This window comes from Cotesia glomerata, linkage group LG6 (assembly GCF_020080835.1).
Source record: "Cotesia glomerata isolate CgM1 linkage group LG6, MPM_Cglom_v2.3, whole genome shotgun sequence".
NCBI lineage: Eukaryota > Metazoa > Arthropoda > Insecta > Hymenoptera > Braconidae > Cotesia > Cotesia glomerata.
The window spans coordinates 27,439,769-27,684,023 of NC_058163.1; the positions used below are offsets into that span (position 1 = coordinate 27,439,769).

At 31.9% G+C, this 244,255-nt stretch overlaps 5 protein-coding genes, 4 long non-coding RNA genes and 1 pseudogene across 26 annotated transcripts in view; 6 read left to right on the top strand and 4 right to left on the bottom strand.

The window, feature by feature from the left end:
- LOC123266709 (transcriptional regulator ERG homolog) overlaps positions 1-13,331 on the top strand; it is a 25,197-nt gene extending 11,866 nt beyond the window's left edge. For all 3 annotated transcript variants that reach the window (XM_044731089.1, XM_044731088.1, XM_044731087.1), the window contains 4 exons: positions 5,318-5,377; positions 10,655-10,714; positions 11,915-12,152; positions 12,794-13,331. In XM_044731089.1, the coding sequence (XP_044587024.1) occupies positions 5,318-5,377; positions 10,655-10,714; positions 11,915-12,152; positions 12,794-13,127 (692 nt within the window). In that variant the 3' untranslated portion in view covers positions 13,128-13,331. The remainder of the gene's footprint in view (positions 1-5,317; positions 5,378-10,654; positions 10,715-11,914; positions 12,153-12,793) is intronic.
- Positions 13,332-16,383: 3,052 nt separating this feature from the next.
- LOC123266711 (N-acetylgalactosamine kinase) lies at positions 16,384-19,018 on the bottom strand. The gene is made up of 8 exons (XM_044731090.1): positions 18,877-19,018; positions 18,442-18,581; positions 18,209-18,379; positions 17,943-18,144; positions 17,478-17,586; positions 17,087-17,404; positions 16,698-16,893; positions 16,384-16,623 (listed from the first exon to the last, which is right to left on the bottom strand). The coding sequence occupies exons 2-8, from the start codon at positions 18,579-18,581 to the stop codon at positions 16,449-16,451; spliced, it is 1,311 nt and encodes a 436-aa protein (XP_044587025.1). The 5' UTR covers positions 18,877-19,018; the 3' UTR covers positions 16,384-16,448.
- Positions 19,019-52,164: 33,146 nt separating this feature from the next.
- On the top strand, positions 52,165-63,346 carry LOC123268099 (annotated as a pseudogene).
- On the top strand, positions 58,030-59,273 carry LOC123267278. Its single transcript, XR_006509998.1, has 3 exons — positions 58,030-58,211; positions 58,284-58,492; positions 58,568-59,273. It is a non-coding gene; the product is annotated as an uncharacterized LOC123267278 (long non-coding RNA).
- A 29,518-nt stretch (positions 63,347-92,864) lies between the features above and the next one.
- LOC123266873 (iroquois-class homeodomain protein IRX-6) lies at positions 92,865-112,604 on the bottom strand. 2 transcript variants are annotated; one of them, XM_044731313.1, is made up of 6 exons: positions 110,944-112,604; positions 108,241-108,303; positions 102,450-102,965; positions 101,623-101,735; positions 94,756-95,060; positions 92,865-94,662 (listed from the first exon to the last, which is right to left on the bottom strand). In XM_044731313.1, exons 1-6 carry the CDS (start codon positions 110,980-110,982, stop codon positions 93,713-93,715), a joined length of 1,986 nt encoding a protein of 661 aa, XP_044587248.1. In that variant the 5' UTR covers positions 110,983-112,604; the 3' UTR covers positions 92,865-93,712. The 2 variants fall into 2 exon arrangements, with proteins under 2 accessions (XP_044587248.1, XP_044587249.1); XM_044731314.1 differs by lacking the exon at positions 108,241-108,303 and having other exon boundaries at positions 110,944-111,230.
- A 508-nt stretch (positions 112,605-113,112) lies between these two features.
- On the top strand, positions 113,113-119,016 carry LOC123267522. Its single transcript, XR_006510065.1, has 2 exons — positions 113,113-113,946; positions 118,777-119,016. It is a non-coding gene; the product is annotated as an uncharacterized LOC123267522 (long non-coding RNA).
- Positions 119,017-119,731: 715 nt separating this feature from the next.
- On the bottom strand, positions 119,732-121,402 carry LOC123266979. The gene is made up of 2 exons (XR_006509927.1): positions 120,099-121,402; positions 119,732-120,065 (listed from the first exon to the last, which is right to left on the bottom strand). It is a non-coding gene; the product is annotated as an uncharacterized LOC123266979 (long non-coding RNA).
- A 4,101-nt stretch (positions 121,403-125,503) lies between these two features.
- LOC123268146 (homeobox protein araucan-like) lies at positions 125,504-164,701 on the bottom strand. Of its 8 annotated transcripts, none has more exons than XR_006510170.1 (8): positions 164,520-164,701; positions 163,029-163,031; positions 141,486-141,881; positions 138,821-138,954; positions 132,766-133,124; positions 129,837-131,028; positions 129,645-129,751; positions 125,504-126,542 (listed from the first exon to the last, which is right to left on the bottom strand). XR_006510170.1 is itself a non-coding variant. In XM_044733028.1 (7 exons), the coding sequence occupies exons 1-7, from the start codon at positions 164,631-164,633 to the stop codon at positions 129,697-129,699; spliced, it is 2,253 nt and encodes a 750-aa protein (XP_044588963.1). In that variant the 5' UTR covers positions 164,634-164,701; the 3' UTR covers positions 129,641-129,696. The 8 variants fall into 8 exon arrangements, 2 of the variants coding, with proteins under 2 accessions (XP_044588963.1, XP_044588964.1); XR_006510172.1 differs by having other exon boundaries at positions 125,505-126,542; positions 129,645-129,736; positions 164,520-164,699; XR_006510171.1 differs by lacking the exon at positions 163,029-163,031 and having other exon boundaries at positions 125,504-126,556; positions 164,520-164,700.
- A 3,435-nt stretch (positions 164,702-168,136) lies between these two features.
- Positions 168,137-229,220, top strand: LOC123268147 (ankyrin repeat domain-containing protein SOWAHB). Of its 8 annotated transcripts, none has more exons than XR_006510176.1 (16): positions 168,138-168,284; positions 168,500-168,561; positions 170,320-170,880; positions 170,949-171,098; positions 178,353-178,388; positions 178,547-178,654; positions 211,921-211,932; positions 222,676-222,681; positions 223,578-223,676; positions 223,778-223,783; positions 226,231-226,303; positions 226,718-226,810; positions 227,201-227,273; positions 228,327-228,353; positions 228,660-228,805; positions 228,889-229,028. XR_006510176.1 is itself a non-coding variant. In XM_044733031.1 (15 exons), the coding sequence occupies exons 1-15, from the start codon at positions 168,158-168,160 to the stop codon at positions 229,174-229,176; spliced, it is 1,791 nt and encodes a 596-aa protein (XP_044588966.1). In that variant the 5' UTR covers positions 168,139-168,157; the 3' UTR covers positions 229,177-229,220. The 8 variants fall into 8 exon arrangements, 3 of the variants coding, with proteins under 3 accessions (XP_044588966.1, XP_044588967.1, XP_044588965.1); XR_006510177.1 differs by having other exon boundaries at positions 227,204-227,273; XR_006510178.1 differs by having other exon boundaries at positions 168,139-168,284; positions 227,201-227,228.
- A 2,351-nt stretch (positions 229,221-231,571) lies between these two features.
- On the top strand, positions 231,572-240,721 carry LOC123267626. Its single transcript, XR_006510086.1, has 3 exons — positions 231,572-231,611; positions 240,526-240,624; positions 240,694-240,721. It is a non-coding gene; the product is annotated as an uncharacterized LOC123267626 (long non-coding RNA).
- Positions 240,722-244,255: the final 3,534 nt, after the last annotated feature.

The window sequence follows — 244,255 nt, forward strand, 5'->3', positions numbered from 1 at the left end:
TATATGACCCGAGAATAGTACGCGGGGATGAATATAAAGATTAAAAGGAACTTAAATTTGGATAAGAGTCATCCCTCGAGCTGAGAAAAAGCTTTGTTTGAGTCTACGAAGCCGTTCTTCCGTGACGTAATTGATGGTCGGATGAGATTTGGCAGCCCCAGAGCCCAGAGTAACTATTTAACGTTTTACTTTTGATTTAAAAAATTTTTTCTATACTTATTTTTTATTTTATTTAAAATTAAAGTGGATAAGAAATTTGGGTTGGACGTGGCTTTGTGAATCTGCCGCTAACACGCGGGCAAACATGTCACCGGAACATGTTTGCAAATGTTGAATTTAAAACGCTATGCAAAGACCCCGAGGAATACCCGATAAGTATATCCAACCGGTAAGGGGGTTTTTAAACTCCAAGGGCTACTTGTCGCTTCTGTAAATGCCTTGCTCAACTTCTATAAATTCCAACCTCGCTATATTTATATATCTATCCTGGCTATATAATAAGATAATTCGATTTAAGGAGAATTTACTTACTTGCTGCAGCATGCTTACTTATTTACTCAACCTCTACTTTACTTTTTTTATTTGATAACGAAAATATAAATAACATTATTTTTATTTTTATTCAATAATAAACTAAATTTATTTAATTATATATTATCAATCATTTTTATTTAATTTTAAAATAATAAATTTTCATAAATCATTTGGCATTAAATTAAACGTGAGAAAGTATTCAATTAATCAAAAGCGTGTTAAAAAGTAGAGATAACAATCATTGATGATTGATAATAAAAAATAAAAGGACAATGATTCGTTAGCGAATAACAGATTTAAAAGGGCGTGGGTATTGCCGAGCTGGATACCCATGTAATCCCTGGATTGTCGGTATAAAAAAAATGTATTATTATTATCTGTTAGATGAGTATCTTGACCTCGCGGCGGTTAACAAAGTGGGTTCTTATCGTGTTACGGTCTGTCAGTGGGTCTAGTGTCATACACCCTACATAACACCCGACAAACTCTCAATTCTGAACTCACCACTGTAACTAGTAGCGACTAGTAGGTGTAGTAGTGGGTATATATAGTAGAAGAGGTAGTCACTAGAAATCTGGGTACTTGTCTCTGGTATCTAGCCGAGCTATGCGTCTCCAACACAATAGCCGCCCGTCATGTTTCATGGCACACAATGATCTCTCCCTTCTCCCTTTTCCTTCCCCGATCCCATCCCTTTCACAGCGCTGCCGTATCTCAAGATAATGTGCGCGAATCGCAACCCTACACAACAGCCACTCGTAAGTACCCACGATTTACTGCGAGCTATACATATATACTCTATATGTATTCTACTCTGTGTTCTGCATGTGTAAAAGCAACAACCCACTCGAAAAAAAGCATAATAATAATCATTATTATTATTATTATTATTATTATTATTAGGATTGAGACAAAGCGAAATTTCGATTACAACATTCTTACCCACAATCTTCTCCAGTTCCTCTTCCTCTTCCTCAATCTCATCTTTATCTCTTCTTTATCCGAGATTTTTGTTCACTTCTTTGTCTCAACTCTATTCTTTATTCAGCAACCACCCAACGGCTTCCAATTAACTCGAGACGAGGAAGTGAGCCCACAGCCCCCAGTACCGAGCACCCACTTATTACCTACCGCTTTTACCACTTCAGTTTAAACTATTAGCTCCATTTTTTTATACAAGTCTCGCCTTTTTTGTCATACATTGATAGAAGCATTTTTAAATATTTAATGAGCTTTAATTAACTTTTAGTAAATTATTTTTTAACATAAAATTCCATTAAATTTAATCTATTAATATATTAATAATTTTTTTATAAAAATATGATGAGAATAAAATAAAAAAAATTTTTTTTAAAAATAATTCTTTCTGTAAAAATTTTCCCTTGATTCTGGAAGAAATAATTAACATTTAAATAAATAGTGAGTTATTGGTTATTGTATTTACCCGCAGTAAAATTCAGAGATTGAAAGCCTATATACAAAAGTGTGAGTGAAAAAGTACAAGTAAAATTGCAAGTAGTATAAGGACTGATGATGGCAGACATGCACGCGGACACTCGAGAGCGATCGCGCGTTAAATGCGCCGCCGGGCGTACGCGGTCGCGTGTCTAACGCGTGCCGTACATTTGATACTGGGGCTCTACTGATAGATGGATAGGCCGATGTGTGAGTCTCCAATGTGTAGACCAAGATAGATCAAGATAACTCACTATGTGTATTAGATACGTATGTTTCATTATTGAGTACCGAGTATCAGCTATGAAGTTGTATTATGTATCATCGTATATAGTACTACAGTCGATACTAAATGATATGGAGAGGCCCGGATGTCGGACGTGAACGAGAACGGCCCGGATTGTTCAACCAAAACGGGCTACGGGGTTCTGTTCAGCGTGAGTAATGCTTTGTTGAGCCACTAGTCAGGCATCGGTGACCTGTAAGCCTTTTGGCATTTCAATCGCTTTAACTGCCTTTTGGCCATTAATTATTTTTATTTATTAGACTGCTCTCTTGTCAGTTTATTTTATTTTTTCTATTGCTCTAAAAAAATTTTATTCACAAAAGAACAGAATAATTTTTTTAATTTAAAATTTTTTTAATATTTAATAAAACGTTTATTTGGCTAATAAAGGGGAAGGGGAAGGGCAAGTAAAAAAGTAAGTTAGGTTAGGATGTCTCGTTGAAAAATCTTTATACTATTTATTCATTGAGATATTCATTAAAAGATTTTACTGTGAAAATATTTTTGAATATATTATAATTAATTGATGAATATTAATTTTTTTTTTTTTTAGTTTAGATTTGTTTTAATGACTTAATATTCGTATAAATGACAGCAAATGAAAGCGACGCTAGTGGTTATTTTAATAAACATATATTAGTATTTAATAAAATTTTATTAAATACTAATAAAATTTTATTCATATGAAATATAATTTTATTAATATTAACTAAGTTTTCTTTTAAAGTCCAAATAAACTTTTTTATTACTATTAAATAAAATTTTCTCTCAGTGTAAAATATACGAGGAAAGAGAACGAGTTATTTTATCTCAACCAATCAGGTACAATATTAAAAAATAAAAATAGTCAAGTAGATATTAGCTGGAGGCATAACCGAACTCTCTTTGAGGTATTAATATTAGCACGATCCTGATGAGCCGCGTTGGCACCAAGATCCGGAAGAAATCGAGCAAACATTGAACAAGATCCTCCCACAGTGTGATCTGGTGCAGGATGCAAAGAGACTAAACCCACCACCTGTCGTTTTGATGTCGGCGGATAGATAGATAGTATAGTAGCTTGGGAGCCTAGCAACGACGAGGTTCTTCTCTTCCTCAGACATCTTAACTCACAGCCATCGCAACCTCATTTTCACAACACACATACATACATTGACACATATATATATATATTTATACGAGAATAGAAATAGAAGATAGAAGAGAGTAAAGAGCACTACCCGGGTGAGATGGCGCTATCCTGGCTCATTAACACCACCGACGGAACTATGACACCGCGCGCAGACTCGTGGCGGAAGAGCCCGCCCCACGACAACCACCGGGACAACCACCTCAGTGTGTGGCCGGGAATACACTCTCACATTCTCACCGGAGCTCACCAAAGCTGGCTCTTGACACTCACCCCAGCAAAGACTCACCCCCGCTCCTCGAAAGGGCGAAGAAGGCGGTACGTTCGATGCATACGCGATATCCTGGCTCTTCCTACCGGTCTGTTTTTCTCACCAGTGCTTCTCGGTAAGGTTCACGACGATGATCGTCTTCTTGCTCAAGCCCGAGGACTAGAACTTTTACTCGGCTACTCTCGACACTCCGTTCAACCTTTGTTTATTCTCATAAAAACAATAACATAAACATTAACATGGGTTTTATACTTGAGTTGTCGATTATTTTAATTTAACGACAAGTCAGTGGTTCAGTTAGTTTTGGTTCGGTTTCCAAGTTACTTAACAGTTAAGGGGTAACTGTGTTTTCGCGGTTCTTATCCCGGTGTAAGAGACATCTGGGGGCGGTGGAGGTGCCATCCGCCGGTGGCGAGATGCTCGACCTCAAGAGCACCGGAACTACTGCTGCTGAACTCCCCAGGACCACTGCTTTTACTAATTTATCCATGCTTTTTGCCGGTAGGTTATCAATTTTTATTTCATTTTTTTATATTTTTGGAAATTTTGTTTTATCCCAAAAATTTTATCATAAACTTTGATTAAAATTGATATTAAACAATTTTTAGATTAATTTTAAATCAAAATTACCTTTAAATACTTATTTTTGATAAAGAAATTATTGTTGAAAAATTATAATTTAACTTTTGGATAAAAATAAATGATGAAAAATTTTTTTTAAATAATTATTGTAAAGAATTAAAGATTGCGAAAAACATTAATGATAATTTGAAAGTACTAAGGGATGAAATACCCAAAATAGCGGTATCTATTAGTTGAAAAAAAGAAAAAAAAAGCTTTGAGAAGAATGGAATAAACACTTGAGAGATATTTACCCTTGATTCGAATGACAACCTAGGAGAATTGTTGAAATTTAGTAATGTAGTAATGTAGTAATGTAGTAATGTTGTAGTGTAGTGTAAGCAGGTCGTGGATTCATCTCGCTTACATTAACTCGACCCGAGGCCATTAACGGAGGCTATCAAATAAAATCAGGGTATAGTAAAGGCCAGTGGTGGCTGGATGAGGCGAAGGTCGGTTATACAGTCGCCTAGCTGGTTTGTTTGGCGACCACCGAATGTGTACGTAGACTTGCTCACCCCAGAAGCACATTTGTACACACGGAACCCTCCTTCGAATCTTTGACCCCGTCGCTTGCGCCAATAACTGCCAAATGAAAATATATCTGTCCGCAAACACACCGCCGGCTAAGACACTCACTATTTCTTATTTATTATTCTTCCTTTGGGATTCATTCATTTTTACATTGAAATATTTCATTTTTAATTTTGTTTTGTGGGACAATTAAGTCTCAATAATTACAAAATATTAATAATTTTTAATAAAGAAAAAAAATCTTCAAGGCAAAACGTTATTTTGAAGAATTTAATCATTTTAAATCAATAGAAAAAAAATTTTATTCAAGTAAAGTTCAAATTAATTTAATTAAAAAACTATTGATAATAATTTTTTTAGTGTTGATACTCAAAGCTAAAAAGTGGATAAAATAATTGAAAGCTCTCACGTGAAACAATTCTAATATTTTGAGAGGTTAATATTAAAAGTTCCCTAGTAAAAAATCTAACAAGAACAAAATTTTCAGATGCAAGCAGTTCGTACAAAGGTGGCTGGAGTCACGCCACTTCACCGGGTCCCGGCCAGGGTAAGTAAACTCAAAATCCATTACTCACTAAAACCTTGCTGAAGATCGTAAAAAGGCTGATGTTTTAGCATTTCGGTCCTCGAAAACATGCAAACTAATAGCAAAGAGGAATTTCAGCGATAACAATTGCCTCGGGTGAGAGCTTAGCTCTTATTCTGATGGCGTCGTTATACCTTGAAGCTTATCAGCCTCAAAGTGGCTCGCTTTGGTTCAGTTGGTCCTTTAAACGAACCTTTTATTTAACTTTATCTGCCGACAGTTCTCCGTTGAGCGGACTAGATCTATGGTCGGCTATTTTCGCGCACATTCAACATTTTCATATCTTGTCTGGAGCGGCGAGCGCTCATAGACCGTGAAAATAAAAAATAAAAAATAAAAAAGTAAAATAAAAATAGAACGTGTAGGTGCAGATACGAAACAGGGCGTGGGCGTCCCGGCGCTTTGTGGCGCGTTCAACCGCGGCCCCTTTGTCGTCCTCAGCCCCAGGGTGTCTGATATATATACTCTTTGGGCTCTATATATACAGACACCTTCAGTCAGCAGCAGTGCCAGCAGCAGGAGTGCAAGTAAACCGGAAATTCACCTCTGACTCTACCAGAGACAATCATCCGAAGATCAGAGCCGTGCCCGCGGGCAGTTATAAACGGCTTTTGCTTCTGCTTATTCTTCCACTCTCCCCCTTCGACCCTCCTAAAGGACCTTTGACACGGTATCTTTGCATTGGCACCCGAATCCCTTTGGTCTTCCACCGCGACGCCCAACGAGGTTATAAACCGCCCCAGGCCACCAGAATATCACCGCCATGGACAGAGGTGTCTTCAAACTATCACCGAGATTTAATTTTTACTTCAAAACACCATTAATATCCTGCGGTTCGCTTCAGCAATTTACAAACGGTGATTATAAACGAAGAAAGAGAAAGAGGAGAAGCTTTGTGACAGCTGCTACGAAAAGTTTTGATTGGGTGTAGGGTTTGTTTTTAATTATATTGAGATTCAGATTAATATGACTAATATGACAGTGGATATTTTTGAAATTCATCATTTTAGAGTTTGTTTTTGCTCATCAGTACACAGAAAAAAAAATTTACTTGAATCAAGTAAATAATTTTTAAGAATTGCATCTTCTTGATTTGAGTAGAAAAATTCTTAAACTAAGAAAGTTTTCTTGGTTTAAGTAAATTTTATTTAATTAAAGAATTTTTCGTTTTGATTGAAGACAATTAAACTCTTCAAAGTTATTTTCTTGGTTAAAGAATTTTTCTCTTGAATCAAGTTAATTTTTTTTTTTTCAGTGTACTTTGGTTTGTTATTTTGTTACAAATATAAATAATGCTGTGAAGCGGGAAAGAGTAGGAGTTACGGTAATTATTACGTGAAGCGTTCTACATTCACGTAACAGGATATTGGTAGGAAAGGATTGAGAAAGGAATGTAGAGAGGATCATCTTAATATGAGTTTATAGAATATGCGAGAAAAAATTATTAAATAGCTCGGACTGGGATTCGAACCCAGAACCTTCCGAATATATGTTGGCTACTCTACCATTTGAGCTATCCGGTCTATACTAAATTTCTTTTCAATTATTCTATATACATTAAGCCACACCGTCCATCTTACGGTAAGCATTTTTTACAAATATAAATAATTTGATCTAGATTTGAAGTTTTTTTTTTTAACAGAAAATCAAAACATCGAATCTCTGTTATTAAAAAATCTAAACATAAAATAGGAAATAGAAAGCAATGAGGGTAGCGTGCATGGATTTAAGTTATTTTTGAGTCGGCGGAATAGGGGCACGCCAGTAAAGATAATTACCAGCAATAACGCGTGTGTTATAACCTCAGTTCTGTTTATGCTGTTGTAGGACCTGAAATCAGAAGTAAGGGGTAGTAGATAGTGGGTAGCCTCTACTGTATCGCGTGACTATCTTTTAGTCGACTTTTGATCGGAACCCACCTCACCTTGACACCCTGGCTAATAACTACTCCAAACATTAACACGTATGTTAAAGGAAGGAAAAAGTGTGAGTGTGCAGGGCAGGGGCGCCTGCCCAAAGACGAATCACGACCCCTGTTAAAAAGTTAATTGTACGATGGTTTATTATTTTTTATCACGTGTTCCTTTATTTGGCTTTTATATCCTACTCAAGTGCTTTTACACTTTCGTTTATTAACAATCTATATACTTGGCTGTGAATATAAATCTGAATAATAAATTAATATAAAATTGATGAAGAATAAAATCGGGAAACAATTCTCGAAATTTGCCGACAAAAAATGACATAATTAGCTCATTGTTATTTTTACGACTTCTGACTCGTGACTGCTCTCGTGTTAGGAAAAAAAACAGTCGAGCAAGAGGAGAAAAGGCTCGATCGGTGATTGCCGAAGCGTGTAGCATATTGGTACGAGGAAATAAACCGAGGCGCATGAGAAACAGCTTCAACATTTTTATAAAGATGTTTATAGATATAGATATAAAGGGAAAGGAGAGTTATCGCACAAGTATCGTATCGTATCGTATCGGGAATGACAGAGAATGAGAATGAGAATGAGAAGGAAAAAGGGTCTCTGTCCTCGGTTTAGCGGTGGCTACTCAACCGAGCAAGAGTGAAAGAGAGGAACAAGTAGGATACACGCCGCGGGGGTCTATCGCCGCTTATATTATGTCTTCGGTAGTACATACACGGTCACGTGCCTATGCGTGACACGTTCACGCATCGCCGACCGGGTCGGGACTCCCCCGAACTGTTCGAAGCAACAGAGTACAGAGTACAGTATTATATCGCTTATTCTATTCTACTCTACTCTTATTCACTACACACATTACACTCTACACTCTACACTCTACATTCTAAATTCTAAATACTCCAACGGGATTTCTACGCTCTGACTTGACTTTTATTCTGTTGTTCTTTTTCCGCCGGTAAATTTATATTTTTCACCGAAATTTCCCTCTAAACTCTATTGTTTTTTTTTTTTTTCGATAGAAGCGGGCGGTAGTGTAGCACAACAATAGCTTGAGGGATGAGGGAAAAAGTGTCGGAAAATATCCACGAAATTTAGCATAAAATCAAAGTTGCCCGGCCGGAACAATCACGGGGTCACGCTACCCGCCACCGACTATCACCTGGCCACCGCTGACCTCACCGGGCGTTTAGCATAAGGGTTGGCCAAACCTCGCGTGCATACACCGGAATAGATTATGTATATGTATATATGGAGAAAAATAGTGAGAAAGAGGGCAAAATTTATGTGCTCGGGCTAGATAGTACACCCACAAACCAGAGGACAGAGCTCACAGCTCAGTGCTTGTGCGTGACTGCCTCAGCTACAACCTCTATCTCTATTTGCCTCCTCATGGAATATATTAGCTATTACTATTTTATGTATATACACACACGCTGCACTAGATTCATACACGTCTGGAGATACTCCAGATTATTGTTTCCTTCTGAGTCAGTAATGATGTTATTATGCACGGAATTATTATTACTTAATGTCTTTCGATCAACTCTCCGAGCTTTTTATCATCTGTTATTTATTAATCACTTGGTATCGTCTGTTATCATGTGTTGTTTAGGAAAATTGATTGAAAAATAATGACATTTATTAACTACGAATGAATATTTATCATCAGTTAATATATTGTCTTTTATAAACATGATAATTTATTCTGATTAAAATAATAATAATAATAATAAGGACCTTTTTTACAGAGAATTAAATTTTCTATGGAAAATTATCTAAAAAATTATAATAAATTTTTTTATCAGTATACCAAAAGTGAGTTATTAGACAACTTGAAAACACAAAAATTTAAAGATACTCAACACTTAATTCGCCATTAAAGTCTGGAAAAACGACAAAAGATTAAGTCACAGTCCTTGTATGTAACTGTTGGATGTGTGATAAGCGAGCTCGCAGCTTTTACAGCTACAAAACTTGAAACAGTAGAGTATTTTGATCTCAAGTCTCAGCTCGGTGGGTTGCGTGTTTTGTAATAGTAGGAAAGTAGCATAAGCAGCGTTGGAAGTATAAAGCGTCTGAAGAGTGCGAGAACGGAGCTAGAGAGCCAAGTAAAGTAAAGTAAAGTAAAATAAAAAATAAAATGTATAAAGGCGGTGGCAAAGGCTCCTTTGATCCTCTGTCTTTGCTCTTATTTTATTTTTTATTTAATGCTCGGTCGCTCGGTGAGTAAAGGCTCCACACATCCATCCACATGTAATGGGAATATCTGAGAAAACGTGGTTGTAACGAGTGCATGGGGTGGATTGCTCTAGTGTCGTAACGGGATTACCCCGCCTAGAGTAATTGCTTGTGAATGCCCAGATACTCCGACAATGCCTGCTTACATGTCTACAGACAGAGTCAATTTTACTTTCTTTATTTTTTTGGATTACACATTTGAATTCAGACCTCAAGCTAAAAAATTCTTCGGGGTGAATTCCAGAGATTTAATAAATTGTATAAATTATTCGACGGGTCTGAGACCTCATGGTGATAGCGACAATCAACAAGCAATCCAATTGTTTGACCTGCCGACACCAACTGCTACTTAAGGAGCATCTGTGACAACAGACAATGCCGTAGGGTTATTTCATGTCGCTTGGGATTTCCAGCTTGTTATTTTATTTTTATTACTGTCATTTCGACAAATCAAATCGTCAAAAAATTAAAAAGAAATTCACTTATAATTGATTGATTGATTATTATTATTATTATTATTATTATAAATAATAACGAGGAGTTAAAAAACGCAACATGCGAGTAGATTAGAGTATAAATACAAGTAGGTATTTGATGAGTGGGCTGGCTTGCAAAAGCTTTTAACGGCAATTATTTCTCGACATTTGCTGTGAAAACGGTGAAATAAAAGCCAACTGAAGACGAAAAGAGGAGGTTAATCGAGTAGAGGAGAGTCTAGTTGGTATACTAGTACTGTCAAGCAAAGATAGAACAGACGTGCCTCGTTTAGGGGCCAGGGGGGAAGGGTCTAGGTTTGTTTGCCTACACGAAAATCCTCTCTAACCGATTCTAACGCTCGAGCGGTTAAACTCGCATCTTCCATCTCTCGCCTCGACAGTGGAGCTAGGCCGAAATTCTAGCTCTTGATCCTGCCGAGCCCTTTATCGCATTTTCCTGAAAATTTACAGACTATTTTTTACAAACGGCACTAACGAGTGGACTCAAGACTCAACACACTGTTTGACCTCTCGTCAGCCGTCTATTGATTTTTTATTTTATTATATTATAAAAGGATTTTTTATTTTTAGGCTATGGAGGCGGATTGTCGAAATCTGCTCTTGACACACATTCACATCTACGACAACCTGGTGAGTTTTTTTTTTTTTTTTATTGTACTTTTTGTTTCGAGAACAAAATATTTATTAGCAAAAATAAAATTCATGGAAAATTAATCAATATAAAATTAAAGAGAAAGAAAAATTTTTGTGATCTTTTACCCTCAGCAATCTACAAGTTGTACGTGAAGCATGTTCGCTCGTTATTGCCTTGTAAATGAATTACCGTTCGATCAGCTAGTGGCTACTGATCGACTTTCCCTCTACACAACAAAAACATAACGTCTGGTCCGTCTCTCCATTAACGACTACAACCCAAATAAAAGCATCAGATTTATCTTTATCTATATCCGTAGTGGAGAATGAATTTTCCCCTCAATTATTGTTGATCCGAATCCTCAACAAATTCGACTGTTCTTTTCTTATAGTTATTCATTTTTCTCGGCGGTCTTGTCAAAAATTAACAACAATTACGAGCACCCTTTAACAGTAATAAAATAATAATGATAATAATAGTAATTGTGATTGTTAAAACAATTATTGGTCTGAAGTTGTGAGTGCATTAGCGTAGGACTAATCTCTCTCTCTCTCTCTCTGTCGAATTCTCTTTCAATTGAAATTATTATGATCCAAACGAACTCTCTGTTCTATTGTGGGGGTTGCGATTATATCCTTTGTACAAGTCGCTCTAGGGTCCTTCATGAACTCCACGGTAGTAAGCGACGCTGATGACGCATTGTAAAGCTCTCGACCGAGAGAACTAACGTCCTAACAGACGAACAAAACAGATACTGAAAGTGAAATGAAACAACGCATTTCTCCATTTTTATTCTCTCCTTTTTCCCACTCGTATTTTCGTGTTCTCGCCTCCCTTACACGCTTCCCATCCAGACTACTTGCTAAACCGTGTAACTGTGTAATAAATAATAAATAGGTAGATCATGTATTTCAAGAGACTTTATAATATGTGGTTTTTGATCGAGTCTCTTTAAGCTTACACCCTTCTCAATTTAAGTCTCGTTTTTCACCAGCAAATCATTCAATTAATTTGTAAATTGACTTAATAATTTTTTAATATTCAATTAATGGATCATTTATAAAATAAAATTTACCAATAGTTTTCAATTTTCCATGACTTTTATTATTAATTAAAAATTTTCCTTTGTCACATATTTATTTGTGCAGACCAACATTTAAATAACACACATACATATTGTTCACTCTAAAATGTAGATCCATATCAAATGTTTGGCGCAACGAGCAGCAGACTGGCGTCCTCGGGGTCTGGGCAGATCCAGCTCTGGCAATTTCTTCTAGAACTTCTGTCAGACTCGAGCAACGCAGCGTGTATCACCTGGGAGGGCACAAACGGGGAGTTTAAGCTCACCGATCCCGACGAGGTCGCGAGACGCTGGGGCGAGCGCAAGTCTAAACCCAACATGAATTACGACAAATTATCTCGAGCGCTCAGGTAATTGCAATTCCCTTTCCATTAACTATTAACGCTTTAATTCTCCGCACTAATTTATACACAGACATATTTTGTTCCCGGTAAATAAAATAAAGTAAAATTTCATTAACGATTATTAAAAATTAGATTGGAAAGGGACAAATTTCAATCACGAAACAGTTGCTGCTGGAGTAAATACCTTGGCAAAATGTTGTCGTACATGAACCGAGCGATCGGTATGAAGGCGGAGGCGCTATTATTTTTCGATCAGTTTCCCCGATTGGATTACCCACCCGTCGCGTTCCTTTCCATTCTCTCTCTCTCTCTTTTATCAATAATTCCTATCCATCATTCGATATAGATATATTGAGCAAATTTATATAACGTATTTTCATTCTCTATTTCATTTCCATTTAATCTCTTCATCATTTTATTTTTAACGATTTGTAACAACAATTACATTTTTCATTTTTTTTTTTTTTCACAGTCTTATCATTTATTTAAAACAAATTTTTTATTACTACAATTGATAAAAAAATGTATTTTACATTTTTAATCAAGCTAATTTTTTATCAGAGTAGTTAAAGCTTGGAATTAATTATTTATTTTCTTGAATAAATAAATTTAAAAAATAATAAAAATTGTCGGTGGTTAATTTGCAGGTACTACTACGACAAAAACATAATGACAAAGGTGCACGGCAAGAGGTACGCGTACAAGTTTGACTTCCAAGGACTAGCTGCGGCGACACAACCGGCGGCGGCGGACCCCGCGGCGTACAAGTACCAGAGCGAGCTCTTTATGTCGGGGTACGGGCACGCGAAACTCAATCTGATGCCTCCCCCGGCAGCTTCGGTGTCAGTTTCGGTCCCCGGTGGTCTTTTCCAGTCGGCCTCCAGCTACTGGAGCAGCCCAAGCGCGAATCTTTACGCGGGGCACCACACTGCGTCGGGACACGTGCCTCCTCATCTCGGCACTTACCCCCATTACGCATGACCCACCCCCGAGCACTGGGGGGCTCTCGGTACACCGCGTTAAAGCCTACAATATCTAACAATTTTTATTTTATTTTTAATTTATACATATTTAATTAATATATATCAAGGGTTTTGCAAGTTGGTGTGCTTTTAATGGTCGATTGATTTTAATTTTTGACTTTTTAAATTATTATTTAAGCTTCAAAAAATTTCTCAAACCTCTAAATTGTATTTTAAATTCTAAAATTTTAATTTTATCCATTAAAAATTAATTTTCAGGCTCGTATGAATTTTTTGTAATGACAAAAGACATTGACAAGAAAAAATAAAAGTCACCTTAGAAGCACACACCTGAGAAACAATATAAAACCCAAATTTAAGATAATACTCATTCCCCATGTTATCTCCCGTGCCATTAAAAAGTCGTGCCATACACAACCGGTCCTTAAACACATCAATCTGTAAATATAACAAAACAAATAATTGAATAAATTATGTCCAGGCACTCTTTATTTATCATGGCTCCAGTCCAAGTTGTAGAGTTACCACTTGCCCTCTACAACATCTACATATACCTATAAATATGAAAATATAAATAAAAATATATATAATATAAAATAAATAGATAACAACAGTGAGAGTTGTAACTATTATCGTAATTTGCGATACTCGGATAATCGTAATCGCGGAAAGGACAATTGAAATCGGTGAATCGGGATTGATTGACAACACAATGGATACAATTGAGTGTACTCCTTGTCTGCGTTTGCATGTCTTGATTCACTAATTTTTAATCCTCACTTTACACCCTTGCGATAAATTTCTTCGACAGTCTTCTGCTCGAGTAATATTTTAATCTAAATTAATATCAATATACTTGTGGTTCCATTACATGTACATATTACATATACAGTGGATTAACATACATATATATATATAAATTTTTATTATTATTATTTTGGTTTAAAGATAATCAAAGCCTCCATTTGGTAGCTCCGTCTGCCGACGGGAGGGCGACTGATTTCGCGTGGACTTTGACGTGTAAAAAATTAAGACATTAGTTAATTACTAACTCTAATTATTTAAAAAAACAAAATTCAGATATAAATATTTAAACTCGAGTTTGTAAATAACCACCGTTAGAAACTTGTATTGTATTTAAATAAAATATTAGAACGTGGGAGTATGTAATAATAAGTCTGTATTATAATAATTATATATTAATGGTTAAAACGTATCGTTTGTAATTGTAACGACAATGATATAATATTAAATAATAAATAAAATCATTAGGATTTAATAATATAAGAGGTGTGTAACTGCCAGTGGAACTAAATCGGTCGCTTGGGACTAAAAGAATAAAAATAAAAAGACCGTGAAAAGTCTCTGGGGATGCAAACCGTTATGTAGATAGGGCCTTTACATCTGTAATGTGTAATGTCTAGTTATTATTTACAATTAGGTTATATATATATATAGCCTCATCTAGTCTATAGTTGTATTTATGCTAATGTTAATGTTAATGTTAATAATATAATGTGTGATGGAAAAATGTTGATATTATTAAAAGGTTTGTATTAAAGGTTGTTTTGTTTAAGTTGACCGTTTATTTATTTATTTATTTGTTCTTTTTAAAATTTTTATTTCAATTTAAATATTTATTAAAGCTCCTTAAATTAATTACAAGATTTATAAATTATTTATTTTAAAAATTTTATAAAATCTTCCAGAGCTTAATTTGCAATTAAAAAATTGTTAAATTTTTAGTTTATTAATTTAGATAATAATTACCACCTGTTAATAATTTGTAAATTTAAAAAATAAAATATCAAATAAAAGCCTACTGATCCGAAATTTGTACACAAATATCACAATTTTAAAAAACTATTACTATATAAATGTACGTCCGATAAATAGATAGACGATTGAAAATTGTGTAACAAAAAGAAAAACCGTAAATTCAGATTTAACTAAAACTAAAACTAAAAATGAAAAAATAATTAGCAGTAAGAGTAAGAGGGTTAGTGTGTAAGGCACATTGGGTACTCCATATTCCAATTAAGGGAGCTTACGGTGGTTGTATCAGCCGGTAAAATCAATGTGAGTACAATATTATAAGTCTGTCTTACCCCCTCTATGGTGTACAATGTATATAAGTCGAGAGAGAGAGAGGGAAAGAGAGGGCAAAATTAGCTTGCAGTGGGTTGGCGAATTGTTCTGGTTGCTATGGCAAAGCTTGCTACCGAAGATTACACGGGGGAGGATTGCTGTCGCGTCGACGGTAGTGGTGGAAGAGCTTGCGATAAAGCTGGCTCGTGTAGGCGGTACCAAAGGGAAACCCTCATTCTCATTCGGGAAATTCGTCGCCCCAATCCTCCCTTAGATTAAATATTCCGAGAATAAGGGGAATAAGAGAACGATAGAGTGAGTAAGAGGAAGACACTCTCACGCCCTCTACTGTCGGCGTCAGCTAATCGATTTTGCTACCAATCAGAGTCCATGTTTGCTGTTAACTCTCAAATAGAAAAGAAAAGGCAAAAGGGATTAACTGATCCTTTAGTTTTTAGTTTTTTAATTATTATCGATCTTTTCACCATTACAAATATTATTATATTATATAAAAGTTGTATATATATATATTTATCGATAACGACTTTTATTCTAATAAATATTATCTATTGTATTCTATTGTATTGAACTGTATTATGTGATGTAATAATTATGTATTATTATTATTATTATTATTATTATTATTATTATTATTATTATTAATTATAATAAGAAATGTAATGATGATGAGTAATTATTGTGTGGATGTGTTGGAAAACTGCTGAGCAGAATCCAATTCGAGGATTGCGAGTATGTGGTTCTGATTTATATGTATATATATCTATATATACATATTGTCTACTAATATATGGATCCTATATATGTATATTTAAGTGAAATAAGCTGTTTATGGATTTAAATATCGACAACCCTTGGCGGACAATAAAATTCAATGGTATCCACTTTTATTTTTTATTTTTCCTTTCCTTTATTGTTTTAAGTAACTTTTTTTTAGCAAGAAGAGACTTTCAAGGAATCATTTTTTGAATTAATTAATTAAAAAAAAAAAAAAAAAAATTTTAAGTATAATAAATATTTATTTGTTCCCTTACAAACAAATTAACCAACAATTGGTGTCTTATATAAATCAATATCGTCAAAATTGGTATCATGTTTAATATATTAGATTTATTAAATACCCAAAGTCTAAAAAATATGAAACTTAATAATTGAGCATATAATTTACTTTTAGAAGTATAATAAAAATATATAAATTTGATAATTAATAAATTTATAAACGAGTTTCATAAATAGCAGCTCCGGCGCGAGGTTCGGTAATAAAAATCGCGTTTTCTACGGAGTTAGCTCTGACTCCGCCGTTGAAAGTTCTCTGTCGTTGCTTCAGGTCGTTCACAAAGGACTCTACTTTATCTTTGGTCGTCAAGGCGACAACGCAGCCTCCCCATCTGCAGGAAATCAAGAAAAATAAAAAATTTTCTTATTTTATATATGAAATAAAAATGACGTCAGAAAAAATTACCCGGCGCCAGTAATTCTTGCTCCCAAGGCTCCGCACTCTAGAGCCATCTCCACCAGCAGATCCACGGACTTATGGCTGCATTGATAGAGATCGCGGAGGCTCTCGTGACTTTCATTCATTAACTTTCCCAAGCGGGTCAGCTGGTCGTCGTCAGAACTCTGACAGATACTTTTAAATTCGAGAACTCTCTCAGCCTCTGGAATAAACAAAATAAATTACCATTAAGTGACGACCTCGGGAGTTAAATATCGAGAGATCAGAAGAGAAGATACTTTAACCGTTAATTTAGTAAACGAGTACCGTTACGATAGCTAATAACTCTGATGATAATAACTGGTGAAAATTTATCTTTAAAAGCCGACTGTGGTAATTTATAGAATAAAACTCACCGCTGAGGACATGCTTGATGCGCTTGTACAAAGTCGGGTACTCCAGGAGGACTTTTTTAGCAATCTCCAAGGTCTCGGGCAGCGAAGTCCCGAGCTCTTTCTGGAGTTCGCCGATCGTCTTCACTGCATCCCACTTTTCGAGCTTTTCTTTCGCGATTATTTGCGCAGCTGACTTGCATTCGCGGACGCGAGTGTTGAACTCAGACGTCGCGGCTTTGTTGCACTCCGCCAGGCTGTTTGCGATTACGAAGACCGCGTCAACCGGCAGCTTCACATCTGTCGTTCTCAGCGGGTTGAACTCGATCAGCTTAGCAGCACCTGAAGAATTTTATTATTATCGTTTGATCATTATTTTATGGAGGATACGTAAAATGTATTATAGATGTGAAACCTGGTTTTGCGAGGAACGCTATCGCTTGGTCCATCGCACCGCCTTCAGTACCGATGTGTCTTTCCGCTCGGGCACTTAACAACGCTAGATCTTTTTTTGACATTGTATACTGTTATAAAAAATCATTTTTTTAAATTAGTTGCTTGCATCAATGATGAATAAAAAATATTTTTAATTAATTAAAATTCTTTTTGTCATTTATTTCATACTTTATTCAATTTATTTATTTAATTATTAAGTATAAGTTAATAATTTTGAATTTTGATTTCAAATTTCGACTCTAAAATTCTGAAATATTATTTAAACCTTTCTGAAGTAAAACTAAAACGATTTCCAATAAAAAATAAATCATTAAGCTCTTTAAATACGATAAAACATCAATAATTTAAACATTTGACTAATTTACGTTAAATAAGCTTAATAAATCTTGAAAATTAAGTAATTTATTACACAAAGTATACTCACTCCAAACGCATGAGTCATAGCGAGCACTGCAGATGATACAACTGCACTGGAGCTCGATAAACCCGACGCCGGTGGAATGTTTCCCCAGACAGCGACGTTAATACCCTGACATTTGTCCTCCGTAATCTCCTCCAAAGCTCCGACGACTCCACATATGAAATATTTATACCAATGAGGCTCCTTTGACTTCGTTAAAACTTCCCTAAAAAAGCTCGCATTTTTATTTTAATTTTTACTATTATTTGATAATTATCGTTTCAAATTACCCGCAATTAATCAGGGAGTCACAATCATAGTCGGAGTATTTTTCAGTCTCGAGATTGGTCAAATGGAGCCCCGAGTCCGCCTTGCCAACCGCCAAAAGTACGTCTTGCTCAATTGCCATCGGGCATACTGGGAATCCGCAGTAGTCGACATGGTCTCCAATTAAATTAACACTGTAAATTATTATTTTATTTTGTTTAATAATTATTACATTATGATAAATAATGTAACTTACCGGCCAGGTACTCTTGTGAAAAACTGCGGTTTGTTGTTAAACCGTGACACGAAATGCTTGGTCAATTTGTCGAGTCTGTTGCTCAATATATCATCCGGCTTAAGAATTTCCACGGCCTCCATGTCTTCGCACTTGTTCATCTATTTATTTAATAATAAAAAATTCAATAAAAATAACAATGGATAAATAGAACAATGAATCGTTGATAATAAAACATTTTTCTTAAAATAACTGACAATAAAAACTGAGATAAAGATTCTCAGTGCACAAACGCGTAGTTATTTCAAATTATACAGGAATATTTTTTAATTTATTCAAGAAACCGCGGCAAAATTGATTAATTTTATGACAAGTACCAAAAAAATTGTCGGTTCAATTATTGATTAAAGGGCTGCCGGAAAATATTGTGCCAATAACTCGTAAATAGGTACTTACGATAATTACAAAGTTTTATTCTTCGGTTATATTAACCAGACTTGGTTGAGAACGGTCTTTTATTGATAAGAGACTTGTTATCAATGTTATTGAAACGTCGGTGTGTGTTGTTAAGTGGATACTGATTTACATGACCGTGACAAGCGTTATGCGCGAGTAAGATGCGCGAAGACTAACGATTACAGCTCATGCGCTTAAATAACCGGAATATTTTTGAAGGTATCTAATCTGGGTGGTGTAAATTAAAATTGAGAAGAGAAAAATTTCACTATGACTCGATTCAAAGCAAACAATTCAATTATAAATAGGAAAAGCATTTATTTAAAAGAAAAAAGTCTACAATTGTTGATATCAAAATAATGATGGTAAATCGGTATGTTACTGAGATTCGGTTAAGCGAAAGTAACGTGATGAACGGTAATACGGCTGAGAGTAACAAGTATATAATGGTTGATATAAATATAAGAGAGTCGGTCGGTTAGGTAGAGCCAGAAAGTTTTATTGATGGTATTGTAAAGAGATATCGTAGTTTAAAAAGGAAAATATTGACTTTGTTTGCTGTAGTTGATTTTATTCGCGACATTATGGTTAATTTAAAGGAATATGTCTAAACTTTTTTATTTAAAATTTTATTTGAAACTAATACAAAATAATTTTAAACTTTCTGAATGAATCAAAATGTATTTGAAGATAGTAAATTTATTTTCAGCTGTCTTAATTGAAACTAACCAGTGAAAATACTTTTCTACAAGCTTAAAAGAAGAAAATAATGATTAAAAAATTTATTCTATTAGAATGTCTTAAAGTTTAAAAAATTAAAAAAAAAAAGTTGAGCTTGAAAATTACTTAATTATTTTACGTTATACCGAATAATTAACTTATAATTACATTGTTTCACCGTGAAAACCTTTGGAAAATGACAGCCTTCAGTCTTGAATCTACTTATAAGCTAATTATAATCTAATTAAAACTAAGAGGAGAGGGATAAATAAATAAAAAGATAGAATTTTTTTTCATAGGATGAAACAATTCGCTTTATTGAGAAAAAAAAAGTACGCAACTGAGAACATAACTGTATAAACTCAATTTAATCAGACCGTAAATCTTTGAGCGTAATTCGGGTGTTATTTTAAGTCAAGTAGTACAAATTAAATTTAGTCAGACAGTCAATTTTTAAAAATGACCCGGGTGTCTTTTTTTTAATCAAGTAGTATAAGCTACATTTGGTCATACGGTGAATTTTTTAGCATAACCGGGGTGTTTTTTTTTTTTTAAGCAAATAGTATATTATAATTATAGTTAGACGCGATATTATTGTATAATCTATTTTAATTCTTGCATATTATCTAATAACTATTTTTTTTAATAATCGAACGATTGATTAAAAGTTTTTAAATTTTATCGATGCAATGTTTCAAGAAACAAAAGAAAAAGTTGTTTTAGAATACTGCTATTAAAAGACTCGACTTTTTTTTTACTTTATACTTTTTAAATAATTATAATTATAATTATTCAAAAAGTATTCTATTTATAATTATAAATAGAATATAATATTAAAGAAAGTCGAGTCATTTAATCGTAATTTATTAGAAAACTTTATTTTTCAAGGCTTGATTAAATTTTAAATTCTCAATTAATTGGTCGAGTCATTCAAAAATCAGTTATTAGATACACGGATAAAAGTAAACTGTAATAAATAACAGTCGATTTATAATAAGTAATAATCAACTGCTAAAAATTACCATTTTAAACAGTAAAATCGTGATTTTACTATTCACTTTATAATATTTACAATTTAAACGTTACAATTTACTCTTTATATAGAAGAAAATACTATTTCAAACAGTAATATTCGCTATGTAAATGTCTAAAATGTTTAAGTATAATAATTAAGAATTAGAAATAATTAAGAAACAGACTTTGATATTTATCATTTCGTACCTAAAAAATGATCTTATGATATGTAAAAAGTATAAACTAATAAAATACTAATACAATAATAATAACAACTAATAAAATAAAGTTAGTAAATTTCTAATACAAGCAACGTCAATATTCACAAAGTAAAATGGTAAATTTTAAACGCAACGCTAAAAATCAAATTGTAATTATTGACTTGCTTAGACTGGTAAAATGTATATTTTAAAAGTATAATTTTTACTGTTTCAAATGTTAAATTCTCCCAGAGTGAGACCCCCTTGTCTTTTATCTGAGTTCCCCTTCTCCTCATAATATGGACTATATATTGAAATGGTAATTTTTACTGTTTGTAACTGTAATTTTTTAATATAAAAGAGTCGTTATTTACTACAGTGACAGCTACTAATCACTTATTTTGGATATTAAATTATAAATTGTGGCTTTTATACTTTCTACATTAAGTTCTGTAATATTTATATTTTTGCCACCCCGATGTCCGCTTTACTGTTTGAAACTATAAAAATTAACCGGAATCCGAGTGAATATTACAGTTTACTTTTTTCCGTGTAATATATAATAAGAATTAACATAAAAAAATAGTCAAGAGTCAATGAAAGAATAAATAAATATCTAAATATTCGATAAGAAATTCGTTCAGAAAAAAATTATGCATGAACATCTCGTCTTACTATAATTAAGTTCTACTACTTGACTCAAAATACACCCGGGTTATGTTCAAATTTTCACTGTCTGACCTAATCTAGTTTATACTACTAGAATCAATTAATGACAAGCAGTCAAACGGAGGCTTGTACAATCAATGTCGTTGACTATCAATAATATTAATTGTATGTAAACGCGTAAAGTATCGTATTTTTCTTTGATTTTTTTAAATAAAGCGAATTATTTCGCCCTAAAGAATAAAATTCAGTCTTATTCTTTATCTAATTCCTTTTCCTTTAGTTTTAATTAGCTCGTAATTAGATTGTAAGTAGATTTAAGAATGATTATTCAAATTTCTGACTATTTTAAGGATATACTATTTATTTATCTTCTACTTACCAAAAGTTTTTCGTCTGACAAAGCTAATTTAATCAAAAAATTAATAAATGCATAAGAAAAGGATAATAAGAAAGGAAGAATAACTCATTTCTCAAAGAATAATAATTTTATTTATGTATAATTAAAATTTTTATAAAACTATATAACATCAATAATAATTGAACAATTATAATTGTAAAATATGTTGAATAATAACCTTGACGTTTCTTTTTTTAATTTTCCAATTTTTAATCCCTAATTATTATTATCAAAACTTAATTTTGCATTTTAAAAATTATACGAATGAATGCGCAGTATTTTGTAATTGATCTAAAAAATACTTGCGATCGCAAATTGGTCGTGCTTGACCGCACGAGTGAAACTCATGCAAAATAGTCAACTTTTGAAAAACACCTGGCGAGTACGGGGTGGTTAAATTATTCACAACATTTCGATTTTTTATAGTGATTAATATTATGTTATATTTTCAACTGAATAACCCTCATGCAATTATTGTTATATTAATAATATAATAATTCAATAACTATAATAAATAAAAAGAAATTATCCATTGATATTCCAAATAAAATATTTTTAAAATCAATGACTACGTGAGTAAATTTTATTATTTACTGATAACTGGTTCTTGCTTATTAGTGATAAATAAATTCGATTATTTCCTTCAATAAATTACTAAATAACTTTTGTAATTCATACTAGTTTTCGCGCTCGGAAATCTATCACGCGGAACCCTTAAAAAACCGCGAAATCGATAAAAAAATAATCAACTTCTATCAAAATGAAAAAAAAAAAAAAAACGTCAATGTTATTATACAAAATCTGTTTAATTTATTGGTATTACAGTATACAAGTTGTAGGTAGTAAAGATTACAAATATTCAAACAGTCGATCAATGATTGACCTTTAAAGAGACAACCCTGATAGCCAGCGCTTTCTCAGTAAGTGCCCTGATAGCCACAGTTTCAGACCAACCAAGTTTAACTTACCACATCAAGTTAGCGTAAATCTATTGCCGGAATTTTCCGAAAGGTTCGCTCAAAGTTAACGCAAAGTTGCAGAAAGTTAACGTTAACTTCACGTCAACTGTTATAAGTATAACTGTTGCTCTACTGTTAGCGTAAACTTTACGTCAAATTCCGGCCGCAGGTTTACGTGAACTTCGTTTCGCTTGTGCTAATAGGGTGTTTAATTTATTGGTATTACAGTATACAAGTTGTAGGTAGTAAAGATTACAAATATTCAAACAGTCGATCAATGATTGACCTTTAAAGAGACAACCCTGATAGCCAGCGCTTTCTCAGTAAGTGTTGACTTCCAGCAGTTACGGTTAATTTATACATCAAGTTGGCGGTAATTCTTCACTCAACAACAGTTGTAAGCAAATTAACGGAAATATACGGCCGCAACTTGAATACAAGTTAACAATCAAACTTGTAGTTAAATTTCCTTTCAACTTTACTACAATGTAACAGGGTAATTTACCCTGTATCGGTAAAACTGATCACGCATGATAATTATTCGACGCAGCACTGGCGCGTCTCGGTCTTCGGGACCCATTATCGTTAAGTTGGGGTAAGTCTGAGGTTTCTTGGCTGATCGCGTAGCTGCGGTGAGTTAGAAGTAGTGCAGTGCTCAGTTCAACAACATCAGCAGCCAAAAAGTCCGAGAAGGAAACCAGTTTTGAACAAAGAGTTTCCTCAGCACAAATATAACCAGGTATTGAGACTTTCACATTTTTGATGAGCCAAGAGGGTCGTATACCCGGCTCATCAATTTTACTACTTCTCATTATTAATCAAATTTTTGATAATTCAATTGTTTATAATATTTTGCCTAATAATAATTATTTATTTAATTAATTTGGTTCGTTAGCAGTTTGAACATTCTTCTTGGGGATTTTATACCCGAGGAATGTTCTAGACCTCTTAGGTAATATGTTGTTAGTTTATAAGTGAGCTGAATTGTCAGAAAATTTGTTAAAGTTGATTTGTTATTAATAAAAGTCCGGATATTGTTAAATAAAAGTTTATTCATTCCAGATCACCTTCCTCCACTCTCTCTCCCTGTAGATTATAAGCTCAGCTCTGGTTTCCGGTTCCAGGAACCGTGTTTAAAAATCCTGGTGGCGCCCTTGTTAATTTAAAATCATTTTGTTTATTGGATTGTTCTTTATTAAATTAATTAAGGGGCCAATGAGCGGTAAAAAAAACACCCGTTACAACAATTTGACAGAAATACTTGTACAGAAAGTTTTGACGTCTATTTTCAGAGTAAGTTATAGGTAACTAATAGGTAATTGCTCGCTTTGTAAACTCTTTCCGTCAAGTTTGCTTCAAATTGCGGACGTAGATTGACAGTAAGTTATAGGTAAGGTGGCTATCATCAGGGAATATTTTTCTAATAATTCGTTGCTTAAGAGGGTACTGCATTTAATTACCACCGGGCTGTTACCCACAGTCGTTCTTCAGATAAGAGTAACCTCTACATTATCAACTCTCGCTCTGTATGATACTCTCTAGTTACGCCACGAGATATCGCTGATGTCAAACTTGTCCTACAACAGTCTCTGATTCCCTCAAAAAACCAGCTTTTAAAACTTTTTAATATTTTTTTTCAAAAACGAATCGACAACGTTTTGAGAAATGTAAATTATTACTGAATTGAAAAAATTTCAAATAATTAAAATGAAACAAAATGATGGAATTTGTCGAAACAAAAGGAGAATGTTAGACATTTTCCAACAAATGTTAAGTCACGAAATAACTAGAAAGCATAGCCATGTTCTTGGGAACTTTTTTGCTGAAACATCTTGCTCTTGATCCTTACATTTTCCGGGCCGGTGAATCCTTCTTCATAACATTACTCTCGAAAATACTCCCCCAAAGTACTCTGCTCAAGTCTCAACAAATCTGCCAGAGTGTGTATTAAATAAAGAATACGGTATACGGAGAAAATCAATTGCTAGCAGGGCCCTTTCAAAAATTTATTTATAATCCATTAATCAGCGGGTGCAATATCTCTCTGGTGGGTTTATCCGGAGTAGTTTTCCCCAATAATTCACGTTTTAATCCGGAAACGAGCGTAAGACGCAACAGAACAGGAACTTTTCTAAGTGGAATATTGTCCCAGTCTGGGTTAACCGCACCGACAGAAATAATACAGAAAGAAAAATATATCAGCTAAAGGGAGCGACGGTTGACTTTTGCCGACCGGAAATCACAGGGTGAAGTATAAATTGAATGTATACCGCCACATCCTTCCTATCAAATCTTCCTCCACGCCCTTTAAATTTCCAACCACTATTTTATTTTATATTTTTGGTCTATAACTAGTAACTATTGGTTATATAACGGACACCAATAACTCCCTGCGATAAATTATCCTGGTTTAGGGGATGAGAACTCTCTAGTAAGAAGAAGGAGAAGAAGTGAGGAAATGAGGAAGTGAGGCAGGAGGGCTTAGATCGTTAACCTGTGCCTTGAGTGGTCGGACGCGAGGGTTGTAAGGAGGCATGAAAATCAAGTTATCGGTCGGCAAATGGTGTACCTGGGATGTTACTTGGGGGTTAAAGTAAGTAGTTTAAGTATTCGCTGGTGAGGAGGGACGCCAGGGGAGCTGGAGGCGGTTGTGATGCATTGCGCGAACTCCCGCGGCAAGGCAAGGTCACGTGACTCGTCCCCTCGGCCTATCATTGATCGTTCCCGGAGGAGATACGTCGGACACACGGTTGTCGTATCACCGTTCGTCGCATGTCCTCGTGTACCACTTGTATGGGTTTTCTCGGTATGTATTGGCTTTTTTCCACGTCCCACCTACCCCTACTCGGTTTATGGACTCGTAGACATCTAGTTCTGGCTTTTATGCCAAGCTTTAGTTTTCTTGTAATTCTTTAACTCTCTTACGGACTTGAGACTACAGACTACAGACTACAGATTACAGACTATCCGAATTTTACTTTTTAAGGTCTTCATAAACTACATTTTCAACTTGTTCAAACTATCAAGACACCTTAAAACTTTGTCTCAAGCTTTTATAAAATTCACTTTTTCTTTTTTACAGTTAAAACTGAGTTTATTTGTAATTTCAGAGATTTTAACATGTCATAAGACACTTTTATTAATACTAAAACTTTAATTTATTATAAAAAATTTATTTTAATGATTTTTCACTAAAAGAAAGAATGAAAAAAATCCGTAAAAAAATTTATTAACAAGAATTCAAAAACTCGATTGATAAAAAAGTTTATAAATTTTTTTATGACTATAAGTATAGTAAATAAAATAAATCTTTCCACGAAGAAGGAGCGAAACAATTAATTACCTCTATTAGGATAAACGAGGAATGATCAGCAAGAGCTCTTGCGTCTTATCTGAAGCACGTGCCCATTATCTTGAGACTACTCGAGTACCTTATTGTTAACAAAACAAGTACAGCCTTTTTCGGACCATGTACATCATTAAAAATTTTCAACATATCGGAAGTCCTTGTCCACGTGCCTGTTTGCCCACGAAAAAAAAAAGCAAAGAAAAAAAAAAAATGACAATTCCCCTTCTCAAATTCGCCTTTTTAGTTTTATATTATTTCTTAGATTTCTAAAACCGTCGAAATATGAAATGAAAATAAAATGTACGTAGAAACGTCATGTTTAATGTATTTTATTCCCAGAAACATATGTCACGATGACGAGCATCAAGTCTAGCTGACAGTTTCTTGTTGTATTCGCCGTTTTACCGATGTAGATGCAGTGTAAGGTATTATAGTTGATATAGAAATAGAAAAAAATAAAAAATAAAAAGGAAAAAAAAAAAAAAAAGGATGGGGCTTTATAAAAGCGACGAGTGAGAAATCGCGGCAATTTCTTTTTTCCGGGAGCGTGTATACACGAGAGTAAAGGAGCAAGCTGTAAATGTGTTGCGGAGGCGAGTAGGCGTTTGCGTGTCCCCGTTGACACGAAATGCGCATTAGGCTTGGTAGATGCATACATCCCTCTTGCCTGCTCGCGGGTATTGCCTCTTTACATTTATCTCCGTCTCGATCGGTCTCACGCGATCTCATCTCGATCATCTCTTTCTCCGATCCGGGACTACGTGCATTATGAGACGCTCACGCTTCTATACGCTTACCCTATAACTATTTATACTGTACAGTGTTTCTGCTCCTGCTCCTGCTCCTGCTCCTGCGTCTCTCTGACTGCTCTTTCTGCTGCTAGTTATATTACACACGTTTGTGTATGTGATACTGATACTGACGCCAGGCTCGGCACACTTATATATACATATATATATATATATATATATATATATATATATATATATATATATATATATATATATATATATATACTTACAACTTACACCCACGCTTCCATCCACAGAGTATGGAGCAATACAACCTTTATGGGTGTACTCTGTTTGCTCGCGTATGTTCGCTTCTCTATCTCCAGTCTCGAGTCTCCAGTCTCCAGTCTCGAGAGTAGATCCTATACTACCATCTACCAATACTACATACTATTTACTGTACGATGTGTACTACACCAAAACTAAAGCAAGGATAGACTCCCTCAGGTACTCTAGTTTACCCTACTAAACATATCCATGTTGATCCTAACTTTTTTTAAGTTATTGTCTCTCTTAAATTTTTTTAAAATGTTGTTCTCAAGTTTTTTTATATACAATCATTATCGAAATACATAAAAAAAATTTAATAGGTTTTATAATCAATTAAGATGCGGAATATTTAATCGCTATATCAAGTACAAGAGAGAACAAGAGCCAAAGTTAAGACACTATTTAAAATTTGTGGGTTGAGGTAAAAAAAGTAACGATTTAATTAACAAAAAGTGTAAGATAATTCATAACCAGGTTGAATCTCACCGAAAATTATAATAAACAAATTAGTTAACGCATCTGTTGGAGCACTTGATGCGATATCGGATGCAATTTGGGCTAAATGCCCTCTTGGCTCTTGCCAGCTGAGAATAAACAAACCAAAAAGAGTAAAAAGAGGAAAATAACCGATAATTGGGCCCACGATCCACGATAAAGTCCTTAAAAAGGTAACCGGTTTTTTGACGTCCATTTCAACGCACTTGTTCACCATAATGACTACAAGCTTTATTATCCACGGCTATGGTACTCTCTATTCCCTTTTGCCCCAACACCAAACACCCAAAACCCGAAAACCCAAAAGTAATAAAACTCTAAGTAATCAAACCGCAGAGGTATTTTCCTTAATTATTATCGAGATAATAATAACTAATAATAATTTTATATATTAAAGGATACCGCGTAATAGCGTAACCGGCAAACTGCAGCTTGCTGCCCAGTGCCTAAAGGTGTAAAAATTTTGGTTATCAATTTGAATATTATATATATATACATACTTTTTGTTTTATCATCTTCCCCTCATTATGATTATTTTTAAGGGTCTAACCGAGAATAACAGTCTATTTATTATTCGATAAAATATTTGTTATTACCATAAATACCCGTGAATTATTATAAAAAATTAAATTTAAACAAAAATCGAGTAGGAATCGGGTTTGAGTTCAAGTTCGGGAACAGGTGCAAACATACATCTGCCTAATAGCTGCGTTGGCGAATAATAAATGCCTTTTTATAATATAATATCATATAATACCGGTAATATAGAGTGATACGGTAATCGTTATTATATCTGAAAGAGTTTAATTAAAACGATAATAATTAGATTATAAAAAGGCTTTTGTTTCTATTGAGTTTTCTTCTGAAGAGAAAATAATTATTTAATAGATAAAAGAGAACTGTTTTGCCGTGAAAAACCTTTTTATAATCATATGCTGGATATATATATATATATATATATATATATATATATATATATATATATATATATATGTATTTTTTTTTAATTTTTTAAATGTGTGCTCGGAGATCGGAGAAGTTAGCAGTGATTGGTGTGCGCAGTACCGCTCATATTGATGTTTACAATGAAACAAACCGCGCCGTCGCAGCTTTTCACTCTTTTATATCATATGCATACGTATTGTTATTGTTATTGTTGGATTTTTTTTTCGCGAGGCTTAATTATAACCGAGATTGCTTTGTCAAGCATAAATTACGCCCTGATGAATACCATGCGTTAAGTGCAGCAATATCTTTTTTTTTTTTTTTTAATACTTTTGTTCGTTTATTTATTTAATTTATTTTGCGAGCGCTTTTTTGCGTTTTAATTGGAGCTACCTTCAATTATACAGACAAAAGTAGTCTCCGGATTATTATTTCATTTTTATAAACTTTTGTTTTGTAATTTTTACCTAGAAATTTTAAAAATAACCCTTTATTATTTTTTATTTGAAAAGGTTGAATAAATAAGACAAATAATTTGTTTTATTTATACCTAAAATTTATTGAGTTTTTTTTTGGCGATTACAAAAATAATAATTTATTGATTTAAAAAATTAGAGAATAAAGTGGGAAAAAAACAATTGTATTATCCTTTTCTTTCCTCATACGTCAAACAAAAGCTTAATCAATGTTCCTCATCACTGAAATTTCTCATACACACTCTCTATATAATATAATATAAATAATATTAACTACTATATTGGACATTCAACTTTAGACGTCGACTGGTAACATTCGATAAAAGAAAACCACTTATATATATATATGTATTTTATTTATTAAACAAGTTTGGTAATAGATTCGCCGATTCGTCATACATATTTATCACTCAGTATTAACAGTAGCAATGAATTAATACAGAGAAAATTGAATAAACCCATTTACAGAACCAACACAATTGATACATTCACATTGATAGTATGTTATGTTCTCTTATTCATACAAATGAGAATAAAGATTGGAAAGAAGGCAAATGACGGGACAGCAGATGACGAATTTGATTTGCGGTTTCACCGATCCGAGTAATCCCAAGTCACCAAGAGTAGACGTACACGACATCCGTTTGACACGTATTCTGTTAAAGTAGACTTTCGACTACGTAGACTGCTGCAGAGACGAATAAAATGAATATGATGAAAAAGAGAGAGAGAGAGAGAGAGATGAAATATAAAAGACTGGGTAACAAATGCATGCCTCCCTTGTGCCAAAAGTATAAACCGGCACTTTGGTGTGATTGACATATTTTTTTGTGGTTCTCTTAACTCCTCGGGGCCACTTTTACTCTGGATACATTTTGCTCTACGATCGTAATGCTCCTGTCCTTATTTCTATTGGAATAATCTAAATCCAAAATCCTCCCTCCCACCTCTGTTTTCAACAGAAGTAGCGCCTTTATAGTCCTACAGTCATACAGTCAGTCACCTTTATTCAACACAACAATCTCGACATCTCTCAATTCTATTATTTTTCTTTTATTCATGTTTGTCGACAACAACCTCAACACAATACTGTACTTGTAGCGCTACTTAAATTATTTTACGCATCAATTATTACATTTTGTTACCGACAAAATATTTAACATCCCCTCAGCAGGCTCTCAAAAAAATTTAATCAATTATATTTTTATTTTAAAATCTAAATAGTAATATTCCAATCAAGTAAATGTAACGGATCTTGGGATAGTGATTACAGAATTAGCAATTTAAAGTGAGTTTTAAAAAAAGCCCCAGTGATGGGTTACAAGGGGGCTTGCCTGAAATGAGAGTAGTTAAGTCGGGGATCGCCCATCGTCTTGCTTAACGTTCCTCTCGTCTTCTTATTCAGAAGGTATTAAGATACAGAACAGGAAAGGAACCGCCGGGTTTTCGTTTACAATCTAATCAGCAAACCGCGACACCGGATTGGATCTTAAGACAAAATTCATTTGCACTGAGTACTCACAAAAGTATATATACACTGTATATGTATACTATCTACTCATCCTCGGAGAGGAGAAAAGCTCTCTATTATTTTCATTAAATCTTATTCGGGGATGATTTTATCTTATTCTCTTCCATAAAAATCCATCTATAAAAAGTTTCGGCTGTTGGTGTTATGTATTATTATGTGTAAGAAAAAAAAATGACATGGCATATAAAATTATTGGAGGAGGGAGAGAGTAAAGTTGGACCACGTAGCAAAGCTCTTATATTTGGGTGATAATCGGATTTATAGTGCCGTTATCTGGCAAAGTGCGCACTACTGGAAGCATGTTTGCATAAAATATTAATAAGTGACACGAGTCAATCCCGGATTAAGAGAGCTACTGTTTCCCCTTCCCTTCTTCTTCTTCTTCTTCTTGATATATACTTTAGCAAACCGTCACGCGTGGACAAGTAATCCTCCAACCCCCAACACCAACGACACTTTATCTATCTCTATTTTATTTTGTTTGTATGTTAGCTTTTCCCACGCGGTATAGTACTACAGCAGCCCCTCAAAAGAAGGACTGACGAGCTGACGAGCTGACGAGCTGACGAGCTGACGAACTGACGAAGACCCAGAGCTAGTCCGTCATGTTGCCAACCAAGAGACTGTCAACCATAAACATCCTCATCTTTCATCCCTTCATACATTTGTCTCCTCTTTGTTTTTCTCTTCAAACATATCGATTTGCTTTCTTTTTTCTTCTTTATTTCTAAGTAAATAGTAATAATGCCGATTGATACTCGGGATATAGTAAATATTTTTTTTACAACATTTATTTATTTTTAAATCAGGATATAGTAATTATGTTTATAATTGTGTATTTTTTCAATCGTCAGATTGAATCAGAATATAAATGGATGATAAATGGATTTATCGCGTTAAATTTGTCAAAAGGTTTGATAGACAATTTAAATGAATGACAACGACAATGACAAACAAAATGGTTGATAACTTCGTTTATTATCGAGTTAATTTCACATCACCAGAATAATCATCGAGCCAATTGAAACATACTCGATTACTGGATTAACAATCGTATATTTCTAGGTATATAGAATCCTGTTCGCAAATGCAGATGCATCACCCATACTACTATACTACTCTTTACTACTCTGTACGCACTGCTCGCGTATGTTAAAAGCACCGTGACCTGTGTTTATAGATACACATATGTATACGATTATATGTGCGTGAATATGTATGTAATAGGAATGGAATGTCGGGCTTTGCAATGTGATCGATGCAACGGGTAACGAGAAAATGGACACAGTTAACAGGCAATTTGCTTCTCCAATTTGTTTGCCCGGTGAATGACGAGAATCGTTTTCACTCAACTATATGATGCCGAGCTATAAAATTTGTGTATTTGTTGCTGACAAAATCCGTGTAATCGAAACGTCATGAGCTTCCAGGTTAGCTATGTTTACAAAAATACTCATCGACATTTTATTCATTATTATTTTAAATAGATCCATACAATTATACAGAAGCGGTACTTTATTTATAAGATTCAATTCTCGTTGGTATGCCAGTTGGGTTTTTTTTTCTTTTCCTTTTCCTTTTCCTTTTCCTTTTTATTCTTTTAGGCTCTTCATCTGGCAGCTCTACGACCCTCAAAGCAATGAATACGAATAGCTTTTCAGATAAGATCATGATCCTGGGGTTAAATTAAATGATTTGCATAAGTAGGTGGGTGTCGACGTACTTACAAACATTAACAAACACGTATAATGCTCCCACAGGATTCAAACATTCAATAATATATTATCTGCTATTGATTATTTTATTCATTCCCATCTAAAGTCAACTCTTTGAGCTTTAGGTTTTATTGAATTTTTAAAAAGTTCGATCCAAAAATCGATCCGATTGTGAAGCAATGCCGCCGCAATTGAAGAGAGGCAAAACGGACCGGTGGATTACAAGCTAAATTAAAACGTCAGGAATTGTTTGGGTAAGAATAACACATCGGTTCTATCGGTGCTATCGGGCGTGTAGAAGGGCAAACCGGGTTAAAAAGGGGGCCTGTCTTAGAGTTGCATTACACGACACGTGTCTTGGTGGCTGGTGGATTACTGATAACACCAATTGCCATTGCTCAACACTATCCCGAGGATGACGAGGGTTTTTCATTGCCCGAATTTAAAACAGCACGTGTCGAGATTATTACTTCCAACATTGTCAAAATACAATCATTCTATTCACCCAACCACTCAGCTAACAGTAATACAATGTATACATATAACATATATGATCCCTCTACACGGTGACTCTGCCCGACTCATTATTAGCGATAGCTCAAAAAAAAAAAAAAAAAAAAAAAAAATAAATAAAAAAAAAGGGTTCTTTTACTATTTTATTATTTACTCGACTTTTAATTTAACATTGCGCGAATAACAATAATTCACCCCGAGATCATAAGCAGAACCCGTGTTAGTCAACTTGTAGGCGTTTGTATGCTCGCTGCAGAAATTTGCTGGCCATGTCATTTAAACTATTTTTTAGTTTTTTTATTTTAGTTTTAACACATACATATAGTTGCCGGTGCATTTACCGCCGTAGAGTAGCCTTCCCGTCATAGTTCTGTGGCACAATACTCTGGTGAATAAAAAAAAGGTGCAATACCCGGAATAGTGGTAGTAAAGCCCGAGAAAAAAAGTCCACTGGTGTATAACGGTGTAGGTACCGAGCAATACGCAAAAAGGTCGTTTGTTAAAACTCTTTATTGCTGTCGTCGAGTAGGTCTGTATTCATTGCCAGTTTTTAAATTTAACATACCAAGTGACCGGTCACTTTTATCACTTTTATCCCAAATATTAATCAAAAGCTTCCCGGTTTTTTTTATTTATTCCGACATTCATGGTTCATACAGAGTGACACAAGTGTAGTGCATCCTCTATTGAGGAAAATGGACACCGACATATCCTCACATTGAGACTCTACAGAATCCACAGAGTAAAATACTATTATTATATTCACAGTAGGCTACTTGGAGTTGATTTATTGAATGGAAAATGGACAGTGAGACGAATTTATTTATATATATGAATTTTCCCCTTGCATTACAGCGATACGGATGTGGATTAGCTCAGACATACATACATATATATATATATATATATATATATATATATATATATATATATATATATATATATATATATATATATATAGAAAGAGCTCTTATTCATTCCCCATATATTCTTCGGTAAACATTATTATATTGTGTACTGTGTAGGGTCACCCAAATCTCGATTCGAATTCGAGTGACTTGTGTTCGGTAGATAGAAAGAGAATACAATTATTATCAATAATAATCAGCAAATAAACATTTATATTCACTTTCTCTTATTTTATTCTCTCGGTTTGTTTGATTACGATTTTCATTGTAATCGTGGGAAGATCAATCTTCATTTTTCTCATATATAATAATAATAATATATTTTTCCAACTATTTTATTCGCATGAAAACTCAACAAATCTAAAAAGTAGAATTTTAATTAAATAAAAAAAAAAAAAAAAAAATATTAGCGAGAAATCGAATCGTAATCCTTGGGATTATCTTCATACAACTTTTCTCAGTTCTTAAAATAGTTAGTATTAAAGTGAACCAAGACCACAAAGTATCTATTAAAGTTGAATCAACTCTTAAAGCCCCAAATATTGATTTTTCATCTCATCAAAGCGTCAAACCATTGAAAGTATCAGAGTAAAAAGCAGATGATATTGAAAATAAAAATATGAATTCACTTGGGCACATAATGTTACCACATTAGTCCTTTATCATCGTCTGACGATATTCTCCTCGTGTACACATTAAACATCCAGTTGCTGGTTAACCGTAAAAATATATATATATATCTCGATTCACTGGATATCTATTCCTTATAACACACAATACATTTTATAATTCAGTCGGTCGGTGAAGTACGTGCTTTGGGAGATGCCACGAGGATTTGTCATATAAAATGACGTAACTTTAACCACAAACTCATCGCACGTGCAGAATATACATTTTTATAAGCTTATATATGTATGTCTCATCTCAATACATTTTATTCTAATGCACACCGACTTATAAATATAATTATTACAATTATATTAGAGAGACGTAAAATGTTTAAGTATATATTATAATAGGTTTAAAGGTGTAGTAGGTGTGCAAAAGTAGATTATTGTGATTCTCAATAGAAGATCCTCTTTATCATCTACAATGCAACGCCTCGGAGAGCAAGGAGCAAACGATCACATTCACAAGGGGATAAGAAGTACGGGCATGTGCCTCTCCCGGTTTGCTCCTTAACTATTTTTAGGTTTAGGTTAGTTTGCTCTTTCTCGGTAAGCTGTTAGCCGAAGGGAGACAGAGTGAGAGGGAGGATACGAGAGAGCGCCGGTTAATTTCATAGCTGATCACCCCGAGTAATCCGGGCAGGAGTGATGGCGCTCATGCGGAAAACAAAGCCAAGCGGGGCACCGGGATTTAGTTTCGATCTCTCTTCTAACCGGGTCTTTCCTCAATATCTCCATCATCCCCAGCACTCGGGATAGTACGCCGTCGTTTCACGAATACCGGGATGAGGATGAGGATGAGGATGAGACTTAGTCGTATGTCATAAGTGCTTCCACCCAAGATTCATCATCTTAACTTAACTTAACTTTTGGTGTGTATGATGTGTCTTTCATCCGACATCCGTATTATCCGACTGGCTTTTTCCGCTTCTGTTACTACCATATAATACAATATGTTGGATACACATTTTTTGATATACCTCTTCATATTTTATTTATTTATTTATTTATTTATTTATTTATTTATTTATTCTTTCAAACATTTTTTATACATCAAATAAATATAAAAATAAGTGAAAAATTATTATCCTATCAAGACGTGCATTAAAAATAATAACCTCTAATCTCTAAGCAGATTATTGCACGAAACTGTAAACAATACGAAGCCGTGTCTGTTCTGTTTTATGTTATAAGTTAGTTTTGTTACGCAAAAGCTCTATAAAACGGATTATACCCGTACAGCTTCAATGCAATCACTCTTAATTCCTGAGAACTAAAACCTCAATCGCATCCCTTTATCCGCTAACACACTACTCCAATCCTTTCCATCCACCAAATCTTATTTACATAATAATTATTTTTATTCTGAAAAAGTTTCATTTCAAGTTATTGTTAGCTTGAATTGCCGAGTAAATTTTAGCAACTGCCGTTCAAGTCATATAATGGATTCAAATTTCTAAAGTAATTCAACTTGATAACAGTTTCTTCCTCGTTCCTTCTCGCTCCTTCATACAAAATTTATATGTATATGTATTATATGAATGTACATAAGTATCAATGTAAGTGGTTGTAGACACGCACGGTTGGCCCCCATAAACAGCACCCGTTGCCTAATGAAACTACAAATCTCTTGGTCTCTATAATAGGCACCACCTGTTCTCACACGTTACTCTACTCCGTACACCGTCTAATCCTCTCACTTGGTCTCTCTAACACGCTTGTTATTATATTAACATCCACACACTAGGTATTACATGCTACATACTACATACTACATACTATCCTACTTACAATGTATCTCTCCTAATATTATAATACAAGATAAGACATGTCTTATGATGCATTGTTCCATCATCTCGATTATAATCAATTTTTTTATCACTTAGCCTGATTTAGCTATCTATAAAAATCATTTCACGGATATTTATTTAACTAAACGTTTAGGATGTGAATGATAAAAAAATGTGAATATATTAAAGTCAGAAAATGGATGAACGATAGGAAAAGGGAGATAAATCTGTTGTTATTGACGGTGTTGTTGTTGATGTTGGTGTAGTTTTCATCGAGTTGTTGGTGGAAGTTTTCGGATTGTTGTATTACAATTATACGGTGTTATTTGAATGGAATCGATATAACGTCAATTGCATTGTCAATGCCGGGTTCAGTCCACCGTGTCATGATTACTATTGTTTGCATCGCTCTGTACCATCTATTCAATTCGACATACACACACTGATTCGCACACTCTCCTGGTGGTGGTGCTGCTACTGCTGCTCGAATAGCTCCAAATATAAACCAACGGGGCTTAACGACAATGACAATCATCATTTTTGTATTACGCGCAAGCGCTTTCTCTCTCTCTCTCTCTTTACAACATAGCGAGCATGCCGATTATATTTAACCCTCGCCGTTTATATTATTTTCTGAAAGTTGGACACCGCAACTCCAATTGCGGGCAATTTCACACCCACATTCTCCTAAATAATTTCCAGCAAGTTTAATCTTTCTCTTTATAAATTTAAATAATTGCATTTTTCTCCTCACTCGTCCCTAAAATAATTAAATTCCAAATAAATATTTATTAAATTACTCACTATTAAAAATTAATCTTAATTTTTATTTTTATAAAAAAAAGTAATCGTGAATATAAGGATAAGGATAAAGATAAGGATAAGCATATAAAGGGCAGATGCAGACGAAGAAGGGATTGATGGGCGTTTAAAAAATATAAAAAATGTTAGACACGTGATATGCCGCGAAAGCGTTGACGAAAACTACGGGGCTTCCTAAATGGAAACGTCTTAACGTCTCGGGGATGTGTAAGTGGGTTGTCTAACATTTTGATTAACACGTCTCGGCGGGAATCGCTGTTCATGGACGTTGATCGTTGGCCGCTGGCTCCGTACAGGATTTAGAACAAGTTTGATGAGAAGGATATATTCGTATATTTAGTATATTCCTATATTTTGTATCGAAAGTTCTCCGAGCGAGAGATAACGACGGATGCCCGTGCGTGTGCTTGAGAAGAAGGTGGAAAGGTGGTTATCCGCGAGGTGATGGGCTTGATGGGTATTAACGTGTCGGCCGAGATTGTCCATCACTCACCCGTTCGAGCGAAACTCTCGGATTTTTATTTATTTTTATTATTTTTTTTTTTTTTTTTTTTATAAATTCTTAAGCGTGAGAAATTTTTCTACCTTTTGCATCAATTTTTTTTTTCTACAATGCTTTAAGCTTTTGGGGGGAATTAAAAGTATTATAATCAATATTTTTTAATTTGAATAAATTGAGTCAGCAAGTGAACGGGTTCATTAATACATAGAAGATAAATAAACAAGCAAGCAGAAGCAGGAATAAAGTTAAAAGGAGTATGTATGCAAAGTCCTTTGATTATGACGCGACAAATTGTTTGATATTTTACTATTCGTCGGGGCAAATAACCGAAGGACTTTATACTCGCCTCTGGTGCATGGGGTTGCCTTGGTAAAGTGTACTAGGGCCTGTTACTTATGCTCAGTAACGTCGGCGAGCTCACTGGGGATACCAACACACATATACATACATACATACATACACTAACATTAAAGAGCGAGGAATGGAGTTGGAACGCTGGAACGTTGGAACGTTGGAACGTTGGAACGCTGGAAGGAGGTACACCAACCAAATTCATGCTCGTGGAGAGTCAAACACCCCTCTTTACTCTAGGGTCGCCACTTTGAAACTCTACACTCAATATTACTTTGTACATAGGTATATACATATAAAGACAGAGTGGAGAATTCATCGTCTTTCTTGGTAGTTTACATTAAGCCGGCTTTAATACTCTTCGCGGGTCGAGGATATGCCCGAGCTAACATTACGCACTCGACATTGCCGCTGTGGATGTGTATCAGCATATCAGTATATTAGGGATCCCTCAAGAGCTGAGACACAAACTCCGAGCAGGCTGGGCCGTTTCGAAACGTCTTTCATTTCATCATCCGCAGAAGCACAGAAGCACAGAAGCACCCCCAGTGCTTGGTAACCCGAAAGCCCAGAGCCCAAATTCGGTACAGAACTAAATTCAACGGGGGTGAGTCCAATATACTCACCAAATTCTCCTCCCCGTTTCTTAAATTGCCCATCGTTTAGAACTTATTTTACGCCTGATGTAAGCAGGCCCTAATATATACTCCTCGTCTACATAAATACATATAAATACGGGTGTTTGTATCTTGGATATGGATATCACAATTTATGTCGACATATCATCATCAATGTACACTCTACACACTACATATTCCTTATATACCTTACATACATGTATAACCTCAATAAATTCAATTTATCCTACAAAAATATTAATCATTTTATTACTCGCTTTTTTATTGCTTTTACTTTATTAAATGTACATACATATATATTTTTTATTACTTGTTTAATAAATACTAAATATTATTAATATTATTTAATTTTTTCTGATATAAAAATCTATTATTTTTTATTCACTTCTGATATTCTATTCAAATCTTTTATATAAGATATAAAGTAAATTATAGGTTGTTACCTCGTGTTATTTATTTTAAAAAAATCCCTTGTACGTTTAAAATAAAATAAAAATATATAATTATAACTAACGGCGAGTTATTACACGGTAATAGTAGTAAATTATTATTATTATTATTATTCATTGTTATTATTGTAGAAGGAAAAAAATAAAAAATAAATAAATACAAGTATGCGGGAGAATAATATCGCGGTAGACAAGGAGATAATTTACGGTTTGACGTGTAATGATGATGATGATGATGATGGACAGAGAAACTCGGGGGGAAAAAAAAAAAAAAAAAAAAAAAAAAAAAAAAAAAAATTCGATAATGTCTTGAGGACAATTTTACAAGGATAGTCATTGGGAATAGGGACAGCAGAAGATGGTATAGAAGCTTTGTAAGGACGATCAAAATGAGAATGAGAATGAGGATGAGGATAAAGAAGCTGTGGATTGTCGGTGAGCGGTGTTGTGCGGTGAATCGTTCGCTCAGAGAGTGCGCCACGGTGAGTAGAGGTCTGGTATCAGCATCAGCCGCGAGCGCCGTCGCGTGTAAGCGACTCCCGTCACCGGTTACACACTCATATCCAGGACTGCCGCGGGCTCACCGACATGCCGATAACAGAAGGAGGAGCGAGCGAAGCCGCACCTCGAACTCCGCCTCTCAAGCCAGACAACTCCTGCTGATGCCTCTGCTGCCTCTGCTGCCTCTGCTGCCTCTGCTGCCTCTACTGCCGCTGGTTAGTTTACTTTTAGTTACCTTTTATTTTACTTTTTATTTTTTATTATCTCTTTTTGTCACGCTTCAAGCTCCAAGTCGGCTTACTCGCGATCCTCATCGGTATATGCTTTGCTTTACTTTGCTTACCTCCGGTACGATATATACATACATGTACTATCAAACTGTATTGGTGGTGTCGATTGCACTGTAAGCTAACGCACAGTACAATAGATACAAAAGATACCTTCCTATTCTACTCATATGTATCGTTTACTTCGGTAATCTTACTCTCAATCATATCACTTTTTTTATTTTCTTCTTTTTAGATCACACAAATTCATAAATAAAAAATTATTACAAACAGTTGCGGGACTAGACGGTAAAATTTTGAAATGGCTGATCATAGTTGACTTGTACTACTTAAATCTAAAAAAGTTAATATTGACTACAATAAAAATGAAATTGCCAGTTACTTGTTGAAAAATAAAAGAGATAAAACACGAAGAAAAAATATAAAAATGATGAAGAAAAAAAAAGTATGAGTTGTCAGTTGTCACCCGAAGTATATACACGATGTAGCAGCTAGTAGCTGGTTGAGAAACTCGGGGCTGGGGGTGAGTAATACTAGAGCACCTCGAGCAGAAGAGCAGACTCGGTAGTCGGTATTCGCAGAAGCAAAAGCAGAAGCAAAAGCAGAACGAACCTTCAAAGAGAGAAGAACCAGAAGCAAAAGCAGAGAATATAGAGAATATAGAGAGTGTAGAGCCGAACGGTGCCTTTTGAGGCCACGAGGGTTGACTACACGCTTTTCTACTTAGCGCCGGCGGCATCCCGAGGGGGTTAGACCGAGCACCCCGACACCCAGCGATCCCCCACGCCCTAATTGCGTCCGAGAGACTCGAGATTCAAGACTGGACAAAGCTTGACCCGTGTATGTGTGCGCAGGAGGCACTATGTCCGGCCACCGTCTCTGTTCCGGTTCCTACGGAGGATGCCTCTCCTCTACCACCTCACACTCCTCCTGATAATCCTCACGTCCTTCTTACTCCTGTACTACTACTCTCCAATCTAACCAGAGAGTATCAAGTCTGACACACTCTTCCTACCATCCCTCGATCCACTTCTTTGTGTTATATCTATCATCCTCGGTATATGTATATTCCTTTGCTCCCTTTTTGCTGTGTAGCTTTTCTCTTCCTGATACATACATTCATATATATATATACATATAAAAGCTCAAGGATTTTCTGTATTCTGTACCTCCGCTGCTGGACAACCTCTATTTACTATGTTCTGTATATATTGTGTGTATTGAGTTTACTAGACTTAACAAACTTTGCGGTCATTCCATTACAATTTTTTTAAAACTTGAATAAAAATAAATTATATAATTATTTCATTTCAAATTATAAACTTTCTTTCCTGGATTTTTTAAATATTTATTCAATCATTGAAAGCTCTATTTACAAAGTAAATTTAAAAAAATATATTTTAATTGATTGAAACTATTCTTCATTATTTAAAAAAAAAAAAAAAAAAAAAAAAAAAAAAAAAAAAGTAGTAGAATGAAGCGAGTCTGGATGTATTTTTGTTTCTGGTTCTTGTAAACTAATTATTTCTTACTGAAACAACACTAATTGACTCCGAAAACTGGTAACTGGAAGCCTGGAGCCGGGCATATTTTGTATAAAGAGATTCTAGATTTGGGATACCATAGAGCAGCCTGCAGCAAGTGTATCAATGATTATCCCGCGGATACACACCGGGAGATAGTAGATTGCAGTTAGCTAAAACGCTCCAGGGTGAAACTCTTCCTACACAACTACATTCTCCACCCTTTACCCTTTTACCCATCTCTCTTCACCTCGATTTGAGCAACGAGCAGCGAGTAGCGAGCAGCCAGCAGCCCAGTGCCCACCTTTTACCCCAGCAGTTTCTGTACAATGCAGCGAGAATCGAGGCTTGGTACGTGTCTGGTCGCCGCTGATACGGTCACTCCAGGATAAAGTAGATATTAACACGAGATGATCCGTTAATGAACCGTATGTTCTCTCTACACATATAGACACATATAGACACATATAGACACATATAGACACAACTATCACCTATTACTCACAGCCTACTTTCCTGTTATCTTACCCGTACACCACTTTCCGCGTTTCAATCCCTACCCAGATCAAATTATAATTTAATATTCATCTAGATTTTATTTAAAAGTTTATACAATAATTTAATATACAAACTACCAGTACAGTAAGTATGATTGGGTTAAATTATTTAATGGGGATATAAAATAAAAATTTATAAATTTAAAAAAATAAAATACAATTGCCGGAGGATATGGTCGTGTCGAAGGTTCTGAAAGAACAACACAACATACACTAACTACAAGAGTTGGATATTATCGAATAATACAGAGCAGGAGAATTCAAGTAAAGAGAGTAAAGACTGCCGAGAGAAAAGAGCAAACATATACTATACCGGATAGGGAACAACGGTGGAGTGCGTCAGGATATCAGGGCGGGCATCTCGTCGCCGGCGAACCCAAGGCTGTAGTTAACGAGCTGGTCTCACCACCACGACGTACGTCTACCCATTTAAATCATCAGTTTGTTATTACACGGCTCTCGACACATTCACAGATACTTTACTTTTATTTTTCTTACCACCGTGTAATTTTGATACATCGCTCTTTAATTGGCTTTTTATTCATCAATATTATCGCCTTTAAAAACCATCAGGTTAATTTTTTTTTTTTTTTTTACGTTCTTTCTAAGGAATTTTAATTTAATCGCTTATAGACAATAAATGAATAAATAAATTAAACAACTATTAATAGCTAAAAAGTAAAGAATTGGCAATGGCGGGACATAAAAATTTAGCGTTGATGATTTGTTTCTGATGTAGAGCAAAAAAAATGAAAAAAAAATGAATAAGAGTTTAACGAAATAACTAGGATGCTCGATCGGCGTTAAACACTCGTCATGCACGCCTATTTCTTATTCAGCTGAGAAATGCACACTGGTTGTGAGCACACATGCTCTAGCTTTACTCTATTTATTATAGTTAACATTCGCGATGTCTACAAACCCGAGACGGAAGCTTGACGCGCCGAAAACATCGTCTGGGCGTGTCCCACACCCCGCGGATAAAATAATCCCAGCTCATGAAACATTCCCCGCGTGTCGTTCACATTGTACCTCAGTAACCCCACCAGCGTATAGAGATATAAGACGAATTAGAGTAGTGATCTAACGTCTTCCATTCCATACCATCAAAGTATAATCTCTAACTATTTGCATAATTTTTAGACTTTATCCTAAATAAAACACTAAATAACAAATAAAAATTTTAATGACATGATTATCAATCTTTTTGGCAGTTGACTTTCTTCTATCTGCTCCACCGATTTTCAGAGCACACAAATGTGTTACTCTATCTATATATATTGAAGAGTTTGTAAAACGAAAGAAGAGTGAGAGAAGAAGGAGGAGGAGGAGGTGATGCCGCTTACACGCCAAATTGTCCCCATTCGAAGATGAACCGCCGCGGCGGTCTTTGAAAAGGATCACAGCTCGTGCTTATAAATCTCTTGTGGATGCTGAGAGCGAAAGCGAGAACAGAGGAAGCCTAAAAAGACCAAATAATCTCCATCCTTATATTAAAAAAATAAAACTCTGAGAAAGAGAGTGTAAGAGTGTAAGAATCGAGTTTTGGTAAAGTGAGAGGATGCCGGTTTTAGTCTCACCCGGCACTCGGCACCCGGCACCCGACTAGTATACTTACCTTTCTTTTTTATATAGTTTATTTGGTTATTTATTTATTTATTTATTTAATTTAATGGCGGAGCCTACCTCGACCTACAACCTCACATTCGGATTCGGATTTTAAATTCCTCGAAACGGAGGTTGGATTCTTGAAAAACCAACCGCGATCAATGCGAACAAAAGTTACCTGCTAAAGCTAAAGGGAATCCCTCTATATATTCTTATTTATTCTTTTACATTTTTTATTTATTCTCTAAAGTTATATAATTCTATAGAATGTATTTTCACTTCCAATTAATAAATTTTTATTAATTATTAGTATTTACAGCTAGTGTTTTATGTTTTATGTTTTATGTAATTAGTTTGGCTTTGTTCCATTGAATAATAATCATGAAATATGCCAGAGGGTGTAATCAATACTTTTACTTGTATTTTGATTAACAGCGAAATTTAAATGATATATATAATTAACAATTTCATTATTATCAAATCGACGAGACTGTTTAATCTTTAATGTTGACATTAATCACTATTCAATGCGACAACTTTAATAATTTTTTATTTAATGTTTTGCATATATTTTTACAAAATTATCCATTTTAATAGAAACTTATACTTCGATACGAATATCGAAAAAATATATTTAAGAAAACTAAAATCTGAGATTAAAATATTTAAGGAGAGAAAAGATGAAGAAGAAGAAGAAGAAGAAGAAGAAGAGGCGCTGGGTTGAAGTTGGTAGCCGGCGCGACGGGAATTATTTAAATGGATTACTGCGGCAGCTCACGACAAACTTTTCCAGAATCTCCTGATCCGGTCTTAAAATTTAGATGGATTATGAGTAAGAGAATAGCGAGCATATCACCCAGTGAAAGACACGAGTCCCGGCGTCTAGTCCTGGGAAGACGTGATGCAATAAGCGAGGCGACAACTGCCGTCAGCCATCACAACTCACAACTCGAGAAAATGTTGTTTTCTTTCGCGACATTTTCCAACTCGAGAGGGCTCCCTCTCTTTAAACTTATTATCATTATTTTAATTATTTCATCAAGTGTTGGTGAGTTTAAGAGAGTAAAACTAGTGCTTTCTTATAACACCCAGGACTCTAACAAAGAGGGATCGGTTACTTTTCGCTTTTCGCTCCTCGTCGACGGGACACACTGTTTATTCCCTTAATATATATCTACACTTGAAAAGTCTTTACTTGGCTTACTTTCCTCTCTCGTTAAACTATATTACGCCCCCCCCCTTCCCCCCACAGTTCATTAATATCCATTATGCTTCTCTAATTAGTCCTCCTTATCTCAAGACACATTAACAAATACTTTTTTATATATCATTATAATTAATTAATTACACTCTTCCGAGTCGACTTATCAATTAAAAACTTTTGTCATTGACAGAACAACTTTATAATTAAAAGTGAAAAAATTTTATTTTCCATCAGTAAAAAGAATTGACTGGCGCGAAATGGATTTGGGTATCTGTACGCGTGTACGCGATGTTAAACTTTCCGGGGAATAGTATTGGTATAGTATAGTAATACGTGTGTGTACTACTACAGAGTAATATGTATAGTATGTAGTAGGTAGTAGGTACCAAGTAACGTAATCGTAAGCGAGATATCCCATTGCATGAATATAATTTGCATACAAGTTTAGTGTATGGCGGCATCAGCTGGCACACGCCCGCATAAACGTTTATATGAGCCCAACAGATGTAGACATACGCACCCAAACGTATCTATTACATTTAATATACGTATACATATATATATATATATACAATATGCGTCCAATTTTGACACTTGAACGGCTGATGGATACCGATTGAAATATTTTTATTACCCAGGGAATAAAATTAAACACTTTTAATATGCACACCTTTAACTCTTTAAAGATATATTTATTTAATCTTTATTGGGTATTTTCGGGATGCAATTATTAAAAATATTATTTTATAGAGTAGAAAATGACTCTGTCAAAATATTTTTAATAAAAATAACCAAATACTATAAATCTAATTATAAGAGCTCTCTTGACGTCTCTTAAATATATTATATATATGTATATATAAATGTATGGAAGAAGGCCAACATATAATAAAACATCTGGGTATAAACTTAACGCCAGTTTGTCACTCCCGGTACATTTAAGTGACTAATTGAATTACCCACTCTCGGACCATAATTTCTTCATTCTTAATTTAATATAATAACAATTTTGGTGTTTTTAGCACACAGAACATGATAAATAACTTGAGATTCTCTGGCTTAACGATCACGCATGCGTTTCTCAGTGTATTTAGTCCAGAGAGCGGTAGGAATTTGGTCCGAATGAAATTAGCATGCTAATGAAAATCCTTGAAGGAGTTTTTTAAAATTTTTATTTAACTTGAAATCGGTTGAGAGAAAGAAATATATGTAAATAAATGTATAGGGGATTATATATAAAAAATAAAAAATAAAAAATGTAAATAAAAGTAGGGACTACTGCTGGGTGGTAATAGAATTAAAAGAGGTCGGTTGAGGCTAAAGCCTCATGGTCATAGTCATGATAGAGCAAAGACCAACAAGTGGCGTCGGTGTCATCAAAGCCTTATTCATTGTGGGTCTCTCTCGTTGTTTCTCATTCGTCGAGTGCTCACTCACAGAATAAGAATCATGCACTGAAGGCAGAACACTGCGTGAATATACCATACAGATAAAACTCGATCTAGAGAATAGAGAGAATGTAGTTGTCGTGGTGAGCGAATCCACTGGAGTATCTAAAATACCTCTACTCTCTACTCGCGACTTGCTTCCAACTATACACTATCCATTGTTTCTCAGACATCGGCTCGGCTAAGGATCAGATATATGTCGGTGGCGAAATATGCGATCAAAAAAATAAACTTTATACCTCTAGTATCTCCAGCTCGGGTCCTTTATTTATTCGTACCAACACACATCGACACGTCAACTTCCCATGAGAAACTAAATCGATATATATATAAACTATTCCTTTCTACTTTTTACTTTATTTTAAATTTATCGCATTTTAGGTTTAATGATGTGTCAAGAATTAATTAGCCTTTTTTGCACACCTGCTGTAGTAGTCCCTAGCAGTCCTTTGTGCTACTCCTGTGGCCTCCACTCATTCTTTTTTTTATATATATATATATATATATATATTCGATAAATCTCTTCCAACAATAAAGAATTTATTATTGCAGATAAATGATGGTTATACTTTTTATTAAAATAAAGAAGCATTATTTAATCGTAATTAAATAATCAAACACCGGTTTAATCAGGGAACAAAAATTTATTATCATTGACTACATTGGTACACTTATCGGAGTCGTAAAAAAATACTACGTTTAACTTAATCAGAAATTAAGAATAACTTCCTTGGGTCCGTGGGCTTATCTGAGCATGTTTTAACAAGCCCGCGTCTTTTCCAACTAACCAACCAACCAACCAACTAACAATAAAATAAAATAAAATGATTATATTCCCTCATTCTTTGTTCTTTATTCTTTATTCGGGAAGACACGTCTGTCTGCAGACACTTAACCAAAAACGACTTGGCCCTCTATCTTTACGGACCAATACCCGCGAATGTAGAGAGAGTGGTCCATTCATCCAAATACAAATACTAATACAAATACAAACACCAAAGACATTTCATTCATTCATTGATATTATATCATACATATATATAGTTTTTGAGGAAGATGTATATGTATATAATAGTGGTTTCTGTGTATTAACAAGGTCGAGTGGAACAGGTTTATGCGTTTATAATCTACTCATATCCTATATAATACTTGGCGTTTGGCGTGTATAAATATCCCGGTATATATATCTACAGCTCTGGCGTGATACAATGCTAAGGGGATTAGGGATATAACGAGACCGTTTAAATAAATAAATTTAGCAACCGCGAGAATCGAGAATCGAGAATCGAGAATCGGTAAATCGGAAATTGTGAATTGGCGATCTGTAATAACCTGGCAATTGAAATAAACCCCCACAGACAATCGTATTGTTAAATATCAATTGCATATTAATATCCCAACGCACCTTTTACATTTCATCATATATAATATCATCCTCTGGTTGTTTGTCTATATATATATATATATATAGATAATATACACCACAAGTATTTGCATTAATGGGGATATTATTTTCCATGGATGCGTGTACTCCAGCCATTCTCGCTCCACACCGTATATTACATATATAATATCGATTCCCGTAAATTATACACCATTCGATAGCAATGCCCCTGACGGGTATGATTGTTAATATATTGGACTATATAAAACCAATATATTTTTCTTTGTCATTCTGATTTAGTTTCGAGCTTTTAATATATAATATATTCAAAGGAAGTACTTATTTTATTTTATTTTATTTTTTTAAGTATATTTCAACACACTGTTAGCAAGTAAGGCTTGCATGTCTTTAAATAGTAACAAAGATGAGTGCATATACTGCGGGTGAGAGTTGAGTAAAAGCTTTTTTAAGCAACCGCCGCAAGCTCATGGATCATCTTAACAGCCAGCCAGATCAAAGTGACTAATTAACGTATGTATAATTGCTCCTTTTTGGCATGGTTGAATCGGGAGTCGGTATAGTCAACTCCGATCAATCTTGAGAGATTATACAAGTGTATATAAATGTATAAATTTATAAAAAAGTAGGGTACATCAGTGGAGTTTTGTCTAAAAGACACGAGACCTTTGTGCTGATTTATCTTTTAATGCATCAGTTTAAGTTTTAGTTTATCAGGGTGACAGGAATTAAAGGCCAGGTGACTGATGCTTTATTTAATCCCGGATATCTACAGTACGGCTCACGGTTCGGTTATATTAGAGAGCTTTCTATCTTTATTTTATTTTTTCTCTGTTGGTCTTTTAATCTTCCGGGTGCTGGTGTGTGTGTGTGTCTTTGTTTTTTCTCTGAAGAGAGGTAGCTTGATAGGAAATCCCGAGAGATAAATTGACTACGAGATCACACGGCAATCGTTCGAGGACCATAATAGTCACTCTCCGATAACGACATTTAAGACTCGTGTTTTAACATTTTTTATCTTTTTATTTTATTTTATCGTAGAGACATACCGAGGATGAGAACGAAATTCTAGTGTACTTTTAAAACGTATTTATCGATGAGAAAAATAAAATACCAAGATAACCAGTTTAATTGATTACTTGCCAACCAGATGCTTCAATACTTTATGGGACAATAAAAACTATTTTTTCATTATCTTATTATTTAAATTTTCCCATATGATATTAATTAATAAAATAAAAAAAAAAAAATAATATTAAAAAAGTTTGACGTAAAACAAATAATTAGGTGGGTAATGATGAATGAGTTAGCGATGTAGGAATATAAATCAGTTTGGGAATTAGCTACTGATTTAAAAATGAAAAATAGTTTGGCAGGCGAAGAAACTAATATAAGAGGCGGATGTGTTGAAAGTCCTCGAATATCTGTTTGAGTATAGATATATAGATATATAAAAGTATAATAAGAGTGACATTAGTCGAATAGACAGCGACATTGCCGAATGTATATATATATATATATGTATGAGAGAGAAGAGTAGAAGAGTAGAAGATACAAAATAGAAGAGTGGCGGTTAAGCTTAAAATAGTCCGGGCACTACTAATTCAGACTGACGTAATTGGGGGTGCTTGTTACCTGCTCGATACACCATATACACCTCTGTCATTCTCTATCTGTATATCTGTATACCGGTGCGTACAAGATCGTATAACGAAGGAAGAACATGAAAAACCTTTTCGGTCGATTCTAGGACTCGATAGTCGTGATGGTATCGCTACGGTATCCAGACAGCTTATTGTAACCTACTCGGTTCTTCATCTATTCGCTTATACTTCAGTCTTCCATATACTTTTACTTTTTCACTTCACTTCATTTTTTACTATCTAATCGTATTTCATTCATGCTCAACATCCGTTTTTATAAATTCATTTTTTGTTTTAAATATCATCTGCGTTACATCATTCTCCTTTATTTTTTAATTTTAAAAGATTTTTTTCCTTTTTTTTTTTCTTATTATATTCAGTGTACCGTAATGGGACACTTTTACGATCTTCCTACATTTAAAACTCTGTTTTTTCAAATAAATATTCATTCCCAATCAATTATCTAAATATTTTCTCGAGATAAAACTCTGAAAATTCTTTGGTTTTATTACACCTCATTTTAGATGAAATTTTTCGGTCGTAGATTAAATCAATATAGTTAATTTTTCAAATTTAACAGATAACAAAATCTCATAAAAAAACATTTAACAAGATATTGTCAATATTACTACTATTATTTTAGAAAAATAACTGTCTTTATGGTTTTTGTTAGAGACAGAACATAATAAAATAATATATTTTAGACCGTAAAAAAGGTTCAAAAAATAGTTTCCAAAGTGACATAAAAATTTATGACACATTAAAGGACAAAAATAATAATTGAGCGAGACTAATTGACATTTTTTTACCTATTTTCCGATGTACATCTTCAAAAAAAAAAAAAATACTCTCAAATTTTTTCAAGGCAATAGAATTTTACGGTGTTTTAATTTGTTCTAAAAAAATTATTAATAATAATTTGAAACAGGCGATAAAAAAAAATCCTTCTGACGAAAAAGTAAATGAATTTATTTGTTGGCAATAAAAAATTTTATCTGAAGAGGACAATCGTGACTTTGATATTGAACCCGGGGCTCTAATTCATTGATACAAACATCAAACAGAGATATCAAATAGCAACTATTACTCAGAGTTAATGAAAGTTAAACATTATATCTGTTCTCTTCGAATCAATGACTGCTCGTTTTTCGTATTTTTTATTATCTCATAAAACATACGTATCCTTATTTCATTTATTTTCGTGCTTCTTATCTTCTCTAATGGATTAATTACGCTTTATACTCAATAACCAAATTATCCATCTGTTAATTTTTTCAAACATCTGATGACCCCTTAAGAATAGAGACGAGAGTGAACAACCTTCTATTTAAAGTACATATATATATATATATATATATATATATATATAGCGAATATACCTCCCCCAGGAGAAAATAAAGAGCGGGATGAAAAGGGGAAGGTGAATTTTGTACTCGAATCTAATCACAAATTCCCATTATTCTGGAGTATCCAAAGCCCAGACACGTGTCCGACTAATGTCTTCATCAGAGCACCTCAAGACGTGACCAGACTTCTCGTTAAAACTTGTAATAATTATATTTCTCAACTCTAAATAAAGTATATACGTTAAACTTGACTGTTATTTTTATTTATTTATTTTTTTCAAACAAGATTGGATGGAAAATATTCGTGAGGCTGTAACTAAATAAATCTCGAAACAAACAAATAAAATTAATTAAAATAACAGAGGAAGAATCGGCTCGAAAAAAGAAACGAGTAGTAAAAGGTATAAAAAGTTTAAAAAGTTTAAAAAAGGGCTCGCATTAGAGATCCAAATGAAACGAGCGAAAAGCAACGCGGCCAAGTCTCTATATATTGTTATTGTTCTCTTCTCTGAGCTCTCACTGGTGCATGGATTCGCGTTCATCACTTGGAGCGTACACTGCACCATCAGGAGCAAGAGCAGGAGCTGAGAGCGGCAAACAGCAATGCCAATCTGTGGGGCACACCGGTGATGGACAGCGGCGCCAATTTGACGGTTCGAGGCTTTGCCCACCTATTTTTTTTTTTTTTTTATTTTTGTTATTTTTTTTATTTTTTGGCTTTTTCGTTTTTTAATCGCTCGCGCCTCGCGCCCTCCGCGCAGATTCCGTGCCAATCGGTATATCGTTACGGCGAGTAGAGAGCTGGGGAATATTGGACACCGGGCGTTTCACGGAAAGAGGGAGATGCGCTAAAAAAATCGGGTAAAAAGTCCTCATCGCGACACACCAGAGCGGAGACACAAATATATACATGTAGGTGTGTGACGTGTTGTCGGTGTGACACTTGCACTCTCGCTGGCTCTCTGCATATCACACGTCGGTCAAACGCCGCGTCTGGATGTGGAGGAGGGTCTGCTGTATGTTGTATGCTGATGCTGATGCTGATGCTGGTGCTAGTGATGCCCAAGTTGGCGGTTCGGTAAACCCGTCGCTTTTCCGCCAACTCTGATTATTCTGATTCTGATTCTGATTCTGATTCTGATTATGATTCTGATTCTGATTCTGTTCTGATTCTGACGAGACAGGAATGAGGATGAGGCGGAGGTGTTACCAATTGAAACTGTGAGCGTTGGTCACCTACTGTATACTGTATAGTATACGGTAGCACTGGAAAAGGGACTTGGAGAATTATTTATTCCAACGGACGTGCTCTTATTGTATACGTCCGATCAGGCTCCGGCTGTTGCGACGCCCGGTTTTTTCCAATTTAGCACTCATCCGCGATCAAAGCTCCGCGTTTCACTTTGTCATTGATATAGGAGCTGATAGCGGTAATATACACGCTTGATTACTCTCTAGTTATATTAAATGTCACTTTATACTTGTTTTTTTATTTTTTTCTTTATTGTTTATTTAAACTTTTTCAAAGCAAAGCCTAAATTAAATCCAACCTTTTTTTTGTATGCTTTTTTACTGAATTTTATCAAAAGATTTTAATATTATATAATTAGACCATAATTATTTGTGTTTATAAAGAAATACGATAAAGTTTAAAATTAAAAAAAATTAGCGTTATAAATATATGATAAATAGAATTAATATCAAAGACAATAAATATTGTTTTTGGCATACAAGAGACAGATCTATAAAGTAGAGAGTAGAATCCCTTTATTCGGTGGAATATAATACAATATAACACAATAAAATATAATATATAAGCGATATGATAATGGGTGAAGGGGTGAAGACGTACAAGTGACTCTACACTTGGTTACAATAAAGTCTTGTGCCACCCTCTGGCAAAACTCCCCTCGTACCTCCTACCTCAGGCTCTCGGTCTCCGGTCTCCGGTCTACTTTGTCACCCTCGTGTGTCTCAAAGCTCTCGAGCAATAGCATTACGGTATCACAACGCACAAGTTACTTTGTTCGAGAACTTTATTAATTTTTCCCAAGCTCTTGGGCTGCTTGTGCTGGTTTTGCTGCTTGGGCTGGTTGAGCTGCTTGGCTGATGGTTGTGTTGGGGACGACCAGATCGCGCTATTCTCGTTATAGTCCCCATTGTCGCGGGGGTGTGTTACTGCGCATGACTATTTACTGCGTGGTTACTACTGAAAAGGGGTTTACGTTAAGAAAAACGAAGAACGAAGAGATGAAATAAGAAGAAAGAAGAAAGAAGAAAGAAGGAAGAAAGGGGTTGTGAAGAGAAATTTTAAAATCTGTCTACCCGTTGTCGAACCACCCAAGAAAACTTTATTATTAGCGAGTCGACGAAGCCGGTTGGGCTGGGAAATGTTAAGCTTTATTCCTTGGGAACGGGAAAAACGTCCATATTATAAAAGTATAATGTGGGTAGGAAAGAGAACAGAACAAGGAGAAGTAGAAGAAGGAGAGAGTTTGGTTCCTGGTTTGAGGCTCGTTCACCTCGCTGAGATATTACGCTTTTATAAACTCATTTGCAGCTTTGCTTCTTATATAACAGTTTTCCGTTTTACTTGCTAGGTAGTAGCTAATACTACTCTTCAACTCTCACCACTCTTACCACTCTTACCACTCTTACCACTCTTACCACTCTACTGGTACTCTTTCATCATTCAACAAAACTTTTTGAACGCTTTTTTAAAATCGTAAATGAATATGAGACTTTTATGCACTCGTTTACTTTTTAAACTATACTACCTTTATAATCATCTTTTTAAGAGCAACACTTTTCCTTATTTTTTTTTTTTTTATTTTTACTTATAATACTCCAATATAAGATTATTAAAAATTTAATTCCTTCAACCGGTTCTTTATTTTTATTTTTTTTTTTTTTTTTTTGAATACTTAATTAAGCTTCTAAACTTTTTTATTAGATTAACTCTAAATATATTTATAAATTATTTGTATATGTTTAATTTAATTATATTTTATATAAAAGCTCTATTTGGATGCAAAAGAGTGACTTTTTGAGTTTGTTACCGAAAGTATCCATAAATTAGAGACACAAGTCAGCAAAAAAAGTGGCCTGACCCTAAAAAAATGTCAGCCTCTGAATAATAGAGTTCGCGGAGTAGAAACCTATGTAAGACGTTAAGACTGGACAGCCGGAAAAGCCGGACATTTTTCGCACCTGTTGATGTGTGAAATCTTTTTCCTCGGTTATATTTTGTCCTTGAAGCTCTCTCTAGATCCCTGGATCTTTAATAAAACGGATGAAAGCTCCTGATGACGCCTAATGCGAGCAGTATTGAGTGACTAACAATATAAGTGGATAAGAAAGCCATTTTACAGTTGGGTTAGGTAGCGTTAAATATATATATATATGTATATAACATTTAAACATCAGGGACATATGGAATGCCCGCGATCAGAAGCGGGGCGACAAGCGGTTAATCTGACAGCAGTAACAATGCCTCTGACAACCCGAGGGTTATTGTCGAGTGTTGGTAGTCAACCAAATGAACGTCACACTCTCTGTACTAAGGATATAAGGGATATATTATAATGTGTGTGTTGAGGCATCACCCATAGATCCCATACATCCTATACATCCTATATATCCTATATATCCCATGGACAGCAATAAGAGCAATGATAAATACATACGACTTACTTTACATTTCCATTTAGAAGATGTTGAGCAACTAAATCCCCATCACCAGTAACCAATACACACATATGTGAATATATGTGAATATGTATAGGTGTCAATTTATATAATATGGGGGTTGGAGGGGTTGGAGGGGTTGGAGGGGTTGGGGAATAACGACCCCTTTTGGGTGACAATGCACTGCTCCGGCATTGTGATAATCTGGTACTCTTATTCACTCGCTCACTCCCAGAAGCTCCAGTTTGCAGACGTCTTTTTATTTTTTTGTTCCTTAAAATCCGATTAGTTGCCGCTGTAAAAAGAGCAAATGCCCAAATCGCATTTATATTGGCTCGGCTCTCTGAATGAGTCGCCAATATTCCGAAAGCCTCGGGAAATTATATGCCAGCAGTGTGTTTGTGTTTTCGTTTTCGTTTTCAAGCTGGATTTTATTTGTAAGCAGCAGACAGATTGAGCCGAGCTGTGATCTGTATTCTGTTTATTCCGAAATATTAAACCCCATTTTTATTATAACTTATAACTTGCTTTCATATGTTTACCGTGTCAATCATTCTGGCAGGTAGATCACTGCTAATACTTTTTTTTATTTTATTCAAAATTTAATATTCAATATCTTAATTTATTATAAAATTAATAGTATATAAATTTATATAAAAAGCAAGTTATTATATATATACATATATATTGAAAATCCATATAAAGAAATAAAAAATTCATGCAGATATATATCTTTATTATTGTTACAAGAACGTGACAAACGTCGAAGATATGTTTGCTCGATTTTAATAACTCGGCTCTTTGGACCCTCACTTATCAAACAAGGATCCAATAACATATTTGACGTTGAGACGCCAGAGGGTTCGCTAAATCCGATTGACCACACTCTGCTCATATTGTATATACCCTACTCCAGACATCCATCCATACATTTAGTATATAGTATATCCATATACATCAATATATATTGCTTTTCCGATTATTTAACTGTTTTTCCTTCTACACTCATCCGAGTTCCTCTACAATTTATACGATTTCGTCGACACTATCCCAAAACTTTAAACTTAAAATTCATTAATTATAAACATATTGTATATATTTATATAAAATAGAATATCAGTGGTGATTAATTTTATTGACTCAGACATCCTGTGTTTGGTTGCTGCTTGAAGACGCTAATTGAATTCCGATCTCAGACAATACCCCTGACTATTTTGATACCGACTAAATTACCACGTCTGGATTTAATATATATATATATATATCTTATCACCTATATTAAACTACCGGTAATAATTTATAACCCGTCGGATATACATATTTATAATTATAATTATTATAAATAATAACGACCATTATAGAGTTATTGGCAGGAATCACAATAAAGATGTTGATTATTCCGGCGACGGTCCAGTTTCTCCGGTTAAGCTTTATATAAATATAGACCATTTTTTTTATTTCTGGGCACAAGTTAATTATAAATTTATCTACATTTATTATTTAATATCTTATTTTATAAAATAACTTTTGCAGAATTTACAATTAAATTTTAATAAATAATTCAAATCGTCCTCAAATTTGGCAATTTATTTTAGAATCATATAATTAGACTTTAACTGAGAGTTAGATTTTATATATCATGAATTTTTTCATTATTTAATTTATTGATTAACACAATTAGAGTATTATGCAACATGCGACAAAATATTAAATATTCTAAAGCTAAATGTTTGAATTAAAGTTATAAACTCGGAGAATAAGGAATCCACAAGGAATAACGCGTATTTCCATTTATGTAAATAAAAGAGAAGCTAGCACACAAGTTAACCAGGAAAGTCTGTTTCTCCTTCTGCTTCTGGTTTTGCTTTTACTGGAAAGTCTCAGTGTGCAAGTAGTTACATCTTTTGAAAGTTTTACTGCAGTAACTTGTAGAGATAGGCTGCCTTCGTGTCTCATCGGGTCTACATTGTTACACCCTGGCAGATACAGAGTGAGAGCAAGAGCAAGAGCTTCCTATTTCTATTACTATTTCTATTCCGTGGAATTCGTCTTGTCTTATTCAATTGTCGCTTTGTATACGATTCACTCTTTAGTCTGAAATTTTAGCACAGCATTTTTAAATGGAAAAACATAAAACCATAAAAGAAAAAGGGGGAAGGGAGAGTGTTTAATTTATTAAACGAGTATGTAAATATATATGTATCGAGTGAAAAGTGATAGGACGTGGGCTGCATCTGTCGACCGAGAAATATTAATTAATAGATATGGAGCCTCTAGGCTAACGGGAAATTAATAAGCAAATTGCCACGCAATAAACTTTCGGAATGAGAATTAGTTTCCAGGGGTTGTTTTCTAGGTCTACGCACCCTTTATAGGGCCACAGATGCACTTCAATATTATACGCTTTATATTATATATATATATATATTCACAGATATAAACTCCTCGTCTGACACAACACATTGGAGGAGAGCACGCTGATTTTATTCCCGAGGAAACTAATTTCTATTCCGGCCGGGGTGACATTTCTTCAACGCCTTTCATTCCAGTCATTAATCCTCCACTTTATTATCAGACTATCAATTACCTTAATTATTGTTTCATATTATATAATTAAAATCCATTCTATTGATGTTCTTCGTACGCTCTGCCGTATATGATTGATTACTGAGCGACGGGTCCTTTCAGAATTAATAAAAACAATTAATTTTATTTTTATGAAAATTCTTAAGTTTTATTAAAAAAAAAGATCTGTCTGTATAAGTAAAGTTAAAGAGTGAATAGATAAAAATGGGTATCGAGAGAATGAAAAATAAATTTAGATAAAGAGCTCGGTGGTGGAGAATGTAGCAAAGAGGTTAGTGACATCAGTCACTGGGTAATTTAATAGCTGGTGGTCCTGGAAGTTGGTGATGGTTGTGAAGAGAAAAGAGAAAACAGAGGAGAATAAGAAGAAACAGAAGAGTGGTGAGTGGTGATAGTGGTGGTGGAGGACGTATAGGTGCTGCTAGAATACCTCCACACGGGATTACATTGGTGACTGGTGACTGGTGACTGGCTGTTATGTGAGTATGGGAGCGAGCAAGGGCTAAGTAGACGGTTGGAAGACTCCAAGCTGCCGAGGGATGATGATGGTGGACACCAAGAGCGGATGCCCAAGGGATGCGCTGGACATTTGTCAACCAGACGACCGGTGAGTGGATTGGACCTTCAATTTACTCCCCTCTTTCTCTATCTATCCTTTTCCTCATTCTCATTCTCATCCTTCACAGTGTCCTCCTCCTTTTAATCTTTTACTCCCATTGTTTTATTCTCGCTCCGATGCCGATGCATTCAATTTTTTAAATATTTTATTTTTTCAAGTTATCATCATTCTAACATTAAAAATTTATATCTTTTGTGCTTTAAGTTAAACAATCTAAAAATATAGTCATTCTTATCAAGACATTGTAGACGAGTACATTATCAACTGCTTCTAGTGATAATAATGACGTTGTTAAAAATAAAATCATTATTGTTTGTTCCTAGTGTAATAAAGTAGCTATATTATAAAAAATAAAAAAAGATTAAAATTTTAATATTTTTACAAGTATATAATCAATAAAATTTAACAACAGAAAGAGATAGTTTATTTGGCTTGCTATATTTCTTCCAATCGCAATCGCAGAAAATAATTTCAATTGTACGACTCATGACTGTAAAATAGATAATTTGGAATACGGTAGGAACATTTACATATTTCATTATTTTTATTTTTACTCAACATTACTATTATTTATTACAGAATTTCAACAGCTCATTTGAAAATCAGAACTCGATGAATTTACGACCGTCTATCTATACAAAATACAATTCTGGGGAATAATTGGCCGTCTCCTTTCAAACTGTTTAATTACTTGAAAAATGACATCTACATGACATCTTGCGAAATTTTAAAATTAGATAATAAATTTAACAGTAATTATTTATTAATTTTTAAACATTTACAAATTATATACACCGTAGCATATATTTAACTACTTATTTAAGTTTCAAGTATCGAAAAGAAGAGAGTAGACTATTTATTAAACGAAGTAATTTCAAAATTGGGTGGATAGCCTGTTCCTAAAGGATCTGAGTGGAAAGATACTGATTTTAAGTGGGATGAATTTAATCAAAAAGCTTTTAACAATGGTGTCTCAGTATCTCCCTTTTTTATGTATTTCAATATGAAATACCAAAACTATTGGTTAAAATATGTAAGTATTTACAAAAATCCAGACAATCTTTTTGAATAATTTGATGATTTAGTAATTTCTTATTACTTTGCAAAGATAAATCCCCCACAATTGGAATTTAATGTAATATTCTACAATAGCAGTGGACAAAATTCCTAATTTTTGTCTCAGGTTAATATTTACCGTAACTATGTATAGCAGAGGTCGCTAAATTTTTAGGAGCCAGCGAAAATCAGGCTGAAGAATTAAAAGAATCAGTGGATTTTGAGATGGAACTCATCTTTGCAAGCATAAATATCAATGTATCATTAAATACTAGCAACCCTAAAAATGGAATGTCAGTTAAAGAAATAACGGAAAAATGGCCGAGTATAAATTGGAAAAAATTATTGAAATATTTTCCCCAATGGCAATTGCCTCTCACAAACGATTCGATAATATTCATCAGTAATCCTGATTACATAAAAAATCTCGAAACACTAGTAAAAAAGACTCTTAAAAGAGTGCTCGCTAATTTTGCAGTTTGGAAAACTATTGAATTATTATTAATTCCAATTACTAGATCAAAAACTCTACTCGATATTCGAAATAATTTTTACAAATCCTTAAATGTTTCAATCACAGAATCTAATTCTAATTGTTATACACCTCTTAAAACTGCTATGCCAAATATTCTTCTCTCTTTTTACTTACGCCATTATCCATTGGACAAAGATGCTTTAGATAAAGCTAATCAAGTTATTATTGATACAAGAAACAAATTAGTTGATACTGTGAATAATAGTTCTAACAAACTCGATAATAAAACCAAAGATGTAATTGTTGAAAAGTTGAAATCAATCGAATTTATAGTAGGTTTTATTAATAGAGTGGTTAATCAAACTCAATTGCAAGAGTATTTTAAAAATTTTAAAGTTACACCTGATAATTTTTTGAAGAATTTTTATCAGACAATCTATAATACTAATAAAATGTTTAATTACAGGAAAATGTACACATTAACGTGTATAATATTGCTTCCCATGATAATAACAGCAAATAATTTAGAAAATACTGTCAAACATACGCCCAATATAAATTATTTACATTGTACAACGCATGACTGTGTGAAGGACAATTTGGAAATCGGTAGCTACTTATAGACGTTTTTTTTTACATAATAATATAAGTATAAATTATTCATTTGATAAATTGTTCCAGAACTTGGGATATGGACTAATATAAATCCAAATGTCAATCCTTGTGATAACTTTTACGACTTTGCTTGTGGAAATTTCGATAATATTCCCAATGATTTTGTAAAAAATAAACAACTTAGTATGATTGATGAAATATTTCAATCATTGGTGCTTATGGACGGTCCTATGGACATAAAATCGGTAATAACAAAATGCAGAAATAATTTTGAATGTAGAAATAATTCACATTCATTTAGGCTGTTAAATATCTTTGACGATTTTATGGCATCCTGCAACAATCTTAACGACAATAACGACCCATTCAGTAATTACTAATCAATTATTATTATTATTATTATTATTATTATTATATAAATATATTATTTATTAATATGCAGTTGGTTTTTCTAGTTCCAGGTATCAAGGAAAATAAATTAGACTCTATATTTGAAATAATATCGAAATTAGGTGATTGGCCTGCTCTCAAAGGCTGCTCATGGAATGAAACTGATTTCAATTGGAGTGATTTTATTACAAAATCAAAGCCTATTTTTTCACCATTGGATCATTTTATCGCATTCAATAGTAACCTAGAGAGTAAACTTGAACTGAATATTGTAAGTTATTAAAGTGATTGTTTGATTCTCTTATATTTACAATATTTTATTAATTATTTGTCTTTAATAACAGTTGAAAATATTTGGAGGCAATGGTATTTCTTTTATAAATTTAAAAAATTCTACTACGACAATAAATTATTACTATTACATGGTAAATGTCGCTAAAGTTTTTGGCGCCGATGAAATACAAGCTCAAAGTGAACTTATGGAGTCACTGGAATTTGAAAAAAAACTGATAAATCTGATAATTGAAAATAACAGTTCTAATCACCGTGACATGACCGTAAAAGAAATGACTGAAGAATGGCCTACCGTAAATTGGATTAAATTATTCAACGAATCAACCATCCCGCATACTTATTTTACTAATCAATCGATTGTTACGATAAAAAATCTTGATTATTTAATAAATTTACTACAATTGCTGAAAGAAACTCCGAAAAGAGTGCAAGCTAATTATGCAATATGGAAAACTGTCGAGTATTGGGCTCCATTCGTTCCTTCCATCAATCTATCACAACTCGAACTAACGTATAAAAAAATGAATGATCCAAGTTACATTCATCAAATTCACAATTCTGTTAATAATATTCAAATGCAATTACCAGATCTGGTGTATGCAATTTACCTTCGATATAATCTAATGGACCAGAAAATTAGAAGCAGAGTACATCAAATTGCTTTGGATTTGAAAAATACATTGTTGGAGATTTTCAACAAGACAGAATGGTTAGATGCTAAAAACAGAGATAAATTGATTTAAGGGATTAATTCTCTCAGAATAATTGTTGGATATCCTGATGAACTGATAGATGATCAAAAATTGACAGAGTATTATCGAGAACTTATTATAACTCGAGATAATTTTATTGGAAATCTTTTAAGCATTGCTAATTTTGATATTGATAAATTATGGCACCATAGAACGACGCCCGAAGAATCTGTTGATTTAATTTCTACATTAAGAATATTTAATCCATTTTCAAATATTGCTGCCTACTTATTAGATCATCATGCTTTGAGTAAATAATATTTATTATTATTTTATTTGTCAAATTTTAAAGTTTAACAGTTTAAATTAACTGGAATAAATTTTAAGTTGTAGGTCTTTTAGTAATGGAATTTTTTTAGTTGTTGGCATCAAAGAAGACAAATTGGATTATTTAAAAAGCGTGATTTCAAAATTAGGTGGATGGCCTGTCGTTGAAGGGGATAAATGGAATGAAACTAATTTCGATTGGATTGAATTTCTTAATAAAGCTAACGAAATTGGATGTAATATGAACATTTTTACGAGTTTTGACGTAAAGAAAGGATCAGCGCCTACGGTGAGTTAAGTTTCAAGCTCAGATATTACCATATAGTTTTTTTTTTTTATTTTTTTTATTAATAAAATTGATAATTTCATTTTGAAATAGTTGAGCTTACCAAGCGGATTTTATTGAATAGCACTTCAGAGTCTCAACATAATCTTACAAAAACCGCTTATCAAAATTACATGGTTAATATTGCTAAATTTTTCAATGCGAAAGAAGATGCAGTTGTAGATTTGCTGGATGTTTTGGAATTTGAATTAAAACTAATGGATGCAAAGGAAAACAGTCCTCTTCCAGCTAACATAAGCAATAATATGATGTCACTTGAAGAAATGAACCGAACATGGCCAAGTGTAAACTGGACTCGGCTTTTCGAATGGAAACTCCATCCTTATGTTTCTCCAAAAGAATTAGTTCACGTAGAAAACAAAAATTTCATTACCAAGTTTGAAAAATTGATGAATGAAACTTCCAAAAGAGTCCAAGCAAATTACGCAATTTGAAAAATAATCGAATTCTCCGGTCCTATTGTTAATTCCGTAACGCTGTATAACTTTACTCAAATCTACTACGCTTTAACAAATCAGAGTATCAGTGGGTTTCTAAACTGTCAACAAATGACAACAAATATGTTACCAGACGTTATAAAAGCTTCCTACGGACTTATTTATCCTATAGACCAAAAAGTTAAAAACCATGCAAATATTATTTTTTCAAATATTAAAAACAAATTTATCGATACTTTGAACAGCTCAAAGGCCAATGACGAACATATCAAAAAAATAAAAACTGTGAAAGTAGTTTTTGGTAATCCGGACGAAATGATAGATGACAATAACTTGGAAAAATATTTTGAAGGACTTTAAATAACTCCAGATAATTTCCTCGCTAATTTTTTGAACATTTATCGATTTAGAAAAAATAAAGAGTATTCTTTAGTGAGAAAACCTTCGGATTCATATGATTGGGAAGATATTTTTGCTTCTACAGTCTCAGATTCAATTATAAAAATTGGACTTTACAGTTATCCACTTGAAAATATTATTGGTAATTATAATTAATATTAATCAGACTTGTGATACAACTTGATTTTATGATTGATCACTTTTTCTGCAGAAATTTCATCGGGATTTCTTGAAGGATTTTTCATTAGTCCTGATCGCTATAATTACACAAATTACGCTGTTTTTGGAGTGCTAGTTGGTCTAAAATTTGAATATTTGATTGATATGATGTCAATTAATAATTACGGGCAAAGAGCTTACACAACTGAGCAGTGTTTAACCGAGCAGTATACTATTCTTGGAGAAAATCTAACTAAGGTAAAGTTTAAGTAATAATTATTGAAAACAGTTTATGTAAAATTATTATTTTTAAATTTCACCAGGGCATTTTGAAGGATCGAATTGGCCATCAAAGAGGTCTTGAACTTGCTTACTCAGCTTATCGAGAATTCATTGAAGATAAACAAGAACCAGATTTAGCTGGACTGTATTCATCTGATCAAGCCTTCTGGTTATCCTTCAGTAATTTGTATTGCTCACCTATAAATGGTGGATCATTTTCTATGGTATACCGGAAAATTCCCAAGAGAAACTAGTTACTACATCACTTTCAAACATTCCAGAATTTTCAAAAGCATTCAACTGTCCTTTAGGATCTAAAATGAATCCCATCAAGAAATGCCTTTTGTTCTAATTGAAAATATTGTAATATTTCTTTAATGACAATAAAGTCTTATATAACAACAATGTTGACGAATTTGAAAGTGGTAAATTTTGTTGTCGGAAAAGTGAGTTTAACAAAATGTGTATATTATACAATCTGAATGGTTGAATGGTTATATGGTTATATGTGTATCTACTTGTGAATTCCTCTCAGAAACAACTCTAACCTCAAGGAATAGGCATCGATATATATGAATTGAATTGAAACAGAAGGTCTGCTGTTCAGTAGGGGATGAAAAAAAATAAATGACTAGAATAAAAGGGATGAAAAGGATGAAGTGAATTTTAGAGTTAGTATGTGAAGGTGGTGGTGGTGGTGGTACAAAAAGCAAGTATACGTATCTAACAGTGTTTGAGTCCGTTACGGCAGGGGTGTGTCTACGACAAGAAACGGGCGGATTCCGGATTTCTAGCTGACTCGCTTCATTTGCTAACATCGCTCCCCTTTATTTGATTACACAGTATTCAAATACATTATTTAACCGCTAAACTATTCTTTTGTCTTTTGCTCTTAATCATTTTTAATTAAATTACTGACTGACTGATTACTCTGGTTTGATTTTTATATTAACTTTTAGATGTCAAGACTCTGTAAACTTTTATATTTATTTTGCCAATTCATTCCCGATAATTTTGATATACAACGCACGTGTCGAAAAAAGTTGTCGAGTCAAAAAAAGGCACAAGCCAATATAGTAATAATAATAATAATAATAATAGTAGAAAAAGAAATAATTTATACTATACTTTTTTTTATGAATATTTGACATCTTTATAAGGATTGTAAGGCACAAATTTACCTGTCGAATGGCGTATTATTCGTTAATAACGGTATCTATGTGCTGTATAGGATGACAATATTGTTGTCGGGTGGATGAAGATTGTGCGAGAACAGCTGGTAGCTCGACGGGACGCCATTACACGCTGGTGGTGCGCTCTTTTAGCTGTTATTGCAACTCTATACAAATCTTTATTATTATAATTATTCTTTATACTTTGTATTGATGTATAGCTAAAATAAAATGTTTTACGTGGATATGAGTGTGACTAGTTTGTTGCTGGGGCTTAAGGCACAACACTATAATTTTTCACGGGGAGAGTACACGGATAAAATAGGGGAAGCTGGGCTATTCATTAGATCCGGCTGGGTGGTTCGTTCGCACGTTTGTTGTTAAATATATGTCTCTTGCTAGTGACACCGCAGAGTACTATGTTCAGATAATAACCAGATTATTCTGTGGTTTGTTTCATTATTATTTTATTTTATTTAAATAATAAATACCATTGTTTTTAATATTTCAATAAAAAATTATTTAATAAATTAGATTAACACATAGAGATGATTGTAAATCTAATTCTCGTGTATGAATTAAATCTATTTATTATATTATATGAATGTATCAGAAGATAGTGGATATATAAGTCAAGACGCCCCGCGGTGTACCATCCGGTAACTCGACACCGTCGTTTGTACGTGGATACGGTTGGCCAGGTCAACCGTTCACGAAAACACAAGTATGAATAACCTATATGACAATGGAAATGTTTGTATGCACTGACGCCGAGATAATGTGTTTAATAAAAAAAAAAAAAGAAAAAAAAAGGTATTGCGCAGATATAATACCTACACTTCCCTTTCTCTTTCCCCTATTATTTATAGTTATTGTTATTATTTATTCTATAAGCCGTGATGTGACATTAGATACTATTTAAGGATTAATGTACCCATAAATAAGATTGAGTCTCGGTGACTCGGTGACTCTGTAACTCTGTGATGCCTGCTGCTGCTGCTGCTGCTGCTGCTGCTGCTGGTTATATTCTGCTTCCAAAGCTGCTCCCGGATTAAATATATATGTTTAAGCTCATATCGGCTACGTCACCAATCTTGTTTTTTATCCAACATATTATTGTTCAATAAACTTGTGGTTATAATCGTTATTAATGTCCTCGTTTATTTTTTTTTTCCTTTATTCAAGTTTTATTAAGAATAAAAAACAAAATTTAGTTAAAAGTTTAAACTTTATCTGTGAAAAATAATTTTTTTTAATTAAACAAAATTATAAATTAGCGAATATTAATTAAAATAAATGTATTTAATTATTCAGAGGCAAACTGGCAATAAAATTAATGTCCTCTAGAAAGGAGTCGTGAATCTTTGGCGACAAGTGTTTAGCTTACGAGCGTTCCCTCAGGGGTAAGAAAACACTCCTGATAAAATAAATAGCCGACTATACATTTAAATAAAAATTTATTTTAAATTAATAAAAGATAATTTAAAAAAAAGAAATTATAAAATAAAAAATGTTTATAGAGATATATTTATTTACATTATGTTATGGGTGTTATATGGTATGACGTATACGTCTGGGTAAGACGGATGACAGGCATAGGTGAGAGTATTCATTGTAAAAGACCCCACGGGATCTCACCCTCACCCTCACCCTTATACAATGTATACTGTGATACTCTGGATAGTGGATAGTGGGTTCTCTTCTCGGCAGTGCGGTCACTTCCGTTTCCCTCGTATTACTGACCATCTAACGCACTATAACCTTCCATCTCCATCTTCTACTCCAGCTCCTGATCCTACTCTTCACCACGTATATTGTAGTCACGGATATTCTGGCTGGCTGGCTGGCTGGCTGGCTGGCTGGCTGGCTGGCTTGACTGTAGTGGCTATAGTGGCTAGTGGTTATCCCAGTGGTTCGTACTTACCTATATGCCACACGTAACGCCAGCATCTCCCATCTCTGCCAACAACATCTCGATGATTAACGGCTCTCCTGTGGCCTCTATCTCCTTATTTCTCTTACATACACCATCTCTTCTCTCTTGTTTATGTATAAAAATATATATATTTATCCATCCCCTCATTCTTATCACGTACTGTCTTGTCCAATGATGCTCTTATTAACTAGACCATTTGGTTAATTAATCGATTAAATAAATGCCCCAGACAATCAGCCAATCATCCAACACATCTAAACTTAATATATCCACGATAATCATATCAAATTTATTCATTAAATTCATTAAAATTGAAAACTATTTTTAGTTAAATCAAAATAACCAATTACCAATACAAATAACCTTAATTGATACTTTTAATATATAAATCTGTTAATTAAGGTCAAAAGTTGATTAAAGCTAGACAAGAGTGATAAAATCGATCGATTAATGAAACTATTAAGTTATCTGATGAGGATGATCATTATCAAGCTAGCAGAGCTTTAAAGTCTGTTGGGTTGATGTCGCTCTCCAATCTCAGGAAGTTGAGTTTATAGACTTGTGAGCAGTGAACAGTGAGCAGTGGGCGAGGGCGAATGGCTTGGCTCACAAAAGGGGTCGCAAAATTAAATATCAGATGTTGACAAATTGCAAGGAGGCGTCGCAACAACGGATATTAATGGTATCTTTGTAGAAAAAGCGCGTAACTTTTACCTAACACAATCTCCTCTTTCCTCTTTTCTCTTTTCTCATCTGGTGTCTGTCCTATCTCCTATCTCCTATCTCCTATCTTCTTCATCCCTTGCAACAAAATCGCTTTTCTTCTCTTTTATACTTTATAGTAGTTTTTCTTGGCTTATACAGCTGTGGATGAAGAGAAATGACGCGTTGTTGACGAGCCTAACGAGCAAGTCGATAGAAAAATACATCTGGCTTTTACTTAACCACCATCATCTACACCACATTGTTAAATATATATATATATTTACGATGACAATATATAATATGAATATCGGTTAGGTATTCTATAACTGCGGAAATCAGAGTGCCAAAGGGATTATGAATGTCTCTGCGTGGAATTCATGACAAAGAGGTTAGAGAAATAAGAGAAATAAGAGGAAGAAAGGAAGCTGGGGATGAGACGAAAATTGAGCCAGAAATGGCGATAAAGACGACTAGCGACAACCCAGTTGAGCTGTTGAGCAGTTGAACAGTTGAACAGTTGAGGAGCAGTTGGGGAGTTGAGGAAGACCGTGCAAAGTGTCTGAGCTAGGCGAGTAGGAGCATTTCAAAGAAGTCACCATCAATAACGCGCCTCCGTGCGCCTCATCGCGACGTGAAAGACCGCAAGATTAATCACCATCCAGCATCTTCAGGCTCCTCTTATTCTTATTTTATTCTTCCGCCTGGTTCCTTCGTCTCTTTTCCTCTTTAGCTCTTTGGTTGCTTTCTTGTGCTTTCTTGCGTATTCTTGCGCCTCCATTTTTTCTTTTGTAACCACACTTTTTGTCCTACTCTTTTCTGACTTACATTCACCTTTTATAGAACCGCTTACTACCTTTTCATCGTTATTGTCTCATCGCTGTATATGCATGCAAAGACAAAAAAAATTAAAAAATTAAAACACAACGATTTATCACTCGGAAAAATTAATTATTATTATTATTATTATTATATTATTTGCTGTGAGAAATTATTAAATTTATCTAATAGATAGATATAAATTATATATTACGATTGAGTATGAATAGTTGGAAAATGTTGGAAAGCATTTGTAAGGAATAGAACCATTTGAAACTACTGCAGGGGAGGGGGGTAGAAGAAGATCTGAGTACCTGAATTGGTATCGGGCCACCCTCTTTCTGGGCTTATCCTTACGACGGTTGTGGCGAACAGCTTAAAGGAGCAGAACAGCTATCTTGTATAAGATATAGGAGGCGGATAAGAGAAGAAAGATACCGAGGATCCGAGGATCCAAGGAATCTGTCCTCTCCCTTTAACCTCTTACTTCTTAACCCACCCCTGTCCTATAGCTATAGCTTTTTGGTCTCTGTACAGTACTCTGGTGGAGCAGTACTCTTAGGGGTTGGGAATTGGAGGAGGAGTCGCTTGGAGGTTCACTTGCACGGCCATGAATATTTCGCCACCACACTTATTTATGCAATACTTTGCGCTGGCAGGTTTACGGCTGGCTCCCTCGGGCGCTCACACCCAACGACCAAGGAGCCATATACATATACAGATATATTTATATATATATTTATATTTATATATATATTTATATCTAAGCAGAGATACAATACACGGATAAAGAAGACATGTGGATGCACACAAGGACGAGCTCTGTACATTTTCAACCGTAATATATTATACGTTCGAGTATTTTCGCTATTGAGAATAACCCACGAGTTGTTGGTGAATTGGAAGGATACCAAGGTAGGAGAGAAAAGAGGGTTGAGGGCTGAGGGTTCAGAGAGTTTATCGATAAATATAGATAGGTAGTAGTAGTTAGCAAGCAGACGTGAGTGAGGAGTGAGGAGTAAGGAGCCAAGGAATTCACATTTTCATGCACACCCTTATTTTCTCCCAGCCCGATTCCTCCAAAATAGTTTCCGAATAAATCTCATACCGTTCAACCACCGATTTATTCCATCTTGATTTATTTATTTATTTATTATTCTTGTTCATCTTTATATTTTTAGTCAGTTTATTTGAAAAAAAAAAAAAAAAATATCTGTATAAATTAGTATAATAATGAATTTTTACAAAACAAAAAAAAAAAGAATTGAAAAAAAAAAAAAAAAAAAATAGTAGTAGATTGAATGAGAAATAAAATGGAGACAAAGAGACGGACAGGGTGCAACGAGGTGTGGACAGATGAGTGGCCGTTGTGATTGACAGGAGGCAATATGGAATGGATATATAGAACTGTTGATACTCGTACTCATACCATATACCTTTTCGTTTTCGGTTCTCGGTTCTCGGTTCTCGGTTCTCGGTTCTCGATGACACGCCAGTGCAGAGCGCCGCGTTACGCAAGCTGTTGCACCCGCATCTGCGCATTCATCCGAACTGTTTCGTCCGTTTTGATCCCTCGCCCTTTACCCTTTATCCTCTCTATATCAAAATGCTCATCTCTGAGGCTCTTTCTTTGTTTTCAATGTTCTTTTTTTCCCGATTTTGGCTTGATTCCCGTTTTCATTTCTCTTCTCGGTTATCGCCTAGTCTATTTCCGAGCAACTCAGCGGCAGACGAACCTGCATTATCGATAATCAACGATCAATTAAACGGGAATTGTCATCTGTTGTGGCCTAGACCAAATATTACCAAATATTGTTATAGTAAGACATCATGATCAGCTGTAAGAAATAAAAATAAAATAGATGTAAAGATGAATGTAGTATAATAATATAATAATATAATAAGAGTATAAAGAGTAAGCAGGTGGTCTTGGTCTTGGTCTTGTATTGGGTGTTGTGCTCTTACCATCTTATGCTCTTACGGGGGTCAGATGCTCTGAGCTTGGGGGCATTCTCTTCAGTATAAATCCATACACAGACGGATCTCTCGCTGTGTCCGCTCGTCCGCTGCCCGGATTATTGTCTTCATATACGTTTCATTCACATGACATTTCACTTTTCCCATTGGTTTGCTCCATTATACATTACAGCAAAAGGCAACGCGGCGTGTGGTAGTGGCCACCTCTTATATATTCAATACATATAGACATAAATATATTTTGCTAAAGGAAATTCAAATCTTCCTTTCATACTTTCGTCTACATTTATATCTATATTTTATATATTTATATGTTTATATTTATATGATATATATATATATATATATATATATATATATATATATATATATATATATATATATATATATATATATATGTTGGTATACAAACAACACAGATCGACTGTGGAAGAACACAAATATTTCAATGGTCAAAGAATCGTCTCTTTCAGTCGCAAGATCCAATAAATCACGACACTCAGGGTGGTCAGCTTCTTTAAGACATCAAGGATGTTTTATATCTGTATAGTATAGAGAAAGAAAGAAAGAATGATACAGCCATAGATTCTCGTTCTTGTTTGACTGCTACAATAACACGGCAAAAGAGTCATTATCGTCGTTGAACGATCCAAGGACACTCTGTTATATCTAGTGTCACCCGTGATTCGTGATTCGTGATTCGTGATTCGTGATCCGTGATCTGTGATCTGTGATCTGTCATGTCTTCTTTTTTCATCTCTTCTATTCTTTTCTATACTCATTTTGGTATTTATTATTTACATTTTATTTATATATTTGAGGCCAAAAATATATATACATATATCCATACAACAATCTTTGTTGTACCTTTTTGTTGGTCCATTGTGTCTGATGACTGGTGTAATTGTGTGTCGCGGGACAAAAAGGTTATCAATAGATATGGGTGTATAGACATTATCATCGGAGAGTAAGCTTTCGAGATATTATTATAGTTCCCTGTTGCTCTACAGTTCTTACAGTTCTCACGGAGAACTAAATTCAACTTTAATGACTCTCACGTATTTACTACTTTCTATAAATCTTATTTAACTGGCCAATTGTTGGATAAACAACATCCTCGTTAAACACACCTATATTTTGTTTTTTTATTTTTTTTACCAGACCTTAATTATATACTGCAAGATTTTAATAACCTGGGTTTTAGGTTTTAGGTTTTAGGTTTTCGGTTTTCAGTTTTGGGTGGGCTCTCTTCATTTCAGGTAGCTTTTTATGGTTAATTAATTAATCACTGATGATAAAAATTAATTTAAAAATTGTTTATTAAATTTATTTTTCCGAAAATTCAAAAGTATAAATGTTTGACCGTAAACTTATACACAAGCAAAAATCAAGCTAATTAATAAAATGAAAAAATGAAAAATTGGACCACCCAATATGTCACCTTGATCGTTATACTGTTATATGCGTGTGTATCCCAGTAAGTCAGCGATACGATCTATAGATGACATTATTCATATATTTAAACATATATTTACAGTACCACAGGTAAATAAATGAGCATATATATATATATGATATATAGATAGATGTAGAAAGGAATCAGACTTGTAATAATATCAGGGTGTTTAGAAAACACTTAGTGACACTTTTATTTCCACAGACGTCCTCCATTGTCCAGGAAAAATGACAACAGCTTATTCACAGCGTGTCTTACAGGGCACCCCCCGCTGGTGTCATAAGACCGAAGAAACCCCACCAGGCAATTACTTCTATACCCGCCATCTCTTCTTCATCTTCATCTCTATACTCGTCCAGTTTTAGCTTCAGCTCCAACAAATCTAAATACAAATGTTATAAACGCCCGTGAGTTATTTAACCATCTTTTGATTGAAACCCAGATTCCAAAAGAATCTCTCAGCCAACAGAGGACTAAATCCTACCTGGATAAAAATGAGAAACGCTTCCGTTTTGTGTAAACTCACCACGGGATTCCAATTCAGGTTTCATTTATTATTATTATTATTATAAATATAATGTATTAAAGCTGTAGATGAGCTGGCCCGTACATTGCTTTTGGTCTAGGTAGTACAGAATTGAGTAGAAAAGATTTAAAGAGAGACGTACGCACAAGAGGGCTTACTGCTAACCCATCTGTCAAAAAGTCAAAATATACCAAGGGCGTTATTGTTAGTGAATCCTGTGGGATTGCTACTTAGCGTCCTACTAGATTTAACTCCCCATTTATTTCATTTTATTTTTTTTTTTATTTCTTTTTTACTCTCTCTCTCTCTCTCTACTACCACTCTAAATAACTTTTAACAAATTTATTATTTAAATAAAATTACAAAATAATTTACCGTACAAGCAGAGCATTCTTTATTAGTAAAATAATATATATATATATATTAGATAATAGTACTGAGTTGGGTTGCAGGTTAAAGAGTTGCGGCTTACTGACGACAACTGGAGCCTAGTCGGCAACCGAGAACAAAGAAATAGAATAAAAAATAATAACAATAAAATGAAGCAAACAAGAGAGGTTACTTCTCCGTTCACTGGATTAAACTATCTGGGATACGCTGTTTAATGTTTAATAAGCTCCACGTCGATCTCCAGACTCCAGGGTATAACGCGATATAAGGCCTAGTGAGAAGAGAGTAAATGTACTCTCTATACTCTGTTGCACATTCACATTTATATATCTATATATCTGTAGTATGAAAGAAAAAAAATAAAAATATTATACTGAAATAAATAACAAAATGTGCAACAGCAGCATTGGTATTCCCGTGTCTCCTATGACCCGTAAGCCCGCCGGGTTAGATTCCTACGTAAAACGTATACAATGCGAGTTATTGCAACAGCTAAACGTTAAGGGGACTGGCGCCACTGGCGCGAGAGTCAAACTCACAGGCACAGGACTGAACTGAGCTGAGCAGGCTGGTGAGGCCTCCTGGGCATAAATTTTATCTTCTCTTCCATCCTTTATTCTACTCTATTTTACTCGAGTTATATTATTTCCTTTTTTACTTGTAAATTTCCTCAAAATTATATATATATATATATATATATATATATATATATCAAACTAACCACAATCTTAATGATATATTAGCTATCTTTTTCTTTATGATTATGATTAATTTTTGAGTTGATCTAGAGCTCTGAAAAGTTTAATGAAAAATTTTTAACATGAAAGGAGATGTATAGGTTGTTTTTATCATCAAAGTTATTGATAAAATAAGATAATAAAAAAGGACAAATGTATAAAGATCAGAAGTCGTGCGCGACGTCTGTCGCGTCGTGCAAGCTCCTAGGGCGTATCGGAAAATCTTTCGCCCCGGGGACTCGGATTTCTCTGGTGTTTATTTTTTTCCACGGTATCATGCACAAGACCACTCCCTATTGTACTGACTCGAGTTATTCTTCTTGTATAGGTTGTATAAGTTGTATAGGTATATACGTACCGCGCTTATACTCCTCTACTCGTCCGCCGGTTATTCTGTCTAAAAAATCTACAAGTTTGCTCTCAGTGTAACTTGTTGTAACACTGGTCAATAATTCACCACCGGAAGTGTTATCTCATTAATGAATCTCTTATTGTATATAAATATAAATTATATTTTTGATTAGAGTAAGATGTTTATTAGATTAATTGCCGATAATGATAAGTGATAAGGTGTAATTTACAAGGGATAATTGTATAAGACGATGGCCTTAGTCGAGATGCGGTGAAACATATTGTTAAACACGCGTCACTTTGAATAATAAATCAATTTCGTGAGACAAAGACTTGGATGATTATGTATGGACAAGGATCTAGTCGTATACACTTGCCCACTTGGTAGTAGAGTTGTCGAACCCCGGTGAAACTATTATTATGTAGAGTAAACTACTGTTGGCCCTGGTATTCCTCAGTTTACAGCCCTCAGAGGTCTGTCCTAGGGTCTTTGATGTGTATTGAGTTCACCTCTGTTGATTTACTGCTTGCCCACTTCTCCTCTTACTCCTCTTACTCCTCTTACTCCTCTTACTCCTCTTACTCCTCTTACTCCTCGCAATTCTCTATTTATACCACTTTCCACCATAAAACTTGTTCTTTTATTTATACAATAAAAAAAAAGAAAAAAAATGACCACACACAAAATTAAAATTAAAAAAATAAAAATATTAAACAACGTTATCTGGAATTTAGGCATCTATTTCATTGTTATGCTTTAGCTTATGACTTGTAAGTTATAACAGAGTTCCAAAACTCAATAGACTACTCATAATGTCAAGATAATGTAACACACACCGTCTCACCAACAAGTCTCAAAAACGTCAAATCTACGCCAAGCACGTTTAAGATTTAGGAAATAAAAGGTGGGGTGGGATGTAGTGATACGGTTTCTCCTAAGGGTTATGAGTTATGAGATATCCCTCGGCCCCATAACCAGAACCAGAACCAGAAGATCTTACTTTGATACCGTTCATTGTTACCTCCGTTCGTTGAATACAACTCGAAAAAAATCAACAACTAAGCTTACCAGCACCAGCAAATCTTTTCTCTCTTGGCGATTCTTCCAGGCAACTTTTACAGATAACTATATATTCTTTTCTTCTCGCCTAAACCTCGGCAATCGATCCACCCCAACTCAAACTCGATAATTTAATCTAAATCTAATCTAATCCGGTACAGTATTTATTTTGTTGAGAGTAACTGAAATGACGAATCACGGATCTCAAATTGGTCTTTTCTCGGTCGAATACTTTGTTTAGTTAGTAGAGATTGACTTCTCACTTACTTTTGATTATTATTTCCTTGTAGATCATCTACAGTGAAATCTTATGCCAAAATATACACCGAGCAGATGAAGATGAATAGAAGGAATGATAATAATAACAACAACAACAAGTGATGGTTGATATTATTGAGGGTGGTCTACACGCAGCACGGTAGCTCGGTGTCTGAGCTAAGCTGCCCATAAGGACGTTTTATCTGACGTATCATCTGCTCCCTACCGGATAATCAAGCTTTTCTTATTCATCTTGGGTTCCTCGGGCCACCTACCGCTTTTTTTACTTTATTCACTTCATTCACCTCATTCACTACCGTGTTTAACATTATTATTATTATTATTATTATTTAAATTTTGTTAATAAATAAACTTACGGCATATGAATTTAAATAATTATATTAATATTGATTCTATGACTTAAAGTTTATATATGTATGGATGAAATGTAAAGTTTGTAAGTGAATTGTAAGCTTATCAGCAAAATTGGAAAATGTTGCCTTTACCTCGTAGTGGAGTACTTGGTGCTTGGTCCTCGGTATAGTTCATCCGGCCACAGTATATAAGAGATATAAGAGTATAAGAGTATATAAGAGTAGTTGAGACCGAGAACGAGAACGAAACCGAGACGACTACTGCTCTCAGGCGCATAATTCATTCCTCTTTAGCCACTATTCTCGCCGGAAAATCGGATTCGAGTGATTCTTGAGGAAGGTGAAGGAGCCGTCAAGGAGAATAAGGGTCTACTCGGTCAGAGATAGAGTAGACGACGATGACGACCTTGTTATTATACCTATAGATAGATAAATGTGTATGTGTGTGTATATAAATGAAAGCAGAGAATAGAGAATTCCGAACAAATGAGAAAGATAGGTTGAGAATCTAGAACCTAGAACCGAGAAACGAGAAACGAGCGAGTTCTCCGTAGATAATATACTTGGTCCAAGTACGCTCGTCAAACACAAGCGCGAGCAAGCCACCCGGATATATTAGGATGCATCTCCATAAAAGTTGGAGGCTCCGGAGCAGAGAGTCAACATCCCAGCGCTCTTCCGGCTCGGCAACTCAACGGGGCCAACCATCTTGCTACTGTAGCAATCACCGATATTGAGGCTTTCATTTCATCCCTGTTCGAATAGGAAACCTTCCTCTTTCCCTTTGCCTTCCTCCTTCTACTTCCTCTTCTTCAACTTGAGACTCAAGCTACGAATACTTTTGCTTTTGATTCTGGTTCTGATTCTGACTCTGATTCCACTCTTGCTTGGGATATAAAGCGATGCTTCACTGACTAACAGAGATGAAATGAGGTGTGGGCACCTAAATAAGATCAGAGCCGTATTTTCCAAGACTACCTTTCATTTTTCGATCAATAGTTTTGTCACATAGTAATAAATTTTAAATTTAGGGCTTCTCCAAATGATTCAGCACTTTTTACGGTTATTGTATGGATCTAAATAACCAAATCGTCAACATCATTTTCACAAAAAGTACACGTGTTTCCGAATAATACACAGTGATTTTGAGCCCTTGAAAAAGAAAACATATCCTAATCTAAATTTTCATCTGTTTGAGTAAACCAGCTGAAATTACATCAGATTATTAAATAAAACATACAGAGTAAACCGTTTGGTCACTTTTTTCACTGTCAAGCATCTGTGTACTTTGTACTTGGTCAGAGGAATTTTTTTTTTAAATAAACACAACATGTCACCAAAAATATTGTAACAAAACTTCTTACTCCCTTTTATCTTTTCCGTTTCTCCCTCCACACTTGCATTAATCCCGGTGTATTTTCACAGCAGAAACTACAGGTAAGGTATTCGGTATTCGGATAGGAGTGAACTCGGCCTAATCCGGCTAATCTAAGCTCAGCTGCACCACGAGACTACTTATACTGAGCAGTGTACACAATCCTTACAGCTTTGCTATTGCACTCTATCCAACCCATCCAACCTCGTTTCTTATTTCCAACGTCTTACAATATTACTATTATTATTATTATGCTACACATTATACAGGATCCTCTTCTGTTTAAATACTTTCTCGTCAAACAGCAAAGCCAACACTAAACCCAATATCCTAAACAACAAGCAAAGAGAGTCTTTAAATCCAGCCCTTTGCTCTATTCTTTTCAAAACAGCAACTACTAATTTTTTTTATTTTTTTTTTTTTTTTTTTTTTTTTTTTTTTTTTTTTTTTTTTTTCTGTAATCCCTTGTGTAAATTCACCGTTAAATTAAAAAAGTTTAAATTGTTAATTTCATAAATAAAGAAATTATATATATGTATAGCTATAAAAGAGTTGGGGTTGACACTTGTAGTGAGTTAATAAAAAAAATGAGTGTTGACACACTTAACTATACGAGCCGTGTGCATGAGTGGAACAATAAAACACAGTTTCCCGTGAATAATCATAATGTCGTGGATCATAAAGCGCACAAAGCCAGAGCCGTTAAAGTGGATCCTGGTGAAGGAGAAGGAAAAAGGGGAGAGAAGCTAGAAGCTAGAAGCTAGAAGTTTGAGGCTCGAGGTTGATAGTGATAGTATGAGCAGTCTGCTGGAGACTGAGACGGTAGGACGGTAGAATGGTAAAATGGTACATTATAAATGTTACTACCCTTGAATCGTTGAATGTATACGTGTTGGCTCAGATAATACAACACCCTCGGATAGAAACGAGACTCTGAGTTCTCTGGGTTCTCTGGGTTCTCTGGGTTTGTTAGAGAAACGCTGGATAATGTTCGACATTGAATGTGTGCTGTAAACGTGCATACACGTGCCTCTCATTAAGCCCATTCTCCGTTACCGCTCGCCACGCGTTTACTTGTTTGACGGTCAAAATTCAGCTTCGTTACAACCGAAACTACTTGAACAACACCAACACCAACATCAACAACATCAACATCAACAACAACTACTCCTCTAACCTCGAGTTCTTGGGGTGGTTACGCCTCCTTCTTTTTTTTACCCAAATTTTCTGATGTCAATAGTTTAAAAAAATAATACTAACCCGACGAGAAATTTAAGTTCGACGGTGGTTCGTTTCGAATTAGGCATGCCGAATTCCAAGTTCGCGCCGAACCAGGAAGCCAAAGTTGGCCCACGTCCCGGAAGTAACTCAGTCGCGAGTTTGGGCCTAACTTGGCTTCCGACTTAGGCGGTGGTTTGGAAACCACACTTGCTAGTGACTATCCAAGCCTCATTCGGTCCGAATTTGGCTACCTAACTAGGCAGCAATTCAGAAACTAAATTCGTACGGAAGAATCCAAATTGAATCCTTTTTTTGTTTTTAGCTATTTTTATTATAAAGCAAAAATTAATAATAATGAATACTTATTTTTTTTTTTTAATTTACTTTTTAAATTTTAAATATAAATATCGACTTAAGGACAAAATTTTTTAAATATTAAGTAAATAAAAAAAATTTTTTTTTTTTTTATTTAGTATTATTTTTTTTATATTTTCGGTCATTTTTTTTGCTTTTTAGTTTTTTTCTTACTATGAAGAAGTTTTTTGATTGGTCGATTTTATGGGTCAAGGGGGAAGGAGATGATGGAGTTAGATACATTAGTCACACACAACACTTAAATTTACCTCACATTCGCCTTAAGAATAATTATAATTAATAATTATTAATTATTAAAAATTTTACATGTCGATCGCGAGACTCGAACACTGTACCCGACGCACGAGAGCCCTATACCATACCGCGACGCTACGCTGATAATGAGCGACCTCTTGCCTCAAGATACTTATAAGCCCGACACTTCGGCAAACATTCGGTTACCGTTGCAACGGTCGAGTTAGGAATTCCGATATTATACCTAAGTGAGGACTTGCCATAGACTTACCTAGTCAAGTTTCATTTTGATAGACCAAGCTTCAGAATACCTTTAGTAACTGTTCGGTAAGCTTTTGGTTACCGTTATCTCGTATCAATTTGGCAATTCATGGCGTGCCGAACTTAGGCATTGTCACAGTTTTGTCTAAATGAGCCCGAGCTCGGAGAATCAAACTTCGGTAATCCTTTGGTTACCGTTATTTCATACCAGTTTGGCAATCCATGACATATCGAACTTAGGCATTGCCACAGGTTTGCGTAAATGGGTCCGAGCTTGGTGAATCGAACTTTGGTAAGCCTCTTTGGTTGCCGTTATTTCATAACAGTTTGGCAATCCATGACATACCGAACTTAGGCATTTCCACAGTTTTGCCTAAAGAAGCTCGATCGTGGTATGCCAAGTTTCGGTAAACCTTTGGTTACCGTTATTTCATAACAGTTTGGCAACCCATGAAATGCCGAACTTAGGCATTGCCATAGGTTTTCCGAAGTGAACCCGAACTTGGTGAACTAAACTTCGGTAAGCCTTTGGTTACTGTTATTTCATAACAGTTTGGCAATCCATGGTACACGGAAAAAAAATCCTATGAAAAATTACTATAGTAACATCGTAATCCAGGACTAGACTTTCAGTATCTTCATTTTTACGATGCTGCCGTCTACAGAATACAATTTGAATTATTGAAAATTACGATGTTATTTAGTAAATTTTTTTTCCGTAAGAGCAAGTGAATAAGGACGCATACTATATGTTTTAATAAAAGAGAGACAGAGTCTAGTAGTTTGCGACGCCACACTGATAGAAGGATTTGTTTATAGTTAAAAATATTTGGTAATATTTAACAAATCATTTATTAGAGACCACTTTTTAGTCCTTAACAAATATTTCTTAGTATTTAAAAAGATTTATTAATATTTAATAAATGAATATCTGATTTATTAAATACAAACAAATCATTTTAAATACTAAGTAATATTTGTTTGATACTAAAAAATGGTCTCTAATAAATGATTTGTTAATTATTAACAAATATTTTTTTATTACAAATAAATCCTTCTATCAGTGCACCACCGAAAGATGACCAACTACTGTATCGAGGGTCTTATTATGTGACTGAACAGAAACTTTAAATATTCCCTCCGATAGCGTGTGGGGATAAACCTTGGACTTGAGGCGGAGAGGATACCGGGTTCGATTCCTGAATGATACAGAATTATTTTTTCGGTGATCTAAACTTCTTTTTAATTTGAGTGATAGAAATTTACGATGTTGCATCGTATAAATTACGATGTTTGAGTTCTGGCCCGGCACTGCAATGTCCTATACTAAAAATTACGATGTTTGCATTGTAATTTTTCGTACAATTTTCTTTCCGTGTATACCGAACTTAGGCATTTCCATAGGTTTGCCTAAGTAAGCCCGAGCTTGGTGAACTAAACTTCGGTAAACCTTTGGTTACCGTTATTTCGTACTAATTAGGCAATCCATTATGTGCCGAACTTAGGCAGTGCCAAACTATTACGAGATTACATCGAATGTGGAATTCTTTTGGCATACCAATGTTCGGCTTGCTTAATTTAAAACAAATAAGATCCGAATTGGGCTAGCCTAAGTTCGGAAAGCCAACTTCGCCCCGAACTGATTTTTCGGCATGCCTCACTAAAATTCTAGTCGGGAGCGCATGTAATATCAATAATTGTAAATAAAATATTTATTAAATTAAATTAAAGGTGAGCTCTTTTAATGATTACTTTGCTGGATAAAAACAATTGAATGCAGTTAAAATTCGTTTAAATAGTAATATTGAGACCGAAATTGAGGAAAAAGAGGGATACATTATTCGGTAGGTTAACTCGCCCAGAGACACTATCTACACAATGGTATGGTTTGCGGATTTAATAAGGTGTGTGAGTGTGAGTAAGAGTGCGGAGAATTTGATAAAATAAAGAGTGGTTGTATTGGTGGTGGTGGCCAGTGTTTTTCTAGCATCAGCAGCAACGACGGTAGTTGGTAGTCGGTAGTCGGTATATGGTAATAGTTATACGTCTATGTGCGGTCGTATATGTCCTAAGCGGTGTGGCGGACACACCACACGTTCCTTTTAATGCTTGGAGCATCGGGGGCCGCCAATTTATAGTCTGTCCAATGCAGTTTAATTCGGATTAAAGTTATACTGTAAAGAACGAATTAAAGGGATTTACGATTGGACATGTTGTGTATCTATAGACGACACTAACGATAGAGACCCACCGTAGACCATCAACTACACGGTATACACAATATACTATTTTATAAATTTATTATATCTATAATTGAGTGTCTGAGATATCTGATCATAGTGATCATCACCTTCATTGTCACTTTAATAATAAAATATATGTAGGAGGAGAATTCTGATGACTGATTTTGACAACTCTACTCGATGATTTATCGATAAAACAATCCTATCGAGAGAGACACTACCCTTTCCTTTTATCATCCCATCATTTTTTCACACCAATCATGTCATCTTCAGTTCTTTTATAAATTTTTTTTTCTAGCATGCTTCTTTTTCTTGATGATAAAAATTTATCAAATTTTAAAATAAAAATATACCTAAATGGTTTGAAAGCTGTTGCAATTTTTAAAACCTATCCTCATTTAAACAACTCGTAAACTAAAAAAAAATATTTATTCCAATTACTCACGTGTAAAAAAAAATGAGAAACATATATTCACGTTAATTAACAACCATTTGTTTGAGCTTGCAATTACATTTAACAAGAATAAACTGGTGGAAAAAAAAAAAAGACTGACAATATCATCATCCGGACAATTTGCCGAATAACATGGACAATATTGTGAGGTACCAGTACAGGAGAAAAATATCATATATATATATATATATAAATATAAATATAAATGGATGAGTGTGATGGGTGTAAATAAAATATATCGGTTGAGAGTCAAGCGTGCCTGGGCTCATTCATCGCATATCGACAATGTCCGGTTATCTCGATATGAGATATCGTCTGGTCTCTTCTCCCTTTACTCTTTCCACTTTTTGCAATATAGATATATAAATATATAATAAACACGCATAAGTCACCGCCACCGGTATATTGCCGCCATACCTCAAAAAGTGACATACCAGCATCGACGTGTCCCACCGCCACCACCACGCCCATTACTTTGTGTTTCCGGCTTCGTTACAGCCCTTCAACTTTTCATCAAATAATTTTATAATGTCTCAAATGTTGATATGTCGATAAATTCTATCATTCTATCTATTATGTTTGATTATTTAATTAAATTAGTGAATATATATTTATCAGATAGGTATACTGATGTCTATTAAACTTTTGAGTAAATAAATACAACTGTAGGGGGTAAGTTGTATTGAATGCAAGAGTACAGAGTGAAGAGAATAAGCACATATTGATATTAAGTTTTACAGATTGAAAGCGATGTTAATCTTGATGCTGAACAGAGTACAAGTGGTTTGTAAACATAGAGAGTTCAAATTAATCAACTATCAATGATTGTTTATTGGGTTTTACATGATTAAAAGAGTTTAATTAAAGTTATGAGATATTTATTGAGCAGGTTAAATAAAGTGAGTATATATAAACTAACAAAAATTATAAGAGATTGTGGTGATGGTGGGACAAATGAGAAAAATGAGAAAAATGCACCCTTTATCTTTATAATAAGTTATGGATTGATGAATTACTCTGGGCATGACCACTGCACACACTCTAATATCCTCCTTTCTCAGCAATTTCCGGAATTAATAGCCGGCTAAGTGCCGGTTAAATTATTGCCTCGTAAATATTTCGCCCTCACGGTTTCTAGCTCAGCTAAAAGAAGAGAACAGTCAAGAGTAGAGAAGAGAAGACCACTGGTGAAGAAGAGCACTGCCTTTTAGTTTCTGGGTTTGACGAGGGTGACATCCCCCATCCGCCCATAATAACGCTAATCTCTTTTCCATTCGATTATTTAATACAATTATACACTCTGATAACTTATTGTCTCTGATGGTTTTTATATGACTAGAGGGGATATTTTTATTTTTTCTTTTTTCGTTAATTTATCAAATCGACGGCAGGGATTTTAAACGAAAACATTAAAAATCTTTTATTTTATTCTTAGAATAAAAATAATTACAACTTTTATTTTATCTCCATAATTCAAAAAAAAAAAAAAAAATACAGCGTCAACACTGATACTGTTTTTTAAAAACAATGGATCAATATAAATAATTAAAAGCCCACACAGGAGCTAACCAACAACAAAATGAAGGCCGGTAAAGAATGTTTTATATATATATATATATATATAAATACAAGAAGGAGTAAGTTTAGCGCTGTTGGTGAGTTAGTGAGCTTGTGAGGTAGTGAATGTGAGTAGCATTGGAGAGGTAGGGGATGAGAAAACATGGCCACGCGGCGGACAACGTACGTCTCCACCTTTTTATTGCAAGCGCCACAGCTACAGCACAGAGTAGGGTGTCGAGGTAAGGGCCACCTCTTTTCCTCTTTCCTCTTTCCTCTTTCTCTCTCCCTTTTATGGCTTGATACCTTTATAAATGTGTGTTATAAGTGTGTGTGTGTGTGTGTGTGTGTTAGTATAAATTGAATCCATTCTTATTCGCACACTTATTTGCGTGAGAGGACCACGCGGCTGTCACTTTGGTTTTATTTATCGTTGGCCGGTTGTTGAGTGGCGCTAACGCGGCATTTTAATTGCACCCTTATTCCCTTTCCCTTATCCTATTTGGCACTACATCCCACCCAGTGTTTAGTCCTTGGTCTCCAGTCAACCACCCAACAAACAGTATTTTCAGTAACTCAAGAGAGAAGAGTAGACCATCCATACTACGCAGTTAAACAACTTGAAAGTAGTTTAAACTTTGATGGAGTTTGGTGACGACAGTATTATATTATAAAACGAATGAGTATCTCGCCGCATGGAATCCACATCAGAGAGTCCATGGTATGCATCCAGCCTCTATCCTCTATCCTCTATATCCTCCAGTCAACAGTCTATACAGTCTCCAAACTCTGGCGAAGTTCGAGCTACTTGTCCGAGCTGTTGTCGCCGTCGTTTATTATAAATTACTTCCACTACTTTATTGTTGTTACGTACAAGTCTTTAGTTTCTCATTCTCTCTCATTCTCTCTTATTCTCTTTTTCTCTTATTCTTCTTTTCTTTTTTTCCAGATCCCAGAGGATTTTTTACTCTCTTTGGGGAATAATCTAAAGAGTTGGTTAATGTCGTCCATGTTTGCGCCGCAACTTGTATAAGGGCTTTCAATCCTTAACTCTCCTTAACTCGTTTGGGTTTTATTTTAATACAAGGGATGAAAAGGGATCAAGTATTATAATATTTATTTTAATAAACGACATTAATTCTTTCGGGTGAGACTGATTCTGACGCAGGATACAGGATGAATTAGGGGAGGGGGTACGCGTAAAGAGACGATGAAAGAAGAAAGAAGAATGTCTGTCAGAAAATAGTACATGAAACGTATTTCAGCAGGTTATCATCGGCAGATCTCAACAGCCCGTGCGCGAGAAATTATTTATTAGCGAGGGACACCTCCTACGTCACCCACGCAGAATAACATCAGCCTGCTTCTTTGCTTCAACTCCGTTATTCTGTTATATTATATTATATTATATTATATTATATTATATACGTTACTTATACGCCGTAAAAAAGATTAACGACCAGCAAAGAGGTTGCTGTACACTTACACACCATACACATCATACACCAAACTCTTTACTCTTTACTCTATTCGCTTTTATATATTATATTATATGTGCCAGAAGATTAAATCACGATTGGATCGACAAGATAAATGCGCTATGAACTTTATAAGTCTCGGGAAAATAATAAGACGTCTTCTTAATTTATTACCGAGATATTCATTGTATGTTTACTTGCTTTATTATTAACACAATCTTACACTGATCATCTGCCTGATTTTTTGTAATTAAAAATGTTTCTTTTTTTTTTCTTTTATTTCTGCTTGGTGATTACAACATCATTACTTAATTTAACTACAATTTTTAATAATTATTTTTTTAATTATAATTTATGTAACAAAAGACATTAAATTAAGCGTGTATAATTGTTAAAATGTAATAACGAAAAGAACAGGCTAGTTGTTATATATTGTTATATGTAGATATTTAAAACGGTAGTTGTTTCATCTGTTAGTTGGCATAATGCCTCGCGCTTCTTGTATCTTTTATGTACGTAAGTATGTATGTATATATATATATATATAACTACATATGCAGAAAAGTAGCCAAGGATGACATTGTTAATGTTGAGAGTTAAAAAGTAAAAAGTATACATGGACATTAAACAAATGATGAGTAAAAGTTTCAAGTTCTAAGGGAGAATTTAGTCACTAGTCACTATTTTAACTTTATTTTATTTTTTTAACGAGATCAAAGAAATTCGGGTGAGTCATTTGGTAATTTGTGATGTCTTGTGACTGCAATAAATTTAAATTCTTATTAATTAAGAGAAGTTAATGCCGGAGGAAAAAAAAGTGATAACGAGGCGAAATGTGGAGGTTTAATCGGTTGACATTTGCATTTTTAGCTTCCGTTATGACAATTCGATTTGCATAAATATATTCAACACTTTTAATCTGGAGTTTCACCTTTCATACTATGGATATTATGTATACTGTATATTTAAACCAAGGAAACTAACTGGACACGGTAAGAAGCGAGGAGTAGAGGAGTAGAGGAGTAAAGAGAAGACAGACATGTGTACTGGGTTATATCGCTAATGGACGTGACAATCAACTTTGAGAGTATATTAAATACTTGTTAATAAGAGCATTGTTAATTCTCTCTTAAATATACATTTTTAAAAAACTTTTCTTCAGAGGAAATTTTTTTTTTTTTTTTTTTTTTTTTTTTTTTTTTATTCTTCTTCACTAAGTGACACATTTTATTTATGTTGGAACGTTATTTGTATATTTATTTTATTTCTCGAAATTAAAAATAAAAAATTGTCAAGAATTTCAAACGATTAATTATTGTAATTGATTTTGATATTATTAATCAAATAAAGTTATTTAGTTAGTTACATTGTAGAGCATAGAGATTACATAACAAAAATAAAGACATTGTCCATTAAAGCATGAAGCATTAAAAACCCCATTAAAAAAATAATAAGTGTAAATAAGTGTGTATATAATATACAGCAGCAACAGCAGCAGCAGACATATAGATAGCGCGGAAACAATTATAGTTAATAACAGTAATAAATGGCTTCACGGTTCACGTGCTCGGTACATCCACCACCATCATCGGCAACATCTACAGCAACATCTATGGCAACATCTACGCCAACATCGCCATCATCGCTGTTGATGTTGTCCGCTAAGTGTAAAGGCAAAAGGCATAACTTTGCTATCTGATTGAATCTCGGCAACTTGGCATAATGAGCCCACTTATCCGCCTTTAAATTCTTCTACATATATTTTCTCATTCATTTATTAAAAATTATAATATTTATATTCATTTTACAACTCAACTCTTTTTGACTTAAGCTTTTAATAATTAATAATTAATATTGAAAATTAATTGTAATAAAAATAGTTATCATCGCAAAGGTATAGGGCACGTGTTACCTAAATTATTATAACTATAACTAATAAGATCGGAGATGATCCAAACTCTTTGGTGGATACAATACCTGGATGTATAGACGGCGTCAATGAGATCCATGTATTTAATATTACACCTTTTAAAAGACGACCGAGTGTAAAAGTGTAAGTGTGTGAATTTAAATAAGTGGCAGAGCGAATGTTGGTGTTAATATAATAATAATAAAAATAATAATGAGAAAAGATAAAATAAAAAATAAAAAGATGGAGGCTGGTTAACACGAAACCTTGGCCTCCTGTTGGTTTAAAAGTTGGTTCGATGTTGGATTGTGTGTGAACACGGATGATGTCACTGAGGCTGTTGGATCCCGTATCGCGAATTTTAATGATGCTGCAAATGTCTCGGGTGGTGTTGTTGTTGTATTATCTCGGTTGTTTAGGCTTTGGCCGCCCACGCATTCACTAAAATATTACTTTTTTTTTTTATTTATATAATTTTTTTTTTTCAATTTATTTTTTGTCATCGTTTTGTTGACAACAACCAAAATTTATTGGATTTATTCGGTAGAGAGTTGAGTTGAGCACAAACTAGGTGTCGGTAATTACGTCCTTGGTGTTTAGTTATTTAACTAACAAAGCGGTAATTATACTCGTATGGTAATAAGGAGGCATTACGAGCTTGCAAGCTTACAGGTACACTGCTAATATACCATATAATATAATAATATAATATAAGGAGTGAGCCGAGTTTACTCTTTGTGTTGCATTAAATGCGCCAAGTGGGTAACTATTCGCTTGGTGTGTAGGCGCTATATGCGAACACCAGTCGTCGCGTTTAGAGTCTAGTGAGTATAGATAGATAGAGAGAGAGAGAGAGAGAGAAAGAGAGAGTCTACTGCTAAGAGTGTAGGGCGTGTATTAAATGGATTTACCCCGTACCTACCCTACTAGACTAGTGATACACTAATGAGCTGCTTTTACAGCTATTTGTCTCGCTAATATTGTCAAAGAAACACAAGAGAAAATAATCCACTGGTTATTGTTCTGAACAGCTGCTTAATTTCAATTTCAATTTAAAGTCAAAAATGATAAATAAAATTTAAGAAAAAATAAAAATAAAAAAAACAGAGACAGAGACAGTATTTTTGACGTGGTATATAGAGAAGTTTATATAATCGGCATCGGCACTGGCATTGTCGGGGTATTCTCTTTTAAAGACTATACAGCAGAGCATACTCAGCCTACTGGCAACAAGCGACAAGTAAACCCGATGAGAGAATAATAATAATAATAATAATAATAATAATAATAATAATAAAATTTAAGATAAGGATAAAGTGAATGGATAATATGGATGATATAGAGAAGAATATAGAGAGGATAGAATAAGAACTGGAGGTGGAATGGTGAAACGGTGGAAGTGAAGAACGTGGGGGTGTAACCCTATACGTGGTACTGTCGTACTGTCGTACTGTCGTATACTGTCGTAGTGCGGCTGCTTTGATGTTTCAGGTAACGTCACGGATTCACCCACCGACGTGGTCCAAGTGGTTCATCCATGTGGGACAGCTACAAGCATTTGGAATACCTCCGAGGACTACAGTCAGCTCACGAGTTAGAGTAGTCTGGTGACCTCCTCTTATTCTTCTTTATTCTCATTCTTTATTTGCTCATGTATTATTAGCTTTTTATTTTCCCGGGCAATGCGATTCCCGGGCGGCATTGCTGCTGCTGCTGCTGCTGCTGCTTCTCCTGCTTCTCCTGCTATGCTGCAGAGTAAAGGTGTAGTCACTGTCATCCAGGCTCTAACTCTTTGATTCGACGGAGCAAATAAATCCAAGACCGATTGTTATTCCAATTGATGTTTTTTCTTTTTCTTTTTTATTATTATCATCATCATTACAACCATTTTTCGCCTACTCTGGTGCTGCTGCTATAAGCTTTTTAATTGATCAATTATTTATTTATGTGTATGTGTGTTACTTGCAATTATTCAATTTAAAATAATGCCAGGCTCTGTTCAATATATCTTTGTCGTATAACGAACTCGTTAAACACGATTAAAAGTTGATGCATTGGCATCAGCCGGTTACTCTTGCTAAAGCTGCACGCGATAATCACCACCGCTATACCTAGTCATTCTATAATATATCTTATTACTATTTTCTTACCTTTAATACCATTCTTTTTTTTAATTTTTTATTTTTTTGTTACAACACCTCGACTGTCATTGTAAAATTTTTTTATTTAAAGTTTATTATAAAAAATTATAATTATCAAGAATTTTCTGTTTAAATAAAAATATTAATTAAACGTACAAATAAAAAAAAAAAGATTTAGCTCAGTGGAGAAATAAATCACCGGATGTACGTTATCTTTGAAGTAAATATTTGTCATAGTGTCTCTGGTGGATGATACTGCACATATATAATGGTGTGAGGATTTGGTCAATTCATCAGATGACAGTTGGTGGAGTTGATAGAGTTACCCGATCTACGGAGGACCTTAAAGGCCTTAAGGCAAGCGTCATTATTTATAATTTTCCGTTCTCATCCAGCAACACAATAAGAATAATCTTACGTTGAGCATACTTATGACTTTAGACGTCCTTAAAACGTTAAAATAATACACAGTATTAAAGTAAGCCAGTTTTACGACTTTTAAATTTTTATAATTTAAAATAAAAATCACTTAGAACCAACAATCACTAAAGAAAGAAAGAATTGAAAAGACAATACAAAGCCTTTTTATTTTATTTATACTTATTAATCTGAAATAAATAATAGTAAAAAAAAAAAAAAAAAAAAAAACATAGGGAGCGGCATTCCACCGAGCATAGTCTGACTATTTTGTATCATGCATTGAATTCTCGCTCTCATTAGCGAATTCTGTGTATATGTTTGATGTAGACCCAAGAGGACAATTGATATGCGTCCGGGGATTTTCAAAGCCTCGATTTAATATAATCTGGCCATTGATGAATTTTAATCACCGGCCACCCCGCTACTAGTTTTCGACTCTTTCCTCTGATGCTTCCTCTCCGTGTCTCTCTGCTTGGACGATTGTTGTTAAAACCCGGTATATTATTAAATTAAATGTTGTAATTTTTATTAAAAAATTCTTTTTACTTTATTATAAAAAAATATTGATCTTTGGATTTATATATGGTTGCTCGAAATACTTGAATATTATTGCTATTCACGTGTGTGCTTGAAACGCGACGACTCAGAATCTAGTACACACGACTTTAATCGTCGCTATTAAATTTTTTTATCGACTATTTTTTCATTAAATTCCTGAGATCCTTTATATATATTTATAAATAAAAATGTTTATTAAATAAAAATTTGGCTGAAAAATAAAAGTTTTAAATTTAATCTCAATCAACGTAAAACGGTTGAACAAAAAATCAATAATTGATGCTCAGTTGAATATAAAATTAAAAATATTACCAGTGTTTAAATTTTCAGTTACAATTTTATTCATCGCTGTGACAAGTTTCACCAGTACTTTACACTAAAATAACCTTTCTCATATTTTATTTCAAGATAATTCGAGTCTCATTGATTTTTACATTATCTACCTAAAGGATTATAAATAATTATACAGAAAATTAGTTTAATAACTCGACAATTTCAGTTCATTCACTCAATTTCGTTATTTTATTGGATTTTTATTTTTACAATAACTTTTAATTGATACTCTGTTTCATTACGTTAAAAATAAAATAATAAATTATTTTTATTTTTTTATATTCTCGACTCATCGTCGTCATCACAATTAACAATGTCTTTTTTATTTATAGGAATAATATTTTTAAATCAATAGAAGCAAAAATTTATTAACTATAAAACAATTTAGTAGTTTTAGTTTGTTGTCTGGCAGTAATATAGTTTTTTTGTTTTGCAAAAGTAAAACTCTAAAGTATAGTGACATATTGCAATGTATGTTTTCCTCAGAAGTGGTTATGCATCATGCTTATAACCTGGCGGTGAACTCGGTATATGTTTGATGGCGACATCAAAGAGCAGCGAACCGTAGTGAGACACCCTTCACCCGGTTTAAGGAAAAATCCACTGCGAGACCATTTAAACTTAAACTTAAAGTTCTTTCATATCCACTTCCTCTGTCGCTATTATACGCTGTTCCGTCGCTCTCAAAAAATATTATTAATTTCGTTTGACGTTTTGCGATGCCGCTAAAGTTTACTTTTAAGGATCATCACCGCTAAAAGAACCCACTTGTGTACTATTTTCAAATAAATTAGACATAATAAAAAAAGGAAAATATTGATGGCGTTATTAATAGCTGTTATGAAAGCTTGAACAAGTGAATAAGGTTAAACCGGACAGATTGATTCGTCATCGAGGATTTGGATTACCCTGTCCATGCACACGTCTCCATGTCTTTTATTCTGTTAAATGTTTTTTATCCGCAATCCGGTGGCTAGTCTCTTATAAACCACCTCCACCACCCTTATATTTATTTTATATATTTATATATACTCGTTTCATCCTCATCGACTGAGGTCCTCTCATCGTTTAATTAAATACACTTTTTTTCAGCAGCATCCAAACCTATATTTTATTATTCATTTATTTTTGGTCGGTGCTCCGCGTACGAATCAATCCTTTCTTATTATATGTATTTTTATTTTTATTTTGTCAAAGTTTGGCAACTCGTCTGAACAAGCACGGTTTGTTATACTTAAAATAAATTAAACATACAATTGAAAGAACTCAATCGTGAATAATGTCAGTATCTATTTATCGACTTCTTGGAATGTTCAAGTTATATGTACTTGATATTAGCAACAGCGCGTGTCTCAGCTGATATTGAATTGTAAACACCCGAATGCGTTTATAAACTTTCTTAATTTAAGCTTTTTTCTATATTTGTATTTTAAAAATATAATTGAGAATATTTTTATTTTAGTTGATCATCAAAAGTATAAATATATACTTTGTCATTTATTTGGATATTGATTAAGTGTTTAGCAAAAGCAACAACGATAACCGATAACTCAATCCGCAAAACCGAGTATATTTATATAAATAATAATATTTATAATGCAATCATCATTAAATGGACCGTAATTCGTATAAAAACAAAGTTTATCTTTAATCTCTTCCGTTCACGTGTATACACGGTTACCGGATGTCCGGCATCTTTGATGTTTTCTAATAAAAATTTATCCATAATATATATCCATCGCGACGAAATCATGTGTTGAAATATATATGTTTATCTTCACATCTTAAATTTAAATGTCAGCTTTTAAATATCAGCAAATTATTTAATTTTTTTAATTTTTAATATAGTTTATTAGACTTCAAGGTAAATTATATGTAAATATTAGTATTTATTTTTGAATAAATTTTCAAAGAAAGACTAATTGATAGAAACAATAGTTTTGTGTTAGTCTAAAAATTGAAGAGAGAAATTAAAATGAAGGTTGATTCATAAAGGCAAAAGACAAAAGACATAAAAAATAAAAGAGAAGAAGCCTCCTCGAGATTGGAGATTCTTGATCCGCGATCCGCGGCTTTGTAGTCCCAAGGCCGTGGCGGGTGGTCCTTGGGTTTGATTTCTTGTTTCAACTGCTAACTCTTGAAACCATTCTATATTCTATCCGATGTAGGTACACGTAATGTACTACTTTAGTATGCTCTTATGAGTTTCTTCTTACACAACAATTCAACAATTCTTGGTAGCCTCTAAGTTTAACCCATCCAAAGAAATAATAGAGAATGTCAGTAACATCAGTAACATCAGTAACATCAGTAACATCAGTAACATCAGGAGCAGCTCGTCTATTCTGAATTTGGCAAACTGTCTTTCTGCGATTTGTCTCTTTCTCATTCCACGTAGTCGCTATTATATTATACGTATATATATATATATATATATATATATATATATATATATATGTATATAGAAGAGTATCTCCAGTAGAAGAAGAACAAGATGAAGATGAAGATGAAGACAATGGCCCAGTACTGGGATCGGGGATCGGGCATGAATGAACGAACAGAGAGAAGAGTCTAATGTTATGTGGAGAAAATAAACAACAAAATGAAATCCCGAGAATAATAATAAGGAGAAGGAAGACCGCGTCGACATTCTGCTGCTCGAGAAAAGAGAAAAGAGAAAAGAGAAAAGAGAAAAGAGAATTCTCTATAGCGATTGTCGATTTAAATGTTTACTAATAACCAAGAAGTTGGCTGCAACCACCCAGAAGTTGCTTTGCATTTTTATAAGTACATATCCGCCTAAGAAAATCGATACCAACCAACCAACCAATTCAATCCGATTCACAACCAGACGATTCATAAATTTTTTCTTTTTTATTCATCTAATTAATTCATCAACCCCGCATACTCAACATTCCATTATCTATCCAATAATTTCGCTTATCTATTATTTATTTATTTATAAACTGAATTTGAAATTTTAAGGATAAGGGTAAGGATAACAATTATATCTAAATATTTGTTTAAATTTTTTCGTTTAATAATAATAATAATAATAATAATTAAAAATTAAATGTATAGGGCACTGTATCTATCAAAATCGTACATAGTAAAATAATATTAATAAAAGTTCATTAAATTAATATTTTATTATCAATAAATACCAATGTGGCATTACAACAGCGTTTATTGTAGTTTATCCATTATTATTATCATCATCATCATCATTATCAGACGCACGACACATTTTCGACACAAATGACTAAGAAAGATGGCAATCGTTAGTAATTTATTTTATTTTAATTATCGTTAAATAATTTAAAAATTGAATAATTATTTTATTAAAACACGCGTGATATGTAGGCTTAGTCGACATTATTTTCATCTTTTATTTCCAAGACTCGACAATAATCTACCGAGCCACTGAGCCATCGAACCACCGACCACTTTATTTATTTAATTTATTATTATTATTATTATCATTTTCACTTATAATAATCTCATTCATCTGTAATTGTTATTGTAATTAAATCTATAATAATCAGTACTCGGTAGTAATAAGTAATAACTAATTTATTAATTAATTAATTAAATGATCGATATAGCACAAACACTCTGATGCGAAAATTTATTTATTCATTTAAAATGATGGCAATAACAATAATCGTCGATCCTCATCGTGTCACACTCGTTTTAGTTATTATTTGCACAAATTACATTGTCCTTTTTTTTATTTTCAATAAATTCATAATTCATTATCAATATAATATAATATAATATATATAATAAAATAATAAAAATCATAATAATTAAAATAATAATACGCATCTACACTACATACATTACATACATTTTATTTAGTTTTTTGGCTGGGCTTTAAGTCAATCCCTTTCAACTACTATGTACAAATACATAAATAATAAGTATTGTTATTAATTCATATATATATATATATAATATATATTCTATATTTATATAATTATCAATCTTATCTAACGCAATTTTTATTTATACTATATATTTATATATTTATTATTTAATTATTTAGGTCGGTTATAGTTAAATCGGTTCAGTCAAAAAAGCTATCGGATGCGTGATAATTATGCAGATTCTTTTCTTTTCTTTCCTTTTTTTATCTATTTTTAATAAACAAACTGCTTAGAGCTTTAAATAACAAAAAATCCAAAAATTAAAAATAATTATATTATTCTTTTTCTTGTTTAATGGATTTTTGGTTTAAAAAAAAAAAAGTAAATAATGGTTAATTGTGGCCAAAAGTATTTTAGTCTGCATAATTATTGTTGGGAAATTAACAAAATATTATTAATTAACATGATCCATCAGATGACAATATTATATCTCTTAAAACTGTACACTAATTACAAGACATTAGTCTGCTTATTGTCGGGTGACAATCGTTTATTTAAACGATCATTCAGCCTCAGAGGCTGCCTCAGACCTCGATCACACTCGCGGGGATTTATTCCCGGGCTCGCTGGGGTGTGGCGATCTTTGCTCCGAGTGCGAGGACACTGATGACGATGGCGATACTTCCGACGGTGTCATCAGTCCCCCACTGATGTTATTATTATTACTATTATTATTATTATTATTACTACTATTTGTATTAGTATTATTATTATTGTTATTATTACTATTACTAGTACTGCCATTGAGGGGAAAGGGTTTGACAGTGATACTGGTGGATACGGCAGGCGGCGTGGAAGTGAGAATGCCTGCAGGTACTGAATTCGGAGCAAGTCCCAAGCCTCCTAGACTTCTCGAGTAGCTCTCCAAAAAGGCCATGTCTCCGGAGCCGAGCTGGGAGGCTGCACCGTAAAAGTTACGATAAAAGTCTGGGTGAGGCCTGACGTACTGGGACCCTGAAATCGCCGGGTGGATATGGTGGTGCGGAGGAAATCTATTTGCGAGAGGACTCACGATCTTTCCGCCCCCGGGGGAATTCTGGTAGGGACTTCCGAGGCCAGTTAACGTCCCACTGGAGGGTGGCGTTGGTGGAATCGGACTGTCCGCGTCCTTGCTGGCCATGTCCGCAAGGGACCAGATCCTCGGTTTGGTGCTGTTCTCCGTGGAGTTTGCGCTGGAGGTACTTGTCGAGGTCGGAAGATGAATGGGACCCGTCGGCGAGGTGCTTTCAGGCGAGGGGTGCCTCAGCAGCCGATTATGCGCGGCCAGATACGCTGGATGCTGAAGCTGGAGCGGGTGTCGGGGAGGCTCTCGCTGGTCGTAGAGACACTCGGGGCTGTCGGGGCCACTGTCCGCGCGGGACTCTGACCACTCGCTCTCCTGGATTCTACTCTGGAGGCCACTTCCCGTCGACGGATGCAACAGATCCAGACGATTGGTTGGACGTTCTCCGTCTTCAGACGACCCCGTGCCTGAATCTTTTGAATCTGGAAATTAAACAAAAATTTCTTTTTCGTTAATTTTTTTAATTTATAAATAAATAAATAAATAAATAAATAAATAAATAAAGAGAGTCTTACCAAGTCGGTCTTTGTCGTCGACACTCTTGCGACCACTGTCATCATCATCATTGTTGTTATCCTCATCTTCGACTCTATTTCTTGGCTCCCAGGTCATCTTATTTTCCTTCTTGAGTCTTCTCCTGGCATTAGCAAACCACGTAGATACCTGAGTCAATGTCATCTTGGTAATAATTGCAAGCATTATTTTCTCACCCTTGGTCGGGTATGGATTCTTTTTATGCTCGTTTAACCAGGCTTTTAAGGTGCTTGTTGTTTCCCGAGTTGCATTTTTTCGTCTTGCGCCATTTAAATCCATTCCATAACTGAAACAAATTATATATTTCTCTGTTAAAAAAAATAGTCTTTTGTAAAATATAAAAGGTTACTGTGGGCAATATTGTATCATCGGGTAGTAATATTTTTATTAAAAATAAATAAAAAGTATCATCGAGTATGAACGGATATTTTTTGGTTATTGTAATTGTGATTCGACATCTAGCTTGGTTCGGTTTCCTCTTTTATATATAATATACTCAATAGTTGGCGCGTTTCTCGCTGTTGCGACTGTTTGCTGTTGGGTGTATACCGAGCAACCGACACATACAACAGTAACTAGCATAGCAGATAGAATACGACCGTGGCTGTTCTCTCGTTCCGTGTTCCCCGTTCCCCGTTCCCCGTTCCCGTCCCCGTCCCCGTCCCAGGGGTTGTGCCATGGATAAGTGACAGTTTTATTAATTCCCCATCCCTCATTGTCTGCAACTTCTCGCCTCTCTATACTCTATATCATTCCCTATACCATCACACCATCATACTCTCTACTCTCTATTCTCTACTTTTGTCTCTGCCTTTATTTTCATGCGCGTGAAATGAGAAATAAAGTTCAATAATGTCGCCACTCAAACATCCGTCACTTTAAAAACCATTTATTCTTTATTTTTTTTTTTTTTTTTTCTTTCTTTTATTCTCATTTCATATTTTTTATGCTAAATCACTTGATAATTATTAAAAGCAGTTTTGATTTATTGATAATTATTTTTAAATATCTGTAAGAATAATGTCTAAACAAATATCAAATTTAAATAATTAATATAGCAAAGTATTTGAATTTAAAAAGTTTAATTAATTTACAAGTACAAGTACGCCGTACAGTTTACGGTTTGCGGAAAAAATTTAATTTCAATTCTGTCGATTCAGCATCACAAGTTTTATCTCTGATAAGGCTTTTATTTTTTCAGTTTTTTTTACTTTTTAGTAATGAGATTCGGAATAAAATAGAAGAGTTTTGAGGGTCTTAGTGTTAAGTATAAGTATATAAGAACAGCTCTGTGGTACTCTATAGTATCTATCTGAGAGTCTTTAAGAAGTTCCTCGAGGAAGTAAATAGTACCAAATGAGACTGAGGTAAGCGAGAACTCGGAATGAGTGGTGATCCTCCATTATCTATCCTCTGAAGCCTCGCGAGGGTCAAGAGGGACTAAAAGGAGACTTTTCAGGGGAAGATACCATATACCATGCCGTAGATAATATCTAGAGCTCTTTTTTTTCTCTTACTTCAGTAGATCTTAAATCGCTAACAGTATTGGATAACTTTCCTCAAATTTATGCGGTTTTTCAAATAACTATATTAAACTTATTTGTTTTTGACTGTGAGTAATAACTTGGTTCTCACATTATGAAATTAAATTTAATCATCACAATAATTAATAATTTGAAATTTCCTGGCATAAAAAATAATTGGTTATTAAGTGAGCAATTAAAGTAATTAATTACCAAATTATGAATAATGAAAGTAAAGTAAATATTTATCTGTTGGCTGGAAGGTTGAAAGTATATATATATATTGTGTATATAATTAACCAAATGAAAATCTACTAATTAAAGTTATTAAATAAGTGATAAGTTTTTTATTAGGTATAATAGTTTACGAAATAAGTTTTTTTTTTTTTTTTAAATATAGATTAAAAATTCAAGGATAATGAGATAGAACGCGTGGGTGTTTTTTTTATTATTATTATTTTTTTTTCTTTTCTCTCCGATATACCTACCCGAGTATTTGGGAGTAGCAAATGGCGTTCTGCAGTTATTTAAAAATTCACCCGGGTATGAGTAACTACGTCTCCATCTCCTGCTCCTCTACCTCCTCCCACTAAAATTCCCAACAGGGTGGCGGATTAAAAAATCAGAGTGGAAGCTTGTTTCTCATGATAACAGTCCGGACAACGTCGACTCGACTCGACTCAACGTCGACTTTTATTTTTTATTTTATTACTCCACTCTGCTCCAACTCTACTCTTTTAATTCAACTTCTAGCTCCGTCACATTGATTGTTTTTCTCGTTTTTCTCATTTTTATCTTTCTCCTCTTTCTCCTATATAGCATGGTCATATAAGCCATCACGAGATTCACGACAAGGCTGAAAATTTTACGACAGTTCCCATCACTCTCAAATAAACTATGCAAAAAGATAAAGAATTAGCGAATTGTTTTTCATGTGAAGCTTTTCATTTTATAAATTCTCAATTCCTTTGTTTTACTTTGCTTTTACTTGACTTGCTGTTTAATTTTTATTCTCTTTTTCTCAGCTTTTCAAGTTTTATCCTCATTTTGATCATCAGCAGGGAGTTCACATACAAATATATACATATAAGTACTTACTGTGAGTTTGCTCAACTACGTGCCATGTGTATAAATGTCGCACGCAACTGTAATAGTAATAATAGTATCTGTATGTGTGTTGAGTGTGAGTAAATGAAAGCAACCCTTTCCTCTGATGCGCGAAAAGCGATCGCATCAACTGGTTGTTTCCATGGCGATTGCTAATCGGGCTGTGCTTGAGCCCGTCCCTCTTGGTACATATCCACCAACCCCTTTTTACTCTCCACCCTACTCGCTACTAGCTATACTAGCTACTAGCTACTAGCTACTAGCTACTCGCTACTCGCTACTCGCTACTCACTACTCGGCACTCGGCACTCGGCACTAGCGGGTACAAGTAAACCGGTGAGTAGTTTATATCTCGAACAGTCGTTTTCAGTAGGCAGCAGTAGACAGTAGTAGGCAAGTCAAACTACCCAGGAATACTCTCAGAAATCCAACCCCCAAGCACTAAACCACCAAACACCTACTAGTATAACAACACCTTTTTTTCCAGGATTTTAATTTGTCATTGGCAATTCCCCTATATATATATATATACGTATTTAAAATTTACAATCTATACAATCTACAATGCTGTGTGTTAAACCGAGGGGTGAGAGATCAAGATGGAGTCTCTGTTATTGAGGGGTTTCGTTACAGGTAAAATCCAGCTCCGCCTCTTTCGTCGCGTTTAAGGGCTTCTTAACATTGGGTGGTACTCCCATCCTATCCTATTACTTTGGTTCTGATTAAGTAATCGATCCCAATAAACCAGACATGTTTGTTTTATTTAAAAATATACATCTCATGTTTGTTTATTATTTTTATAAATTTTAATTGAGTAGAAATCTACAAAAGAAAACTTGTGTTTAACTAAAAATATACATATTATAATATGTAAATAAGTTTGAGTTTTAAAAAATCTAATTGTCAGCTAAACCGTCACAGTATAAGTAATAAATGACTTGAAGGAAACATTTGTCATAAATCATAAATCATACAAGTCATAACAACAAAAATAGGTGAATTTGTTGTGAAACAAATAAGATGAAAAATAGGTATCTAATTTTAAGCATAAACCATTAAATATACAGCTAATGAGCATGCTCGCACGCTGTCTAGCTGTCTAACAGTCATGTGTTTGATAGTACTAGTAGTACTAGAGAGAATACCCTGATGGATATAATATATTATTATATAGAATTTAAACTCTGGTTATATTGTCAAACAGCGAGTACGCATATATCAGACACCGAGTTATCACTAAATTAATAGAAAGGACCATTTCTCCCTTTGACAACCTTCAAAAGCATCAAATATATATATATATACATAATATCAGTCAACATCATTTGAAATGTATTATATTGTTGTCTGGTATGGGAATGGGGAGCGATTTAGATTGCGCCGTATTGGGAAACACTTTGCTTGCTAATTACTCTGCAATGTGTGTGTCCAATCCCACAGTAGATCATTAATCATTAATTGTTAATATCATTTTATTTTAATTTTTTACTTTATCAACATATATATATATATATAATGAATTATTGTTTGTTGAGTGTGAGTCGATATTAATATTATTGTTGCGTTATGTTTGGTCAGCTAATATAACGTATGTAGCCTATGTATAGCATATATATAGCGGCGTTTAAATTCGTGGTGACACTGTATGTCGTTATATAGCAGCAACAATGCGCACGTGCATTGTGATAAATTATGAATTGTTGTTGTTAGTATTATTATTATTATTATTATTAAAAGTTAAAACTGAAGGAAGAAAGAGTGGTTTGTCGTGGTAGACTCTTGCTGGTCGTGCCTTTCTTATTGTCTACCCTACATGTCCCCGGAAGCAGGGCCAATCCGGCGGAAAGACGGGATCGTTGACCCGCCGCGATCTCGACCTTACCGTAAGTGCATGCCAAACTTGCATTTTATTTTATTATTTAATAAGTTAGTTCATCTCCCCCAACTTATTCTAACATTTATTTTTTTTTTTTTTTTTTTTTTTTTTTAATTAATAATATTATAAATATTATATTATTATTATTTGATAACAAAGTATAGACCAATAGAGACCAAAAAAGTGCTAATGGTATCAATGAGTACTATCAATTTTTATTTTATTAAAATTTGAAAATCCAAAGCCACGGATTTACGTAACCAATCATCAACCATAAAATAAAAATGTCTGTATATATAGCGTGTACCGAAAGTCCAAAAGACATTGTAAACTCAACGGAAACACCACGGCGGAATATATTATAATAATTATAAACTCACGTAATCGAGCTGTTCTCAATTTACTAAAATTCCGTTGTAAAACAATAGTATATTATTTTTATAAATTTGTTGGTGGTTTATTCCGACGCCGAGACCTTCGATACCGATAATGAGTAATTTATATACTCATTATAAATAAATTTGAGTTTATAATAAACCCACGAATAAATTTTATTTACTTCGTTGCCCCAATAATTAAACTCATTACCATTATTATAATTATTTCATGCTAATTGCGTTAATTATGTTAACTAACAAGCAACAAGCAAAAAACAACAACAGTACATACTTATGTATATAGTTATATTTATTACATATCATTAATATTTTTATATTTTTTTTTTTTTCATAACCAAGCAAGGGATTTTTATTTGTTTTTTTTATAATTAAAATGAAACAAGTGCAGAAATAGAAAATTATTTTTGGTTGTGTATTATTAGGAATCAGATCACGTAGTGCGTGCAATGATGTGTAGTCAGTTAGTCACGTTTATTATATAGTCACTGTTACTCTGTTGGGCCACCAACCACTCAGATATTATATTAATGCAATAATATTATTATATGCTATGGTTGCTGTTAACTTACAATTGATATATGTAATGCATAAAATGACGACATCACTATTGTATTAAATAGACAATCGCTAAATCAAGTAAGTTATGTTTGCAAGCAAATATACACACATACATATAGGACGAAATTTCGATGTAGTGCTAGCTCTTGAGGGAATAATAAAAAGAAGGAGAAGGAGGAAAATTTGTAGGTATGATGTACATATGGGGATATATGTGATATGTGACGCACTTCCGGCATGTACTGCTGATTTAAATGCAAGGAAACGATCAAGTACTACAGCTTGCTTAAGTACGATATTATATGTACGTTTCGATCTGGACGCGAGCCGTCGGTTACTTTGTTTCGTTCTACTGCATCTGCATTTTTATTTAAAATTTTTTTTTTTAATTTTTATTTTGTTAATAACCAAGTGTTTTATCAGGAATACCAATTTATGTTTCAATTTATCAGTGTATATATTTATTTGATGAAATCAAATTAAACAAAAAAAAAAAAAAAAAAAAAATACATATTAGTTATAATAAAAAATAAAAAATGATGTAGGCATTTAAAAATATCCCAATCGTGATAAAAAAAAAATTCATCTCTGGTGATGTATAATCACGACGTACTAAAATAACGACAAAATTGATTTATACGCGACCTTTTACCGTCTACTGTAGTCTCTGTATAATATTATAATTATAATATAATAATACAGACGTTGAGTTTTTAAGTAACGCTATATAGTTATTAATATGTTACCCACACACTCCGAATTAGGTGTGTACGTAGACAGCCGGATATTAAAAGGCTCTTTAGAATTATTTAGAATTGTCAGTTGTGTATAGTTATGGTAGTTACTGGTATGTTATTATATATGTCCAAGACGACAATAATCTAAATGGTATCGCGGTTGCCGTGGTACGGGTCACCCCAGCGCTAATTTATTACAATGTTTACGTGTTAACTCATCAATAATAATACTTTATCTGTCGGATATAACCAGGGAAAAACTTGGTTAAATATATATATTTATGTATGTATGTATGTATATATAAAATTATTATGTCGACATATTATGAATAAATACCAATTCACGAGTATTATAATGATAGACAGATAATTTTAACCTCTAACCCTATAACTTTATGATAACTAAATAGATTAATGTACAGTGTCGTTGTCGTCTGTAATAATATAATACGTTTATCTACTTTTTATTGTCATTTATTTATTTATTAATATTGATAATCAATCTAATTATTTTTACTCAACAGACAAAAGATATAATTGTCAGAAAAATATTTAAATAATTTATATGTATAAATGTTGGTATAATTTATTTGAGAATAATATGACACAAGAAAATAGATAATTGAGTCATGAATAAGTTATAACTTACCCGTTGAAGGGATAACTGGCAAATGCTGCTGCATCGTAAGGATGATATACTGCTGGATATGGCCAACCCGCTGCACCCGCGCTTAGATTCTCTTTTAAATCCAAACCTGCTGCCTGAAATATTATTATCATCAATAATATTTAAACTCTATAGTAATCTCTTTGCTTGATTTTATTTTTACTGGTTCAAAAATTCGGTTATTAAAATAAACTTTTGATATTCACGTTTGATCGACTAAACCATGAAATTGATAAACTAAACGTTATAGAATTAAAAAAAAAAATTTTTTTTCTTTATTAAATAATAAAAGAATGGCGAAAAAAAAAAAAAATAACACCTGGCAAAGTAAAGGTGAGCCACGTGATCAATCATCTTGTCATATTTTCTTTTTTATTAAAAGATTGATATGTATTGATCGATACAAGTATACATATATTAAATATAAAAATATAAAACTATAAAACTGTTTGTCAGATAACTAAAATAGTTGTCAAGCAATAATAAGTTTATTCACAGACTCGGTATAGTAATAGTGAAGAATTTTATTAATTTTAAAAGAGCGATAGCTTGAGGCTTTTATCTAGTATTTAAAAAAAAAAAAAAAAAAAAAAAAAAAAAATAAAACAAAACATACAAGATAATTAATTTATTATCAACTTATAGATATTTAGGTCATGTCATAAAATAATTTTTACACTTGGAAATAATAATTGTCAGTCTGTTCTGGTACATAATGAGTTAATAAAAATAAATACCAAGACGGTGTGTGGTCCGATAAATAATAAATGCAATCATCAATCAATAAATATTATTATAATAATACGTACGGTAGGAGAATAAAAAGGAGTTTGTTCGGCCCCAAGAGCTGGAAAGTATGCGGCCATACCCTCGGAGGCTACTGCTGCGGCTGCTGCGGCATACGGTGTGCTGTACATCGAAAGAGCCGCAGGTGTGATTCCACCGAGACGCTGGTACCCTGCGCCCAAAAGCTCGTACTGACAGGAGCAGATTGATTGGCCAGTCACCGGGTCGGTAAAAATAGGACGACCAGTGTCACAACACCGACCACTCGGTGGCCCCGACGGCGGAGGTCCATGCGGCTGCTGCTGCTGCTGCTGCTGATGCTGATGCTGAGACGAGGGACTAACCGAGCTCGTTGGACTCCCGGCTGCTGGTCGGATTATTGCGCTGGTTACAGCCATCCTCGCTACGCTCGACAGAGGTGACGTCAAGGGGTGGTTTTCGCTTCCACCGGTTGATGAAACTCCACTACCGGTCAACAGAGACCCTGAAGCTGGAGAGGGTGAAGATGACGCTAATGCTCCACTTACTGTTACGGGACACTGAAATTATAAAAATAAAAATATACATTGTAGTTATTAGAAGGTTATTCACATAACAGTTAACATATGCTCAATAATCGGTTTTAGTGTTGGCCACTGGCGACTAGCGATAATCTTTTCTTGGGGATCTTGTACCGCCAACCGCCTTATAGTATTATTCAGACTGGTATTGTCGATATACAACTCGGCAAAGTTTCATTTTGTTCACCTTTACCATCTCTTGTCTCACCAACCAACCAACCAACAATAATCTATACTATGTATCCTAACCCCTTCCTCCCTCTTCTCATACCAATATAACAACCGGTATACTATATATGTGTATGCAGTAGACAATATATGCTGGGGAGAAAGATTAACGCGGGAGCTAAAATATAATCGGAGATCGGCAAAATACACAAGTGAGAAATACAGTTGTATGAGTCGAATAATCGCGGTTGGGTTTATTTTATATTATACCTTGCACCAACTACTAGCCACCAACCACATCCACCAAGTATATTCAACCAGATCCAAGAAGCAGTACCACAGAGGAGTATGTATATACAACAGAGGCGACGACAACCAGTTGAGAGCTAAGAGAGTAGAGAGCCACGATGGAATCGTGAGGTGTAACTCAGCTGGCTACCACCAAAGGCCCGAGAATTATGGCCTACAGGTCATACCAAACACGCTTCGTCGTTTAACCTCTTCCTCTTCTTCTTCTTCTTCTTCTTCTTCTTATCCTTTATATATATATACATACATATGTAGCTTCTAGCTCATCGTTGGTTGCTGACTGGCGACTACAGAGTTTTGCTGATATCCTCGAATACCTGACACTACTCGCCGGATACGTCTTCCTGCGGTGGATTCCATGAGCCGACAAATAGAAAGAACGACCCGATCAGTACGGTATACCGCGGGTATACGGAGTACTTTACAGTATTAAACAAGAAAATTCATTTTGTCAACATCAGACTCTTATTCACTTACTCACTCACTCACTCACTCACCTGCTGTACACATTCCCTTATATCCTTCCACCCTTTATCCTAAGTGATGCTTGCCTTAGTCTTGCTATTTGTTATTATTATTATTTTTATTATTTTTATTGAGAGTCGGGAGTGCAATGCATGCATGTACATCAGCACTTACAGCAGCTTACAGAGTTAGGTGTCGAGTCGAGGATAGAAGAGAGAAGAGAGAAGAGAGAAGAGAGAAGAGAAAAGATAGTCCCCTTTTATATTTTATCGCGCCTTTTTACACACAGCGTTACGTGATAACTCGATGCCGTTTTTTCATCAGACACTCAGGCAAGACACGGCATTTTCTTCGAACCATTTGAATTTATAATCTATCGGTTTTTCTTATATTTGCCCTTGTGTGCATACCCTCACTCGTTTTACATTTAAATTCATCGATTCTTGTAAAATATAAAATATAAATTCAGGAGCAATCCTTACACATACCTTTCATTTAATGAATAATCATTTTTTTTAAAAGTATAAATTATTTTTATTCGTTGACCGACTGCTAATTCGCAACAATGTACATTAAGTAAAGATATTTTATTGATATATATATATATATATATAAGAAGAATAAAAAGAAGAGATGTGGTTATATACTATATTATAACTATGTAGCAGTCAGAATGAATGAATTTAAGTTTTTAGAAATAAAAGTAAAAGTGTCTTATAAGTATGTATAGGTGTATACATGGAATTATGCACTTCGTATCTATATACCCGTGGCATTTAATTCCGCGTGTTGTCAAGAGCAGCTGCGTAGTAAGCGACAAGCATCAGCGCCTGTCAGAGTTATATGTTGACCAGTTTCTTCGAGTAGTTAAATTCACAAATAACAAATACATATACATATAAACTTGGTACATACATTGATACATTCATACTAGCATTAAATATTGGATATTGAATCGGATTTGATCAGGCCCGGTTTTTACCATTAAAAATATGTATAATACATTATAAGTTAAACTACAGCTTAAATCCGTTAAATATCTTGCTTTCTCTCTCGCACTGTAAATTCCACACAAACTTCATCTCCCTCCTTAATGTAATATGGAGTACACCAACATTATACAAATTTTTAATACACATTAATGTTGTATCTGCTCCTATCGGTGTATAAAATAATAAGGACCTACTCAACCAGCGTAATCAATATGACGCACGATTTATACGGCCTTGATTAACGTCACGTAAAGCTAATAAATATATATATAATAATAATAATAATAATAATAATAATAAAATATTAATCCATTATGCAAGCATGCTAATAAGGCAATGGTATTATAATCCTGTAGTTTATATATAATCATCTACCCAAATTCTCTTCTTTCTTTACTTTTAATCTTTAGTGTGTGAGCCCACTTTTTAAATATATATTCATCTGGATCGAAATTCCATAGATTATTATTATTATTATTATACTAAAAATAAAAAAAATGAGGATTATTTGTGAGCGTGAGATATTTTGTCACCGGTTATTTATTATTTATTTAACAGCCAGTTATTCAGTAGCAGTCACAACAATGTGATGTAATGGAATTAATTATTACCCGATATTTTATGTAATTTATTGGATTAATATTTATGATTTTTTGTTATTAATTATTTATAGCTGATAAGCTGGTATTGATTGATTTTTTTTTTTTTATGGACAAAAGATAAGAAATGGTGGATTTGATTAATTACTTTTTGTACCATGCAGAATTACTTAAAACTTCTAACTTTGGTTTTACATATGATATATTATAGATAACTGAAAAAAAAAAAAAAAAATAGATAAATTCAAAGTTTAATTTTTATTGTTGTAATTTTAGAGAATTTATGATAATTATTCTAACATTGAGTTAGATTAAAAGATTGTAAAATTTTATTGATGATATAAAATAAATGTGAAATCAAACTAAAAATTCAATTGTAAAATAAATCCGTTAGGAAGGTCGTGAGTCTCAGCATGAAATTTTTCATTGAGAAAAAAAAATAAATTTCCATCGTAACTTATAAAATTGATTATTAAATAATAGGCCCAATGTATAACGAAACTGTGTTTGTAACATTAAAGATATTACAGTGATATGTAAATAAAAGTGTCGCAATAATGGTGTTATAATTGTAACGGGCATTTGTGTATTATAAAGAGCCTTGACAATTTATAATAAATTGGAAAAAGAATATGCGAAGCGGCTTATCCTGTAGACACAGATGCGCCGCAATGTTTGCAGCCGGAACATTTGTCACGCGTGTCCTGCAACTCTCAGAGGTAAAAGGGACCGGTTTACTTTCCATTCTATATATCTTTCTCTTTATATAGGTTCTCACTTTAATACATATAACGAGAGGTAAAGTAAAGCTCAAGTAAGCAAGAGCACAAAAATATATATATCCAATATAAATATAATATGTCGGGTAGGTAAAGAAGGTAAAGCCAATAGTATGTATACAGTATAGGTTATATTGTTGTCTTTTTGTTCGGATCGTCATCGTACGGTTTGTCGCTTTTTGTGTATACCGATAATGCCCTCTTTGCTCTCTTTGCAACGAGGCCCAGCCAAACAAATATTTACTCCCGAGCAGATTGATGGACCGTCCTGTGTGCTTAGGCCGTCAAAGGTACTTACTTATGTTCCCACACGTTATTTTGCCCTTTACCACTCTACAAAATCCACACACTGAATAAATCCCTTTTTCTTTTCTCTTCTCCTTCTCTTTCTCATTTATAATTCTCTATTCATCCTTATACTAACCAAAAAAAATTCAAAATCTAACAACCCAAACACACACACACACACACACACACACTATCGTACACACTCAAACGCTATAGCTTCGACGATTAATATCCGCTGTAACTTTAATCACACTCTCAATCTCGGCTACAACAGACTAAAACACTAAACTATCCTATTTTGTTTAGGTTATACATACAATAACACATATATCTCTTCAATACAGTCAACTTTTTCTATCCTCTTAAATGTAAACTTAAACTTAAACTTTCACCTTTCTTGACGTGGATAAACCGAAAACCGTCAAAGTCATCGCTCGACAAATATTTCCCCGAAAGGTTTTTCCTTCAGGAAATATTGAGTTTAGCTCAGTCTCTATTTTATTTTTATAAACTGACCAACTTTCGATCAACATCAATTTTTATACTCTATAATCTTTGTTATTTAAATTTTTATTTTATTTATTACCTATATATAAAATGAATAGCCTCTTTGTAGGTCCAAAGTTAATGGGCTATTAAATTTAACTGATTGTATTTATATACATATTCTTTTGAGTGGATTCTTATTTATTTTATGGGAATGCATCCTCATTAAACTTTTTCAACAATCAAAAAATATTTTTATACTCGAAAATTTTGTTTTCTCTATCAATAACAAAAATAAACATTTTTATTTAATGTTAAATTTATGACAAAAATTATTTATTCTTTCACCACTCGCAAAATAACCATGTTCTGTATTTGAGTGGATCCGGCCCCCATCTGTTAATAATATATATCTCTGTAGTACTAAATTTATAAATTTTAACACCAAAGTTTACAAAAAAATAAATAAAAAAAAAAAAATGAAATGAACTAAAGACAGATTGGTAGAGATGTTTTAGTATATATACACTGTGTCACACGATACTAACGATTCTTGGTATAAAAAAGATAACAAACGACTTTAGTTATGTATATCAAAAGACAAGAGTACTCCGTGATGTACGTACCGACATGTAACATAGCGAACAAGAGTAAAAGAGTGGAATCTACATCCGGCATTTGTTTTAAGCTATATCCACTGTATGAATAAAGCCCCATACCGGTAAATAATATTCTCCGAAATATAATATTTAATTTTAAAAATTTTTGTATTCTTAAATTTATTATATATATATATATATAGTGTAGATGATGACTGATGACATTGCCTGTTTAATAATCTATATTTTTTTTTTCTCCCATAAATACAGTTCATAAATATATAAAATATCATATAGTCTGTAGACCTGCTACTTTTTTTTTTATTAGATTTTATTTCATTAAATATGAGCCTGTTTATTTAAAAAGAAAAAAAAAACAATAACATCAGCTACAATGTTAATATATAGAGGGATATTTTATAAATATAATACATTGTAATAAGATTTTAGATAAGGTGAATAATGTATATAATGTATGAATAATGTGGTGGGTGTTTATTTTATTAAATACAAGCTAACTATGCGCTGAGACATTTAATCGCGAGTTAACAGACATGGATAACACTTACATTGTATGGGATGATTTTGAGTAGAGCCTGAAATCTGAGCACCGGAAATGCCGAGAACTCGTACTGTCAACATATTAATGCGTGTGCGTTTTGTAATCGAGTAGAGTGGATATATTATTATTATAAGTTATGTGCTCATAAGATTTTTACCCAAGAGTAGTGCCTATAATATTTTAGATTATTTACAACAAACGAATATTTATATTAAACTGCCCAGTTTTTTTATTAAAACGATCTTCCATAGTTAATAATAATATCTAAATACATAATTATTCACTACGGTTACAATTTTAGTTTATTGAGTCAGCGTTAGTTGTTGTGTGTAAGCATACACTACTGCTTATTAAGTTACTTTTCATTCATAAATTTTTTTGTCTCTTCTTGAGTTTATATCAATGCTGACAACTCATTTTTTTGTCAATGCTCTCTTATTTTATATTTTTTTTTCCCATTGACGATTAATCACAGATAAAATATAATAATAATAATTATTATTATTATTATTATTTTAATGACAATGAATTTCTTAGATCTACTATAATTAATTATAAATATTATAATATATGATTCTATTTTTAATATCATTTTTTATTTATTGTATAAACTGAAATGTATTTAAAATTTTTTCGAGTGTAAAAGTTATTTTCTACAAGCATAAAGATTTGTATAATATTATGAGATAAAAAATAAATAAAAGTTTTATTAACAATAAAATTTTCGTCACTAATAAAATATTACTCCTATTTTTGTAATGAATAGAAAAAGGTTTCATCTAATTATAACCCTTATTTGAATATTGAATCGAAAAATAAATAAAAACTTTATTAAATTATTAATAAAAAAAAAAAAAAAAAATACAGAAATAAATTCATCGTATAAATTTTAAGCAACATAAAAAATATATTTCAGAGTATGATTAATTAAATGAATTGAACTATAAAAAAAAATTGAATTATTTAAACGAATGAAAAGATAGTTAATAAAAGCAGAAAATAAAGGGTATAAATATAACAATACTTATTATTAATATTACATATTTATCGACATTATTATCTCGTTCCTTAAAATATATCTTTATATATCAGTAACTTCTACTAAAAATATATAAAATATACTCGTGTCTACATTTATATAGACGTTTAAGAACATTTATTAAAAACCCAATCAGGCAAATTGTCATTTAATTGACGTAAATGATATATATATATAAATAATATTGAATTTTTGTCGCTTTTTAAATGTCTAGTTTAATTAAGTATAAGAAACGTTTATAAAGTATTAAAATAATGATGCTGATGATAATAATAATAACAATATGTAAGTAATGATAATAAATACAATTAAAAAGAGCATATTAGATATATATTTAAAATGCGTTACAATTGCTCGGTAGCGTTTAAACTTATTAACATGTAAGGACAATACATGCATAATATAAGGGACACGTGATCATTGTCCCTGAGTTGCTAATAAAGGTGTGGGTTCAACAGGCGGCTATTGCAACAATATGTTATACTATATATATATATAGACACAGTCTACACTCAGTTTATATATTCTATAAATGTATAAGTACCGCATGTGTCGAATATTGCGAATATTGCGAGCTAATACGGACAATTGAATTATTATTACATACCGAATTAAATATTTATAGATGCAGTGTTACTTTTTTTTCTTTAACAAGTACTCTTGTTTGTTTGATTATTATCTCATTTCTTTTTTTAATTGCGAGAAAAATTTTAATAAATAATTACATTTTTTTTTAACTAAATACTTAATTTATTTTTTTAAGTTTCAAAATTAATCTAATTTTATTATTAGATTAAATATTTAAAAAGTATCCAATCAATATACTATTTATTATATTAATAGTGCATAAAATTGTTTTATGTCTAGTTTTAAAAAAAATTGATGACTCTATTATAATGAATAAATATTTAAATTATAGTGTTACAAATTTAATCAACGACAATTTTTAATTATTTGGATTTTTTTTTTTTTAAATAATTAGTGGACTGTAAATTTAAAATTCAGTAAAATCTATTAATTTTTCTATCTATTGTATATATGGAAACTTTTGTGAACAAAAATGACCCATTAATGGGTGTTTCTGTTATGTATTGAAAATATCTTGTCGACTTTCTTGTAAAAGACACGATTTTTAACAATAGTGAGAATTAACTCCCACTGAGTTTAAAAAATCTGCTTCCGCACTATTTTATAATAAAAAATAAAAAAAATTCTCTGTACATCAAACAGTATACAATTTTAAAAATATTATTTCACTGTAGGCAAGAATTAATTTACTAATTTCTATTTGGAGTATATTTTTATATAATTAAAACGTAAATTCATACATGAGTTATCACCTTTGACTTCTCTCCTCAACAATTATTAAGCAATTGAACTAACAAAGTTGTAATTATTATCATTACTGTTAAATAATAGAGGTAAAAAGAGTAGATAGTAATCGCATGTTTACGATAAATAATTGTTACATTAGTTTTTCTTTTTTTTTTTTGTCTAATGGCTAATTTATCACGTAATAACTTTCAATTAGAGTTAAAAAATGTACATAGCATTACTGCTGTTACGTAAAATTTATTGCTTTATTCAAAAATATATTTCCTGCATAGTTGTTGTTGTTGTTATATTTTATTAAAACTATTTAAAGAAATAAATAATAAATAAAAAATTTACCTGCAAATTAGGCGATCCACGGTAAGAGAACTGTGACATGTTGTGTCGGCCACTGAGGGCCGTGATTGTCGTAATTTGCTACGCAATCATTTTTAATTACCCCAATCACCCTCTGTTTATTCACTCTCACTCACTTTTTAATAAAAGCCATATCGCCATGTTCCATAAAAAAAAAAAATAATAATAATTTTTTTTTTAATTAAACGTATTTTTTTTTTTTTTTTTTTTTAATATATATTGTGTATCCAAAATATTATCACAGGAAAAAAACTTTTATATATCACTGAATTTTTATATTATTTAACAATATAAAAAGAAAAAAAAATAAAAAAAATTCCACATCACTGGTTCACTTGTAATAGCAACAATAATAATTATTTAAAAAAAAAATAAAAAAAAAAGTAAATTATTAACAAAATCCACGTAATCCGGTAAAGTGTGTTAGGTATTAAAAGAATCGACACTAACTGGACGATAATCTGTCCGGCGTATATCCGATCGACGCGCCAGCTATCATCGGTCGCGACTATCCACCGGCGAATCGTCGTCTTCTTTTCGATGAAATCCGGTTTCGAAGGCTCCGCATCTGTATCTAGTGAATGAGTGGAACGAAGACCGCGATTGTCGCCCGTGCCTGATTTTAAATCAGAGAGTGGGGCAGACCACTGGCTGCTACAGGCTGTTACAGGCTCTTTCAGGGGTACACCACTGGGGAAAGAGGAAGGAGCTGGGGGAGAGGGAAGGGTAGTACCACCAGCAGCACCAACAGCAACAGCAGCAATACCAGCAGCACGCTCTGGTCTAAGGACCAAAAATTAAATACTAACCAGTAGTACGAGTTAAGTAGTGAGAGTAAATTGTTAGGGCACTTAATATTATTTATATCTAATTTTAACACTTTTTTTACAAACAATATTTTTTTTTAACATAATATGTGTATTGGGATAGGGTGTCGCGGTATTGCCAAATAGAAACTCGGGAATAGAATATCGCGACTAAACTGAGTTAGATGTTGTATTAGTAAGGAAGTATGTACCTCTCTGGCTGGTGGCATAGAGTTGCTCGGGAGTTGGTTGGGAGGTAGATAGTAGTAGTAGTAGTAGTAGTAGTAGTAGTAGTAGTAGTAGTTGTTGTTGTTGTTGTTGTTGTTGTTGTTGTTGTTGTAGTAGTGATTGTAGAAAGAGACGCAGGCGTTGTCGAGTTGATCACGGGTTGGCGTGTAACGCGGTAGCACTTGTGTTCTATCTCGCTTATAGTCTCAACTGGTGTGTAACTCCTTGCCTTACCCGTATTACCGTACCGAGGAGTATAATACTATACTACAGTACTAGTATTAGTGTATTAGTAGTAGTAGTAGTAGTAGTAGTGAATGTAGATGTTGATATATCAGTGTTACAGATGACACACAAGTAACAAGTGTGGTGAGGTGAGGTGAGGTGAGGTGAGGTGAGGTGAGGTGAGATAAAAGTGAGGTGAGGTAAAGTAAGGTAACGTAAGGTAGGGCTGTTGGTAGACGGCTAACTGGTACCACTACTAGCGCCACACTGACTAGAGTTAACTACAAACAACCAAAAATACGCCCGCAGTGAGGGCGTTTTTTTTAAACTCCGGTCAGGCAAGGGGCGGGTTTACTGATATGAGGTGTTGCCAGAGGCTTATATACAAATATATACACACATATAGATTTACAGTATAGGGATACAATAAACGTGGTATTATTAACAGTCACTATTAACACACGGTAGTACACAAGCCTTCTGGTAAACGGTTGTTAAGGAGAGCCGCATTTTTAGAATCGGTGGGAGGTCCCTGGGGGAGGGGTGCCAACAGAATTTTGTGGTGGGAGAAGGGGAAGGTGTCACTGATTGTCAGCGATTCCGAGCAAGCGGTTTTGTTACCAAACGCAACAATATTATTATGAGCCAACTTCCCTGCCTTACTTGCTTCCATCGGATTGTTGTAACATTAGGTGGGAAAATGGGAGGTTCTCTGTCATCACTAAAACAACAACAACAACAACAACAACAACAACATTTTTAATTATTTTATATTAATTATAATAATAAAGCAATTGACAAAATTTTAAAAATAATTAGACGAGTTAAAATTTTAGCAAAAAAGTACAAAACGACTCTGGTAATATTAGTCATAATAGTAAGTAGTATAAGTAGTACAAATATCAAGTAGTAAGTAGTAGGTAGAGTCAGGATTTTTTCCCCTACATGGGCGCGGACAACTTATGCCCCGCCTTCAAACGTCCGCCTTCTTGGTCTCTTCCCCCACTTATTTTCGTTTGTTAAACTCTTATCTTACTTTTTATTAAATTCCCCACTCTTTGATGTAAGATGAGTATGTAAAGGTGTATGTAGTTGACTACGAGGCTTCCATTTCCCCATTTAATGTTGAGGCTGTCGATGTCGATGTCGATGTGAATGTCGACGGTACTTGGCACTTGTGAGGTTAAGGGGCTTACGGGGGTAAAACGCCTAAAGAAGCTGACAGAGGAAAAGAGGGGAATAATCGAAGAAATAAGGGGTTGAATAAAACGAGTAGGACAAAGGCAAGTAGAGTGAAGCATGCCGAGATGTGAAACATTAGTGTACCGTTTGTTAACACCGCAGTCTACACACAACCATGCCGTTTTACTTGCACACACAACAAACTGTCGTGCTTAAACTAAACCCAAACTCTCCTTACAAATACATATACATATATATATATATATATATATATATATATATACTCTCACTCTTACTCTAACTATATACTCAACATTTCTTGCTATTGCAGTTTGGATAGTAGGAGGTAAGAGTATTGGTCGATGTAGACGCTTGTACACTTACACGCTCCTGTCCTACCAGAAACCTTAAATATATATATATATATATATATACAATTTACAATATGAGGAGGAAGAGGAGGAGAAGAAGATGTGGTAAACGTGTTTGTTGGAACTTGATCGTTTTGAGACTATTTGGAGGTTTATATCCAAGTACACACAAGGTATACTCATTTCAAATTTCATAAACAAATTATCCATCTTTTAAATTAATAATATTGCTATTGACTAATCGAAACATTTGTTATTTACTTGTACTAAATATGTGCCAATATTATATATTTAATCAAGTTTTGTCTAATAATCATATTGACAATATAAAATTTTTAAACAATCTGTATATTATACAGAAAATAAAAAAATTATATTGAATTTTTAAGAGAAAGAAAATAGTATGAGTATATATACAAACAACACGGAGAGAAAAAAAAATAAAAAAAACAATATATAGATGTATATAGAAGATAAAATGTTTCTTGTTGTTACGTATATAGTTTATACTACTAGATGGAAGCGCTCGAATTTAGTAGTCGCTGTAGAACATGCACAGCCGCGTAACTTTTATAGATATATAAACTAAACTCTGCAAGTCTTATACACTCTGTACGAGTTTCTGCTAGTAAATACGAAAACGGAAACTTGACATTCTGAGAAATACGTATACGTTTAAGTAACATACATATACCATCAACTATATACCCAAGTGTTGTGTTTATGTTGAATTTAAGTTAAATATCAGTTTCTTTTTATTTTTTCCCTATTGATAATATTTATTTACATTAAAAAGTTTATTATTTGTTGTTGGGTAAAAACTTTAAAACAACTTGAAAATGAAATGTTTTAATGTTTTATTATTTTTATCTTTACTTTTGAATTTGAAATCATGTAAGACAAATATTTACTCGACCTATTTGATCAGTTGATTATAACCAATCGATAATGATCAAAGTCGCGGCGAATCGGGACTCTTTGTCCGCGATCTTTAAGAGAATTTTTTTTATCAGAAATAATAACGGAAATTAGATATACGTTGATTATACTCTATCGTCAATATAAGCAGTTGAAGATAAAGACTTGCGACACCAAGACCAACACCAAATAAATAAATAAAGAGATAGGTATGCAAAAGTAGTAGAAATTAATGAAAGCGAAATTTTAACATTTTAATACGAATTAATACGATAGGCTGATGGTTAGCTGACTGGGTGGGTGATGTGAGACGTGGGACAATAAGGGATAATAAGGGTAAAAATTAAATCACTCTGGGATATCTCGATCCCTTTGATTTTAAAATTAAATTATAATTTATTGACGCCCCTTTTCAACACTTGTCCTTTTAGTTTTATCCTTTTTTTCTTTACTCTCATACTTTAGAGTGATTAATTAAAATGAAATTTTTTTATTATTATTTTAAATCCTCAATTAATCATTAATTTTTTATAGTAATTTATTCTTATTAAATTCTTATAAAATTAATTAATAATTTAAAGTTGTTGTTGCTATTGATATTTTATTATAGTGTGAGGTATATAATTTCTGGTCATTAAATCGTTTTACCTCGGTGTTGTTTATTTAAAAGGTTTTTCTTTATTTTTAAATTTACAGCACTAAAAAAGATAAAAAAAAAAAAAAAAAAAAGAGCTGGCAAATTTAAATTCGTTTTTTATTATTTTGATGTGGTTACACACGGTGTCAGAGTGTAGTAACCGACGAAGGTTGGTCGATTCGGTAGATTCTCTCCAATCTCTCCAACCTCTCCAACCTCTCCAACCTCTCCAACCTCTCCAACCACAACGCCTTGCTCTCTTAAACACGGACCAATAGACGAGGATGCTCCTCCTCCTCCTTATTTTTCTTGAGAGATCTCTGGACCTTAGTTCTCTCCTCTTTCTCCTCATCATCATCATCTCCAGAGTTTCCTCCTCATTAGTGCCCACCTCTATATATTTATAAATTTTTTTTTTATTTATTTATTTATATATACACAACGCCCCTCGTACTTGTCACGCCTCATGAACTTGATTTTGTATCAATAAATCTCGGATCCCCTGAAATCAAAAACTAAAAAAAATTCACCTCATAAAATACCAGCCCTCTATTTTTCTTTATATGTATATATATTTAAAAGTTAAAAGTGTTTTTTTTTTATTTTTTTTTATCTTTTCTTTTATATACTGTAATAATTTTATTTTTATTTGTTTTAAAAGGTTGCCAAGAGAGTGTCGCCACCTATAGGAGTTTACCATTTAATAATATAAATTAGTGTTTATCCCTTGTCAGTTTCTGACATTAATCCCCAATATATTGAATCATTATTTTCAATTAAATTGATTGATCAACTTATTATTTTTCATCATAATTATTATTATCTTTAATAAATCTTTTGGTGTAATTATTTTCTCAATATATATATTAGATATATATATATATCTATAATAAATAGAATCTGATAGAGGTTTTAATTCAGAGTACCTATTACGACGTCAAGTGATTTTGTATGGATCAAAAAACAATTCAAACAAAATAAATATCCTCTCAAAGAGAACAAGTAAACATTGGTACGACAGCCAGCACGTAAATATAATATATTAATAATAATAATAATAATAATGTATATGTGTGTATTATTGTGCACCTTATACATTTTACCTTGTGGCTTAGGACACCAGGAGGTAATGAATGCCCGGATTCTCGGGATCTGACGGCTCCTCGCTGTTGCAGGCCATCGGTGGTTCGAATTCCTGGTTCCCTGGACTTGGACCCCCGCGGGCTTTTCCAGCCGTTCTGTCACCACCCCCCGCCAAGACTTATCCATACACACTTGTATACACTTATCCTTACTATTATTATTATTATTATCATAATTCTTAATCTATTTTTTATCCAACACACATCATATCATCTTTAATACGGTTTATCCTGCAAGCTATTCATTATCTTTTGGTTGTTTCTTTTTATCTCAGATTACTATAGTTAATAAGGTTACTCTGATTTTGTGTCAACTTGCTTTAACCTTTATCGACACTCCAATTGACGACAATTAAATAAAATAAAATAAAAATCATCAATGAGTTTGATATTTTAAAATAATAATAATAATAATAAAAGATGGTTGAAAATAAAAATGTAAAAATTTAAAATAAAAAAAAAAAAAAAAAAAAAATTGAAAGATAAAAAAGTGTTATGTGTGGGCAGTTTAACGGGTTCCACGTCCAGCGTGTTGAAAAATAATTAGGGGAATCAAAGAGACGGACATCCCCGGTACGGTCTCATAAAAAAACAACAAGAATACCGATAACATCACACTATACACACACTTAAAGTTACACTACGAGCTGATTCTGAATGGAAGAGAAGGCTTTGATGGTTGGATAGTTGGATGGCTGGATGGTTGGATGGTTGGATGAGGAGATGAGGAGATGCGGAGATGCGGAGGCTCTCATCTCTCGTCCGAGAGCTGTTAAACCTTTCGAGTCCATTGAAGCGTCTCTACTATACGTTAATGTTACGTTGTCTTTTGGTCTTTTGGTCTTTTGGTCTTTTGGTCTTTTGGTCGTTTGCTCTCTATCTCTATCTTAAACAGTCTCTGTTGTTGTTAGTTGGCTTTTAAGTTTAAATTGTTTTATTATTTTTAAGAGAAAATAAAAGTGAGAAGCCATAGCGTGGATCAGAGAATCAAAGGATATGAGAGAATGATGCCAGGTCCTGGGTCCTGGGTTTTTAACGGGAGAGAACGAGACCGAATTCCAGCTCGACTTCCAAGAAATCACGCGTTCTTTCCGGGATGGATTCCGAGATAAAAAAGGTCTGAATGAATCAAGGACATTCTCACCGCTATAATACCAACGCCTATATATTGTTGACTTTTTTAGTCATTCGTGCATTGTGACTATACTTATATATTTTTTTACATCTATCTCTGGTTCCTAAGGACTTTCGAATAATAATATATTAATAAAACCGGAATTTGATATTAATAGAGCCAAAGCAGGTGTCGTGTTATCATCAGGAGACAGAACCGCGGGGGAAATACTACTATGAGACTGATGATATGCTAATGAAAGGGGAAGGAAAATTATTGTCATTTTTACAACATCCGGTCCAGGACATGATACATAAGACATATAAGACCTATAACACATGGATATATTATATTATAAAAGATGTTCGTTGGAATCTTAATTGACCAAAGCTACAGTTTGTTTTATTTTAAATATTTTTTGGTACTGGTATTAGTATTTCATTTAAAACTCTAATCTCGTGAGAGCTAGTGCAAATAAAAATCAATATATTATAATAATGATGGGAATAACTAAATAACTGTCGATTAAATAATATATATGATAGCACCATCCACGTTTATTCTTATCTTGCTTGCTGTTTATTTTTGTATTTATTATATTTTATTGTCACACGAGTCTTACTAATTATTTTATAACAACTCAATGATTTTACTTGTTTTTAAAAACTTTTTTCCAATAATTCAAATAATTTAATTTTAAAAAATGTTAAAATTTCTAAGTTGATGGTTGGAAAAACAAAGAGGTGAAAGAGTCCGTGGGACCACCCAAGGATCAGAGTTGGACCTCATACTAGGAACCCAACCCGATACAGTGCCTCAGGCTGAGGGTCAACTCTTAACTCTTTTAATTCTTTTAACTCTCAACTCATTATGCATCTAAAATCTCTTCTCACACCTCGCACCTCACACTTGGTATACCTCGCACCTTCGTTAATTTTAGTTAACCGTTTATTTAATTCAACACCGTCACTCCTGGTATTGCTCATTTGCTACTGCTCCTACGTATTCAATTTTATTTTTATTTTTTACTTCATTAAGTAATTCATCCCTTTTTTTATTCTTTATATATTTATAAATATCTTTAAATAACATTTATTTATTATTTTATATTCATATTATATACTGATAAATTTTATATAATTTGTAAATAGCAATAAAAAAATTAACAAATTTGCTTTTATTTATCTTACAGGATCTTGAGATTGACAGTACTTAAAGTTTTACTACCAAAACAACAAAATATAATAGGGAAAGAAAAATTAAAAGACGAATAGAGGGATAGAGGGATAGAATTTTATCGATAAAAACTTGTCGTTGTACAAACTAAACTGTTTTTTTGAACCATATATACACTGTATATGTGTAGAAGAGTATACAGCACTAGCGAATGAACGATTGTAAGAAGAAAAAGAAGAAGAAGAAGAAGAAGAAGGTGAGGATGTATGTTTGAATGTGTTGTAGGATGACTTGAATGGCCTCGGTATTCACATGCAAGCCAGGATTCTCCAGCTAACTACAGCTAAGTATATGTATATGTGTGGGGACTATATAGAAGAAGAAGGAGGAGGAGGAGGAGGAGGAGGAGGAGGAATAAAAAGAGGAAAGAGTTGAAAGTGGTAGTAAGTATGGTACCCCTGGAGCGGGTGTCATCATTTATCTCTTACTGGAGATCGGGTTTGCCGATACTGCGGGACATTTTAATGGCCGAACCATGTTGGAATTAACTAAAACAAAGACGAAGCATCAATTAGGCGACTTTTTCTTCTTCCACTTCTTCCACATCTTCCACTTCCACCTTCCACTTCTTCCTGTCTATTCTGTACCTCGTAGTCGTGCATGGGATAATTTTCACTTTAATTTATTTTTTATAAATGTTCCTTGAGTAAAGAGAGGATTTTTAAAAATTTAAAAATTTTTCTCAAGAGTCAAGTTAATTATTATTATTATTTTTTTTTAATTTTTTCAGTTTAAAAGTATGTTTAGAAAAATGAAAAATTTTTTACAAAAGATAAATTGTATTTTTATTGAGTATCTTCTTTCTTTTTTACCAAAAATTATTTTGTTTATCTCTAAATGAATAAACAAATAAAAAGTTTATTTAAGAGCGATTTTGGATAATTGTACAAGCCAGGAGTAAAGCCACCTTGTTGTTATTAATATTATTATATTAACTTTAACACATCCGGTGATCGTTTAGATGTTGCTTATTGCTTAAGTTATTTAACCATCAGCAGCTGGATCCTCGATCGGTTGGCGACTCACATTCCTTTTTTTTTATTTTTTTTATGCACACTGCTAGTGGACCTTTTTGTCGAAACGATATATACACGTGATACGCGATACCAGTGCGTTAGTATCTTGCCGGTACTGCGAGTCGGACTCTGACTCCGACTTTGAATCCAAATTCAACGACATAAAAGACAAACTCCCAAATTCCTTGTATCGGGAATTTCTCAACTCTCAGACTCTCCGACTCTCCGACTCTCAGACTCTCAGACTCTCAGACTCTCAGACTCTCATCGGTTTTGCCGCGCTCAATGAAATAGTATATAGTATATATCTGTTCACCAGGGTTTGTCTCTACTACACACAAAGTTCCCGCGATCAGTGATGGTTGTTTATAGTTGGCCTCTGTTGGTCTGTTGCCATTTTCGATTATTTCGATATTCGATTATACATTAGTATTCACATTTACCATACCGCCAGACTTTTTTTTTCTTTTTTTCTTTTTTTCTTTTTTTTTTTTTCTCTCAGAAACTCCTCCGAAAGTTATTTGTGGATGTTTTTAAATAAAATAAGAATAAAAAAAACTATGTATTGGTCCTCACTCAATACTCCTCCACGTAAAGTATTTAGTTGGCAAAACTAAACAAATCACCTTTTATATTATATATCTTTCTCACTCTTTCCTTATTAAGTATAACCCGAAGGATGAGAGACAAACTTTACACAGTATATAGAGTCTAGTGTATGCACATGAAAAGACAAACAATAACCGTGATCTCTTACGGTACTGGATGTCGAAAGATTTATTTTGACACGGATAAACTCTAGAAAAAAAAACAAGACCAAAAAGAAAGAAAAGAGACTTAAGTTGTCTTAGTTTAAAACGTCTCCAAAAATTTTCAATGGATTCTTTAACAAGAGAGATTTATTTTTTGTTTAGCCTTTGATTTTTTAAGCTTATTTATATATATTTATTGTAATGGGTTGATGGGTTGATGGGTTGATCGGTTGATCGGTGAATCGACGTGTGCGGTCACAGTAAGCCCGTTAAATCGTTAAATATGTATACATATATACATAAAAATAATAATATCGGAATAACAAATTATATTACGGGCAAATTGAAAATGAATTGACGTATAGAGTGTCAATTTGAGAGTTTAGTGGGTTGGGGCACAACAGATGATCGATCGTCGATCTCAATTCACTAAATAAAAAAAAAAAATAAAAAATACAACTTCGTGACTGAGTGACAGATTTTCGGGGTCACTCTCCATTGCTCTATCCATCTCTTGGTATAAATGTTCTAAATAGCTTGAATGGCCTCCGTGGCCTCCGTGGGCTCCGTGGTCTACGTGGTCTACGTGGGTGTTTAGGGCACAGGTGACGCTTTAACGTCAACTAATCACCATCGGTTTCAGATTATTCTAAAATAATGACGTCGGATAAAATAAAGAAAGACAAGACTCACACACGCGAGTCTGCATCATCCTCATGATAAATTGTCATCAAGGTATAACGCTACTATATAACGATCAACAGCATAACTTTCAATTTTTTAAACATTTTATTTTCATCTCTAGTCCCGAAATACCGTCATTCATATTTTTATACATCTAACATAATACTTGATATTTAAAGAAATAAATAAATAAGTATTGTATCTTAAAACATAATTAAAAAAACATAATCACTAACTTGAAAAAAAAAAAAAAAAAAAAAAAAAAAGCCTAGTTAATTAATAATCTTGGCAATAAATTAAGATATATCATGAGATAAGTGAAACACCAGCGTAAACCACCGACTGTTGGAGGTTAAAAAGCCGTCTTGAATTTTGTAATCAACCAACTTAAAATTATACTACAATAATAATATATAAAATATAAAAAAGAAATAACACATAATCAAATGAGGGAAATAATCACTTGACAAAATGGTGGCGCGATAAGCACATCGTGTCTTCGATGACGATTAATTTATCCTCAACACATCCACATTGTTGTTTTTATTTTTATTATTTTTATTATTCACTGGATTGTAATGGTTAGCACTTTTCTTTTTTATCTTTTTTGTTAAACGATTATCTATACCCCATTGCATTTCAATTAAGAAAAAAAAAAAAAACAAAAAAAAAAGCGACTAATTGATTTGTGGGCGTTACAACTGACTATCGGTAGTAGGTAATTGTTAATTAAATTACAGATTATACTAACCATCACATATATACATATATTAAGAAAGAGAACTGGAGAAGAAAGAAGAAATATCTCCAGTATAATGCCGTTATCGCTCGAACAAACTCATCGGCTGTCGGCTGTCGGCTGTCAGCAGTTGGTCGGCTCTATTATTTTATTGTAAGTATATATATATATATATATATACATGTACATACTATTAAGTTTTTGTTAGGCATAATCGAAAGCTCCCTTGTCTTTGGGTCATTGATAAGTTATCGTATAATCATTATCGTATACTTTATTGGCTTTTATATTTTTAAAAATTTTTACTCATATTCTGGTCTCGGGTATAGGTCACGTGACAGTATACAGTCAGGAAATATATATTATTATTATTATTATTATTATTTTAAATAGCGGTGATATGTCAGACAAGAGGTATAATATACATACTGTAAGATTTTGTGGACAAGAGGATTCTAAATGGTAAATGGTTAAAGATATATTTATACACGGTAGTAAGGCATGTCCGCTACGGATTAGTTTAGACCCGTTTAATGGGCTCTTGTCAACGAGTCTACTCATTTTATACAGCTAAACAGTTGATGCTCTGTTTTAGTTTATAGATTACTCTTAATTTTTGGACTGTCTCTTTTTAATAAAATTTAGATTTATTTTTTATTTTTTATAATGATAAATAATAAATAAAGTTAAGTGAAATAAGTAAGATAGCAAAGGTAATGTATTAGAATAAGTTTAACGTGAGACGTCCCACGGCGAAGGTGAAGGTGTACACGGTCAGCGCTGTCCCGTGGGCCACGTATGACCATGTATCACGGCTGCAACGCATACCACATACTATAATCCCGCGAGCAGGGTATATTAGTCACCCCGGTACGGATCTAGACGTCGCTAAAACGATTCAATAATAAATAACAAACCCCGCTGATGGTAAAAAAAAAATATTTAAATAAATAATATTAAAACAGCGATAAAATAAGCTGATGCAAGCCTCTGCTCCCTGACCACTCGCACGCTCAGATAAAATTGAGTCTTTGTCGTAACAACTAACTAGACTCATAATATTAATTAATATGTATAGTATAACACCGAGAATCGAGTAGAGGGACTTAGTGGTCGTAAAAACGAGGGGATAACAACACGGGGATTATATATATATATATACACTTGCCGCCGGCCAATACGTTATATTATATTCATTACGTATTATTTTATATAAAATCCACACTACTTAGTTATCAATTAAAAATTTTTTTTATCTTTTCTATTCTCATTTGCTTAAGCTTCTCACTGATTTTTTTCCTTTTTATTTATTATCAATTATCATTATTAACATTTTTCACTCAATTATGTTATTCGTTATTTCAATTCTCATAACACAAAACCATATTGTATTTAGTTATTTTTAATAATTGATATGTCTGCTTACGGTACTAAGTTATTATAATAGTTAATAATCAATAATTTTTTCTCACTGTAACTAATTTATAATTATTTTAATTTTGATTTTAATCAACATTTTATTTATTAGATATTTTCAATAACTAAATTTAGAATTTTAATAATTTCTAGATTAAAATTTTTATTTATCCTTACTCGTTTGTTCAGGTAATATTTGATTACTCCAAATTTTACATCATTTTTATTTTCTTAATTTTTAAATTATGTAAAAAATTTTCCTTTTTTTCATTACATATCACCATTTAACCGCTAATAAAACTAGTTGGTTAATTACGAAATTTATTTAATTACAATAATTAAATAATTAATTATACTTTTTTTTTTTTTTTTAAATTAACAAAGACATGCTGTATTTTTTTTTTCTTCATTATATTATTTTAAAAATAAAACTAACAACGTAACTAATAATAATAATAATAATAATAATAATAATGAGTAATTTATAAACTAAAATATGATGATTATATATTTGCCATTTTGTTCACAATAATTTAAAATTATTTAATATGTACAGAATAAAAGCTTGTCAATTTATTAGAGTTGGTTTTTTTGTTGCTTTTTTATTTATTATTATTATTTTACAATGCGTACTTGAGTCCCATTAAACTCTAGCATATTAAACCCGTCCTAAGATAATAATATTTATTTCATATATACTTATACATAATATACATTTAATTATTAATATTTGTATTTGTTTTGATACTCCATATACATGTACACATATTATATATTCATATATGTACGAATTATTATTATTATTAAATAAATGATTGCAGCCGCCGTCAAAATTATTAATGATAATAATAATAATAATAATAATAATAATATCCCCCTATCCGACGTATATTTTAAATTCTAGTAACTTTACTCAATAATTAATTAATTAGTAATTATATTATTAAAATTTTTTTCGATTCCAACTCCCGCTTTATCACAGATATAAATGAATCAATTTTTTTTTTTTTTTTTTTTTTTTTTTTATTATTATTAATTATTGATAATTCTTTTTTTTACTCTTAATTATAATTTTTCTTCTCACCAGAGTGTAACAAAAGTCAACTTAAATTCAAACGGCAGATTTATTACATTATTTATTAATTTTTTAAGAAAATATCATAATTTTTACATCTATATTATCATTATTATTATGTTTAAAAAGTATGACGTATACGGATCCCCGATAAGATTTCGAAAACCGACTTATCATATAGCAAAATTTATCCTCAAGAGATGTGGGAAAGGACGCGGAGTATAATGGGCAACACTGGTATATGGGTACATGGGTACATGGTAAACGGTGACACATAAGTTATTATGGATTAAGTACACTGTCATCAGTCATCAGTAAGCAATATTGTGGGAACTACTCTGCTATTATGTATCTTTTATTACAATATACATTTTTTTGTTTTTGTTTTCCATTTTTTTTGTTCGGTAATTTTTAAAATCGGTTATTTATCTTTGAAATTATTTTATCTAAATTTTTATTTATTTTAAATATAAATAAATTATCTAAGGTATTAATTGTTTGATGGAGAATAAAATTCAAGAGATAGTCAAAAATAAATAACCGCATGTTGATATCTGAATCTATTATTATATAATAATGCAGGGACAATGTACTTGGTATATATATTTACTGGTAAAGCTTACTTTAAATGGGTTCAATAAAATATTATATATATATATATATATTTGTTAGCATCAGAATATGGACGTATGTAATTGATTTTATTAATGTCTATAGGCTCGTTGTTTGCCAATTTAATATTAAATATAATACATCAGTAGAGTAAACAACCATAAAGAACAAGTGTCGTTATCATATATATATATATATTTTTAATTATATATTATAGTGTTACCATTTGCACGTATCCCGATATATTTAAATACTCTTTTCCCAGAGAAAAATCATATACAATTAAATTATTGTTGTTGTTGTTGTTGTTATTATTATTATTATAATTAATTGTTTAACTTATTTAATATATTCAATAATAATAATTGGCCATAATTATTCGGCAAATAAAATTGTTGTTTTTTCTTAGTTAAATATTTAAAAATAATGGAGTTATTAAAAGTATTTATTTATTTAATTAATTAATTGTGAGACAAACAATATTAACGTGTAACGTATAAATGTGTATACTCGTACAAGTAAATCTAAAACTCTGTCAATTCAAAGCAAAAAGTCCATTTTATTAAGACTAATCAAAATTCACACGTTTACTTATTTCGGTTGTCCGTTCCCTCTTTTATCAAAGCTAAAGATCTTGTACATAACTATTATTATTATTATTATTATTATTATTATTATTATATATAAATTTTTATTTATTTTCGAGTGCTCAAGCTTTAGCTCAGTAATTCAGAGAGAGAGTCGAGTCTCGGTGGCGTGCTATGCAGCAAGTACTTTGACTAGACATGCAATAGCACACGTTCACCAGCTCATGAGCATATACCACCACATTACACCATAACATATCATACCAGTTATATACAATAGTCGTTCGTATGTCCGATTACGATACGACTAACTCGAATACAACTCAACTGTGGTAAACAGTACTCCAAGGAGGAAGGATTTATTGATATTATTGATATTATTAATATTATTATTATATCAAGGTGAATAAAAATATTGACACAGATACAGACGCACAATCATCAAGTGTTGATTTTTTTGTGAGCTGTAATATAACCTGTTACAGCCAATACACAAAGAGAGATACTTTAAGACTTAACTTTAAGTAGTACGATTCTATCAAGAGTAGTGTTCCTATTTTATCCTATCATATTTCTATTCTCCTATCCTTCTATACTTTGCCATCTCTTCTGATACAATACCATATCACATATCACATGCCCTTAGTACCATCATTATCTTCTTGTTCTTGTTCCTTTTTCCGAGCACTCCTTATTATCTTATGATATATATTTGTTTTTTGATGTTTTCATCCAAATCTTGACTTTTTTTTTTTTTTATTTATTTCAATTTACTTTCTTTATTTTCTTCGGTTTATTATATTATTATACATTGTACAGACCCCATTTTCTTTTATTTTTCCTATTTTCTTTTACCTGAAACAAAATAAAAAATTTTTTTCTCGATTACAACGATATTATAATAAATAAAAAAATTAAAATTAATACAGAATGTATGAAAGAAGAAAATAAATGAAGGTGGTAAGTGTTGAGTAACTCTTACAATTACAGATTGAAAAAAATTAAAAAAAAATTAAAAAAAAATGACTCAAAGAGGTGGTAAATAAGCTGGCGGTCCAGGATAAGGATAAGGATGAGGATGTAGCTTTTATTTTATAGTAAGTAGGAGGGGAACAACCGACTGGAGTTATGTCTGTTGGGTTGCGGGTCGCGGGTCGCGGGTCGTCGACTAAGGGATAATACAAGTACAGCAGAACCTAACCGGTTTTCTCACCTTCTCATTCTCACCAACTCACCAAGTCACCAAGTCACCGAATAATTTATACATGTATTTGTATAAATGTAACATTACTCCAATAGAAATAACACCAGAATAATTGTCACAATTACATTTTACACGTAAAATAATATTCATAAAAATTTTTTTTATTTTACAAAAAAAGACTACACACCTCTCTTTTTAAAAACAAATGGATTTAATATTGATTTAGTTCTTTATCTATCTGTTGATGCTTATTTAGTCCTTTGATCATTGACACTCAACAGCTAATCCATCAATTATTATTATCCCGATTATAGATTACAACTAAAACTCAAAATCAGACTCCTCGAGGATCCTTAACACTAGTTTTGTAACAATAAAGGGTTATACGATTTAATAGAATAAACTCTGACAAGTTTATACAGTAAATACCAAAGGGAATTATTATTCTATGTAATAGACTCAGATTCACATTAAAACTACTAATGAAACTCCTCGCAATAGGATAAATTATTATTATTAAAATAAAATAAATTTGATCGTTTTATCGAATTTCTATATTGAGTTGAAAATAGTCTGGGGCTCACGAATAAGAAACGGGTTTACCACTTGTTGCTCGGCGAAACGTGTAATTCGTTGACGCGCCGTGTTCATTGAACCGTTCCTAATATAAAACGAACCGATCGTTTCATCGCGACTGCTATGCTCTTGATGTAAAAAAATAAATAAATAAATAAATGTTTAAAAGTTAAAAAATAAAAAGTAGGAGGAAGAGGAGGAGGAGGAGGAGGAGGATACGAAGAGTGCAAAGAGATTACTAAAAATAGAGTGGGAATAAAGAGGGTGGGGAAGAATTTGTGAACAACGGGAGTTGCTGGTCCAGGTCTTGCTCAGGTATTCTCGCCTTTACGACAAGGCATTTCCTTAACTCGTGGGACAAAGAACTTCCAGTCTCCAGTCTCAAACACTGTTCATACTATATTTATATAGAAAAGGAGTGAGAACTGTGAAACTGGGAGTATAAGGATGGAATGGCAGCCATCCACGCCGGGTATCTTAGAATCCGCTTGGGGTTTCACCCGAGCACCCAGTCCCAAGTCCTGAGCCCCGAGCCTCGAGCCCCGAGCCCCGAGCCTCAGGATTTATTAAGGGGACACCCATCCACCCGGAATTCTACCATTCTATATCATTCTATACCTATATACCTTTCTACAACAAGTAGCCGTTAACCACCATCACCACCAAAAATATTTATAAATATATCTAGAGAACCCAAATTTTATGCAGATCTAACCATTTTTTTCTTTCTTTAATCTTCACCTTTTTTCTTCTCTATTTTTTATTTTTTCATTTTTAAATAATAAAATTTAAATTTTTTGAATTAATATATATCTAATATGGTATTCCCCTTATTAAAAATTTTCAATTAAAATCTAAAAAATTTAACAATCAATTGGCAAAAATTTTATGTATTGGAAAAGAAAAAAAATAAATACCCAACAATAGTAGTAGTAATTGGAAATATACTACAAGAGACGTAATATGATTTAGAAAGGATAGAAAATAAAAAAATATTTTTGCAACTGATAGAAATACTATGGGATATAGAATAAAAAAATTAAAAAAGTACAGATAAACAAAAGACTGTGATATTTTAGACATTTAATTTTATTGAACCAGTATGAAACGTAGCCTGTAAAACCCCCGCAATACTCCCGAGCTCGTCCAGTTAATCCACAATGCCAATTAAATATTCCCTTACTAATTGCCAATTACAATCACTAGCCTATTTATTTTTCTTTTTCTTTTTTTTTTCTTTTTTTTTTTTCGTTATACCCTCAGTTACTTTAAATTAACACCGAGCAATATAATATTGATCAAGTTGGAAAAATAAATTCCAATAAACGTCCGGGTACGAGAATGTGGTTGGGTAAAAAATCCGGATTATTTTAAAATGGTTTATATGTGTGCCAGCATAATAATTTTCGAGTCTGGTGGTTGTTGGTGAGAGTGGCGAAAATTTCTCATTACAAAAAAAAAAGTGCCAGAAACTGAAGAGAGCCAACCAAGGCTTGGGGAAGCTTGGACCTGGAACTTGGGATCTGGGATCTGGGATTGGAGACCGGCAAACTAAGACGACGTTCTCGATCGTCTGAGGTGACGACAGCGAAAACTAGTTTATTCGAGACGTGACTATAAATTAGGATCAGATTGCCGAGATAAGGACATCCAGCTAACACCCGGTCTTCGCTGTTCGGTCTCTTCGGTCTTTGGGCAAGATGTCTCGAAACGAGCCTTTACGGTTTTTTTTTTTTTTTTTTTTTTTTTTTTTCATACCCATTCCCTCATTCGTTTTGCTTTTTTATTCTCGCCACCTATTACCATTTCTATTCTGTAATTTATAAAAGTTTAAAACTCCCTCTAATCCCATTCATTCCTTCGCTCAGAATAAACTAATGCATCACTAACTCTCTATTAAATCACATCAAATATATTATTTTTATTTATTATTTATGTAGTTTTTTTCACGCGACGATAACTTGGATCTTTCGACCTTAAAGGGTCAGGATACATATATTATAGATTTAAAAAAATCACTGCTTTTGTAGACTTTAAGGTGGCTTGTCATTCAAAATAAAAATAAAATATAAAATATTTTGTTTTAAAAATTTTAAAAGAATTGAAATAATATAAATATGAGAGGACTTAAAAAGTAATGATTATATAAAAGTATAAGCTTACCGAGAGAATCCAGTACCCCAAATTAACCATTTAAGATTGAAGGTGTTAATTTCTAAACTGGCGACACGAATCCACTAGCCATAGATTGTGATCTAGAATAAATAAAGCTTAAAGTAAGGGTAAATTTAAAAATAATCACTGTCTCAACTTAATTATCAATTAAAAAAAAAAATAGAGTTGCTTAAAACTTACTCTTTGTAAAAGGGTTTGAATGCGGTTGCAGCTTCTGCTGTGGTGGTCTGCTGATGTAGACCATTCTGATTTCCGAATTCTTTGTGAGGACTCTGGAGTCTCGATCCAAATGACGAAGAGTTGCTACTGACGGAGGATACCGAACTTGAGGAAAGATATCCAGTACTGGCCGAAAGAATTCCGTTTGTCACGCCAGCATAGTGATTTGTTGACGTAGGATTATTGTTATTATTGTTGGTATTGGTATTATTATTATTATTATTATTATGATTATTATTATTATTATTATTATTGGTAGTGGTATTGCTGTTGTTATTATTATTATTATTATTATTATTATTACTACTAGGAAGGGCGGTTGTGATGATGCCACCAGGGCAGTACGTTGGAGCTGGAGCTGCTTGGATCACACCATTGGGTGTTGCCACCTTCATGTTCGGGGGGGTTTGAGGTGGTGTGTCCGTACCAACTTCGGGAAACCCCACCGCCGTGCTCGATGAAGCTGAAGAGGAGGCCGAGGAATTTAAATTTGGGTTTGGATTAGGATTTGGATTTGGATTTGGATTTGAATTGCAACTGTAGTGAAGTTGGTTAGCGGAACCAAGAAATCCACCATACCTCGAGACATTTGAATAAGGAGTTGGACCAGCACCGGAGGGACTCATCGAGGTCGCTGACGAAGGAAGCGCAAATGAACTGAGACCTCCTCCCGAGTTGTCTGTGCTCGGATTTGTCGATCCCAATTGCCAGGGTTGGTTTTGATGTTGGTTCAGGTGAAGATTTTGATGGTGAAGTTGCTGATGGTGCTGCTGCTGTTGCTGCTGATGCTGGAGACCATAGTGATGATGGTGTAGGTACTGTTGTTGCTGCTGATGGTGATGGTGATGCGCGTGTGAATGGCTAGGAGGTGGAGTTTTACAAGCGGCTGTGTCCGCGAGAGACCAAATTTTGGGCTTTGTCGCGGGAATTGGCACACCCGCTTGACAATCAGGTTTTCCTTCCTCCTTTAAATGGTGCTCCTCTCCGTAGCCTTGGTGATGGTGGTGATGATGATGGTGGTGGTGAGGATGATGAGGCATGTGGTGATATCCCATATCACTGCGTCTAGGATCCTCTTCCAAATCCAAGTCATCATCATCCTCGAGATCTTTATCGTGGTGCATATGTTCAGCTTTTACGTGCCGAATTGGTTCTATAACAAGTCAAAAATAATAATAATAATAATTATTATTATTATTAAAATTAAAAATGATAGTTAAATTTTGATTAATGGAACCGAGGGGTAAAAGTGGGATCGACTTGTTGACTTTGATACTGATATAGCTTTAAAAAATTTAGGAGACGAGACTTAATTGAGGGGCAAGACGATAAGCCAAAGAGATATACATTATATATATATATATATATCCCCAGGCTCGTTAATTATTGGCGAGGGTCTAAGTGTGCTCAGCTTCTCTTCTATACTACATTTTACTCTTGACATTCTACACTAATACTATTATAATACTATTAATAGTACTGCTCAACTGAATGGCAGCAATATTGCCGTTAATGGTTGATAGTCCCTGGTGTGAAAGCGTCGTTGTGATGCGTGTCATTGCGGGATATATACCAGTGATGATACTAGTGAATAAAAGACCCACCAAGAAACTCAACTGATGATATAAATCGACAGAGTGAAAAATAGCAAGTGCAAAAAAGAACCAAGAAATTTTCTTTCTCACTTAGACCTTTTTACTTTTACTTTTACTTTTACTTTTACTTTTACTTTTACCCAACACCCGGTTATTGAGATGAGTTAAGCCGTAAGGGATGCTGTGAAAAAACCAGGGAGCGAAGCCTGCAACCACTTTGGGGACGAGAGATTTGAGATCCCCAAGGGCGAAGCTTTATATACACCCCTTCACCTTCCCCTTCCCCTTCTCCTTCCCCTTCCTCTATCTTATTTTTTCTTTTTGTTAATGTCTGGATATCACAGCTTTTTCTTTTCTTTCTCTCTTATTTCTCAGCAGCTTTTAACGGTGCTTTCTTCACTCATGCACAGCATCACTGTACACTGGTATACGATTTTGTGTCACTGTTTCTCCCGTATCAAATTAAATAGTAGCAAAATAAACGAGAGTTAGGTTTATATAGTGTATAGTAGGTGTCGGTAGTCTCTCGGTAGAATCTCTGAGCGTCCCTTTCTGTCTGGGCCTGCCATGCAGCAGTCAGGGTGAGGGGTGAGAATTTCATTAAGAGGTTCCAACCCTCTTGTTTAGTTGATGGCTCGTCAACCGATAATTCCCCAAGCGAAAATTCTCTTTCTCTTTTTCTCTCTTTCTCTCTTTCTCTCTTTCTCTCTTTCTCACTTTCTCACTTTCTATTTAATTCTGTCTCACTTGGTTAAATTTATTTTCACATGCCCTTTCGCTAAATATTTAAGGACCTAAAGAGAGAGTCCTAAAGAGTTTGTGGAATAGGGTCTTAATATCTATATATCTATATTCTTTCTCGTAGTTCACCCCTAGTATAAAAGTGAACCTTATGGCTCAACTAAACAGATACTCCCACAAGTGGCTCTTTAACTTTTGACCTTTATAAACCATTATCATTACCATCAATTTATTTTTAATAATTATTATTTTGTTTTTAATTAAATCCTTTATAACTAATTATTGGTTATAGAAATAGAGTGTAGAGTGTATTATTTGTGTGTGACATTATAAGACTATAAGGGCTAGATGGTATAAGAGAAGGGATCGCGAATGAAGCAGAAAGGCCATTAATCTTTTCCTCGGGAACCCGCAACCCACAACCCGTAACCCGTCACTGTGTTTACCCACATGGATGACCATTATGTCGACCACCGCGAGCCACACTATTTTTTTTTTTTTTTTTTTTTTTAAATTTTTTTTTAATTAAAATAATTATTATGTATAATAAATACCATTGTCATCTAGACTGCGTTGTGAATCATCTCCAACGCGATCACTTCGGTGATCACTGGCCATATCATCCTTGTCTTTATTATCTTCAGAGTCAGTAAGTATCGCGTCGTCGTCATCGTCAGTTTTGTTCTTGGGCTCCCACGTCATTTTATTTTCTTTTTTGAGCCTTCTCCTTGCATTAGCAAACCACGTCGACACCTGAGTTAAAGTCATCTTGGTGATTATTGCCAGCATAATTTTTTCGCCTTTAGTCGGATACGGATTTTTTTTATGTTCATTTAACCAAGCTTTTAGCGTCGCCGTAGATTCTCTCGTCGCATTTTTCCGACGTGCCGCTAAATCATATCCAGCTCCGTATCTGTAAAACAAATTAATTTATTAAAGTATAATTTTTTTTTTTTATTTGTTTTTTATATTTTATACATTATTTTAAGAGGTTGAAGAGATTTAACGTGACAGCAGGACAACAATCTAAGCCAATATATGTATATGTATAACGTTAGTTAAACTCACTCCCTTAATCCCCTATAATATATGAAATACTCCCTACACTATACGCATATAATAGAGAGTATTATTGACTGACACAATTTGGAAAGTGACTTTCCTTAGGAGGATGATTTATCCCACAGGATTGAAATTCTCTCAGGCTGTTGGCTTTTTCAGATTTTGGATTCCCTAGGGATTTAACAAAGTAGCTGCTGAGAAAGACATAGCGATTTTTTATGCGAGAGCAAGTATACATTATCCAGAGAAAGAGAAAGAGAAAGAGAAAGAGAAAATATAGTGGCTGTTGGCTGTTGGCTATTGGATGATATAAGCACCTAGCTGTGTCTACGTGTTATGTATAACACCTATAACACTATAACAGTATAACGATACGGAAAACACGCCCTCCTAGTAGAATCTAATACACAGACCTAGCATACACTGAAACATTCAAACACTCAACACTCAAACACTGCTGGGCTTCTATAAAGCTTTCTTCCCTCATTTCTCGTTCCTCCTTTCTCTTTTTTCTTTTCTCGTCCCTAAACCAGTACAGGCGTCATCCTATATATATCCTATACCCTCTATCGTCCATGGGGTAACAGCAAATGTATACGCCAGAATAAACCACCCTCGCATCAACGTAACGCGTTGTCGCTGTGATTCTATCGAGTAGACCCGTACGCTCCAGTATACATATAGTAAACCCTACCACTTTCCAATATACATATATATATATATATATATATATTATCTATACTCTCTATTGCACTGCGTGTAGTGGCAATAGCTATTCCCTGATGGTTACCAACCAACCTCGGTCTTTCTCAGTTACTATATATACCAATATATACCACCAACAGGGTACACCCCAGATCTGTCTTTCTCGGATATATTTTAGTGAGAACGGTAATGGCGATTCAATCGATCCCCATCTCACCACCGCGGCATTATATAGCTGTTATACACACAACACAACACGACACGACTCGATACGATATAAAATAATACAATACAATGCAATACCAAGTGCCCACTGGATAAGTAAACCAAATATACCGTCACTTTTATATTATCTATACATATACTGGCTACTAGTTATTATCAGGGGGAATATCAGGGCCTCGAATTGACAGCTCAACCTAACTATTAACTAAAAACTGATCCACCGAATACCAAATACGCAATATAACGGATCAGCATCAAAATCATAAGGGCCATAAAGTTTACTTTTTTTGTTTTATTAAAGATGATAGACCAATTGAAAAAAGATAATATATACACTCTATGGATGGATCAATGGATCGATGAGTATTGAAGCAATAAATTATTAAATTGCTTTTGAATTATATAAAATAGTTGTTGTATAAAAAATTAAAAGCCTTTATTGGAGGAGACACGGCTTTGCTTTCATTTTACTATAATTTATCATACATTCTGGTCTATATACACTTGTTATTTATCTGTTAAATAATTAAATGGGAGATAATAACGGTGATGATAAGATGGTAAGATGATGACATATTTGAAATAATTATTTTACGGATTAAATGAATATAGTTAGATTGACGAAGCTCAGAGTCGTTCACCGATTTGTTTGATAGGGCAGGCAATCGTTGGAAAAAGTTCCCAACCCGATGAAAAAAAAAAAAAAAAAAAAAAAATCCCGGTTGTCAGAGAGAGAATCAACCAAAGAAAAAAAAAAAAAAGGTGGTTTCACCCTCTATTAAACGGCGTCGACAAGGGAAAGGCGGTGAGTTCCTTTCCAATAAAACCGCTTGCTCTCAAACTCGGCCTCAGAGCCTTCCAGAGTTTCTCAGATGAGTCCCTCACTCCTCACAGAGCCTCAGCCAGTACACCATAGGATAAAGATAAGGATAAGGAGGAGAAATGGTATATAATGGGAGATGGGAGGCCCGTCGGAGGGAGATCTTTGGAAACTTGAGAGGTTACTTGGAGAAGGGAAAAAGCCAGCCGGACTAGAGCCAGAAACAGAGGCTGGCATTATAACCTGGTGCCTTAAACGAGAAGAACGGCAAGCAGTAAGCGAGAAGCGGGAAATCGATCGACGCCATTACATGTTCTCAAACGAGAAACGAGGGAGTACAACAGTACAATCTGCGGATTATCCGAGAACTTGGGCAAAAACTTAATGAACCGCATACTTTTTGCCTCTTAACCAACAAATTTTTTATACCTTAAATACTACCCCATGCTATCAATAAATCCCCACTTTTGTTTCATTATTTATAATAATATTTTTTTACTATTCATTGATTAACTGATGCCATATTAAAAAATAAAATTTTTTTTTTTTTAATTATTGACCATAGTTACATTTTTATATAGTTATTTCATATGTATTAAATTATTATATTTATCTCAAATATATACCTTTATTAATACAGTGGGTGCATTATTAATGTAAAGTTTGTGTTAATGGGGGGGAAAAAAAAATAATTCATCGAAATAAATAGAGACTGGACTGAAGGACTCACTTGTCAGCGATCATTTGTATTATTATGATACTCGGTAATAGCAATATAGAAGCTGGTTCCTAGTTCCTGGTTACTGGCTCGGGTTTTAAAAAAGGATAACAGCAGTAATAGAGTAAGAGGGCATTTGCTGGTGGATGTTTATATCGGTATACTTGACTGTAAATATCGGCCACTTGAATGGTCTCATTACAGCTGCATGGTCATGTCAATCTCGAAAGGTCAATCGCAATATTGGTAGTATACGTAATTATTAATTATTAATTATATTTTGTGATCATTACTTCATACTATAAACAATCAATAATCAGTATTATTATATTTATAACACAATTTATACAAAAGTATAACCAGAACAAAGCTTAATTGATAAATCCAAAGACTAATAAGAGATGATGCAATGGGTGTTGTGATATATTAATAATAATTCTGGAATAAATATCAGGAGTAGGATGAACAAGATTTACATTTGCCATCAGGCAAAATAAAAGGAAATAAAATTAGGGAGAAAAAAAAATGAAAAAAAAAAAAATGAAAAAAAAAAAAAAAAAATATTGGAGCAGGCGTGAGAGCTTTTCACGGTCGGAGCTAAAGTAGTGGAAAAAAGTAAAAAGGTGATGCTGGGGGCAACCGAGCTAGGGATGAGGCACAAACCCAATATATGTATATATGTATATGAAAAGAACGAATTCCGGGGATTTTTATTCCTCTATAAAACCTTTTATCATGCATGTATAATGTATTAAACTTACGTTTCAACGGAATTAAATAACAAACTAAATTAAGTGCGTATATATGTTGATGCGGGTGCTGTTATTATTATTTTTGACATCAGCATATATATACTTTGGATGAATTTTTTTTACTATGTTTTAAGTAAAATTGCACTTTTATAAAATAATTTTAATAACTTTGTTATTTTTATACCGAAAATAAAATAGAGTACAACATGTGACGACAGCAGCGAGTGCTTGATGGCGAATGAACGACTAAAAGATGAGCAGTAACATGTATGAAGAGAAAACAACGAAGGCATATAGGGTGGTTTGAAGGATTCGAGGTTCGAGGCCTAGGTATTATTAAGCAAGTAAATTAATAGCGGCTTGTGGAGTAGACTCGGTGTGAAGAGCCTCTGCTCAACGAGTTGAAAGCTGAGTCGAGGGTGGATTCAGCGATAAACAATGACCATGCACCAGTAGAGATGAGACTCGTCCTCCCATACTCTTTCTCTTTCTCTCTCACAGCTTATTCATCCCCTATTTATCTCTCTGTTTACTCTCTGTTACTCTCTCTTTCTCTCTCTCTGTTACCCTCTGGCTTTTCTACTACAATCTACAGACACAAAACGTACACAGAGAAGATACAAACGATACAAGTGTAAGCCGTGGTGGTACTGAGAGATTAAAGATGGAAACTGAGGCATCCAGGATAGGATAGTAGTAAACTATACCCACACAATATATAAGTTAATAAGCAATATATATATATATATATAATGTATAAACTGTATAAACTGTATAAACTGTAAGGGGTTGCCAAGCGAATGCCGCCTATTTCGCTAATGGTCTATTGCGCAAACCGGCAAAGCACCTGTGGGACGCTACTCTTTCACGTATCTAAGGGTATATGGGCGTGAGTGTGCTTTTTATAATAACAATAGTTTCATGGATAATATTGTACATGATGATGGAGGTGTAGAAATAGAGAAATTACCAAAGATGGAACACTTTTCTGCTTCCTAATTAGTCTCTTAATTTTATTCCTCGCAATACAGATGTCCATCTTATGTAATATAACAGTCATGTACTAATCCTGTAATATCTCTGTATGAAAGGAATACATGAATAAAGAGCCAGAGATGCCAGAGTAGAAGAGGAAAATATAAAATATATAATATAAAAAACAGAAAACAGAAAACAGACAGGGACAAATCAAAAGCGGGAGCGGTGAACCGGTGAACCAGTGAAGCCCGAGGTCCGATACCAGAGCAAGTCAATCAATAAACTACTCATACACTTTTTATTTTTCTCTGTAATTGTACTTAATAACAATAACAATAATAGTAATAATAATAATAGATATGTTTTCTATTTTAATCATAACAACTCAATGACTAGATATAACATAAAAATATTATGTATGACTAATTAAATAAATTTCTAACGTATTATATTATATTGTTGTTAGAACAATACTTATATTTTATACTTGATACAACATTTTCATCTGTTTATTGTTATTAGAACAAAAAAAAGATTGGTAATTTAGAGATTAATTATTAATTGGATAAAGTTTTATCACTGAAATAACTAGAGGTTTGGTTTTTTGGTCCTCAAGTTTATTGAGAGTGAGATAAACTCGAGTGAGTAGTTTTTTGTTTGACTTGTTATAACTCGAGTTGGTATGAATTAATTATTGATTAACTTGGTTAAGATTATTTAGTACCTGTACTGTAATTGTTTAAAGTTTAAAAATAAACAGATAAAAACAACAAAACAATAAGTTGTTGAAAGGGATAAAACATAAAATACAATAGATGTCAAATAAAATTTTCGATACGGTAAATCTTGTTACGAGGGTCTAACTAAATTCCAGTTTAACCGCCTAAATATTGTTATATTTACTGGTATATTTTTTTATTTCAACCCTTAAAAGACACACTTAAAAATTTATTATACATTGATAGAAGGATTTCTTAGTATTTAACAAGATTTCTTTGTATTTAAGAAATCATTTCTTAAACATCATTTTTTAGTATTTAAAAAATATTTCTTAATATTTAAGAAATATTTCTTAAATACAAAGAAATATTTTTTAAATACTAAGAAATTATGTTTAAGAAATGATTTCTTAAATACACAAAGAAATATTCTCAAATGTTAAGAAATCCTTCTATCAGTGCAAATATAAATAATATTTATAATAAATTCCCTTTATTAATTGATAATATTCAAGTTAACGCGCAAATTATATACCCAATAAATAAGATAAAGTTTATTTAATTTATAATAATATGAAAATTAATTAGTTTAATAATAGTTGATAATTGGAATAATAATTATAAACATACCCATAAGCAGCTAACGTTGGATCATAGGGGTAGTATCCAGTCGCGGCGGGTTGTAATGCCGCCGTGCCCCAGGCTGCGCCCATATCCGCCGTCATTCCCATCCCCGTTGCATCCTTTAGTCCATAAGGATTTCCCTGTTGCAATACACATTTATCATTGTTGTTATTATTATTATTATTATCATTTATAACGCGTCTTACAAAAGATTAATTAATAATTTCAGCTGCCGGAAAAGAAAAGACGTAAATATTGTGGATAATTATTTTACACGGAAAATTAATTAACCCCTTAATAGTATTGTGAATATTTAGTAACTACCTAATGAAAGGGCTTGGGACTCAAACAATACAATATTTAAAAATAAAATAAAGTGGTAAATGAGAAAAAAAAAAAAAAAAATAACATAAATATAAATGAAAATAAGAGAAGGAGAAAAAGGTTGGCGCCAAGAAGTTTCATATTACACGTCTGGATCTAATTCTTATTATATGTGTTTCTTAATTCCTTTATTTAGAGTAATAAATCTAATTATTGCTCTCGAATCGACTTGATTTACTTTTATTAAATAAGTATCGTAAGTTTTTTCTTTTTTCCAAATACATTGTCTAGTAATATAATTTAAAATAATAAATTTGTGTAATATGTTGAGTGTGATTCATTGGTCAGAATGTAGAAAAAAATGTGTAGGTCATACGACCGCATCTAACAATCATATACGCATGAGGACCTCCAAGGATTAGTTGAAGGAATCTCGGGGCCTTTTTACGACGTCGGGCCCGCGGGTGGTCGCCAGGACGCCAGGACGCCAGGACGCCAGGGCTTAAACGCTGTCGTCACGACGTCTTAAATTATAATACTACTCTACTCACTTGAATCTACTTGGATCTACTCGAATCGGTTTTTCTACTTGGCTCAGCTGGTCAACTGGTCAACTTTACATCACTCAACCTTAAGGAATACCTTTTTCAACAGTAATATAGTACTATATTGAGATTTAAAATCTCCAAAGTCACGTGCATTGTTAAAATATATTCAGATAAAAATCCTACCGACTTTCTACGAGCACTATTTCAATTTATTTTACAATTATTTAGTTAATTTTTTTCAAAAAATATACCTAAATAGTTAATAAATCATATTAGTTAGAAATAATAATCATTTTTTTTTTTTTTTTTTTACTATATAGAGAGCAGAACTATGAACATATAAATGTATATGTTAACTATAATCGTATAAATAAGGGTATATAATAGCGGATAGCGTCTAATCGAATAAAATACTTGAGATAAGATGCAATTAGACGATGAAGCCGTAGTCTTGGATTTGCTTATACCTCATGAACGCTGGCAAATACAAAAATACATAAATACTTTTATGCGTATATTTTACATAAATGTAAAAAGTATTACGTCGAAGGTTACTTCGAAGCTCAACATGTCGCCTGCAAGCTTTATTTTTAATTCTAAAGCCAACTGATTATACAGATTAAACAGATAATAATATTAATAATAATAATAATAATAATAAAATATCTATTTATACAGATAAAAATTAAACTAATAAACTTAATTATTATTATAATATATATAGATATCCTTAGATGAACATTAGTAGGACCACCCTGAACGCTTCAGAATATAATTCAGCATAGGAAAACGAGGACTCTATACTATACTACTCATGGAGCTTAAACTCGACTGATGCTGATGCTGATGGTTATTGCCCTTATTGTCGCCACGTCGCGCCACGCCGCCCATTTCATTCAATGCTAATCCGGGTCTTATTACCTTCTTATAACGCTCCACTACTATACTTGTGTACATACACAGAAAGATTTCTACCGACAACAGGATCTCAAGGAGACTCTACACTCTATTCTACTTCATACCAAGAGTCCTTCACCATACATATCCTTATACATATACTTATACATATGTACACACACCCCTTAATATGATTAATATTATTATTATTATTATTATTTTTCTCTGTTTCCTCCTCCTCCTTATTCTACACTTTTATTTTATACCGAATACACATCAATAGCACGTGCTCTTTAAAAGCTATTATATTTTATGTTATTTTATTTTCACAATTGTGTTTTATTATTTCAACTAATTTATACAAACAATTTTATTTTATTTATTCATAAAGAATAATTATTCTATATGCATTAATATTTTATTGGTTAGATTTTAAAAACGATAAAATATTTCTCTCATATATAAAATCGAAAAAATAAACTTTAACCACTATATGTGTAGAATAAATAAACGAAAAAAATCTAAACCTTGAACTATTAAAACAAAATAAACATTAATGGATGTTACTAACAGTGAGTCTTACATAGTTTAATTGCTAATAAATGAAAACTATTAAACACATACAATAAAATTAACATTATAACATTTAATATTTTATCGTTTATTTATACTCATATCGTGTACAAACATACGAGTTTATATGATTAGTCTTAATTAAATGATTAGATTCAAAGTTTTAGTTTTATTTACGGTCACTCGAAACGAGGGACTTTTATTTTATTATCACCGATGTATATAATGGACTTGTTATTATTAATAATAATTTTTAGTGTTTCATAATAATCATAAATAACATAAATCTATGTAAAAGTAATAATAATAATAAATTAGATTAAACTTACAAGAGGTGAGTAGAAAGCAGAACTGTCCATTCCAATACTGGGATACGGTCCCTGATCAGTCGCCGAGGGTGTTGGTGTAGGGTACGTCGAATAAGAGGTGGCTGGAGGGCCCAGTCTTGGATAAGCCCCAAGGGCCAGACGCGCTGCACTGTCGTACTGACACGAACATACAGTTTGTCCGGTAACCGGATCGGTCATCATCGGTCTTCCATTTTCACAACATCCAGCGCCGGTGGAGCTCCCAACTGGGGTTTCAGCGCCTCCAGATCCACCAGGTACTGCGCTACTCGTCGTCCGGGCATTTGACGATGGTGACAGTGCGCTAGGACTCAAAGCTCCTCCAGACGACACTGCCGGGGATGTAGCTGTTGTTGGTTGTCCTCCGCTTACTAGCAACTGCAGCAATTCAATTCAATACAATCTATCGTTATTTTAAAATAAAATAATCAAGTACTCGAGTATTTTTTTTTTTTTTTTAACTGTAAACCGATATAAAACAAATAATAATTTTTATTTTAATTAAACTAAGGTTTATATTTTCAATGAGTCGAGAATTCTTATAAGCATAAAACAATCCGTGAAACTGGCGAACCAGATGCTAACTTTTATAGTTACGACAGATAATAAAAAATATAAACGACCAATCTGGATACATATATATCCATTAAAATATTATTATTATTATAATTCTCTTTATAAAATTATCACTAATATTGTATTTGGAGCGAGAATTTGAATTTCTTAAGTAATAATAATTAGCCAAAAATAATATATATATATTTATATTTGTATAGCGTGTACAGAGTTAACCGTTGCACCTGATGTGCAATTCCAGAATAAGAGTAATATAACCGGTTTTTGTTGATGTACAGCGGCTGGACTACGGTTGTGTCAATACAGCGTAAGAACAAACGTAGAGAAAATTTATCCAGTGACTGGTAATAACCAACTAGTCTCTACTGGTAGTATGATTATTTACTTGTATATACATATACTATTTGTAGTTAGTTATTATAATAACTTGCTTGGTATATCAACTTGTAACCCGCATACTTAGTAAATACTTTAGTTTACTTTATTTATTTATTTATTTATTTATATTTTAAAGCTTATCGATAAAATGTATTTAACTATGCAACAACACTGTAAATCAAAGTGTTTTAAAAATGACTACAATGCTTTAAGATAGAAACAAAACATTTTATGTGTGTTTTATTAAAACACTTGGATTTACAGTCAAGTGTCAATCTTTAAAAAATTTTTTATATAATTGGCTCTCCTTTAAAATATCGATAATCGATAATCGATAAATAATTAAATTTTTCGTTTTCCATTTGTAATTTCTTTTTATTGCTCCAAAAAGATCTACCCTTTAATCTTACAGAATAATATTATATAGATAAAAATTAGATAATAATTACGATATTTAATTTCTGATTAATTAACAAATAAAAAACTTTAATAAATTGTTTTTATAACGCTATCACGTGTATATCAAATTTATTTAATAAATCCGAATTTTTAATCTATAATATAAGTAGTCGTATATTACTTGTACATTATGTATTTAAATATTTGTTTGTAATAATAGTAATTAATTGAAATATGTTTAAGTGGTATAAAAAGATTTGTAAATAAATCAGTATGTAAAAACCTCATGTTTTATTAAATTTAATTATAAAATTAACACTGATTATTATCCAAGATATCAGTAAATGTATGTACAAGGTAATCAAGGATATCAGATTATTCCGTCGGTCTTGAATTGATGGTGAAAAATATATATTTATAAAAAAAAAAGGATTATGTGTGTATATTTTAGTATTACTCATTTTAATTATAAAAGACAAATAATTTGTAATTGTAGAGCATAGAGTATTATTATTATTTTTAATAATGTCAAAAGTAGTAAAAATTAAAATGATCCATAATTGTAAACGCCAGTGTGAGCATATATTACCATGTTATTATTCATATGTTACATATGTTTACCAATTGTGTTGTCATTGGTATGCGGGAAACACGAATCACACTGACATATCTACATTGTAAGAATAAATATTTTCTCACAACTTTATTTTGTTCTCTTTCGTATGTATATATGTATATACATATACGTATAAAAGTTTTATCTTACTCTCTGTACTTGGATATAATACCCCCTGGTGAACCCTTGGGCCCCTCTTTATATGCTTCAGTCATGAGTGGCACAATCTTATTCAGATAGATTATATAAGAAAGTTAGGTCCTCATATCCGTATACTCAAGCTTATTATACTTATATATATTAAGTACTTTGTACGTCTGCGCTCGCGCCTGCTCTTCAAATGGAAACTAACAAAACATTATTAAGGCCGGGCTTTTCAAAATATGTAAAAAAAAAAATATTTTTTAATAAATTGTCAATAATTATTGTAGAGCTTAATAATGGCTCGTTTGTAATTGAGAGAAAGTTTTTTTTTTTTTACATAGCGTTGATAATGATCTAATTTTAAATTAAATAAATAACAAGTTAGAGTAAGTAAGTTTTAATAATGTATAATTGTGTGATATTGTGAATTTTTTTTTTAATCGAGGTAAAAATATTGTTTTAATGTCACTCAGAGAAGGAATAACAATAGAAATTTATTTTGCTCCTTTCATATTGTATTATATATTTTTTATTAATTAAGTTGTATTTTTTAGTAAAGCCGAAACTCTTTATTATATTATTATTTAGCCATTCATTGTATTTTTTTTTTTTTTAACCACAAAAGAGGATAAAATATCTATTTATTAATTTTAACAATATAATTTAAATTTTATTATTGAGAGTATTTAAAAATTATCGAATTAAAAAATTTTTAAATGTAGCTGATTTTTACATCAATTACTTGATTTAAAATGAGATTTACGATGATTTTCAAATCATTAGAAATAGAATAGAGTTAATTATTTTTACTATACTTATCTTGGTTAATTATGATAAATTATAATGTAATATTTCAATTGTAATAACCATTGAATTAATGATTATTTAATTATTATAAATAAATAACTCAAAAATTAAATAAAAGAATTATCTTAGGCATTATTTTTTCGTTAGTAAATAACATTTAAGTAAATTATTAGTTTTTATAATTATGGTTTTCAATTATATCTACATAGAGTTTGGAGTTGGAACAAACAAAATATGATCTAATTGTTTGAAATTGAATTAATATTTTTGATAGATTGAAAAAAAATTAACCGAAACGCGTGATGTATATAATAGTATGTATGAATTACAATTAAACATTAAATTAATCAAATAACAAAATAAAAAGTAACGATTATTGATATTGTCCAATAAATTTTAATTTTACATACATTCTCCACAGCATAAGGAGATTAATTTAATAAATAATAAATTATACAATTAAATACTTAAATTCAGTTATTTAAATTGAACTGGTACTAAGGTAATTAATGGAGTTTATGCAATTATAATAAGATGACAGTTAGCCGTTGAAATAAAACGTTGAGATAATTATTTTTAAAACTCAACGCACAAAATATTCAATTTTGCGACAGGTGTATCTATACATGACAGTTTCAACAGAATTTCTACAATTAATATTAAATAAACCTCATTACATATTTATGCTGTTAATAATATATGTATGTATTTATATATTTTATGTATACAATCGATTGGTATCGTAATATTATTTTATTATTAACCATAATAAAAATTATACCAGTAAAAATTTTAATAATCGCAAGCGACGGCCGTCGCTCCAAAAAAACAATAACAAACAAATTAATTAATTTAATTTGACAAAAAAAAAAAAAAAAATAAATAAATAAATAAAAAACAAGCGTTTATCTATAACAAAAAAATAAACTAACAAACTAACGGTTTTAGCATAAAATAATAACCGATAAAAAGCCATCAGGAAACTAAAAAACTAAAAATAAATTGGCAGGTGCACGTTTTAAATCAAGTAGAATAAAAACCTGTCTCTTATACCAATTACTTGCTCAATTTAAAATTATAATCACATAAAAGTTTACTTATTATTTTATTTAACTGGTTAAAATAATTATTGAGGTTACTGGTAAATAGTTTAAACAATTTTACCTGAGATGCCGACGGATAAGAGTATCCGAATTGCGCGTACGCTGACATTACAAACAAAATTATTTTACAGTTTTGCTTATATATTTATAATCACAGAAATTTAACACGAGCACCCACTGTAGCACACATTTAAAGTTAATTCACTGTTTTTTTTTTTTTTTTTCTTTTACTTACTATCATCAATAATATGTTAGTTAGTGGTTGAAATAAAAAATTAAAAAATTAAAAAATTAAAAAAAAAAAAAAATAAACAAACATATGTGTGTTTAGCTTTTGTATTACTTTTACTCCAAATTCAGGCAGTGGTATTTAAACTTTTGCTTCATTGTAAAACACTTTGTTCTTTTGTTTATTGGCCACGTGTTATTATATAAACAAAAACAACAACAACAACAATAACAACAATAACAATAACAACAACAACAACAACAACAACAAAAACAACAACAACAACAACAATAACAACAATAACAACAACTATTAATACCGGTAATAGTAATAACAATGAGGATTATATTAAAGAAATTGATAATTTTGTTGCAATAAAATAAAAAATATAATAATGCAGCACTAGCACACGCGAAAATATTAAAAATCTAAATGAAAAAAAAAAAAAAAAAACAATTATTTATTTAATAAGAGAGTAGTCCGTCCCCTGCTCTCACAGGGCTCTCCAGTCTTCGACTGACTCGCTTACACTCACACCACTTCATCGGTATCCACTCTAAGGCTCAAAATCAACTGAAACAACCAGTCCCTCTTACGGTCTTACTATTAACTAATTTACCCCACTTTTTGACCATTGGGCGGGACTAAAATTGCGACAACCAATCACAGAACAAGAAAGCAAACAAAATTGACTCCTAAGAGAGAATTTTCAATAAGGCGATTGGCTATGGAAACAAAAAAGGCGTCTCTTATATTAGACACGCCCAAAGCTCCGCCCCGAACAAGAAAATATCATAAAATGATGCGGTTTTCTTGTTTCAGTTTGCTTCTTCGTCTCGGATGAGTATTTTTGGTGAGTTCTCTCACTTGTTACGCTCTGAGCCGATAGAGTAGAGTGGATACGTATGTACGTATATGTATGTACGAATAGTTTATCTTTGTTTAGCACCAGAGAAGAACAAAGAGCGAGGGTGTTTACGCGGCTCGACTCTTGTCAACTTCGTTGGCACGGGACTTGAATAAATCTCAGCTTGTCTTCACTTTTTTTTTTTTTTGTTTTTTACGTTTTTTTTTTTTAAGAACCTTTATAGTTGTTCCTATTCATTTTTACCTGATACTAGAATATTGCCAACACTCGTGTATTATATTTATATATGTTTATTGTATGTATGTATGTATGTATGTTTTTTGGAGTTATCTTTATAGAATGATAACTGTTTTAAAACTTTTTTATGTTTACTAACACTTGAATAGTTTAGATAATAACTTATCCTTGTAGTTAATTATTAATCTATAAGTATACAAGCTTGTTAAGATATTGATTATTTACACTAATTTATTATTTTTTATAGTAAAAATATTCACGTTTTCTATTCATTTTTACGGAAACAAATAATTCTTCATATATCAGAACTAATTTTCTTTACTCAACATTGAGTCTTATTAGAAATCATGATTTTTTTTTTATTTTTAAAAAAGTACCGTTCAAATTTCAATAGAAATTAATTTAATCAAAGGAAATAATATAATAAATATCTCGCATAATTAAAAGTACAGTTTCAGAAGATGTGACAGTAGTAATTAATAAAAAATTATTAAAAACCATCTCTGACTTTTTTTTAAATGCAACCCGTTGTATAGGTAAATCAAAAGAAGCTTCGAATTTGAGATTTTATTGTTGCAATGTCGACGGTACTGCATTGATAAAAAAATTAGGAAAACGGTTGACCCTAAAGGCCATCCCTGCAACTTCCCGCTAATTCCGTTAATACCTGGCCGCTTTTTTGAGCTCTTCGAGCTCAAAAGTACAATCTGTGTGTTGTTTTAAGCTCTCCGAGCTCAAAAAGATACCTTTTCTATAGAAGTTTCATAGAACACTATTTTTTGAATGTTCATACCGCAATAACTTTTGAATTAATGAACCGATTTTTACGCGGTTGGCGGCATTCTACGTAGTTTTTTAAGCCTTATAAATAATTTCTAAGTTTCAATTGGTCAAATTAGAAATTTCGGAGTAACTCTGAAAAAACACTTTTTTCGGTTTTCTTTCGTTCACGATATCTCTCGAACGAATCAACCGATTTTGACAGGATTGGCAGCAATCGACGTGGTTTTTCAAGGTTGAGAGCTGATTAGTTTTTGGAATCGATCGGTTGAGCCGTTTAAAAGTTATCCCAAAAAAACCACTTCAGAAAAAATTTTTTTTCCTACTTTTTTTTAGATTTATCCGAATTTCTCAAAATCTATCCGTCCGAATCGGTTCAAATTAACAGGAAATCTAAGTTTGCGAAGCCCTTTCCAATGGCACCAACCGCGATGAAATCGGTTCAACCGTTCAAAAGTTATAAGAGGTTGACATACTTACACACACACACACACGCACACATACATACAGACATAGTGACACCCTCGCGGGAATAGTCAGGAAAGCTTCCTAGGACCTCAGAACGTCGAGATCTGATGAAAACTCGATTTTCGAAAAACGGGGTAAAACTAATAACTTCCCGATTTTTGAAAATTTTCAATTTTCTTAGCAGGAAGTTAAAAATTGACTTTTGACTCAAGAGCCAAACTCTTGAACCAAGAATTCTATTTTAAAGAAAATGATTTTCTTGACTCAAGAAAATTTTCTTAGACCAAGAATAATTTCTTAGCTCAAGAATTTATTCTCTTGACTCAAGAAAATCATTTTCTTCAAAATGGTATTCTTGGTTCAAGCGTTTGGCTCTTATTGAGTCAAGTCAATTTTTTTATCAGTGTGCCTATAATAAAATGAATATATTTACCTAAAACATACCAGTCATTTAGTATAGAAATAGAAAAATTTAATTTTCTTTAAATTTATGGATTTGGTATTGTCTTGATAATTAAGAATTTATAAATACAAAAAAAGAAAAATGACAATAAAAGAGAAAGTGGAAAATTGAGTAGATATTTCAAGGTATACCTTCCTATTGTACACAGATTGGAAAAAAAAAATGGTTTTTGAAGATAATATTTGTGTTAAATATATTTTCTATTGGATTTAAAGATTTTTGTTAGTGAAACATGTAACCAAAAATTCTTATAGTTCGAGGTTAATGGGATTACCGAGACAGGTCGAAAAATATCTAGTTTTGTCTAGGTTGGGTCTGCATCCCTAAAAATGGCTCTAGATATCATTCTTAGCCCTAAGTTATATATATATATAAACGTATTTACTCGGCTGTTATTTCTCTGATTTGGTTAAGCCTTATGTACTCAATGTAAATAAGCCGAATATTATAAAAAAAGACAAAAATGAAATGTTGGGTATAACATGCTGGAGCATCTATATCTTTGTATAGGGAATAACGAAATAAGGTAAAGGAAATGAGATGAGCAACAGGCAGGATCGTTTGTTAAAGATAAGATAACTTGTTCAGGATATACCTGAATATATATATATATATATATATATATATATATATATATATATATATATATATATATATATATATATATATATATATATATATATATTTTCTGATAGACCAAAACTAAAGTTTAACAAAGTTTTAACGGCAATCTGTGCTACTCTATTACTATTTCAAGCAAAGATATATACTTTTATATATACACGTATATAGTACCTTATACCGGTAGACGCGACGCTAATGCCAGAATACAACCGTAGATCGAGTTTTAAAATTTTTATGATGATTTACCGCCCTTTGTCAAGACAACCATAAAAATCCAATGACCTGCCGATTATGCAATTCTAAAACATTTTTATTGTATCCATCTTGCCCAAGCAATACCCAAAATATATTTTGCACAACATTACTTACAATGTCATATTTACTAAGTAAATATATTTTTCTCTACAAAATAAATGGTTGTTGTCATTTTGTCGTCGATTTTTAACAGCCTTTTATTACTTTATTGTAAATTATCTTTTATCTTTTTATGGTGCCTAAATAAACATATATATAAGTATATGTTTTTCTGTATAGACAAATATACTGAAATTTAAAGTCAATTGTAGGCGTACGTATTTTTAATTAAAAATTTTCCTACCACAATTATTGTATTATTATTATTATTATTATTATTATTCGTATACGTTATGTTATTAATAAGTAAATTTTTGTAATATATAATAATAGACATTTGAATACAATGACAATTAATGAAATTAAAAGTATGTAATTTATTAAAGAACATAAAATATAAGTGCCGAGAGACGGTATCAGATAAATAAAGAGTTTTTAAATACACACACTTGTTTAATGTCTTTGATCGTCTTTGTCATTATAACTTTGTTATATTATATAGTATTTATTTATGTACACTCTGCAATGATATAAAGTGCATGAAGTATATAATAGTCGATATATTGTATATGTGTATCTATATGTATATATATATATATATAAAGGTAACGAGTAGACCAAAACGGTTGGGTTATTCACTCCGCGATTAATCATACAGCGTACACAACTATCCACAAGGATATATATCCCTGAACGTTTTGTCGCGGCAATAACGACAGTCACGCTCTCTCCTATATTGCATGTATAATTATCGATGCGCATATACATAACTAGGGATATATACATATACAACTAAAGTGGTGGCATGCAGGCTATGGCCGGGTGAAGAAGGTGTCGTGGCTATGGTCGGAATATATATAGAAGCTTATCCATCCAGATCCAGGATACACCCAATATTGATACAGACAACCGGGACTACCTAACCTCATCAGCCTATTCTAATCAACCTTTACGAATCTGCTGTTAATATATATTATCAGCACTCTTAACTATCCATTAACACACTCGAAAAGTCATTCAAAATTAGATATTAATTTTAGTGTTTCACAAAAACTAATTACTATATACATTAAATGAAAAAAAAAAAAAAAAAAAAAAATAACAATTAAACAACAGAATAAGTTATGAAGAAAGAATATCATTTTTTATATTTATTCATATAATAATATAAATATCGGTAAGATCCCATACAGGAAGCCCCAGAGTTGAACGACGGGGCCATGCCTGGGACATTATTGGGAAGCCCATCTTGGCAAACCTATATTGTCCCATGCCCGGGCCATAATTGGGCAATCAGCCTTGGCCATTCCAATGATTACCCAGGCTTGGGCCAAGACTGAATAACCTAGCCTTGGCCAAGCCTAGAGTCACCCTAACTTGGACCGGGACTGGGCAATCTAGCCTTGGTCAATCCAATGATTACCCGAGCTTGGACTAGAACTGGGTCCCCCAGCCATGGCCATTCAATGGCGATCCAGACTTGGGCCAGGAGTGAGCAACCTAGCTTTGGCCGACTCAATGATTACCCGAGCGTTAGCCAAGACTGGAATGCCTAGCCTTGGCCGTTGAATGGCAACCTAACTTTGGCCATTCAATGGGAAATCCAAATTCAATTAATCATTAAGTAATAGAATTTGGAACAGTAAATATTTATTACTTAACGAATATTTGATAGCAAATGCTAAAATTGAAAATTTATTATTTCAACAAAACAATTGTATATCGTCAAAATTGATACGGTCTTAAAAAAAATTAAAATATTATAATATGATATTAAAAATATACAGAGCGATTTAAAAAGTCTAAAGTTAATGTAAGAACTTGACTTTTGCTTTTTTTTTTTTTTTTAAATTATTAAACATTTGTAAAAAATAGATAATTTTCATCAAAACACAATATTAAATAACATAAATTATATAAATAATAAACCGTCACACTCTGTCATCATATAGATTTAGCTTATATGAATGGTGAGATGTGCGTTAACTTATCGGTCGTACGGCGTAGGGGTTAGTGGTCGGTCTGGCAAGCGCGCGGCTCGGGTTCGAATCTCGGTTTAAAGTAAATGCGATTTTCACTTAATTTCTATAATTAGCGAAAATTAGGTCTAAATTAAGAGTTAAGTCGTCTAAACTTGCGTTAGCTCTACATCAAAATTGAAATAAATTATTGACAATTAAAAAATTCCTTTTTTATAATTTCAACTAACAACTACTCATTTTATACAAAATAATTTAACCGTTTCGTAGAATTTTACTATTTTATTTCAGAGAATTCAATTTATTCGAAATTGGGTTCTTAATACTAATTTGATTTCACATTAAACAATTAAATTCTAAATATATTTTGTAATCTACTTCTTTTAGTAATTTCTATAGTGGTGAATAAGCCTGGGCTTGCTTTGGCTTAAGAACTTGGGCCAGTCTTGGTTAACAATCTTGGGCCAGTCTTGGTTATCATGCTTGGGCCAGTCTAGGCAAACAAGCTTGGCACCGCACCCTGTTATCACTCCAGACTTCTACCAAGGCTGGGCCAAAGTGGATTTACAAGCATGGGCCAGAGATAGACAGCATTGCGCCAAGCATGGCCCATATCTGGCCCCGTCGTATTGTCCTGTATGGGATATAACAGTTTTTAAACTCTATTTTTGACATTTTTTAAATACTTATTTTAAATTCTATAATTTAGCGACAAATTACCATAAAAAATCATAATAATATACTTATTTCCAATATGTTGTGTCTAATTTCTATGTCCTTGAAATAAATAAATTATCTCAGATGTTAAAATATTTTTATCAAGATTTTTAACAAGGACACTAAATAAAATATTTTTAACGCTTTTTAAGCAAAATTTTATTAAAACAGTCGAAAGCGACGGATAGTTTTTGTATGGCCATAAAAGGGAATAGAATAAAGTCACTGGTTTAATTATCGGCAAGCTAAAGTTTAATTTGTTATGGCTGATCAGTGTATTGCACCGTAAAAAACTCCGTTCAATACACCCTCCTTCTGTTAAGTCATACCTTAAGTTTCATTATACCTCAACAACAACAACAACAACAACAACAACAACAACAACAACAACAACAACAACAACAACAACAACAACAACAACAACAGCAACAACGTGTATGTCTCTCAAAGTTTTATTTCATCCCTCTAAAACACTAGACTTACTTATTTATTTATTTATTTATTGCACTATACACATACGACAAACACACAACAAAGGCTAAGGTAAAACACTGGATTATTTACCCAGCTCATTTTTTGATCGTGTTCTTCCAGCATAAGTATACGCCACTGCCCAGAAAAACTCGCAGAATGTAATCCACCGTTTACCTTATACACCTTACAGTTTCTCCCAACAAACATTAACGAAGCTATGAGCTACCAAAAATTACCATAAGCCTACTCTTAAGTTTCATCAATTAACCCGACTATAGTATACACCAATAAATTTTTACATGTACATTTAATTCATCACTAACTCATTTACCCTCATCCCTCTTTTGTAATTCATAAAAATAATAGTATATTTTTAAAAAAATTATTTATGGTAAATCTTAGCAATTTTATTTTTTTATTTTCGATAAAATATAAAAGAGAGTTACAAGTAACTTGAGCGAATACGACGGCCCGTCGGGGTTTATTATCCATTCTCGTAGTCGATACTTCAACAAACACCGCGGGGTTCCCAATGACTCCCGCTGCTCGAGCATTTCCATTTTACCCCTAAACCATATCACCAAAATATACAACCGTCATATAGGCATATGCATATGCATTATATATATATTTTTTTTTAATAATTTTTGTCGCCAGGGGACATTTTTTTTATTACTCTGAAAAATATAACAAAAAAAATAAATCATGCCGTGACAAAAAAATGATTTAAAACAGCAAAATTTGATTATTAGACACTGAATTTTATTTAAATAAAATAAATCTTTTTTTTTTACAAATTTATAACATTTTTTTTAAGTTAACTTTTAACTCTCAATATGAGACAAAATTTTGAAAATAATTAAAAAAAAAAGATGTTTAGAAAACTATATATATATATATATTACGATGATTAATTAGCTGACGTGTTAAAAAAATTTAGATAATCAGGGAATAAATTGTAAATTTTAATACAAAGCCCCGAAACGAGATGAAAGATGAATGAAAATTCTAGCTGAATTCCAGCGGCGTGAGATTGCACGCGTGGGAAAGTATATTGACGCCAGTTAGTGTCGATGTATATGGAAGCGGGATATTGGTGTATGAGTGTACAATATTAAATATATATATATGTATATAAAAAGATAAAGAAAGAGAGGGGTAAACCTTGGACGGCGCTCGCACATCCTATAATTATTTATTTAATCGACATATATGCCATCAGTGATCATCATCATGATCAGCATATCCATTATTTATTCTGTCAAGGTATTGAGACAGGTATTTCAATAAGACTACTCCATGACAATTTATCCTTCATCTTCATTAAAATTCTCCAGAAATCCTCAATCGTCTCGATATATGATCGGTCTTTATTATCATCAACAAAAGATTTATAAATATCGCGTCTCAATAACATTAAAAACTTTCTGTTACCGTTTTTGAATACAAAAAGTTTATATCAAGTTTCAAATAAAAATATAAAAGCCGGTATGGATATATATTTATAAAAATTTTTATACCAAATTAAAAATTAAGACATTAAAATTTGCTCATAATACAAAATAAAATAAAGAAATAATTACGTTTGAGAGTAATTTAAATTTATCGAATAGTTTAAAATAACAACTTGTTAGATTATTATTAAATTTATGTCAACTTTAAATTACTTAAGAAATTTCTAAAATAAACGAATTAATGTATTATTTTAGTTACAACCACTCGATATATTAATAGATTATCATGCAAAAATATGATAAAATTATTTCTATAAACAGAAAATCAGCAGCTTCTCCATTTGAACAAGCAAATATAATATGAGCAAATAACAAATCTACAAAAGTTGTGGCTTCTTTTACGAGATAGTAACTCTTAAACAATTAATCTGAAAACACGAGCCGTTAATTAAAACCTTAAACGTTTTTTATGCTCGTTAATAGGAAGCGAGTTTTAAATAAATCTGTTACCACTCGTATATATATATATATATATATAAATATATATAAGTAAAGCGTGCCTCAACTGTGTACATCGAATGTGAGCGTGAGAATCGATCGCTGTTTAATATCGATCCCCACCAATTACGTGATCCTTTCTTTTGAACCTTACCGACAACTCGCTTCTTGTAGAATTTATTAAATTGCTTCCAATATTATTATATATTTTATATTACATATTTATATATATCCTTTACTACACGATACACGCCGTGATTATCCTTGTGATTAACCCAGCAAACCAATTACTTAGTTGGTATAACCTCCAATATGACGAAGGATTCCAATAAATACAATACATACATTTTATATTATAATTGATACATGTCGTTTATTGACATGTACGTGTATGTCAGTCATAATTTGACAATTGATTTTATTCCGGCATGAAAATTATTGTAATTTCAATGTTTTTTTTTTTTTTTTTTTTTTTTTTTAATTTTATTGTGTATTTTAATTTCTTTTTTCGGTAGTAAATGGCAAACAAAATAAAATAAATAAGCCTGGGTAGACGTTTTAGGTAATATTATTTATCTCCTAGATCGTCCAGGTGATGGTTTTAGAAGCCCTATAATTATTTCATTGATACCCATACATAATAGTTGTAATAAAAATTAACATTACGGTATGTTTTACGTTTTTTTTTTAATATTTTATTTTTTTCTGCTTTGGTTGAAAGTAGGTATTTTATTAAGATTACAATCCTTGACTATATAATAATAGATGATTTAAATCTATCTTATATTTTGTATCTTGTGTATATATATATGTGTATAGAGAGAGAGACTTTACAAAAGTGATATAATGCATGGTGCATAGGGTGCATAGTGGAGTAAGTTGGGAAAAAGAGCCAATTTTGAGGTGAATTCAGATGAGTGGTTGAGGGGGGGGGGAAGAAAAAACAACAAATGAGGTCGGAGCATACAAGAGGACGATGTCATATATATCGTGAATTGTGGATAAGACGCCTAGTATATAACCGGTGATGGAAGGAAGGAAGATACTATACGTTACAGGTGAGAGCTCGGAACTCGCGTGCTGCAAACGACCCGTACCGGCAGCTGCTGATTTTACTTTCGGGTTTTGATGGCTACAAGTATTATGGGACCTCGAGGTATTAATATCAGACTGATGCTTTACTTAATCATATGTATATGATGGTATGTATGATACCTATATATAACTATATCCTCTAATGAAGTATCTTTTATTTATTTTGTCCTACGATAATACTTTTATCAAAAGTAATTTTTTTTCTTTTCTAATTATTTCGAGTCGTTTTTAGTTCTATAAGATTTTTCATTTTCTGGTATCTTGAATTTCACAAATTGGAAAAAAAAAAAAATAAAAAAGAAAAAAGAAATAAAATAGGATAATATATGTGGTCTTATAAGACCTTGGAACCTCCTACTCGCGGTACTAAGTTTTATCGCCGACAGAAGTGGTGTAGCTTACTACCACCGGCGTAAAAACCGGGATTCGAATTGAATGATTGCTGAATAAGCGGAAAAAGGTGGTTAACGGCACGACGCCCCCGCACAAAAATAATCTAGTATCGAGGGTGGTTAAACGACAAAAGAATCAGCTTTCGAACATTTCTCCATTTCTCAATCTTAACACTTAACTTACAGCACAGTATACATATATTCATACTCAAACTCATATACTCTAAACCTTGTATTATATGTACATCGTACATACTACACATATACTTTTATTTATTACCGCGTCCATTGTCAATAACAATAAATAACATATATTTTCACTATAAAAATATAAATTCATTGATTTTTTTTTTTTTTTTACTGGATATAAAAAATTATCTCAATAATTATTAAATGATAAAATAATAATAGTTGTATAAATAGAAAAAACTGTTAGAATTACTGTTATATATATATATATATATATATATGCATAAATAAGTAAGCTTACTATATCAGCCAAGTGGTTTTGCTTAATCAAGTGCCGACGGTATAGGATATAGGGTCGTTTCCTATTGAAATAAATTGTCATTAAAAAAAAAAAAAAAATTCTAAACACGGAAAATTAAAATTTGCTTCTATATCGGCACTAATGTTGCACTTAGTTATATTTTACTCGATGGAATAACATATACGTATATGTTAGTACTTTAAGTAGAGACATACATAATATATACAAAAGGAAATGAGTAAAAATTAACACGTGTCGCGGTAAAAATGCACGTGCGTTAACCGAACCTGAACCTTTTATATTATTATCCCTGAGCACTATTGTCAATTACTTGTGTTGTGTCAACTCAATCAATAATATATAAATTCAAGTCATAGGGTGAAAATAAAGTGTATTGAGTGTAATAAATAATAACATATGTATAGTACAAAAATACCCAGTTTTGATAATATAATGTAAAGAAACGAAATAGGCTACAAGTGCAACAAGTCTACACTGAAGACACAACTGACAGGCATAATTATTTAAATTATGATAAATATAAATTGTTAACAAGTGATTTAATTAACAGACTTGAATATTATGATAATAATAATATATACAGGAGAGTAGATGATGTAAGTAGAAACAGTAAGAGGTAGTAAAGGTAGAGAAGTAGAGAAGCAGAGGTGCCAGAATCGCGCCTTAAGGACAGATTATGCGTGGATAACTGGACAGAGACACGCTACGAAATTTAGCGTTACACGCCCTGGTCGTTAACGCTCTCGGCTCTATACTTGCTTCTTGGTTCTCGTTGCGCATGAATATGCAGTTTGACTCAACTTCTGGCACCTATACTTGGGGTTCTTGTATAATACGTTGTATTATAATAAGGGGTGGTGATGATGCTGATGCTCAGGGTAGAGTTGGAGAACGTGGGAGAGCTCTATATTCTATATAAACTCTATTTATACAATATGTATATATATATATATATATATATATATATATATATATATATATATATATGCATATGTGTATGAGTATAGCGATAGGTATAGGTATAACAAGTATTTATATGGGGTTACTGCGTACCCATAAATGCACCTCGAGATTCGAGACTTGGGACTCGAGACACCTGCAGGCGCACTAATAGGCTAATGGACCGCCCTGTAGAGGACACCGAACTTTTTTCAGACGATTATTCAGGTGAGTATTATTACAATAAAAGAAAAGGAGAGTTTTCACCTACCACTGCTATATTTATATATATATATATATATATATACGATCGCTCATTTTAATATTATCAATATTTTACAAAAAAATTAAAACCAAGTTATTGAAATACTTAAAATTTTTAAGTTAACCTGTGGATGTTGAATTTGTTTTTAATGGGTAAATCGAGTTACCATAACAACAACGATTAATTTTCAATCATTCAATATATTTAATTTAATCGTATCCGGTTTTAAAAGTTCAACACAGTATTTAAAAAAAAATTTTTTTCTAAAATTAATTCCCGGTTTGACTATTAATAAAAAGGTAAAATGAAAACGCTGTAAAACGAAAATTAAGCTGTGATGTGTCCACAGATATGTAGACACAATAAAACGGCAGCTGTCCCATAAGTGACCATAAGTGACCTATACCTTTACTACTATATTCTATATATGTATATCATTGTATAATAACATAGTACTCGGAAAAATATTTATATTATATCTCATACGATTCTCTTATCCAGTTTATGCCCTGTATAATAATGCCCAGCTAGCTACTACATAGGACGTATACAGTAATAGATATACATATGTGTTCTGGCATTTTAGTTCGTATCCCTATATCAACCATTACACAAAAAATAAAACTACATCATGGATTTCACCTCGATCAAGATAAAATAGACCAAAGTCACAGGATGTAACGGATCCTTTTTATTATGTATTATTTTATCTATTCGGGGCCTTATTATACATAAATATTATGTTGAAAATATAGAAAACAGGTGTCTCTCTATTATATACTATAGGTAATCCTAATTTAATTGTTCTTGGATGATATTTTTATAAATAAATTTTACCCAAAAATTTATAAATTAATATTTTTTAAATTAATTTTCATTTTTTCATTTTTTTTCTTATATTCTTATGTTTATATTTGGATATAATATAAATATAAACATTTTATTTTATTATTTAATACTTCAAAACCGTATAGACAATTATTTCTAACATTATTCACATTTAGAACTAAGTAATAAAAATATCAAAGACGCGTTTATTATTCACAATAGCCACTAAATATTTTTTTATAATCAGTAAATAAATTTTTGACTTTTTTTATTTCGTTGATTTTATGTCATGAATAACATTATATTACACTAAAATTTGTTTGTATTTGAAATAAAAATGTTTGGTTTTTACTTGCAGCAATAAATAAGTTACTTTTTTTTTTTTTTTTCAAGGAGAAATTCTGAAATAAATATTATTCTTTACTTTGTATTTTATATCTGCTAGGTCCCAGTGTTGGATGGTACAGAAAAAAAAACAGCAATAATAATAATAATAATAATAACAATAATAATAATAATAATAATAATAATAATAATAATAATTTGGCCACCATAAATAATATTCGAGTGCGGCGTTCTCTTCTTATTGTCCCGTTACATAACAAGTAAATTGTATATTAGTGTGTATTGAATGAAGGTTTGTCAAATTGAAATTGTCCTGAACAGAACCAAATACAAACGCACGCTTATACCGAGTATAACTAAATATGTATATAGCAGAAGGTATAAAGGTACTGTGGCCATAAATCCACTTTCAACAAACAAATTTACCTGATTTTCAAAGTTTACAACCGTTTATACAAATAAAAATTTTTAAGAAACCAAGGTCAAATTTTTTTGGAAAAAAAAAAAGAATAAAAATAAAGAAATAAAAAGAACAAGAAAAAAATTTTAAGGGTTACGTTAATGGTTTATGAGCAGAAATTTTTTAGTAGATATTTCGATTGTTGGTCGTTTAAAAATATGCTTTACTATATATATACTCATCAAGCATAAAAAAAAATAATTATAATTGAGTATTGTTTTAGGTTTCTGTCGGAATTGTCAAAAATAATCAAAATACATATTTATGCTGGGATAATTAATTAACAAACCAAGTATTTTACATTTTTAATCCTATATAATAATAGTAACAGTTATGAGTATAAAACTAATTATTTGTGACATTTAAGTGATAATAAAACGCGATAAAGATTAAATTGTATTTTAATTCTAGTGGACTATTATTTATATCGAAAAGATAACAAAATTTCTCAAGTGTTGTGGAAAATATTAACTCAATAAATAGTTAATAAATAATTACAACTCTCTATTTCTTTTCTTTATTAAATTTATCGAGTGAAATAAGTCAATATGCATACGTTTTTTCTAATATATATTATTTTCAATAATATTTGTTGAGATAAAACTACATATTTTATGGTTATTTACGTCCTTTGAAAATTTATTTTATCTCATGTACCAGGTTGTTTATTTTTTTGTTAATTAACGCGAAAAATGAAGGTGTAATAAGAAAATTTGTTTTTATAATAACGATTCTAACTTTTAATATAGTCATCATCATGTAAAAATTGCCACTTTGTAATTTTTAAATCTTTTAATAGACAACATAAATCATTCAAGCTTTATTGTAAATTATATCAAAAGCTTTTGATAATACTATCAGTATTCATATAATAATAATAATATGTATGTTATTTTAACAGAACATTCTTTATATAGAAAAAAAAATGTTTTTATTTTTTTTTCCGCATTTACCATATGGGTAGATATTATTTTATTTCATACAATACTAATTTACATGAATTTTCTTCTCTAAAAATTAATTTTCTCCGGTTATTGAGTGATATATACATATATTAAAACTCAATCTCTCATCTGAATCTACAGCAAACTCTCAGCTATACATAATATCCATTAACGACGGCTTGCAGAGTTTCCCACCGTCGATTCTAACAGTCTATATCATCATCATCCTACTACATATAACCTATATATATATATATAGTATATAGATATACGCATGTGTTTACGATACATGTTCCTTGCTTAAGTACCTATATATATATCGCCCAGTTTCGCTTTTCACCCTGTTTCATCCTGATGTTTAGCCCGTCGCGCATAGCTGTCCTAGCTGTCACCCTTATATGCAACAATATTTTATTTATTTAAAAAAAATAACATGGAGCAATTATTTAAGTAAACATTAAAGTGATAAAATAATCCATCATTATTGATTTATTTATTTATTTATATATATATATATATATAATTATCTTATTGAGAAAAAATTTTTCAATAAGCAGACTCTCTTTATTAATTATTTCAATAACTTTCAAACATATATAAAGATATATAAATTTTGGAGTAGACATAATCCACAGATTCGGTAGAATCTGGCGCCAAGTTCCGTTCAAATCCGTTGTAAACGGAGCGCCAGACTACCGACTATGTTTACTGTAAGCAGAGCGGTATTTTGAGGTTGCAAAATTTTATTTAATTCTACGGTACTTTTTGTTCCTAAATTTTATATTATAACAGTAATTCATGCTTTATTTCTATGATATTAATTAATTACATTCAATTACAACAATTAATCTACTTGAAATTATTAAATTTTATCAGCACAAATTATAGCAAGCTCAAAAATTTTGATCCTGACTTTTTTTCTATGTAAAATGTGACATGCCACAGACTAAATAATTCGAGAATGCATGGTAATCTTCCAATAGATGGGAAACTACAGTTAAAAAAATACATTTCACAGCTTGCATCTACATCCGCCAGGGTGCACTGGAATTGTTTTTACATAAACTGTAGCTTCAAGGGGATAGTTTGCTATAAAAAATGCAGCCAACCCGAGATTTGGTATCAATTGTAAATTTTTATTATAATTACAAAAAATACTAAAATCCGAACAAAAAAAGTTTCACTGTAAAAAAAATCGCGCCAAGTCCACGTTCATAGGACTATTAAGAAAAAAAAAATTTCTTTTTTCTTTACAAAAAGATATAAAATTAAAAAATTAAAAAATCCAAGTAACCGATATGATTGTATTTGATTTTCGGAAATTAAAAAAAAATTTATTGTAAATTTGAAAATTATAAAAAAAATTTTGGAACGTACTTGGTGTGCGTCATTGTGTGTTTCAATTTTTTTAAAGTCCTGGTAAATAGATTTTACGAATTTCATTAAAAGTAAAATATTTTGCAACCACGCACACTAAATACGTACCGAATTATTTTTTTTAATTTTCAAATTTACAATAAAATTTTTTTTAATTTCCGAAAATCAAATAAAATCATATCGGTTACTTGGATTTTTTAATTTTTTAATTTTATATCTTTTTGTAAAGAAAAAAGAAATTTTTTTTTTCTTAATAGTCCTATGAACGTGGACTTGGCGCGATTTTTTTTACAGTGAAACTGTTTTTGTTCGGATAACAGTTTATATCTATACCACATAAATACACAATATGATAAAATTAATATATATATATATATATTTATATGCATTAGTATGAGTGGTTAAAGGTAAAATTGAATGAAATGAAATGAAATGAAATGAAACGAATGAAATAACTTTGGCTGAATAGTGTGATACGTTTTGAGAATATAAAAATGGTTATCCACGACAGACGATGATCGTAACTGGTAAAGTTTGCCTATGGCCGCGTAATAATCAGGATATTCCCACACGTCGGTTGGTCCGTCGTGGGAAACTTATACGTGAGCTAAAACAACGTTGCATCGGTTTATAAGCCCGTGTGCTGTATTTACGTGTACTGCACCGACAGCGTCAGCGTCAGCGTCAGCAGACTACTTCCATCTTCGTGTGCCCTTTTTGTTTTAAACTTGCTCTTTTCATTTTTTTTTGCTGATTTTTTTTTTTTTTTTTTTTTTTTTTTTTCTGTTAATACTCCTGAGTCTTATACTAGTGTATCAAACTTAAATTCTCATGATGAGTTATCTGGGAGTTAATTGTCAGGACAATTAATACACACGCAAACCTTCAATCTTAGTATATATATACGAGTACTTGCGTCTTTACTTTTTCTGAGTACTCGCTCGAGCATAAATTTACCCGGTTACATGTAAATAAGAGCCAGAATAAATAATAAATCTGGGTCCTTTTTTTTTTTTTTTAATTAAATTCATTTTTGATAAAAATCCCTAAATACCGAAGGTAAAACTATTTTTAACGCGTATACATCATACCGGCTGTACTAATAGGGCTAACAGTATAGCAGTTTATTATCCAACTATTGTAATGTACACATCGATATTCAAGTTTTTTATAAAAGTTATTATAGGGACAATTATTGCACTTGCTCGGACATAATTTATTTTCTTTAAATTATTAGGTATTAGTAGTAGTAATACGCATTACCAAGTACAACAAGTGGTATTTAAACTTTCCACAGTATAAGTCGACAAAACATAACTGTATCATTATCAAGAGCATTATTAATAATAAAAATTAATATGATTAATCGACTCATACCATCTGATATATTTGTTGTTGGATGGTAATAGTATTATTATTATTATTGTTGTTGTTGTTCATAAAAGTAGAATTACTTGATTGATATCGTTTGGTAAATTTGTTAATAAACGAGTTAAGGTGAGCTCTCTAGAATATTAATCGAGTTAATAAAAAGTAGAGTTGATAGCGAACGTTTAAATAAATTTATATTTTAATGGCATGTGAGTGAGTGAATGAATGAAAGATAAAAGTATAGAGTGTAAAGGAAAAGAAGTAATAGAGGGAATAAAAGAGATAATAAAAGGGTGAAGAAAAAGAAGATTATGAAAGAGTAGGAGGAGGAAAAAGAGGGAGAGCAGGTGCGTGTGATGCGAGTAAGAAGCCGGTATACCCGACGGCCTGCAGAGCTGCACGCGCCCTTAACGTTTGCCGATTACGCCACCGATATCTTTCTTATTTTTTAATTTTTTAGTATATATATATATATTGTTATCTTTTATACTCTTGACTTTCTGCTCATTCATGATATCGCACCAGTATATATGGTAACAACAATACTGAGCGTAGTGCTGGATGCTCATCTAAATCCCTATAATTTTGGGGATGATGATTACAGGGCAGCTCCGTAACCAACGCCCCAGTTTTTAAAACTGATACTTTCACCCTATTTTAGTTTTGTTATTATTATTATATCGTAATTTTGTTTCATTGTTTCGTTTTTTTTTTTTTTTTCCCTGATATTAATCCAGGCAAATTTACTTGTATATATACAATTGATACTTGTCAAATTTTAACAATCAATTTTTAAAGTTTTAATTAAAAAAAAAAGAATTATTATTGTTATAAAATATGATTAAACAATAAATAAAACTTAAATAATGTAAATTGATATTATAAAACAGTAAGTTTAGTTATATTGTATTTATAAGATAGACAATATAGCCAATGAAATGCTTAAGACAAATAATAGAAGGATTAAATAGTAGTAACTAGTAACGATTATTGGCATGCTGTCTGATAACGTATTCACGAAATCGATAATTCAGTCTCCACGCTCTCGAATATTAGCGCTTATCGATATGTCCCTAAGCGAGTACATGGCATACGTCGAACCGTCGGTGGGACTACGTAATTGGTACCGTGTCTGTTGACGCACCAATCCATTCCCTAAAATTAATTCCCATCTCTCGATTCCTCAATTCTACATTCGGTATACTATACAGAAATAAATCATCTACTACCATATATATATATATATATATCCTACTAACCAACCAATAATATTATTATTATTATTATTATTATTATTATAAAAATATAGTTGAGTACTCACTTGTTGTTGATTACAAAGAAACGCGGGATTCAAATCAGGCGGCGTTGGTTGTCCCGAACCGGAAACATCCTGAAGGAGCCCCACGTGTTCCCAGCAGTCCTCTTGCATGTCCATTTTTATTATTCACTTTACTCCTATATATTACAATAATAAATATTCCAGTATTATTATTAATTATTTAATTAATTCAATTAATTAACATGTTATCACTGAATAATCCACTGATTTTCAACACTTTTATTATATGTTATTATATTAGGTATATTTATATTTGATAAATAAATAATAACGAAAACAAAAAAATTGTCAGTTAATTATTATAAATAAATACTTGTTGGAGATGAACAAAAGGGATATAGAGACACTATTTAATTTTTATTTAATATTAATATTTGAATTCACTATTTATTAAGACACTTTATTATTAAATAATATTTAACGTAATGCACTGTGGAGGATGATGACAATGACGACGACGACGACGACGACTAGGGCGGCCGACGGTGGTGGTCAGTAAATGTGGAATGAAGTTGCCCCGAGGCCTGAGGGTTAGGTTGGGTAAGTGGAGCCAGCGAGTTGCAGCCAGCAGCAGGAACACCAGCATCAGAGAGCTGGCCATTGAGTGAGACAACAAGAGACGACGACCAAAAGACAAAGAGACGAAAACGATATTGCGAATGCTCGTGAGTGAGATAAACAGATAATGAGATAAAGAGAGAGGATTTGGCCAAGTAGTGCCTACCCGGTTGGTTCCCGATCGAGCGAAATGGAACGATACAAGTAGTAGAGAGGACCGAGCAAAGAGCTAACGCAAGAGAGAACGCCGGTGTAGTGGGTAAACGTGCGTGGGGGTTTTCGGAGCCAACGAGCCGTCGACTAGTAGTAGTATAGTACGGAAAGAGAGGGCGACCAACACCAGACAGAGAACCACCAGACTGCTGCTGCTGCTGCTGCTAGTGCTGCTGCTGCTAGTGCTGCTGATGGGGTTGCTCCCAGAACCGATGGAGAGAGAAAGAGAGAAAGAGAGAGAGAGGGACTCAAACCCGAGCCCGAGGCCTAAGTCTACTCTAGGTTGGAGGTGGCGCCATGCAATACCTGCCCCCGTTGGACCTGCGTACCTCGTGTACTTGCTGCTTACGCTTACGCGGTACTTACCCGTCGATTTTACCTATGTCCTACATCCTATCCATCCTATCCTATCCTATCCCTATCCATTTTACTTATATTAAAATTTGATACGTGTTTAAGACAAAACAAACAAATTTTAACTCAAGAAAACCCTAAAGAGGATCCTAAAGGACCAGTGATGACCCTACAGGGCCCTAGACATAGAGATGAACAAAAAAATTAAGCTTATTATAATAAGATGATAATACTCACATATGTATGCAAAAAAAAGCTAACACGTCGTACTTATATACGTTGATATAGTCATTGGGTTTCTCGGCGATTAGTCCCGGGTTAGAGAATAGAGGTCGAGTTTCTCCGCTAATAAAATTATTTTAAATAACGCGGCTTCAATATAACAGCTCTCCATTCGTCATTATTATATCATTTTTATTCTTTTTATGGTTTCTGATATTATTTTTTTTTTTTTTCTTTATTTTTATATTTTACATTCATTATTTTTTCGTATAATAAAAAAATATATAATTTTTTAAAAATATAATAATAATAATAATAATAATAATAATAAAGAAAACAAATTAAATTAGTTAATTAAACGTGTGTATAATGAAGTTTTATTTGAAAATAAAAAGGCATATTACGCGAATTATTTAGTTTGTGTAGATATGCTGACAAATGTCCAGAGACTCTCAAGATCAAATAAAATAGTAATGGTATGTTTTTTTTTTTTTTTTTATTTCCTATATACTTTTTAGCGGACTCGTGGGAAAGACAAACAATACTGATATGCACTCAGATTCCACTGTAGAGGCAATTCACCATGCTCTGTAAGACTGGTACATATTTATATTCATACGCTGACATAATTAGTAAATCAAAAATTTTTTTCTATTTATTTTTTTTTTCAATGTCACGTTAGTCTTATTATTATTTAACATCAATTTTATTGGGTTCACATGATTGAAATTGATAAATTGTTAAACGTAAGAAACCACCGATGGAATATACATTTTTTATTTTTTGCTTCTCCATTAGAGGTAGATATTTAATGTCTTTTATTTTTACTAGACATAAAATAAATAGAGGGAGAGAGTGAAAGAGTAAGAAAAATATAAGCGTGCACGCGAGACTTTATGTCGCTGAGGAATTCTTGGGCAAAAACATCACCAGTGCTAATGTTCAGGGGATCACTGCATACCGGGTTCATGACATTCCTCCACGATTTACAAAGAGCTAATCCAAATGATCAGCAACATATTTTGTAATTATTATACACTTTTTTGTTTTTTTCCTTTTTCTCCTCCTCCTCCTCCTCCTCCTCCTCCTTTATTCTCGTAAATTATTATTTTTTAATAAATTACTCCCCAAAAACATAAAATAAATATCTTAAACATTAAAAGTTTAATTCTATTAAAAAATCTCTTGTCTAAAATTTTATTAAAATTATTTTTTAATTTTTTTTTTTCCCATTTTAATTTTAATATGATAATTAAAATTTTACAATGATTAAAAAATATTAAAAAACTTACGTTATATTAATATCCATAATTTTATAATTAAGTTTCCTCTCCATCACATTAAAACTGCTCGACGTATCTAAAATAAAAATTTCAAAAATTAAAAATTATTGTTTTAACAAAAACAAATTAATGTAAAAGAAAATCTCAGATAATAATAATAACAATTAAAATATACGAATGTTAACAGAATTAACACATGACGATAAATTGGATTTTTCCGGATGGTTGTTCATCACTTGATCAGTTACGGTAAAAAGCTTTCAATTTCAATAAATCTACCATTTATTTATTATTATTCCTTTTTATTTTTTATTTATTTTATTTCTTGTCTTCTTTTCTCGATTTTATTTTAACAGGAAAATAAACAAAAAAAATTTTATCTCCCATCTCCGATAGCCGTTCGGCTTAGCTTCATTCCATTTCATTTCAAATAAATATTTAAACTAATATCTGTCCATTTAAAAACAGAAAAATCCTTTTTGTCCAAACGAACACTAGAATCCACTAAAATCTTTTCAATTGTTTATTATTTTATAGTCATCGTCACTCAATCCAATAATTATCTCAATTATTTTATTCATTCGATTGACAGCTTACCGCTAATCATTATATAATAGGTTATAAATAAGTTTTAATATATACTTATATATAAATGAATCTACTGTATTTACTTATATATTGAAAAATGATTAAAAGTCTGATTGAATTAATGAACTTGACATTGTCAATATCAGTACATACATACTTACTCCAATAATATACATAGTAGTGTTATACTTTCATACTCACCCAAATTGAACTTGTATTTAAATGAAAAAAAAAAAAAAAAAAAAAAAAAAAAATATTAATATATTTTTATAAATTAAACTTTAGAAGCAGGTAATTTATTAATGGAAATATATGGTTTGTAAAATGTCCGTTACTTTTGGTTGAGAATTTAAAAGATATTTTAGCCGGTAGAGGCGCCTGTGTCGGTCAGTTTCAGTAAAGATGGCGACCCCCAGTAGTCTGTCGTTAGATGAGATACGTAAATATTTAATTGAAAGTGGAGGTTCTGCTCGCAATCGTGATCTAGTTAAACATTTCAAGTATTTTTTAACAGATCCGGAAACGCGAGGTAAGTCCCCAATAGCTTAAAATTATTTATTATTTAATATTTTAATGGACAAATGTTTAGTGACCTCAGACGATTGCTTGTGTTTATATACATTGTGTTGTGTTAAATGTTTTGTACAAGTATTGGTTATCGGTTATTGTTTATTTTATTTAATTTAATTTCAGTGGTTATGTGAAAATTTATTATCATATTATTGTTATATTATTATGTTGCAGTCGAGGCGAGAAATAAATTCAAGGAATACGTCAATGCCTTGGCGACAATTAAAAATCAAGAGGTAAGTATTTCAATGTGTATGTGTATTATATACATACATACTTCTTATTAAAAGAGCGTGACTGTTTCACTGTTTCACTGTTTATGTTGAGCTGACATACTACTAAACAGGAGCGGCACGACTTGTTGCGCCTTTATAATTTAATACTTGGTAAGACGGTATTAGATTTTTCCACTATACGTGCATTTACAGTACTTGATTGTTTTTATATTTTAATAAAATATGAAGTTTAATAGTTTATCGCTGGATCGACCCAATCAATAAACATATAAACTTAAATAATATTAATTTTTTTTGTTATGTAAAGAATTTTTCTTTACATATTTATTAATTATAAAAAATTCAAATATAATTTTATTGCATTTTTTAACGATTGTAAAATATAATTCGAGTGTGATCATTAAGTGTCTCGTTCGACTCCTGTAAGAGGCCCAGGGAATTTCCCGTAATTAGTTTGGGCCCAGGTACATTTAAGAGATTGAATAGATAAATGGGAGTTTTGTTATACGTAAGCAAACTCACTTATACTTAAAATAAAAAAATACTTAAGTAATGACAATGAATATTAGATAAAAAGATTTATTTTAAACCAAAAGATTTTAGAGTAACTTAAGTACAGAATTTTGAGTGTTGAGACAAATGTCTGAATGAATTTTAATATTGCAAGTTTTAAATAATTTTTAGATAATCAAAATTAAATATTAAATGAGAAATGAACTTTACGAATATGAAACAGATAAAAAAAATAGAACTTGAAAGTTAAACAATTTAAAATAAACAAATATTAAATAATGAAATTCTAAAATAATGCAACAAATTTATAAAATGATAAAACAGAAGTATTTCTACAAATAAATAATTAAATTCAAAAAACGTAAGAGATGCTAGAATCAAGTACATATCTATTTATTCGATTTAAATAAATAAATCATTGTTAAACAGTACAAATGTACTTTATCTTTGCCTTTGTCTTTGTCTATACGTAAATGCGCTTACATATACACAAACACATAGATGTTTAATATAACATAAGAGTAAGTAAGAAAACTATATTGCACTCTGACCCAAGTAGAGGGGACTCATGCGATATTTTTTAACAACTTATGAGAGAGGGTAAGGGCCCAAGACAATAGACAAATAATTGGACATTTGGTTCCCCCAATGAGTGGAAATTAGTAACGCCCTAAAATTCGACACCTTACAATTTTCACAAGAAAATCTCTCTCGTTGTCCTGACGTCCTAGTGTTAACATCACCTAAAGTGTTAATAAGTCTGAATAGACCACGTGTTAAATTTACCGAATAACGAATAAAAGATTGTAAAATTAAAAGTATAATTATGAAGTGAATCAAATCTAAAGAGTAAGTCAAATCAACAAAGTTCATCATTTTTATCAGGTACTTTTTAAATAACTAATATTTGTGAATTTAATAATATCGTAAAATCGTTATATGAAAGAAAAAGTTAACTTTGAATCACTGTTTAATAATTGTAATTTAACTAATGATATTAATTTTTGATTTAAACAATATATGTATTAAAATTATTCAACAAACCTATCTATCTATCATTCTCAATAAATAGAAACTCGGAAGTTCCCGGTCTATTAGCCTAACACGCTAGGACCGAATACTTAAACACAATAAATAATTTAAATGTAAAATCAATTAATTTCCCTAAATTAATTTTTCTTACATAACATTTTATTTTATTTTATTTTATTTTATTTTATTTATTTTTTTTTTTTTTTTGTTTAGGGGGAAAAGTATTTAGTACTTAAAAAAAAGTACATACACAGTCTTGATGATTTAGTAACGTCGTATCCCTATGTGGCATCAAGCACATCATTAGAAAGCCCTGATTTTTTAACACCTACGTCGCCGCTTCGAGATCCTCCGCCTTACCGTCCACCTCCTCCAGCTCCTCTAAGTCCGTCCAATTCCGAAATTATCCCATCTCCGTCTCACGTGTCGAGCACTCGAGCTGCTCAAGATCAATTATACTCAAACTCTCCAACTCATTCAGTTTTTAATTCAAGTACCTCTAATTTAAATATCACCATCGATGATAGTACTAATTATCCTTCCAATCAAATTTTTGGCTCTATTACAAATAATTCGAATTTTGTGACACCGAATCAACAAAGTCAACAAAATATATCAGAAATTAATACGGACTATACCTCTCCAATCTCTCCAACCTCTCCAATAATAAATTCACCTCCAGTTCCTCCGCGAAGAAAGAGCCAGGACAAATTTAAGCTAGAAAATAAAGAAAATATCAGCAATAAAGGAAAAAATGAACAGGAAATTATCAAGGTAACACATTAATTTTATTATTATTTGATTTATTTAATAATTTCATTTTTTTAAATCAAATTAAACAGGAAGATCAAGGACCACCAGAAAGTCTTGGAACATCTGAGTTACCGAGTGTTAGAGAACGAATGCAGCGTTTCAATCGCATGGCCAGTGAAACTGATCTCCACGGTCGTCCGAACAGTGCAACAACTCCGACTAAGAAACGTTCTGACAAGGTATTTTTAATTCAATACTTTTATAAAAGCTTATCCTTTAATATGACAAGCTGTTTGATATTTATCTCACTTAAAATATGTAACGATATAATCCCAAGCCAAATAACGATTTAAATATCTCTATAATAATAATAATAATAATAATAATAATAATTTTTAATTTAATTAAAAATTAAATATTACATATTGAATTTTTTCACTTGGTATTGAGGTATCAAGTCAATTAATATTTTAATTTTTAAAAAAAGTTTATAATAAAATAAAAATATTATAATTTTATAATGAACAAAGCGGCGCCTGTTCTCCGGAAATCCTGTAGTAATCTTTTACCGTGCGGTCTGGTACTATACCGTCTACTCTGGTGCTAATAATTATTATGCACAATGTTTATCGTCATCTGTCTTTATGCATTCTCAATGAGTTGCTAGTGTCGCGTGCCGTATTTACTTTTTCTTAGAAAATAACTTATTCATAAACCAAATCATGACTAGACCTTTGATTTAGGCAACTAAACTGGTGATTATTGACTGAATTTAAAAAAAAAAAAAAAAAAAAAAAAAAAAATATTTACTTAATAAACTAACATTTATACTTGACAAATTTTATTCATTAGTCATTAAAAAAATTCACTGAATATATATAAAATAATTATCAAATAAAAAAAACGTCGTGTATATATTATCGCCCAGGGTGTTTTACTAATTAAGATCACGCATGTCTAAATTAAAGTATAAGTGTTGAGAGTTTTATTTTAGAGTACGAGAGTCTAGACTTGAGAGTTTAAACTACAATGTACTCGCAAGTCGCGAGGCGATGCAATGCGGAATTGGTATAGTATATACTAGGTAGTAAGTAGTAGAGAATAGAGAGTAGAAAGAGTGATGAAGAGAGAAAAGGGATGAAGGATGAAGGTTGAGGGATAGGAGGATTGTGTTGGGTAAAGGGTAAACTAAAGGTCGTGTGTTGAGTGTACCATTTCACTCATCCTTGTTTCTCTTCTCTTGCTGTACTACCGGTAAACTTTAGAATTTTAGTATAGTTTCAGCATACATTAGGAGGTGAGCAGCAAGTAGCAAGCAACGAGTAGTAGAGGAAACTGCAAACTTGGATAGTTTTGGCCTCTAGCTCTTGCATATATATATATATAGAGTTGATGTAACCGTGGATGTAGGGTATGTAATATATATATATATACTAAAAGCACACAGTGAACATAACACTCGGTGGCGCTCAAGTTTGAGTTGAAGCAAAGAGGTTGCTTCAGCTGAGCAAGGGAAGTAAGGCAAGTAAAGCAAGTAAGGCGAGGGTGTAAACCGCACAAAGTAATTTTACAGAATGTATATGCAAAGGAGGAGAATAACTTGAGGAGGTTCCACTGCCAGCTTATAGGTACTTGCATCCTATCCAGAGACGGGTAACTACAGAAGGGTTAAGAGAAGCAGCTTGCGTGATTTCAACTCGACGACAGCCTCGACAACTCCTCGTACTCGCTAAATTATGCGCGTGTCTACTACCAGACAGTACAGTAGCGACTACATATCAACTCTAAGAACTTTATGTCTCGATTTTTTTTTTTAATTTATTTTTTTATTTTTGCTGTTGTTATTTGGTGCATAGTTACATAGTGGAAAACCAGTATTTTTTATAATGGACCAACAAAAAACAGTCAGACGACATATAATACAACAAGTATTGAGAGTGTTTTTTTTTTCTCTCTAATTTTTTTTTTTTTTTTTTTTTTTTTTTTTTTTTTCTATTTTCAAACATACGTTACATTACAAAGAGTCGTATAGTCGTATGTATATGAGACTAGACGCGCGTTGTAAGCAGAGAAACATGTGCAGAGAAACTAACGCGGTCCATTGATGCAGAAAGGAAACGTGTGTCTCCGTAGCGGTTAAGTGGGATGATAGATGAGCGGAAAAGCTACAAGAGATGGAGAAGAGACTACTCGGGCAAGCCTAATGTCCTGGGCACATTTTTCTTCATATATAGTGATAGATAAACGAGTTTAAGTTTTTTTTTTTACTCGCCAGCTTGGATTTTTTTTTTGTTTTAAAAGAGTGGGTGTTGGGATTCCTATATGTATATGCTCGTTGGATGCTATCTGATGTCAAATCTCAGCTCAGAGGAAAAGGGGTCGAGCCGAGGCGATTAGTATATATTACTTTTTATATACATATATTTTTGTACTAGCAACTCAGATACGACACATGGTTTTGCAGACAACATTTGCTTATGCGAGCGGAAACTACGCGGGCGGATCATTATTGTTTCAAATATATTTATATATATTAAGGTCATTATTCAGGACACGACGTGGGGTTAATGCGTAAGAGCTTGGTATGGCACCTGGCTTTTTAGCTTTTTAAGACTTTTTTTTTTTTTAATCTTTCAATCTCAATAATTTTTCTATTTTATTTTTGAACTCGGATAAACCATTAACCAAAAATCTTAAAAAATCGTATAAAAACTTGCGTTTAAGATACAATAATAATAATAATAATAATAAAGTTTTTTTTTATTTTAACGTTTCATTATTTATTTTTGTCATGTCGCGCAATCAGGTACTGGGAGATTTTTTTTGTGTAAGGTGTTACAGTCTATCAGTAGATAAGAAGATAGGTGGGAGGAGGGGGATAAGGTGATAGATATATAGCCTATTAGTTTAAAGATATAAATTTGTATTTATTAAAACAAGTTTAAAGACATTATTTAATATGTAAGTGTTATCGAAATTTTACAGAAGTCGGAAACATTTATTGTCAATTATTATTCGATTAAAATACATAATCGGGTCTCGAAACTTGTTTTAGGCCTGATATGTTCTATTAGTTGTCAGAGATAGTTTATAAAGTGACCAAGTGTTGTCTATATGTACATATAAGTGAATAATGTTTTAGAGGCCTCTGCTACTCAAAGATCTACTCATGTTCGTGGTTTTAGTTTGGACAAGTCATATGGGCTCTTTTGCTCTCTTGCTCTTTTGCTCTTTTGCTCTTTATCAGAGATCTATGAATCGCACAGTGAGCGGCTATTTGTATTCATAAGTCCCCGGGAGGTCGTTTCTCCGTTGACTCTCGACTCTCGACTCTCAACTCTCGACTCTCGTCTCTCGAATCCCCGTCGGGTTAAATCTTTTCTTCTTTATATATATATATATCTTCCTACTTATTCTCAGTGATCCCATACCAACGATGTCCGACGTTTCACTCTTTGCTCATTCTTCACGCTGTACTCTCCATCATTCGTAATATAAACACACACTCTAAACCTTGATGCACCTATATCCATACCTATATCTATATTAGAGCTCTTTATATAATACAGCTAAATAAAAAAAGAAAAAAAAGTAAAAATAAATAACGCAAAAGAAAAATTAATAAAATTTAGTAAAATAATAAGATGTGTCTTAGGAACGTCATTCGATGTGACAAGCAGGGTAACATTCGTTCCCCTATAACTGCACTCTATACCATATTATTATTATTATTATTATTTTTATTTTTATTTTTATTATTATATCTCTTCCAAGTGTGGCATATTCACTTGATTTAGTTTAGACAAACTCTCGACTTGATTTTGTATCAGCTATTATTATTTATTTATTGGACTTTGCAGTGATAGGTACACTATATAACTACATAGCCTATATACGCTGTATGGTTATGCAGTCAGAATAAATATAATGAGACAAACCCATGGCAATGTGCTGTTTTGTAGGAGAATGTGACCAGTCATCGAGTTATTTAATTTTTAAAAGTACCCCCAACCGTGCGTGTTTGCTCAGTCCTGCTGTGAGCACAAATTACCTTAAGACCATATGACTCGTACTCTTCCATCGAGATGATATTCTTCCTTATCCTTATATTAGTCTTGGCTTAATATTTTTATTACTATATAATATCTAACGGCTCTAAAGCTAGATCCTAAGGTGTCTGCCAAGCTCACCTGGTCCAGACTAAATGCGCAAACACCCAATCTTGTCTGTTATACTCAACTCTCCCCAAACAAATCCCCAAAACGGTTAAATATATGTATATAATATGTATATCAAACGGTACAAACAAATCCTATGTCATATATATATATATATATATATATATATATATATATATATATATATATATATATATATATATATATTAATTTAATTTAATTTAATTTACTTAAATTTAATTTGGTTGTTGAGTAGGAGAGAATTGAAAGTTGATTCCGGGTCAGGAGACGCCGATGCACTAAAATGGTCATCGTGACGTCGATGCTCTATCTATATGCTAATCCGTAGATGGTAACCGTAGATTACAATTTGGAATTAGCTGACTCGGGAATATCGTAACTACTGCTTCTTACTCTTACCACCTGAATATGTATACATATATGTATTTATATACAATATATGTAACGGTTCAAGTGTAATTTACGACAATATCTTATTCATCATTGTTAACAATTTTAAAAAATGTATATATTATATTATTATAATTTATTATTGTGTAAAATTTAGTTATTGGTTGGAAAATTGTGTGAACACGCGAGAATGAGAAGACAAGCGGAGTAAGCATAATCCAGTAAATTACATGGCAATAGCGACACGATTGTGATGACGATACGATATGGCGGAGGGTGTTCTCTGGATATAATATAGAGTAGTACAAGGGCTCATACGAATATTCCTGTCATCCGGGAATGTGTACGAATTTAGTTCCATGTTCGTACTCTATTCGCCATGGGCAGTTTATTTCCAAGATAATACATCACCGGATTTAACAAACTGAAATAACACCTCATTCCTTTTTTTATTTTAACATATTTTTTTTTTTTTTTTCTGTTTTAATTATACATGATAATATTTTAACTTTGTGTATTAGTAGGTATAGTAGAATGAATTTAATCGTTATAAATCGGTATCGAATTGTCGGACGATATCTAACAAATACAAAGCTCGAGTGCTTGGAAAACATAGCGGTAACAATATAGTTTTTGGTGCGTAATTAATATTATCAAAGTCCTGTAGTTTTTTAGGGGATAACCATCACGTTAGTAGAGTACCACATTAGTAGAGTACTACCACGGTACATGGTACATAGTCAGAATTAGTTGGAATATAGGAATATAGGAATATAGGAATATACCCGGTTCATGGGATATATGGGATTATAACGGTGCAGATAACGTTAGTAGGCGTTTCCCTGCCGAACGCTGAATCACCCACCGAGAGTTTTCCTGTCACCGACAGAATAGTCGTCGCGATGAGCCGTATAACCGCTAAACGTATAACCCAACTACCAACTACCAACTACGATGCCTCGTTGGAATTGCCTGGTCGTCCGACCGAAAATGAATGCGCGAACGCCCATTAAGGGAATAAATCAGAGCAACGTTATCCACAGATCGTATAATCGATCTACTCTATATCTTCAAACTAATTCCCATTTCCTAAACTATATACTTTTGTCTTTTCTTTGCTTTTGAGGACTTGATCGATTTTCTTTACAACATTTATCAAAAGTATCTAATATATTAAATTCCAAAGAACAAATAACGAAAATTATTACTAGTAACAAAAAATACAAAAGGGCCTTATTTTATATTATTTACAACTATCGAAATTATACTAAAAAAAACTAACGTTATATATTGAAATAATATATAAAGAGCTCCTTGAGATTAAATAAAGTTGTCTTGTCGTACTTGGTTAATTTGAAACACGTGTTAGTATTTGAATTTTGATAATAATGATGATTATGATGCTTTGCGCTACGTCAATAATTAAATCAAGATTTTGAGGAGTAGTCAGAAGTAAAAAATATATAATATAAAAGCCAAAATGAATAACAGAAATATATTTATATATAATAATAAAGTAGCTGATAAACGTGTGGGTACTTGATGGAGATGAAAACGTTTTAATAAGCAAGTTGTTCACGAGTACGTCTCTGGGGAAGGAAAAACGATATGTGTATAAATATTATGTTTATATATGTTGGATACTGCAAAGGGAATGTCAAGTATAATACATTGATACATTAATATAGAGTATAAACCGAAATATGTATGCATAAAATAATAATAATAATGGTTTCATATTTGTGTGCTCTTCTCGTTTACGTGACGTACGAGTGGAAGCATTCGGTATAGGGATGAAACCATAACGTATTGGCGTGTAGCTTGATGATGGTATGGAGATGTGTTTGTTAGGTGGTGCGGTGGTGAGATGGAGGCAAAACATGTTACGACACGAGCAGTCTCGAGTGCTCTCGGAAATTAGCTTTATTATAACTTGGGGACCGCCTGTACCCACCATAATTGCAAGTGAACCAACGCTCGATTAAAATTATTTTTTTTTTTTTTTCATCAATCATTATCTTTGTTTTTTTTTTTTTTTTTTTTTTTTTCATCTACATACTATACAATAAATAATAATTAACTGATTCTTTTCTTTTTTTTCTTTTTTAATTATATTTGTTACTCTACGATATAAAACATTTATTCAAATACCATCAATCAAAAATGATAAATATATCAAGTATTTGTTAACTATTAAAAATTTTAGCAGGGGCATATTACAATTGATAAAAAAAAGTAAAAGATATTTTATCTTTATATGTATCACTTTCAAAATATATTATCATTATTCATTACTTATAAATTAAATGAGCTGATGATTGGTACAAGTAAACAAGTGTTTTGATTTACACATCGCGTCAGTCCCAGTTCCAGTCCCGGTCTTCGACACGCTCTAAGTTTAAGATCTCCTGCTATTTAGTTAGAAAAGTTTTGGTAAGGTATGGCTCGAGTACAGCCCAAGTTGAATTTTTAATGTTGTGATTGATATAAAGATATTGTAAATTGTATTTAATAATGACTTGGCGAAAATAAAGAATGGTAGATAGAATGCCTAAGGTTATAGAAAGATTGGAAAGATTGACCGCCATAGTTTTGTTAAAAGTCACGATGGGTAGTTAATAAAATAACTATACCTTATGAACTCGGTGTCACGAGTTTTCTGTAATCCCATGCCCATGATGAATCTAACGACAAACAATTTAATGCCTATATATGAACATTCATTAAGTTAATCAATAAGACCGAATAATTTTTCCGCCCACTTATATCAATTGTCTTTTTTATTCTATTCTTCTGCATAACATATTTTATTATTTTAGATTTTATTATTATTAATAACCACCTGATTGTTTTGTTTTTTTTTTTTTTTTTTTTTTTTTAATATTATTAATTGGCTTGTTACAGGGTACCGATGAGGATGACAGTGCTTCCGTTGCATCTGTAAGTAACTTTTAAAATACTTAATTGTTTTTAATTACTACAATATTAACTTGATGAATATCAATAAGAATCTATAAGTCATTTTTACCCATAAATTGAATTATTTTTGATAAATTACTTTTGTGTTAAAGAAATTACAGTATGATTATTAATTTTAGCAACAATTGGATGGAAAAGCACGAGAATGGTTAGTCCGAGCAGCTCAGGGTGACTATCAAGCACTAGCCAAACTAGCAGCAGAGGAGCCACGTCTGACAAGGCAGAGGGTGAGTTTTAAAAACTATTTTTAATAATTTATTGTTCTATAATAAATGACCGAGGTGTTGATATGTTTGATAACTGAGAATTCAAAGCCAAGAAATACCGTTTTAGTATAATAGACCCGTACACTGGCAGCAAGGTAAATAATGTATCGAGGGTTAACCCTGGTTGATGTATAACCATGTCATGATATAATAAACGCTTCGAAAATATAATTACGGGTATGTGGCTTACCGTTAACTGCTGCAATAGAGTGAGAAATGATCTATTTTGTTTTAGTTACACCCCAATACTTTTTTATATGCGTTATAAATTGGTGACCATAGTCTGATGATGATGATAATAATAATTATAATAAAATTTTGACACCTGGAAAGTGGCAAATTCCCAATTTTTGAGAGCTGATCGTGATGACAGGTCAATAAATTCAAATGGCCCCGTGGCAATCAGACAGACTGTTGTTACTCGTACCCCTTACCGGTAACTCACCTCTCTATAGTTATTTGAAATTGTACGTGTGTACCTCGGCGGTTAATACTCCAGAGTATTCCCGGCTCAGTGTTTCATTTAAATATTTTTTTCTACACTCTTTTAAACGTACACTATTATTTTATTTTAAATAATCGATCATTTTAATTAAAAACAACCGAAAAATATTAATTAAATTTACAAATAAACTGGTTAAAATAACACTGGAGGTCTTTTTTCTTTTTTCATTAACATGCTAATATTTTACGTTTTAACTACTGGAATGTACATATAGTGCTATTGTAAAATTGATAAAAGCGTGAAAAAATTTTTTCAAACAACAAAAGCTGGCTACTAATATTTTTTTTCTCTCTATTTTTGTGAAGGTTTTATCTGAAAAATAGGGAAAATAAACGAGAAATAGTGGTTTTTAAAAATTCATGATTCCACTTGATTACTCACTTTTATTTAATTTTAAGTTTTTTTTTTTTTTTTTTCTCCCTTCTCCTCCTCTTTGTCTCACTTTATCGTTTTTTACAACCCGTATAATGATCAGAATGTACGTGACACCAAAGTCTGACGAATGAACACGGACAAAAGTGCTCGGTGTATTCAGTAGTTTTAAAAGTATGCTTTGTAAAGTCGGATTGGATGATTGTATTGTTTGAGTTTCTGTTATTGTATATATTGTATATATTGTATGATGTGGACGCGTGTGTCTATTATGTCTCATCGTGATTACGTGCTTAGCATCGCTGGATATGCTCTTTTAGGTTCAATCGTGACTTTCAGGACAATATTAAAGGTGTATTTTATTGCTTTTGTAATTATTCAATTATTTATCCAAGTTATTAGTGATTAATCATATATATTTACTTTTACGTTTAATATTTAAAAACTAATTCATTTCTTTATGAATTTAATATATTTAAACTCAAAGTTTTAACATAAAAAACACATGGTTCTTTTTTACTATCACATTTATGAATGTATCTAAAGCTGTACATATGCAGATGAATCTATATATTAAGGAGTTATAAAAAAAAAAAAAAAACATCAAGTTTTTTTTGCTAGGGAATTGATTTCAACGAAACTTTAATGAATGAAATTTTTTTATCCAATAGTTACCAATAATTATTATTTAAATAAAATTAATATTACAAGGAGTGAAACGATTAAAATGTAACTTGATTTTTGTTTTTAATTAAAAAATAAATAATGAGTGGTATCACAAGATTCCAATTACTTGCTCTAGACAAATATCGATTGAGAATAAAATTGATAATCCGTAGCTGGAGGTTGATTTAAACAAAGTAACGCCCCTAATTCAGTTCCCTCTGTTTGTTTAAATCCTCTTCAAAAAGATAATTAAAGTATTAGTTACTTAGTAAATCCTAATACAACAGAGGCTGACAACCTAATGTATATCTATATCACTTGATCAACTGAAAACTGGTAGCACGAATTTTAAATATTTGACAATATCCTATTGATGGATATTGGATATTTTAAAAATAACAAAAAATAAGAAAAAAGATAAATAAGAACAAGCCTCGTAAAAAAGATAAATGATAATAACAATAATAATAATAGTTGGGTAGTGGATGAACCTACGGTAGTTAACGATGAGCTAATAGCAGGCGTAACATTTGAGGTGGAAAGAAGTATCTAAATGCGAAGCCCTGGACTAAGTAAACTCAAGCTAACCAAACTAACCAAGCTAACCCAGCTATAGCCCAGCTAACAAAGCTAACAAGGAACGAGGTAGGCGTATATATTATACCTGGAGGATATCTAGTCAGAGAGTTCTCTGGACCTGCTACAAAATGATATACCGATCTCACATTAGTATTAGTATTACCATTATTTCGTGTCCCAGTGGCCAGTATCCTCATCTAGAGTCTCATCGGACTCCTAGACTCCTCCTGCTATCAGTAGTATACATAATACATTATGTGAATAACCTAACTAACCTAACTAATCCGGGATTCTAAATCGGATATTCCTCATATCCTATACCAAAGGATTGTCCATTCAGGCAGGTGGATGATCGCGGGCTGGCTGCTGACTCGGTGGTGGCCTAAAGAAAAATTAACAGGAATAACTTAACTATACCTTATATAAACTAATACGCCCTCGAATATTAAAAATTCTGATTTATGTGTGTTATTATCCCAAGTTATTTTTCCAATCCCTTATACTGCTGCAGCAGCAATATCAGCCGCAGCACCACCACCACCACCACCACCACCACCATTAACAACATCAACAGCAATAACAGCAGCAGAAATTTGCTTCGTTCTTTATATTATACACACATATGTTTAGATATCTATGTATATGTGTGTATGTTGTCTGAATATGCTGGTAAGCTTTGCGTACAAATTGTAATCTTATATCTGCAAGCGTTGAAAACCTTTAACCATTTAACCAGTGAGCAACTTTAATCCTCACTTGGCCATTCCATTCTTGGCTAAACATTATTCACTCCCCGGTTCATTTAACTCACGTAATTGTCTTCTTATTACCTGTCGTATATACAATATTACTTTATGTTTATTTTCTCTTTATTAATTTACTTTTGGTATTTAACTTTTTTTATTTTTTCGATACTGATTGTTTTTTTTTTTTTTTTTTTTTTTTTAATTTAAATAAAATTCAATAGTAATTTAAAATGATGAATCTTTTATTGATGAATAATATAAAAATACAACTTGTTTTTACAATAAAATTTAATAAATTTTTAATTATAATTATTTAAAAGTATTGAAATAAAAAAATGATGAAATTTTTTTTTTTTATAAAAGCGGCAATTTAATTAAATAAAAACGTCGATTAAAAATGCGGCTAGGCAGTAAAATCCAAAAAAATAGATTTTTATATTCTTTATGGGATCCTGTGTGGTTCTTGAAGAATGTAAAGTTATGGCGCCAGTAAGGCGTCATCTTACTACGGAATCGTCGTTTTCTTGGTTATGCCGGATTGCCGGTTACGGTTACGGTTCTCCATCTTTCCTTTTTACTTCCTTCTAATGTTTCATCACCATCAGATTCAGCTACACATTTATAGATCTTTTTCCGGTTGACATTTTTTCTTCTTCACACAGTGTATACCACTGTAGACTATATTATAGTATTATAAATTACTACTATTATGTTATACATGTGATACTGAGACTATGTCTACTCTACTCCCTAATCCTCTAAATCTCGGACTACTCGTTCATACCGATACTCTATTAAATTTGAAAAATATTTTTTAGCGCTTAAATATGATAAACACCCTTTGAAAATTTAATCAAAAAAAAAGGTAGCAACAATTATAAAAAAAATTATTATTATTAATAATAATGATGATGAAAAATAAAAATAAATACGTTTATTGATTACAAACAATGGCTGTTTTCCCCTATAGTCAAGAAGACGTGACACAACTATAAAGTAACAAACAAATATCTTGGCGGGGATCGACACGCGATCTGTTCACTCTACTGCCAACTATCCGTCTCTTTTGTGCGTACATATATAAATATAAATATAAATATATATATAGTATAATGAAGAAAATAAAAAAAAAAAAAAGTGGCGTGTGTTCAGTACACACTTAACGTATATTAAACATTAAGTACATATATATACACAGAATTAGTTTCTGTGTGCACAATACCAGTATTACTATTATCATTATCATTATATTATATTATTAATAAAATGTTATTTCCACTGCGCTGTGACGATGTGGCGCTGATGAGTGGATCATGATTCAGGTGTGCTTATGCAAGTTGAAACTATTTACAAATTCAAGATGAGCTCTTTATTACTACGTATTTAGTTACGTGGATTATTTACATAATTTTATCTTTTTTACTAATTGCTAACCACTTCCGGTAAATGAACGTTGTTTTTTAAATTATTTTATTTATCAATGTGATTTACTTATAAATTTTTTCATGGCAATGACAGATTATGATATTTTTCAGGATTAAATTTAGTGGATAATTTTGATCTGGATTGTTTGGGGAAAAAAAAAAAAAAAAAAAATAAATAAGAGTTATTAGTTGGGAGTGAAAGTAAAAAAAATATCAATTTGCAGGATTGGTCTTTGGTTGATTCACTTGAGAACACGTGTTTTTTCCTTGAATCCCTGGGACGTTTCAGGTTCCGAGAGCAGGAAAGGGGCTTAAACCGGATGTTTGGGGCCCGCAATATACTACTCTCTAAGGGGACATGTGGTTGGACAGATAGTCATCGGTCTTGATGGCTAATTAGCAGAGCCATGGCGCGAACAAGCTACGAGCCCACTCGAAACAGATACTTTTATATTTTTATTTATTTTAACTCAAGACACTTTTACTTAGTTACTTTGTTCTTAATTTTTATTTCTTATATTTTTAAGATATATATTTATATAGATATAAATATACATATGTTGACGATTATTCGAGTTTGAGTGTTGTTTAATTTTGTGTTTCAACGATTGTGAGGGTCAGATTATCAACCCCTATACGCCTCGCTCGTTTCGTTACACTTTGTTATCGAGCTAATAAATTCATTTCTCATGATCTCCAATTACCGGGTTTTTATTATTATTTTTTTTTTCTTTTCCTTTTTCTTTCTCTTTTGGTTGTTTATACTTCTTCATAAAGCAGGAAAAAACACTTAATTTTATGTTACTTCAGTCGTGTCTAAAAAACATTCTTTAGTATTTAAAGAATCCAAATTAAAATTTTTTTGTGTTAGCAAAAAAAATTTATCTTTTTTTTTACTCACATTTATTTTAAATTCCTATAAATTTAATAATAATTAACAGATTTTAAAACACTAAAAATTTTTATTTTTTTTTTTTTTTTTTGTTTTATTCTCAGACTTAAAATAATTTTATAGATAAAATTAGTTTTTATACATAATTATTTGATCAATGTTTAAAAAAAAATTATCGGATTGGGTTAAGAAATTCATTATTATCACTCAAAAGAAGATGATTGTTTTTTGTGTGCCACGATTATAATTATAAATAATTAAAATTTCTAACAGTAGTTTTATTTATGTATAAATTTTGATGGAGTCTTAGCGCAAATGTAAAGCAATAGACAAGAGCAATAAATTAAAGCTCGGGGAAAAAAGGTCAGAAATACCTTGCCGGTACGGGCGTTGCCTACACGCCGGATAGTCAGGCAGACGGATAATCACCCGACGGTGTGTGTTTCCTGAGCTAAACAAAAACACTAGATTCTCTTTCTTGCTCTTATCTTGGCATTTGGCTGTTAGCTGTTAGCTGTTAGCTCTTAGCTCTTAGCTTTCAGCTCTCAGCTCTTGTCTTTCGACTCTCGACTTATTATACTGGGCATAGCATATTTACATCCACACACGTTGTATCGCTTCCCTCCTTATTCTATTCAAAGATTAGCCGATCGTTATCTTATGGGTGGTTTGCGTTAACGAGCCACTTGGTTAGCCTGATCCGTCTTGAGCTGAGCCGTTTCTTATCTCATATTCCTCCTTTTCTGCTTTGAACATCTTCTCATACCTGTGAGATTATTTTTAGCTTCCATTAATAAGAGTATGTAGCGACTTTTCGCGGGTCAATTTGCCTAAATATTTTTTATTAACATTTAACAAATATATTATTATTATTATTATTATTATTATTATTATTATTATTATTATTATTATTATTATTATTATTATCATGGCATCCTACGCAACTATTTCCAACTTATCTACACCGGAAATATTTTTTTTTTTTTTTTTTCAAGTAACAAACAAAGTCCCACAAATCTCATAAAATTCAATGATTTATTCTTCACAGAACCGTTTTTTTTTTTTTTTTTATTTTTCCCAGAGTTAATGGTGTCTATCTTACATTAAAGAATCGATGTACATATATGTTATATATGGATTTCATGATCGTATCTACACCGAAAAAAGAAAACTCGAAAAATTACAGTATATAATGCAACGTAGCGCTTCGTAATGAAAACTGGAAAAATTACAATTTCATATTGTAATTATTACAAATTTTGTAAGAATTACATTGTAGAATGTAATATTTACATTGCAAGCTCTGAATATTAAATTAAAAAATTGAAATTAGAAAAATGTTATTTCAAACTGTAATTTTTCTAGTTTTGATTACGACAGGACCGATTTTACATTTTATACTTTAATATTTCGAGTTTTCTTTTTTCCGTGTACGTCGTTGAAGATTTTCTTTTCATTTTATCCATTAAACGTTTTTAAAATTATCATTAAGGTTATTCATAAGCACAATAATTAAATAGTTGAACGTTGATAAATTTTATAACATTTTCATTCTTTTGATAATATTTTAAAGATATGGCTTGAAATTATTATCGATACAAAAATATCTATTGAATATAACCAATTACAAATTTATTAAAGAAAAATGAAAATAATAAAAGATAAAAATAGTTGTTTTGGGGATTAATGATTATTGGTATATATTTGTAAAACTTTTTATCACCACTAATGGTGGTTTCTGTTCGGCGGAAGACAATAAAAGAAAAGGGTGATGGGTTAAGTTCAGGTGGGAGTAAATGTATCCTAAACTATAAGTGGAAGAAAATAAGTAAAGTGTGTATAATCGAGCATCCACTCGGAGGAATGGCGCCCACGCACTTGGTTCCAACACCACGGCCAAAAACTGGTTGGGTGGTCTTATATTGCTCCACCTACTCACCCTTTACTTTCTGAAGTTACAGGCCCGCCAAAGACAAATAGAATTATTTATTTAAAATTATTTTTCCTCTCAATTTTCTTATAAAAAATTTTTATATTAAACTTTTTTATTCATTTTATTATTATATTATATACATTAACACTGATTTTTATATTATACTTTTTTATTCATGTTATTATTATATTATATACATTAACACTGATATAACAATAACTATAACCAGTTAAACAGTTGATATGATGTACCCTCGTTCATTTCCATTTTAGTTGACGTGATAGTATCTCAGCCGCTCCCCGAATAATTTTGTGAATGGCGGCGCCCATTCAATCTCTAAACCGGACTAATTAACTTGAAAACTTAGCTCCAGCCTTTGTTTCTCTCACTGTCATTTTGTTAATTATCATTATCATTATTTATTTTATTATTTAATAAAAAGTAAACAAAGTCACAAGAAGATCTAAACTTTGTATTAAAAATAGAGAAAACATTTTTTTAAGTGATTTTTATGACCCGGGATGTCTATTAAAAAGGTATTAAAATTTTTTAAAACGATCCCACACTTTTATATCTGACAGAAATCCCAACAATTTATACCTTTCAAATGATCATAAACTTTTTTTTTTTTCTTTTTTTCTTTTTTTCTTTTTTTCTTCCCATTTTTATAATTTCTGGCAATCATCAGAGACCTATTAGAAGTTATTTTTTATATCCGGTCTTGTTGTTCTCTAATAAAGTCTTATTGTTTTTGTGACGCTTACTTTGGCGTTTTATAACTTAAAGGTTGTGGGTTTTTGGGTTTGGGTCCAGATCTTTATCTTGGTCTTGATGGCGCCTGGACTTGTGACTACAGGCTACAAATACATTACAATAGTAAAAGTAATGATAATAAAATATTAAAACATTAAGTAATTTTATAAAAAATGTAAATAATAAAAAACTTGTGGGAGCAAATTGCGCTTACATAGAATCTGATATGTACTGAATACGCGGAATCTTTTACTTTAACAAAGACTTAGACTATATATATATACTCAAAGTTGTTTCATTGTGGATGTATCCTCGAGCGATGCTTTTATCCGGCAAAAACCTCTATACCCTCGTAAACTTTTAACTTTTTTTGGTCCTGTCGCAAGGACGATTCCACAGAGAATTTAATTTGGCCAACTCGTTTGCCCTTTTTTACTCCCTTAACTCTTCCCCAACTGGGTACTTAATTTTTTTTGCTGTTATATCTTGTGCTCTTTTATTTATTTATTTATTTATATATTATTATTATTATTTTTTTTTTCCATCTCTCTACTCTCATACAATTGTTATCCGACAGTTTATCATTTTTGCTCCAATACTACGCTATACACGATGGCACACGCGCCTGCTTTTCCACAAATACCTTTCCTATTACTGATGCATTTTCGAATGGTTATATTGTGAAAGGGATAATGAAATTTTATTACGGTCCATTGTTATTTATATATAAATATATTTTTTTGAGGGATAGAAAAATAATACTTTATAAAGAGATATTACATTAAATTAACTTTAGTCTTTAGATTTTAATATCTTAACTTTTTTCCAATAAAGCTTTTGAAAGCCTGAATTTTGAAAAAATAGTATTTTTCGAAACTATTTTATTTGTTGAAATTGTTAATAAGAAAATAAAGGGTTAAATAACGTAGTGTGATCGTATTAAGAAAAAAGTATAGAATTATAGGATCAAGGGAGAGAATTTAAGATTCTTGCATGTATATGCTAATGTGAGACGAATGTCTTCTCCATATCTATGGATTGGTGGGGGTCTGTCTCGATCCTCCTTATTCACATTATTTGAGAGTGTCTTATGCCTTGTGCCTTTGGATTCTGTCCGGATTTTGTAGGGTATATGTTAAAAAGATCCTCAGTCTTTCTTCCTTCCTTCCTTCCTTCCTTCCTTCTTCTTTCTTTTTTTTCTTTTTTTATTAATTTCAACTTAAACTTATTTATCTCTTCCTCTCTTTTTCTCATTCTCTATCGTTTTAGTGTTTGTATAGTTTGTATACTACTAGCTTGTGTAGTCTTTGATAGCTCTTTCCTTGTTATTCCAGCAGTATTTGGCTTACGTGGGCGTGTTGTCCGCCTAAACTTCTCGCAGCGGGGTGGCTGTCTGGCTCGATCGTTTTCCAACAGACAATCGATTGCTCATCGACACCGCGATACATTAGTTGGAATTATCGGCGTTTCATATGATCCTACATAACAGGGCTATAAGGGATTTTTGCTCTATATGCCAATAAAACTAATACAAAATATTATTTCCGTTGTACAAGAAATCTTTTTATTATGTACAACACACAACTCGCCGAGCCATCAATACTTATACTTATATTTATTCTTCGATTAACAAACATGCATAAATAAATAAACTAAATGTTGTCTGTGTGTTTTGTATACTGTAGCATTATTCATATCATCCAGTCATGGCAACACACTTATTAACTGTTGAAAGCGATCAAAAGAAAGAAAATAAAAAAAAAAATAGTAAAAAATAACAATTAAAAATAAAAATAAACTACATATACCTAATATATATAATTCAAATCTAAGCGAAATATTAGAAAAATAATATTTCTTGATCATATTAGAAAGAAATTATTATATTTTTTATTATAAGGGGGGGGGGGCAAAATGGGATGCTTAAGAAACCGTTATGATTTTAAGGGCTTAAATATGCTGATTTTTCTCGTTTTCAGTCGTAATTGAAGGAAAATAATCAAATTTCAAGTTACCGTAGAAAAAAAATTTTTTTTTTGCGGGCAAAATGGGGTACCCCCTGAAAAAGTGAAAAAAAAATTTCATTATCCGAAAATGAAATGTCATTAAAAAAATAAAATTTTCTTATCAATAAGTCTACAAAAGAACCCAGAGAGATGAACAAATCACCCAAAAAAGAAACATTGTTATAGTTGACGCAATATACTCCTAACAAAAATTGAGGTAGCAAAAAAAATTTTTTAATTTTGTAGTAATTTTTGACGGGTTTCGCTTGAGTAAAAATAATATCAAGATAAAAAAAAGAGTTCCCTTGAGAAGATTCTAATTTTTGGATCTCCCGGTGAAAAATTTTTTAGACATATTAGTTCTCACGCAATTCCAAGCAATAGCACGAAAAAAAACATTCGTAATTTTTTTGCACTCTCTAAAATTGCCATTTGGCCTGTGCCTTGGCATGAATAAATTGTTAATCAATCAATCAATTAATCTCTTTTTTGGTTTAGGGATTCAGGAAAATTTTTTCAAGTTGAATGATCTTGTAGGCCTGAACATCTTACTTTTTAAATTAAATATCTCACAAGCCCACCAAATGATTTTGAAGAAATTGGCGGCCTCTGACACAGTTTTCTGAGCATTGATAGATAGATAGATAGATAGATAGATAGATCAAAAATTTATTTGACTCTAGAACCTAAGCTCCCTCAAAGCCATCAATATTTAAATTACATTGGTTTACATAGGTTACAAGATTACTTAACTAATTAAAGGTTTACAATTAGATTTAATTTCAAATGTTATAAAATCCAAATAGATCATTTAATACAAACAAATAACTTAATTTAAAGTCATAATAATTCTACCAGAAAAAATATTTAAATAAGATGAAAAATAAAGATTGCAATTGTTAATTGTCATGTTCAAAAAAGTGATTGAAGCAAGCATTTTTAAATTCAATCAAATTATCTACAGCCACAGTCTCAGCTGGCAGTGCATTCCAGATACGTATGCCATGAATTAAGAATGAATTATCATACATGACACAATTAGCCTGCGGTATACGAAGATAGTCTTGTCGGATATCACCTCTACGCAGTACTACAGGCAAAAAGTTTAGTTTTGAGCCGAATAGCTGCTGATAATTTAGTCGAATTTCCTTATAAAACAGACAACCAATGAAATAATCTCTTCTCGCTGCAAGCTTTAGCCAACCTAACTTTTTGAAATATGGAGTAACATGTTCATATTTTGGTACTTTATAGATAAATCTAACACATGAATTCAATTTACGCTGCATCTTTAATAATAATTTGTTTGACATATTCGTATACGCCGCACAACAATAATCAAAGAGAGGAATTATTAAAGTAGATACTAGCTTAATACGTAAACTTTCACTAAATATTTCATTGTTTATTTTTAGCTGTGCTAGAATACTCATAGCGCGATTGCACAAATTTGTTACTTGATTCTCCCATGAGAGAGTACTATCTATAATCACCCCAAGGTATTTTACAGTGCTACTATAAGGAATAGCACACCCCTCTACAAAGATTGTGTCGGCTAGTCTGCACTCATCACTACTAATTTTTGCTCTACTTCCACAAATAATTGCTTTCGTCTTCAAAGGATTCATTTTTAGATGATTAGTTCTGCACAAATCTATGATTTTTATTATTTCACCGTTAAGCTTATTCACACAAACACTGATTTAAGAAAAATGGCAAGAAAGGTATATCAGTAAGTCATCAGCATAGAATAATTATTGGCAATCTAAACGTTTAGCTAAATCTGTGATGTATAGTGAGAATAATAACGGACCAAGCACACTTCCCTGAGGTACACCACTTACAATTTCTTCCCACGACGAGTTACCTTCGCTAGAGCGTACGGACTGCTTTCTGTTTGCTAAATAAGATCCAATCCAATCAACGGCTGAATTCGACATGTTCATAGATGACAATTTACATAATAATCTTTTGTGATTAACAGAATCAAAGGCCTTGCTAAGGTCAAACGAGATCGCAATTAAAACCTTTGACTCATTCACCGCTTGTCTTATATCGTCACAGAACTTTAAAATGGCAGTCTGCGTACCCAAACCTCCACGAAATGCTGTCTGATATTCATCGAAGTAATTATTGTCATTGATATATTTAACAATTTGGTCATGAGCACACCGTTCCAAGGCTTTTGACAAGTTTGGCAACAGCGATATAGGCTTATAATCTTCACAGTTTACTGGATAAGCCTTTTTTGAAATAGGAATCACATGTAATAGCTTCCAATTCTCCGGAAAGACTCCTGTAGTTAATGACACGTTGAAGAGGTCTGTAATTGCTTGCTGAAAAAAAGTCAGCACACATTTATATGACTTGATAGAAAAGCCATCCGAGCCACATGAATTTGACGTCAATCTCATAATTGATTTTCTAACTGTTACTGTGTTCAATTCTGTGAAAGTGAATTCATCACCATTATTATCAACCAACAATATGTCTGACGTGTCAACATCTGAATCGATGACATTACCTGACGCACGTGCAAAGAATTCATTTATTTCATTCAAGTCAACTTTTATAATTGTTTGTGATTTCTTCTGTTTAACAATGCTTAATCTTCTTAGATCATTCCAAAGTTCCCTCGAGTTTTTTGCATTAATTATAATTGATTGTCAAACTATTTTTTCTTTGCTTCAGTAATACGTTTTTTAACCAATCGCCTGACGTTAGAGTACTCTTTATAAGCATAACCCGTCCTTCTGTAGATGCGATAAAGCTTATTTCTCCGACATTGGAGACTTCTAATATCATCAGTGAACCATGGAGCCGGTGCTCGACGCAGAACAACCAATTTTTCAGGCGCAATAGCATTTATAATACGTTCAAGGTGTGCATGTAAACAAGTGTTCATTTCATCAACTGAGCCCAGCTCCTTCACAGCTTCATAATCAATATCTTCACACAATTCTCGCAGCTTATCATCATCAATAGCATTTCAATTTCTGAATGTAAAGCTGTTCAGCTGTTGTAATTCAACTTTGTAATTATGAGTCACAGAAATTAAGTCATGATCAGAAATAAATGGCTCTGAAGATTGTTCTGACGCCAACACCTTGGACAGATCATCTACAATGCAAACATCAATCCAAGAATCCAAGTTTTCTGAGTGATGAGTAGGAGCATACTCAACAATATGCAAGTCTAAACAATCACAAAACTTCCGCAGTTGATCACCATAAAAATTCTTTTTACTTAAGTCTGAATTTAAATCTCCAACAATAATAATGTTATTAAATGGCACCATTATGTTTTCCATCTTCTCCTCTAAATCATCTAATTGTCCTATGTTGGGTGGTTTATAGACTACACCAACTAGTATCTTTAGCTTTGATGAACTCAATATTTCAACGAATAAGTACTCCGGGTGTTTGTCTTCTGAGTTTACTGAAGATACAACATATTTAGGTTTAATATTATTTCGCACATAAAGAGCTACCCCACCTCTACTACGAAAATGGCGATCATGGCGATAAAGAGTGTGATGTGGGAGAGACACCATGTTATCAGGTATTAACCGATTCAATCACGTTTCCGAAACAGCAATTATGTCATAATTATGATCTCTAAAATATTCTTTAAAAATTTAAAAATGACACTCATTTTTGAGCGATTGAGTGTATACATGACAAACTTTTAAATTACTTAATTGAGTTGAAGGACTCTGCGATGAGACGATGGACATTGAAGATGGTGAGGGAGCAGTGATTTGTTATTGAATTAAATCCTGCAGTGGGCCTATTCCCACTGTAGGTCTCAACTTAACAGGTGGTTCATCATCTGCATACCTGACATTTACTGAAGTATTCGAAATCCAAATGTTTTTAGGATGAATTGTCGGGTACTTTTTACAGACCTCGAGCCGGAGCTTATACAGAGATGACGGATGCCTACGATAAAGATATATAGTAGTATCCGCATCCTGGACCTGAACGCCAGGCATCAAAGTACTAACTTTTACTTTGTTTTATTTTTTTTTTTTAATACTTTTAATGCATTCATCAACATGCTTCAAGCTATTGAACTTGACGCAAACACTGCGATGGCTCCTGTTACTCTTCTTACCCAAACGTTCCGCGCTGACAATCTTATTTTCAGTAATTGGTACTTTCAAAGCCTGCGTTAATTGTACAACGACGTCGGGAAGCTTTTCTCCATCTAATTCAGGAAGACCAGTAATCGTTAACTCATCCGCAAGTGAACGTGATTCCATCTGCAGCATTCTAGCCTCCAAATCACCATCAGCAATATTTTTCGCAATAGCTCTAGCTTCTTTCTAAAGATTATTACCACCATCAGGTTGAGCTTCCTCAATTTTAGAAACCCTAGCCTCCAAATCCTTGACATTTTTCTGCAACATATCATAATTAGAAATCAGTTTGTCAACTTTGTCATTGACTGACTTTATAGTTTCATCAAACTTGTCCAACTTTTTTCCGAACTTAGCCACGTTCTTATCTACTCCATCTATTTTATTTAACTTCTCAGAAATTTCCTTTAATATTGGTGACACATCAGTGACACAAGCCGGACAGCAATCCTTAACCTTAGTGGCCGCATGTGCCTTAGATGGTAAACAACATCGCACTTTCACACATGTGTTATGAAAGTAGTGTTTACAATTAGCATTGATAGTTAAATTATGACATCTAAAATTATCCGAGAATAAATTTCGAAGTCATTTGAAAAAGACATTCTTTTAGAATGGTTAGTTTACACAGAAAAAAAGGTTCACTTGAGCCAAAAAAATATTTTTCTTCCTAATTATTTCTTTGAGTGAAAAAAAAATTTTCTTTTTGACACAAGAAATTTCACTTATTCCAACAAAATTAACTCTCTTGTTTTAAGAAATATGTATCTTGATCCAACAAAATTTATTTAAGTCAAGAAAATCTTCTTGTTTTGAGAAAATTCAGCCTCTTGCTCCAAAAAATTAAATATAAAGATAGAAGTAAATTTTCATTAATATTTTTATTGATTAACATATTAAATGGGAAGATCAAATAATGTTGAATCATTTTTTTTCATTCAATATGTATAATTGCACGCTAAAATAATATAAAATGGGTATCAAATATTCTCGAGAAAAATTTTCTCAAGGTGAGAAAATTTTTTTCTCAGCTGAAGTAGGTGGCACTGCTTCCCTAAAGTATCTAAAAATCTTGATCAAATGTAAAAATTTATTGCATCAAATATTTATGATAATTTAATAAAACACAACTTCAGTCTTCCTTCAGGCACCTGAAAATTTTCTTGAGCCAAGAATTTTGTTCTCCAGTCAAGAAATTTTTCTTTCTGTGTAAGATTTTTCTTCGACACTTTAGATGTTTACACTCACATACACACACACACACACACACACACACAAACACACCGACAGATATCCTCGTAGGAATATTAAGAACTAGTTCCTAGGACCTTAAAAATGTGAAGATCAGATTAGAACTTGATTTTCGAAAACTGGCATGGAACCAATGACCCCGATTTTTTTTTTTTTTTTTAATCATTCATTTGTAAAGCGAGAACTTAAAAATTTAGAAACAGTAATCGTAGATGTAAAAAAAAATTTATTACGATGCACAATGACGATAAAAATTACTGTAAGAAAAGTTAGAAAAGTTAGAAAAAATTTTTTTTGTTTTTTTAATTAAAAAATTTTTTTTTCTTTTAAATTGTAGGAAATGACGTTAAAATATATTTTAGGAAGCTGAAAGAGCTTTCTGGAGAAAAAAAAAATTTCTTACGAAATTTTGGGGGTACCCCATTTTGCCCCCCCTCCCCCTCCTCTACGGCTTATCCGTAGCGGTTACTCTTTTTTTAAAACAAAAATTTTATTTTGTTGAGGAAATTTTTTATGAAAATTATTTTTATTCTGAGTAATTTTTTTTGTAAAATTATAATTATAAATATTATTATTATTATCCATCAGCTATTACTTCAAAATTATTAGTACACAAGATATAAATCTTGATGATGTGAAAACGTAATCGTGAAAATTCATAAACAAATCATAATAAGATCCTAATTGTTTTATAAAATTTAAAAGAAAAAAAAAATTCAATTATTAAAAACTATACAATATTTTAAATAAAAATAATCTTTCTACAAGTGTTTTATTTTTCTGAAATTAATCTAAAATAAAAAATAATTAGTTGTAATACTTGTTCTACAACAAAATAGTTTGTGTTCTTTTGACAAATATAAGAGTATTATCAGTTTGAACTGAGACAAAAGTGGGCGTCATGCAGGACCCTAATTATGGCCAGTTCGTTTGAGATGAATGTAAAAGTATCCTTGTATGTCAACAGTATCTTGTATTCAAGCTTGGATCCCATAAAATAATTAAAAAATAATAAATAAGTTAAGAAGAGAAAAAAATAAGGAAAATAATCCGACTACTTATATCTTAAATTCTTAAATGACACTGCGGGGGAGACACCACTTAATCTTTTGTTCTTGTTATCGCTGATATTTTGAAAAATCTTTGACTTTCCCTTAAAATAACTTGCGTTATCTTGAAAAAAAAGAAAAAAAAAAAAAAAAAAAGTAAACTGTAACTTTGACCATGAAACACCTAACCGCCGGACCGTTGGTTGTAAATTATCCATTTCTCCAATTACATACCGTGAAGGTAAAAGAAAACTTTAGAAAAGATAATAGATTAATTACATTGAATTCGAACATACAGATAACAAAATGGATAAGAAGAAAAGACGCCAGATATTTAAAGATCGGTAATAAATGTCATGATGAGATTAAACTGTTGTACAAACAGATATATTTTATTTCTTAAAATTAAAAATTCTTATATCAGAGGGCTGTCGGATCGTTTTAGTAGTTATTACTATTTAGTTGAATTATTTTTTATGCTTGCTCTGGTTAATGTCAAAAAAAGTAACCTCAGACACTGTATGTCACCCTTGTAATACTGAGGACGCACTTTCATTATATTATAAGCTTGATTATTAATGTTTGTTTTTCTTTCATGTCACGTTTTTAACTTTGAATTTTTTTTTTTTTGTTTTTATTTCTAATAATGTCTTGATACTCTTACTCAAGTCTTTGGCATTCTTAAAATATTTCACCATGCACATATTTAAATTTTATTTTAAAATTATAATGTTTGAGCTCTATAATTTGATAGAAAATATGTATACTATGTATACAGCTAAAAAATTTAGAAAAGACTTAAAAAAAAAGTTATATAATATTAAAAAGTATAAAAACATTGATACTCCAATAATCTTGCATAATAATTTTTTCTATGTTATATTTTTTACATTTAAAAATTAACCATAATTTTGAAATTGATATTAAGATTAACAAATAAAAAGTAGTTAATTCAAACAATTGATAACTTCCTTTAAGCAAAAACATTTGAATAGTGGAATGCGTCCCACAGCTGTGCAATAAAATTCCCTGACCATGTTAAACTAATTAGAACGTGTAAGGTTAAAAATAAATAAATAACAGTATAAATAAAAAATGAGTTTGTCCTGGAAACCCTGGAGAAATAAATTGTCGATGCCATTGGTGGGATCCTTCAAAAAATTTAGTCTCTAGTGCACAGACACACATAAAATAAAAAAAATAAAAAAAAAAAAAGATCAAGACCCGCGGCTAGGCGCCAAAGGTCTGAAACGTGAGTAAGATTCTTGTTATATGCAGCAGCCTCTGGATTTAAGAAGCAACAAAATATCTTTCTAGTTTTCTGGTTGTATTGGTATGGCGCATCTTACTGATGATATGATGATACACTATGTTCATGCAATCTTTTCCTGTGTTATACGTCTTGGTTCTCAAAGTCATTGGTCTCGGATCTCGGGGAAGTACACTTTATAAACTTTTTAAATCGCTTACACGTTAGACACCCACACCTACATATATAAATATATACATATATAAATAAAAATAAATACATATAATATATAATTCTATTTATATGGAAGAGAGCCAGCAATTCTCATCCACTTATTATAACAGCAAAATTTCAATTTATTGTTATTCCTCTAATGCAGCAGGTGATGTTTATTGCTCTCACGACTCAAAAGTCTATACTAGTACCAGAATCACAATATCACAATATCGCAATCCTTGGTTAAGACTCATGGTTGAGTTTTAAAACCAACAAACTAACTAACCAGCAAGCCACCAGAATATAATGTGTCTTGCATGGTTTAAGACTTATTTTACTCGCGACATTTTAACAAATCATTCGCTCGCAGCATTATATCAAACGCATAATTGTTCGCGCTCGTGTAGAGATGCACGCTGTGTTATAATCATATATCAATCGTGAGACACCCTATAGAGCGTGGAATCCCTCGAGACACGTGTTTATCTCAGGCGTCCTCTGCTTTTTGTGACATCCTAACAACAAATAAAAACAACTTTTATTTTATAATAAATATCTTTTAATTTAATATAATAAATATATAAACCTTTACGTATATATTAACAGTAAGTAATAATAAAACAATATTACATTTAATAAATGTGTTAATGATTTTTCAACATTATTGTACAGTATAATGTCAATTTAAAAAATGTGTTATTATTTATTATAAAAAATACCACATTAAATAAATAAATAAAAATTTAAAGATAATTAAATATGATAAATAGACAATATAAAGAGAAAAAAATAAAATTAGGCAAAAGTAAAAGCAAAAGCAAAAGCAAAAGCAAAAGCAAAAGCAAAAGCAAAAGCAAAAGCAAAAGCAAAAGTAAAGCAAAGCACGTGGCTTAATTTGAGTCTGGGGGCCGGGAGGTTAAGAATCTTGATGTAGCGAGACTAACCGATGCACGGCTCGTTGCCGCTGTCACCGTCTTACTATCTCACTCACTTGTCTACTTGTTTTATTCATATCTTCACTACAGTATACAATAAAAAATAATACATAAAGCTAATATATATATATTTTGCAGAGTAGATTGTAGTTTGAGGGATTTGAGCGTGTGTATATGACATCTATAACTGTACAACTGTACCGCGTAAATAAATAACTGGAAACTGGAAAAATAGTATCTAAGTGTAAATAATAAAGCTTTGCTCTTTATATAAGTTATTACTTAATATTATTTTTTATTTGTACATACATTAACTGATCACATGCTCATTCGGGTATTTATTAAATGTCCTTGTCGTCGCTGACAGTTATGACAGACTTTTTTCGAATAAAAAATTTTTTTTTGCTGCATGTGTAGTATGTTGCGTCCCTACGCGTTAAAAATTCGATATTTCAACGATCTAATAATAAACAGGATGTCGTTTATGTCATTTATGTCGTTGATGGTGTTGGTAATATTGGTATAGTGTGTCTGTAGATTTTTTAGAGATGGGGATGGATAATATTATCCTTATGGTTTACTTCTGGCACATAAAGAATGTCATAGCAACAAAAAAATTATAATCGTAAGTTAACAGAGACATTTATTCGATATATATATATATAATCATTAGGTTGGTATGACAAAACAGATTGATGCCGATAAAAATCCAAAAAGGTGTACACTACCTTAAATATAAACCGAATCAAGTAGACTACTTTAGTACATACATACTTAATGATGTATGGGTATTATATAGTGCATGCCGAATAATAAGCTATATAAGACTTAGTATAAGGCCACACGTTTAGATTCCGGTCTGTCCACGTTCAGCCCCCAGTTAATTTTCTCTTATTTCTTTTTGCGTTGCAGATGAGCCAGCAAAAAATACGCGGGCATCCGCGGTGGCTCATTAGCTGAGCAGCCTTTAAATTGTCCGCGTGACAGCAGCCCCTGTATCCATTTCTTTAACCCAATCTCCTAACCGTAAACATAATAATAATAATAATAATAATAATTATTAATATTATTAATATGATGATTATTAATATTATTACTATTATTATTATTATTATTATTATTATTATTATTATTATTATTATCTGGTACCTCATTCTCTGGTGAGATATGTATTCTATCTTTCTTAATATATATGTTGGATACGATGATATTTATGTTCGCCGCGTGGCACCTAACGACCGTAAAGCGCCAAGTCTCGATATTTTGCTTTTTTCTCGAGATCGAGATCTTAACGCGATAAGTTAAGTTTAAGAGTTTCAATCTTACACACACTTTTTTTTTCCTCTTTCTTTTTTTTTTTTTTTTTTTTTTTTCATTTTTATAAACCAACAAATTAAATAGCTTGATAAATTACTTGGTACAGCATTAAAAGATTAAGGATCGGTTAATAAATAGCGTGATCGGTTGTATTTAATGGAGCGCAAATTGTTCCCGGTGATAGGGATGAGGATATACGCAAAAGGGTTAAGAGCCAATGCAGCTGCCGGTAATATCACTGCACCTCCTGCAGCTTATGACTACTAGGGAGAGATTTAACACCTGATTTTCCAAAGCTAGAGTAGAAGTAGTAGAGAGACATTTATATACCAAAATATAATATACATAATATAATAATAATAATAATATTACCGACCAACCGTAATCACTTATTATATCACAATGTTTTTTATTTAATAACTTTATTCTTCATATTATTATATTATTTAAATGAAATCTACTTTGATTAATATAATAGATTTTATATTGGGGGTATTGGAGCAATAAAAAGGAAGTTGATTTTTTTTGCTGTTGCCAGTGTACAACTATAGTCTATAGACAGCCACTAGGAAGATCGGTAAAACATAAAGGCTCGGGTCAAGTGGCCACTCTAGCCATTTCTATACTCTATTGACGTTAAATGTTAAACGTTAAATGTTATAATGTTAGGATGGTTTGTCAAGTGACTACTCTAGAGTCCAGAGCCCTCTACTTGTCCACCCGTCCTTAACGTTATTACACACTCTAGTGTGTCCTCGAGTGCGTGTATATTATAGTCTTGAATAGCTCTTGAGATTTAGCTGAGTAGATTTATTTTCACCTATATTGCCCCGAAATTCAAAGTTATCCTATTATATCAATATCATTATTGTTTTTATACTGTATTTTATTATTTCCATATTTATAATCCTCGTGTAACACTACTCTATCGTAACTGTATCTTATTCTTACTTTGTCTTTTAAACTGCTCAATATCGTCAAAACTCACACACCGTACACCGCGTATACTCATATACATTCGTTTATTTTTTGTTCCTACTTATATGTTAGTACAAAGCCCTCCCCTCCCTCCCAAGTAACGAGTAACGAGTAACGAGTAACGAGTAACAAATAACGAATAACGAATAACGAATAACGAGTCCTGAGTCCCGAGTCCCGTGAGTAGAGGAAAGGAAGAATTAACGAGGAATTAATCGTGAATCCTAATGACAAATTGCATCCAGTTCCAGTTGCTCTGTAGCTCCGGATAGCTCCTGTGACGTCGCCCTAATTTGTCTAATTATTTCGCTTTAATTCCACGGGCTCATTATATACTACACTATATATTTTAAACAGTCTACAGAGCCTAGTATATATAATCAAACTGCCGAGATTCCTTATACTCTGACGTTCAGCGAAACGAAAACCGAGTTAATTAATGAATCCATTAACGTGCCGAGCTCTGAGGTCTCACAGCGAGCCTCTTACTTTTTTTTTTTTTTTTTTTTTTTTTTTTTTATACGTATTTTTCAAACCTTTAAGGGACGCTTGAGCTCCAATCTCACCTAACAAATGAGCTATTGTCACATTTTATTAGTGTTACCGCTAATTAACTATGTGAAAACGATATCACGTTCAAAAATATTATCTAGCGATTACATAAAATATTTGTTCTATTAAATATTCAATTTATTTTTTAGTCAAAAGCTTTGGTTAATTTAAAAAGACGCGCTAAACAGTATTCTCACTGAAATGTTTTAAAGATTAGTAGCTTTAAGATGGGTTATAGATTAAGTAACAAATGATTATAAATTCATATTAGTGTATTAAATCTTTAAAATTGAAAATAAAAAATAAAAAAATCTAATTGTTAGATAAAAAGAGTAAAGTATAGTATATAGTTTAGTTTAATACAGTAAGCGTTTAGTTGTGTGGTATTGTGAGGTATTAGCTTTTGCAGCATTGCATATCCTGTACCGCGTAAGCGAGACAGAGTGAGTAGAGGCTTTCCTCAGCTGGCTCATTCCATCACTCACGCAAATAACTCACTTCCCCTTGTACAGTAGTGGCGCTCAGTAATTTATGTTTGTCGAGTCTCATCGCTCGTTCTCCCTGTCCCCAGAGATCCAACCCGAAACCAGAGCTATACCCAAGCTATATCTACTATTTATTAAATCCCAAAAAAAATAAACAATAATAATAATAATAATAATAATAATAATGATGATATATTAAAATTTTAAATAAAATTCATTATCTTTATCATTTAAATTAAAAAAATGTTTAAATCTCCTTAATTCACCCTCGTTGGCACATCATTATAAATATATATCAAAATAAAAATCCGCGACTCGTTATCGTGGTGACGATGTCTTCCTGTCGGATGTGTTGCCTCCCTCATACATTTATTATTCCCTATTTTTACACATCTCCCATACATCTTTTTGATCATAGACATTCCCGAGAAAATTTATCGATCGGCAACGAAAAAAAAAAAAAAAAAATTCAAAATAATCGTAATAATAAATGTTTGTTTGAAATGGTTTGACAAGGTACGAATGTTTTTTTCAGTAAAGTTATTTATTTTTCAGCTTTTTTACATTTATATTTCATTTTATTTTACTTTTTGATGGATCATAATAAATTATTTCCTTGGAGAGTAATTATTTCACTTAATTAATTAAATATTTTATCGGGTATATGAATATTCTCTATTTTATTATACAGTGAGACAATTTTGGATTCAACTGTTGAATGAAATTATTGAAAATAAATATATTTTATTGATCGATATGTTATCAATTTTAGACATTTTTAATGAGTAAAAAAAAAAAAGTGTTTATAAATTTTGTTGAGGCCATTACTTTTTCATTTTTTTCTCTCTATACAGATAAATGTAAGCTAAATTAGTAGTGAGTAGCAAGTTTGTCAAAGGCGCGAAAAACGTGTTGTTTTGGATTTTATATCTGGGACGCAGACGACCCGGTTAATTCTGGAGTCGTTCGTCAGACGACCGCCCTGACGGTACTCTTCACAAGTGTATATTTATTAGTGACGTTATTTTGGTATTCCGTTACAGACTGTGTCAAGACTGGAGTACCAGCCCATTCGATTCGCTGAGTAATCGCTGCCATTAAACACTCTGTTTTCTGTTTTCTGTTTTCTGCTTTCTGTCTCCTGTCTCCTTGTATTGCTGGAATATAGGATCTATTATACCCTATTATACTATCTACTTAATTATTTTTATTGATTAACCGTGTTTGTTATACGATAAAAGTCGATCAATATAATTATATGTTGTCATTATGATAACTTATTATAGTACGAGTAAAAATAAACGGAAAGAAAGGAGATTAATTTTTGGTAAGAATGTTGTGAGAATGTTACATGATGAGGCTGATGCCTGATGACGTGTGTCCCAAACGCGAGACTAGACATTGACTGGGAGCTGAGAGCTGGGAGACTTGATAAAACGCTTGGGATTCACTTGGTGACCGCTACATCGTCTTTTCCCCGGTGATTAACAACAACTCATCTGAAATTCACAACTCTGAATTTCAGGCAAATGTCAGAAAAGTATTTAGTCTTAATTCGAAATTTATAAAAAAAAAGATAGATGGAGTTTAATTTCTCCCCCCTCCCCTCCCCCCCCCCCATTAAAATGGTAATTGATTTAGATTTTTTAGCTCAAAAGTGAATAAATTGACAAGTTGAGAAAAAAAAAAAAATATACATATTTATATATATATATAAATAATGCAATTCTGTCGGTTGTTTGAAAGAATTGAAAGAAAGAATGGAAAAGGGAAGTAAAGTAAAGTTGTAAAGGCATAGTAAGATGAAATGGATGGCATAAGACGTAAACTTTACTTGGTAAAAATAAAAGATACATATTATGCCTTCAACCATCGACATCGTATCGATACGAGTTGTTTTTTCGTTCGAGGAGAATGCGATCGCGCAGAGGGTGGCCGCCGTCGTCACATTGACGGTCAATGCAGCCGGAAAATTCTCAATTATTTTTTATTTATACAATTTAAACAAAAATTAAAAATTTTTTTTCTTTTCTATAAATATTATAAATTTTAAACATTATAAACAGTTTCTATACTTTATAACACAATTATAAAATAATAATAACGGAATATAATTATTAATATGTTTCAATAATTTAAAGCAATCAGAGTAAAAATATTGTTATTTTAAATTAATATAATAATAAAGTTGAATAACAACGTTAATGATAATTGATAATAATCTTAATGATGTGAATCAATTATTAATGTTGCATCAAAAGTCGGATATAATACTATTATTATTTATTATTTATTAATGTTTTACAAGCAATAAAACATGGTATAATTTATGGGTCTTGGAAGTGGACAATTTTGGTATACACATAAATATACCGAGTTGAATGTACACGTGTCACCGCGTATCTCGAGGCTGTTTTCTAGAGTCTCGAAATGCTCTCGCGACACTTGAAGCGTCAGAATGTCAGAATGTTGAAAAGTCAGAAAGTTGGAGCTAAACGAGTACAAGTATATAACTACAGCATATATAATCTCTGTTCATTTCTGATTCGTATGTTATTTTTTTCGTTTAAAATCTCTGATGACTATACGACAAACAAATGCGTAATCCCATCGTCACCCTAACTCATATAATATATATATATATTATTGTTTGTATACTATAATAGTCGCATGAAGCACTTTTGTCCTCCTAATTATTGCCTTTTATTTACAATATTTGCAATATCTACTAATCCACAATTTGATGATGCTATGATTACATTGTCATTGAGATGAAAAACTGATAACGTTTTTATTTTTTTATATTTAATTAAACATAAAAAATTTGTTTTTAATAATTATAAAATTCTTAATATATATCTAAGATATAAAAACCAACTACTGAGTCGACAACCAATCAATAATAATTAATATATATATATATATTAGCTAAAAAGTTCTATTTATTTAAATTTATTTAAACGTTGTTAAATGTGTTTTTATAGTTAACAGCAAACAAAAAATACACTTGTCATTATACGAGCCTCTACACACAAATGTACCCCTATACGTTTAACAACCTGAAAATAATTCATAATAGGGTTGCCAATGTCAGTTTGAGTGTCACACAAAGATATTATTTATACACTATACACATATGAAAAAGGGCAACACACAATTAAATAATATTCATTGGCTTACACAATTGTGTACGTATATATATTAATACATTTAACGAAACTGAGTGCATGGTTCTATGTTATTCATGGTTGCACTCGTTATCGTAGCTGCAATGGATTATTTTAAAGAAAGATTAATTACCTCTCGCAATATTTTACGAGTACGACTTGGATCATTTAATTCTCTTGTTCTTTTGTAATTTATTTAAATAACTAATATACCAATTCACATCTCTAACGCGTATCTATATAATATATAATATTTAGAAAAACTTTTTAACTAAAAAGCAGAAAAGTATAAAATAATTTTTATTGTTGAAAAAAAAAAAAAAATTCAATTAATTTTTATTTTAAAAAAGCGTAGGGTATAGGGTTTCAATTTTTATAAATATTTTACTGATAAATGTTGGTTAAAATTCTAATATAAAATTGAGATGAAATGTATGTGGCATCAAATTATTCGTAACGTGATTGGTTGAATATATCATAAGCATGAAAATATCTGCAAACTCTATAGTCAGGCGCGCGCAAATTTGAATTCTAGTGAAGTATTTAAAAAGCACCCCATACTCGGGTGGCCATAAGTCGATACCCAAGGATACATGTATATATATTTCGTGCACCAGTCTCAAAGAAGATGATGATGATGATGATGATGATGATGCGGATGCTGTGCCAGCTCATAGTCGTGTCTTTGTCGACTCAAACCGGTGGTTTAAGAAAAAGCCCACGAATAAGAACAAGGTGGGATAGCGAAGGGAAAATAAAATTTTAAAAATAAAAATAAGAAGCTCCATAGAGTCGATGTATATAGTCTTATAACACACCAATGAGATTGGGATAAAAAAAGTAACCGGCGCGATCGAGTGAGAACGATTCAATCAGGAGCCACATAAATCTCCAGTTCCCGTGGACATGCCGACTATCCTCCCCCTCTGGATTGGTTCTTACTACTATTCCACAGATCCTCCACTTCTTCTGCAAGCGGAAACCGGCTCGTATCATCATCAGTGCTACATACAGTATATATTCTATACCTTATTTTTTATTATTATTTTTATTTTTACTTTTATTGCGTCTCATACTCGACATTTTATTTTTATTTTTTTATTTTTTTATTTTTTTTTCTTCTTATTCTCTCTTGCTCCTTCTTTTCCTCTACTCGATCCTGACTCCAGAGTATTAATTATGCGTCGTGTGCGCTCGCGGGCATTCCATGAGCAGTGCCAGTATTTGCGGTATTGTTAATCCGCGCTTTCCGTCTGCTGCTACCGTTTCATCAGCCTCTTTTTATTTCATTTTAAGCCCCTTATATAAACTCACTCCCTTGCTCACTTGTTCACTTGCTCACTTGCTCATTTGATCGAGATTTTTCTGTTCTTTAAACTTTTTGTTTTTATTTATTCATTTATTTTTTGTTGCCTCGAAGAAATATATATTGATAATCGCGATTTCCGACTTATAGCCAATATCAAATTATTTTAAAATTAACAAAAAATTTACTACATCTTTTTAATACGCGACTAAATTGTCTACAACTTATTTAATCTTAATTACTACCATGAGTTGAAAAAAAAAAAAAAAAAAAAAAAAATTTTTAATTTATATTTTAGGTAATTTTTTCTTGTATAAATTAATTTTAAATGTTGAATAATTACTTGAAATATCTTGTTAGATTATTCTTATCACTGAAACAATTTTTTTTTCAAATCTAACTAATCATAATTTGAAAATATAAGTATAATTTAGTAAAATTAAAAAAAAAAAAAAATAATAATAATAATCTAAATCGTATAGCGATAAAAAAGGTTAAATTAGTCACTTAAAGTAAGAAATTAAGCTTTATTGTTTATAATTTCCAAAAATCTTATAGAGCATGAAACTATCAGTACACAGAAAGAAAGATTTCTTGACTCGAGAACAAAATTCTTGGCTCAAGTAAAGTTTCGGGTGCCCGAAGGAAGACCGAAGTTGTCTTGGCCGAAGTAAAAATTTTTCTTGAAATTTTATTCTTGGTCCAAGTAATTTTTTCTTAATTCAAATTATCATAAATACTTGATACAATAACTTTTTATACCTATTTGATCAAGATTCTTAGATACTTTGGGGAAGCAGCGCCACCGATACTTCAGCTGAGAAAAAAATTTTCTTACCTTGAGAAAATTTTTCTCTTGAATATTTGATACCCATTTTAGATTATTTTAGAGCGCAATTATACATATTGAATGAAAAAAAATGATTGAATATTACTTGATAATCCCATTTGACATGTTAGTTAATAAAAATATTAATGAAAATTTACATCAAGATACAGTCAATTTAATTTTTTGGAGCAAGAAAAAAATTTTCTCAAGACAAGAAAATTTACTTCTCTCAAGAACTTAATTTTTTGGAGCAAGAGAGAAATTTTCTCAAAACAAGAAAATTTTCTCGACTTAAATAAATTGTCTTGGATCAAGATACGTATTTCTTGAAGCAAGGAATTAATTTTGTTGGAATAAATGAAATTTCTTGTGTCAAAAAAACAAATTTTTTTCGCCCAAGAAAATAATTCGGAAGAAAAATATTTTCTTGGTTCAAGTCAACTTTTCTTTCTGTGTATAAATTTTATTGTATTATAAAGTAATATAAACATTTGTTCGAGTCCGAATTGAAAATCTACTCATGATCTATTATCTTCTGTATGTATTATATAGAAAAACAGGAACAAGTCTGAGTTTGAGATAGCCAGGTAAAATATCTGGATCTCGAGTCCCGGGTCCCGGGTCCCGGGTCCCGAGTACCGAGTACCGAGTATATACTATATAGTATTCAGCATTATAAAGAGACTTCATTATAACGTCGCGAGTTTCTCTTCTCTTCAGCGTTCCCGCATACCAGTATATAACTATGTAACGAGAGCTAAATACAGAAGCTGTACCCTGTACCAAGTAAAGGTAACATTAGCTACGCTGGTGGGTATATATGTATATATATATATATATATATTTGGCTCTAGGGCGAACGACCAAGAAACAAAAGGAGCCGAAACACGTTCATTATTTCAAGCTAATTGGCGGTACGCCTTTACTCCCAAACTTTACCTAAGGGACTACCTTACTGCTGTATATATTACTTGATACTATAGATATATAATAAAACTGTACGTAGTACAGTGACTAGTTCATTTAAAAGCTCCTATATGTGTCTTTAAATACGCGATATTTATCACAACAAAACGTGTATATATTTCAACCTCCTCTTACTACTACTACTACTACTACTACTATTATTATTATTATTATTATTATTATTATTATTATTATTATTATTATTATTATTATTATTATTATTATTATTATTATTATTATTATTATTATTATTATTATTATTATTATTATTATTATCATTATTATTATATGCGTATATGAGTACACAAATGTTGATGTTGTAAGTAACTTTTTGAAAGCTCTGTTTAGTAATGCTTTATTCTTGAATTATTATCTACTGTTTTCACTTGTTGTTGGTTTATTAATATTATTATTATTATTATTATTATTATTATTATTTGCAATATTCAACTGGGTGCATTACGCTTAAATTATAGTGATATAATTACGACATTTACGTAGCCAAGGCTACGGAACACAAACATTACATGCTATATTTTTAAGTTAAAAGATATATATTTATCTGTATAGAACATTGTTTTTTTTTTTTTATTCTCTTTTACCGATTTTAAAGTGATTTAGATTGTTATTAGTTTGGGAGCAGCCGGTGATTGACGGGCTAATAAGTCAATTACACGTAATTGTTTCTAACCCATTTGCAGTTTTGCGAAACATGTAAAGAAGATTCTACTGATAATTTTTTTTTTTTTAAATAATTATAATTAGATCGTTTTTGGCTGGTTGGCTCTTAAAGGTGATAATGATGAGCAATATAATGTTTGAGACTGTGATTGGATTGGCAAACTAATGCGATTAAAAAGAACAAATAAAGTAAATTTTTGTCAGTAAAAGTTTCCGTTTAATCGGTTTAATCTGATGTTAAAAATATAATAAATAATTATATGTACAATGTATAGACTTTTGACAATAATTAACTGAGATTTATATACAATAAAAGATTTCGTTTAATAATTCATAATAAAATCTAATTTTAACTTGTATAATAATAACAATAATAATAATAATAATAATATATATTATAGATATATAACACAATAAAAGATTACAAGTGTACAGGATAAAAGAGGTTAAGTGGAACATGGTATCATCATCTCTCGTGTGCGACGACGGACTACTCAACTAACAAACGATTTACCTAATTCCCTTTTCGTCGCGCATTCGCATATAATAGTCGTTATCACCTCGAGCCACCGGGTAGCTCTGATACCTCGGGATTATCATATTTACGACGGGCACATATAGGTGGCATGCCTTGCCAGCAGCTACCTTTACTTTTAGACTGTATATACTATAAATACTGTAAATACGAGAGACCCTCGTATCCTGGTTGTATCCTCGAGCCTCGATACAAGCTTACTATCCGTCCGTCGCTCGTTCCTCATTTTTCCCTTTCTTTGAGTTTTTTTATTATTATTAATTATTAATTTTGTACTTGAAAAATAATTTTAGGATTAACTGGAATTATTTCTGAGAGTAACTTTAATCCATTACATTATGAAAAAACGAAAGGTTAATTTTAACTGCGGAAAAGCTTTTGGTTGTATTTATTCCGGAAGTATTTGGAAATATACCGGCAATAACCGGTGAACATTGTAAGTTTGTCAGTCCTTCTTATCCCGGCAATAATTTCAAATAATTTATAAAAGCTATTCAATTCAAATTGAGGCTCCACTCTGTCGGATGAATAAAAGATGTGCCTACCCGTATGGCCGTCCAGCATCTTATTCCCTCGTACGGTATTTTAACTCTTTTTCTCTGTGCTGGTTAATCTTTATTTTTTTAACATTTTTATTTTATTTATTATATTAAATAATAAATGTATATACCAACAAGGCAAATGGAGAAGAATTGTTTATTATATTTTAGTATACACATAATAATAATAATAACAACACAAGTTGTCTGTAATTTTTGACTTTTATTAAATCATATCTCATATTTATAGATATCATATCAGGAAAAATCATTTTCACAACATATTACATGCACACACACGTTTCATAAACAAAATATATGTTAAACTATAAAAATCAATTGGTTGAGTCCATCATAATTGTTGGGTCAATTTGAGAGAGCTGTTCTGATAATTATGCACCCCATTTCGGTTTTGCTATGGGTGTGAATTAACCTTCTTATCCCTTAAATATAATTGCGTTGACTGTGACTTGAAAACATATATATAATACGATAGAATAGAATAGAATAGAATAGAGAAATTTTAGGGGTTAAATTTTGGAAGGGAGAGAAGTGTCTAGGCAATTTCACCAAACAGTTGCTTGCTTATTCGAAATCGTTTGGCTCATCCTCATTCTCGATTCTCATTTTATATATACATATATTTATATATATATATATATATATATATATAAATTGGTATTACTGGTGAGTTAGGTATTTTCTGTTGGGTTCTGAGCGTGCCAGACGCGCCATTTTATGCCCGTGGGCGGATCCCGGATGGACCTAATAAATTGTTTGTTGTAATTAAATGAGTTCGAGGGAGTCGTGTTAGGGGGAAACGTGGGGACGTTTAAGCGACGGGTGAGGTGCCAGCCGCGGAAATGCTGGTGGGGAACACAACCAGGTACTGCAATGCTTTTAAATTAGGGTAGGGATACACTTGAATGTGTGTTGCTCTATCTGGTATATGTATGTATGTATGTATGTATGTATAGATAGAGGTACATATATACATACATAGAAAGGAATAAAGATGAACGGCCTATGGACGGGCCGCTATCTGCACCGCTGGAACAGAAACACGCTCGTGGCGCGACAGCTCCTGACAAATGACGGCTCGAGTGGCTCTCTACCGTCGGCCCCCTGTATCCGGGCATGCTCTATACTCTCTATATGTGTCTACTATGCCGTTAACTGTTTCTGGGTAGTAACCCGTTCTCCTCGCAGCCCCTTTGTCGTCTATTCAGCCCTACACCCGGACACCCTGACACCCCCGCAAAAAAGCTGTCCGGGGCCCGACGCATGATTAAATGGAAAACTAAATTCCCAACGTAACGCTTTCACAGACTGTCTCTCGTTTCCACTTTTTTTTCCTAACTATCTATATCTACCAATCAACCCGTTTATTCATTTTATTTTCACTGGATAAACTAATTTTTGTCTCAACTCAACATACCTTCAACGATTCACTGGAGACAGCTAGTCCAGTTATGATCAACTCGTGTACGTCAAAAAACTCCCATAAAAAAAAAAAAAAATCTAACAAAAATTCAACACATATACATATTTAAAATCATTTATCGATGGTTATTTGGAAAATTTTTATCATCGTATGCTTCGGAGGGAAAAAAAATCCTCTGATGGCAAATTTACTGCAATATATATATATATATATCTAAAGTCATTTAAAGAACCCTTAGTTTATCCTTTTTCGATAGATTTAGTATTAAAGACATCTAAATGACAGATCTAAATGCGATGTTTAAGCATTTATAATATACTACATAACAGGCGGATGATAATTCCAGATGCCCGCGAATTATGCGGGCAAAATAATTGGAATGTAAACCGGTGACGCGTACCTGCGACGAAACAGCCGTTCACTGTCTCATTTCTCCCATACCCCACTTAAATATTTCTTATCCTTCCCCTACACATAACATATTTATACCTTGAGACTACTTAATAATACCAATACCAATACCAATACCTTAGAATAACGTAAACAGAAATAGGGACAGAGACTTGATATAAGTTTATACCTACGTATAAGATCATACGACAAGAATTTTATTTTATTTTTTTATTTTTTTTTTTTATTTATATATAGTTGCCAACTAAAATGTTCAAGTATGAAGACGTTCCTTTTTTGATAAATAATTTGTTATGCATACTCTGAGACTTAAAATTGCGTTCAATTTAACCGCGTTTTATTCCTCTTCTTTGTCCTCCAGTTTATCGTTCCTCTGTTTTCATTTTGTATTAGTATTGGCATCGGTTATTTTATCGACTACATAAATATAGATGTTCAACCGATGATCGGCTGATGCTTGAGCCATCTCTGGTTTGCTTAGCATTTAATATTATTATAATAAAACTAAGAAGTTTAAACCCTCGGTAGTTTTTACATCAACGATAGAATTTTTTTTTAGCAAGCAAGCAAGCAAAAAAGCAAGCGAGTGCGATCTAAAAAGTATGCACGCAATATATATATTTATATAGCATGTATTCTTTCGTTTCTAAAATAATATTAATGTCTATACTATACTGATCCTTTCATCATTATCTATTATACATATAAGTATTTAACGGTTTATATGGTTCGCATGAATTTATTTATTATATTCTCGGGAATTTGAAAAAAAAAAAAAAAAAAAAACAAGAATATGAGTATGAAAAGCATGTACCACATTTTATAAACCGCAGAAAGTTCCTTGAGATTCGTGAAGAGGTAAAATACTTAACCGCAGAATCGCCTGGAGCTTTTTCCCTTGTTTATCACTCACGTCTTATGGAAACCTGGATAAACTTTTAATAACAAAGCGAGGGAGAACCAAGTTCTGTTATGATATTGCGTGTCGGTAGATCCTGAATAATAACAACAATAATAGTAATAAATTCCAGGGATGAGAGAGAAAGACTGAAGAAACTGTGGATTTGAGATTTACGTAAAACCGCAACACAAGAACCGCTTGACCGCTAAATTATCAAGAGAGAAAACGCGCGATTCATTATCAATTAAAATTTTTTATTAAATCTACGGAACATGCCTCAGAAACCAGAAACTATACTATTTACAGTTATATGTTATCCTTGTTTTTATTTTGTCTTTCCAGCCAGTAAAAATTAAATTGACGCGTATGATTTAAATTATTTAAATTATTATGTTTCAGGATCCATCATCTGTAAGTATATATGACTGTTGTTAGATATTTAATACCAAATACCTGATGGTGGCTAATCATTTTTGTTATTAATTTTCATCTGATTCATCTGCCAATGGACTACGTACTTATCAACATCTTCAGGGTGTAAGTATTTTAAATTTTTATTTTAACTATATAATTTATATAAAGATTATAAATTCAGTTTTAAAATATCTATTATAATTATTATTCATTTAACAAATATAAAAATTTTATAGCATTATATTAACAATTAATCAAATTATCAAAACGGTAACTCGCAATCGTGCAATATTTTTCGCACTTTCCTCTAAGTACTTTAACATAATGTTATAAAATATATAAATCGGATAAATACAATAATTTGTGTATAGTGAAAGTAAAAGTTTAGGAAGAAATATAAGGATAAGAATGAGAGTAAAGAGTAGAGAATCGAATACGATGGGACCGATAAGTGACGTCTCTATAAGTAGAAGGTAAACGGCGCCCGCGTCTCGGCGGGGGTCCCAGACGTCGTCGGAGACATCAGCGCTGCGGGCGGCCATTGTCTCAAGTCCTAGCAGATTGAGGTAGTAGAGTTCTGGGCCCAAACTATTTCATATATGTTATATATTCTTCATATAGTATATAGCATAGACAGTAGGTCGAATTACTATTATGTTACTATTATTTAAATTATAATTCATATTATCATAGTATTATATACAGCTTAGTGAGTGAAAGAAATTTTTTAAAAACAGACTTTGTAGTTATATTTTTACTATTAATTTTTCAGGCATTCAGTCGTTCTTTAAAATTAATATTTTTTTTTCATTATACTTAATAATTTACTTTGTGTGCTATTATTTTTTTATATTAATTTATTATATTTTTTTACGTCATTTATTATTATTTTGGTTATCCGGTTCCTTCAGTCCTTTATATGTATACATTTATATACTTATTCATATAAATATTTTGTCTCATGTAGACGCCATCAGATGAAATTATTCTCGAGTATTAAAACTCCTCTTTTGCAACAGCTATTACAGCAGCTGATTCTTGTCATTATTTTTATTAACATAATGACAGTCGGACAACTCAATTTGCATGGAAAATCACACGATCGTTTTTATCTAATATACATATATATATATATACATATATATATATACATAAACTGATATCCGTTGAATAAATTTAAACTGCACAAAATATAAAATATTTTATAATAATAATGTTTCATATTATTTTTATATTTAAACAAAAAAAAAAATAATATTTTGCAAATACAAGAGATAAATAAAATCCCCTCACTATATTATGTTATACGGTAAATAACTTTTAGATTAATCAAAGGAAGGATTTGGAACTTAATTTTACATTATTTATCAATCTTTTATTATCATTTTTATAATAATAATAATAATAATAATAATAATTATTATTATTATTATTATTATTATTATTATTAGATATTTTGTAGCTAAAGGGTGGTTAAAATAGTAATATCTTAGCCACAGGCTGTCGATGAATAAAGAGTGAATAATATTAACTTGAAATTAAATTTTAAATTGCGAGAATAGAAGCTTTTTTACACATATTATCTGACGATACAAAATGCTATACCTAAGTAGAAAGAGAGTCTTGGTATTAACATATCGATTTACATAATGCGTATAATTCAAGTAATTATTGCGAGAAATATACACAATTTAATACATAATATGGATGATGATGGTTAAACCCGTTTCTTATCTGCTAAAATCGCTCCATCGATATTGTTATTTTTTTTATTTTTTTTTTTTCATAGATATATATATATATATATATATATATATTCAATACTCATTATTTTTTAAGTAACTATTTATTTTATCATTTTTTTCGCGTAATTTGTCAAAGATTTTGTAATACTTTTATAAGGTTATTTATCTTAAACTCTTATTGTATGGATGCCTGAGGGATTTAATTTATAATAAGTATTTTCATTTTGAAAAGTTTGATATGTATTTTAAGAATTAAACAAAAAAGATTATTATGAAAGATAAACAAGCAAATAATTAGTGGTGTTTATAATATACTTGTTAATACTTGTTGTGAAATATATAAATAATAATTATAAAAGAGTATGAAGGTAATACGGTAATAGAAATTTAGGAATTTAGGAATGGATACCCAAGTAGTTGTAATGATGTTTAGGTGTATTTTTATATGTCAGGTGTGCGTGCACTTGCAATTATGAGTTGTTTAAGTGCGTGTATGTATACCGACGAGTGTCTCGTGGCTCTGTATAATTTGACATGTTGTCCTACACGTTATTATTCAGATAGATCTCGAGATACGTGGTCAGTCCGGTAGTTGAGTTCTGTTCCCCTCTTTCGTGCCCTCATGAGCTTGCTTTCCTCCCTCCACTTTTTTAATAAGTAATCTTTTTTTTTATTTTTTTTTACTGAATTTTCTTTTTGTCTTTTTTTCCTCTTTTTAAACCCTCACATATATGCTTTATAATATAATTATTCAATATATTTATATATATATATATATATATATATATATATATATATATATATATATATATATATATATATGTTACATTGCATGTTTCATAAACAAATTTAATGTCATAAATGTTCACAAAAATTTTTTCGTGTCACTATTAAAGTGACAACTTGTTTTTTTTTTCTTTTTAATCTTGTGACTACATTTTTTTTTAAATCTATTCTACTTTTTTAAAATTCTAGTTTAGCTTTTTGACTTACATCTAATAAATAATAAATAAAATAAATAATTAAGGTATTAAAGCAAAATACACGGAAAAAAAATCCTATGAAAAATTACTATAGTAACATCGTAATCCAGGACTAGACTTTCAGTATCTCCATTTTTACGATGCTGCCGTCTACAGAATACAATTTGAATTATTGAAAATTACGATGTTATTTAGTAAATTTTTTTTCCGTGAGAGCAAGTGAATAAGGACGCATACTATATGTTTTAATAAAAGAGAGACAGAGTCTAGTAGTTTGCGACGCCACCACCGAAAGATGACCAAATACTGTATCGAGGGTCTTATTATGTGACTGAACAGAAATTTTAAATATTCCCTCCGATAGCGTGAGGGGATAAACCTTGGACTTGAGGCGGAGAGGACACCGGTTTCGATTCCTGAATGATACAGAATTATTTTTTCGGTGACCTAAACTTCTTTTTAATTTGAGTGATAGAAATTTACGATGATGCATTGAGTTCTGGCCCGGCACTGCAATGTCCTATACTAAAAATTACGATGTTTGTATTGTAATTTTTCGTACAATTTTCTTTCCGTGTAATTAAATGTTGATTCAATTGTATTAATTATTTTTATGTTATTATTAATTATTGTTTGTTGTTGTTTTTTTTTTCTTTTTCTTACGAATTCCAGCTAAAATACGGCAATTAAATATATATATATATATATATTTTTTTTTTCTTTTTCATGTTCTGCAATGGATCACAAAAAATCATTTGAACAAATCAATCCAGTATGTAAGTAATTGTTTTCAAATCAATCTAAAATAAGTTGTTAATTTTTATCCTGAAATCTAACGTCTATTTGTGATATGATTTGACAAGGGAGATATGTTAAAAGCGATAACTACCCTCTTAACCCTTTATACTTTTATAAGGTTCATTATCATGGACTATACGAAATTGCGGATACACTAACAGTTTATCACTGTATTGGTATTGATATTTTTTTGATCTGAGGTTACATATATGCTATTATACTATAGTAGATTATATGAAGGCCCTAAACTGTAGACAGTAGCTTGGGGTTAATAGAGTGCCCGGTGATGCACGAGCGATGCGGCGCTGCGGCCAAAATGCGGCTTACCACACGCCAGCTGCCTGTTATCCGCAAAAATCTGTATCCTGCGCCCTTATTTTACATCTACATCTCATATATACATTTACACATGCACTTGCATATCTTTTACCCATAAAATCGTTTTATCAATAACAATATATCCATAATAAGATATATAATTTAAACAAGAGTTTAATTGGAAAAGAATTTATATACATCGTATATATGTGATTTAATAACAATTAGTAAAGCAACTTATTTTCAGAAGAGTTGAATAATAAAAGAGATATTTAAATGCATATCCGTTCTCACGTGGTTTTTATGTTTTAAATCTGATTTAACGAGTTTCTTTCTATTATTATTATTATTATTTTTCATCAGTTCGATTGTTACCAATTTTTTGCTATTCAATGTCGATACAGTTTATTGTTATCGCTATTGAGGAATCGTAAATTTTCTTGTACGACTTGACTAAGATCCATCTACATAAACTAACTTAAAAGAATAACCTAAGATGGCTGTTTATGATTCTCAGGGTATAAATATTCATCGACATGTTTTTAAATAAAAGACGCCTCAGACTTTACTAAATAGACTTCCTCTTAATTTTTTTTTTTTTTATTCTTTATTTTTTTTTTTTTTTTCATCATCGAGCTAGCCTTGCGTAGTACCGGGATTTTTTTTTTCGAGTACGATTGTGAAAAATTTTTTTACATTTAACAGTAATGGAAAATCAAGTTACAAATTCTCAGAAAAATGTTATCTAATCGATTATTGATTTTCAATTGAGCTTGAAATATAATAATGAAATTAATTTTTAAGAAAAGAAAATATTCAATCATGAATGAGCTTGCCCATCAGATTAATCATTAGCCAGAGGAAACGATTTAATCTGCTACAACTTAAAACAATGAGAACAGTATAAAGATAAAAGTAAAAAGGTAAAAAGGCAAAAAGGCGAAAAGGCCAAAAGGCTCATCTTAACACACATAATGGTTCTTTTCCTGGCGTTCCGTTTGATGTTACTCAATTACCTGCATTCATCAAAGAATTACAAGAGACCTATGACCTCTTTGAATTCATCCAGGTTAAAATTCGGAATAAACTAAATTTTTTTTTACATTTATTGCTTAATTAAAATTTAAAAACTAATTTTAATATATATCATTCTTTCAATTTTATCATTTTAAATTTATTATTAAATTTAAAATTTCATAAAAATAAAAAATTGATATATATTTTATAATTTTCAACCATTATATCTTTATGAAATATTTATTTTTTTTATAGATTCGATCAATTTAAGTTTGTAGACATAACTTAAATTAAAAAAATAATCTAAAGCAAAATTATCATTTTATAATTAATAGTATAAACCTTTTGTTTGTCAATACAAACAAATATCCATTTACATATGTACACAATGTACACAATGAGATCACAGAGAAACTACTAGCGTTAATATAGTTTCCATGACCAAACTGAAATTAGCATAGCATCTAACCTAGTACGGCATTAATTGGTACATGTTCTAGATTAGACAGCTCTCAGAACTTACCGTCACCATCATCAACAACAACAACAATAACAACAATAATAACAACAGCAGCAGCAGCAGCAACAACAAGTTTGATTCCATTGAAACTTTAAATTATATATATATATATATTTAGGGGCGAGAGGTGGAAAACAGAATATTACTTCAGAAAATACTTTGAGTTTTTGAAAACTCAAATGTGCTAAATCTTTTTTTTTTTTTTTTTTTTTTCTAAATAGAAACAAAACATTAATGAAGATTATGATGATAATAATAATAACAACAATAAAATGTAGTGGCGCTGCTGATGAGAGCCCATGCATAAATACCTATATACACAATTCGCATAAAAACTTATACAAAGATGCTCTCTCGCGCAACAGATATAATTCTTATGGTATGCGGATGCAAGTTTATATAAATTTATAAATATAACATGTCTTTTACTAAAAAAAAGGTTGATGCTTTAATAACCATTGGTTTGTTGATAACAAAAATAAAAAAGTTATTAAAAATTTATTTTCATTCACTTTCATAGTAATTTAATGGATTAGTTAAAGCCAAGTATGACAATACACTGGTGATGATACTATATATAATTAAATGTAGAGGCCAAGCAGAGGATGCATTAATTGGTGCAGAATCTAGGATTGAGGATAAAGGATAGAGGATAGTGAATAGAGAATAGAGAATGCAGGAAGAGAGGAGAGCAAACATTAATAATGTTGGGTGTAGAGACAATTCAATTGGTGTTGCGGTATATAGACACTGTGAAACTAGCTGAGGCTGAGGCTGTGCAGGATCGCAGGGTGGGTGGTAAATCATAGGTCAAAGGGTGGCGTGCTAAGGGGATTGGTTTATAGTTTGTGTGTGCAGAGTTGTGGGTGGCGAGCTCGTTGCTGGAGCTGGTTTGAGGTATCGAGCGATGCCCGCGACTAATCCCCGGTTTACCTAATCACCTAAACCCCTGCTCAATGCTTTTACTGTTGGCTCTCTCGTCTCTCTCTCTCTCTCTGGTCCAATCGCTTCTAAAGCAGCTTACAATTTCACCCCTTAGAGGCTGCTGGCGAGAGCTTGAGTCTACCTCATCTGCCTCTCCACTAGTTACTATTAGGTGGTTTTGTTCTGATCGATAGATACCATGGTATTATTATTGCTAAAACATTCAATTTTGGTATAATTATAATATACTGACAATGAGTTTAAAAATTTAGTTTTTTAAAACCTAATAATATTTATTTTATTTAAATTAAAAAATCTAAGATATATTTTATATAATTTATAAAGTTTATTTATAAGGATATGCAAATATTTAAATATGTGAATTTAAAAAAAAAAAAAAAAAATGCAAATGTACTAAAGCTTGTAAAATATTTTTGTAACACAAGTGGTAAGTGGTGTATCAATTGAAACAATGACAGGTTAGTAGTAAACTCTATAAAGATCTAAGACGGATACTCATTGCCGGCAGGTGTAGACATTCGTCGAACCGCGACGTGACAAGACATTTGCATCAGCGGACCATTAGCTTGTCAGTTTGATTCACTTGAGCGAGGACATTCAACGCATTAAACATTATTCAACAAGTTTTCCTCGTAACAGCTCTTCCTCAATATTAACAGTTTTAATCGACGTGTTAGTCCCAGGAAACACTTTCTGGACTAATGGATTATTATAATCATAATCTATATTACTACCAGAAATGTATATACAAACATCCATGATTTTAAAGTTTCCCAAAAATATATTGTTGCATTCGATCATTTTAGCTTCATTTATTGGTATTTATTACAATCAAATTAAATAAAATATGTGGTGATTTCCATTTATTCTTACTTTTACATAAAAAAAAAAAAAAAAAAAAGAGATGATAGAGAGAAATGAGTGTATTGACTCAATTGGAAATTATACGGTCTCAATTCCAGATTGTTAGTCACGAATAATAGACAAGCTGACTCGATACGACAAACTTCTACGACGATTTCGACGTGAGCGGTATTTCACCGAGGATTACTCGGCTTATAAGCTTTTCGTTCCGATACCAGAATACTCTCAGTTTGTAGTATATATATATATATATATATATACATACAAATATATATATATATATATATATATATATATATATATATATATATATATATATATATATATATATATATATATATACATACAAATATATCACCAGCAAAATAACCGGGTAGAATGGGTATAACTCTATGGAGCAAAGAGCACATGGATATATATATATATATATATATATATAAATAAAACGATGAGATGAGAGTCAATTCACCATTTGTGTGTGAGTGTATATGCAGTTAATGGAAATTCAAGTTTTTTTTTTTATTTTTTTTCAAACATATACTGAAACATACATACATCTGTATGTACATACGCAAATTGGTATTAGTATGTAGCGCTTACCCTTCTTTCGCGACTCAATACCAACACCGGGAAAATTATCAGCACAAGCTATTATATTTCCGTAGTACATATGTACCCGTGATAAAAGGCAATCGGTTGCCGAAAACGAGCCGCAAAACACCCGTTCTACGCCTTGTGTGCCACTACCCAAAGATAAATCGCGCTCAACATTTTTACCTGTTGCAACGGGGTATTATTATTTTATATATATATATATATCTATCTATCTAGTACATATATTTTTGCTATCCATTTTATGATAAATATTTTCGTACTCTACATTATTTTTTATATTTATTATAATTTTGACTTTTAAAATTTATATAATTATTTTTTGATAATAATTCATTCAATTATATTAAATATGTGTATATATAATGAAAAAAAAAAAAAAAAAAAAAAAAATCAACTACAGCAATGCTATTAATTATGGATTATTAAATTGATTGATGGAATCAAGTACCGAGACTTGAATATTATTTGAGCGTTTTCACCCTCCCAGCATTAAAACATTAAAAAGTGATAATGATAACCCTCTCTAAGATCTCACGGATAACATTGTAGCGGTGTGAGTGACGTTGATCGGTGGGCGTAACTGGCAATTGAATATCTTGAAACAGAACCTGCGTGTTTTGTTGTTATTGTTTTTTAGTAAAGAGTAATCCCAAATAATGACACCTTCCCCACAATTGTCTTCCGGCAATTGAAATAACTTTTCACAATAAATATGATAATAATAATAGTTTTAAAAAAAATTACTCATGTTTTTATTTGTCATAATGTATTAGTATAGAATGTTTAACCTCTTATCGGCGTGAAAAATCAAATCAAATAAAAATAGCTGTAAATTAGATACACCCATTAGGAGCATCAAAGCGTCTATTTCAGAGTGACCACCCTAGTCCTGTCTTAAAACATTCAGAGATATAAATAGCTCTTAAATAATAGCCACAGAAGCTGAAACTGTGATAAATAATAATAATAATAATAATAATAATAATAATAATAATAATAATAATAATAATAATAACAACAACAATAATGATAAGGATGAGGATAATACTAAAAGTAAAATAAAATACTGAGAAAAAATACATATATCCCTGCTCATGCAGAGTATATATATGTATATTAGTATAGTGGGTTCTGGGTTCTGGATCTTGAATTCTGGATTTTGGATTCTGTGATCTGTGATCTGGGATCTGGGATCTGGGATCTGGAATCTGGGATCTGGAAGAATTCTCTGTGGCGGTAACGGTGAGACCGCCACTAAATATTGTGTTCGCGCAGTGAATACAGCCCGTGGACACGTGTAAACGGCCCGCGGGATTCCGTATGAAGTAGATCGGGCCCAACGATTATACGCTAATTCAACGCAAATTCCTTCGCGAAGATATCTGTATCGCTTTCATATATCAGCGGAAAGAGTAGAGACACTGTTGAAACAACACAATAACTATAAACAGTAGATAAATATGTATGCATGTATGTAAATATAAAGTAAGCCTCTGGATTAAAAGAGTTCCTCAAGAAAAATACGAACAAGAAAAAATACCATTTAATATACGTACCGCGTACCTCGTACCGCCGGTAGCAAATAGTCGTTATAAACTTTCTATATATATATATATATATATATATATATATATATATATATATATATATATATTAGGGTGAGCCAAAAAAACTAACCTATTTAATTTATGGGTTAAAATGAATCTATATATCGAAAAAAACATTTCCCTGCAAGGCAGGATTTTTAGCTCAATATTGAAAGGTTTCGGTGAGCATTCAAAGTTTCCCATTTAAATAACACGTAAAAAAATCTTTTTTCATTAAAAATAATATAACTTTTAAACCGCTTGAGATAAAAATTTTTTGACGGCGGATTCTTGAAGGGCATTAAATTTCTTACAAAATCATGCCTGGTTCCATTTTTTAAAGTCAAAAATTCATATATTTACTGGTCATGAAAATTGAGTAAAAAAATCAAAATAAGCAATTTTAGGCATTTAATGTTAGAAATTTTTATATTTAAGGAAATAAATTACTTTGAAACTAGACAATTAGGAGGGGGGGGGGTTATACAATTATTGTTTGTGTAAATGCGTGGTTTAAAGCTCCTTGTCCGATAAGCACTCCAGCTCAAGACTTAGATTTCTTGAAAAAGTTAATTAATTATCAAAATAATAATAAAAAAATTTCGAACGCTACTGTATCAACATTTTTGCGACATTTATTGTATCTGGCAGAAAAACTTGCTGCTATGTCATTTTTCGAGTTTAGTATTAGTTCAAAAGTTAAAAAAAAAAGATTAAAAAGGAAGAGAACAAAATTAGTGATAAAATCACTGATGTCTTTGGAAGAAATCGTGTCAAGTTAATTTTTAGATAATATTATTCTTTCTTCATTAATTGTGTTCTCTTCCTTTTTAATCGCGTTTACAATTTTTTTTTTAACTTTTAAACTATATATATATTATATAATTTTCGGTATAAAACAAGGACTTGAAAAGCTGAAGCTGGTGTAAATAAACAAATGATTAAAAAAAATAAACATACAATAAAATAAAATTAATTAATTAAAACGAAAAAAGTTATTATGCACAAGGCGCGGAATTGGGTAATGTACAAACAAAAGATTTATTGTCAAGTCAGAGGTGACATACCGGTCTACTGCTGGACAGTCCGCAAATTAAGGAGCACCAACGTCGCGACGTGTTCTCTTTTCTCTTTGCCGAAATTTTTGGTTACGTTAAATTATACCTTTTTTTTTAAGTTTTTATAAAAAATATTAAATTCAATCTTTAAAATTACTTACGATATAGATTTATTTAAGTAAACTTGTAAGAAAAATATGATTCTTACTACTATTAATAATATCAATAATAATAATAATAAGTAAATTGTGTGGATTTTGTAATATACAGTACAAACACAAACAGAGTAAGGGTTATTATAACACGCCGCCATTAGCCACGTAACGTCAGATGAGTTTTTCCACTGCTAATGAGTCTCTTCACTTTAATTGGCATTCAGTATAGAAATATTTAAATAAAAATATCCAACGCTCATCGAGTAGAAGCCACTTAACAGTGTTGTACTTATTTATAATACATACATGGGGAAAAAATTTTTAAATTTACAATGTTATATCGTAAAAATTTCAACATTAACTATTTTTGAAAGCATTTTTATAAATTTTCATAAAGATATTAAAATCTAGTTCAGGATTACGATGTAATTTATATATAAATAGTGAATTTATTATAGTATCTTATATAACACATACATTCAAAATCCGCATAAAAATATAATTGACAAATTATAAAATAGATGCAACATCTATTCTACAAGGCTCTTATAAGTTAATACTTATTATTGTTTATATCATTTGACGTTTCCTTATTTTTATTCTTTATCCTTTATCTATTTTTTTTCTTTTTAAAACCTTAAATAATAGAATAAATTAATAAAAAAATGATTCATTCATCTGTCTAATAATTAACACGCAACTACTTTAATTTTATTATCTTAAACTCCATTACGATGATGGTATGTATAGTAGTGTTAAACAGTAATCAGCAACCAGAGCTAGGTTCTGTTGAGATTTATTCTCAAAATACATTGCTCAAAAGTTTGTTACAGCTGTTGGTGTCTCGTCACCAATTCTCACACTCTTGTTCGTGATAAATATATATATATATATATTTGTAAGAAAAGATATATTAACCCTTTAATCATTAACTTATTTAGAACGGGACAGCAGGCATTTATTTATCTAACTATTTAATAATTATAGAATATTATTGTACATTTATTTATTTATTTTTTTTTTTTTTTCTATTTACAGACTGCACTGCACTGGGCAGCTAAACACGGGGATGAAAACATTGTCAAGTTAATTGCAGGAACTTACAAAGACTCTATCAAAAGTGTTAATGAGACAACGGTAAATCTACTTATTAAATAAATTTATGTAATTGATACTAATAAGCAATAGACGTTCAAATATATTTTTATAGATACATATTTTTTTTTTTTTAATTGCAGAATGGGGTAAGTTCTATTGAAGTAGTGAAGGCTGATGTCGTATATGTAGTATATATGAAAGCTTAAATAAAGGTAAGACGGGTAAAACGAGTAGAATGGGTCGAATAGGAGGAGGGTGGGCTTTATACCAGGTTGAGGAGACAGCAGATAGGATCAGATGCGTGTGGTCCCTGGTTTGCTTGGTAAGACTTATATAAGTAAACTCAGCAAAGTATAAGATAAAGAGAGAGAGAGAGAGAGAGAAATAAAGAAAAAGAGATTGCTGCTCGTTAGCGGCTTGCGACAAACACCGTACCGGTAATCGTTGTGCTTTTATATTATATGTATATATACAATATATACAATCATGATGTAGGTGATATAGGTCGATCGGTAAGTTGATTATTGAACAACTGATACTTAAGAATGATTTATTGGTAAGGAAATGAACCTGGACTTTATTGGACTTTGCTATTATTATTAATAATAATTAATACTTGTTAAATACATCGTAATAATTATTTACTTTACCTAGTTTATATTACTATTATATGTAATGTGTATAATACAGATGATTAGATGAGTAATTAATCTCAACAGCTTACTAAATAACTTTTTTAAGCTTTTCATAATAATTTATATTTTGATAATAACGTAATATAAATTAATTATTTATAAAATTAAATCTGTCATCAGCAGTATATGCCCAATATAAACCAAAGACCTTTTCTCTTTAGTCAGCTTATCGTCAGTCAGATCGGCTTGGATTTAATCGGTGGTTTAAAAAAAAAATTAGCCAGAGACCAACACAACTTTAAACAGTCTTTCTATACAAGTATTATATAGTCGAGAATAATATAAGAGCACCGCGAAGGAGTATAAGAAGTATATATAAACCATGTACCGCGCCGGGGTGGCGCCTGTGCTCCATAGAAGCGTGCGACAGCCACGACAATGCAATCTCTCGACTTTAATACACGAGCCCGCACATACTTTGCTTTAATTTTTTTATTTCTTAATAATGCCGCCCCATCTTCTTAATAATAAATAATAAGTAATAATAATATTATTAACAAATCTATTGAGTTAATATTATTATTTATCATCACAGTTGAAGGTCAAAAATAATTAATTTCATAAAATTTTTATCTAAATATAAATTTAAATGATTTAACAAAAAACTAAATTTAATATATCGTAAAAAAAGAGCTATATTAAATTCAACTACTTACATGTAAGGGTGTAAAAGTGTAAAATATTAATATTGAAGCACTATGATATACGCAAGTGGATATTGGTGGCCAGCTGTCCTATTCCCTAGCACCAGTAAGCGAGTACTACTCGTTGAAATAAAAAAATTCAAGAATAAGATACTTTTATATATTTTTTTAAGTGGGTGGAGGTACGCCAGCAGCCGAATAGGGGCATGTGACGAATGAGCGTAACGTAACAGACGAAAGGAAACTTTAAGGGTTGTAAAAAAATAACAAGTAAAAGAAACTCGCGATATTGTTTCGAATCTCGGGTGCACACGTTTCAGAGCAATGCTACTTTAAAATATTGTATATTGTCTAAAGTACAAAAAGTTACTGATGTATATATATTTGGGGACAGACTTTTATATAACCATATACCAAAAGTAGAGAATATATAGTAATATATAGTAAATAAATTGACTAAAATGGATAATATGTTGTATCACTTGCCTCGGCTCACACAAGTGTCGCTCACATTACATTACTATTGCCAATTGACAAAATAAAAGTCTCTGTTGAATATCAAAAGGGTGTTTGAGAGTTACATCACTTTGACAAAAACATTATATATTATACACTTATTTGGATGAATTTAATGTCAAAGTTGCATATGTTGTCCAGTCTTTTTTTTTTTTTTTTTTTTTTTCCATATTAATTATATACATATGATTCCTTTGTAAGTGTCTATTTTTTTTGTGTCTCTTCAGTTTCCGAACACATTTAAAAATTTAACTATTGTTAATATAAATATAAAATAAAAAAAAATAAGGTTTATAAATAATGGATTGCTTGAATCAGTAGTGAATAAAATAAATCGAAATTGTACAATACAGAAGTAGTCTTATTACAGTATATAAAACAAAAATTCACACGGCCTTAAGATCAACAATAATAAAATAACAGCATTAACTTGTTATTGTTTTTCTGGCCATAAGCGTCATCATCTCATCATCTAATAAATTTATTATTTTGTTTTATTTTTATTCTTTGTTTTTACGTCTTTACGTATCACCTTTAGGCACGCAAGGACTGTAAAATCTCATACAATATATAACACCACATTAAATATAAAGCTGACTATATATACCTATAATACGGAGTAAAATAAATCTTATAGCTCTGCATACATTCTTATTTTCTACTTTTCTTTTATTTAAATAATAAAAGTACTAATAATTATATAAAGTAATTATTTTTTTTTTTTTTTTTTTTTTCTAGGGATATACCGCGTTACATATCGCAATGCAGTTTGATCACGAGAACATCTTCAATCTCCTTGTCCAGGTTTACGGTAAGATTCCCTCGTTCTTTAATTTCGCCTATAGATCCTATCCCTCATTTCTTATTCCACCTTACTTTATTATGAAGGTATCATGCAATCTAAAGAAAACTTGTTGGGCGGGGTAATTCAATATTATAAACAAACGGAATATGTTGCCTTGTATTTATTCAAAAGTAATCGCCGACAAACGAACATTTTATGATCGATTATGCAAACGACAGCCATTATTTATATTTATCGGTTCAATATCGGTTGACTGTAATATTTTTGCATTTTAATTTATAAACAAAGTGATTTAATGAAAAAGCTTACGTTATTACATAAAAATATTTTTTTTTTTTTTTTTTTTTTTTTTTTTCTTTCAAATCATACATTTTTCCAGTCAATATTAAATATTAAAAAATGTATTTATACTTTGCATAGGTGCGAATCAAGAGATTCGTGATCACAGTGGAAAAAAAGCTAGACAATATTTAGCGTCACAAGAAGCTGCGGTTAGCCAAGATACTTTTCGCAGTAAGTATCTTCCTTTAAAATTAATTTTAAAGAAAACAAGTTAACGATGGACACGAGCTTATGATATACTTTTTTTTTTTTTTTTTTTTTAATATATATATATATTTTAAAGCGAATGGATTTAATAAGCTTGTGTAATTTTTAGTGCAATATAACTCTATTAGGAACTCGTATCGTAAATCTATTATATGTTCTGATTTGCATTTTATTTAACTTGCAGATGCTTAAAAGTGTATAGCTTATAGAATTTTGTTACTTTTGATTTAATGATTGATTTAAGTGGTGAATGGTTTTAATTTATTTAATTTATTTATTTATTTATTTATTTATTCATTGTCTCGTCGATTCTATGGGTTTTTTTTTTTTTCTCTTTTTGGAATTTTTCTGTTGTAGGGATTATTGCGGCTGCTACACTCAGGCAAGTTAAGAAAAAAAGTCAACTATCTGATGCTAATATAGTAAAGTACGCTTTTAAAGTATATTATGCACGTTTGCTATTTTTTTTCTTTTTTTGCTAATATTAAAATGTTTACTTCAATACATTTTTTTTTTGTGTGTAATAGTAATTTAGTAATTGCTTCTAACAGTTTGGCATTAATTTAACAAAACAATTAGAATTCATTTATTGAAAAATTAAACCTATGATTAAAGGTGCATTTTTGTTTTTTTCTACGTAGATAATTAATCAGTGAATAGAAATTAAGCATCGAAAAAACTAATAACTGTGAAAATATTTTCATGACTAACTTTAAATTATAAAATTGTTTTAGCGTAACATTTATAAATTTTCTTTGCTTGAGAAAGTGCTTATAAATCCAAGTACTCATAGTTGGATTTATAAGTAGACAAGCAATACTAAAAGTAAATAAACTGAGTAATTATTTAAGGTAATGTAAATAAGTATAAACGCAGATATAATATACATTAACAAAAGGCAAAAGCATTTAATTTATTTAAACTCGTATCCTGATGATTTAATTACTCGAACAATCTCACTTTATATGATGTAATTAACGCTATCATTCACATCATTTTTATCAATTAATTAGACAATCTATTATTTATTTCGTTAATTCGTCTGCACAATACTATTCTACTATCATTCTATCAAGAATTGAGATTCTTATAAATAAATAAATAAATAAATAAATTAACTTAATATTAATTAAAATAGAATTTTTGAATTGAGGATTGTTGTTTACCTTCCGTCGAAGAACAAGAGAAAAAAAAATTTACTACTGACGGGATAATGCAATAATATAATCTAATTAGTTAGTAATTATATTTACAGTATAACTTATAACTATAAGTATTTAGTTGGTAAAATAGGATCAGGAATTGGAAATAAATGTACACCCTGCATTTAATATAGTCTGATCTCTTGTTTCTGTAATTTTTTACCACAATCTCAATTTACCTTGTTTATATGTCTAACATTATTATTTTTTTCTTTTTTATAAATACCTATTATTCATCACTATATTTTTTGATTTATATTTAATATTTTATTTTACAGAAATAAAAGCAAGGAAAAAGCACACAGGTGAATTACTTATTTAACTTTTAATAATTGTTTATATAAATACACAAAAAGACCGATTAAAAATTAGTTTGTACATAATTTAACACTGTATAAAATTTATCACTGTATTTCAATACAGTAACGTAATTTAGATAGAGAAAATGGTTTTAAAAAATATGAGAAACAAAAAAATAATATGCACTTTTGATTTTTCTTGATTGTATGTAAAAAATAAAAAAAAAAAAAAAAAAACAAGGACAAAGAATAAATATGATAAAAAATAAAAATAAATTAATTACATGTCGAAATTTAATATTATTTTAATAGAGAAAGATCTTGGTTTTCTTCGCATTGGATCCCTGAACGTCCGCGTGAAACGCACAACGGAAGCATTCAGCCAATTTTTGGGTGTAGCAACTAACACGAATAATGAAAAAATTCACAAAAGTTGGGGCTCAGCTGATAATATTCAGGTAAATTTTTAAACTTTTTTTCATTTTTTTTGATAGCCAAATACTTAATTATTGAATAATTTAATAATGTTAATTGAATTCAGGAACACAAAATGATGCCACCACCAAAGTACGCACCGATAAAAAAGCGCAGAAGTAAAAGAGCTACCGACTTTTCATCTCGTCAACAAGCCATAAGTCAACCAAGTACACCGTTACCACAAAACAAGGATGTTATCACCAACAAAAGCCCTAAATTAAAAAATAAACGACCTTCTTCGACAACTTCTGTTACTCAAACATTCCAAACATTACCATCCGTAATATTAGACTCTGACTCGGATGGTGCATGTGGATTTGATTCCGCATGGCGTGGTTCAGCTCAATTATAATTATATCAATTTTAATATACACAAAAATTTATTAATTATTTTGTTTCATTCAATTTAATTATTGATCCTTAAGAAATTATTAATAAAATAATAAATATTAAATTATAGTATCAGTTGAACTTGTTGTCTTCTTAATTTTATCAATTATTATTAACCAATCTCACAACATTAATCCAATTGGAAAATAATAGTTTAAAAATGTAAAATTAAATCAAAAAATAATAACATAATGAGATAGTGTTGTAGCTAAATATTTATTTATATGTTTAATTCTACGAGTAACGTTCGTTAACTAATAAGTAACTATCGATAAATTTGAATAACCCGAATAACCCCAAGGTTGATTTAAAATATAAATTTTTCTTGATTTAATTTGATTATTCATTAATACCGATAATATAAAGTAAAAAAAAATTCCAAGACTTGTTACGATTATTATGATGTGATACTGTGTTACAAATATATTAAATCATTATGAGATTACATAGTTGAGTGTCCACATAGGCACAATGATTTATTTGAGACATTTAAGTAAGTTTAGTAAAATAAATGGGACTTTTTTTGAGAAGAAATATCGAAAAATATAAAATATCTCGCCGAAGTATGTAAGCTAAATATCAATAATAACTACGAAAGGTAAATCAAGTACATAAACTTATAGGTATTATATAACATCAAAATTAAAGAAGACGATTCTATTGCCGACATCCGATAAAATAGGCGCTCTCCAGACAAAATGCTAACATATAATGTTCTTCGGTCTAAGCCATTGTTCTCTGTGAATAATTAAATGGTTTTTTTTTTTTTTTTTTGGTAACTATAAATGATAAAAAGGACAATATTGGTAAAAATAGAATGGTCAAATTGTTAAAATTAGTTTACCAAATTGTCAAAACGCGTAAAAAAAAGTCTAAATATGGGAAGATTAGTGAAGAGCATTCCTAAATTTTCAATAAAAATAATAATTTAACGAAGTAAAAAATATTGCGTAGCTGTGTTTTAAGTATCGTGCTTGCGCAAGCGCAGTGAAAAAGAATCCAAAGGAAAAATGTTTAACTGTTGAAATTTCGGCAAATCGTTAATCAATTAATTAATCAATCACTAAACAATTGATAAATTTTAAATTATTGGCAAATAGGCGGACAGTTAAATACTGTTCTTCTTGTGGCCAATCCACACTCGGAAGTTTTGTTTCTATATCAGATTGAAATTTTTTATTTTTTACAGTTTCAGCATGGTTTCTACGCCATTTCAACGGAATTTTTGAGACAGTTTAAAAAATAAGTTTAAATATAGTCGATGAAGTTTAAACATGGAGACGTTTGGCCTGAATATTGTCAGAATTAGAGTGTAAAAAAGTTTGGAAAATCCAAAAGTGCACATCTCATAACGCTCATTCATTTTTTAAGAAAAAATAAATTGTGTAATTGATTGGAAACAAATTTTGATGGTAATCCTGATGGAATTGCCAATTATTCTGAGTTTGTCGCGTTCGGAGCTAATATAGATCATTTTTCGGATTAGCATACCCATTGTAACATATTCCAATCGACTTAATTTTAAAATTTACATTATTTACTCTACTTTTTCCACAAAAATCACTGTATAAACATGGTTTGCCCGAATTCTGATGGTTATATTTGAGGAATTACCGATTACTTTGGTTTTATTGCGTTTGGACCGAAAATCGACGATTTTCCAGGTGAGAGTACTATCGTAAAGTATTCAAATCGATTTAATTCTTTAAACAACATCATTTTAAGTAATTTCTCCTTAGAAATCACGATATAATTATGGCTCGCATGAATTCTAATGGTTATATTTAAGGATATACTGATTACTTTGGATTTATTGCGTTTAGATCGAAAATCGACAATTTTCCGAGTAAGGGTACTTCCTTAAAGTATTCAAATCGACTTTATTTTTTAAAGAACATTATTTTGAGTAATTTTTTCACAGAAATCACTGTATAATCATGGCTTGCACGAATTATGATTGTCATATTCGAGAAATTACTGATTATTTTAGATTCATTGCGTTTGGACCGAAAATCGACGATTTTCCGAGTGAGGGTACTTCCATAAAGTATTCAAATCGACTTTATTTTTCAAAGAACATGATTTTAAGTAATTTTTTCACAGAAATCATTGAATAAACATGGCTTGCACGAATTCTGATTGTCATATTCGAGAAATTACTGATTATTTTAGATTCATTGCGTTTGGACCGAAAATCGACGATTTTCCGAGTGAGGGTACTTCCATAAAGTATTCAAATCGACTTTATTTTTCAAAAAACATGATTTTGAGTAATTTTTTTACAGAAATCACTGTATAAACATGGCTTGCACAAATTCTGATAGCTATATTCGAAGAATACAGATAACTTTGGATTTATTGCGTTTGGACCGAAAATCGACGATTTTCCGAGTGAAGGTGCTATCGTAAAGTATTCAAATCGACTTTATTTTTTAAAGAACATTATTTTAAATGATTTCGTCCTAGAAATCACGATATAGACATGGCTTGCACAAATTCTTATGGTTATATTCGAGAAATTACAGATGATTTGAGATTCATTGCGTTTGGACCGAAAATCGATGATTTTCCGAGTGAGAGTACTTCCTTAAGGTATTCAAATTGACTTTATTTTTTAAAGAACATTATTTTGAGTAACTTTTCTACAGAAATCACTGTATGAACATGGTTAGCACGAATTCTGATACTTACATTTGAGAAATGACTGATTATTTTGGATTCATTGCGTTTGGAACGAAAATCGACAATTTGCCGAGTGAGGGTACTTTCTTAAAGTATTCAAATCGACTTTATTTTTTAAAGAACATTATTTTAAGTGATTTTTTTACAGAAATCACTGTAAAAACATGGCATGTACAAATTCTGATGGTTTTATTCGAGAAATTACTGATTATTTTGGATTCATTGCGTTTGGAGCGGAAATCGACGATTTACCGAGTGAGGGTACTTCCTTAAAGTATTCAAATCGACTTTATTTTTTAAAGAACATTATTTTAAGTGATTTTTTTACAGAAATCACTGTATAAACATGGATTGCACGAATTCTGATGGTTATATTCGAGAAATTACTGATTATTTTGGATTCATTGCGTTTGGAGCGAAAATCGACGATTTACCGAGTGAGGGTACTTCCTTAAAGTATTCAAATCGACTTTATTTTTTGAAGAACATTATTTTCAGTAATTTTTCCACAGAAATCACTGTATAAACATGGCTTGCACGAATTCTAATGGTTATATTCGAGAAATAACAGATTATTTTAGATTCATTGCGTTTGGACCGAAAATTGACGATTTTCCGAGTGAGGGTACTTCCTTAAAGTATTTAGATCGACTTTATTTATTAAAGAACATTATTTTTAGTAATTTTTCACAGAAATCACTGTATAAACATGGCTTGCACGAATTCTGATGGTAATATTCGAGAAATTACTGATTATTTTAAATTCATTGCGTTCGGACCAATAATCGACGATTTTCCAAGTACGGGTACTTCCTTAAAGTATTTAAATCGACTTTATTTTTTATAGAACATTATTTTAAGTAATTTTTTCACAGAAATCACTGTATAAACATGGCTTGCACGAATTCTGATGGTTAAATACAAAGAATTATAGATAATTTTGGATTTATTGCGATTGGACCGAAAATCAACGATATTCCGAGTCAGGGTACTTCCTTAAAGTCCTCAAATCGACTTTATTTTTTATAGAACATTATTTTGAGTATGTTTTTCACAGAAATCACTGTATAAACATGGCTTGCACGAATTCTAATGGTTATATTCAAGAAATAATAGATTATTTTAGATTCATTGCGTTTGGACCGAAAATCGACGATTTTCCAAGTACGGGTATTTCCTTAAAATATTCAAATCGACTTTTTTTTTTATAGAACATTATTATGACTAATTTTTTCACAGAAATCACTGTATAAACATGGCTTGCACAAATTCTGATGGTTATATACAAAGAATTATAGATAATTTTGGATTTATTGCGATTGGACCGAAAATCAACGATATTCCGAGTCAGGGTACTACCTTAAAGTATTCAAATCGACTTTATTTTTTTAAGAACATTATTTTAAGTGATTTTTTCACAGAAATCACTGTATAAACATGGATTGCACGAATTCTGATGGTTATATTCGAGAAATTACCGATTATTTTGGATTCATTGCAATTGGACCGAAAATCGACGATTTTCCGAGTGAGAGTAGTTCCTCAAGGTATTCAAATCGACTTTATTTTTTAAAGAACATTATTTTTAGTAACTTTTTCACAGAAATCACTGTATAAACATGGATTGCACTGAATTCTGATGGTTATATTCTCGAGAACTTACCGATTATTTTGGATTCATTGCAATTGGACCGAAAATCGACGATTTTCCGAGTGAGAGTAGTTCCTCAAGGTATTCAAATCGACTTTATTTTTTAAAGAACATTATTTTTAGTAACTTTTTCACAGAAATCACTGTATAAACGTGGCATGCACGAATTTTGATGGTTATATTCGAGAAATTACTGATTATTTTGGATACATTGAGTTTGGACCGAAAATCGACGATTTTCCGAGTGATGGTACTTCCTTAAAGTACTCAAATCGACTTTATTTTTCAAGGAACATTATTTTAAGTAAGTTTTGCACAGAAATCACTGTATAAACATGGCTTGCACGAATTCTAATGGTTTTTATTCGAAAATTACTGATTATTTTAGATTCGTGCGTTTGGAGCGAAAATCGACGATTTACCTAGTGAGGGTACTTCCATAAAGTATTCAAATCGACTTTATTTTTCAAAGAACATGATTTTAGGTAATTTTTTACAGAAATCACTGTTTGAACATGGCTTTCACAAATTCTGATGGTTATATTCGAGAAATTACAGATGATTTTGGATTCATTGCGTTTGGACCGAAAATTGACGATTTTCCAAATGAGGGTACTTCCTTAAAGTATTCAAATCGACTTTATTTTTTAAAAAACATTATTTTAAGTAATTTTTCCAGAGAAATCACTGTATAAACATGGCTTGCACGAATTCTGATGGTTATATTCAAGAACCTACTACTGATTATTTTGGATTCATTGAGTTTGGACGGAAAATCGACGATTTTCAATGTTAGGGTACTATCGTAAAGTATTCAAATCGACTTTATTTTGTATAGAACATTATTTTGAGTAATTTTTTCACAGAAATCACTGTATAAACATAGCTTGCATAAATTCTGATAGTTATATTTGAAGAATCATAGATAACTTTGGATTTATTGCGATCGGACCGAAAATCGACGATATTCCGAGTCAGGGTACTTCCTTAAAGTACTCAAATCGACTTTATTTTTCAAGGAACATTATTTTAAGTAAGTTTTGCACAGAAATCACTGTATAAACATGGCTTGCACGAATTCTAATGGTTATATTCAAGAAATAATAGATTATTTTAGATTCATTGCGTTTGGACCGAAAATCGACGATTTTCCAAGTACGGGTATTTCCTTAAAGTATTCAAATCGACTTTTTTTTTTCAAGGAACATTATTTTAAGTAGGTTTTGCACAGAAATCACTGTATAAACATGGTTTGCACAAATTCTGATGGTTATATACAAAGAATTATAGATAATTTTGGATTCATTGCGATTGGACCGAACATCAACGATATTCCGAGTCAGGGTACTTCCTTAAAGTATTCAAATCGACTTTATTTTTTAAAGAACATTATTTTAAGTAATTTTTCTAGAGAAATCACTGTATAAACATGACTTGCACGAATTCTAATGGTTATATTCGAGAAATTACCGATTATTTTGGATTCATTGCAATTGGACCGAAAATCGACGATTTTCCGAGTGAGAGTAGTTCCTCAAGGTATTCAAATCGACTTTATTTTTTAAAGAACATTATTTTTAGTAACTTTTCCACAGAAATCACTGTATAAACATGGCATGCACGAATTTTGATGGTTATATTCGAGAAATTACTGATTATTTTGGATACATTGAGTTTGGACCGAAAATCGACGATTTTCCGAGTGATGGTACTTCCTTAAAGTACTCAAATCGACTTTATTTTTCACGGAACATTATTTTAAGTAAGTTTTGCACAGAAATCACTGTATAAACATGGCTTGCACGAATTCTAATGGTTTTATTCGAAAAATTACTGATTATTTTAGATTCATTGCGTTTGGAGCGAAAATCGACGATTTACCTAGTGAGGGTACTTCCATAAAGTATTCAAATCGACTTTATTTTTCAAAGAACATGATTTTAAGTAATTTTTTTACAGAAATCACTGTATAAACATGGCTTGCACAAATTCTTATGGTTATATTCGAGAAATTACAGATGATTTTGGATTCATTGCGTTTGGACCGAAAATTGACGATTTTCCAAATGAGGGTACTTCCTTAAAGTATTCAAATCGACTTTATTTTTTAAAGAACATTATTTTGAGTCATTTTTCCACAGAAATCACTGTATAAACATGGCTTGCACGAATTCTAATGGTTATATTCGAGAAATAACAGATTATTTTAGATTCATTGCGTATGGACCGAAAATTGACGATTTTCCAAATAAGGGTACTTCCTTAAAGTATTCAAATCGACTTTATTTTTTAAAAAACATTATTTTAAGTAATTTTTCCAGAGAAATCACTGTATAAACATGGCTTGCACGAATTCTGATGGTTATATTCAAGAACCTACTGATTTTTTCGGATTCATTGCGTTTCGACCGAAAATCGACGATTTTCCGAGTGAGGGTACTTCCTTAAAGTATTCAAATCGACTTTATTTTTCAAGGAACATTATTTTGAGTTATTCTTTCACAGAAATCGCTGTCTAAACATGGCATGCACGAATTCTGATGGTTTTATTCGATAAATTACTGATTATTTTGGATTCATTGAGTTTGGACGAAAAATCGACGATTTTCAAGGTAAGGGTACTATCGTAAAGTATTCAAATCGACTTTTTTTTTTATAGAACATTATTTTGAGTAATTTTTTCACAGAAATCACTGTATAAACATAGCTTGCACGATTTCTAATGGTTATACCACTGTTTTACCATCAGTCGGTGAAACAGATTCCTGTTTTACCATCAGTCGGTAAAACAGGAAAATACCGAAAAGCGCGTATTTGGACGAATAAGTGTGGCTACCATATTGTATTTACAGAATTACACATGACTTTGGGTTTATTGCGGTTGAAACGGAAATAATCGATTTTCCGAGTGAGGGTACTTTTTGAAAGTATTTGAATCGACTTTATTTCTTAAAGAACATTATTTTGAGTATTATTTTCATAGATATCACTGTATAAACATAGCTTGCACGATTTCTAATGGTTATACCACTGTTTTACCATCAGTCGGTAAAACAGATTCCTGTTTACCATCAGTCGGTAAAACAGGAAAATACCGAAAAGCGCGTATTTGGACGAATAAGTGTGGCTATCATATTGTATTTACAGAATTACACATGACTTTGGGTTTATTGCGGTTGAAACGGAAATAATCGATTTTCCGAGTGAGGGTATTTTTTGAAAGTATTTGAATCGACTTTATTTCTTAAAGAACATTATTTTGAGTATTATTTTCATAGATATCACTGTATAAACATAGCTTGCACGATTTCTAATGGTTATACCACTGTTTTACCATCAGTCGGTAAACAGATTCCTGTCTTACCATCAGTCGGTAAAACAGGAAAATACCGAAAAGCGCGGATTTGGACGAATAAGTGTGGCTACCATATTGTATTTACAGAATTACACATGACTTTGGGTTTATTGCGGTTGAAACGGAAATAATCGATTTTCCGAGTGAGGGTACTTTTTGAAAGTATTTGAATCGACTTTATTTCTTAAAGAACATTATTTTGAGTATTATTTTCATAGATATCACTGTATAAACATAGCTTGCACGATTTCTAATGGTTATACCACTGTTTTACCATCAGTCGGTAAAACAGATTCCTGTTTTACCATCAGTCGGTAAAACAGGAAAATACCGAAAAGCGCGTATTTGGACGAATAAGTGTGGCTATCATATTGTATTTACAGAATTACACATGACTTTGGGTTTATTGCGGTTGAAACGGAAATAATCGATTTTCCGAGTGAGGGTATTTTTTGAAAGTATTTGAATCGACTTTATTTCTTAAAGAACATTATTTTGAGTATTATTTTCATAGAAATCACTGTATAAACATAGCTTGCACGATTTCTAATGGTTATACCACTGTTTTACCATCAGTCGGTAAAACAGATTCCTATTTGACCATCGGCCAGTAAACAGGAAAATACCGGAGAGCGCGGATTCGAGCAAATGCATTCTGAAAGTATTTGAATCGACATTATTTTAAGTATTTATTTCATAGAAATCACTGTATAAACATAGCTCACACGAATTCTGATGGTTATATCTGTGTTACCATCAGTCGGTAAAACAGATTCCTGTTTTGCCATCAGTCGGTAAACAGGATAATACCGGAGAGCGCGGATTTGAGCAAATGCTTTCTGAAAGTATTTAAATCGACTTTGTTCTTAGAGGGCATTATTTTAAGTATTTATTTCTTAGAAATCACTGTATAAACATAGCTCGCACGAATTCTGATAGTTATAATCGGAGAATTACAGATGACTTTGGATTTATTGCGTTTTCCGAGTGAGGGTGCTATCGTAAAGTATTCAAATCGACTATATTTTTTAAAGAACATTATTTTAAGTAATTTTTTCACAGAAATCACTGTATAGTCATGGCTTGCACGAATTCTAATTGTAATATTCAAGAAATTACTGATTTTTTTGGATTCATCGCATTTGGACCGAAAATCGACGATTTTGCAAATGAGGGTACTTCCTTTAAGTATTCAAATCGACTTTATTTTTTTAAGAACATTATTTTAAGTGATTTTTTCACAGAAATCGCTGTATAAACATGGATTGCACGAATTCTGATGGTTATATTCGAGAAATTACCGATTATTTTGGATTCATTGCAATTGGACCGAAAATCGACGATTTTCCGAGTGAGAGTAGTTCCTTAAGGTATTCAAATCGACTTTTTTTTTTAAAGAACATTATTTTTAGTAATTTTTTCACAGAAATCACTGTATAAACATGGCTTGCACGAATTCTGATAGTAACTTTCGAGAAATTACTGATTATTTTGGATTCATTGAGTTTGGACGGAAAATCAACGATATTCCGAGTCAGGGTACTTTCTTAAAGTACTCAAATCGACTTTATTTTTCAAGGAACATTATTTTAAGTAAGTTTTGCACAAAAATCACTGTATAAACATGGCTTGCACGAATTCTAATGGTTATATTCAAGAAATAACAGATTATTTTAGATTCATTGCGTTTGGACCGAAAATCGACGATTTTCCGAGTGAGGGTACTTCCTTAACGTATTTAGATCGACTTTATTTTTTAAAGAACATTATTTTTAGTAATTTTTTCACAGAAATCACAGTATAAACATGGCATGCACAAATTCTAATGGTTTTATTCGGAAAATTACTGATTATTTTGGATTCATTGCGTTTAGAGCGAAAATCGACGATTTACATAGTGAGGGTACTTCCATAAAGTATTCAAATCGACTTTATTTTTCAAAGAACATGATTTTAAGTAATTTTTTTACAGAAATCACTGTATAAACATGGCTTGCACAAATTCTGATAGCTATATTCGAAGAATTACAGATAACTTTGGATTTATTGCGTTTGGACCGAAAATCGACGATTCTCCAAGTGAAGGTGCTATCGTAAAGTATTCAAATCGACTTTATTTTTTAAAGAAAATTATTTTAAATGATTTCGTCCTAGAAATCACGATATAAACATGGCTTGCACAAATTCTTATGGTTATATTCGAGAAATTACAGATGATTTTGGATTCATTGCGTTTGGACCGAAAATTGACGATTTTCCAAATGAGGGTACTTCCTTAAAGTATTCAAATCGACTTTATTCTTTAAAGAACATTATTTTAAGTAATTTTTCTAGAGAAATCACTGTATAAACATGACTTGCACGAATTCTAATGGTTATATTCGAGAAATTACCGATTATTTTGGATTCATTGCAATTGGACCGAAAATCGACGATTTTCCGAGTGAGAGTAGTTCCTCAAGGTATTCAAATCGACTTTATTTTTTAAAGAACATTATTTTTAGTAACTTTTTCACAGAAATCACTGTATAAACATGGCATGCACGAATTTTGATGGTTATATTCGAGAAATTACTGATTATTTTAAATTCATTGCGTTCGGACCAAAAATCGACGATTTTCCAAGTACGGGTATTTCCTTAAAATATTCAAATCGACTTTTTTTTTTATAGAACATTATTATGACTAATTTTTTCACAGAAATCACTGTATAAACATGGCTTGCACAAATTCTGATGGTTAAATACGAAGAATTATAAATAATTTTGGATTTATTGCGATTGGACCGAAAATCGACGATATTCTGAGTCAGGGTACTTCCTTAAAGTACTCAAATCGACTTTATTTTTCAAGGAACATTATTTTAAGTAAGTTTTGCACAGAAATCACTGTATAAACATGGCTTGCACGAATTCTGATGGTTATATTCAAGAAATAATAGATTATTCTAGATTCATTGCGTTTGGACCGAAAATCGACGATTTTCCGAGTGAGGGTACTTCCTTAAAGTATTTAGATCGACTTTATTTTTTAAAGAACATTATTTTAAGTAATTTTTCCACAGATATCACTGTATAAACATGGCTTGCACGAATTCTAATGGTTACATTCGAGAAATTACTGATTTTTTTGGATTAATTGCATTTGGCCCGAAAATCGACGATTTTCCAAGTGAGGGTACTTCCTTAAAGTATTCAAATCGACTTTATTTTTTGAAGAACATTATTTTGAGTAATTTTTTCACAGATATTACTATATGAACATGGCTTGCACAAATTCTAATGGTTATATTCGAGAAATCACTGATTATTTTGGATTCATTGCATTTGGACCGAAAATCGACGATTTTCCGAAGAAGAGTACTTCCTTAAAGTATTTAAATAGACCTTATTTTTGGAAGAACATCATTTTTCGTCCATTTTTCACAAAAAACACTCCATAAACATACCTTCACGAATTCTAATGGTTACATTAGAGAAATTACTGATTTTTTTGGATTCATTGCATTTGGACCGAAAATCGACGATTTTCCAAGTGAGGGTACTTCCTTAAAGTATTCAAATCGACTTTATTTTTTAAAGAACATTATTTTGAGTAATTTTTTCACAAAAATCACTGTATAGTCATGGCTTGCACGAATTCTGATGGTTATATTCGAGAACCTACTGATTATTTCGATTTCATTGCGTTTGGACCGAAAATCGAAGATTTTCCGAGTGAGGGTACTTCCTGAAAGTATTCAAATTGACTTTATATATTGAAGAACATTATTTTGAGTAATTTTTTCACAGATATCACTGTATAAACATGGCTTGCACGAATTCTAATAGTTACATTCGAGAAATTACTGATTATTTCGGATTCATTGCATTTGGACCGAAAATCGACGATTTTCCGAAATAGAGTACTTCCTTAAAGTATTCAAATCGACTTTATTTTTAGAGGACATTATTTTAAGTATTTATTTCATAGAAATCACTGTATAAACTTAGCTCGCACGAATTCTGATGGTTATACCTGTTTTACCATCAGTCGGTAAAACAGATTCCTATTTGACCATCGGCCAGTAAACAGGAAAATACCGGAGAGCGCGGATTCGAGCAAATGCTTTCTGAAAGTATTTAAATCGACTTTGTTCTTAGAGGGCATTATTTTAAGTATTTATTTCTTAGAAATCACTGTATAAACATAGCTCGCACGAATTCTGATAGTTATAATCGAAGAATTACAGATAACTTTGGATTTATTGCGTTTTCCAAGTGAGGGTGCTATCGTAAAGTATTCAAATCGACTATATTTTTTAAAGAACATTATTTTAAGTAATTTTTTCACAGAAATCACTGTATAGTCATGGCTTGCACGAATTCTAATTGTAATATTCAAGAAATTACTGATTTTTTTGGATTCATCGCATTTGGACCGAAAATCGACGATTTTGCAAATGAGGGTACTTCCTTTAAGTATTCAAATCGACTTGATATATTAAAAAACATTATTTTGAGTAATTTTTTCACAGATATCACTGTATAAACATGGCTTGCACGAATTCTAATGGTAATATTCCAGAAATTACTGATTATTTTAAATTCATTGCGTTCGGACCAAAAATCGACGATTTTCCAAGTACGGGTATTTCCTTAAAATATTCAAATCGACTTTTTTTTTTATAGAACATTATTATGACTAATTTTTTCACAGAAATCACTGTATACACATGGCATGCACAAATTCTGATGGTTATATACAAAGAATTATAGATAATTTTGGATTTATTGCGATTGGACCGAAAATCAACGATATTCCGAGTCAGGGTACTACCTTAAAGTATTTAAATCGACTTTATTTCTTTAAGAACATTATTTTAAGTGATTTTTTCACAGAAATCGCTGTATAAACATGGATTGCACGAATTCTGATGGTTATATTCGAGAAATTACCGATTATTTTGGATTCATTGCAATTGGACCGAAAATCGACGATTTTCCGAGTGAGAGTAGTTCCTTAAGGTATTCAAATCGACTTTTTTTTTTAAAGAACATTATTTTTAGTAATTTTTTCACAGAAATCACTGTATAAACATGGCTTGCATGAATTCTGATAGTAACTTTCGAGAAATTACTGATTATTTTGGATTCATTGAGTTTGGACGGAAAATCAACGATATTCCGAGTCAGGGTACTTCCTTAAAGTACTCAAATCGACTTTATTTTTCAAGGAACATTATTTTAAGTAAGTTTTGCACAAAAATCACTGTATAAACATGGCTTGCACGAATTCTAATGGTTATATTCAAGAAATAACAGATTATTTTAGATTCATTGCGTTTGGACCGAAAATCGACGATTTTCCGAGTGAGGGTACTTCCTTAACGTATTTAGATCGACTTTATTTTTTAAAGAACATTATTTTTAGTAATTTTTTCACAGAAATCACAGTATAAACATGGCATGCACAAATTCTAATGGTTTTATTCGGAAAATTACTGATTATTTTGGATTCATTGCGTTTAGAGCGAAAATCGACGATTTACATAGTGAGGGTACTTCCATAAAGTATTCAAATCGACTTTATTTTTCAAAGAACATGATTTTAAGTAATTTTTTTACAGAAATCACTGTATAAACATGGCTTGCACAAATTCTGATAGCTATATTCGAAGAATTACAGATAACTTTGGATTTATTGCGTTTGGACCGAAAATCGACGATTCTCCAAGTGAAGGTGCTATCGTAAAGTATTCAAATCGACTTTATTTTTTAAAGAAAATTATTTTAAATGATTTCGTCCTAGAAATCACGATATAAACATGGCTTGCACAAATTCTTATGGTTATATTCGAGAAATTACAGATGATTTTGGATTCATTGCGTTTGGACCGAAAATTGACGATTTTCCAAATGAGGGTACTTCCTTAAAGTATTCAAATCGACTTTATTTTTTAAAGAACATTATTTTGAGTCATTTTTCCACAGAAATCACTGCATAAACATGGCTTGCACGAATTCTAATGGTTATATTCGAGAAATAACTGATTATTTTAGATTCATTGCGTTTGGACCGAAAATCGACGATTTTCCGAGTGAGGGTACTTCCTTAAAGTACTCAAATCGACTTTATTTTTCAAGGAACATTATTTTAAGTAAGTTTTGCACAGAAATCACTGTATAAACATGGCTTGCACGAATTCTAATGGTTTTATTCGAAAAATTACTGATTATTTTAGATTCATTGCGTTTGGACCGAAAATCGACGATTTTCCGAGTGAGGGTACTTCCTTAAAGTATTTAGATCGACTTTATTTTTTAAAGAACATTATTTTTAGTAATTTTTTCACAGAAATCACTGTATAAACATGGCATGCACAAATTCTAATGGTTTTATTCGAAAAATTACTGATTATTTTGGATTCATTGCGTTTGGAGCGAAAATCGACGATTTACCTAGTGAGGGTACTTCCTTAAAGTATTCAAATCGACTTTATTTTTTAAAGAACATTATTTTTAGTAACTTTTTCACAGAAATCACTGTATAAACATGGCATGCACGAATTTTGATGGTTATATTCGAGAAATTACTGATTATTTTAAATTCATTGCGTTCGGACCAAAAATCGACGATTTTCCAAGTACGGGTATTTCCTTAAAATATTCAAATCGACTTTTTTTTTATAGAACATTATTATGACTAATTTTTTCACAGAAATCACTGTATAAACATGGCTTGCACAAATTCTGATGGTTAAATACGAAGAATTATAAATAATTTTGGATTTATTGCGATTGGACCGAAAATCGACGATATTCCGAGTCAGGGTACTTCCTTAAAGTACTCAAATCGACTTTATTTTTCAAGAAACATTATTTTAAGTAAGTTTTGCACAGAAATCACTGTATAAACATGGCTTGCACGAATTCTGATGGTTATATTCAAGAAATAATAGATTATTCTAGATTCATTGCGTTTGGACCGAAAATCGACGATTTTCCGAGTGAGGGTACTTCCTTAAAGTATTTAGATCGACTTTATTTTTTAAAGAACATTATTTTAAGTAATTTTTCCACAGATATCACTGTATAAACATGGCTTGCACGAATTCTAATGGTTACATTCGAGAAATTACTGATTTTTTTGGATTAATTGCATTTGGCCCGAAAATCGACGATTTTCCAAGTAAGGGTACATCCTTAAAGTACTCAAATCGACTTTATTTTTCAAGGAACATGATTTTAAGTAATTCTTGCACAGATATTACTATATGAACATGGCTTGCACAAATTCTAATGGTTATATTCGAGAAATCACTGATTATTTTGGATTCATTGCATTTGGACCGAAAATCGACGATTTTCCGAA

Coding starts and splice junctions, on each gene's coding strand:
- LOC123266711 (XM_044731090.1), bottom strand. CDS start 18,581: ATGAACAAGTGCGAAGACATGGAGGCCGTGGAAATTCTTAAGCCGGAT. Junction 17,587..17,942: donor CTATGACTCATGCGTTTGGA/GTGAGTATACTT, acceptor TTTTTATAACAG/TATACAATGTCAAAAAAAGA. Junction 16,894..17,086: donor CATCAAGCATGTCCTCAGCG/GTGAGTTTTATT, acceptor TGTTTATTCCAG/AGGCTGAGAGAGTTCTCGAA.
- LOC123266873 (XM_044731313.1), bottom strand. CDS start 110,982: ATGTCACAGTTCTCTTACCGTGGATCGCCTAATTTGCAG. Junction 108,304..110,943: donor GTGGATCGCCTAATTTGCAG/GTAAATTTTTTA, acceptor ATATGTTGACAG/TACGAGTTCTCGGCATTTCC. Junction 94,663..94,755: donor CGACGACAAAGACCGACTTG/GTAAGACTCTCT, acceptor TTTAATTTCCAG/ATTCAAAAGATTCAGGCACG.
- LOC123268146 (XM_044733028.1), bottom strand. CDS start 164,633: ATGGACATGCAAGAGGACTGCTGGGAACACGTGGGGCTCCTTCAGGAT. Junction 131,029..132,765: donor ACGCAGTCTAGATGACAATG/GTATTTATTATA, acceptor GACTTGTTATAG/AACCAATTCGGCACGTAAAA. Junction 129,752..129,836: donor TTCAAACCCTTTTACAAAGA/GTAAGTTTTAAG, acceptor CCTTACTTTAAG/CTTTATTTATTCTAGATCAC.
- LOC123268147 (XM_044733030.1), top strand. CDS start 168,158: ATGGCGACCCCCAGTAGTCTGTCGTTAGATGAGATACGTAAATATTTA. Junction 171,099..178,352: donor CTAAGAAACGTTCTGACAAG/GTATTTTTAATT, acceptor GGCTTGTTACAG/GGTACCGATGAGGATGACAG. Junction 226,304..226,717: donor TCTCCTTGTCCAGGTTTACG/GTAAGATTCCCT, acceptor TACTTTGCATAG/GTGCGAATCAAGAGATTCGT.